The sequence below is a fragment of the Somniosus microcephalus genome, chromosome 4 (genome assembly GCF_052327205.1).
Source record: "Somniosus microcephalus isolate GS21.2 chromosome 4, FLI_Smic_1.0, whole genome shotgun sequence".
NCBI lineage: Eukaryota > Metazoa > Chordata > Chondrichthyes > Squaliformes > Somniosidae > Somniosus > Somniosus microcephalus.
Window position 1 is genome coordinate 278,297,409 of NC_140990.1, and position 288,358 is coordinate 278,585,766.

A 288,358-nucleotide genomic window follows, 5' to 3' on the forward strand; every position below is an offset into this window, starting at 1 on the left:
CTGTGCATCACCCCCTACTATAGCTCCACTCCGTATCCCATTCCCCCTGCCAAGTTAGTTTAACCTCCCCCCCGCAACATTAGCAAACCTTCGCACAAGGATGTTGGTCCCGTTCCGGTTCAGGTGCAACCCGTCCGACTTGTACAGGTCCCACCTTCCCCAGAAGCAGACCCAGTGATCCAGGAAACTAAAGCCCTCCCTCCTGCACCAACTCTTTAGCCATGCATTCATCTGCTCTATCATCCTATTCCTATACTCACTAGCACGTGGCACCGGGAGTAATCCAGAGATTACAACCTTGGAGGTCCTGCTTTTTAATCTGCTACCTAGCTCCCTAAATTCTTGTTGCAGGGCCTCATCCCTCTTTCTGCCTATGTCGTTGATACCAATGTGAACCACGACCTCTGACTGTTCGTCCTCCCCCTTCAGAAGTTCAGTGACATCCTTGACCCTGGCACCAGGGAGGCAGCATACCATCCTGGAGTCACGTCTGCTGCCGCAGAAATGCCTGTCTGCACCCCTCACTATTGAGTCTCCTACCACTATTGCCCTTCCACTCTTACTCCTCCCCCCTTGTACAGCTGAGCCACCCACAGTGCCGTGAACTTGGCTCTGGTTACACTCCCCAGAGGAACCGTCACTTTCACTGTTTTCCAACACAGAAAAACGGTTGTTGAGTGAGATGCACTCTGGGGCTTTCCTGACTACCTGCCTGCCCCCTTCTTCTGACTGGTGGTCACCCATTCCGTCTCTGACTGCACTTTCTTAAGCTGCGGGGTGACCACATCTAAAAACGTGCTATCCACGTAACTCTCAGCCTCGCGGATACACCGCAGTGCCTCCAGCTGATGCTCGAGCTCCGAAAACCGGATCTCAAGTTGGCCAAACCGTTGGCACTTACTGCACATGTGGTCACCCTGACTGCAAGAAGCATCTAGGAACTGACATCCTGTCTGCTCTCTCTGGTGGACGTAAAAGATCCCACGGCACTATTTCGAAGAAGAGCAGGGGAGTTATCCCCGGTGTCCTGGCCAATATTTATCCCTCGATCAACATAACAAAAACAGATTATCTGGTCATTATCATATTGCAGTTTCTGGGAGCTTGCTGTGCGCAAATTGGCTGCCGCGTTTCACTTCACAAAGTACTTCATTGGCTGTAAGGCGCTTTGGGACATCCGGTGGTCGTGAAAGGCGCTATATAAATGCAAGTTTTTCTTTCTTTTTTACAACTTTAACATTCCTTAAAAATAAACCTATTGATTTATGCCATGTCAATGGTCAAACTACTGTATGACCTGTACCGCACTAACACGAGTTGTTCCAACCAATAAATAGCATCAGGTTGTAGAAGGTACATTTATATAAGGAGAGACTGTAGGATTGTAATATCATAAAGAGATTTGAACCTCAACATTGTATTAGTTATGTTCAATTGATTAACTGCAATATTTTTGAAAGTGCAATTCTCTGTGCTAAAATGACTTTACAAATACAAAATGCTCCATAACTGGATTATAAAAATGGTTCAAAAATCCAAGGTAGTTCATGTCACCATTATGTAACCTCTTCCAGGGCAGTTTAATAGCACAGTGCTCCCCATGCAGTTCCTCATGTGTAAAAGAACCAAACAACGTAACTGTCATTAATACCAGAATGCTGACACAATCAGCAACTTTTCACAAAACTCACAGAAAATGTTATAATTCGGGCTGCAATGAATAAAAATCTACAAAATCTGTAGCTAGCATAAAATTACATAGTGTTGGTATTTTGCATCAATAGCCTAGTGTAGCCAATTAGGAAACAGCAGCCACGGCACAGTGGGTAGATTATGACTGTGGGTGGCTTTGGGCCGCTGGCTGCCTGGTAGTCTTCACAGGAGGCCCAGTCCATTTTGAGTGCTGGGCCTTGTTAGCATAGGGCCGGCAGGCTGCAGGTGAAAAATGAACACCCTGGGGCAGCCCACTGGCTCTGAGCCACTGCAATATTGGGCGGCCCAACCGGCCTCCAAACCAGAAGGGAAGTAGGTCCTGGAAGGGGTGAGGGGAGTGGAAGGGAACCTGGGTGTGGCAGCGGCCCAGGTCATTTTTGCCGAGCAGAGGAGCACTCCTGCTCCTCCCAGCCCCACAAAAATAAATTCATATGTAACTGCTGGATTCCTCTTTGGTTGGACCGCCAGCTGATACTAGGTGGAGTATACAATCCACAAGCTCCACCCAATACTGTTCTAAGATGACAATCGGGGTACAATATCGGACCCTTGCATATTAAAAGGGTCTACGGCCTGACTCAGGCAGAGGGTGCGTCTGTCCGCAGTTGCCGTCAACCGGATGGGAAGTAGTAACGGGGCGGTAAGCTTTAAGGTTTCCCCCACCATTTTAGGGCATTACTGCCCTGTTTTCTGCCAGCGGCGCCAGTGAAAATCTACCCCAGTATCTTTACAATCACATTTATGCTACCTATATGGTTCAAGCAACATTTTGGATTATATTTCTTTTGAAGTATACTAAAAATGCCTATTTCTGCTCAATTCTGGGGTATCATGCTAGCATTAATTACTTGATAGTTTTGTTATGCTAAAAAAACATTTATCACGGGATTAATGTAACCAACTTTGTCATAAAAAAGTTGTAATAATCCCAAGCTTTATAACTTTTCATATCATGCCAAAACATGTGTTTTTTTGTAAAAGTTACCTGCCCTGAAAAAGGTTGCAATTTGAATCCCCATCATCCCATAACTAAGCAATTAACCCAATGAAATGGTTTCTTCTCCAAGAACAATAGTCAATAGTCCAAAGCACACACTTCTAAGATGTTTTCTCTAAATCAGGCAGATGCCTAGTACCAAGTCTTGCGTTCGTGCAGAATGCAATAATTTCAGTCCTGCTTGCAGATTTTAGTCTGCCCGAGGAAGAAAGGCAGAGTTTCCAGTTGCTAGATTCAGTAATGCAATCCCAGTCAGGTTCTAATCGATGGCACAGTTAACACTGCAGTTATTCTCCCAATTCAGTCAACTATACCATTGTAAGATTTGTTATGCATTGTTGAAAGAATTTCCACAGTATGAGTGGTTATGGGTTGTCGGTACAGTGGGTTGGTTGCCTGAAAAGAAAAGCAAAGTGAGGTTTAGCACTGAGAGCTTAGTAAAGTTGAATTCTGTACACTTTTTTCACCAAAACCACTGCACAACTAAATAAAACAGCACGGGTGTGATTGCATTTAGTGTGGGTGACTTTCAACTGCCGGGCGTCTGATTATCACCCGACCAGTCATTCCAAGACCAAGGAAGTGTTTAATTTTATGGGCCAGGAGGAGCGCTCCTGATCCTCCTAGGTCCACAGAAAACACTCCGTCTGCTGCCGGCCCATTCAAACCCCCCGCCCCCATTTGGCGCCTACAGCTCGCTGGTGGCATTTAAATAAAGCCCAGCTGAAAATGGTAGTGGCCTCCCGATACCAGCTTTGGGTAGAAATCTAAGATCAGGCCCACTATCTCTCATAAAAATCAGCAAGTAGACAAATCAGTGGCAGCTGAAATGCAATACAGATCGTATGTCACAAGTATACAACATATGGGGTAGAAATAGCTAATGGTGATACAAAACAGAATCTGGGCAATATTAGATTTGGCATTTAACAACGTAAGCTCCTCACAGCCCTCTTCATCTAACCCTATCAGCATACACGTATATTCCTTTTTCCCGCATATGCTTATCTCGCTTCCCTTAAATGCTTCTATGCTATTTGCCTCAACACACCTTGTGGTAGCACGTTCCACATTCTTACCAATCTTTGGGTAAAAACGTTTCCTCTGAATTCCCTGTTCGATTTATTAGTAACTATCTTATATTTGGTCTCCCCCACAAATAGAAACATCTTCTCTACGTCTACCCTATCAAACTCCTTCATTATCTTAAAGACCTCTATCAGAGACCCCTCAGTCTTCTCTTTTCTAGAGGAAAGAGCCGCAGCCTGTTCAGTCTTTCCTGATAGTTATAACCTCTCAGTTCTGGTATCATCCTTGTGAATCTTTCTTGCACTTACTCCAATGCCTCTATATCCTTTCTAAAGTATGGAGACCAGAACTGTGCACAGTACTACAAGTATGGGTTAATGAAGGTTCTAAACAAGTTTAACATGAATTCCCTGCTTTTCAATTCTATCTCTCTAAAAATGAACCCCAGTACTTGGTTTGCTTTTTTTATGGCCTTATTAACCTGCATTGCTACTTTTAGTGATTTGTGTATCAGTACCCCAGATCCCTTTGCTCCTCTACCAACAACAACAACTTGTATTTATATAGCACCTTTAACATAGTAAAACGTCCCAAGGTGCTTCATAGGAGTATTATAAGACAAAAAATAATTTGACAATTACACTCTTATTATTCAAGTAGTATGTGGCCTCCTTATTCTTCCTACCAAAATGCACCACCTCACACTCATCTATATTGAAATTCATTTGCCAATTAAACACCCATTCTGCAAGTTTAATAACGTCTTCTTGTATTTTGTCATATTCTTCCTTTGTATTAACTATACTCCCCCCCCCACCACCCCCCCCCTCAATTTGATGTTGTCCACAAATTTTGAAACTGTATTTCTGATTCTGGAGTCCAAATTGTTAATATAATTTATGAACAACAGTGGTCCCAGCACCAAGTGGAACACCACTTCACACCTTAGAGTCATAGGCCTAGAAATTCAGTTGGGCGCGCCAGCCGTTAGCGCCTTAGGAGGAGTAGATCTCGAGCGCTAGGCGCTTAGCGCCCGGGCGCAGCGCGATCTGTGCCTCGCCCCAACTTCAGTACACATTTAGCGCCGGCGCAAAGTCTTAGCGCGCGCCCTGCTGCGCGCGCAGATCATGACGTCATTTACTAGTGCAACGCCCTTTGTGCGCCCCGAACCGGAACTTCACTCGCGCCGGGCCATTGTGTGCCGGGCGGCCCTAACGACTGTGAAGTGGAACGGTACACAGCCGAGGCGGGCCGCGGGGAGCGCTAATTAAAGGGCACTTACCCTGCACTATAAAGGCCAGCCATTTTGCAGCATTCACTCTTGTGCAACGGTTTTTTGGAGAGAGACCAAGGAGGAGAGCTTACTGGTTTGGACCAACACTAGGACAGGTATTTTTGGCTCAGGCCAGAGCTTAGCAATTATCTTTGCCTTCATTGAGAGCTCAGTGTTTGCCAGCATATAATGGGGGCTGCATTGGGTGCCAATGCTGACTTTCAGCCTTATGCCAGAAGGGCTTACAGACGCCGTGAGAGAGTGGCAGCCCTGGCTAGACGCAGAGGGGGCAACAGGCGTCGCCAACTGAGGCCTTACCCACCCAGGGTATACCGCCAGCAGTCCTCCTATCTGACCATGTCTGCCGCGATGTGTGTTAGGAGGCTGCGATTCAGAAGGGAGGTGGTTGCAGACATCTGCCAGCTGCTTCACAGAGATCTGCAGCCACAGCTGATGCGCAGGACGTCTCTGTCGGTGGCAGTGAAGGTGACGGTGGCTCTCAACTTCTATGCCACCGGCTCCTTCCAATCCGCTGCTGGGGACATCGCTAACATCTCCCAGTTCGCCGTGCATTGCTGCATCCGCCAGGTGACCGAAGCCCTTTTCAGAAGGAGACATCAATTCATCTCCTTCCCCATGACCCTGGACAAGCAGCAGCAGCGTGCAGTGGGATTTGCAAGAATAGCGGGCTTCCCCATGGTGCAGGGCGCCATTGACTGCATGCATGTGGCTTTGCGGGCACCTCTGGAGCATGCCGAGGATTACCGCAACCGGAAGGGCTACCATTCCCTCAATGTACAGCTGGTGTGTGACCACAGGCAGCGCATCCTAGCTGTCAATGCCCGCTTTCCAGGCAGCAGCCACGATGCCTTTATCCTGCGACAGACAACTGTGGCTGACATGTTCCAGGCACAGCCTCACCCAAGAGGATGGCTTATCGGAGACAAAGGCTATCCTTTGTGTACCTGGCTCATGACCCCGCTCCGCGCGCCCACGACCCCTGCTGAAGAGGCATACAACGAGAGCCATCAAGCGACTAGGAACATCATAGAACAATCGGCGTCCTCAAGCAACGGTTCCGCTGTCTCGATCGCTCCGGGGGAGCCCTCCAGTATTCGCAGGAGCGAGTCTCCCAATTCGTCGTCGTTTGCTGCATGCTGCACAACCTGGCTATCCGCAGGACTCAGGCACTGCCACCTCACGTTGGACCACCACCTCAGGAGGAGGAGCAGGAGGAGGAGGACGAGGAGTACCAGCCCAGGAGGGAGGCACAAAGTCCAAGGGCCGCCCGTCGGCGGCTTATTGAACGTCACTTCTAGGCCCCCTGTCAGGGAATGGCTTATGCCAATGAAAGAACATGATTGCAGCCGCTCCGCAAGCCCTCAGCCGGTTAAGGCAACAAACACTTCAAAGATCAAACATGGACAATGTCAATAAATAAAATGCTTTATTGTACAAACTCAGGGCCCTTCCCACATGAAAACCAAAAACAGACGAAACCCCCAAAAAACACTCAAACACATTACTCGCTCCCACAACCTGGAGAGGATTAACAAAACAGTGCAACTAAAATGGCCGTCATCCTCGGCCTTTGTAAAAAACAAACATCACATCCTCGGCCTTCAAAAAACAAACATCCAATTCTCGGCCTCAAAAAACAAACATCCAATTCTCGGCCTCAAAAAACAAACACAACTGGCCACACATTCGACTTTTTGGCCCGCTAGGGCGATGCCTTGGCCATCTTTGTGTGGCCCCTGCCCGCCCTGCTGCTCCTCCTCAAAGTAAGGCCATTGGCTGCTGCAAGGCTGGGGGCAGGCTCCAGAGGGGCACATGTCATGACGGCAGATGCCCTTGGGGGTCGGCCTAGTCGAGGTCTGGCCGTCGAGCGGGCGGCTGTTGAATGCTGCAGCTGTGGCTGGCCAGCATCAGTCGCTGCAGCAGCTCCTGGCAGCTCCACTGGGGGAGTGACAGTGGCGGCTGGAGGAATGGGGGCAAGCTGGTGGATGGCAGGCGCTCGCTGGTCGCCTGAGACACTGGCACTCGCCCGGGCCAGCACTGCAGCATGCGCACCAATCTGCCGAGGGACAGACCGCTGTGCTGCTGCAGTGCGCCGGGTGCCCTGGCGATGCCTGGCTGACACAGCGAGTGTGGCAGCAGTGAGTGCCCGTGTTGACCTGTTCAGTGACCTCATCAGAGCACCCAGTGACTGCACGGCACCACTGATCAGCTGCCCACTCGCTGCCTGAGCTGCCCCGAATGCCGCCCGACTCGCTGCCTGCTCTGCCCCGAATTCCGCCAAACTGATGGCCTGTGAGGCCCCGACGTCGGTGACACTCCGAGAGAGGGACTCGATGGCCTCAGGCAACCGTGCCACTACCCCCATGAGCTCCGTGTGCCGGCGCTCCGAGTCCGCGGACAAGTCCTCGAGGCGTTCCATCTCCTTGGCGAAGACCATCTCCGGACTGGAGGCCGGACTCTCCCTCTGGGGAGAAGGCCGCCGAGCTGGCCGACCCTTCCTGCGTTGCTGGACGCCGCTGGGCCCAGCAATTGGACTCCCCTCCGACCCTTCCCCCCTCTGGGGAGAAGGCCGCTGAGCTTCCACCCCCCTCCCGCGTTTCTGCAGGCCGCAGGTCCCATGAGCTCCCCTCCCCTCCGACACTTCCGCCATGCTCCCCTCCAGGGAAGACGTGTCCCCTACATTCGCATGGGTTGCCGCGGATGAGGGTTCCCCTGATGGGCCGCCTTCCTCTTGCTCCTCCTCCTGCTCCTCTTCTGAGGGGCTGTCACTGGCAAGTTCAGGGACCTCCTCCTCACCATCTGAAAGCAGGAAGGCACAAGAGTAGCTTTAGAGTGAGGAGAGGGCGTCAGCGAGGGATGCATGAGTGGTGGCATTCAGCGCATTGGTCGGACAATGGCAAAGGATGTAGATCTGATGCGCAAGTGGGACGAGAGAGGTCCAAACGTTGATGTCCTTACCATTGGTGCCCAGAACAAGGTCGGCATCTCCACATGCAACGGGGCCAATCACCCGGGCACCCATGATGCGCTCCACGCGATGTTGCAGCTCGGTGAGCGGCTGGATCTGGGGTCGGCCTCCCCCGGTCGCAGTCCGGCTCTTCCTATTATTGGCCAGCTTGGCCTGCAAGAGAAAGGACGGCCTCTAAGTACAGTGTGTAGCCCTGATCTTGTGTGCACTGCCTCCCATGGTGGAATAGCCTGGCCAGTGTGTAGCCCTGATCTTGTGTGCACTGCCTCCCATGGTGGAATAGCCTGGCCAGTGTGTCGCCCTGATCTTGTGTGCACTGCCTCCCATGGTGGAATAGCCTGGCCAGTGTGTCGCCCTGATCTTGTGTGCACTGCCTCCCATGGTGGAATAGCTTGGCCAGTGTGTTAAGTGCAGAATGTGCAATTGATGTTCATGCCTGTCCCATAGCTGCTGGATGAGGGCTGGCCATTAGGGCTTTCAGGTCCCTTTGCCCATAATGTGAGGTGCACATGCAAGGATGAGGAGGACACTGGAAAGGGTACGCACCCTGACAATCCGAGTGAGGTCATTAAACTTTTTGCGGCATTGGACACCGCTCCTGGGGACCTCGCTGTTGGCTGACACCTTGCTGGCGACATGCCTCCAGGCTCTCCGGTAGACGCGGACCGGCGCCTTCCTGCCATTGTCCGGGTACAAAAGATGGCGCCTCTTCTCCACACCACCAACCAGCACACTCAGATCACGCTCTGAGAAGCGCTGCGCTCGTTCACGGGCCTTCTGCATGGCTTCAGGCGCTATTTGGGTCCAGCAGCAGTGTTCAGGCCTAGCTGGAGGGCTCCACTATCCAGGGCGTGGCAGCAGACCAAGTCGACCCTTCCCCCTTAAGAGCTGGCCGGCGCCAGGGTGTCTGCTGTCAATCACGAGATGGCCGCACCTGCGCTGCGCCCGGCCTCGGCGCTCTCGCTCAGCACCTCCGGCTTAGCGCCTAAAGAGAGCCGTGCAGCGCCAGTTTTAGCGCTCGAGCAAACTCTTAGGGCGAAGCTAATGAATATCGGAGAAGTGGCCTTGATTTGGCGGCGGGCGCAAACTTTAGCGGCCGCCCGACTTTACCGCCCCAAAAGTGGCTACAATTAATTTCTAGGCCATAGAGTTATACAGCACGGATAGAGGCCCTTCGGCCCATCGTGTCCGCGCCGGCCATCAAGCCCTGTCTAATCTAATCCCATATTCCAGCATTTGGTCCGTAGCCTTGTATGTTATGGCATTTCAAGTGCTCATCCAAATGCTTCTTAAATGTTGCGAGGGTTCCTGCCTCCACAACCCTTTCAGGCAGTGAGTTCCAGACTCCAACCACCCTCTGGGTGAAAAAGTTCTTTCTCAAATCCCCTCTAAACCTCCCGCCCTTTACCTTGAATCTATGCCCCCTAGTTATTGACCCTTCTACTAAGGGAAAAAGCTCCTTAGTATCCATCCTATCTATGCCCCTCATAATTTTGTACACCTCAATCATGTCCCTCCTCTGCTCCAAGGAAAACAAACCCAATCTGCCCAGTCTCTCTTCATAGCTGAAGCGCTCCAGCCCTGGTAACATCCTGGTGAATCTCCTCTGCACCCCCTCCAAAGCGATCACATCCCTCCTGTAGTGTGGCGACCAGAACTGCACACAGTATTCCAGCTGTGGCCTAACCAGTGTTCTATACAGCTCCATCATAACCTCCTTGCTCTTATATTCTATGCCTCGGCTAATGAAGGCAAGTATCCCATATGCCTTTTTTACCACCTTATCCACCTGTTCCGCCGCCTTCAGGGATCTGTGTACTTGCACACCCAGATCCCTCTGACCCTCTGTCTTGCCTAGGGTCTTACCATTCATTGTGTATTCCCTTGCCGTGTTAGTCCCCCCAAAGTGCATCACCTCGCACTTTTCCGGGTTAAATTCTATTTGCCACTGTTCCGCCCATCTGACCAACCCATCAATATCATCCTGCAGACTGAGACTACCCTCCTCGCTATTTACCACCCTACCAATTTTTGTATCATCTGCGAACTTACTGATCATACCTTTTACATTCATATCCAAGTCATTAATGTAGACCACAAACAGCAAGGGACCCAGATCCCTGTGGTACCCCACTGGCCACAGGCTTCCAGTCACAGAAACAACCTTCGACCATCACCCTCTTGTTAAGTCTGTGAATTATTTAGTTAATTAAAACACAGACTAATGAGTAACAATAAAAACAGGTCTTTACTGGTTGGAGGTAGGGACTATACTGAATACAAGATTACTGCACAGTGCTTATATACCGGTGTGTTCACCCCCGGTATTACGTCTACAGCAGCCTGAGAAAGTAGTACATCTCTTAAGGTGGAACAGGCTTAAGCTCTCTTAAGGTGGAACAGGTTACATACACAACACTCCTCCCTTCTTAGCTTTATAGTCATCCCCCCATTTAACATAACGTAATAACATATATACATATATAACTTCATGTTTAACGTAACATATCACAGATTCAGTCTCTGCGGAAAACAGTTCACAGATTCAATCTCTGTGGTGTAGTCGGTTCACGTTACTCATTCAATAGTCCTTTCATGGATTTAACAGCTTGAACTTCCGAACTGATTTGGCTCCGTTCGGAGGGACCACGTGTGTGATCTGGTAGAGGTGATAATGGTTCAGATGGGTCATCTTCTGTTTTTACTTTTCCTTTTCTGCTTCTTGGAGACTCTCTGGGCTCCATTGTCAGCTGCCACAGCTGCCAGCTGCATGCGCAGTTCCTCCTTCTCTTCCTCCTGTTTCCGTCGTAGAGCCAGCTTCTCCCGATGTTCCGTAGACTTTTGGTGCTCCTCCATGATTTCTGCACTTTGGGAGTCGAAGTTACAAGCTGGGCAGGACAGGACATCGTAATATTCGGTGTCGTCCACCAGGTCATAGTAATATTCGGTGTCGTCCTGAGCTAGACCAGTGAGAGGGTCGTCTATTTCCTCCATACCCAGCTGGACGTTAGCCAGCTCTTGTTCCAAATCCAGACATCTTTCCTGAAGAGACTTCTTCATGTGTACCTCTGCATCCAGCTTTTTCTGGGCTTTCAGCAAGTCGTTTACTAGTGACCTCATTTGTGATTTTAATACTTCAACTTCCTTTGGAGATTGATTGCTCGGACTATGCAATCCCTCTACCGGAGCAGCTGTTTCAGCGGTCTGTTGTTCTACATTGACGTGAGTCAGCGTACTTTTGGCATCCAATGGCTGCTCTGTTGCAGTCGTTTCAGTCTGTGTCGTCACATCAGCCATCTCAATGACTTTTGAGAGCTCCGAACCCTTTTCCTTTGAAGATCGCAGCTCGTGTTCAAGTTTTTCCCATTTCAGAGTCTTGTCCCTCAGCATATGAAGGAGTTGGCTGACCGTTAACTCTTCTGACACCAGATTATGGCATGCACCTTCAGAACCTGAATCAGCTTTGATTCGTTCGGCCTCCTCGTGCAGATGGTTGGTGTGCTCCTGCTCCATTTTCTCCATCAGTTGCTTCTGTTGACTTTCCAGATTCTCCCACTCTGTAACAAAGAACTTTTTTATTTCATTCATCTCTTGCTCAAAACGGCGAATCATTTGTTCTAATTGCTGTTGTAGTTTGAAATGGAGTTGAGTTCGAGCCCAGTGTCCCTCAAAAATGTGCATATCAGTAGACTTGACAGACTCAGAATTCTCTGTTAAACTATGTTGTTGTTGCTCAGTGGAATTCTGTGCTGAAACTTTGTCTTTTGCACATGGGTTGGTCTTACCATCATCAGTTCTAGAGTCTGGGCTGATTATCTGCACCGAGTTCTCACTCTTTATGGCTTTTAGCGAATGCCAGTCCATATTTATGTTTCTAAACCACTCCCGGCCTAGTAGTGGTGGACCTCCCTCCGGTAGCACATATAAGTCCATTATTTGACTTCCTTCGCCCTTGTTGGCCACTGCAACCTTTATTGTCCCAATGGGGTACACTCTCTGCCCCGTGTAGGTTGTCAATATAATCTCCGTATCCTGTAGGGGAATATGTTGGAATAACCTTCTGTAATCTTTCTTATTCATGACTGACAATGCCGATCCAGTGTCCAATTCCATTTTTACTTGGACTCCTTCTATCTGAAGAGTAACCCAAATTGTCTGGAGGTCTGCACCCTTACCAACGTTGAGTACCCTTAAGCTAGCCAGTTCAATACTGCTTGCGTCTGAATCGGACTCCTGTTCGGCCACCTTGTGTACCTTTGCGTATTTCCCTTGCGGTGACTTCTTGTTGCTGGTCTTCTTCGCTGACCTGCATACTCTAGCTATATGTCCAAGCCTACCACAAGTTCTACATTCTTGGTTTTTAAACCAACACTGGTTCTGATCATGCGTTGTCTTTCCACAACGATAACATTTGCCAGAACTCACACCCAATTTGTGTGCACTGAGCTCCGGTGACCGTAGCTGCATTACTGCCGTGCCTCTCGCTGCGGCTTCGTGTGCTGCTGCCATAGTGACCGCCTTCTCAAGCGTCAGCTCATTCTCCTCGAGCAGTCGCTTTTGTGTATCTTGTTTAAATAAACCACACACAAATTTGTCTCGTAGTGCATCTGTCAGTCCCGTTCCAAACTGACAATATTTCGCTAATTTACGCAATTCCAGCAAATATTCAGCATTGCTTTCATGCTGTAGCTGCCTTCTGTCGTAAAATTTAAATCGTTCCGCTAGCATCAGCGGCGTGGGGTTTAGATGATCTTTCAGGACAGTAACAATCTCATCGAACGTCTTATCCGCCGGTTCATCTGGTGATAACAGGTGTTTCAATTGCCCGTATGTCTTCGCACCCATTAAATTTAATAATGTTAGAGCTTTATCTTGGTCACGAATTTTATTGGCCTTACAATAATTTTTTACTCTTTCAACATATATGGCCCAATCTTCGAGGTCACTATCAAAGGTGCTAATATTCCCGTGTTTAGGCATTGTAGATTTGCAATTTCTCAGATTTTCTTTTCTTTACTTGTTATCAAAGATGGCGGCTTCCCGCTCTTGCCGTCGTCCTCCGCCCACAAAATGGCGGTTTTCCCGCGCTTGGCGGTCTTCACCCGTCCCCCGACGCCGTCTCCCTTCAGCCCCCGAGTGCGGCCCTTATCTTCGCCGCGATCGCCCGAGTGCGGCCCTTATCAGCGGATTCGATCGATGGCCCGGCTGCGCCTCGCACTTGAAAGCGGCCCGGCCCTTATCAGTGCTTGCGATCGATGGCCCGGCTGCGCCCCTCACTTCAAAGCGGCCCGGCCCTTATCTGCCGATCGCTATCGCCCTGTACCTCTCTCTTCCCCAGTCCTGTCTTCTACTCCGGTTCACAAGCTGATGGAGGCTTCAGGGTCCTAATGCCTGTCGCTTCCAGTGGGGTGGTGTGGTTTGAAACCTCTCTTCAACCGCCGTGGAATAACTGCCGCAGGGTAAGAACCTGACTCGCCGCCAGTGTTAAGTCTGTGAATTATTTAGTTAATTAAAACACAGACTAATGAGTAACAATAAAAACAGGTCTTTACTGGTTGGAGGTAGGGACTATACTGAATACAAGATTACTGCACAGTGCTTATATACCGGTGTGTTCACCCCCGGTATTGCGTCTACAGCAGCCTGAGAAAGTAGTACATCTCTTAAGGTGGAACAGGCTTAAGCTCTCTTAAGGTGGAACAGGTTACATACACAACACCTCTGCCTTCTGCCACTAAGCCAGTTTTGTATCCAATGTGCCAAGGCACCCTGGATTTCATGGGCTCTTACCTTCTTAACCAGTCTCCTGTGTGGGACTTTATCGAAGGCCTTACTGAAATCCATGTATACCACATCCACTGCGTTACCCTCATCCACACACCTAGTCACCCCCTCAAAAAATTCAATCAAATTAGTCAGACATGATCTTCCCTTGACAAAGCCATGTTGACTATCCCTGATTAATCCTTGCCTCTCCAAGTGGAGACTAATTTTGTCCCTTGGAATTTTTTCCAATAATTTTCCTACCACTGATGTTAGGCTCACTGGCCTGTAGTTCCCCGGTTTTTCCCTACTCCCCTTCTTGAATAATGGTACTACATTAGCGGTTCTCCAGTCCTCTGGCACATCCCCTGTGGCCAGAGAGGTTCTGAATATATGTGTTAGAGCCCCCGCAATCTCTTCCTTTGCCTCACACAGCAGCCTGGGATACATTTCGTCCGGGCCTGGGGATTTATCCATTTTTAGGCCTGCTAAAACCACCAATACCTCCTCCCTCTCGATGTTAATATGTTCGAGCATATCACAGTCCCCCCGCCCTATTTCTATGTCTACATCGTCCTTCTCCATAGTGAAAACAGATGCAAAAAATTCATTTAGAACCCCTCCTACATCTTCCGGCTCCACACACAGATTGCCACTTTTGTCCCTAATGGGCCCTATTTTTTCCCTAGTTATCCTCTTACCCTTAATATACTTATAAAACATCTTAGGGTTTTCCTTTATTTTGCTCACCAGTGTTATTTCATGGCCCCTCCTTGATCTCCTAATTTCTTTTTTAAGTATCCCCCTGCACTTTTTGTACTCCTCTAGGGCTTCCTCCGTCTTTAGCCTTTTGTATCTGCCAAAAGCCCTCCTTTTTTTCCTAATCCATTCTCGTATATCCCCTGACATCCAAGGTTCCCTGTGGTTTTTGGAACCACCCTTGACCTTTACGGGAACATGTTGCCATTGTATGATCTCAATCTCCCTTCTGAAAGCCTCCCATTGCTCCGATGCGGATTTTCCTACAAGTAGCTGATCCCAGTCCATTTTGGCCTGATCCTGCCTTATCCTATTAAAATCGGCCTTCCCCCAATTTAGAACCTTTATTTCCGGCCCATCCCTGTCCTTTTCCATGACCACCTTAAATCTCACCATATTATGGTCACTGTCACCAAAGTGCTCACCTACTAGCACTTCTTCCGCTTGGCCGGCCACATTCCCTAGAATTAGGTCCAGTACCGTCCCCTCTCTTGTAGGACTTTCTACATACTGCCAGTCTGAGTAGCTGCCCTTACTCCCTACTCTCTGTTTTCTGTTTTGTGAGCCAAAAGAAACATGAAAGCCATGGAGGTGGTATAGAGAAGAACTACAAGGCAAATCTCCAGCATCAAAAGAGTGAAATGCAAGAAAAGAGCAGAGAAACTATCCGGCAATGAATGGAGCCAGCCGAGCGGGGATGTTATAGAACTACATAAGTTATTAAATGTCACAGATAGGGGTCGATTTTCCCGAAGCTGTTGGGAAGAAGGCGGGACTACAACTTTCGGGTTTTAGACCCGCCTACATCGACGTCCGGCCAATCCGCGCGATTTTCCCTTGATTGACCTTGTTGAGCCCGCTGGCAGGCCAATTAAGGGCCACCCGGCAACAGGTGACGTCACAGACTGCAATTTCATCTGTCAAGAGTTCTTGACAGATGAAATATCAGTGTTTCACAGCTGTTTGAAGCTGTCAAACACTGACAGTCTGAGTTCTAACATGAGTCCTTCTGCACAGACTCAGTTAGAACTCTCAGCAGCACTCAAAGCTGAAGGCTGTCACTTTTCACAGATCGCAGCCATTCAGCTTTAAGTGCCGGCTGAGTGATGAGCTCCCAACGCCGACAGGAAGAAAGGCTGTTAAGGTAAGTACAGGTAAGTAAAAGTTCTTTACACACTTTAGACACACCAAACATACTTACTTTTGCACTCATGCACCCATCACTCACCTGAACACCGACATCGCGACCCCTCCAACTCCATCAACCCGACGGCCCGCCTGCTCTAACCTGGCGTGGTTTGGAGCCGTCGGGAATCCCACACGACACCCCTCAAAATAGGGATTAGGCTAAAAACTGCCTGTTAACTACCTGTTAACAGGCAGTTAATTGGCACTAATCCCTTCCCGCCTGGGGTCGGCGGGTCCCAGTGCGGGGCGGGTACCCGCCGCCTCTGAAACTTGCGTGGAGCGGGGTTTTGGGCGGGATGGTGTCAGGACCCCCGAATTCGGGATTTCCCCCACCCCCCACACGCCTGAAACCCCGCCTGACAGCTCCAGGAAAATCGACCCCATAAGGTTAATCCAGAGCACAATTTCCAAGTACACCAGGACAGTGGAACAAATAAGTTTAATTAAAGGCCAAATGCCAATAAGATATTTTTCATGCAAAGAGTGATTAACACTTGAAAGTCTTCTGGATAGAGTACTGGAAAAGAAAATCTTAGACTCACTCAGGAGTCAGTTAGAGGTTATGTCGAGAAGAATGTAGGTGCTGTGTCTTGATAAATTAGCTAAGATGGGGCAAGTGGCCTTCTTCATCAGTATCGATCTTGTGCCCACCATCTGGTTTTACTAACACCTGTCTAAATCTGCAACTATCTTATATTTTCATCAGACTTTATAAATTTGGGGAAAATGTCCATTATCTAATTTTCAATGAAATAAATTCTCAGCTGAGGAAACTTAAAAAGAACCTGGGGAGGTGGAACAGGAAAAAGAATTCTAAGGTGAGGGATCACTGATCCATTATTTGTACTTTCATGTGATACATAAATGGGGCCATGATCACAGCATTATAATAAGCTTACTGGTACTCACAGAGGAATTTTATACCTTAACTTTAGGTAATAACTAAACATAGTAAACAATGTCCAGTTACACCCAAAGTATCATAACCATCTGCCTGGGGAAAACTCTACCCTGCATGCCAGTTAATAGGAAGCCCATTGTTTGGGAATATTGGTTTAAACAAAGTATTAGATACACATGGCTAAGTCCAGAATGTTTAAAATTAGAAAACAATATTCAGCATGTTTGTCCTCATAACACTAATTGCAGCAGAATATCAGACATTATTCTGCACAAGATTTTTAGTCTGGTAGTCAATAGTTTTACCAGAATTTCTTACAACGTCATCACCATGGGTTTCAATCACAATCGATTTTTAAACGTCTAGGTTCAGTCTAAGAATCCCTCCTTTACCATAAACCTTATTGTACTTACCTAAATTGATTTATTAACTAATAAATTAAGGCCCCGAAAATACTCGGGACATGATCCTGGCAGTTACGTAGGATCGTTCCCGCCAGTGCCCTTCGGCGCTGACCCCACTGGAATTTGCGTGGTCACTAGGAAGGCATCTAAATCGCATGAAGCAGACGGGAGCATTTGCACTTTGGCCACATTCCTGGTGCCCGCCTGTCCCGTGCAACTGGAAAATCTGCCGCCTGCCTGCCAGTGATGGGTGGGGATTTGTTCAGGCCCTCCTTAAGATTCTAGCCATGTCCCCTTCAGCCCCTGCTGAAGTGAGCTAATCCAGAAAATAAAAAAAAAGGGTATTTCCACTTTTTGGAGGTTTGTTTCTCTGGCCTGGACACCACTTTCACACATCTGAGGCTATTACGCTTCATCTTTACTTAGCGTACCTGCCCCCAGTATTACATTGGGTCACAACTGAAGCAGACAAGTGGAAACCCTGCTACAGGGCGTCCCTTCCCCCGGCTCCAGTCTTAGACACCATTTGCCTCATAAGGGGCAGGCAGAGGTACCACCTTTTACCAGGGGTGTCTGAAAAATCTCAGACAGCGGAGACCTGGCGGAACCAGGCTGTTTTCACTGGTCTACCACCAGAGTTATGGCAGGAGACTGGCAGAATCCGTTTTCTCGGGCTCTGAAGGTTCACACATATGGTGCAGCCCTGTGCCAGGGAGTTACGGGACACGAATCAACAGGTTCCCAATTTTGACCACACCATGCGGAAACAAGAAGTGATGGCTTGGTGTTTCTCCACAAGAAGGGAAATTTTGTGATCAAGTCACCTTGGGTGATCGCACACACTTTTTAAAGGTCAGTTCAAGCTTATTATTTATTTCACAAACTTTAAAAAAGACAGTCTGAGACCATTTGTACAATTCCAGACATGAATAATTCAACAATTCTTAATATTATTGAGGCTGATACGGTGGGCCCTGTACCACACCAATGCCTCTGTGCACAAATATGCTGATTTCACCAGTCCAAAGATGTGCGGTTAGGTTGATTGGCTATGATAAATTGACCCTTAGTGTTAGGGGGATTAAATACGTGGGGATAGGGTGGGACATGTGTTGGTGTAGGGGTTATGGGAATCGGGTGGGATATGTGTCGGTGCAGGCTCGATGGGCCGAAATGGCCTCTATCTGCACTGTGGGGTTTCTGTGATTTCTGTGAAAGCAAAGTCAGCCCACTTGCTTAATTCTCCAGTATTCTGGGCACATCTCTCAGGATGTACCAGGAGCAGCAATGCCACAATGTCGGTTGCTGAGTGCCCATTGTGTGCCGGGCACATACTTGGCGTGGGGAGGGGCACCAGGCACAGGGCAGGGGGAAAAGGGTTGGGAGGCACTAGCAAGGGAGGCACTGGTGCTAGGAAACCTGCAGTGTCAAGGGCAGCACTAGTTGTCATTATATACATTAAAAACACAATGAGGCCTGTTCTAAAAGGACAATGTGGATCTGGACTGATGCTTAAACTCTCCATAATGCGGTACACGTCTCATTTACTGTAAGGTTAAGAGCCAAGTGAACCTAGTGCAAAGCTTGACTGCAGGCTCGTAGTGCTCTTTGCGCTCATTGCTTGCGAGTGCTTCAGGTGCATTGTAGGGCTCAGGCCTCTGTGCTCGAAAGCGCTTTGAGTGCCCGCCTATGTATTATTGGCTCAATAATTTCTGTAGCAATTACCCATCTCACAGAAAACAAAGCTTAATAAAAATCTTACCATCTCATATCGGGCTCTGGACCGTTCATTTTGAAATCTGGCAAATTCTCGCCTATCATGAATAGTGACAATCAGTTTCCAAATGGCAAGCAAGGCAATGCCCACTGCCAAAATACTACCAACCACTGCTAACAGTACAGTTACTGGATCGGTTTCACTCGCACATTCTGTAAAATGAAAACAAGTCAGTAAATAAAAGGATTGATGAATTGATCTAGCTCATTCTGCAAATGCAGAATTCAAATTCCAGTGCCATGCAATTGCCACTCAATTTTATTTTCAGAACACCTCTCTGCAAAGCATTATTACTAACAAATATTTCAAAAACTACAACTTGCCCTTATTTAGCATCTTTGACATTGTTAAACCTCCCAAGGTGTTTCACAGAGTATTAAAGGAGCGGATGCCGATTCTTCGTGAGGGGGTTAAGAGAGGTGACCAAGGAATTGCATGAAGAAATGGGCTTCGAAGGTGGAAGTGGTTTTGATGATGGATAGGTATGGGGTTTGAAGCTCAACTCTGGGTCAAATATGACTGTGTACAGCCTCATTCAGCCTCAGCAGGTAGCCTGGGAGAAGGATGGAGTCAGTGGCAAGGAAGCAGAGCTTCTGGCATGGACTAAAAACAATGGCTTCAGTCTTTCCATTCAATTAGATAAAATACTGACTCATCCACAACTTAATATCAGACAGGTAGTCTGACAGCATAAAGGTTGTTACAGGGTGTAGTGAAGTAGTGAGAGTGGTCGAGCTGGGTATTGTCAGCACTAATATGGAAGGTGACCCGTATGCCTACAGATGATGTCAATGAGGGGCAGCATGTAGACGATGAAGGGGAAGAAGCCAAAGAGGTTAGATCTCCGGAGGTGATTTTGTAGGAGCAGGACAAGAAGCCATTGCTGAACATATGCCTGCTGAGTTGGGAAAAATATGAGTCAGAACCTTACAAGGGCAGTCCAATGGAGGAGAGGCAGTGGAGGAGGATGGTGTGAAATACCATGGAGATATCAAAGAAGACAAGGAAAGATAAAAGAAAAGATAGATTTGCATTTATATAGCGCCTTTCACGACCACCAGACATCCCAAAGCGCTTTACAGCCAAATAAGTATTTTTGGAGTGTAATCATTGTTGTAATGTAGGAAACGCGGCAGCCAATTTGCACACAGCAAGCTCCCACAAACAGCAATGTGATAATGACCAAATCATCTATTTTTTTTTTAGTGATGATGGTTGAGGAATAAATATTGGCCAGGAACACTGGGGCTAACTCCCCTGCTCTTCTTCGAAATAGTGCCATGGGATCTTTTACATCCACCTGAGAGAGCAGACAGGGCCTCGGTTTAACTTCTCATCCAAAAGACAACATCTCCGACAGTGCAGCACTCCAATGGAGTGTCAGCCTAGATTTTTGTGCTCAAGACCCTGGAGTGGGACTTGAACCCACAACTTTCTGACTCAGAGACAAGAGTGCTACCCACTGAGTCACAGCTGATGGTAGTGACAAATAATGTAGTAACAGAGGATGTCAATGGTGAATTTGTCAGGGCAATCGCCACACTTTGGAAACTGGACTGGAGGAATTCAAACAGAGTTCAATGGGAGGCAGGTATTGAAGAGGATGGACAATGATGGAGGGCGATAATTGCAATTATTAAAAGGTAGAGGAATAGTGCCAGAGCAAAGGGTGGAATATTGGCAAGCATAGGAACTAGGAAGGGTAACTAAGGGGTCAGGAGTTGGATAAGAAGGCGACTGAGTGGTCAGAAATCGGATGGGAAGGGGATTGAAGGAGTAATGAAGGAGTGGTCAAAGCTGAGGTGAACGAGGGGCTATAGAGAGGTCAGATACATGGAGGCGGGTGGGGGAAAGAGGAGAAGGAGGTGGAGATAGGTGGGTAGATTGCCTTAATCTTGGAGATTAAAAAGCTATTTGCACTTGGTGTTGCAGGTGAAGATAGTGAGGGCAGGGAAAGGGCTTTTGTGGAGGTGATTTATCATGGGGAAAATGAGTCATGGATTGTCCTTACCTTCAGGATGATCCTGCAGTAGGAGGAGAATCTGTACTATGAAGAGGGAGGTGCAGTAATGCTTGATTTATTTGAGCCAGATACGGTGGTGGATGATGAGGTCAGTCATGCACCAAGTGTGCTGAACTCTGAGGCTCTCTGACTTTAGGGAGTAAAGGCAGAGGCTGTACCCGGGGGAGCAGCAGGAATGGGAAAGAATGAATCATTTGGTAAGACAGTGAGTCATTTGGTAGGGATGAGGGTATCAAAGACAAAGCGAGGAGTTGTTGAGTAGGTAAACAGAGGCAGTGGTATCCTGATAGGTGGAAGATCAGGGGAGAGGAAATTAGGAACCTGAAAGTAAATTGGTGAAGGAGCTGGGGTGGGGGGATTTCTCCAGCATCTTGGAGCTCAACACAAACATTTGCTTTTGCGCTTTTACAAACACTTTTGTTATACACAGCAAGATCAGATCAACAACATTGAGGTGAGTGATCAATTAATATATTTTTTTGTGGGTTTGGTTGTGCCATGGGAGTTTTAACATCCACCCAAACAAGGGTGTGTCTTCAGTTTAATATCAAAGGACAGCACTTCATCAGCACTGCACTGGAGTGTCAATTTTGATTATGTGTTCAAGTCATGAAGTGGGGTTTAACCCACAACTTTCTGACTCAGACGTTAAGGGGGTGATTTTCACTCAGAAGTCGGGAAGGAGGCGGGACTACAACTTTGGGGGTTGTAGTTCCGCCTCTATGGAGATGCGGCCAATCCACGCGATTTTAACTTGATTGACCTTGTTGAGCCCGCCCAGCCTTACTGACAGTCTTACTTCTAACCTGAGTCCTGCTCCACAGACTCAGTTAGAAATCTCACTGGCACAGAAAGCTGCAGGCTGTCACTTTTGACAGTTCACAGCCGTTCTGCTTTCTGTGCCGGTTAGATGATAGACTCCCGAAACCTAGAGGAAGGAAGGCTAAAAAGATAAGTACAGGTAATTTAAACTTCTTTACACATTTCAGACACACCAAACACACTTACCTTTGCACTCATGCACCCATCACTCACCTGAACACCGACATCTCGACCCCTCCAAGTCCTTCAACCCGACGGCCTGACTCCTCTAACTTGGCGTGGTTTGGAGCCGTCGGGAATCCCACACTTCAAGCTTTAAAATAGGGATTAGGCTACAAACTGCCTGTTAACTACCTGTTAACAGGCAGTTATTTGTCATTAATCCCTTCCCGCCTCGGGTAGGCGGGTCCCAGTGTGGGATGGGTACCTGCCTCCTTTGAAACTTACATGGAGGCGGGTTTGGGGTGGGATGGTGTCGGGACCCCCGAATTCAGGAATTTAACCCCCTGCACACCTCCAATCCCGACTCCACAGGTCAGTTAAAATCGAGGCCTAAGAGTTAGACCATGAGCTAAGCAAATGGATGTGAATTGAGGCTATTTGTGTGTTAGTGCCTTATCATGGGTCAGTTTTTGCATCTGTGACAGTCAACAACCTGAGGATTAATAATTTTATAATTCATTTGCTTTTAAAATTTAAATGAAGTGCTAGTGGGGGAATCCCAAGAATCAGCTTGTGAGCTGCAATACAACAGAATAACAAAAAAGATATTGGCCGGAATTTTGACAAAGTCAACATGGATTTACAAAAGGTAAATCATGCTTGACTAATCTACTGGAATTTTTTGAGGATGTAACTGGTAAAATAGATAAGGGAGAACCAGTGGATGTGGTGTATTTGGACTTTCAGAAGGCTTTCGATAAGGTCCCGCATAAGAGATTAGCGTGCAAAATTAAGGCACATGGGATTGGGGGCAAGGTATTGACTTGGATAGAGAACTGGTTGGCGGACAGAAAGCAAAGAGTTGGAATAAACGGGTCGTTTTCCGAGTGGCAGGCAGTGACTAGTGGGGTACCGCAAGGATCAGTCCTAGGACCCCAGCTGTTCACAATATATAATTAATGATCTGGATGAGGGAATTGGATGTAATATCTCCAAATTTGCAGACGACACAAAGCTGGGTGGGAGGGTATGCTCTGAGGAGGATGTCATGAAACTCCAGTACGATTTGGACAGGTTAGGTGATTGGGCAGAAACATGGCAAATGCACTATAATGTGGATAAATGTGAGGTTATCCACTTTGGTGGCAAAAACAGGAAGGCAGATTATTATTTGAATGGCAATAGATTGGGAGAAGGGGAAGTGCAAAGAGACCTGGGTGTTCTTGTGCACCAGTCGCTGAAGGTAAGCATGCAGGTGCAGCAGGCGGTTAAGAAGGCAAATGGTATGTTGGCCTTCGTAGCAAGAGGGTTCGAGTACAGGAACAAAGATGTCTTGCTACAGTTGTACAGGGCCTTGGTGAGACCGCACCTTGAGTATTGTGTGCAGTTTTGGTCGCCTTATCTGAGGAAGGACGTTCTTGCCATGGAAGGAGTGCAACGAAGATTCACCAGGCTGATACCTGGGATGGCAGGAATGACGTATGAGGAGAGATTGTGTCGATTGGGCTTATACTCACTGGAGTTTAGAAGATTGAGAGGGGATCTCATCGAAACCTATAAAATTCTGTCAGGCCTGGACAGACTAGATGCTGGAAGGATGTTCCCGATGGTCGGGGAGTCCAGAACCAGGGGTCATAGTCTAAGGATAAGGGGTAGGACATTTATGACTGAAATGAGGAGGAATTTCTTCACCCAAAGAGTGGTGAACCTGTGGAATTCTCTGCCACAGAGGGCGGTGGAGGCCAGTTCATTAAATATATTCAAGAAAGAGTTGGATATATTTCTTAAGGCTAAAGGGATCAAGGGATATGGGGAGAAGGCAGGGACAGGGTACTGAATTTGAATGATCAGCCATGATCTCATTGAATGGCGGAGCAGGCTCGAAGGGCCAAATGGCCTATTCCTGCTCCTATCTTCTATGTTTCTACCTGGGTGGGACCAGTGCGGCCAGTGTCCGTGGCGGGTCGTGACCCCGCTGCTGGCTCCATCCCGCTGTAGAAAATGAACTTACCTTAATGGGGCTTATTAAGCCCACCCAGCGCGTTACCCGGCCCAAATGGACAGAGTGGGTCTGGTGAAATCATTCATGACGTGTTTTCAGCCGGGGTCTTTAAAGGGACCATGGCCACATTACATTTGAAGTTTAATCTAACATAGTGCTGTCAGTGCACTACAACATTGGAGTGCTGCAAACACCGACAATGACTGCACAGAGACAGAGGACTGCAGCCAGGTTCTTCCATGACTCCCTCCATATGGAGGGAGTCAGAGCATGCAGGGAGGTCCTCTTCCCTTCCGATGGGTGGAAGAGACCTCCCCAGGAGACCAAGACAGCCTGGTTGCAGATTGCAGAGGAGGTCAACAGCAGGGATGTGTTCAGGAGGACCTGGGTGCAGTGCCACAAATGTTTCAATGATCTCATTAGATCAGGAAACGTCAGAACAAAGCCACACTCAACTACATCCTGCTGTGCCTCTCATCACATAGCCATCACTCTGCCTTCCCTACCCTACTCCTGCACATCCTTACTCACACCAACATACCTTCCACCTCCACCCATCCCTCTCTCTCTATCTACATTATCACATCCCCATCTCACTAGCCATCCCTCACACTCACCCTCATCCTAGTGCAATCATACCAACTAACAACACACAAGGGCAGCCACTTGGGTGTTTTATCCAATGTTTATGTAAAGTTTCTGTTAATGTGGTGTCCAACATAAAAATCTTTATTTTCAACACTTTCCGGTCTTGGACAGATTTGTGTGCACCTTTGGAAGTGGCTTAGTGAGTTGCAGTGAACGGTGAGACATAATGGTACCCCCCGCAATGGTGATGACTGTGAAAGGGCTGGCTTGGCTATTGTAGGGATGCTTTTTGGTGTTGGTGTGGGCTGGTGCCAACCTGGCGCATCATGTGACAGCCATGTGAGTGTACAGTGTAAAGTTAACTAAATCTGGCCATGATGAGGCCATCCCTGGTCTCCTGGGCAGCAATGTGCTCAGGTGCTGGTGCCCACTGCCCTGTGCAGCATCAGGTGATTGCGGAGAAGGTTGGTGTTGTTGTTGGTACTGCTGATGTTGGGGCTCATCATGCTTCAATTCTGAGGACCGAGGTGAGAGAGTATAAACGGCACCCATGTTGATGGACTAGATGGCAGGTGAAGTACAGATGACAGAAGAATTCTGTCAATAGTGAGACAGGTTCTTCCAATGAGGTGACACTGGATGGAGACTTTGCTGGAAACACTTGCAGCCTGCAGAATCTGTGCTGGAAATGGACTGAGCAACAGCTTCTGCCCGAGGAAAGTGATTATCTGTCAGGTGGGAGCTTTTACTGTACATTTCATGCTGTCAAGTAATCAGCTGGAGCAATGGCCACGGAACTCCTGCCTCAGGTTGACAGACGTGGTTCCCGAGCTGTGTGAATCCCGTGGCCATGCAAGGAAATTTTAAAAGTAAGTGAAGAAAGGCTCTTAAGTGCCTGTAAACTATCTGGTAATGATTTCAAGTGGGTCGCCCGCTGCTGTCGGTCGGGTCGGCTCCGTGATAACAGACACGCCTGGGGGAAAAGCGTGTGGAGGGGCAGGATGACAACGGGTACCTGACACGTTGTCAAAAATAACAACTTTCCCACTCGACCTGCCACCAATCGCGCCCGCTACCACCCCACAAAATTCCGGCCATCGATCCAACACTACCTCTGGAAAAACTCAGTCGAATGAGTACAGAGGATAATATTGAAATATTGCCTTACAGTAGTGATGCACTATGTATTTACATCTAACTTTACTTTTTCAGTTTTTATTCTACACATATATATATACACTATATGTATTACATATGATAAACCTGTCTGCCACAATAAATGACTTATTTTCTTATTTAGCAGCAAGCTCAAAATAACAAAATAGCATGAGAGACGAGACAGAGGGAGAACTAGATTGAGCATATGCATGTGAGAAAGTGCATGTGGGCTTTGTATTGTGCAACAGAGAGTGAGAACATAAGTATGTGTGAATGAGTGAGAGGAAATGAGAGTGAGTCTGTATGAGAGAGAGAGAGAAAATGAACGAAAACGAGAAAGCACACTAACCTGGTTCCTTCAGAGCAGTGAGGACAGATTTTCCACTGACATGTTCCGAGTAAGTAAATCTCATGACACAGTCATTTTCGGTTTTGTACAGGCACAGAACTGCATCCTGATCATCAGTTTCTGAAAAAGGATAGGAACAATCTTCAGGCCTGTGGTAAGAGCCAGCTCCATTTCTACAACTTCAACAAAGTGGGACAGGCTAAAAGCACCATTGTTTTCTGTGAAATGTACAGCCAAAGGGCAGCAACCATCTAATTACATTTAATATGAAAAAAATGTTCTTTTTACTAGTTTCTACATATTGTTGGTGTTATTTCAGTTTTTGCGCAACTTTGCAGTTTTGTAAAGTTTGCATGAAACATACTTTCTATACTAATATCTGTAATTCATTAGGATTTCAAGACAAAATTTGTCTCCACTTGGAGAGGCAAGGATTAATCAGGGATAGTCAACATGGCTTTGTCAAGGGAAGATCATGTCTGACTAATTTGATTGAATTTTTTGAGGGGGTGACTAGGTGTGTGGATGAGGGTAACGCAGTGGATGTGGTATACATGGATTTCAGTAAGGCCTTCGATAAAGTCCCGCACAGGAGACTGGTCAAGAAGGTAAGAGCCCATGGAATCCAGGGTGCCTTGGCACATTGGATACAAAACTGGCTTAGTGGCAGAAGGCAGAGGGTGATGGTCGAAGGTTGTTTTTGTGACTGGAAGCCTGTGGCCAGTGGGGTACCACAGGGATCGGTGCTGGGTCCCTTGCTGTTTGTGGTCTACATTAATGACTTGGATATGAATGTAAAAGGTATGATCAGTAAGTTCGCGGATGATACAAAAATTGGTAGGGTGGTAAATAGCGAGGAGGGTAGCCTCAGTCTGCAGGACGATATAGATGGGTTGGTCAGATGGGCGGAACAGTGGCAAATGGAATTTAACCCGGAAAAGTGCGAGGTGATGCACTTTGGGGGGACTAACAAGGCAAGGGAATACACAATGAATGGAAAGACCCTAGGCAAGACGGAGGGTCAGAGGGATCTGGGTGTGCAAGTACACAGATCCCTGAAGGCGGCGGAACAGGTGGATAAGGTGGTAAAAAAGGCATATGGGATACTTGCCTTCATTAGCCGAGGCATTGAATATAAGAGCAAGGAGGTTATGATGGAGCTGTATAAAACACTGGTTAGGCCACAGCTGGAATACTGTGTGCAGTTCTGGTCGCCACACTACAGGAAGGATGTGATCGCGTTAGAGAGGGTGCAGAGGAGGTTCACCAGGATGTTACCAGGGCTGGAGCGCTTCAGCTATGAAGAGAGACTGGGCAGATTGGGTTTGTTTTCCTTGGAGCAGAGGAGGCTGAGGGGGGACATGATTGAGGTGTACAAAATTATGAGGGGCATAGATAGGATGGATGCTGAGGAGCTTTTTCCCTTAGTAGAGGGGTCAATAAGTAGGGGGCATAGATTCAAGGTAAAGGGCGGGAGGTTTAGAGGGGATTTGAGAAAGAACTTTTTCACCCAGAGGGTGGTTGGAGTCTGGAACTCACTGCCTGAAAGGGTTGTGGAGGCAGGAACCCTCACAACATTTAAGAAGCATTTGGATGAGCACTTGAAATGCCATAGCATACAAGGCTACGGACCAAATGCTGGAATATGGGATTAGATTAGACAGGGCTTGATGGCCGGCGCGGACACGATGGGCCGAAGGGCCTCTATCCGTGCTGTATAACTCTATGACACTTTTGAAATAGCATGAAGTAGCATGCTAAAACAAAATTTGCTATCATCAAAAATGCCACAATTCAGGAACTTTTTCCAGATACACCACTCTAAATTATAAATGCCTTAAACTTCAACTGAATTAAGTGGCTTCCTACAAATAAACTGACAACCTTTTGTTTAAAAATGCAAGACTGGTCCATTCAAGGGAAAGTTCCACCTTCTGAGTGCGAAGCATCATATTTTAATCGTCATCTACTAATTGCATGCCTTTTAAAAAGGTTCTTTGAATTGTATTAGTGCAGCCTAATTATTGATGGCTGAGCCTAAGTGCAAAGATCATTGGTTGGTTGTTAGAAATAGGACACTGGGGTTTTACCTTTTATTACAATCACTACAATAATTCAGGTCATTTTTGATATATATTCTTGTGATTTCTTTATGATAATAAACAGCTTGTCCTGTTCACTGAACCTAGTTGGACTATGCTAAACCTGTCAGTAATTCTGACTGACTTACTACCATACAGAAAATGTAATACTAGCCATAAATCTAGATCAAACAGTACTCATGCTGACACTGGCTTTCTGCCAGTAGGTGGAAATCAGCATTTAAAGAAAGACTAGCATTTATATAGCACCTTTCACGACCATCGGATGTCCCAAAGCGCTTTACAGCCAATGAAGTACTTTTTGAAGTGTAGTCACTGTTGTAATGTAGGAAATGTAGCAGCTAATTTGCACACAGCAAGCTCCCACAAGCTGCAATGTGATAATGACAAGATAATCTGTTTTTTTAGTGATGTTGATTGAGGGATAAATATTGGCCAGGACACCAAGGATAACTCCCCTGCTCTTCTTCGAAATAGTGCTGCGGGATCTTTTATATCTACCTGAGAGAGCAGACGGGGCCTCGGTTTAATGTCTCATTTGAAGGACGGCACCTCTGACAGTGCAGCATTCCCTCAGTACTGCACTGGGATCTCAGCCGAGATTTTTCTGCTCAAGTCTCTAGATTGGGATTTGAACCCATGACCTCCTGACTTAGAGGGGAGGGTGCAACCTACTGAGCTGACACAATAAAGCCAGTATTTGGTGGCTAGATCCAAATAATTACTTTTTATGCAAGAATAAAAGTATGATTCAGGTTCGGGAGTAGATTATATGGGATATATATGGCAAATCCAAGCAGGATAGAAAAATAGCATTTGCATTCATCATGCAGCCATTGTTCTTGCAGAATAAAAAGAGAATGAACCTGAGCCCAATGGGAAGCTGTGTATAAGGAGTTTATGGTTTTCTAGTCAGCCACTTAAAAGAAGTTTGTGAAATAGTAGAAGATGGCTAAAGGGTATCCTATCTGACTTGTATTAATTTGTCAATGCCTCTGAATATTATTTTACTACTGAACCATTCCAATTACTTGGGAGAGGAGGATTTTTGCAGTTATTCGATAGGACACCATGCCCTACTGCATTCAAGAGGTGAATGACGCACTGTGGTAGAAGAGTTGTCAGCCCAACCATTTTCTCGGGATGTAGACAAACAGTTCAGAGAGACAGCAACAACTTTATATCACTGATGGTTTCCCCAGGCTCTGGGATGTGCCTATATGATTGATTACACCATCTATTCTATTCACAGGTAGCCTGCAATGTACCAACACAGATCATGTGTTACTGCTGGTGGGAAAATCTCAGGTATTCAGCCAGAAACAGCATCAACAATGCAATTTTAAGGAGCAACTTTATAGTTACTATTAATAATTGGTTATAAGAATGATTGTTCCTATAATCCCATGGTTAAAACAGTTCTAGGAAGATTGACCTTGAGGAGTTTTAAATGCCCTACAAATGCTTTTTGAAAATTACTCTTTATTTAAGCTCAGATTTCAAAATCCCATCTTCTCCTTTTCTAACTGGGCGACAGTGCAACAAAACAATGAATCAAATGGAAAAGACAGAGATGCTATTACATGATTACTGGTTTGTTCATTTACCTATTTCAAGTAAAAAGTTGCATTGGATTTCTAACATTTTCTCCTACATATTACTGTGGAGCTACTAATGTTCTGATACATAACTATTACCATATTCAGTATAGTAATAGTTATGTATCAGAATACTATATATTTACTACTACCTTCAGTTGCTGCCTTCAATTAAAAATACTGCAGGAGCAGGAGGAAAGTACAGAGAACTGATAATGGAGTCAGGAGGTGAGACTTACCTCCTTGTTTATTAAGCTAGCCCTGTACATAATTTTGCTATGCAGATCACTTTTTTGACAATGCCTTTTTCTTGAAATATGGTACATAAATATTTTGAATTTTAACTTAAATTAATAAATCAGTTATGGGTTCCAGAATCTTTCATTACTCCTTATGCACACAAAATGTAATGGCACCTCTATCTTTGCCCTTTGATCGATTGCACTGTTACCTTATCCTTTCTCTAGAACTTACTTTGAAATGCAAAAGGATCCTGCACCGTGAGAATAAAATCAGTAACAAACAATTTATTGACATTCTTGGCATCTCTTTGTTCCCTGACGTCAAATAGTACTCCCACATCTCTGCTGCTAAAATTATCTCCAGGGAGTTTGGATTCCGCTTTTGTGTTTTTCCCCCTGAACAAATCTTAATTCTCTATAAAGCCCAAACCTGTTCAAGATGTGAATACTTCCCCCATATCTGGGGGAAGGTCTTCCAGCACATCTCTCATAAGAAATTGCTTGTCATCTGATAAGCAATTGCTCTTTCTTTTCTAGTCTCTCTAACCTCTGTCCCCCTTGCAACATTTCTTGTGTCAATACTATTCAGTGATCCTTTGAACTTTCCTCTTGTTTTTTCAGAGCTCCCAATATGCCATCTTAAATGCAGTTCCTGTTTCCTATATCAAGTGGAGGAGAGGTAGGAGGCAATTTTCAGCTGCTGGCCACCTGTTTCTTATCTGAAAAATGGGCATCCAGCAATTGAAAACTGGGGGAGGGGGTTGAATCTCGGCCGCCCCATTGGGGCCCAAGGCCTGCCCGATGCAATTTTCAGGCAGGCCTGTAAATGGATGAGCGGCCCACCCCCCAGAAACAGGCTGAAGGCTGCTTCAATATGCAGATCAGGAGCCTACGCCGGTTGTAGGGCCTTGATTGCAAATTTCCAGTACAAATGGGCAGAGCATGCGTTGTGCGTTCTCCGTACAGTTGTATCAGACATTGAGTGGTTTAACCAGCGGTCCTTAAAGCGACCGCTAGAGGCTGCTCAAAAAACAGTCCCGGAAGCTTTCAAATTCTTTTTGGCTGGCTCAGGAGGAGCAAGAATGTCTCCAAAAAATTCCAGCCTGCTCACTGGCGGCATGCTAATGAGGCCTGGGTCTCAACATGGTTCCAGCCTCACGCTGTCACAAATTTGCAGTCGAGCTGACCACTTCGCACCAATTTTGAACACTACTTGAATATAGCCCCTCAGGGCTCACAAAGGAGATTATTATTAGGAGCAGTGCAAAACAAAGGTTTACTGTGTGTGTGTCATATAAGTCTGTAATTGAAGTTGACACTTCAGGGTGAGCTCACAATCAATGGCTGCGACAGCGAGGATGGCACCGGGGAGACTGGTTAAGTATTGTTCCCTTGGCTACTAATACTGATGTTTTTGTAGCAATGTAGTCTAGTAGATTTTATTCAAATTAAGTCTCGTGATAACTTTCTCACATAATGCAATTTTACACTGCAGCACTGGTTTCAGAAGAGCGGCACGGTACTGGCTTGTAGGCACTGTTCTCCCATTTATATTTACAGCCAGTGCTGTTCCCCATCAGGCACCAAGCAGAAGTGGCAGCACGCAAAAAAGTGGGACCGGCTGTCATTACAATAGGGCAAATTGGTCAATTTACATTTCTATCTGCAGTGAATGGTGAAGAACCATGCATTTGTTGTTGGCTGCAGTTCTAAATGTAAAAGCTCCTATAGACATTCTCAGCAGGCTTGTACCCTGTAGTATTATACAGTTCTGCACACAACTTGTAAAGTGCATACATGGACAATAAAATGTTTGAATTTGTCATTTACTGTTGAGTTTTGACTCTGTTTAAATAAGGACTATAGATGAGACTGGGCTCAGTAACCTATCCAGAACAGTTGCCGCCACATTATAACCACTCACTATTGAAAAAAGGATTCAAAGTACTGAGAACAATTGACAGAAATGGACAGACGCCCCACCGTGCAAAATATGTTATTTTATCATTCTCAGTAATGTTTTTGATTTAAAGTAATTCAAATGTCGAGAATCACTCTATAATCAATGATTTTAGGTTTCATCATGTAAAAGTAATTACACTAATTATGGTTTTTTTTTAGAGTAAAAAAAGGATTCACTTACTGAGGATGTCCACTGTCAGGATCTCATCCTTGCAGAGTTTTTGACAAGTCTGATTGTCAGCCAGTCTTCCTGAGTTAAACAATCTACACTCTATACACTCCCTGCAACAAACACAGTGACATAGAATTATTCTTTCTGCTTTCACAACACGAAAAATAAAGCAGGTCATTCTGCAGTCAGGCACATCTTTGTGAAGCACTGCATTCTACCCAAACATTCAAAATGAAGACAAGAGTAACTTCTGTGGGTGTTAAACTTTGCGTCCAGACATCTCTTTAATGGAGCGAGAACACAGGTATCAGGCAGATTGAAGACTAAGGCATGGACATTTACAGGGGCGGGTTGCATAGGCGGGGTGGAGGTGGAGTTTTGGACTCCAGAGTGTGCGTCTTTTCTCCTTGACAGGTTCCCCGTCTGGAAGTCAACCTGATTTACAGGCTTGGCTTCCAGTCGGGCGGAGAGGACTCGGAAGCAGGCTGCAGGAGCAGTTGTTCCGATCCCCGACCCTGGGGGCGGGAGGGTCCAATCCCCGATCCCGGGGGTCTTTGTATGGGGGGTCGGGGAAGCTTGGGGGGCCGGGGGAAAGCACTCCTGCTCCTCCTGGCCCACAAGTAGTGCTGTAAGGCACGTCTCCCTGAAGCTGTCCTCGCCTCCCTTAAGCTGCCGGGTTTCCTGAGGCTTTCCTGAGGCAAAACAGGTTAAATTAAGAGGCTGCCAGCCTCATTAAAATATTTAAGTGAACAATCCACCCCTTGTCCCGCCTCCGTTAAACCTGGAAGTGGGCAGGTGAGGTCGATATTTAAAAACTTTTAACATCTGACCCGATCGCAACACACCTGTTTTTGGAAGTTAATTTTCAGCCCTAAGTATTGGTCTCTGTGTGCGCGGGCAAATTGATGTAGTAAGAGATACGTGCCTTTGTGAATATGTGGAATCCTGTATTTAGGTGTTGGATATGTTAATAATGTTTAAATTTATCCATGCACACTGACACAATGCTGAGAGATTGTTTCCCCTGGCTGGAGAGTCTAGAACTGGGGGGCATTGTCTCAGGATAAGGGACTGTTAAGACTGAGTTGAGGAGGAATTTCTTCATTCAGAGGGTTGTGAAACTTAGGAATTCTCTACCCCAAAGGGTTGTGGATGCTCAGTCGTTGAGTATATTCAAGGCCGAGATAGATAGATTTTTGGACTCCAGAGGAATCAAGGAGATTGGGCGGGAAAGTGGAGTTGAGGTCGAAGATCAGACATGATCTTATTGAATGGTGAAGCAGGCTCGAGGGGCCGTATGGCCTACTCCTGGCTCCTATTTCTTAAGTTCTTATGATACCAGTTTTGTAGAGGTCTGCGTTATCTGCACACATGAAAGATTCAGTCATCTCCCTCCTTTCTGGTACTTTGTCCTTGTTCTCTAGTAAGGAACCATTGGTTTCAGTGGTTGTGCTCCTGTCCTGTCATATACAGGACTCAGTATATTTGTTATCACTGTGCTAGAGACTGGGGTAAAAATTTTCCTGTGCACTAGTGCAAAATGATAACCAGTTTTACACTCCACCCGATTTTCTTTTCCATTGAAGTCAATTTGCCCTTTTTCTGTGGCAAAGCAGTCCATGGTTTAACAATTCGCTCCAAAGAAATATCTTTCAAACCCTCTTCTTTCTCTTAGTGACAATCTTTATCCCCATGTCCCTGACTCCCCAACCAGAGGAAGCAGTCTTTACCTATTCAGCCTATCAAAACCCTTTCATCATTTGAGAAACCTTTGTTATTAAATCTTTTCTTAGGCTTCTCTGCTCCAGGGAAAATAGTCCTATATCTTAAGTTTCTGCTCCTAACTCTAGTTTCCCATCCGTGGTATCACCATGATAAATCCACGCTCTCTACAGCATTCTGTAATGTGACACTCAAAACTGCATTACTGTAGCTATGGCTCTACTTGCTTACTCTGACACTTTCAGGGAATTAGTTATTCAAACCTAGGTCTCCCTATTCATCCACACCTTTCTATTGAGTGCACACCTGCATTCCTTGTTTTTCCCCCCCAAATTTAATACCCCTCACTTGAAGTTATTACGTGATTTGTCTAGTCCTCAATACCCAAGGTGGACTGTAATGATACCTGTATCAGCAAGATATTATTTCTACAACTGCTCAGAGCGCATGAAGCTTAAGACGTAATTTTAAAACTGAAGGCAAAATCTTCTGACAGCTGAGGCAAATCTAACATTTTAGCACATAAAGCTTTTTAAAAGTTATTCTCAGGATGCTGGAGTCATTGGCAAGGCTAGCATTTATTGCCCATCCCTAGTTGCCCTGAGAAAGTGGTGGTGGCGTAAATGGGCTTCTGCCAAAGTTATGATGGCCGATCGGGAGAACCCCTGAGGAAATTCACTCCCATGCAGCCGTATAGTACCTTTAAATAGCTATTATCATCATTAACATATAATGAGCAAAACCCAAAGAAAGACCACACTCCTTCACTGGGCATGACGTGTACTGGGAATCACTTGGTGTGGTGCAACAGACAAATCTGAAGCTTATGTTCATTTATTCGGAACTCTATACACGAAAAAGAAATCTGGGAAAGCACTGCCCTTCAACTCTTCAACCACAGCTATGAAATTAAGAAAACATCTAAAAGACCTTAATGTCAATCAATGTCATCCTTGAGACACCTTTCTCAAATCTATATTTAAGTTTATCCCAGCAAAAGCAGTGAAGGGACCGTGTACAACAGCAGGATCAGATTGCAAATGCATAAGATACAATCGTGCTGCTCTCTCTGCTAATTATGATTTATTCAGTGTCAACTCCAGTGTGAGGCTCCAGGCCTTGAGGACTGGATAGAACAGGTCTGGACAGCAGATCAAAGGAAGTTTTAGGGAGGTGAGCTCATCTATTGATTATTTTTCATGCAGATCTCATGATATTTTGTACATGTTGCTGAATTCTCAGGTTGCTCCATATTTGGAGGCTAAGCACAAAGGCAATTTCAGAAGGCTTGTGATGCGTGGATTGTCGTGCATTCCTCAGCAGTGTCTCAGCAAAGATCTGCAGATCTGGAGACCTGTGCCATAAGACATTACTTCACCCCTTTCTTACAGTAACAATATTAGTGAGCAACTCAAAATTTGCAACTTTCTCCTCGCCTACAAGTACCAACTTCTTCTGCAGTACACTTCCATGGGTACCAGCAACCCTCCAGTACTTTGCCCAAGTGAATATTCTTTATGTCTGACCTGGACTGTGAGTTTGGCAAGCTATGCAACTATAAGGAGCATCACAGCAAAGCATGATCCTGTTCTCTCGCAATTTTAGACAGACACAATTTGTAGCAGGGGTCAGCTGGTTGAATTCTCTCTTGCTAGCTTAAAGGTGTTGAAGTTACCCAACTGTTGCCCCAGCTGAGATCAGCAAGTTGAGCACAAACTGGGGATCAGAGTTGAGGACCTACTGGCCTCTATGGTCCAGTACCACTAGGTTATCAGGGGCCCTACAGCACAATTTGATTTTGCTACTTACAGTTTCTTCTAATTGAGTTGAACTAAAAATGTTTGCTTTTTCAAAAAGGAAATCGAAATTGTGAAGCAAAAAGCACAAGTAATATTTGCCTTATTTGGATTTGTCAGTATATAGTCGGGCCTTGCTACTTAATAAAAGTGTTCAAATCCAACATTCCTTTAATTACAGTAAACACAAAGAACTTGCACATTTGACTAAGCAGACTGAAGGGGTTTGAGCTGTACCTTTTTGTGCCACAGGCATCGGGGCAGGTTGGGCACTTCTCACAGGTATCCCCAAATGCTCCAGGTTCAGTACACGAACATCGGCCACATGCACAGTTTCCTCTACCGCTGCAAATCTGCCCATCATCTGAGAGACATGAGTCCCTTTCTGTCGAACAGTTGCAGTTGTCCCCAATCCAGCCTGCATGACACTTGCATTCACCACATTGACACTCTCCATGACCTGAGAACAGAGGAAGGCAGAGTGAAATATTCTATGGCAGTTAATAGTTATGCTGTTAGCAGGAATATGTGTTAAGGGGAATATTTGACACCCGTGACAGATCTCATAGCAACTAGAGTAATCACTGGGCAACAGGTATGCAGATGTTCAAAGCTGTTCTTGAAAGAAGTTGAGAGGGGACTTACTTAACTGAAGGAGATTAATGATGATCTCACATACAAATATGTTTATTCTTAAGACTTCTCTCAGACTTTCAGCCAAAATTTAACAATAATTGTTGCATTTATACCATGGGACTGCTACTGGTATCAGCCCCGATTTCACCAGCAACACAATATTATAAACGAGGCAGCACTAATGGCTCCCAACGCACCTCATGAGGTAGTTTGTGCCCATACTGCTAGAGACTCTGTGCTGCTGCTGGCAAGCATTAAAGACTACTGCCAGTGGCACTGGGCACTGCAGGCTACCATTTCTTCGGTCACTGACACTGTAATCTACCTTGGAATCTAAACAGTGTGGATTCCAGCATACCAGAAGCCAACACTTTTATTTGAAGCAATCTGCACAAAATTTGCATACACAATGAAAGATATTCAAATAGCTTTAAAGGTCTGCTGGTTCCTTTGATACATTTACACTCAGATGGCTCCAGCCATTCTATTCTGTTTTTTCATATTAATACATTAATTATCAATTTTTTTTGGAGGTGAGCCAATGAAAGCCAAACCCACATTCAAATAAAAATTGAAGAGACTCAGAAAAGTTCCGATTTGTGTGGTTTGGTGATTTTCAGAATGGGTTTTGAATTGACCCAAATGTGGACGTTGTCCAGTTTCAATCTGTTCAGACTTGAGAGGAGGTTTTCCACTGGAGGAACTGAACTGGAGTGGAAAATTGCACCCTTATTTTGGGAATTCCACTGGAGTGATGGCAGCGCCATACTAAATTTAATTTAAATTCCAAATGTAGACCTTGATCTAAAATATGCCCCCTAGCCCTGCATTCAACATCTGCCAAATTGTAGATACTGGAAGCACAGGTGTGTTCCTGCAGTAAGGAATGCTATGGTGGGTGGAGGGAAATTCAAAATTTAAATTCCCCAAAAGAGAGTGTAATTGATCGTGGGGTGATCAATTATACTCCCAAGTTCTGAGATTTTAAACATTTTGGCTAAAAATTGATTTGGTTTTCAGCTGCCCTGGAGGCACCCAGCCAGGCTCTGCCACTGCGGGTACTTGAGGCCGGCAACAGCCATTCCGCATCTCCTCCCCTAGAAACAAGCTTGTCGGCACAGGTGGGACTCCCACTGGAAGCCCGCCACAATTTTTAAAATAAGACTGACTTTGGAAAATCTGCCAGGGATTAGCCCATGCACGCAGATATGATGGATACTGCCAAAGGGGGCTCCAAATCTGCCCATTCCAGGTAAGAACATCCACAGCTATTTTGACAGCCAACGGCCTAGAAATTCGTTTAGGCCAGTTTTCAGGTGCCAAATGGGCCCAGGGAACGATCCCAGAGCCTGAGGATGAATGTCTAAGGATCGTTAGAAATTGGTTCTCGGGCTTCATGTAAATAATCACATTGGCGAGCTGCCAACGCCTGTCATGCCTCCACGGGCAGCTTGCCTGACTGAAGAGTCAAATTTTGGACCACCTGCCTCGCCGGCAGTGGCCTTCACGTAAGCTCCGGAGGAGGGGGTGTGGGGGGAGAGGGGAACAGGAGGGAGCCTCTTGCTCCTCCTGGCTCCACAGGAACGTACCTTTCGTTGGTGGTCCTGTTTAGGCTGAAGAATTGTGAGTGCGGTAGGCTCAACGCCTACCCCCGCTCAGCGCAGACCACTTTGGGTGAAGGGGCTCAAAACAGGTGTTATGTAAATGATGTGTCTATATAAGAGCCTTTTTTGGACAGCTGCCAGGGACGCCTAAAAAATGGTCTGACATAATTTTGGGTCGAACGTTTTTCAGGCGTCCTTGTGGTGCAGGATGTTGATTCTCGAAATTGGGCCTAACGAGGTCCAAATTCTACCCCAATATTTCATGCAAGCCCATAAATCGCATCACTGTAAAGGAACCCAAATATTAGATATGAAAAATAGCACTACAGACCTACATCTAGGCTGAGATTCAAAATGTTCCTAACATGCTGAAACCCAGTGTAGAGCTGCCACAGAGAAGATTTACTCAGAGACAATTGCATTAGTTTGCCGATTTGTTGGGAATGCAAAACCTTATTTTTTGCACTAAGTGACTCGTAAATGTTCAAAGGTTAGCGCAGAGTATACAGATATTCTTCAGTCCTAACTCATTCAATGAACACTGCTGCCACTGTGATCTTTGCTGCTGCTGGGCCCAGCAGCCGTGCACAGCAGCACTCAATGTCATCTGATACATTGCCCCAAGATTCAGGTCTCTGACAAGAGTGACACCAATTGGCAAATCTAGTAGTGAATGGAAAGGTCCAAATAATCTTGATTAATTTAAATTTTTTGTGTGAAATAAACCCATTGGGCCAGAAATTCGCGGCCAGAAGCGTGAGTACGGTCGGGGTACTCACGCATCTGGCCGTTGGAAATGCCGGCGTTCAGCAGGAACAGCGCATGCGGGGAACGCCGGCATTTCCAGACCCGAGGTCTATTCACAGCGCATGCGACTGCACAGGCAGCGCTTGTGCAGTGAACTTTGTGGATTTCAATGATGGATTCAGTGAGGGTAAGTCCTTAGAAGTTACACTTGAAAAAAGCAAGTGTAAAGTTGTTCATTGGCTGCGGAGGAAGATATATTTTATCGTGGAGCTTCTGAAATGCAATATTTTTGTTTGGGAAAGGGAGGGAAGTTATTTTAAGAAATTTTAAGTAAGTTTTAAAGTTAAAAAATTTTTTTTTTTTAAAAAGGGTTTTCAGAACGGTAGGTAGAAGGAGCGATTGTGGCTGTGTGAATGGAATGTGAGAATGAGTTATGTATGTATGTCCACATATATTCCTTTACGTATATGTATGTATGTTTTATATTCCTTTACTAATGTGTATGAATGTATGTTTTTAATTATGATTTTCCAATAAGTTACTTTCTCTGAAAGTCATAATTAAATAATACATTCATACACATAAGTAAAGGAATATATACATAACACGCAAAGGAATATATACAGACATACATACTTTCAGAAGCTCCACGATAATAAATATCTTCCTCCGCAGCCTCTGGAGCAACTGTACCCATGCTTTTTCATGTGTAAGTTGTAATGACTTGACCTCACTGAAAGCATTAATGAAAGCGGCGAATTATACTGCGCACGCGCTGCCTGTGCAGTCGCACGCGTTCTGCCTCTGAACCCCTTCGTTCAGAGGACAGGAAATGCCGGTTTTCCCCACATGCACTGTGCATGCTGAAAACCGGCATTTCATCCAGCCAGATGCGTAAGTACCCCGACCGTACTCACGCATTTGGAAGGGAATTACTGGGCCAACATTTTACATGTCAATAAAATGAAAAATTTAACAATTGCACGACTTGCCCCCTCGCATCTGCGACTGAGGGTCCAAGGAGGTGCATTGCGCAAGAGGTCATCATCGTACGTATCCTCACACTGTTCCCTTTGGGGAACTGTATGAAGTGGTGGAAGGATTTATGGCCGTGATTAACGCTCATTCCGTGACCGTAACCATCTTTGAACCAGCCATTAGGGTGGTTAGTCCTATGGCGGGAGGGTTTTACGGGCTCCCACAACCCATCTGAGGGGGGGGGGCCACCAACACCCACGGACGCAAGTATCCCGCTGGATGTCCACCCAGAATTTAAAGTTGGAGCTCCGACTCCACTTGCCGGGACTGTCTGGAGTGGGGTTCAAAACCCTACTCCTTCTGGCCCAGCGGCGGGGATGCTTACTGCTACGCAAAAGGCCCACTCCGCACAAAAGGTGACACCCATACGTTTCCTGCGCCTTTTCCCTCCCCGTGACTGGAGCCCTATGCTGCCATTTCACGTTGCTAATCGGATTGGGCCTTTGTCATAGCGGTAGGATCCCCGCTGCTGGGCCAGATTAGGGTAGGGTTTCGAACCCCGCTCCAGACAGTCCCGGCAAGTGGAGTCGGAGCACCGGCTCTAAATTCTGGGTTGACATCCAGTGGGATATTTGCGTCCGTGGGTGTGGGTGGCCCCCCCTCCTTGTATAGCTTGTGGGAGCCCGTAAAACCCTCCCGCCATAGGACTAACCGCCCTAATGGCTGGTTCAAAGATGGTTACGGTCACGGAATGAGCGTTAATCATGGCCATAAATCCTTCCACCACTTCATACAGTTCCCCAAAGGGAACAGTGTGAAGACACGTATGACGACGACATTGCTAAATAAATAAATGGAATTAAAAAAATTCTTTTAGGGCTTTTAAAAGTCTTTAAATTGCTTTAATTCTCTTTAAAACTACTTCAGATTACTCAAAATAATGTAAACATTTAAAAAAGTTTATAAAAGTTACCAAAATCTTCAAAAAACTTCCAAAAACCTATTTAAACTGCTGCTTTGCATGTAAAAATGCTTAGCAGCTTGACAGAAACATTGGGGGCGTGTCCAGTGAAACTGAGACCTCAAGGGGCGTGTCTCACTTGCACTGCACGCTCCTGGCTTCGCGCTGGCTGCACTCCTGGGCGGCGTGACGTCATACGCTGCCCGGGATTCTTCTTTCTGTTTCAGCAAGTGCAGGCGTCCCTGGAGCTGATCGGCAGGAGCGCGGGGTAAGTGCAAAAACGGGGCTGCAAGCCCCGTTCAGCAATTTCTGGCCCATTGTAAATAAATGACAGTTACACAAACCCTCCTCCAGATTGCTTCCAGAAGCGGATAAACGAACAATGTCAAAATGTAACAGATTTCCAGCTACTATCTGATACAAATAAAAAAACCTTATCCTAAATTAGGGGAGACAGGGATATCCTCCAATATATTCCTTCACATCTGTCTTGTTTTGCACACTTTGTACAAAAATAATAAATTGCAGGACAACAGAGTATTACAGTTTAAACTCTTTTAATGAAGCATCAGGTCTGTGCTTACTCATATCAGGACAGCACCGTGTGGACAAGATGGAGTCAGGACCCCCTGGGTCTTCTAAACAATAGCAGTCCTTACAGATGCCTGCAGGCCAATGACAACTCAGCATGTGATCACATGTGAATATAATAGGCATTCCTTACAGATGCCTGCGGGCCAATGATAAATCAATATGCAAATATTATAACATCCAATCCCAGATCCCCAAAATGCAGCAACTTCCTTTCTCAAAACCATAGTTATCCACTGCATCCCCTAAGTGAACACAATCATCAGTAGCTGCTGCTTTTCAAGTCAGTTAAAACACCCAAAAATTACAGTGAAATACAGAAAATGCCCTGTCCAGCCAAAATGTCAACACAGTAAATTTACTCCCTTATCTAAACTTTAATTTTCATGTGATAAATGGTGCTGTGCTGTTCACCAGAAAGATGGCAAAGATTTATTGTCTGAAGTAAAGCAGCAGCTTTTTGCTATTAGGAATTTACTGGTGACCTGAAATGCAGACCTCTATTTGCCTAAGAGGAAAGGCTGGAAGTACAGACTATTGGAAAAATGTGTCCCAATGTTACTGCCGTAGAAATGAAAAGAAATGAAAAAGTACAGAACCTAATTTCTGCTACTTGAAGTTGATAATTCATTTAAGGAACTGTATTCCTCCCTCTCAAAAACCCCAAAACAAAAATCTTTTCAACCAAGCTATTGCTTACCCTTCTAATCTCCTTTCCTGCTCAACGTTTGTCTTTCTTACACCTGCTGTGAAGTGCTTTAGAACATTCTTTACATTAAAGAAACCATTGCCTTCGGCTCCTGCCACAAGCTCTATGTCCTTACCATCAACTCCATCCACTCCCTGGGCACTGTGGCAGCTTAAACCTGTTTCACCCTGAGCTAAGTTTCCAATCCCTCGCCTTTACAAAGACCGCTTACTTCCACCTCCATATCATTGCCCCAACCTCAGTTCATCTGTCACTGAAACCCTCATTCATATCTTTGTCACCTCCAAACTCAAATGTTCTCCCTGCTAGTCGTCCTGCACCCTCCATAAACTTCAGCAGATCAAGGGGCTTTCCCAGGCTGAGAGCAGGCCAGCTGAAGGCCCCAACAGGAACAAGTGCAAAAAGTGCAAGAGGTCCTAGCATTTCTTCTGATCCTAAATACAAAGTAAATTTCACCTGTGTCTTCAGCCCTATCCAGCTCTCAGGCTCCCCCCTTCAGAGTGACAGGGTGCCACTCTGACTTTCTCCTGCCTCAGAGGGGAGGGTGCCCTTATTGCACCACTACAGGTGTGGGCACCCACTCCAAATATTCAAATGGCTCTGTTCAGAGAATTTAGGATATGGTTATCAGCCGATTACAGTGGCTGGTGGAAGGTACACCTCATCCCACCCCAAATGCACTGCAGAATTTCCAGGCTTCTATTTTTAGTGCATGTTTTTTGTTCATCTTTTTGGATGGGGAAGTGGTGTTTCAAAGTGGATCTTTTTCCTTTCATAAGCATTCTTTTTAGTTTGGTATATATGTTTCAAGACAATTAAAATCTAAGAGAATTCACAACATCAACATAAGGAGAAGTTATCAATGGAGGCAATAATTGACCAAATCAATTTGTCTTCGTGTTGTATTAAATAACATAAAATGAAATGTTATCATTTCTGACCTAAGATACTGTATGATATTAACCAACAGGATTTTCTCGAGCTTTGCTTGTACGTAGACGGAATGCAGTATTCATATTTGGCCCATTGTGACTCACTTGAAATGTGCAAACTCACAGCACTAGACGAGCGTGGGCAAAACGACTTCAGACAACAACTGTTTGACTTGGAATGAAAACTGGAAGCACAACTTAAAGTTTCAAGAACTTTGTGCCAATAAAAATGATCAAAAACAAACAAGCTCCAAGTCCATAACACCAAAAGCATTTGCTAACTATTTTTGGTTTACCCTGCTGATTACAAATATGAAATATTTGATGTTCTTACCTAAAAATTGCATCTGATAGGGTGATTTTCTAAATATGTTTATATAGTAGGAAAAGGCAGGGCAGAATGTTGATGTAAAATCATTATGAGAACTGCCATGGTGATTCAGTTGGTGAATGCTATGTCTGGTGTGGAACTGAGCCATGCAGATAAGGAAGCTCCGAGTTACAAGCCCTGCCTTGTGCTGAGTTATCTGATTGCAGCATGGGTGGTGGAAGGGGTGCTAGAATCACCACTGGATTAGGGAGCAGGGAAAAAACACTGGTTCCACATCCTGTTCACGATCCAGTGAGCATTGCTGGGAAATACACATCGATGGATATCGAATGAGGACAGGATCTGGCTCCCCACCATGATTGAATTCTATGCCAACAGTAAAACCCCAAAATTCATGGGTTCAAGGAGGGCATGAATGTTTTTTTTCCAGTCACGGGATGTGGGCGTCACTGGCAAGGCCAGCCTTTATTTCCCATCCCTAATTGCCCTCGAGGAGGTGAGCTGCCTTCTTGAGCCATGTGGTGAACATACTCTCACAGTGCTGTTAGGTAGGGAGTTCCAGGATTTTGACCCAGCAACGATGAAGGAACGGTGATATAGTTCCAAGTCAGGATGGTGTGTGCCTTGGTGGGGAACCTGGAGGTGGTGGTGTTTAATGTTCCCGTAAATTTTTGGGGGGGCGCTGGGCCCCTTTAAGGGGCTGCGCGGCCTATTTAAAATACTACGCATGCGCAATTTTTCCTATTTAAAAGCCGGTGAGCCTGGTGCATGGGAGCTGCAGAGTGCTGTGCTGCTGCAGAGCTTAAAGGGAACATTAGTGATGTTCCTATGCGCCTGCTGCCCTTGTCCTTCTGGGCGGTAGAGGTCGCAGGTTTGGGAGGTGCTGTCGAAGAAGCCTTGGCGAGTTGCTGTAGTGCATCTTGTAGATGGTACACACAGCAGATGGTGGTGGGGGGAGTGAATGTTTAAGGTGGTGGATGGGGTGCCAATCAAGCGGGCTGCTTTGTCCTGGATGGTGTCAAGCTTCTTGAGTGTTGTTGGAGCTGCACTTATCTAGGCAAGTGGAGAGTATTCCAACACACTCCTGACTTATATACATAGGATTACATAGGATATACGGCACAGAAACAGGCCATTCGCCCCAACCAGTTGATGCTCACCAGTTTATGCTCCACTCGCGCCTCCTCCCGTCTTTCCTCATCTAAATCTAGCAACATAACCCTCTATTCCCTTCTCCCTCATACGTTTGTCCAGCGTCCCCTTAAATACATCTATACTATTCACTTCAACCACTCCCTGTGGTAGCGAGTTCCACATTCTCACCACTCTCTCAGTAAAGAAGTTTCTTCTGAATTCCCTATTGGATTTCTTGGTGACTATCTTATATTGATGGCCTCCATTTATGCTCTTCCCCACAAGTGGAAATATTCACTCTATCAAAACCTTTCATAATTTTATAGACCTTTATTAGATCACCCCTCAGCCTTCCCTTTTTTCAAGAGAAAAGAGATCCAGCCTGTTCATCCTTTCCTGATATGTATACCCTCGCATTTCTGGTATCATCCTTGTAAATCTTCTCTGCACCCTCTCCAGTGCCCCTATATCCTTTTTATAATATGGCGACCAGAACTGCATGCAGTACTCTAAGTCTGGTCTAACCAAGGTTCGTTACAGGTTTAGCATAACTTCCCTACTTTTCAATTCAATCCCTCTAGAAATAAACCCCAGTGCTTGGTTTGCATTTTTAATGGCCTTGCTAACCTGTGGCGTAACTTTTAGTGATTTGTGTATTTGTACTCCGAGATCCCTTTGTTCCTCTACCCCACCAAGACTCGCACCCTCCAAGTGATAAGTGACCTCCCTATTCTTCCCACTGAAATGTAATACCTCACATTTGTCTGTGTTGAACTTCATTTGCCAATTATTTGCCCATTCTGCAAGTTTATTAATGCCCTCCTGTAACTTGTTGCAGTCCTCCTCAGTATTGACTATCTCCCCCAATTTGGTATCATCTGCAAATTTAGAAATTGTGTTTTTGATTCCAAAGTCTAAATCGTTAATGTAAATTGTGAACAGCAGTGGTCCCAGCACTGATCCTTGTGGAACACCACTACCCACCTTCTGCCACTGTGAATAGCTACCCTTTACTCCCACTCTCTGATTTCTGTCTTGAAGCCAGCTAGCTATCCATTCTGCTACTAGTCCCCGGACTCCGCATTCTCTGACCTTGTTCATCAGTCTATTATGGGGTACCTTATTGAAGGCCTTTTGAAAATCTAGATACATTATATCTACTGCATTACCATTGTCTACTCTCTCTGTTACCGCTTCAAAAAATTCAATAAGGTTGGTCAAGCAAGATGTCCCCTTTTGAAATTCATGCTGACTATTCAATACTATACTTTTTGTTTCTATTTGTTCTTCTATTCTCTCCTTTAGTACAGATTCCATTATTTTTCCTACCACTGATGTTAAGCTGACTGGTCTATAATTCCCTGGACATGTTCCATCCCCCTTCTTAAATATAGGTATTACGTTAGCTATCCGCCAGTCCTCTGGCACTACACCTTTTTGTAACAAATTATTAAATATGTGTAGTAATGCCTCTGCTATCTCTTCCCTAGATTCTTTTAAAATGCATGGCTGCAATCCATCCTGACCAGAGGTTTTATCCTCTTGAGTTTCATCAGTTTATTTAATATATCCCCTTTTTAAATTTTAAATGCACTTATCTCATCATCCAATATCATGTCCACCTGTTCTATCTCCCTGGTAAATACTGAAGCAAAATAATTATTTCACATTTCTGCCATCTCCCTATCATTACCTGTGGTATTGTCCTGTCCATCACTTAATGGCCCTATTTCCATCCCAACCTTCCTTTTTTATTGATGTGCCTGTAAAATTATTTACTATTTTGTTTTATGTTCCTTGATAATTTAATTTCATAATTCCTTTTTGCCTTCCTAATTGTTTTTTTTTTTAGTTCTCTCCTAATCCTTTCGTATTCTCTCTTATCATGCACTCCTCTGCTGTCTATGTACTTAATGTATGCCTATTGCCTTATGTCTTTATTCATCCATGGAGTCTCATTAGTGTTTAGTTTGTTCTTTCCTTTTAGCAGAATATATTTTTCCTGCACTCTGTTGAACACCGTTTTAAATGTTTCTCATTGTCGATCTACATTGTTGTTTGCCAATATTGTTGCCCATTTTATCTTCCCAAATTCTATTCTCAGCCCCTCAAAATCAGCTTTTCTCCAATCTATTAATTGTTTTTTGTCATTCTTATGTCCTTCTCTATTGTCATCTTAAAGCATATTATATTATGGTCACTATTGCCTATATGTTCCCCTACTTTTACTTCTCTTATCTGCTCTGGCTCATTCCCCATAACTAGACCCAATAGTGCCTTGTGCCTTGGGGGTGGTAGAAAAGCTTTGGGGAGGAAGGAGGTGAGACACTCACTGCAGAATACCCAGCTTCTGATATGCTCTTGTAGCCACAGTATTTATGTGGCTGGTCCAGTTAAGTTTCTGGTCAATGGTGACCCCCAGGATGTTGATGGTGGGGTAGTAATTGGTAAGATTGGATGTGTCCTTTTTGTGGACAGGACATACCTGGGCAATTTTCTACTTTGTCATGTAGATGCCAGTGTTGTAGCTGTATTGGAATAGCTTGGCTAGAGGCGCAGCTAGTTCTGGAGCACATGTCTTCAGCACGATAGCCGGGATGTTGTCAGGGCCTTTGTTGTATCCAGTGCACTCGACCGTTTCTTAATATTGCGTGGAGTGTTCCAACGCGGAAGGGCAGAACCTGGTTCTGCTCGGATTCTGCCCCATTTACAGGGCTCCTTTAAATTCTGGATATTCCACCCACCCCATCTTTATGTTAGGAGGTATGTCTGGGAAGTTCCCTGACCCCCCTGTGAAATTCCCTGACCCACCTGTGAAATTCTACCCTTATAAGGCCTCAGAGAACTCACACCAGCTTAAAGATGGCGTGAGTTCCGCTAATGGCCTTAAGTAGGCCCAAATTTTTATTAGGGAATGGCAACTGATCCCAGACAAGACCAATTACTTTCCCCAAGAGGCCCATTGCTCTACTGGGAGCAGACGATTAAGAAATTGGGTCCGAGCCAGACCTGCTTTCCACCATCATACATGCATGCCAAAATTAGAGCTCGTATTCTTTCCCATATAACAAGTGATACATTAAAACGTTCCTGTGGTTTTAGCAAACCTTTATTGTTCTCTTCTGAATTGAAGACCCAAAAATTACCATTTTTTATGTTCCTACAACCCTGTAGGATCGTGCTAATCAGAGAACATTTATTTAAGCACATTTTAAATTATTTAGCCCTTCAATGCAAATAGCAACTACTTCATGTATTTAGTTGAACAAAAAATATAAAATCCCTACAGACATTCAACCTCGACAAATTAAAATAAGTCAGCAGACCACAGTCCGCATCCAAACTATTCATCTTGATAGTGTCATGTGAACCCACAATTCCCGCTTCCTCAGCAGATGTCTGTGTAACCTTGTGAACTCCAGAGCGACTGTACACAACAGTTTAATAACTTGATGTTAGCTGCCAAATCACTAAATGGCAGCAATAGCTGTGTATAACTTTTCAAAGAACAAGCATTTCCAAATAACCAAACCAAAAGAAATTAATGGTTCGGATTTTGCGACTCCTACGAGTGCGTACGCGCCCTAACGCAAGTGCCGGTTTCAGGCATGCGAAGCGCATGCGCTGAAAACCGGCACTTGTAATCGGTCAAGAATTCTCTTGACAGATCATCCGCATGGCCAAGAAAAGTGCCTCTGCGGGTGGAGAGTTTGCACAACCTCCGCCCGCTGAATGACTGTCAAATTCTTACGCCTGCTTTTACCAGCTTAAGAATTAAAAAAAAATAGAAAAATGAAATTTGATAACTCATTTATAAATTAAAAACACTCTTCGAGATGGTAAGTTTATTTTTAGCCCCGTAAAAAACATTTAATTTCCCCCCCAAAAATTCTTTTTTATTAAAAATATTTAATTAATTGGCATTTTAATTCATTTTAAGTATGTAATTAAAAAAAATGTATTTAATGTGTTGGTGTATTTTTTTAGGTGGACCCCATTCATACTTTTGACAGTTCTGTATGTCCAAACTAACTTCACACAGGATCTGTGCAGCTAACAGCACCGTGGGACCTCTTACTCCATTGAAGGTGCTATATAAATTCAAGTTGTTGTTGTTTAATTGCATCAATCTAGATGAATTCAAACCTGGGACCCTAGGGTGAATAAAACAACATGCTAATCCACTATGCCACCAGTTCTCCTTTATTCTCAATTTTACTTAAACAAACTACTTAAATGGCCTTTATTTTTCATGTTTCCTCCTGCAAAAGGCCCATATAATTATTGCTTGAGAAATATATTTTCTGATGTTGGTGGGAAGTAGGCTGCCTACACTCATAGCAGGAAACATTGGTCTAACTCTGCACATTTTAATCAAATACAGCATCCACGAGCTACATTATAAAATGGCTGTACTGTCAGAAAATCCAAATTTGATGTTCAGTATCAGATATTAGTGGCATAAAAAGAATTTTTATGTCTATGACATCAGCAGATCATGCATTTGAAAATGTGTAATGGATATGGAAAACTAAAGAGCCAACTGTTAACCCCATTACTGTTGACACAGTCTCCTCCACCCAAAAAGAGTGGGCGGATGGATTTTCAAATTCACAGCTTCTGACTTCTGATGCTTATGCTCCACTGTGGTTTTGCTGAGACATAGCATGCTTTCATGGGATGAAACCGTCTGCTTTTCCCCTATGGCGGGATGCTGTATCCAATAGGATAGCTAAGGGACGAGGATTCATTGCACACAGATGGTAAGCAGATTGGATTGGCAAAGTGGAAACTTGGCACTGAGAGCGTCTTCCTCTGCTATTGGTATGAAAAAAGGAATTCACAACATAAATGACTGATTTGGCTCATCCTTTCTGTGTGACTTACAAGCAATTTTTCACATTTTCAGTACACAGTCACCAAATCTTTCTTTGGTTTCTTTGTTTAATTCACTTTCCATCTGTGCAATTGATAATGCGAGCTGGTTTTAGACGTTTACTTGTTCGAGCGTGTGTTTTTATTATTTAGTTTTCATATCATGGATTGCTAAAATGCTTAATAAGCAAGAAAACAATAGTTACAACAGAGTCACAACAGCAAAAAACTTGCATTAGTCCACTTAGCCTACTGGCACCTAAAACAACCTATTCTTTACAGTGCTGGTCTGTTAGTGCATTGTCTCTTTCAACTATGCCAAAAGTTGTCTCAACATTTGCTCAGCTTTTATACATACCAACTCCCACAATATTAATGAATAATAATGATAATCAGAAAAGCATGGCGCAAAATTGGCCCAGATTTTGCAGTAAAAAGAATTGGTGAGCCACCAGCGCTCACCGATATTAAAGAGTAAATCAGACAGCAACTGACAGGCAACCGCACATGCGCAGTTAAAGGCGGAAGTCAGGAAGCTGCTGTCCAAGTTGCCCTGCTCCTCCAGAAGCTTCACTATAACAACACCTCGCTGAAAGACTTGGCATTGAAATACATGCAATGGTGTGAAGTTGCAGTACTTACACGATAGATACCCACTAAACACAGCAGAAAATGTTAGGGCTTGTTCATTCAAGTGTGAGTGAATTTTTAACTGTGTGGTAAGTCTTAATTACTGCCAAACAACCTCTCTGGCCCTGAAAATTAACTTTTATAAGTGAGTTTCAATCCTTCAGATTTTAATTATGGTTGGAGATTTAAAAAAATTAAAAAATGTAAGTGATTTGTTTTACTTTTGCTTTCTGTCTTATATCGCTCTCTTATTCCCATCTTTCTCTCCTCTCGTAGGCCGGAATTTTCCCATTAAAAAAAACGGGTGGGTTTGGAGCATGGGGGCAATTCAACTGTTAAAAATGGGATTCCCGACCTGATCCCACCTCCAACCCGCTCACTTACGATTTTGCCGGAGGCAGGATGAGGGGGCGCAGGCGACCAACCTTCTCCCATTTAAATATTGTAATGAGGCTGGAAGCCTCTATTTTCCCCTCCATTTTGAACTTAACTGCCTGGGGACGGTTTTCACACAATTCGAGAAACCCAGCAGTTAAACTGAGATGTTGCATCTAAGAGGTAAGTGGTTTAGACCTAGCTCCTGGATCCAGGGTCCCGACCATACCCACCCCCGCCCCGCGATTGGAGACCCCCTCACAAGGCCTCAGATCGCATTACCAGGCCCCCCCCCCAACAAACAATGATGATGAGGCCGGTCTCGATCCTCTGGTACCCCCGCTGAACCACCGCCACCACCCCTGGCCACACCCACCCCTCCACGTTCCTGATCCCCAACCCCCCCCCACCCCCCCTGCATTCCACGCTTGCCTGCCGATCCCCGGCCACTCCCATCGCCTGCCGATCCCCCGCTGATCCTGCCTCCCGGGTTTCCTGCCCATCTCAGACCCCCGCCCCCCGAAGAAAATTCCGGCCTTTATTTCGCTTTCTGTACATGATTTGATATTGAATTAACTATTCCAAATTACACTTCCTGGTTTAGACTCTGTGGCGGTTATTTTGGCCAAAGGATGGAAAACAGGCACTAAATGGGTGCTGTGTTAATAAGAAATGCCTGTTTGAAAGTCCAGGTTTAGCACACAATTTTTGGGCTAATTGTTGATTATCATGATTTGAATGTGCCTGCAGGCACTAACCAGAAACTGACAGGTTTAGCACTCAAGTGCTGATTAGACATAATTTTCATGGAGCACTATATGTGGGCTCCTCACACCCACTCCCACTGAAGGCATGGAGTGCTCTGGCAGGCACAAAGCAGCACATTGCAGAATGGCTGAGGGACGGACGGATAAAGTGCACAGTTTCTCGGATGCGGCACTGGAGCTCCTGGTGGAGGAGGTGGGATGTCCTGTACCCGTCGGGGGGGGGGGGTAATGGACACCACCTTGCCCACCTGTCCGTCTCTCCTGCAGCAGTTGGTGCTGCTCTGCCTGGCCTCATGTTCTCCTCCCATTCCTTGTCCAGACCAAGGGGGACCCCTAGCAAGCTGCCCATGACCAAGCACTCCCTTTCTCCTGGTGACTCCTGGCAGGTGGAGTAGCACGGCACCTTTTTAGGTGAAGTCCTCAGAGAATTTCCAGAATAAGTGTTGTTCGAGTGTTGGTGAAGTCTTGACAAAGTGTCCCACACAAATGCCATGCAGCCTTTTTAATGAGCAGGCATTTTAAGTGGCAATCAGCTGTTCAGCTAACCTCCGGGCGGCCGTTCCTCGCGCTGGCTTCAACTCCTTTACCAAGATGCCGTCTTGTGCTAAACGCAGGCTAAAACCAGCGTTTCAGTTTAAGACCCCCATCTTGGCCATCTCTTTACCCCTTTAGCGCCTAAAGTATTTGGCAAAAATCGTCCCCATAGTGCCTAATTAAGGATTCTTCAATCTGATTAGTTAACACAGTTCTCAGATCCCCTGTAGAGGGTGCCGCGCAGAAATGGATTTCTAATCACCGCAAGTTCCAGTGTAAAAGCCCACAGAAAGTCTGTGGGCAAGTATAAGTGTAATGAAAGACTGGCACCGTTTGTATGCCGCCGACCGCAAAACCTGGGCCAATATATATTGCACATCCTTCTAGAGCTAATTGTTAACATTATTTAAATTAGAGTTTTCTATTTGCTCAGTTTATATATCAATATTTCAGAAAGTGTCTGGTCTCGGCTTTTTATTCAAATTGGAAGAATCTCAGCTACTGTTACTTAATGCACAGCAAACTGAAGTGGTGAACCATTCTTCTGTCAAGCAGCTTTTTCAAAGGCTGAAGTGAAACCTCAGGCTGTTGTTTATATGGCAGCCTGCATTAATGTCATGCAATGAAAATATTTTCCATTGTAATGAAAGCTGGCATTAGGTTGTGGCTGAGCAACGTGGAAATCTTACTCATGAATCTTATTTGTACAGTCTGCAAGAACATTTGCTTTCAAAAAAACTCTTTTTTGTAGATGCTCAAGATTTGCATTATAATTTTGCTTTAAAAGCAAAAATTCAGCAGCTCTAAAATCCTTCAGTGGCCTTAACTTAGTAGTCTTAGGAAATGTATTTCAAACTGTAACGCTACATTTGAACAGCTGCAATTGATTTCAGACTGGTAGCAGCAGTTTTGGTTCCAGGCAGCAAGTACCCTGTTTACAGCGCCTGGCTGGAATTCTGATTCTGCCCAGAACATGTTGCATGCATATGCAGAACTCTTCACCCAGCTGTTTAATTCTTAATGTTTAGAGAATGTGTATGCCAGTGTTGTGATTTTCTAAATATTTAAATTAATTTAAAATGTGTCCAGATGGTTCAGTTTTAAACTTGGTTTGACACCCCACAGAAGTTAAACTCCATGCGGTGTCACATTCAGGCAATGTGAGATTACCTACTGCAGGGAGTTTCACTTTAAACTGTTCCTGTAAGGACTCCATTCCCTAATCCCAGTTTCTCCATCTCCATTGCATCTGCTCTGACGATGCTGTGGCGTTGCCACATTGGGGAAACACTGTGTGTATGTAGATAAACCTGTATAATCCCCTTTTAACTGCTGTATTCCCCTCCCCCCGCAAGCCAGTTGCAAGCTGAGAGGAATAAGGCACGTTCAGACTTGCCTGCTGCTGATAGAAGGAAAACCAATCAGGTTCCAGCAGGTGACCAATCCGTGAGTCATCACGGGCTACACGAATTCAGTACTGTATTGTGAGAGTTGGAGTAAAGACCTATTTCTTGTAGCTCGCTGTGTTGCCTATTTCTTTACGCGGGAGACCGTAGTCCCCCACATTGGTGACCCCGAATGTCGGTGGCCGAAGCCCCCGACTCACGCAGCCCTACAGAGGCCAGCAACGACCCGATGGCAACCAGCAGCAGCCTGATGTCGGCCGGCGCCGCGTCCTTGAAGCTCCCCACCTTCTGGGAACACCAAGCACCAGCTTGGTTCGCGCACTCGGAGGCCCAATTCACCCTTCGCAGGGTTCAAGACGATGAAGAAAGGTACCTCCACGTAGTCTCAGCACTAGCAAGCTCTACCGCCGCCGAAGTTCTCGACCTGCTGGGGAACCCACCACAGACCGGCAAGTACTCAACCATTAAGGACCGCTTGTTGCAGGCTTACGGCCTGTCCAAGGAGGAGAGGGCCCGCAGGCTTCTCTCACTACCAGGCCTCGGCGATTCTACCCCGACCCAGTTGATGAGCCGGATGCTTGCGCTCCTGGGCTCTGAACCGTAGTGCTTTTTGTTTCGGGCCCTTTTCCTCAGCCTGCTTCCTCAGCAGGTACAGACTGCCCTCGCGGGGTCCCCGATCACGGACTGCGTACAACTGGCAGCCGCCGCGGACAAAGTTTTCACCGTCGCCCAACTTGGCTGTGCAGCCGCGAGGCTCCCCGACACCACCGAGCACGCGCCGCCATGCCAGGCCGCAGAACTATGCTACTACCACGCGCATTTCGGCCATAAGGCCCAACGCTGCAGAGCACCCTGCTCTTTCGATCAAACCAAGATGGCCGCCCAGCCCAACGCACCAGCCCCGCGCCGCCGCCTAGGCCCGCTCGACCGCACCCCCGCCGCCACGATGGCCATCGGCACCGCAGGTAAACTGCTGTACATAACCGACTCTCTTTCAGGGCGCAGATTCCTTTGCGACACCGGAGCCCAATGCAGCATAATTCCTGCCTCCCAGCTCGACATCCAGGCAGGCCGCAGCGGCCCACCCCTCGTGGCGGCAAATGGCGCAGCCATCGCTACTTTCGGAAAGCGATGGGCCGAGGTTTGTTTCAACGGCCAGCGATTTATGTGGGATTTCGTGACGGCCTCGGTGGCACATCCTTTCACAGAATCACAAAATCACAGAAACCTCACAGTACAGATAGAGGCCATTTCGGCCCATCGAGCCTGCACTGACACATATCCCACCCGATCCCCGTAACCCCTACACCAACACATATACTACCCTATCCCCGTAACCCCACGTATTTAATCCCCCTAACACAAAGGGTCAATTTTTTTTTTATCATAGCCAATCAACCTAACCCGCACATCTTTGGACTGTGGGAGGAAACCGGAGCACCCGGAGAAAACCCACGCAAACACGGGGAGAATGTGCAAACTCCACACAGACAGTCACCCGAGGCCGGATTCGAACCCGGGTCCCTGGCGCTGTGAGGCAACAGTGCTAACCACTATGCCCACCTTTGCTGGGCGCCGATTTTCTTTGCGCCCACGGACTCCTGGTCGACGTCCGCGACAGGCACCTGATCGACGCAGCAACTTTTGCTTCACTGGCCTGCCAGCAGAGCAACAGCCCGGCCCTCGTCGGGTCCTGCTCCGCCCCGGCGCATGACGACTACGCCCGCCTACTCGCAGATTTCCCGAGGCTCACACAACCGACCTTCTCAGCCGCGGCAGCCAAGCATGGGGTCGAGCACCACATCGCCACTATGGGACCACCAGTGTTCGCTCGAGCCAGACGCCTGGACCCAGCCAAGATGGCGGTGGCCAAGGAAGAATTCGCCACGATGGAAAAACTGGGCATCATCCGCCGCTCGAACAGCCCTTGGTCGTCCCCCCTCCATATTGTGCCCAAGCCGGGCGGTGGCTGGTGCCCCTGCAGCGACTACAGACGGCTCAACGACGCCACCATGCCCGATAGATACCCCATTCCGCACATCCAAGACTTCTCGGCACACCTAGCAGGAAAGTCCGTCTTTTCCAAGGTCGACCTGATTCGCGGCTACCATCAGGTCCCCGTCCACCACGCAGACGTCCAGAAGACGGCGGTCATCACCCCCTTCGGACTGTTCAAGTTCCTGCGCATGCCCTTCGGGCTTAAGAACGCCGCACATGCCTTCCAACGGCTCATGGACTCCGTCCTACGGGACCTGAGCTTCCTGTTCGTCTATCTGGACGATATCCTCATGGCCAGCACCAGCAAGGCCGAGCACATCGCGCATTTGCGCTCCCTTTTCCAGCGCCTCAGCCAACACGGGCTAATCGTCAACCCGGCCAAATGCCAGTTCGGAGCAGCCCAAATTGACTTTCTCGGCCACAGAATCTCACCAAGGGGAGCCATTCCCCTACCTTCCAAGGTGCAGGCAGTGGCGGACTTTCCCCAGCCCACCTCGGTCAAGGCGCTGCAGGAATTTTTGGGGATGATCAATTTCTATCACCGTTTCGTGCCCAAGGCCGCCGCACTCATGCACCCCCTCTACGAAGCCACCAGGGGCAAAACGGGCAAAGAGCAACTCACCTGGTCCAGCGAGATGGCGACAGCCTTCCACCAGACCAAAAGCGCCTTGGCCAACGCCACACTACTGGCCCACCCCATCCCGGGCGCCAAGACCGCCCTCACCATGGACGCCTCGGATTATGCCGTCGGCGCCGTCCAGCAACAGTGGGTCGAAGGCGCGTGGCAGCCACTGGCATATTTCAGCCGACAGCTGCGCAAGAACGAGCAGGCCTACAGCACGTTCGACAGAGAGCTTCTGGCCCTGTTCCTGGCAATCCGGCACTTCCGTTTCCTTCTGGAAGGCCGGCCGTTCACCGCATTCGTGGACCACAAGCCACTCACTTTCGCCATGGCCAAAGTAACCGAACCCTGGTCCGCGCGCCAACAGTGCCAACTCAACTTCATCTCAGAGTTCACCACGGACATCCGCCACGTTGCCGGCAAGGACAATTTGGTGGCCGACTGCCTCTCAAGACCCTCGCTCCACACAGTGCACCTGGGCGCCGACTACGCCAGCATGGCGAGAACCAGGCTGCCGACGCGGAGATCCAGGCCCTCAGGACGTCAACTACCAGCCTCACCCTGGCCGACATCCACTTCCACGCAGCCAGCACAACCCTCCTGTGCGACGTCTCAGTCCCCTCGCCTAGGCCGGTCGTTCCATCCGCCTGGCGCAAGCGAGTTTTTGACATCATCCACGGCCTTTCACATCCAGGGATGCGTGCGTCTCAGAAACTTATGTCCGCCAAGTTCGTCTGGCCTGGACTCCACAAGGATGTGAGAGACTGGACCAACACATGCGTGCCGTGTCAGCGCGCTAAGGTCCAGCAGCACACCAAGGCGCCATTGGAGTGTTTCCCGATGCCCGAGAGGCGTTTCGACCACGTCCATGTCGATCTGGTAGGCCCCTTGCCGCCGTCGCACGGTTTTACACACCTGCTCACGATCGTCGACCGCACCACCAGATGGCCCGAGGTGGTTCCCCTCGCCTCCACCACCACGACCGACGTCGCGCGAGCATTCGTCTCGACATGGGTGGCCCGGTTCGGCGTGCCGAACGACATATCCTCGGACAGAGGCCCCCAGTTCACCTCCCACTTGTGGAATGCCATCATCGCCGGCCTCGGCACCAAGTTTCACAGGACAACAGCCTACCACCCGCAGGCCAACGGGCTCTGCGAGCGCTTTCATCATTCTTTGAAAGCCTCCCTCCGCGCCAGCCTGGCCGACACCAGCTGGATCGACAAACTACCCTGGGTTCTCCTGGGATTGCGTACCGCGCCCAAAGAGGACCTCCGCGCCTCTGCGGCCGAGATGGTCTACGGCCAACCGCCCAGAGTACCAGGCGACTTCCTCCCCCTGACAACGGAGCCGTGGTCGGCCGCCAGACAGCTTTCCCTGCACCAGGACGCGGCCCAGCAATTCCGTCCAGTGCCCACTTCGCAACACGGCCCGCAGCTGTCCTACGTGCCTCGAGACTTACGACATGCGGAGTTCGTCTTCGTGCGCCGGGACGCGCACAGAGGCCCGCTACAGGCACCATACACCGGCCCCTTCCCAGTATTGGAGACGGGGGACAAAGCTTTTCTTATCGATGTCGGCGGGAAGCCGAACCTTATTTCAGTAGACCGCCTCAAACCGGCGCACCTGGACCTCAGCTTCCCGTTTCGGCCGGCTCTTCCCCCACGGCGGGGCAGACCTCCCGCGTTGGCGGCGGCCCCACAAGAGGACCAAGACACGCCAGAACCTTACTTCCCGGCCGCCGCCCCACCTTCGCCGGCAGCCCGTCCAGCCAGCCCACCGGCAGACCAGCCGCCAGACCAGCCGACAAACCAACCGGCCGACCTCCCAGACAGCCCTCCTCACACGCCAGATGGCTACTACAGCCGCTACGGCCGCTTGGTCAAGCCTCCGCAGAGACTGACTTTTACAGTTAACGAGGATTCTGGGGGGGCGTATGTGGCATTGCCACATTGGGGAAACACTGTATGTAGATAAACCTGTATAATCCCCTTTTAACTGCTGTATTCCCCTCCCCCCGCAAGACAGTTGCAAGCTGAGAGGAATAAGGCACGTTCAGACTTGCCTGCTGCTGATAGAAGGAAAACCAATCAGGTTCCAGCAGGTGACCAATCCGTGAGTCATCACAGGTTCGTGGGCTTCACGAATTCAGTACTGTATTGTGAGAGTTGGAGTAAAGACCTATTTCTTGTAGCTCGCTGTGTTGCCTATTTCTTTACGCGGGACACCGTAGTCCCCCACAATGCCACCTTCCACACTAGAGCTTCCTGGTTAGGAGATTGATTAGGGATAATGGGTATGTGTTCGAATTGGAAGAAAGTGACTAGTGGTGTCCCATAAGGATCTGTGCTGGGGCCTCAACTGTTCACTGTATTTATTAATGACTTAGATAACATAATAGAGAGCCATATATCCAAGTCTGCTGTTGACACAGATAGGTGGTATAGCAAGTAGTGTAGACAGGAGCATAAAATTACACAGATGGATGTCAACGCAGGTAAGTGTGAGGTCATCCATTTTGGACCAAAAAAGGATAGATCCGAACATTTTTTAAATGGTGAAAAGCTAGGAACAGTGGAGGATCAAAGAGACTAAGGGGTCCATTTGACTCAGAGACTAGGGTCCTGAATTTAAATAAAGGAGACTACGATGGTATGAGGTGCGAGTTGGGTAGGATTGATTGGGGAATGTCACTCAAAGGGTTGACGGTGGATAGGCAATGGCAAACATTCAAAGATCGCATGGATGAACTACCGAATTTGTTCATCCCAGTTTGGCATAAAAATAAAACAAAAAAGGTGACTCAACCGCGGCTAACCAGGGAAATTAGGGATAGCATAAGATCCAAGGAGAGGACACATAAATTGGCCAGAAAAAGCAGTAAACCTGAGGATTGGGAGCAGTTTAGGATAGGGAGCAATTTAGGATCCAACAAAGGAGGACAAAGGGATTAATTAAGAGGGGGAAAATAGAGTATGAGAGTAAGCTTGCAGGGAACATAAAAACTGACTGTAAAAGCTTTTATAGATATGTGAAGAGAAAAAGATTGGTGAAGTCAAGCGTAGGTCCCTTGCAGTCAGAATCAGGGGAATTTATAATGGGGAACAAAGAAATGGCAGACCAATTAAATACATACTTTGGTTCTGTCTTCACAAAGGAGGACACAAATAACCTCCCAAAGATGTCGGGGAACATAGGGTCTAATGAAAGGGAGGAACTGATAAAAATCAGTATTTGTAGGGAAATGGTGTTAGGGAAATTGATGGGATTGAGGGCCGATAAATCCCCAGGGCCTGATAATCTACATCCTAGGGTACTTAAGGAAGTGGCCCTAGAAATAGTAGATGCATTGCTGGTCATCTTCCAGAATTCGATAGACTCTGGAACAGTACCCATGGATTGGCAGGTAGCTAATGTTACCCCACTGTTCAAAAAGGGTGGTAGAGAGAAAACGGGGAATTACAGACCGGTAAGCCTGACATCGGTAGTGGGGAAAATGCTAGAGTCCATTATAAAGGATGTAATAGCAGAGCACTTGGAAAAAAGTGACCGGATCGGATAAAGTCAACATGGCTTTACAAAAGGTAAATCATGCTTGACTAATCTACTGGAATTTTTTGAGGATGTAACTGGTAAAATAGATAAGGGAGAACCAGTGGATGTGGTGTATTTGGACTTTCAGAAGGCTTTCGATAAGGTCCCGCATAAGAGAATAGCTTGTAAAATTAAGGCACATGGGATTGGGGGTAAGGTATTGACTTGGATAGAGAACTGGTTGGCAGACAGAAAGCAAAGAGTTGGAATAAACGGGTCTTTTTCCGAGTGGCAGGCAGTGACTAGTGGGGTACCACAGGGATCGGTCCTTGGACCCCAGCTATTCACAATATATATTAATGATCTGGACAAGGGAACTAGATGTAATATCTCCAAGTTTGCAGACGACACAAAGCTGGGTGGGCGTGTGTGCTGTGAGGAGGATGCCGAGAAACTCCAGTATGATTTGGACAGGTTGGATGATTGGGTAGAAGCATGGCAGATGCAATATAACGTGGATAAATGCGAGGTTATCCACTTTGGTGTCAAAAACAGGAAGGCAGATTATTATCTGAATGGCAATAGATTGGGAGAAGGGGAAGTGCAACGAGACCTGGGCGTCCTTGTGCACCAGTCGCTGAAAGTAAGCATGCAGGTGCAGCAGGCGGTTAAGAAGGCAAATGGTATGTTGGCCTTCGTAGCGAGAGGGTTTGAGTACAGGAACAAGGATGTCTTGCTGCAGTTGTACAGGGCCTTGGTGAGGCCACATCTTGAGTATTGTGTGCAGTTTTGGTCGCCTTATCTGAGGAAGGATGTTCCTGCCATGGAAGGAGTGCAGCGAAGATTCACCAGGCTGATACCTGGGATGGCAGGAATGACGTATGAGGAGAGATTGTGTTGACTGGGCTTGTACTCGCTGGAGTTTAGAAGAATGAGAGGGGATCTCATCGAAACTTATAAAATTCTAACAGGACTAGACTAGATGCTGAAAGGGTGTTCCCGATGGTCGGGGAGTCCAGAACCAGGGGTCACAGTCTAAGGATAAGGGGTAAGCCATTTAGGACAGAGATGAGGACGAATTTCTTCACCCAGAGAGTGGTGAACCTGTGGAATTCTCTGCCAAAGAAGGCAGTAGAGGCCAATTCATTAAATATATTCAAGAAGGAGTTAGATATATTTCTTAAGGCTAAAGGGATCAAGGGATATGGAGAGAAGGCAGGAACAGGGTACTGAATTTGGATGATCAGCCATGATCTCATTGAATGGTGGAGCAGGCTCGAGGGGCCAAATGGCCTACTCCTGCTCCTATCTTCTATGTTTCCATGTACACAGGTCACTAAAATGTAGTAGTCAGGTACAAAAAATAATCAAAAAGGCTAGTGGAATGTTAGCCTTTATATCTAGAGGGCTAGAATATAAAGTGGAGTAAGTTTTGCTACAGCTATACAAAGCCCTGGTTAGACCACATTTGGAGTACTGGGCACTGCACCTTAGAAAGGATATATTGGTCTTGGAGGAGTACAGCGCATATTTCCAGTATTTTCTGTTTTGGTTCCTCTCCGGAGTCAGGCTGGGTTCTGACTCTGGATTTATACTACAACTTTAGCTTCAATGCGAAGGATAAACTGATTTTGTATTGACACTAAAGTTACATGTAAATGTTCCCAAAAAGATGACATCTTACGAGTCTATACTTCAGAAAAACAGAAATATGTTTGCGAGTCTATAATCTGCCACTGATGCCATCTGTGATTAGCAGGGATATGCAACAGTGAGCCAAAAAGCTCCATACATCCAATCCGATAATAATTCAAGTAGGCAGTCTGAATTAACTCATTCCAGACTGAGCATTTACACATGTACAGGTATCTAGATTGGATCAAATATAGATTGGAGGTGATGTCATCAGTCAATCATATTGAAAGGGCAATTTCCTTTTAGTACATTATCCATTTTAGATCAGTTTATTTGATGCAGTTTGGTAGGAATATGAATCGGCATGCAGTGCTGGCAAAGAACACATTGCTTTGTATTGGTCTTTGAAAATGTAATAAGTCAGGCACGGTAGCATAAACCACAACCTTAGGGGATTTTTAAATCCTCTTGGGAATTCTACATTATGATTATAAGCATTACCTTTATTTGAAGTTCTTAATCAGTAACAAAAACGACAATTAAATTCTACCACAAAAATAATTAATTCATGTTTACAAGCACACAATTAAGTAGACCAGGAGATTTGTCTACAGTAGCTTGAATCAGAAGCAATGAGGACTATACTCGGCAAGATTAAGAAGTGACTTACTTACTGTTACTATGTCTTAAAGCTTTTGATATGATTTTTATTCCATTGTTATGTTTGAGCACAGAACTGTTGAACAATGGGTTTAAGATTTTGTTATGCATAGAGATAATCTTCCCCACAAGTCAATTTTGATTTTAATTATAAGTTAGTCAGAAACCCCACGCACACACGCATTGAGGGATTTCAGCCAAAGTTATGGCGGCGGAGTAGGACAAGCCCTGAGGAAATTCACCCCCATGATTAAAATAGATTAGAGGACAATCCAGACAAAACATGGAGACAGGATAATTTAACGGCTAATCCAATTGAGAGAAATTCAAAAATGGTTCCTCTGCCACAACCCTCACGATATATCACTCCTTGTATCACTTGCTATCTCATCTCATGTACCAGCTCGAATACTGTGACCCAAGGAGAATTAGACAGCATAAGTGAGGATGTGGCACCAGGTGATTCACAGACTACAAGGAAGCAGGAGAAAGGGGAGTGGGTGAGGATGGGCCACCTCCCCAGTGGAGGCAGACAAGAAGCCCGCCAGTGGCTTCAGAGTCCTGGGAACTTATGGTACTCACTCGAAAAAGAGGGATGTTTGAGGAACATCACACCTGCGTGCGGGCTCTGAGATCAGTCTCTGAGAATGTGCCACAACTAACAGCTTGGAGGTCGACAGGACTGGAGTCCACAAACCTCATTTGCAATAACATCAGGGAAGCTTTTTCTTCATTGCAAATGAGTGCCTGACAACTTCTTTGGAATCTGGAACAGACCCCCACCACTGAAAAAGCCCACGACCAGATGAAGCGTTTGCCTCTATAGAAGCACAGACTGTAGCTCTGGTGGCGGTAGAGGACAGATTAGACAGCAATATTCATACTGGATTTCAGGATGCAGGCAACTGGCTCGCAAGGCTTTCAGGATCTGTTAGTTGCCATTAGACCAGCCATCCCACTGATCAGTGGACACAATGCAGGGCCAGGAAAGGATGAAGTTATATCAAGCTCAGTTATTCATTCATATTATGTGGACTTCCATGGTCATGTAGAGGCAAAAAAATCTGATGTGATGTGATGTTCTAGGGTGGATACTGGATTTAAGGAGTTGTAATTTATGTGTCCTAGGCCCAACCATTTTGAGCTGCTACATTAATGACCTTCCTTCCATCATAAGGTCAGAAGTGGGGAAGCTCGCTGATTACTGCACAGTGTTCAGTTCCATTCGCACCTCCTCAGATAATGAAGGAGTTCGCCACCAGCACTGCACTTATCTCTGTGCAAACCTTCGAGCCCATCCTTGGCAGTTTGCAAGGATGGTTGCCTCATAGAGAGACCGTGGGGACCCAGACCTCATGCTGTGCGTCATGGGTGAGGTGGCAGCAGCTATTGCAGCACAGGCCGAAGCAACGCAACAGCTTAATGCTGTAATGGAGTCAGTGGTTGGTGGCATCCAATCTCAGATTGATGCCACGCAAGCTCTGACTGCTGCCATCATCACTGGGTCGCCCACTGTCCACCGGGGATCTAACGGTGCCGCAGCAGGCCAGTGATCTGTGCTCGAGCAGATTGCTCCGGATGCTGAGTTTCTGCCCCGGGGAGTGGCAGTGTGTTGGTCGACCATGAAGGTGCTGTCCGCTCTCAGGATGACAACATTCCTGCTCCCACCGCCACTCCGCCATTGCACTTGCCGCAGCCTGGAACCCAGCCATCCCAGACTGCTGCTGCACATGCTGAGGTGTTGAAGACTGCAGCCGGGCCTGCCAGGCCCAGGAGGTAGCCAAGGGCGTCCTGCAAGGCCATCTGCAGTCTCTGGCTCCCAGACTCAGCAGCCTTCCACCAGCCTTGCTTTAGCCACTGGGCCCCACATTACGGCAGAGCAGTAGGGTTGGGAGGGGGGAACTGCAAAGGGGAGGGAAATTCTTGAAGAAGGGTGAGTAAATAATACATTATTAGCAAATGGGGGGAGTGTGTGTAAATAATTTGATGTGTTTGCAAATATATTGTTGAGTTTGATAACAAATAAATCAGTTTGCTAAGAACCAGTTGTGTTTGTTGATAAACTGTTGTGTTTGTTTATTATTGGTTATAAGAAAATGTTGTGCACAATAATAAATTTTTAATTCAATGTAGCACATTTTGTGATGTTTCTCTTTTGACCATTGCCTGGTAATAGGGGCTGTGACCTGACTGTAATGATGTGGTTGTTCTGCGCAAAGGCCATGTACTATCTCATTTATTGGAAGCGCTGTGTAATGAGGCGATCACAAACGGCCCTTACAGAAGCAACATTGAGTGGCTCTCACCTCCGTTGCTGCTACTCCTCCTCCTCCTGTCCCTCTTCCTCCTCCTGAGGCGGACCTGCAATCCCTGGTGGCAATGGCTGGGCCCTCAGAATGGCCAGGTTGTGCAGCATGCAGCACACAACAATGAAAAGGGAGACTCGATCAGGGGAGTACTGCAGGGCTCCTCCAGAGTGATCAAGGCAGCGGAACCGTTGCTTTAGCACGCCGATAGTCTGTTCGATTAGGTTCCTGGTGGCGCTATGGCTGTCATTGTATGCGTGTTGAGCAGGAGTGTTGGAGTTGCGGAGGGGTGTTATCAGCCAGGTGGCGAGTGGATTACCCTTGTCTCTGATGGGCAAGCTGTGAGCTTCATGTGGTGGGTGGAACAGTGCTGGGACTCCGGTCTCACACAAGATGAATGCATCGTGGCTTCTGCCAGGATAGTGGGCATTGACGGCGAGGATGAGCTGTCTGTGGTTGCACACCAACTGAACGTTCAGAGAGTGGTAGCCTTTGCGGTTACGGAACACCTCTGCATTTTGATGAGGTGCCCGCAATGCCACGTGGGTGCAGTCAATGGTGCCCTGAACCATGGGGAAGCCCGCTATCCTTGCAAAGCCACAGAAGCATTCATGCTGTTTCTCCCTGGTCATGGGGAATGAGATGTACTCCGTTCTCCTACTGTACAGAGCATCTGATCACCTCCTGGATGCAGCAATGGACAGCAAACTGCGAAATGTTCGCAAAATCCCCTGTTGAAGCCTGGAAGGAGCCGCTGGCATAGAAATTGAGAGCGACCGTGACTTTCACTGCCACTGAGAGAGACGTTCTGGTCCTGAGCTGAGGCCGGAGGGCTGGAGGTCTAGAGGCTGGAGGTATGGCTGTGGGAGGTGGCAAAGCTCTGTAACCAACTCCTTGCTGAAGCTCTGCTCCTCTGACAGTTAAATGTAGGAGAACTGCTCCTGGAATACCCTGGGAGGGTAAGGTCTCCTGTTGAGAGCCCTGTTGGCCCTCCTCCCTCTGGCAACATTTTCCAATCTTTCTCTCTGCCTCCAACAGTGAAGCTGGAGGACGAGGTCCAGCGACAGAAAAGCCCCCATTAAGTGTTGGAAATGTTGCAGTATCAAATATAACACAAATGAAACGGATAAATTTTTCTCGGGAGCAAAACTCCTTCAAGTAGGAAAAGCTCAAATGGGTCAAAACACCTGTCTGCTTCCATCAAACTGACAAGGCAGCATTGTTTGCCGACTGATAACCCTGGTAGTTCACGCCTTTAAATAGTGCTCCTCCAGGTCTCAGCCGACTGCAAACCACCTCCTCTACCTGTCGTTTTTAATGGCAGGCACTGAGGCAGGGGGCGAGAATGAATTTCCGGTCCGGGGCGATGCGCTGCCGGATGACGTCACGATCTCTGGCCACAGGCGGGCGGGGCGATAGTGGTTAGTGCCACCAACGCAAACCGCCAGGTCAGTTTTGCCGGCGGTGCTAACATCGCTGCGCCCGGGCGGTAAGTCGTTAGCGCCCACCCGGAGGCACCCAATGTACCCAATTTCTAGTGCAGTGAAGCAAAATTCAGCAAAATGCCGGGGGCAGGCCGACAGACAGCAGTCTCCTAAAATCCGAACTAAAACGTCAGTGTGAAGCAGTTAAAGAAGAATATAATGAAACTACACAATTGCAATAAACAGATATCTAAACATTTTGGACCAGCTATAAAAAGCCTCTATTTTTGTAGCTACAGATGACTCGTCACATGGATTAGAGAGATCAGTGCAGTCATTGTCTCTGTGTAAAATATCTTGAACTTTGTAAAACTACTCTCCACCCATGCCGATGGTGGATCTGCTCATCTCTCAATGTATGTACATCTGTTGTCATTCAATGTAATGTTTTTAATAATGGGAAAGATAAGCATTACTGATTCAGGATGTCATAGTATAGAGAACTAAATATGGAAACAAAAGATCTCTGCTGTTATTGCTTATTCACCACACCCAGGTGAATGCAAAGCAGATGTGGAAGGTTAAGGCAGCTTTACTGTACCTACACATTGTATCAAAGTAAGGCCCGACAGCGATTGTCAACCCTTTCACCCATTCATGTAGTCTCCTAAATAGTTCAGACTTCCTGATTTAGATATTAAAATTGGAAGCTTCTGTTTCCTTATCACTAGATTGTACCTTAATAACTATTCAGCAAATTTCCCAACAAGAAAAGGCCCAACTAATTCCCCTGACCTTCAATGGCACCGCCACTGCCAAGTCCTCCACCAGCAACATCCTGGGAGGGTCACCAGTGACCAGCAGCTGAACTGGACCAGCCATAATATCATTGTGGATACAGGAATGGGTCAAAAGCTGGGTGCTCAGTGATGAGTGGCTCACCCCTGGCCCTTCAAAGCCTCTCGACCATTTACATGGCACAAGTCAAGATTGTGATGGAATACTCACCAAATGGAAGAGTGGAGCTGCAACACTCAATAAGCTCGACACGATTCAGAACAGAGAAGTTCGCTTAATCAGCACTCCTACCACTGAGCTCCATATTTGCCCCTCCACCACCGGTGCACAGAGGTTGCAGTACATCCGATTTCCAGGATGTACTTCAACTGCTCACCAAGTCAGGACTTCTGGCCCAGCAATCTTTACCAATATGAAGGACAAGAGCAGTAATGCCATGGGCGTATGAACATCTGCAAGTTCTCCTCCAAGTCACACACCACCCAGACTTGGACAATATTACCATTCCTTCATTGTTGCCGAGTCAGAATCCTGGAAATATTGATCTAATATCATTGGAACACCATCACCACAAGGACTACAGCAGTTCAATGAGAAGGCCCACCACCAATGTGCTTTTTCCTTTTTTGGGGGGTGCACGGCCCCTTTAATGGGCTGCGTGGCCCACTCAGATTTCCACGCATGCGCGGTTTTTCCATTCAAAAGCCGGTGACCGGCCTGCGCGGGACCTCCAGACCGCTGCACGGCTTAACGGGATCATTGCCCACCACTACCTTCGCAGGGCAACTAAGGATGGACAATAAATGCAACCATTGGCACTATTCCATCTGATTAACCTAGCAACTAATTTATATATATATATATATATATATATACACACACACATGGATATATGTGAGTATTCTGGCATTTTCCAAAATGGAGAGAGATTACAGAAGTTTACAGACTTATGGGCTATACAAGCCATACACAGGCAGACATTAAATGTGGATGTACAAAAAGTTTCCTGAGAATAAAGGAAGTGAGATTTGAGCAATCTCTAGTCCAAATAGGTGGATTTCTGCCCAGTAAAGAACGGATGCCACACCTATGGATGGATGTTCTCCACACTGGTGTCTCAGGAGGCTGACACCAGCATCCCAGAGGAAGGAAAGCAATCAGCTCCATTGCTCTGATTCGGAAGGAAGAGGTTCTCGTACTTCCTAGAATCATTGCTCAAGTTGCAAGCATATCAGCAATAAGGTGAACTAATTAGACTTTTAATAAATCCAGTAGACCTGCCATCTAAACTGCTAAAGCCAGCTATATAAGGAGTCTAACTGTAAACTAATCTCACCAATTTTATATCAATCTCAGGCATTGAGCTTAATACCAGCTTTTAGTCAGCAAAGCTGGATAAAGCTGAATTATTTGGATATATCTGAATTGCCTTTATATCCTCAATTATTAATTCCATCAGTTAATAATATCTGCTAAATAAATGATGTACTATAATGATTAATACTTAAATGCTGCTAGTAATGTTACTATAAGGTTAATAAAGAAATATAGGGGGGAAAATTTGGTATGAACCATTTTGGGGTGCTAACATCGCCTGGGCGCTAACGTTAGTGCTGGCGCCCGCAAAATTGAGTTTTAGCGCCCAAGAGGGAAGTGGAGCGCTAAATCAAGTGCTCCACTTCCTTCTTAGGGCGCTGAATCAGAGAGTGGGGTGGAGACTTCAGACTACTAGAACAGGAAAGGTACGTTTTTTCCCCCACTTACCTCGGCCACGTCACCTTTAATCATCGCCCCCGAAGCAGCCGGCCGCCCAACGCACGCCTCCTGCAGCTGTTGGTGTTTTTGACCGGCGCTGCTGCAAGGGGGCGGAAGTCAATTTTGGGTCCAGGGTGATGACATCACGATCTCTGGGCAAAAAAGACTGGGGCGCAACGCTGTAGCGCTGCTGCAAAACTCCAGCCGAATACGGCGGGAGTCAACGTCAGCGCCGCACCCGGTCGCAAAGCCATTTGCACCCCTGGGGGTGCTAACGGGAGGCACAAAGGCACCCAATTTCACTCCCCTAGTAACTTCCTAGCCATAGACTGGACAGCAAACTCCACATGGTTCCTTGATGTTATGGATTCATTTGGTGTTTTTCTGAGTACTGTAAAAGTTTACTAATCCCAGTGTTCTTACACACAAGACTTCTAGATGAAGTACAGGAACAGTACATGCACAACAGTACCCCACAGTAAGGGTTCAGTGCCTTGGGAGGGAAGCGAGAAAATCTGTGCTAAAGGGGGAAACAAATGAAATGATTGCTGCCTCTGGATAACGTGATCAATTTTAAATGTTACACAGTTCATTAAATTGAGCGCAGGACCACACGAGAACTTTTCCACATGGTGACTCAGCAACTTTGAGGTATTTTGGTTTCCTTCTGCATTCAACAGTTTCGACTGCAGTTTGTGCACGGGAAAGCTCATTTCTAAATCACTCGAGACCTGGGCCTAGAAATTCAGTATAGCCACTTTTGGGGCGGTAAAGTCGGGCGGGCGCTAAAGTTTGCGCCCGCCGGAAAGTGGAGGCCACTTCGCCAATATTCAGTAGCTTTGGCCAAGGAGTTTGCTCGAGCGCTAAAACTGGCGTTGCACCCCTATCTTTAGGCGCTAAGCCGGCGGTGCAGACTGATACCGCCGAGGCCGGGCGCAGCGCAGGTGCGGTCATGTTTTGATTGACAGCAGACACCCTGGCGCCGGCCAGCTCTTAAAGGGGGAAGGGTCGACTTGGTCTGCTGCCACGCCCTGGATACTGCAGCCCTCCAGCTAGGCCTGAACACTGCTGCTGGAGAGAAATAGCGCCAGCAACGATGCAGAGGGCCCGTGAGCGAGCGCAGCGCTTCTCTGCCCATGATTTGAAGGTGCTGCTTAGGGGTTTGGAGAAGAGAAGAGATATCTTGTGCCCGGACAGTGGCAAGAAGGCTCCCAAGAGGCTGTACAGGAGAGCCTGGAGGGAAATCGCCCAGAGGGTCACAGCCAACAGCGATGTCCCCAGGACTGGTGACCAATGCCGGAAAAAGTTTAACAACCTCACTCGGTTGGTCAGGGTGAGTACCCTTTCCATTGTCCTCCTCATCCTTGCATGTGCACCTCACATTATGGGCAAAGGGACCTCAAAGGCCTAATGGCCAGCCCTCCTCCAGCAGCTATGGCACTGGCATGAACATCAATAGCACTTTCTGCACTTTACACACTGGCCAAGCTATTCGACCATGGGAGGCAGTGCACACAACAACAGGGCACCACACTGGCCAAGCTATTCCACCATGGGAGGCAGTGCACACAACAACAGGGCACCACACTGGCCAAGCTATTCCACCATGGGAGGCAGTGCACACAACAACAGGGCACCACACTGTACTTAGAGGCCGTCCTTTCTCTTGCAGGCCAAGCTGGCCCAGAATCTGAAGAGCCGGACTGTCACCGGGGGAGGCCGTGCCCAGTTCCAGGAGCTCAGTGACCTGGAGGAGCACGTGGGTCGACTCATGGGTGCCCGGGTGATTGGCTCCGTTGCAATTGGAGATGCCGACCCTGTGCTGGGCCCCAATGGTAAGGACATGAGCGTTTGGACCTCTCTCGTTCCCCTTGCGCTTCAGATCTACATCCTTTGCCACTGTCCAACCAATGCGCATAATGCCACCACTCATGCCTCCCTCGCTGACGCCCTGTCCTCACTCTAAAGCTACTCTTGTGCCTTCCTGCTTTCAGCTGGTGAGGAGGAGGTCCCTGAGGCTGCGAGTGTCAGTCCCTCGGAAGAGGAGGATGACGAGGAGCAAGAGGAAGGCGGCACATCGGGGGAACCCTCATCCGCGCCAGGGGATGGCAATGGAGGGGACACGTCTTGCCTGGAGGAGAGCCAGGGGGAAGTGTTGCAGGGGGGTGTAGCTCCTGTGCCCTGTGGCGTCCAGCCACGCGGGAAGGGTCAGGCAGCACGGCTGCCTTCTCCCCAGAGGGGGGAAGTGTTGCAGGGGAGTGTAGCTCCTGTGCCCAGTGGCATCCTGCCACGCGGGAAGGGTCGGCCAGCTCGGCGGCCTTCTCCCCAGAGGGGGGAAGTGTTGCAGGGGAGTGCAGTTGCTGGGCCCAGTGGCGTCCAGCCACGCGGGAAGGGTCGGGCAGCTCGGCGGCCTTCTCCCCAGAGGGAGAGTCCGGCCTCCAGTCCGGAGACGGTCCTCGCCCAGGAGGTGCGCCTCCTTGATCAAATGTCCGCGGACTCGGATCGTCGGCACACCGAGTTCATGGGGGTTGTGGGACGGTTGCCTGAGGCCATTGAGTCCCTGGCTCATAGTGTGGCCGATTTCGGGGCCTCACAGGCCAGGGGTTTAGAAGAACTCGCGGCAGCACAGGCCAGGGGTCTCGAACAATTCGGGGCAGCACAGGCCAGGGGTCACGAAGAATTCAGGGCATCACAGGACGCGAGTCGGGCCGATTTCAGGGCAGCACAGGCAGCGAGTGGAGAGTTGACGAGTGGTGCCGTGCAGTCACTGGCTGGTCTGATGCGGGCACAGACCAGGGCAGTACGGGCACTCACTGCTGCCACACTCGCTGTGTCACGCACGCATCGCCAGGGCACCCGCCGCGCTGCTGCAGCACAGCGGTCTGGGCTTCACCAGATTGCTGCGCTTGCTGCAGTGCCAGCCCGGCCGACTGCCAGTGTCTCTGGCGACCAGCGAGCGCCTGGCATCAGCCAGCTTGCCCCCATTGCTGCAGCCGCCACTGCCACTCCCCCAGCAAAGCTGCGACGAGCTGCTGGAGAGACTGATGCTGCCCAGCCACAGCTGCAGCAGTCAGCAGCCGGCCCCTCCAGGGCCGGAGCTCGTCTAGGCCGACCCCCAAGGGCATCTGCCGTCATGCATTGTGCCCCTCAGGAGCCTTCCCCCAGCCTTGCAACACCCACAGGGCCCAGGTTGAGGCGGAGCAGCAGGTCGGCCAGGGGCCGGAAAAGCCTGGACAAGGACTCGCCCTCTCGGCACACAAAGTAGAGTGTGTTGCCAAATGTTTTTTTATATGGGGGTGTTTGTGTTCTATATGGGGGGGGTTTATTTTGGTAAGGCCGAAGATGAAGGCAAATGTTTTATTATATGGGGGTGTTTGTGTTCTGTATGGGGGGGGTTTATTTTGGTAAGGCCGAAGATGAAGGCAAATGTTTTATTATATGGGGGTGTTTGTGTTCTGTATGGGGGGGTTTGTCTTGGTAAGGCCGAGGATGAAGGCCATTTGGATGGACAAGTTTTGTTATTCCTCCCCAGGTTGTGGCAGTGAGATATGTTTTTGACTGTTTTTTGGGGGTCTTGTCTGTTTTTGGGTTTCATGTGGGAAGGGCCCTGAGTTTGTTAAATAAAGCTTTTTATTTATTCAGCTTGTCCATGTGTGATGTTTCAAGTGGTTGTTGCGTTAACTGGCTGAGGGCTTGCGGAGCGGCTGCATTCAGGTGCCTTCATTGCCACAAGCCATTCCCTGACAGGGGGCCTAGAAGTGTCGTTCAATAAGCCGCCGACGGACGGCCCTTGGACCTTGTGGCTCCCTCCTGGGCTGGTACTCCTCCTCCTCCTCCTCCTCATGGTCCTCCTGCTCGTCCTCCTGAGGTGGTGGTCCAACGTGAGGTGGCAGTGCCTGAGTCCTGCGGATAGCCAGGTTGTGCAGCATGCAGCAAACGACGACGAACTGGGAGACTCTATCCGGCGAATACTGTAGAGATCCGCCGGAACGATCCAGTCAGCGGAACCGTTGCTTGAGGACGCCAATCGTTTGCTCTATGATGTTCCTTGTGGCTTGATGGCTTTCGTTGTATGCCTCCTCAGCAGGGGTCCTGGGCGCGCGGAGCGGGGTCATGAGCCATGTACACAAAGGATAGCCTTTGTCCCCGATAAGCCATCCTCTTGGGGGAGGCTGTGCCTGGAACATGTCAGCCACAGTAGTCTGGCGCAGGATAAATGCATCGTGGCTGCTTCCTGGAAAGCGGGCATTGACAGCTAGGATGCGCTGCCTGTGGTCACACACCAGCTGTACATTGAGGGAATGGTAGCCCTTCCGGTTGCGGTAATCCTCGGCATTGTCGATAGGTGCCCGCATAGCCACATGCGTGCAGTCAATGGCGCCCTGCACCATGGGGAAGTCGGCGATCCTCGCAAATCCGACTGCACGCTGCTCCTGCCTCTCTAGGGTCATGGGGAAGGAGATGAATTGGTGTCTCCTTGCGAAAAGGGCATCGGTGACCTGCCGGATGCAGCGATGCACGGCGAACTGGGAGATGTTCGCTATGTCCCCAGCAGCGGCTTGGAAGGAGCCGCTTGCATAAAAGTTCAGAGCCACCGTGACCTTCACTTCCACCGACAGAGACGTCCTACACATCAGCTGTGGACGCAGATCTCTGTGAAGCAGCTGGCAGATCTCTGCAACCACCTCCCTTCTGAAGCGCAGCCTCTTAACACAATGCGCGGCAGTCATGGTGAGATAGGACACCTGCTGGCGGTATTCCCTGAGTGGGTAAGGCCTACGTTGCCGACGCCTGATGGCCCCTCTGCGTCTAGGCATGGCTGCCCCTCTCACACAGCGTCTGCGAGCCCTTCGCACATAATGCTGGAACTGAGGGTTGGAACCCCATGCAGCCCCCATAATATACTTGCAAACAGTGAAATCACAATGAGACAAATTTGCAAGCTCTGGCCAGAAGCCAAAAATACCTCTCCTATGTTGGCCCAATTCAGTAAGGTCTCTTCCTTGGTCTCTGTCCAGAAATCCGTAGCACTAAAGTCATTGCAGCAAAATGGCTGTCCTTTATAGTTCAGTCTAAGTGCCCTTTAATTAGCGCTCCCCGAGGCCCGCAGGGCCTCTGCTGCGTTCCACTTCACAGTTCTTAACAGCGCCACGCCCACATTGGGCGGGCGCCACTGAAGTTCCGGTTTGGGGCGCACAAACGGCGTTGCACGACGAAATGACGTCATAAGCTGCGCGCGCAGCTGAGCGCGCGCAAACACTTTGCGCCGGCGCTAAATGTCAACTGAAGTTGGGCGTAGGCGCAGATCGGTCTGCGCCCGGGCGCTAAGTGCCTAGCGCTCGAAATCTACCCCTCTTATGGCGCTAACGGCTGGCGAACGCAACTGAATTTCTAGGCCCTGATCTTTACAATGTTGAAGTACGCATTGTATAAAAGGTACACATTCGAGTAAAACAAAGTCAGCAGCAGCCTCTTTTCCACAGATCAGTGAAAATCAACATTTCAATACAGGATTTAGTTTGAAATTTAAGGATCCTCTGGGCTTTATTTTCACTATTTTTCCATTCTGGAAAACTTTCTTCTGGGCAGTTTGCAGATGGGACTATTTTTATTGTACGATGATGATATTTTGGTAAACCTCCCAATTTGTGCACATATGTTGCTGCCATATTAAAAATAATCTTTCACAATGATTTTATTCACTTCAGGAGACTTTCTTGTGTGACCTCCCCAATGTGGCTAACATTCAAAAGCACAGCAAACTGCACAAGAAAGAAGTATTAAAAACCCATAATACAAACACTTTAGTGTTAAAATAGGTAATTGGATAATCAACAAATGTTCTAAAGATTACCTATACTGCCTGAATACTTTTTATTGCGCAAGAAGGCAGTCAGCGACTGACTTCCATTTATTTTACCAAAAGGTTTGAAATGTTTATTTTTTTCCTTTACTGCAATAATTTTGTTTCCAGTTATTTTTGCAGCAAATGCACAATTTGCAGTGTGACTAATTGTTGTAGCTTAGAAGTATGATTATTTAAAAAATAAACATGTTTATTTTTCTAAACATCCACTAATTGCACTCAAAAAACAGTTTTCAAAAAACACTTTTCTAACTTGGGTTCTCTAAACTACAAAAGAAAGACTTTCGCGACCTCAGGACGTCCCAAAGCGTTTTATAGCCAATGAAGTACTTTTGAAGTGGAGTCACTGTTGTAATATACAACACTGAAATAGTTTCATAAGTGACTCATGGAAATGTTTCTAAATAGTATAGAACACACTGTAAACACAAAATAAAAATAAGTTAGTCTAGAACTGAATTTAAATTCTTTTGAGATTTTAGCTCATGTTTCAGACAAGAGACAGTCCATTCAGAAAATTAATGGTCTTCTGGACAATTTTGGTGCAATGTAATCTAAAGATACTGGCTGTGAGTCAGAGATGTTTAGTTCTCATTACCAGTCACTGAGTGCATTAAATATTATTCCATGTGCACAGGACACCTGCATTGTAAACCACTGAATCACACCTCAACATAGTCTTAAGTTCATATTTTTAAGACCACTGAACTCAAATATATATTTTTTAAATCATTAACATCGCTCTAGAAGTCAACGACACAAGCAAAAAGTTGTTTCAATGCCAAGATTTTTAATTGCTTCTGGTTTAGTTTCCTTGCCAAGTGCCAATATAGCACAAGGTCATAAATCTTCTGAATGATTACCTCCTCAAAGCACTCGCAAGAAAGACGAGAATAACATGCCCGTTCCAAAAAAAAGAGCACCAGGCATAATTCAAAATTCTGGTCTAAATTAGATAGAAGCCCTGGACAAACTGATGGTCTTTAAGCAAATAAATTCCCAGCATTAGATGATATTTATCCCAGAGTGTTGAGACAGATTAGCGGGGAGATTTGTACGCCACTGACATCATTATGAGGGATCAATGGACAATGGGGAGGTACCAATAGATGGAAACAGGCTAATGTGATACCCATTAGTCTTACTTCTATTCCATGTAAAGTAAAGGAATAAATTATCAGGAGTAAACTTGAGGATTATCTGTACAACAACCACTACCTAGTAAACAGCAGTCAACATGGCTTTAGACGGGAAAGATCCTGCCCGACCAACCACTTCGATTTCTTTGAGGAATTGACAACCGAAGTCAACTGTGGTAAAGCCTTTGATATTGTATGCTTAAGCTTTGTAAAAGGCATTTCACAAAGCTTCACATGAAAAATGACTAAGTTTAAAGCTCTGGAGATACAGGGCAAAGCTTGGGTATGGATAAGAAATTTGCAGAAAGGTAGAAAACAACAGGTAGCGGCTAGAGGGGTGAAGTCAGGTTGGTTGGGCTTGGTGGGGGTGGTGGTGGTGGTGGGGGGGGCGCTGAGGGGGGAAGTATTGACTGGGTTGTCCATGGGCTCTGTGTTGTGACCACTACGGTTTCTAATCTAGATCAATGACTTGGATTCTGAAACTCAATGCAAACTGGTTAAATTTTCAGATCGTATCAAACTAGAAGGCACAGTAGAATCGAAGAGGCAGTCCAGAAACGACAGAATTTGCTAAACAGAATGTATGTGAGTGAGCTGAACATGGCAGATGAAATTCAATGCAGACAAGTTTAATGTGTTGTACATAGGGAGGAAAATGGGCAACACATATACTTCATGAATGATGTTGAAATAACAAAGGTTAAAGTTGAAAGAGAGTCAGAAACTTAGTGAATGTCAGGCTCAACATGTCCAGCCAATGCAGAGCTGCAGTCAACAAAGCTAACAAGAATGTTTTCATGCAGAGTGGTCAACACTTGGAATGAACTTCCAGCAGAAGTAAGAAACAACTAGACGCAGCAATGGGGGTGGAGTTTGCTCTAGATAGATGAATTAAGATGTCCTAAAGTATCTTATGATCTTGAGAGCACACACATGGGGAAAAGGACTATGGAAGCTGAGAGTAAAGATCTTTTCCCAATAATTGTGTTCTCGTGTCTTTCCAGATAGACCCATAGTTTGCTATACAATAGGTCTGCCTGGTGGTATATGATCCAACTACACAAGACCCTTCTCTGGAATTAATATATATTGTAAGAGCAGGAGAAATGGAAGGGAGTACAGATGTTACATTAATCCTGAATTGTACATCTAGAGTGAAAATTATTGAAAAGTACGAGTGAGCTCCTGAATTTAGCTGATCCCTTTGTGCGCAGATGACCCACTTATGTATACCTCCTAGTATCTGGTTCAAGGATCCTCACTAAGGCCTGGAAGCAGCCTAGTTATTTGCCCTATCAGCTATGGGACATAACAAAAAAAGGAAGAAAAAATATTGCACTTATAAAATGTCTTTTAAGTTTCCCCAATTTGCTTACTGCCTAATCCTGGAGTGTCGATTCTTTCTATACTACTACATATATAAAAGGGAGGTGGGGTAGCATTACTGGTTAAAGAAGGGATTAATACAATTGTAATGAAGGATATTAGCTCTGATGATGTGGAATCTGTATGGGTAGAATTGAGAAATACTAAAGGGAAAAAAACATTAGTGGGAGTGATATATAGACCTCCCAACAGTAAGGCGGAGGTTGGGGATGGCATGAAAAGGGAAATTAAAGAAGCGTGCAATAAGGGCACAGCAGTCATCATGGGTGACTTTAATCTACATATAGATTGGGCCAACCAAATTAGTAACAATACTGTGGAGGAGGAATTCCTGGAGTGTTTACGGGATGGTTTCCTGGACCAATATGTCGAGGAACCAACCAGAGATCAGGCCATCTTAGACTGGGCATTATGTAACGAGAAAGGATTAATTAGCAATCTTGTTCTACGAGGCCCCTTGGGTCTGAGCGATCATAATATGATCGAATTCTTCATTAAGATGGAGAATGAAGTAGTTGACTCAGAGACTAGGGTCCTCAATTTAAATAAAGGAAACTACGATGGTCTGAGGAGCGAGTTGGGTAGGATTGATTGGGGAATGGCACTCAAAGGGTTGACGGTGGATAGGCAATGGCAAACATTCAAAGACCGAATGGATGAGCTACAGAATTTGTTCATCCCAGTTTGGCATAAAAATAAAACAAAAAAGGTGACTCAACCGTGGCTAACAAGGGATATTAGGGATAGCATAAGGTCCAAGGAGAGGACATATAAATTGGCCAGAAAAAGCAATAATCCTGAGGATTGGAAGCAGTTTAGGATTCAACAAAGGAGGACAAAGGGATTAATTAAGAAAGGGAAAATAGAATATGAGAGTAAGCTAGCAGGGAACATAAAAACTGACTGTAAAAGCTTTTATAGATATGTGAAGAGAAAAAGATTGGTGAAGTCAAGCGTAGGTCCCTTGCAGTCAGAATCAGGGGAATTTATAATGGGAAACAAAGAAATGGCAGGCCAACTAAATTCATACTTTGGTTCTGTCTTCACAAAGGAGGACACAAATAACATAGGGCCTGATGAAAGGGTGGAACTGAAAGAAATCAGTATTTGTAGGGAAATGGTGTTAGGAAAATTGATGGGACTGAAGGCCGATAAATCCCCAGGGCCTGATAATCTACATCCCAGGGTACTTAAGGAAGTGGCCCTAGAAATAGTAGATGCATTGCTGGTCATCTTCCAGAACTCGATAGACCCTGGAACAGTACCCATGGATTGGAGGGTAGCTAATGTTACCCACTATTCAAAAAAGGTGGTAGAGAAAAAGCGGGAAATTATAGACCGGTAAGCCTGACATCGGTAGTGGGGAAAATGCTAGAATCTATTATAAAAGATGTAATAGCAGAGCACTTGGAAAGCAGTGACAGGATCGGACAAAGTCAACATGGATTTACAAAAGGTAAATCATGCTTGACTAATCTACTGGAATTTTTTGAGGATGTAACTGGTAAAATAGATAAGGGAGAACCAGTGGATGTGGTGTATTTGGACTTTCAGAAGGCTTTCGATAAGGTCCCACATAAGAGATTAGCGTGCAAAATTTAGGCACATGGGATTGGGGGCAAGGTATTGACTTGGATAGAGAACTGGTTGACGGACAGAAGGCAGAGAGTTGGAATAAATGGGTCGTTTTCCGAGTGGCAGGCAGTGACTAGTGGGGTACCGCAAGGATCGGTCCTAGGACCCCAGCTGTTCACAATATATATTAATGATCTGGACGAGGGAATTGGATGTAATATCTCCAAATTTGCAGACGACACAAAGCTGGGTGGGAGGGTAAGCTGTGAGGAGGATGGCGAGAAACTCCAATACGATTTGGACAGATTGGGTGATTGGGCAGAAACATGGCAAATGCACTATAATGTGGATAAATGTGAGGTTATCCACTTTGGTGGCAAAAACAGGAAGGCAGATTATTATTTGAATGGCAATAGATTGGGAGAAGGGGAAGTGCAAAGAGACCTGGGTGTTCTTGTGCACCAGTCGCTGAAGGTAAGCATGCAGGTGCAGCAGGCGGTTAAGAAGGCAAATGGTATGTTGGCCTTCGTAGCAAGAGGGTTCGAGTACAGGAACAAGGATGTCTTGCTTCAGCTGTACAGGGCCTTGGTGAGACTGCACCTTGTGTATTGTGTGTAGTTTTGGTCGCCTTACCTGAGGAAGGACGTTCTTGCCATGGAAGGAGTACAGCGAAGATTCACCAGGCTGATACCTGGGATGGCAGGAATGACGTATGAGGAGAGATTGTGTCGATTGGGCTTATACTCACTGGAGTTTAGAAGATTGAGAGGGGATCTCATCGAAACCTATAAAATTCTGTCAAGCCTGGACAGACTAGATGCAGGAAGGATGTTTATGATGGCCGGGGAGTCCAGAACCAGGGGTCATAGTCTAAGGATAAGGGGTAAGCCGTTTAGGACTGAAATGAGGAGGAATTTCTTCACCCAGAGAGCGGTGAACCTGTGGAATTCTCTGCCACAGAGGGCGGTGGAGGCCAGTTCATTAAATATATTCAAAAAGGAGTTGGATATATTTCATAAGGCTAAAGGGATCAAGGGATATGGGGAGGAGGCAGGGACAGGGTACTGAATTTGGATGATCAGCCATGATCTCATTGAATGGCGGAGCAGGCTCGAAGGGCCGAATGGCCTACTCCTGCTCCTATCTTCTATGTTTCTATATGAATTCTCACACCAGATGTACAATTCAGGCTTGTTGTAATGTCTGCACTCACTCCTATGTAGACCAAGAAACTGTGTGTGACGAGCCAGTAAAGTCATTTTTGTATCATTCCATTAACAAACAGCTGTTGGGCAAAGTGACAGAAAGAATCAGATCTTTATGTGGAAAAAGTCAATGGGCTTGAATTTCCAAGCCCCGTGGAGGTGGGTTTGGAGGCGGGAGTGGTGGGAAAATTGCAGACTCGGGGGGGCAGGAACCCATCCCGCCCCCAACCAGCCTCCGTGCCAATGTCCCAAGAGGCGGGTATCCGACCTGTGCTGGGAGTCGCCTCCCCGAGGTGGGAAGGGGATTAGTGCCAATTAACTGCCTGTTAACAGGTAGTTAGCAGGCAGTTTTTTGCCTAATCCCTATTTTTAGTCCTGAAGTGTGGGCTTCCCGACAGCTCCGAACCACGCCAATGTTAGCGAGGCGGACCGTCGGTCTGAAGGGGTTGGAGGGGTCGAGATGTCCGTTGTGCAGGTGGGTGATGGGTGCACGTGTGCAGAGGTTAAGTGTGTGAGGTAAGTGTAAAGTGTTTTAATAAGTTTTACTTACCTTTACTTTCTCCTGCAGGCTTCCTTCCTTCAGTTCTTGGGAGTCCCTCAGTTCACCAGCACAGAAAGCAGAATGGCCGCTGAAATATCAAAAGCTGCAGCATTCTGCTTTCTGGTCTGGAGAGATCTCTAACTGAGTCTGAGTAGAAGGACTCAAGTTCGAAGACAGATTGTCAGTGTTTGACAGCTTCCCAGAGCTGTCAAACGTTGATTTTGCATCTGTCAAAAGCTCTTGACAGATGAAATGTCAATCACTGACGTCACCGGTAACCAGGTGTCCCTTAATTGGCCTGCTGAGCCCGCTGGGCAGGCTTAACAAGGTCAATCAAGGGAAAATAGCGTGGGTTGGCCACAAGTCGATGGAGGCGGGACTACAACCCAAAAAGTGGGAGTCCCGCCTCCATCACGTCCCCACTGACAAAATCCAGCCCAATATTTCAGGAATCTGCACAGCCACATTTACTGGTTGTGCTATTAACCCTCCGCCAGCTGAAAGGTAATGGATCTAGAGGAAATAACTACCTAACCCTTTCCTCTAACGCCTCTTCTGTGGTCAATGAAAATGACTATATTTAGCTATGCAGTGTACAAATTTGTAGGAATGCTGAGAACATGCCCTGGGGGTTATAGCACACAGACACTGACTAGACAGAAATCAACACTGGCCCCAAATCTCAGCAAGACTATAACCTATTTGAATACTGTTAAATGAACCTAATAGTACTGGGAAAGTAACTACTGCTTACAACAGCAATGTATTTGTCAGTTAGTAATGCAGGACTGCAGAAAAGCCACATTAAAATTAAAATAGAATAGCATGAGAGACCTTTTGGCCTATAAATGTTTGTGCATGTCAAGGCAAGGAACAGTAGTACTAGGGAACAAAAGATTCTTCTGGGCAACTGGATTGCAACCCTTGCTTATTTACCTTTGGAGCTGGAGTACAATACCAGCACAGACTTTGATGAATGTCTCTTGTCATGTAATGAGTTTGGACAGTATCAACGGTTTCAAATGGAGGTCAACACCTACAGCAGAAACTGGCCATAGCTTTGCACAAGTTGGCAATCTCACTAAAAAGGCTACAAGGATGCTAAGATGTGAAGGAGATAAATTCTTACTAATTGGTGTGTTCTTCTGTCATTGGTGTTAAGGCACGTTGTTTAGAAGAATATATGGAGTTTTACTCTGTATTTACAAATCCAAATGAATGCCATCTACCAACCAATTAAAAGACTTAAGGTGGACCACTTGTTAAAGCTCTTTAAGGCTAATTTTCCAACTTTGCAATCTCAGCAGGGGGCCTCACCCACCACGGTGCATATCAGAAATTCAGGTGCACGCTGGGCATAATTTTCCAACCGGCATTTTAAATGGTTGGAAACCTGCACAGTGAACACCCAAATTTCCGACATATGCTTGCAGTGGGCAGGGCTCCTTGCCAGGAGCGCAAAGTTGGAACATATCCCTTCTGTGTCTTCATCCAGTCGTAACACAAATAACACAGGAGGGCTTGATTCTGACACTGGATAACTGTTCTATTTACCTAGCACAATCATCTTTCACCAAAATGAGCGTAAAAATTTGGTTAATATACAATTTACGAATCAATCTTCCTTTTTACATCTTCTAGCAGCTGCATGCAATCTTATCTTAGGTACATTATGCAATGTGAAACTCCCACCACATGACTTAACCTGACCTAAGGGACACCAAAGTGGCAGGACTTCTCATAAAGCACACCTCCTTGTCAACAATTATGAAAGTTTATTTGGAGCAATTTTAGACACATTCCCAATTCAAACTCTCCCATTCATTGTCCTAACATCCCAGTGGTAACACAATTAGGAGTATAAAGTGATAGGAAATAAATTTAAAAATCACAAGAGCTTACTGCTACATTCTGATTTTGTACCTGTATTTAGTCATTAAGGGCTGGATTTTCTCAGCAGTGGCGAGAGAGCTGTTTGCCGGGTTTCGGTCCCGCTCCCGGCTGCAGCCGCTCTGTCAAGGGGATTTTCTCTTGATTAGCCTTGTTAAGCCCACCCTGCGGGCTTCCCAGCCAATTAACAGGAAGCGGGTCTGATGACGTCATTTGATGACACGTCATCAGCTGGTTTCCTTAAAGGGACCACGGCCACATTGAGTTTGGCAGTTGTTCTGTCAGTGTTTGATAGCATTGAGGTGCTGCAAACACTGACAAGCACTGCACAGAGGTGGACGCTTGCACCCAGGCTTTCCAATGATTCCCTCCATAAGCAGGCAGGGAGTTTCTCTTCTCTTCCAAGGGCCGAAGAGACCTCCCCAGGACACCAACGCAGCCTGGTTGCACATTGCGCAGGAGGACACAAACAGGGATGTTATCAGGAATCCCTGGCTGCAGTGGCGCCAACATTTCAATGATCTCAGTGGATCACGAAACGTTACTGCAAAGCCACACTCAAACTCGCCCTGCTGTGCCACTCAACACATCCCCATCACTCTGCCTTCCATACCCTTCTCCTGCACATCCTTACTCACACCAACTTACTTTGCACCTCCACCCATCCCACTCTATCTACTTTATCACTTTCCCACCTCACTAGCCACCTCTCACACTCATCTTACTGCAAGCAGACCAACTAACAACACACAAGGGTAGGCACTTGAGAGGTTTAGCCAATGTCCATGTGAAGTTTCTGGTGAAGTGTTGTCATACAGTGAAATCTATATTTTCAACACTACCCCTTATTGGACAGATCTGTGCGCACCTTGAGAAGTGTCTTACTGAGTTCCAGTGAATGTTGAGACATAACTTCCCCCCTCCCCCCACTATAGTGATGAGTGTGAATGGAATGGCTTGGACATTAAAAGGATGCTTTATGGTGCTGGTGTGAGATGGTGTCAACCTGGCGCATCATGTAGCAGCCAGGGTTAACAGCGTCAAGTGAAGTAAATCTGGCCATGGTGATGCCATCGCTGGTCTCCCGGGCAGCAATGTTGTCAGGGGCTGATGCCCTGTGCAGCATCAGGTGATGGCGGAGAAAGCTGGTGTTGTTGTTGGTGCTGCTGGTGTGCCTGGTGATGTTGGTGTTGGGGCCGAGCGTGAAAGGAATCAGAGGAGCAAGGTGAGATAGTTTCTAGGGCACCGATGTTGCTGCAATAGATGGCAGCTGCAGGTGAGATGACAGAAGCGATCTGTCACTGGTGAGAGAGGTTGTTCCAATGAGGTGGCACTGGAAATACAACTGGCTCTAAACACTTGCAAGCTAAAAAAATCTCTATGTCTTACAAATGCAGTAACCAACAGTTTCTGCGCTCTGAAACTGACCAGCTGCAACATAGCATCCTTTACACCACTTCTGCAGCTGTCAGCTTATCAGAAACATCAGAGCAGACTCAACTCATGCCAGGGTGAGCTGGCGTGTTCCCTGGAAGCAACGGGTAACCCGTGGGGGAGCATGTAAAATTGGAAGGAAGCCTCAAAATACCATTAAATTGGCTGTTAACAAGCCAATTAATGAGCTCAATTGTCTTCCCCGCTGCTTGGTGTCGGGTCAGTTCTCCGCCGACAGACCCAACACCTGGGAGACTCGCGTGGAGGTGGCTTGACAGTGGGTTTCCTACCCGTTGTCAATCTTTGCTATTTTGACAGCGGACCCACCTCCAAACCCGACCTCTGAGCGCTGGCAAAATCAAGCCCAAAGTATTAGAAAAAAAATGTGGGCAGTATTGCTTTGCAATCTTGACAATTTCTACAACTCTTATTTTGATCTACATGGTTTATACTCTGAAAGCTGCTCTAAGGACCATCTGTTTATAGTGACCATCTAAGGTTAGTCCTCAGCATGAATTCATAATTTAACTTATTGTGGAGGCTGTAAGATAAAGATGATTACTGGCACTTGGTTCCAATGAATTATTAAGTGTGTTCCTGAATGTTCAGAGCAGTGCGAACAAAGCTTTTCCTTTTTTGTAAAGGGCAATTTCTGAAAGAACATAGGAGAGCTGAGTGCAAGACTCTGTTTACAATGTTTGCATTCTCATGACTTTCTTGACAATACTTTTGGCCAGTTCCACACCAATTCTTTGGGCAAGTTCCAAAAAATAATCAACAACAGTACACCTCTTACTAAACCAATAACACATTTCCATTTTGTGTTCAGGCCATGCTTAGATATTGCAATGTGATTAATAAAAGTGACAACAATGAGAATTTCTTGATGCAACAGATTATGAATTTACTCTGGGTACTTCATCAAAACTCAACATACTATGTTAGCAGTCCTTGTACAGGATTAATGTTATAAGTTTTTATATTAAAATGGTAATCCAAATGACTGCCACCTACCAAGCAACTGAAAGAGATGTAGGTGCAGCTTTATTAAACTATTCTTCGCATCCACATGCACTTGAAGCACAATAATAACGTAATTTTGTACCTCACATCATGTTTTACTGTGCAGTTCGTAGGAGTCAACATTTACTGGATAGGAACTAGGGGCTAGATTTTCAGTATAGGCAGTTTTGGGGCGCTAACCTTAGCGCCCGCCCGAAGTTAGCGCCCGCCCCAAAGTAGCGCCCCGTTGCCGGAAATTCAGTGGCTTCGCCCTAAGAGGTTGGTGGAGCGCTAAAAGAGGCGTTCCACTACTATCTTTAGGCGCTAAGCCGGCGGTCCAGAGGGATAGCGCCCAGGCGGGGCGCAGCGCGGATGCGGTCATTTTTGGACTGACAGCAGACCCCGTGGCGCCGACCAGCTCTTAAAGGGGGAAGGGACGAATTGGTCTGCTGCCACGCCCTGCACACTGCAGCCTTGCAAAGAGGCCTCAACACTGCTGCTCAGCCCCAGGGAGTCATGGCAACGCCAGAGAAGGCCCGTCAGCGTGCCCTGCGCTTCTCAGAGGGTGATCTGGACATAATGGTCACAGCTCTGGAGGTGAGGCGCAAGATCTTGTTCCCAGAGAGTGGGAGGAATCCAACCCACCACGACTACACCAAAGCCTGGAAGCAGATCGCCCAGAGGGTGACGTTCACCGGCGATGCCCCCAGGACCCACAAACAATGTCGTAAAAAATACAACGACCTGACCAGGATTGTCAGGGTGAGTACCCTTTCCAGTCTCCTCCTCATTCTTGCATGTACACCTGACATGATGGGCAAAGGGAGCTGAAAGTCCTATTGGCCAGCCCTCAGCCAGCAGCATTGGGACAGTCATGAGCATCAATTGGCCATTCGGCACTCTACACTCTGGCCAAGCTATTCCACCATGGGAGGCAGTGCACACTACATCAGGGCTTCACTCTGTCCAAGCTATTCCACCATGGGAGGCAGTGCACACTACATCAGGGCTTCACTCTGGCCAAGCTATTCCACCATGGGAGGCAGTGCAGACTACATCAGGGCTTCACTCTGGCCAAGCTATTCCACCATGGGAGGCAGTGCAGACTACATCAGGGCTTCACTCTGGCCAAGCTATTCCACCATGGGAGGCAGTGCACACTACATCAGGGCTTCACTCTGGCCAAGCTATTCCACCATGGGAGGCAGTGCACACTACATCAGGGCTTCACTCTGGCCAAGCTATTCCACCATGGGAGGCAGTGCACACTACATCAGGGCTACACTGCGCATTTACAGCCCGTCCTTTCTCTTGCAGGCTAAAGTAGCCTTTAATCGCCAGGCCCGTGCCAGGGGTGGCCGCGCCAAGCTGCAGAAGCTCACTCGGCTGGAGGAGCGCGTGTGTGTGCTCATGGGAGCCCGTGTGATCGTCCCCACAGCGTGCGGAGTATCCGACCCTCCACTGCCCGGCAATGGTAAGGACCTCGCCTTTTGGCCCTCTCGCGTCGCACTGGCCCATCCGAGCTACCTCCTTTGCCACTGTCCCACCAATGCGCTGAATGCCACCAGTCCTAACTCCCTCGCTGACGCCGTCTCCTCACTCTGAAGCTACTCTTGTGCATTCCTGCTTTCAGCTGGTGACGACCAGGACCCTGAAGCTGCCAGTGACAGCACCTCCGAGCAGGAGGAGGAGGAGGAGCAAGCCGGTCCATCGGGGGAACAGTCACGTCCCGCAGGAGAGGAGGAAATGCTTGACACCTCCTCACTGGACGAGTGCCTGGAGGAACTGTCGCAGGGCAATGCAGCTTCTGGGACCAGTGGCGTCCAGCCACCCAGGAGCCGTGCGCGTGGCCCGCGGCCTTCCCCCCAAAGGGGGGAAGGATCAGAGGGGAGTGCTGCTGATCGGCACACTCGCCGCCACCAACGTGGCAAGGGTCCCCTAGTTCGGCCCCCTCCTCCCCAGCGGGAGAGTCGCGACTCCAGTCCGGACACCTTCACCTCGGAGGAGGTGCGGAAGCTAGATAAGATGGCCGATGATTCGGACCGGCGCCACACGGAGCTCATGAGCGTGGTGGGGCGCATGCCTGAGGCCATCGAGTCGCTGGCGACCAGTGTGCGCGAGTTCGGGGCAGCAACTGCCGCGAGTGGCCGCATGCTGACTGATGCCGTCAAGACCCTGGCGGATGTGATGCGGGCGCACACCAGGACAACAGGGGCACTCACTGCTGCCACACGCGCTATCTCAGGCAGGCATCGCCAGGGCAGCCGCCGCGCTGGACCATCCCAGCAAGCCGCCCCTCGGCTGATTGTTGCGGATCCTGCAGTGCGGGCCCGGCCGAGTGCCACCGCGCCACAGCACCAGCCAGCGCATCCCAGACGCCAGCTGGCCCACATTGCGCCATCCGTCGCTGCCATTCCCCCACTGGGGCGTCAAGGGCAAGCGGCTGCAGCTGATGGTGGCCAGGCTCAGGTGCGCCACTCAGCAGACGGCCCCTCGAGGCCCAAACGCCGTCCCCCAGCGGCATCTGGCGGAAGGGCATCTGAGCCTCAGGCGCCTTCCCCCAGCCTCGCAGCAGCCACTGGGCAGAGCTTGCGAAGGAGCAGCAGGCCGGGCAGGGGAGGCAAAAGGCTGGGCAAGGTCTCGCCCTCGCGGGCCACTCAGTAGAGGGTGTGGCCAGCTTTCCTTTTATATGGCGGTGGCCATCTTTATTTTGCCCATGGTTGTGTTGTTGGAGGGCTTATGTTTTGCGTTAGGCCGACGTTGAGGCCCGGTTTGAAGAAATGTGGAGTGACTCCTCCCCAGTTTGTGGGAGTGAGTCGTTTGTTGGGCTTTTTGTGGGGCCCGTTTATTGTTTTTGGGGATTCATGTGGGAAGGGCTTTTCATTTTTGTGTAATAAATAATTATCTTTATTCATGCAGTCTCCATGGTTGTTCTTCTTAGTGTTTGTTGGCTTCGCCGGCTGAGGGCTTGCGGAGTGGCTGCATTCATCTTCCCTCATGGCCCCTGGCCATTCCCTGACAGGGGGCTTAGAAGTACCGTGTAATAAGGTGGCGTCGTGCGGCCCTTGGCCCTGGTCGCTCCCTCCTGGGAACGTACTCCTGCTCCTCCTCCTCCTCCTCCTCATGCTCCTCCTGCTCCTCCTCCTGAGGTGCTGGTCCAACGTCAGGTGGCAGTGCCTGAGTCCTGCGGATAGCCAGGTTGTGTAGCATGCAGCAAACCACCACAAATTGGGAGACCCGGTCCGGCGAATACTGGAGAGCTCCTCCGGAGCGATCAAGGCAGCGGAACCGCTGCTTGAGGACCCCAATAGTTTGCTCGATGATGTTGCGGGTGGTTTGATGGCTCTCGTTGTAGGCCTCTTCAGCAGCGGTCCTGGGCGCGCGGAGCGGGGTCATGAGCCAGGTGCACAAAGGATAGCCTTTGTCCCCGAGTAGCCATCCTCTTGGGGGAGGCTGTGCCTGGAACATGTCATGCACAGTACTCTGCCACAGGATAAAGGCATCGTGGCTGCTGCCTGGGAAGCTGGCATTGACTGCCATGATGCGCTGCTTGTGGTCACACACCAGCTGCACATTCAGAGAATGGTAGCCCTTCCTGTTGCGATACTGCTCGCCATGCTCCAGAGGGGCCCGCAAAGCCACATGCGTACAGTCAATGGCGCCCTGCACCAAGGGGAATTCCCCGAGTCTGGAAAATCCCAATGCGCGCTGATGCTGGCTCTCCAGGGCCATGGGGAAGGAGATGAATTGGCTTCTCCTTCTGAACAGTGCTTCGGTCACCTGGCGGATGCAGCGATGCGCGCCGTACTGGGAGATGTTTGCTATGTCCCCAGCAGCGTATTGGAAGGAGCCGGTGGCATAGAAGTTCAATGCCACCGTCACCTTCACTTCCACCGACAGAGACGTTCTGCACCTGAGCTTTGGCCGCAGATCTCGGCGAAGCAGGTGGCAGATCTCTGCAATCACCTACTTTCGGAATCGGAGCCTTTTAACACATCGCGCGGCACTCATGTTTAGGTAGGAGCGCTGCTGGCGGTATAGCCTGACTGGGTAAGGCCTACGTGGCTGACGCCTGTAGCCCCCTCTGCCTCTAGCCAGGGCTGCCCCTCTCACAATGCGTCTGCGAGCCCTACGGACATGGAGCTGCAGCTCCGCGTTGGCACCCCATGCAACCCCCATCAAATCCTGGCAAACACTCAAATTTCCAAAAGGCCACTTGCAGCGCTCTGGCCTGAGTCCAAAAATACCTGAGCTCTTGCTGCTTGAAACCAGTTAGCTATCCTCCTTGTTGTGTCTCCAGAAATGCGTTGCACAAGAGTGTTTTCTGAAAAAAGGCTGGCCTTTATACTGGAGAGCACGTCCCCTTTAATTTGCGCCCCCCGGGGCCCGCGCTGGTTGTGTTGCGTTCCTTTTTCCAAACGCTCCGGCCGCCAGCCGCACAATGGGGCGGTCCGACTGAAGTTTGGAATCGGGGCGGCCAAAGGGCGTTGCACGAGGATGTGACGTCATTTTCTGCGCGCGCATCCGGGCGGGCGCTAAACTTTGCGCCGGCGCGAACGGGCAACTTAATTTGGGGCGGGGCGCAAACTGCGCTGCGCACGGGCACTACACGCATAGCGCCCGAAAATCACTTCTCTTAAGGCGCTAACTGCTGGCGCTAGCAACTGAAAATCTAGCCCTAGATTTTTTAGAAAACAATATACAACTCACTTATATACAACTCACTTAATTAGTTGTTTAAAGGCTTTTGTATGAGATTTTCTTGCATACTGCATCATAATTTAATTATCGGTTCACTCCACAGAAACCTCTTGTGTTCTGCTCTGCACAGTCCAACGCGCTGCCACTGTAATGTTCTGTTCACACCACAGTGCTCCCCTATACCATTCCATATTGGTTTGTAACTATAGCAACACTGAGCTGCAGCCATGGACAATGTCCCAAAGGAAAGGATAATAGGATGTTTGAAAGGGTTTCTGTGGGAATACTGGCATGCTTCTTAGTGTTTGTATACTTCAGAGTTGTATTCAAGGAATGAAAGTATGTAAACTTGAGGTCAACGATGCTAACTTGCTTGATCAAATTGGTTTCTAACAGCATGAAACAGAACACAGATTAAAAGGATTAGTAATAATGCTACAAGTTAATTCTTAACAAAAGGTCACTTGTTTATACAAAATAAAGTTTTTCTCAAAGCAAATAGATATTTTTGCATGCCCCATACGATATCACATAGTGCACCACATACTCCCAAGTCAGGCATGATTGATGAAAAAGGTAGACAACATTACTTACTTGCACAATCAGATGAAATGAAAGGTTCCATTCAATTAATTTGATGAGCTACATAGGGCTGTTTTGAGATATTGGGGGAGATTTTGGCAGGAGGGCAGGATGGGTACGTAGGCGGTCCGGAGCATGTGGCACACCCGGAAATTCAGAAGGAAGTGATGTCCGGCAGCTTTTAACAGTCAGGCCTGATTTTAATAGTTGAAAATCGATCTTACGCCCAAGGCTGGCGGGAATGACGTCATGGCTGGTGGAAGGGCTGGGGCAGGGGAGGCCCAAGGATTCCTTCCGGCTCTTCCTGGCACCCAAGGAATCCTCTCAAAGAATAAAAAAAACTACTTACCTTGTCTTCTTCTGGTCACTTAGCTGCATCCCGCCAGGTTTCTCTGACGCCGTGCATAAGAACATAAGAAATAGGAGCAGGAGTAGGCCAATCGGCCCCTCGAGCCTGCTCCGCCATTCAATAAGATCATGGCTGATCTGATCCTAACCGCCAATCCACTATCACAGAACCATCTCCTGAATCTAACAGAATTAGACACACGAAATAGGAGCAGGATCAGGCTACACGGCCCCTGGGCCCGCTCCGCTACCCACAGGGCCATGACCGATCCGAACCTAGACTCATGTCCAAATTCCTGCCCGCTCCCCGTAACCTTTAATTCCCTTTACTTCTAGGAAACTGTCTATTTCTGTTTTAAATTTATGTAATGATGTAGCTTCTACAGCTTTTTGGGGCAGCATATTCCATGGACCTACCACCCTCTGAGTGAAGTAGTTCCTCCTCATCTCAGTTTTGAAAGAGCAGCCCCTTATTCTAAGACTATGCCCCCTAGTTCTAGTTTCACCCATCATCGGGAACATCCTCCCCGCATCCACCCGATCCAACCCCTTCACAATCTTATATGTTTCAATAAGATCGCCTCTCATTCTTCTGAACTCCAATGAGTAGAGTCCCAATCTACTCAACCTCTCCTCATATGTCCATCCCCTCATCCCCGGGATTAACCAAGTGAACCTTCTTTGTACTGACTCGAGAGCAAGTATGTCCTTTCTTAAGTATGGACACCAAAACTGTACGCAGTATTCCAGGTGCGGTCTCACCAATACCTTGTACAACTGAAGCAATACCTCCCTATTTTTATATTCTATCCCCCTAGCAATGAAAGCCAACATTCCATTGGCCTTCTTAATCACTTGCTGCACCTGCATACTAACGTTTTGAGTTTCGTGCACCAGGACCCCCAGATCCCTTTGTACTTCAGTACTTTCCAGTTTCTTGCCATTAAGATAATAACTTGCTCTACGATTTTTCCTGCCAAAGTGCATAAGCTCACACTTTCCAGTATTGTATTCCATCTGCCAAATCTCTGCCCACTTACTTAGCCTGTCTATGTCCCCTTGCAGGTTTTTTATGTCCTCCTCACTCACTACTTTCCCTCCCATCTTAGTATCATCTGCAAACTTTGATATGTTACACTCGGTCCCCTCCTCCAAATCGTTAATATAGATTGTAAAGAGTTGGGGACCCAGCACTGACCCCTGCGGAACACCACTAGTTACTGATTGCCAGTCTGAGAATGAACCATTTATCCCAACTCTCTGCCTTCTGTTAGATAGCCAATCCTCTATCCATGCCAGAATATTACCCCCAATCCTGTGATTTTTTATCTTAAGCAATAATCTTTTGTGTGGCACCTTGTCAAATGCCTTTTGGAAGTCTAAATACACTACGTCCACTGGTTCCCCTTTATCCACCCTATATGTTACTTCCTCAAAGAACTCCAGCAAATTTGTCAAACATGACTTCCCCTTCATAAAACCATGCTGACTTTGTCCTATTAAATTATGATTATCCAAATGTCCTGTTACTGTCTCCTTAATAATGGACTCCAAAATTTTACCTACCACAGATGTTAGGCTAACCAGTCTATAGTTTCCAGCCTTCTGTCTACTGCCCTTTTTAAATAAGGGTGTTACATTAGCAGTTTTCCAGTCTGCCGGGACCTTTGCCGAGTCCAGGGAGTTTTGGAAAATTATTACCAATGTATCCACAATCCCTACCGCCACTTCCCTCAAGACCCTAGGATGTAAGCCATCAGGTCCAGGTGATTTATCCGCCTTGAGTCCCATTATTTTACCGAGTACCACTTCCTTAGTGATTTTGATCGTGTTTAGCTCCTCCCCCCCATAGCCCCCTGTTTGTCCAGTGTTGGGATATTCTTAGTGTCTTCTACTGTAAAGACTGATATAAAATATTCATTCAGTGTTTTTGCCATCTCCATATTTCCCACCATTAATTTCCCGGTCTCATCCTCTAAGGGACCAACATTTACTTTAGCCACCCTTTTTCTTTTTATATAACTATAAAAACTCTTACTATCTCTTTTTATATTTTTTGCTAATTTACTTTCATAATCTATCTTCCCTTTCTTAATCAATCGTTTTGTTATTTTTTGCTGTCTTTTAAAGTTTTCCCAATCCTCTATCCTCCCACTAGATTTGGCTACCTTATATGCCCTTGTTTTTAGTCGAATACTATCCTTAATTTCTTTACTTAGCCACGGATGGCTGTCTTTTCTTTTACACCCTTTTCTTCTCAGTGGAATATATTTTTTTAGAAGTTGTAAAATAACTCCTTAAATGTACACCACTGATCATGTATCGTCTTACCCTTTAATCTATTTTCCCAATCCACTCTACTCAATTCCGCTCTCATACCTTCATAGTCTCCTTTATTCAAGCTTAGCACGCTTGTTTGAGATCCAACCTTCTCACCCTCTAATTGAATATGGAATTCAACCATGTTATGGTCACTCATTCCAAGGGGATCCTTTACTAGGACATTTTTAATTAATCCTGTCTCGTTACACAGGACCAGATCTAAGGTTGCTTGCCCCCTGGTTGGTTCAGTTACATACTACTCAAGAAACCCATCCCTAATACACTCAATGAACTCATCCTCAAGGCAGCCCTGCCCAATTTGATTTGTCCAATTAATATGATAGTTAAAATCCCCCATAATTATAGATGTTCCTTTATTACAAGCCTCAACTATTTCCTGATTGATACTCCGTCCAACAGAGTTGCCACTGTTCGGAGGCCTATAGACTACGCCCACTAGTGTTTTTTCCCCCTTATTATTGATGCGCTATCAATTACTCATAAAAGACTGAGAGTTAAGAGAGTAGCTAAAGGCTTTTATTAACAAAAGAATGAAGGTCTGCCTCGAGTGGTCGACCGGTCCAGAAATACAAAGGGCTGGGGAGCAGTCACCTTTATACTAGGACTTGTGGGAGGAGTCAGCCGAGGCATGTCCAGGCATGTACACAGTGGAATACAAACAATGGTTTACCACATTCACCCCTTGTTTAAAATTGAGTCCGGCGGGGTGAAGTGTATTAAAAGTTAGTGTATTGGAGTCTCTCCGGAGGTCTTGTCTGCCGCTGTGATCGGCGTGGCGACGGCAGGGGTAGTGGAGCTTCCGGCGTCGAGTCCTGCGTGGGCTGTGGCACAGGCGTGTCGTCCTCGTAGATGTCGAGCGGGTCGCGGGGCCCAGGCCTGCCGTCTGCTGGGGCTCGATATCGGATCGTGGGGGGGGTGGTAGTGAGTAGTGGGTTACTGCGGCCCCCGAGGGTGCAAGGTCTCTTATGGAGACTGTGTCCTCCCGCCCGTCCGGGTATGCAATGTAAGCATACTGGGGGTTGGCGTGGAGGAGGTCGACCCTCTCGACCAGGGGGTCCGTTTTATGGGTCCTCACGTGCCTTCTCAGTAGGACCGGGCCTGGGGACGTCAGCCATGGCGGGAGCGATGTCCCCGATGTGGACTTCCTTGGGAAGACAAACATTTTCTCATGAGGGGTGGCGTTAGTGGCAGTGCAGAGCAGTGACCGAATAGAGTGGAGCGCATCGGGGAGCACATCCTGCCAGCGGGAGGTTGGAAGGCCCCTAGACTTTAAGGCTAGCAGGGCGGCCTTCCAAACTGTCGCATTTTCTCTTTCCACCTGTCCGTTCCCCCGGGGGTTGTAACTGGTGGTCCTGCTTGTGGCAATACCCCTAGTTAGCAGGTACTGACGGAGTTCATCGCTCATAAACGATGAGCCCCGGTCGCTATGGATATAGCTGGGGAAACCGAACAGGGTGAAGAGGTCGTTCAGACATTTAATGACCGTGGCACTGGTCATGTCCGGGCAGGGGATGGCGAACGGGAAACGGGAGTACTCATCAATAATATTGAGGAAGTACACATTGCGGTCGGAGGAGGGGAGAGGCCCTTTAAAATCAACACTCAGGCGCTCGAAGGGGCGAGTGGCTTTTATCAGGTGGGCCCTGTCTGGTCTATAAAAGTGCGGTTTGCACTCAGCGCAGACTTGGCAGTTCCTGGTCATGGTCCTGACCTCCTCAATAGATTAAGGCAGGTTGCGGGCCTTGATGAAGTGGAAGAACCTGGTGACCTCCGGGTGGCAGAGGTCATTGTGGAGGGCCCGCAGTCTATCGATCTGCGCGCTGGCGCAGGTGCCACGCGATAGCGCATCCGGGGGTTCATTGAGCTTCCTGGGCCGGTACAAGATCTCGTAATTGTAGGTGGAAAGTTCGATTCTCCACCTCAAGATCTTGTCATTTTTGATTTTGCCCCTCTGCTTGTTGTTAAACATGAAAGCAACTGAACGTTGGTCAGTGAGCAGGGTAAATCGTTTTCCGGCCAGGTAGTGCCTCCAATGACGCACAGCCTCCACAATCGCCTGGGCCTCCTTCTCAACAGCGGAGTGTCTGGTCTCCGGGCCTTGGAGGGTTCGTGAAAAGAAGGCCACGGGTCTCCCCGCCTGATTGAGGGTAGCGGCCAGGGCAAAGTCGGACGCGTCGCTTTCCACCTGGAAGGGGATGGATTCGTCCACTGCGTGCATGGTGGCTTTGGCAATGTCTTCCTTGATACGGTGGAAGGCTAAGCGGGCCTCTGCCGTCAAGGGAAAAGAGGTGGACTTGATCAGCGGATGGGCCTTGTCCGCATAGTAGGGGACCCACTGGGCGTAATTGGAGAAAAACCCTAGGCACCTCTTCAGGGCCGTGGGGCAGTGGGAGTTCCATAAGGGGACGCATCCGGTCGGGGTCGGGGCCGATGACTCGGTGTTCCACAACACAGCCAAGGATGGCGAGGCGGTTTGTGCGGAATATGCACTTCTCCTTGTTATATGTCAGGTTCAGGAGTTGGGCGGTGCAGAGGAATTTTTCGAGGTTTGCGTCATGGTCCTGCAAGTCACGGCCGCAGATGGTCACATTGTCCAGATATGGGAAAGTGGCCTGCAACGCATTTTGATCTACCATCCGGTCCATCTCCCTTTGGAAGACGGAGACCCCGTTGGTGACGCCAAAGGGAACCCTAAGGAAGTGGTAGAGGCGGCCGTTTGCCTCAAAGGCAGTATACTGGCGGTCCTCAGGGCGGATAGGGAGCTGGTGGTACGCTGATTTCAGGTCAATGGTCGAGAAGACGCAGTACTGCGCGATCTGGTTGACCATATCAGCTATGCGGGGGAGTGGGTAGGCGTCCAGCAGGGTGTAGCGATTTATTGTCTGGCTGTAGTCGATGACCAGGCGCTGCTTCTCGCCGGTCTTAACGACCACAACCTGGGCTCGCCAGGGGCTGGTGCTGCCCTCAATAATCCCTTCCTTCAGGAGCCGCTCCACTTCGGTTTTAATGAAAACCCTGTCCCCGGCACTGTATCGCCTGCTCTTTGTGGCGATGGGCTTACAGTCGGGGGTGAGGTTAGCAAACAGTGGGGGCGGGGGGGTGACTCTGAGTGTGGAGAGGTTGCACCTGGTGCGCGGCGGGCAATTTGGGAGCTGCTGGCTGCGGACTGTGAGTGGGGGTAGGGGTCCACCGTACGCCATCGTAACACTTTTAAGGTGGCACTGAAAATCTAACCCCAGCAGGACGGCAGCGCAGAGGTCGGGCAGGACCAGAAGTTTAAAATGATCGTACACGGTCCCGTCTACTACGAGTGTCACTACGCAGTAGCCGCCGATGTCCGCCGACTGGGACTCGGAGGCCATAGAAATCCGCTGGTGCGCAGGCAGGACTGGGAGAGAGCAACGCCGCACCGTGTCGGGGTGGATGAAGCTCTCCGTGCTCCCAGAGTCAAAAAGGCAGATTGTATCATGGCCATTTACCTTAATGTCCATTGTGGAACTGGCCAGCTGGTGTGGTCTCGCTTGGTCCAGTGTAACGGATGCCAGCGTAACGGATGCCAGCGTAGGGGTCGGTGTGTCGCTGCGGGTATCAGATGAGGCGGTGTTGGGGGCCTGCTGCATTCCGGCTGTCGTCCAAGATGGCGGCGTCCATGATCCCCATGTGGCTGGAGGCGTCCAAAATGGCTGCTGTACCGGTGGTTCGCACATGGCCGGGGAGGCCCAAGATGGCGGCCCGCATGGCCCACACGCGGCGCTGCTGGGGTTCGGGGTGGCTTTGGCCCTGCAGACATTAGCATAGTGTCCCTTCTTCCCGCAGCCCGAGCAGATCGCGTTTTTCGCCGGGCAGCGCGCTCTGGGGTGTTTTGCCTGGCCACAGAAGTAGCATTTCTGGCCTTGGGGCACTGCTGTCTGGCCTTGGGACACTGCTGCGGTAGTTGGGCCGTTGCTGGGGTGTGGCTGGGGTGGCACGGCGCTATGAGGCGGTCCTACCGTGTCCCAGGCTGTCATTCCCCGCGGCGTCCACGGTGCAGAGGAGTAGGCATCCATGCCCCGGTAGGCTGCATCCAATGATAGTGCGAGTTCAGAGGCCTTGTTGAGGTCGAGGTCACTCTGCTCCAACAGTCGCTGTCGGGTGTAATTGGATCTGTGGCCCGCTACAAAAGCGTCCCGGATAAGTTCCTCTGTGTACACGGCGGCCTTTACATCCTTACAACCACAGGCCCGGCCAAGCACAGACAGTGCCTGAAGGTATTCCACGGTCAATTCCCCAGGTTGTTGTTTACGACTCCCCAGAAGATGCCTGGCGTACACTTCGTTCACTGGGCGCGTGTACTGGTCCTTGAGGAGCTTGATAGCGTCCACGTACGAGGTCGCGTCTTGGATGACCGAGTACACTCGGTGGTTCACTTTGGAGGTCAGGACATCCAGTTTGTCCTCGTCCGATTTGATTGCTGCGGAGGCAGTCAGGAATTTTTCGAAACACTTAAGCCAGTGAGTAAACTTGGTGGATGAGTCCGCCTCCCGCTGATCTAAGTCCAGGCATGCTGGTGTGAGGATCTTCTCCATTATAAAAATTTTGTTAATAAAATTGATGCGCTATCAATTACTCATAAAAGACTGAGAGTTAAGAGAGTAACTAAAGGCTTTTATTAACAACAGAATGAAGGTCTGCCTCGAGTGGTCGACCGGTCCAGAAATACAAAGGGCTGGGGAGCAGTCACCTTTATACTAGGACTTGTGGGAGGAGTCAGCCGAGGCATGTCCAGGCATGTACACAGTGGAATACAAACAGTGGTTTACCACAATTATTCCTTACCTCCACCCAAACTGTTTCATTATCCTGATCTTTTGACCCAATATCATTTCTCTGTATTACAGTGATTCCTTCCTTTATTAACATAGCCACCCCACCTCCCCTTCCTTCCTGCCTGTCCTTCCTGATCGTTAAATAACCTGGTATGTTTAATTCCCAGGCATTGTCATCCTGCAGCCATGTTTCTGTAATGGCCACAAGATCATACCCATATGTAGTTATTTGTGCCATTAACTCCTCTATTTTGTTACGAATGCTACGTGCATTCAGATAGAGAACTTTCAAAGATGTTTTGTGACACTTAGTTCCTGCTTTTGCCCTTTTTATTATGTGGCAAGCCTCCCCAAGTTGCTAAAATCACGTCACGATTGCACTTTGGGAGTCCGATTTAAATATGTTAATGAAGATCCCCGCCTCTCCAAGAAAGGACATTCACACAGCATGCTACCATAAAAATGGCGGCAGGCGCGTACTCATTGGGTTAGGATCACTTTTTAAGAGTTTAACCCACACCGAACTCCACCCACCCATCGTTGGAGGGGGAGTGGGGGTGGAGCTTAATATCACGGCCAGTATGTTTCCAGTTGTACAATTGTTAGGATGTACTAAATAAAGGTTGAGTGCTTACCCACATGGAAGGAAAATCTGAGGACCAGTTACAAATAGGCTCAGAGCTGATCCGAAGTGAGAGTTTTTTAGTCGCACGGCAGCTGCACACCCAAAGAGCTGCCCAAGCCAAAAACATAAAAACGATTAAATGTAGCAGGCTGTGTCTGTCACATGGTTTGCAGAGGAAAGTTAAAGGGGAGGTGGCGGGTGGTCATTTTTGTTGCTGGCCGCCTACCAGCACCTGCCCCCGTCCCTTGTGAAAGCCCCCCGCAGAGTGCCAGCTGCTCTCCGTGAGACTGGCACTCCTTGAGTGCCGGGCTCGTTTGCTGGCACTCCCGATCCCTGGTGGCCCAGCTGGGTGCCGGGAAGCGCTGCGCCAGGCCCCTCCCCTTTAATAAGGGGAGGAAGGCCTGCAGTACCGCGGTGCAATGTGCTGCCGCGATATTGGCTCATAGCGCCCCAAGAGGGACGGGGGTGCTTCCAGTAGCGCCCTTCCTCCCTCTCGGGGCGCTACCTGGGAAAATCGGCTATCAGGTCCAGGGGACTTGTCAGCCTTTAGTCCCATTAGTTTGCCTAGAACTTTTTCTCTAGTGATAGTGATTGTTTTAATTTCCTCCCTCCCTAAAGCCCCTTGATTATCAATTATTATTGAGATGCTTTTAGTGTCTTCTACGGTGAAGACCGATACAAAATATATTTTCATATTCTCTGCCATTTCCCTGTTTCCCATTATTAATTCCCCAGTTTTATCCTCTAAGGGACCAACGTTTACTTTAGCTACTGTCTTCCTTATTATATACCTGCAGAAGCTCTGTCTGTTTTTATATTTTTTGCTAGTTTACTCATAATCTATCTTCTCCCTCTTTATTAATTTTTTAGTCATCCTTTGCTGCTTTCTAAAAAATTCCCAATCCTCTGGCCTACCACTAATCTTCGCAACATTGTATGCCTTTTCTTTCAATTTGATACCATCCTCAACTTCCTTAGTTAGCCACGGATGGTTCATCCTTCTCGTAGCGTCTTTCTTTCTCACTGGAATAAACCTTTGCCGAGAGCTATGAAATATCTCTTTAAATGTCTGCCACTGCTTATCTACCATCTTACCCTTTAATCTACTTTCCCAGTCCACTTTAGCCAACTCTGTTTTAGACCCAAGTTCCTCACACTTAAACTGAATTTGAAATTCTATCATGCTATGATCACTCTTCCCTAGAGGATCCTTTACTATCTCACCTCCTTTTCCTTTCTGTCAATCCCTCTGAAATGTCAAATACCCCTGAATATTCAGTTCCCAGCCTTGGTCACCTTGCAACCACATATCTGTAATGGCTATCAGATCATATCCATTTATTTCTATTTGTGCTGTCAACTTATCTATCTTGTTACGAATGCTGCGTGCATTCAGATAAAGAGCCTTTAATTTTGTCTTTTTACCAATTTTCCCTACTCTGACTCTATTTGCTGGTGCACTCTTATGCTTGTATGCTCTGTCTCTTCCTGTCACACTCTGGTTATCATTACCCCTATCGCTGTCCTGCAATATTGCCTTCTCCTTTCCCTTTGACTTTCTAAATTCCCTTTCACCTGAACACTCCCCCCAACTATTTAGTTTAAAGCCCTATCTGCAACCTTAGTTATTCAATTCGCCAGGACACTGGTCCCAGCATGGTTCAAGTGAAGCCCATCCCAACGGAACAGCTCCCTCTCTCCCCAGTACTGGTGCCAGTGCCACATGAATCAAAACCCATTTCTCCCACACCAATCTTTGAGCCATGCATTCAACTCTCTGATCTTATTGACCCTATGCCAATTTGCTCGTGGCTCAGGTAGTAATCCAGAGATTATTACCTTTGTGGTTCTGCTTTTTAATTTGGATCCTAGCTCCTCAAACTCCCTCAGCAGAACTTCTTTCTTAGTCCTACCTATGTCGTTGCTTCCTACATGGATCATGACAACTGGATCCTCCCCCTCCCGCTCCAAGTTCCTCTCCAGCCCCGAGGAGATGTCCTTAACCCTGGCACTGGGCAGGCAACACAACCTTCAGGACTCACGCTCTCGGCTGCAGAGAACAGTATCTATCCCCCTAACTATACTGTCCCCTACCACTACTAGAGTAATTTTTGCTCCCCCAACTTGAATGGTCCCAGAACCACGGTGCTGTGGTCAGTTTGCTCATCCTCCCTGCAGTTCCTGCTCTCATCCACAGAGGCTGCAAGAACCTCGTACCTGTTGGACAAGTGCAAGGGCTGAGGCTCCTCCAATGCTACCTTCTGGATCCCCATACCTGCCTCACTCGTAGTCACACCCTCGTGTCCCTGACCACGGACCAAATTTGAAGTATTTATCCTAAGGGGTGTGACTGTCTCCTGGATCAAAGTGTCCAGGTAACTCTCCTCCTCCCTGGTGCATCGCAGTGTCTGGAGCTCGGACTCCAGCTCATCAACTCTGAGCCGAAGTTCCTCGAGCTGCAGACACTTACTGCAGATGTGGTCGCCGTGGATCACACTGGTGTCCACCAGCTCCCACATGCGACAGCTGCAACACATCACCTGCCCTGCCATCTCTATTGCATTTTATTTAACAAATTAGGTTTTCAAGTTTGGAATATCACTTAATTATCTATGTATAGTTTTTAATCTAAAATCACGGCTCTTAATTTAAACCAATGCCCTAGTTTAGAGAAAAAGAGAAATACTCACCAACCAATCACTTACCTGCCTTCCTGTGATGTCACACATTGATTTCCCCCCCCCCCCCCCCCTTCACAGGTCCGTTTGCTCCGCAGGGAGGCAGCCTCTCTCGGCTCTTCATAAATCAGCCTCTCCTGCTCTCGGCTCTTCTTAAATCAGCTGCTCCCGCTCTCGGCTCTTCTTAAATCAGCTGCTCCTGCGCTCGGTTCTTTAAATCCTTTGTACCATTGTTCACATTCTAATGATTGAAAGGAACTGAGTATTTTGTCAGCTGTTTTCAATCATTAAACCTTACATTGGCGATGGGAGGCCAGTGAACAACCCGAGTACAATGCATGGAGTTCTACATTAACTTCATAGCAATTCGAACCAGAAGTTACAACGCAGCTCCAGCTTAGACTCTTTTGAATATAAAGGCAATACTGCATCCTGAGAGCAATACAAATGTGGCATTAAAATATTTTATTTCCACTCTTGTTTTATATTCTTTTTCTGCCTTTTTTTTAATCTCAATTTCTGTCTTTGTTCTTTTTTTCTCTTCAGATGTGACAGCTGTTACTGTTTTGTCTAGCTTTCCTTTCCTCTTCACTGACGGAAAGCAGAAGAACATTATGGAGGCAAGGCCATCCCACTATTCTTAGCGATGTTGAAAGTTCCTTATTAAAACTATAGGTCCTAAAATATTGAAGTGTCTGGTAAGTCCTGGTATTTGTAGATGGATTGCCAAACAGCAACATACATGATCATAACGCACCATGTCTAGCAAGATATAGGTTAAAATTTATGCGGCTCTTGACTGCATATATGTAATTTTACTAGGAGGCACATGTTTCAAGAATTGTTGCCACAGCTGGTTTCCGTTTTGTTTTTTAATAACATTATATAAAACATTCCTCACCATTTCACCCTGTCAAACCAGCAATCAGCTTGCACAATAATGAAACCTTAAGTGCCCATCAGCAAATTTATGGCTTCTTCCTCATACAGTAGAAATGTGTTTCTATTACGACATGCAAGCCGTGATCCTGACCAATGGTTCCACCACAGACCCAATTCATGTACGGACCGGGGTCAAGCAAGGCTGTGTCATCGCACCAACGCTCTTCTCGATCTTCCTTGCGGCAATGCTCCATCTCACCCTCAGTAAGCTCCCCGCTGGAGTGGAGCTAATTTACAGAACAAACGGGAAACTGTTCAACCTCTGTCGCCTCCAGTCCAGATCCAAGGCCGTCCCATCCTCTGCCATCGAATTACAGTATGCAGACGACGCTTGCGTCTGCGCACACTCGAAGGTCGAACTCCAAACCATCGTTAACACCTTCACCGAAGTGTACGAGAGCATGGGCCTTACACTAAACATCCGTAAGACAAAGGTCCTCTACCAACCTGCCCCCGCCACACAGTACTGCCCCCTGATTATCAAAATCCATGACAAGGTCTTGGACAACGTGGACCACTTTCCATACCTCGGGAGCCTACTGTCAACAAGGGCAGACATCGATGACAAAGTCCAACACCGCCTTCAGTGTGCCAGTGGAGCCTTCGTTCGACTGAGGAAGAGAGTGTTTGAAGACCAGGACCTCAAACCCGGCACCAAGCTCATAGTCTACAGAGCAGTAGTAATACCCGCCCTCCTGTATGCCTCAGAAACATGGGCCATGTACAGCAGGCACCTCAAAGCAAGAGAGGTACCACCAACACTGCCTCCGCAAAATCCTGCAAATCCATTGGCAGGATAGGCGCACCAACATCAGTGTTCTTGCTCAGGCCAACATCCCCAGCATCGAAGCTTTGACCACGCTCGATCAGCTCCGATGGACGGGTCACATCGTCCGCATGCCCGATACGAGACTCCCAAAACAAGCGCTCTACTCAGAGCTCCAACACAGCAAGAGAGCCCCAGGTGGGCAGAGGAAATGCTTCAAGGACACCCTCAAAGCCTCCTTGAAAAAGTGCAACATCCCCACCGACACCTGGGAATCCCTAGTCCAAGATCGTACAAAGTGGAGGAGAAGCATCCGGGAAGGCACCGAACGCCTCGAGTCTCTTCGCCCGGAGCAAGCAGAAGCCAAGCGCAAACAGCGGAAGGAGCGCACGTCAACCCAAGCACCCCACCCACCCGCCCCTTCAACCACCGTCTGCCCCACCTGTGACAGAGACTGTAGGTCCCGCATTGGACGCGTCAGTCATCTGAGAACTCATTTTTAATGTGGAAGCAAGTCATCCTCGGTTCCGAGGGAAAGCCTAAGAAGAAGAGAAGAGTTTCTATTACCAGAGGGTTCTAAGTTTAAACAGTTCTGACTGGAACTTAGCTCTAAATCACAGGTGTAACCTAAAGCATTTTTTTTTATTCATTCATGGGATGTGGGCGTCGCTGGCAAGGTCAGCATTTATTGCCCATCCATAATTGCCCTCGAGAAGATGGCGGCTCGCCGCTGCAGTCTGTGGTGAAGGTACTCCCACAGTGCTGTTAGGGAGGGAGTTCCAGGATTTTGAACCAGTGACGATGAAGGAACGGCAGCATATTTCCAAGTCAGTTTGGTATGTGACTTGGAGGACAACTTGCGTCTGCTGCTCTTGTCCTTCTGGATGGTAGAGGTCGCGGGTTTGGGAGGTGCTGTCGAAGAAGCCATGGCGAGTTGCTGCAGTGCATCTTGTAGATGGTATATACTGCAGCCATGGAATGCCGGTGGTGGAGGGAGTGAATTTTTAAGGTGGTGGATGGGGTGCCAATCAAGCGGGCTGCTTTGTCTTGGATGGTGTCGAGCTTCTTGAGTGTTGTTGGAGCTGCACTCATCCAGGCAAGTGGAGAGTATTCCATCACACTCCTTACTTGTGCCTTGTAGATGGTGGCAAGGCTTTGGGGAGTCAGGAGGTGAGGCACTCGCCATAGAATACCCAGCCTCTGACCTGCTCTTGTAGCCACAGTATTTATGTGGCAGGTCCAGTTAAGTTTCTGGTCAATGGTGACCCGCAGGATGTTGATGGTGGGGGATTCGGCGATGGTAAGGAGAGGTGGTTAGACACTCTCTTGTCGGAGATGGCCATGTCCTGGCACTTGTGTGGCGCGAATGTTACTTGCCACTTATCAGCCCAAGCCTGAATGTTGTCCAGGTCTTGCTGCATGCGGGCATGGAATGCTTCATTCGCCCAGAAATTCGGGTCGGGGGCTTCCCGCGGGTGTAAGCCCCTGACCTGCACTTACCTTGCGCGCCGGCCGTTGAGCAGTGGGCCCCCGTGGAATTCCGATCCGGGGCCTGGTCCAGCTGCCGGCGCGCAGTGCTTGCGTATCCCAGGGGCACAGTTAGTTCGATGCGTCCCCTGGGATCACGTGGGCCATGGGGAGCCAATCGGAGCAGGGAATGCTCCATTCATAAGATTGACAGACCTGTCAAAAGTTATAAATACTACGGCCCCAAAACAGCACTAAATCTTCAAATAAATTTTAAAAAACCATCACATTTTTTAAATAAACTATAAATTACATGAAATAACTACATCTAAATGCAGACTTTTCCTGAGAAGTAAAAAAAATTCCTTCTCAAAAAGTCTCTGGCCATGAAATTCGGCACTTTAGAGCCGGTAGTTAAGGTCAGTTTGGAAAAAAAAGGCGTCTACCTCACTTCCGGCATGGCCCGCGCTGTTTGCCATCTTGGAGAGAGCAGGACGTGCGTGCACCGGCAGTATGCAGAGTAGGCAGATCGTGACATTAGTCAGCGTGTGATGCACGACATGCCATTTTGGGCGTCGCCGCTCCAATCAACGCCCTCCCCATAACACGTACACGAGGGACACCCCCATCAATGCTATTTAAAGGATACATCCAACTTGAAAGAAAGACAGACTTGCATTTATATAGCGCCTTTCATGACCACCGGACGTCTCAAAGTGCTTTACAGCCAATTAAGTACTTTTGGAGTGTAGTCACTGTTGTAATATGGGATATGCGGCAGCCAATTTGCGCACAGCAAGCTCCCCCAAATAGCAATGTGATAATGACCAGATAATCTGTTTTTGTTATGTTGATTGTGGGATAAAATATTGGTCAGGACACCAGGGATAGCTTCCTTGCTCTTCTTCGAAATAGCGCCATGGGATCTTTTACGTCCACCTGAGAGATGGCACCTCCAACAGTGCAGCACTCCCTTGGAGTATCAGCCTAGATTTATGTGCTGAAGTCCCTGGAGTGGGACTTAGAACCCACAACCTTCTGACTCCGAGGCGAGTGTGCTACCAACTGAGCTACAGCTGACAGCACTTGCAACTAAGTTGATTATTTCTCTTTTACTCTTGCAGAGTTTGTATGACTACTGGGTTGCTGGAAGACATTTATAAAGTTGTTAAAAGTGTGCAGGGAGTGCTGTTGGACGTTGGGAAGGCGTTGGTACAACTGGAAGGCCTCCGAGTACACCACATGCTCCCAGTCATTGGGGCTGTACTTGCAGCATGACAGGGAGATGGAGCAGAGGCAACAAAGAAGACAAGCTGCTCGCAGAGGAAAGGAGGAGGAGCACTCTCAGCAGGAGGACTTACCCACCTAGGGTCTTCAGGGAGCACTTCTCCTACCTGCACCTAAGCCAGGAACAGTGTGTCCGGCGGCTCCGCTTCACCAAGGAGGTGATCACAGAACTCTGACGCCTCTTGGAACCAGAGCTGCAGCCTCAGAGCAGGGTGACGACAGCTCTGCCAGTGGCCCTCAAGGTCACCGTGGCCCTCAATGTTTTCACCAGCAGATTCTTCCAGGCGGGAACAGGTGACATAGCAAACATCTCGCAGTTTGCCATCCATCGCTGCATCTGGGAGGTCACAGAGGCTCTGTACTCTAGAAGGGACCTCATTGTCTTCTCTCTGAACAGAGAGAAGCAGGAGGAGCACACACGTGGCTTTGCCAGGAATATCGGGCTTCCCCATGGTGCAGAGCGCCATCGACTGCGCACACGTAGCTTTGCTGTCGCCGCATATCAATGCTGAGATGTACCGTAATGTGCAGTTGGTGTGCGGCCACGTCCAGCACATCATGATGGTGAATGCCCAGTCATGATGCCTTCATCCTGAGCCAGTCCACTGTAGCAACAATCTTCCAGCCACCATGTCGAACCTGAGGGTGGCTGCTAGGCGACAAGGGCTATCCGCTCTACACCTGGCTGACAATTCCCCTCCGCAACCCCACCACTCGTGGCCAGCACTTATATAATGACAGCCATGCTGCCACGAGGAATGTCATTGAGCAGATCATCAGGTGCTCAAGCAATAGTTCCACTGCCTTGACCCCTCGGGAGGAGCCTTCCAGTACTCGCTCGAGTGGGTGTTCCAATTCGTGGTGGTCTGCTGCATCCTCCAGATGAGGGTGCAGCCCTTGCCACCAGGGGTTCCGCGACCACCTCAGGAGAAAGAGGAAGAGGAGGAAGAGTAAGGGAGGAGGCAGCCTGCACATCCACGTTCCGGACAGGCTGTCCATGCGTGCATCATCAGGCTCCGGTTCCCTTGAATGAAAACCCAGATCCCCGTTGCTCAACACTTCCCCACCTTCCCTTCCCTCGGTCACGGAACATCACAGCGTCCTCTTGGACACAATGCTGAAGTGAAAGCCACCACAAAGCAAACATTCCAAACATTATAACGATTCATTCCAAAACTACATAACAAATTCAACTAATCACCCTTGTGCATTCCCTTAGTGTCTGTCTGTCGTGTGCCTTTGCCTATCCCAGTACTCCTACGAAGTGCTACCCCAATGGCTGCAGCATGGCTGGTGGAAGGCTGCTGACTTTCCATGGCCGAGACTGCAGATGGCCTTGCAGGACGACCTTGAGCAGCAAGGCCCAGCTGTAGACTGCACCAGCTCAACATGGGCAGCAGCAGTCTGCGCTGACTAGCTGACAGGCAACAGCAAGGGCACTGGCAGAGTGGCATTGGTGGAAGTATGAATGCTGTCATCCTGAGAGAGGACAGCAGGTTCGTGCTCCACAGAGCCATTGGCAATCCCCCGGGGCGGTGCCTCAGCATTCCTAATAATCTGTTGGAGGACAGCTTGTTGGACTGCCATGAGACCCTGCAAGCCCCTATTAACACTTGTAAACACAGCCATGATGGAAGCAGTCTGAGCTTGCGTAGCAGCAAGCTGAGCCTGCATGACAGAAGTCTGAGCTTCCACTGCAGCACTCAGATGTTGGGTCGCTTCCGCTTGTGATGCAATGGAAGCTGCAACATCGCCCATCACACCCAGAATCATGGCTGGGTCCACAAGTGCTCTAATGGAGTTGCCCATCACTTCCATCCTGGAAATCATGGGCTCCAAGCTCTGCACAAAGCCCTGTGGAAGGTTGGAGCTGGACTCCTCCATGCTCGACAGTGATAACAGGCTCTCTGGCTGGCCTGCCAATGCACCAAGCACTGTGTGCATGACCATCACCCTTCTTCTGAAGGCCACCCCATCGAAGTCCTCATCTGACTCCTCTGCAGAACTTGTGTGCGACCTCGCCCTCCGTGTAGCTGGCACCTGCGCTACCCTTTCCCCTTCATAGTTTCCTTGGGTTACTTTCCACCGCCTCAACTATTCACATACACTTTGTTTCTCTAATGTCTTTGATTTCTTTAATGCTTCTTTCCACTGTCGGATATAAAGATCATCTCCAGTCATCTATCTATCTCCCGTTTTTATGTTAAGCAGCTCACAGGACATCCCACCGATATTTCCGCTCATCTGTTCTCCGTTGTGTTTATTTTTCCGCTCCCTCTATTAAAATGCTTCTTCATCTTTCAGGTCTGATAAAGAGCTGTATGTCTGAAACATTTAACTTAGCGATTTTCTCCACAAATGCTGGCTGACCCGACCTGGTGAGTGCTTCCAGCACTTTCTGGTTTTGTTTCAGTTTCCAGCATTTGCAGGTTATTGTTATTATTTATAATATTTAGAAGCCTCAAACAAGATTAGAAGAAAATCTCTTCCTTACAGTAATAAGTTCTGGAATAAACTCTCAGCAAAAGCAGCTCAGACTGTGTTAATTGACTCCTTAAAAAAGGGAGACAAACAAGTATATAGTTAGGAATGAAACAGAATGCTACAAGGATAACCAGAGTGTTAATTGGTCAAATAATCAGTGCTACACAATGGTTCTGGTGCTGCTGGAACCATAGAAATGCCACCAGTGCAGTGCAACTGGTTGGAGTTCTGGAATGTAGGTTGTCATTTTAGATGGATATCTGAAGAGTTTCAGTAGATTCAGTTTGGGGTTGGGGAGAACATTCAGACATTTATTTTCATTTGCTTAACTGTACTTGGTCAACTCCCTCAAGGCACTGAGCATGTTGGGCAAGTCCATGATAGCACAAAGTATGCAAGGTCTATAGAAGAATTAAGCTTGATGCAGCGAATGGCTTCTTCTTCTTCTTCTTCAATACTTTATGTTCTTCTGAAGTTTTGGTCTTGTTGCACACTGTATGGGAGTATAAATTAGACTGAGAATGTAATCCAATTGAGCTGGGCTATGTTCAGCATGATATTAATGAAGAATTGCTGATAATTAAAAGGGATATGGTCTTCTTTTTCTAGGAATTATTTGCAAGTTGATTAATTGGCCAGGAACAGCTTTCTTTGGCAAGCTACTATTTTATATTTTTGAGAACAGATCACTTTGCAGTAGATTATTTGGTACAGCCTGATATTCCCCTTTAAAACAATTAGTTGAAGTACAGTATTAACATCATGACAGGGGGGGGGGGCTGTCAGACTTCTGCCAATGCCCTTCTGCATCTTGCATCTATGAGATGTGTGAGATCCTCCCCTCACCATGCTGTCTCCAACACGTCAGGTTGAGATTGGAGCATCGGTGTGTGGGGAAGCCATGGTCACAAACCCTTGTCCTAATAATCCTTGGTTTAATGTGCAAGACTGTTAACAACTGTTCTAGATTTCTCAAGTTCTAATTTCAAACAGTCGTATTGAGAAATAAGCAAAAGTCAACTTCCAAGCATATCTGAAAGAAAAGCACTGTATATATTGAAGGTTTAAAGTCTTTCCCTCCTCAAAGAATTAATTATCCTGATAACAAAAGGCACAGTTATAAAAAGAATCAGTAAGCATAGCTCTGAACTGAAGAATGAACAATACAGCTGCATTTACCAGTAGTTGTTTTCTAATAGTTTGAATGAATTAGGTTTCTGCTGGTGGCGATATAGGGGCCAGAACACGAAAGCACTTCTTTCATCCTCACAGACCCCGTGTAACCCTGCTTCCTGTTAAGATCAGTCCAATCTAGAGGTTAACTTGTAGATGCTTAGGATAGGCTTTGAGTGCCATATAAATCAAAAAGAAAAAAATACAGCTGCAGGCTTGATTTTGGTGAATAGTACCACCGATGAAGCAGCACATTTGATCTGACACATACAGATCCAACCTCAATGTCCAATAAAAAATGAGTTCAGGTCAAAGTGCACACAATCTCACTACATACCATCTTGTTAATCGGAAGGAATTGTCAGATTAAAATGTAGTAGTCTCCCGGGCTTTTGTAACTGCATTTGTTTCTGTAATTGCATTATTCAGCATTTTACAATATACAGAACTAAACAGCTATCTATATATAAGAAAACATATACTATCTGCAAATGAAACTTCAGTGCTAAATTGCATGAGTGATGGTTATCTTATTTTGGTTCCAAAGGTGAATCAGAGAACACAGCACAATACTTGCTTTCACTCACTTGCTGGTGGTTTACTAATTTAATTAAAACAGAGAAGAATACAGTCACTATGTTCAAAAATGGATTCTTAATAGCATTAAAATGCAACTTTTACTTAAGATATGAAGTGTTGGTCGATGAGTAATTATAAATAGATATGGTAAGTATGGGATCCCTCACTGGTTTGTATAAGTTAGACTCATCAAAAACACAGGCTCCTAAAGCAACTGCAGAGCACAAGACAGATCCATAATTCATCCCAGCCATCCTCTACAATGTACCAGACACATTTTGAAAGGATTTTCTCTACAGTTGAACACAGAAATTTATGAAACATAAATTAAAAAGCTTTTTTATTGTAGACAGAAAAAAGTGAAATCATGAAGCCATAAGAAACGTCAAGGACAAGAAACACCGTTCAGCCCATTGATGCTCAGTCCTCTAAATAAAGAAGAACTAGCATTTATATAGCACCATATCTCATCTCAGAAAAATCTGAAAGTGCTTCACGTATAATGAAATGAGGGCAGCCATTTTGCACACAGCAAGGTCTCACAAACAGTAATAAGAATAAGTTGATCTAGTACTCTATTTGCCACCCTAACTACACCGATACAGCATCCATCTATATTTTGAATGTTCCTAATGATTTTGTTCCTAATACACTAGCAGTTTATTTATCACTCTTTGAAAACAGATGTTCTTCCTAATATATATTTCAAATTTACTTTCCACTCACTTACATTTATATTCTCTAATCCAACTTTCACAGAATCATATTACAATAGTCTAAACCAAGTCTTCTGTTTGCTCCCTCTACCGGTTAATATTTGTCTTTTTTTCATGCAACTGTCTAATTCCCTTTTAAAAGGATTTATAGTTCTACATAAAACAATGGATTGTGGCAGAGAATTCCATATTCTAGCCACTCCCTGTGTAAAGACATTTTCTTCAGCATTCCCTTTTATTCTTCTTGTCATTATCTTAAATTTGTGTCCTCTTGTTACTGTCTCACCAACCAATGGAAATAATCTGTAACTATTAGTTTTATCATAACTCTTTACAATCCTGAAGATCTTTATCAGATCATGCTTTAACCTTCTCTGCTTTAGCAAAAAAGCTCCAACCTCTCAAGTCTCTCTTCATAAATGAAACCCCTCATCCCTAGTAACACCCTAGTGGAACTACAACTACACTCTTTCCATTGCCTTTATATCCTTCCTATAATGGAGTGTCCATTACTGCACACAATTGTGTAAATGCAGCCTCAACATTGACAGTTTAGGCATTGACAGTGCTGAGCCTGCTATCACTTCTAAGCCCCTTTCTAATTTTCTCTGTCAATTCAATTCCATTTATCATATACTAACGATGTACACATTTTGACTAGAGTGCAATACTTTACATTTAGCACTGCTAAATCTTATTCTTTTGTTTCTTTTATTCTTTTGTCCGATCGCAGCCCTGCCTCCGATCTAGTTTCTTTTCTTTCCAGTTTTGAAGAAGGGTCCAACCCGAAACGTCAACTCAAATTTCTCTCCACGGATGTTGCCTGACCTGCTGAGTTTTTCCAGCATTTTCTGTTGTTATTTCTTATTTGCCATTTATCTGTCCAAATGTGTAACTAACCTAAATCCTACAAATCTTTTGTTGTGTCCTCTATCACTACTGCTCTTCCTAGTTATATCAGAAAATTTTACATGCTTATATTTCATTTTGACATCCATGCGATTAATATAGATTAGAAACAACGGAGATCCAAGCACTGACCCCTATGACACTACATTGACATTCATTCACCTCTTAGGAGGAGTACTGTTCATTAGTTTTTTTAGTGAACTTCTTAACTTGTTCCATGCTCTATCCCGGATTCTCTGGATATTAGTTTAATTAGAAGTCTTTCATGGAGATGTGCGAAGTATGTAATAGGGAGCTCCACATCTAGTTTATATGCAACATCCCTAAAGAAGTCAAGATTTGGCAGACAGAATCTTCCACTTCTAAACCCATGTTGACTTTTTCTTATTACTGTACAGCTATTCCTCTAACCTAACTTTAGAATATAGCTCCTATTATTTTCCCTAGTTCTGATATTAGGCTAATGGTCCGTAGTTGCTCGAGTCAGATTTTCCACACTTTTTAAATGTAGGTACTATGCTTGCTTGCTTTCAGTACGACAGTACCTCAGCAGTGCCCAATGATTCCTTCATGTTGACTGCCACTGCCATGCAAATTTCAATCCTAATCTCCTTTAAGGGGCGCAAATGACTTTTCGCCCAGGCGCGGCACGATTAACGATCCCCGCTAAATTCAGCGGGAGTTTAGCAGTGGTGGTAACCAGTAGCACCCCACTCCGCAGGCGATGACGATGTCATCACTGTGCGTAGCGCCCAGTTTTCACCCCATCTGCAAAATTGGCCCGCGCCCCCTGAATCTACAGCGACCTATGACAGCAACTGATTTGGGGGATGGGAACGGAGTGACATGAGGCTCGCGGGGTGGTAACTAAAGGGGAGGTGATGGGCGGGGGAAAAAAAGATCGCCACTTCCAGCATGATCCCACACCAAACACATCTTCCCCACCCCTCCCCTTTCAGTATTCCGAAGGGACCGCTCCCTCTGCGACACCCTGGTCCACTTCTCTATCACCCCCAACACCCCTTCCCACGGCACCTTCCCATGCAAGCGCAGGAGATGCAACACCTGCTCTTTTGCCTCCTCCCTTCCCACTGTCCAGGGCCCCAAACACTCCTTCCAGGTGAAACAGCGATTTACTTGTACTTCTTGCAATTTAGTATACCGTATTCGCTGCTGACGATGTGGTCTCCTCTACATTAGGACACTAAACGCAGACTGGGTGATCGCTTTGCAGAACACCTCTGTTCAGTCCGTAAGCGTGGCCCCAAGCTTCCGGTCGCCTGTCACTTTAATCCTCCGCTCCACTCCCACTTTGATCTCTCCATCCTCGGCCTCTTGCACTATTCCAACAAAGCTCAACATAAGCTCGAGGAACAGCACCTCATCTTTCGATTAGGCACTTTACAGCCTTCTGGACTCAACATCGAGTTCAACAATTTCAGACTATAACCTCGGCCTCTATATATATTATTTTTCTTTTTTTTCCCTCACATGGCAGCTGTTGATGGTTCTGCCATTGCCATTTACACCTCATCTACAGTCATTTTTTTGTTTCTTAACTGGTCCCATTACCATCTCCTTTTGCCTTGCACCATCATTCCTTTTGTCTTTTAATCTCTCCTGCCTTCCATCCTATCACAGACCTCCTCTTTGTTCTCTCTTCCCCTCCCCCCTTTCCCTGCCCCACACTTGCTTAAAAATCTGTTACTTCTCCAACTTTTTCCAGTTCTGATGAAGGGTCATCGACCTGAAACGTTAACTCTGTTTCTCTCTCCCCGCGATGCTGTCTGACCTGCTGAGTGTTTCCAGCATTTTCTGTTGTTATTTGTAATATTAATTTAATATCGGACGTGTTTTTTCTTCTTTGGTTTCAGAATTACTTTTTGTCCCTTTTAGAATTCTAACTTCCTATCTGATTTTCTCTTAATTACTTGATAGCTAGATAATGTTTAGTATTATGTTTAATACTTGGACCATTTTTTGCACCTGCAATATCTCTTTTAACCGGTCTAAGCAAATTGTATGCCAGCAGGATGTAATAGTAGCAGACCACCCAACTCTTACCTCAAAAATGCAGTTCCCAGCACCTTTGACATCCAGTTTTCTCATTTAATTCGGTCACTAGATGAATTACTGTAAAGCTTGAATTTTGGGGGAAGAAAAACAAGGTTCTGCTAACCCCTGTTTGAAGTACATCTCCTACTGATCAGCTGCCAAGCTTTATTTATTACAACCTTGGGGAAGTATGAGGAATATAATTGCTTCATTACAAGATGAAGGATTATGTCAGATGGCAAGTAGCTACAAAGGAGAAGTAATACCCTGTAGTAGAAAATCAAAAAGGGGTCTTAAAATAATAAAAGCATTCGAATCTTGTTGGCCAGCAGGGCACAGGTAGCTCAAGTGGTTGAATGTTTGACTCCCATCTGGTAGGGCAGGAGCTTGAATCATGGCAATACTTCCACTGGGTGCATTTCATCAGCATTCATAATCCTGTCTGATGGAGTGCTATGTGGCAGGGAACTAATCCACCATAATCTGGGTTTTCAAAGCTTTGGGGATTTAAGTCTGAGGCTACAGAAGGCATGGAAGCTGCCAGCTGTAGAATTGACCCTGTATTGTTGAGGCAATGCTAAAAGTATATACCAGTGAAATTGGTTGGCACCATTATTTAACCCAAGAGTAATTAGTACTCTTGGCTGGCAGAAAAGAAAAATATATTAGAGAACACAGGTAAGCTGGCAACGTCCATCTTGTCAGCGTAAGTTGTGAAATGTCTCATGTTAAAATGCACTAGTCTCTTAATGAGACCTCTGTGGTTCTTGTGTTCTCATACACTGAATAGAAAATCCCACATTTAGATATATGAACAGAAACGCATGTCAATCCCACTATTGCATGGTTTTTCACTGCTTTTTTTTTTACACAGTTCCAAGATAGACACCTAGAAAATATGCAATTCAGGCAGTCTGAAAACTCAAAAGTGGCCACTCTAGGTATGACTCACAGGAAATTCATGCAGAAGTTAGAGTGCCTGCAATAGATCAGTGAGGGTGAACAGTCAGTCACTGGCAGAGGCGCACACAGCAGAAAAAGAAAAAAATTCTGAAGCTAAAACTCCATCAAACTTGTTACATTATTACTTTCAGTTCTTTCCCTTAACCTTTGAACCCCAAGTTCACACATAAAAGGTACATTTCTGACCTTGTACTCCTGGTGAGAAACTTCAGCAATATGTGCCACAAATGATTTTTGGACCATTTAATTTAAATGGACAGTAAATTGTGCACATCACACATCTAAATTTTCAATATGTACTTCTGGCAGGATAGGCTTCCCACCAGCAGTACAAACTATTCCTAAAGTGTAGGATGTGATGTTTTTTGTAATTTGGCTTGGAAAGTTTAACATTCATTCAATTTACTAAATATCATCTGATTAGTTTATCTATAATCTACCTATATCAACTTCAAATCAAAGAATCCCAGCATTTTTGTAAAGCATGGCTGAGCTTCTCTTACCTTGCCTGTCCTGTCAAGGTCAATAAATTGCTTTCTGGACTGGCTGAGAGTGAGGTACCAAATCGGTACTTACTGCCTTCCTTACCTCCCCCACCTCCCGGGCAGCTGTCCTAGAGGTGTCTCATGCCAAAATAGGCTCACCCTCCTCTGCTTCACTTCCTGCAACAGCTGATAACAAAAAGAGCACATACTACCCTGCTGCAGACCTGTCAGTTTTTTAACTTTGTTTCAACAAAAACAATGACAATACCTTACTACAATAGCAAAATACTGTGGATGCTCGAAATCTGAAACAACAACAGAAAATGCTGGAAACACTCAGTAGGTCAGGCAGCATCGTGGAAAGAGAAACAGAGTTAACGTTTCAGGTCGATGACCCTTCGTCAGAACATGACAGAATGACAACACCTTCTCCTTAAAGCTACAAGCCATTAAACTGTGTGGCAGCACACTATAAGAGTAATGAAGTCTTACTGCAATTATGTAGTGTAATGTATGTACCTTTAAGGGGAGAACTACTTTTTACAGCTCCTGTATACTGTAGTACCGGCAGTGACCACACCTGTATATAAACCCTGAGTAGTGATCTGTACAGCTAGTTCTAGAGTAACCCTCATTCAGTAAACACCTGTTGATCGTTCCCTGCAGTCTTTTGTCTGATTATTGAAGGACACAACATTAAGATACACGGATCTAACATAGGTGACGACGCAGATTCGAACCTACCTGCAACTCTGCATCACCTCCCAGGGATTCGCTCCTGGAGAAAAGTGGAAGGAGGTCGAGTCCAGAAGCACGGGCGTCGACCACGGGCAACCGCCCAGTCATCCAGCGGAGAGTTGAGCATCGCAGGGGAGGCTGTCGAGAGCCAGGCTTGGCTTTCCAGTCATGGTGGTCCAGCGAAACGGGCTGGCAACAGGTACTGCGCAGACCCTTCCCGGGCAGCGGCGGCTAGAGCCCGACCGAGCGGCACAGAAAAAGGCCGAGCAGCGTCGACGGGGGAGAGAGGGCAGAGTGCACAGGGCGCAGCCGGTGTTCAGGACCGAGCGGCATCAACGGGGAGAGAGACGAAAGAGAGCAGAGCGCAGCCGGTGTTCAAGGGCCGTGCAGCATCAACGGGGGAGAGAGGCGCGCAGGAAAACGCGAGGCGCTGCCATTGCCACGAGCACCGCAGAGAGCGGCATTGGCAGCAGCGCAGGAGCAGCGCACGAAACCCACAGGGTGTCGCCATTTGCCACGAGGACCGCCGAGAGCGGCGTTGGCAGCAGCGCGGGAGACGCCATTTTAAGCCGCAGCGGGGAAGAAAGGAAAGCGCGGGAGACGCCATTTTAAGCCGCAGTGGGGAAGAAAGGAAAGCGCGGGAGACGCCATTTTAAGCCAGTCTAACCACACCCAAAAATGCCGAAGAGTGGCAGTATCACAGCGTTCGGCAATGAAGTCAAAGATTGGACGACATATGTCGAACGCATAGAAGTATACTGCAAGGCGAATGAAGTGCCAGATGACAAGAAAGCGCTGGTATTGTTGAATTCAATGGGTGCAAAAACGTATGGCTTACTACAAAACCTAGTAACCCCAGAGAAGCCAGTAGAAAAGGATTTTGAAAACATAGTGTCAATCCTACAGGACCACTTAAACCCCACACCGCTGCTGATAGCAGAAAGATTTAAGTTTCACAAAAGGAACCAGCATAAAGATGAAAGTAATGCTGAGTATTTAACGGAACTGCGCAAGCTATCGAAACACTGCCAGTTTGGAACGGGACTAGCAGATACTTTAAGGGACAAGTTTGTGTGCGGGCTTCAAAGTGAAGGAACCCAGAAACGGCTTCTATCAGAAAAGGATCTTACGCTGGACAAGGCTTTCAGCATTGCAGTATCACACGAAGCAGCCGCACGGGGCGCTGCAGAGATACAATGGAGACCGCAAGAATATGGCACAAATGAAATGTCATACGGAACAGTGAAGCGCTATCGCTGCGGCAGAACAACACACGACCATAATGATTGCTGGTTCAAGGACAAAGTGTGCAGACAGTGTGGCAAAGTAGGACACATAGCAAGAGTCTGCAGGTCGGGAAAGAAAACCAGCAGCAAGAAATCTCCACAGGAGAAGTACAAGAAGGTACATAAGGTGACGGAGAGTAGTTCAGACGAACAGAAAAGTGATACGGACTCCGGAAGCAAGGAGCTGGGTTGTCTGAAACTACATAATGTGATCAAAACGGAGGATCACCAATCTATCTGGGTCACGCTCAAGATAGCAGGAGTCCAAGTGAAAATTGAATTGGACACAGGATCAGCCCTAACAGTCATAAACCGAAGGGACTACAAGCGGCTATTCTCACATATACCCTTGAGAGATACAAAGATTGTCTTGAAGACGTACATGTGGCAAAAAGTCTACCCCAAAGGAAAAATAAGGGTGAACGTTATATATAACGGCAAGGAAACACCAAAAATGGACCTATATGTATTGCCAGATGGAGGACCACCACTACTAGGACGTGAATGGATCCAGAAGATACAGCTAGATTTGCATTCCATACATGCACTGACTGTAGATGCCAAAAAGGATGACGACGTCACACCTGAACGACTGTCAAAAATGCTAACTGACGCACAAGAAGTGTTCCAGCAGGGACTCGGAACACTAAAAGCCATAACAGCGACGATCAAAATAGAGGAAAATGCAAGCCCAAAGTTTTTAAGGCCAGACCGGTAACTTATGCGATCCGCCCAGCCGTCGAAGCAGAGCTGGAAGGTTTGGAACGTTCAGGAGTACTGTCCAAAGTGGACTGGAGCGAGTGGGCTACACCCATCGTTCCTGTAATGAAGAGGTCATTGAGTAATACGCCTGGGGAACCAAAGAAGATTTGCATCCGTGGGGACTTTAAGGTGACAGTGAACCCAGTCCTTCACACTGTACAATATCCGCTTCCACAGATTGAAGATATTTTTGCCTCGCTATCTGGAGGGAAACGCTTCACTAAGATTGATCTGGCCCAGGCGTACCTGCAAATGGAGGTAGAAGAAGCCTTGAAACAGTACCTCACGATCAACACTCATAAAGGTCTCTACCAATACAACCGGCTGGTGTTCGGGGTAGCATCAGCTCCGGCTATTTGGCAAAGGGCAATGGAACAATTCCTGCACGGGATTCCAGGGACCCAGTGTTATTTGGACGACATCCTGGTCACGGGCGAAAATGACAGTGATCACCTCGCCAACCTGGAGCAGGTGCTCACTAGATTGAATATGGGCTCCGAGCTAATCGCCACAAATGCGAGTTTTTCCAGAAGCAGACCTCGTATTGTGGCCACATTATTGATAAAGAGGGGTTACATAAGTCCCCTGAAAAGATTGAGGCAGTAGTCAAGGCTCCAGCACCAGAAAATGTGTCACAACTGAGGTCGTTCCTCGGGCTGGTGAACTACTACCATAAGTTCTTGCCGAATTTGTCTACCGTACTACACCCACTGAACACCCTACTGCAAACGGGGGTACCATGGAGTGGAGTGACGAATGTAAACGAGCTTTCCAGAAGAGCAAAGCATTGATCACATCAAAAGAGGTGTTGGCTCATTTCAGCCCAGCACTACCAATTCGGTTGGCGTGTGATGCATCACCCTATGGCATTGGAGCGGTGCTGTCGCACAAATTCCCGGACGGCTCGGAGAGGCCAGTAGCCTTTGCGTCTCGGTCACTAACCTCAGCCAAGCGTAACTACGCCCAGATTGACAGGGAGGCCCTCAGCCTAGTGTGGGGAGTGAAAAAGTTCAATCACTATCTGCACGGGCAGAAGTTCACCTTGCTGACTGACCACCAACCACTTGTCTCCATCTTTAATCCAAAGAAGGGCGTTCCGGTGATGACTGCGCAACGGCTACAAAGATGGTCCCTTTTTCTAGGGGCGCACCAATATGAAATTGAGTATAAGGGCACGAAACAGCATGGAAACGCTGATGGGCTATCACGCCTGCCACTGCCTACTGCGGAGGAAGCACCAGCAGTGGATCCTGTCGAAATATTTCATTCGACTATAATTGAATGCTTGCCAGTAACTAACGCCGGTATAGAGAAGGAGACCCGAAATGACCTGGCGCTGTCTCGGGTATATGATTTGACGGTGAAGGGATGGCCAGCACATGGTGACCCACTGTTGCCAGCATTCTCATCTAGAAGAGAACAGCTGTCAGTATGCCAGGGGACCTTGATGTGTGGCTCCCGAGTGGTAATTCCACCCAAGTTAAGGGAGAGAGTGCTCAATGAGCTTCACAAAGGTCATCTGGGAGGGGTGAAAATGAAAAGCCTTGCTAGGGCTTATGTGTGGTGGCCGGGGATCGATCAGCAAATCGAGGACCTGACAAAAGAGCTGCTCAGGATGCCAGAAGGTCCAAAATGCACCACCACATGCCCCTCTACACCCATGGGAGTGGCCCTCATCTCCATGGCAACGGGTGCATATTGATTTTGCTGGTCCATTCATGGACTCAATGTTCTTAATAGCCGTGGATGCGCACTCGGAATGGCCTGAGGTGATCAAAATGTCCTCCACCACCACGGAGAAAACTATTGCAGTCCTACGGACCATATTTGCCAGGAACGGCTTGCCAGAGCAGATTTGCTCTGATAACGGACCACAGTTTGTGTCCGAAGAGTTTCGAAGATTTATGAAAAGGAATGGGGTAAGGCATTACACATCCGCCCCGTATCATCCAGCCACAAATGGATTGGCTGAGAGGTTCGTACAAACCTTTAAAAAAGCAGTAAAGGCCATGTGCGATGACGACATTCCACTGCAGCATAAGGTGGACAACTTCCTGTTAGCCTACAGAAATGCGACACATGCAGTTACCAACCAGGCCCCGGCCATGATGTTCTTTATCCGAAGGTCGAGATCTCGTCTGGGTTTGCTCAGACCAAATGTACGAAGAGATGTTGAGAGTAAGCAATTCCAGCACATCAATGAGAAGCCGACAAGGAGCTTCAATGTAGGGCAACCAGTCTTGGCCCGTGACTACCGAACAGAGAAATGGCAACCAGGAACGATATGCACACGGCAGGGGCCACTAATGTACACAGTGGATGTTGGGGAGAACATTGTGAGACGCCATGATGACCAGATCCTAGAGTCACAGGAACAAGTCAACCCCATGTCTCGGCCATACGTACCTGGTGAGGAACCCGACGTACAGGTCGCATCTACCTCAGAAACAATAGCATTGGAAGCTGATGAATCAACTGACGACAGGGGGCCAGAATCGCCTCCGCGCCAAGAGCAAGACACTCGGGAAAGGCGCTATCCAGAAAGGATCAGGAAGCCTCCCCAAAGACTGAATTTATAAATAGACTATTTTCAGCTAATGTTGCATGTTAAAAGTGTTCATTGTAATTAGTTTGATATTTAATTGTTAAATGAGTGTTATGGTACTGTTAATCTAAAAGGGGAGGAATTGTAATGTATGTACCTTTAAGGGGGGAACTACTTTTTACAGCTCCTGTGTACTGTAGTACCGGCAGTGACCACACCTGTATATAAACCCTGAGTAGTGATCTGTACAGCTAGTTCTAGAGTAACCCTCATTCAGTAAACACCTGTTGATCGTTCCCTGCAGTCTTTTGTCTGATTATTGAAGGACACAACATTAAGATACACGGATCTAACATGTAGGGCCTTGGTGAGACCACACCTGGAGTGTCTTGGGGCTAGAAACCTGTCTACTTACCGCCACTCCGTAGCACTATGAAATGGCGATAAAATGGCGGCCGCAGTTCTTTCGCCAGCTGGTGGCGGGTCCCACGGCGGCCGCCATATTCATCTCCCCCTTTGCGCTGCTGGTAACTGGTAGCGCCCTGAAAGAAAAAATGGCGGCATGGTGACGTCAATCAGCGTGCAACATCGACTTAACGTCACCGATGCGAACTTCGAACCTAGCGCTGAATTCAGGTTAACCTGGCGTGCAGTGGCGATGTCTGCACCTCTTAAAGTGACACATATATCGTTAGGTAAATTTAAATATAAGGTTTCAGACTGGGTTTCTTTGATTTTATTGAAGTGGTGGCTTGCTGCAATAGATGTTAAAAGTTTAAGTATGTAGGGAGTGCTGCTGGACGCTTGCAAGGGCTCGGATGATAAATGAAGGCCTTTGAGAAGACAGAACATACTGCAAATACTCAGGCCACGCAACATCCGTGGAGAGAAAAACAGAGTTCATATCTCAGGTTGAGATGCTGCCTGACCAGCTGAGTATTTCCAGCATTCGCTTGCAGAGGGAAGAGGAGGAAGCAGAAGACAACAACAATTTTTATTTATATAGCGCCTTTAACGTAGTAAAACATCCCAAGGTGCTGCACAGGAGTATTTTAAGGCAAAAAATTTGACACCGATCCACATAAGGATAAATTAGGGCAGATGACCAAAAGCTTGGTGAAAGAAGTAGGTTTTAAGGAGCGGCTTAAAGGAGGAAAGAGAGGTAGCGAGGCGGACAGGTTTGGCAGGGAATTCCAGAGCTTAGGGCCTAGGCAACAGAAGGCACGGTCACCAAAGGTTGAGCGATTATAATCAGGGATGCTCAAGAGGGCAGAATTAGAGGAGCGCAGATATCTCGGGGGTTGTGGGGCTGAAGGAGATTACAGAGATAGGAAGGGGCGAAGCCATGGAGGGATATGAAAACAAGGATGAGAATTTTGAAAACGACGCAATGCTTAACGAGGAGCCAATGTAGGTCAGCGAGCACAGGAGTGATGGGCGAACGGGACTTGGTGCGAGTTAGGACACGGGCAGCCGAGTTTTGGATGACCTCAAGTTTACGTGGGAGGCCAGCCAGGAGTGCGTTGGAATAGTCAAGTCTAGAGGTAACAAGACGAGGAAGCAGAAGGAAGGATGCAACCCAGACAGCCCCTTTGTGGCTGGGATATCCGGAATGGAATCATCCGCCTGTGGTCCCAGTGATCACAACCCCAATTCCCCTTTCAATATTAGTCCCACACCTTACTTTCCATCTGTTACTGACCATCACAATATCCTCTTGGCCACATAAGAACATAAGAAATAGGAGCAGGAGTAGGCCAATTGGCCCCTCGAGCCTGCTCCGCCATTCAATAAGATCATGGCTGATCTGATCCTAACCGCCAATCCACTATGACAGGACTATCTCCTGAATCCAACAGAATTAGACACACGAAACAGGAGCAGGATCAGGCTACACGGCCCCTGGGCCCGCTCCGCTACCCACAGGGCCATGACCGATCCGAACCTAGACTCATGTCCAAATTCCTGCCCGCTCCCCGTAACCCTTAATTCCCTTTTCTTCTAGGAAACTGTCTATTTCTGTTTTAAATTTATGTAATGATGTAGCTTCTACAGCTTTTTGGGGCAGCATATTCCATGGACCTACCACCCTCTGAGTGAAGTAGTTCCTCCTCATCTCAGTTTTGAAAGAGCAGCCCCTTATTCTAAGACTATGCCCCCTAGTTCTAGTTTCACCCATCATCTGGAACATCCTCCCTGCATCCACCCGATCCAACCCCTTCACAATCTTATGTTTCAATAAGATCGCCTCTCATTCTTCTGAACTCCAATGAGTAGAGTCCCAATCTACTCAACCTCTCCTCATATGTCCATCCCCTCATCCCCGGGATTAACCGAGTGAACCTTCTTTGTACTGACTCGAGAGCAAGTATGTCTTTTCTTAAGTATGGACACCAAAACTGTATGCAGTATTCCAATGCTGAAATAAAAGCCACCACAAAGCAAACTTTCCAATCTACCTATTTATGACTAGCCATCCAATGTGACATCAAGAAATCAACTTATCACCCGTATGTATTCTCTTAGTAACTGTCTTGTGTGTGCCTTTGCCTACCCTACTGATGTCACGTGGTTCTACCCCAGTGGCTGCAGCATGGCTGGTGGAAGGCTGCTGACTTTCAGTGGGGGACACTGCAAATGACCTTGCTGGTTGACCTAGAGAAGCTGGTGGTTGGGAGTGTCAAATTAACCTTCTTCAATTCTTGTTCTTCTTCACTGGCTGAGCAGGCTGCATTTCTTGGGTTTGTGAAATGAGGAAGGCACAAGGGTGGAATTGTGGTGATGGGAGGGTAGGAAAGCATGAGGTGCATGCCAGAAGGAGGATAACGTATGAGGATACCAGCATCTTGTATCCTTTCAGCCCCGCCGCTGGCAAAGGGCTCAGCCGTATCCCTGCTAAGAATGGCCAGCACCATCTCCTCCAAGGGGGCGATGTGAGGCTAGGAATGGGAGATGTACCTCATGATTGGTGCAGATTGTTGGTAGGTGAGTGATTGGGGGTTGTGCATTGAGCAGTGTGTGACACTAGTGGTGCAGTTGGTAGGAGACGGCTCTTGAAGATGCATTCATTGACCTTGACCAGTGAGTGTTCTGAGGTCATGAAGCTTCTTTTGGCACTGGAGCCAGATGGTGGGGGCGACACTGCTGACAGTGATGGTCTTGGTGATGTACTCCCACATCCTTCTTTCTCGAGGGCTTACTGGCCCTTGTGGGTAGAGGGCCTGTCTTGCAGTGTTGACCCCTGCACAAAGCTGAAGTGCTGCGTGCGAGACACTGGGTACCCCTTCCCTGGCTTGCTGAGCCAGTTTTCCTATTTTTTGAGGTTAGGAAGGGAATTCAGATTTACGAACTGAATATTCATATTTGGGACTTCTTTTTAATGTTAAATATTTTTGAAAAGGCAGAAAGGACTGCATTGTTTCACTTCATTTTAATTTGTATTGCTTCAGTGTGCATGGACCCTTTAATTCACAGACCTCTTCACTACCCACAATTCCTTGCGAGCTCCACAGCCTCGCTTCCAGAGCCTGTGGGAAGCTGCAACGCCGCACCTGGATAGGAACTTCGTCTTGGATGCCTCCAGCAATGCCACCAGGACGGCGTTACACGGAAGGTAAGCACGGTGCCAACAATCTCCATGCCCCCAGACCAATTTTACTCCGTTAGCGTTGCAGCCATTTTCAGCGGCCACTAATTTCAGTTGCCGGTGTCACCGGCAACTTTGCTGGCGAACACGAATTTGTCCCTCTTGGTCTCCTTACCTCAGGAAGGATATACTTGCCTTAGAGGGAGTGCAACAAAGGTTCACCTGACTGATTCCTGGAATGGGGGGACTATCCTATGAGGAGAGATTGAGGAGACTAGGCCGACATTACTTAGAATTTAGAAGAATAAGAGCTGGTCTTATTGAAACATATAAAATTCTTACAGGGCTTGACAGGGTAGATGCTGAGAGGATGTTTCCCCTGGCTGGGAAATCTAGAACTAGGGGGCACAGTCTCAGACTAAGGGGTCAGCCATTTAGGACTGAGATGAGGAGAAATTTCTTCAAAGGGTTGTGAATCTTTGGAATTCTCTACCCAAGAGGTCTGTGGATGCTCAGTCGGTGAGTATGTTCAAGACAGACATTGATGAATTGCACTTCACTTCACGTTAGACTTACAGTCGATCGGAAAATCTAGGCGGTTGACTTGGCAGTCACAATGTAGAAAGTTGTAAGACATTTTATTGTAAAGATTTAATGGTATAGATAAGGTAAACCATCAGCCTTACCTCTACAGCTACCTTACCACAGTGCCAACAAAACCTTTATCTATGCTGCCATCATCTTTAAACTCAATGGCCTAGAAATTCGGTGGAGGCCCAAACGGGGCGCCAAGCTCGCCTGGGCGCCGGAATTACCGCTGCGATCGGAGCAGTTGCGACCGCTGGAAATTCATTTTGAACGCCCCAAGAGGGACTCGGGGCACTGCTTGAGGCGCCCCGTGTCCCTCTTAGGGCGCTGAAACTGAATATCGCAGCGAAAAGTGCTGCAGCGCCACATGCTGCGGCACGGCGCGCTGTGGTACTGCAGGCCTTCCTCCGCTTAAGGGGGAGGGGACTGCACCAGCGCGATGAGCGATCGCGAGTGCCGGCAAAAGAGCCCGGCACCGAGGAGAAGTGCCGGGCTCTCGGGACACAGCCAGCACTGCCCGGGGGGGTTCAGGAGGCCAGGGACGAAGGTGCTGGCAGGCGGCCACCGGAAAAAATGACCGCCCCGCACCTCCACCTTAATTTGCGCCACTGCCGCCACAGGTAGGCCCCGTGAACCGGGCGCGATTTGCGAACGGCGCTACAGAGGCGGGCGCTATCAAATATCGCGATCAGGGCGGTAGCGGGGCGCTGCGCACACCGATGGTGGCGCAGCGGAACAGGCTAACGCCGCCATTAGCGCCCCGCTAAATATCGCGGGAGGCGTGGCCAGTGGCGCTAAAGCCACTGAGTGTCCTCTTTAGGTGCTAACTGGTGGCGCAGCCCACCGAATTTCTAGGCCAATTTCTCCAATGCTCTAATCACCAGCATCCTGAACTCCACTCTGCACAAACTCTAACTTGTCAAAATCTGTCACTCATTCATTTCTTGTCAAGCAGTAAGTCCTGCTCACCAGCTCACATTGGTATCCTGTTCCCAGATTTGTCTAATTTTAAATCCTTATCTTCACGTAAACATCCCTCTATAGTCTCACCCTACTTTACCTCTACAACCCAAGGTCCCCTCCATGCCCTCTGGTCCTCTGACTCCAGCCTCTCTCTGTTCCACCCTCATGACAGACCCACCATCTGACTCAGCCCTACTTGCTGGACTGTCTCCATATATCCCTCTATCTCTCTACCTTTAAGAGTCTCTGGAAATTCATCTCTTCAACCAAGCCTTCAGTCATCTCTGAACTCCCCCACAAAGGGTCAGTGCTTGTTCTTCTCTTCCTCTGAAGCATCATGGGATGTGTTTCTACATTAAAGGCGCAAAATAAATACAAGTTGTTGTTGTTGATTGCGCTATACATCTATGTTCACCCTCTTTTCTATTAATTCCTCTTCATTCAACAACAGTAGCAGAGATGTTAGCTCTGAATTTACTCCTGGGTCCCTCTTCCCATCCCTTACAAAGCAAATATTGTCAGGCCCAGGAACAGCCTGGACCTCAAAAGAATGTCCTCCTAATGACCCCGCAAACTCAGTGGGTGGGGGGGGGAGCGGGTGGCTGCGCTTAAGGCCGAGATCATGGCCTGCAGATTTTTGGGGCTTAAGAGAAATGCAGAATGGGCTTCCAATCAGTGCATATCATCATTCACATGCTACGTAAGTTACTACAGAAAATGAGAAAGAAGCCAACAATGGATACAGTTCTCTTACAAAAAAGTATCTCAAAGCTTAATCTTTTATCCTCATGTAGTTTGAACCTTAAGAGAAAGCAAAACTCTCATTCAGTAGGGCCTCGGTAATGGAACTCGTAGTAAAAACAAAAGGCACACAGCTATTGAATCAGAAATGCTGTCAGTGTATTAACTATATGCCCAATGGAAACTAAAAATGCCATGTTGGGATCAGTTGGACCGTTCACCTGTAGCTGAAATCTACTTTTTCACATTTAGCTTCTTACCAAAGGAACCTGGCTGATTTGCAGCAAACAAATGGATCTGGAGTGAAACTGGAACTGCCCTAAAATCAGAAACCAAGCTTACTGTGGTTTCATGGTGACCTTTCTTAGTTCTAAATACATACTGTCCATATAGTGGAATTTACACTCCTGTAAAATGCTGTCAGATTAATCCTTTGTCCCTGCCACTCAGAAAACTCCCACGGATATTGACAGTTTTTTCCCCCTGGAACAAAAAGCTTCTCCTTAAGGGCAAAGGGTTAAAACAATATACAAGTCAAGCCATGCTGTAATTAAGCAAGTAGAATGTGAACTTACCTGAACAGAGTATGCCTTTGTGCCTAGCACATGAGAAGTCATCGCATTCACAGAATGTCCCATAAATCCTTCCAAACTCACTCTCATAGCAGACACAATGGTTGCAGCTGCACTCCCCTCTGCCACTGCAGATCGGCTTTCCCTCTGCTTCACGGCAGAATGTCTGGAATACATTATTTGTTTCTCCATCCTGGCATTCACAATTGGCTCCCAGAAAGCCTGGATCACACTTACAGATCCCACACTCATAGGTTCCATTACCATTGCACTTGGAGCTGTTGGTTTGCCTCTCACTTGTACAGTCACAGTTACAAATATAACCAACCGTTATACTCAGTGAATCTCTGAAGCCAACTGGTTTAATGGTGAAGCTATTTCTGGTCTGGGCCTCTAGGCAGCTCCTGGCTTCTACAGTGACATCAAAAGACACCTGAATAGAAATAACATTACTAAAGACAGCAATACTATACAAAGGTCAAAGGCACAACAAACTCAACATCTTTGCATGTAATGAACTCCCTAACTTTTAAAGCAATATTCTTAGACAGTGCATCATGAGGAGTACAAGGCTTCGGTGAACGAGAAGGTTGTGTAGTCCTAAATTGTTTGTGGCACATTATTTGCGCACAGTCCAGAAAACTGCACACGTCTTTGCAATATACCTCAAACATATCTGTTTCTTTTTCCTTTTCCTAAACAGAAAAGGGGTGATTTTAACTTTATCCACCACCATTGTGTAATAAGTAAAATAAACAGATAGTTGAGATTTCCACCAGGCGGGTGGGCAGTCAAAATCGTCCTCTTACCCTCCTGCCAAATGTAATTTTTACACAGGCTTCTGGATGGGGAGCTAAGCCATCCGCTCAAAGTCGACGGGGTGTGTCTTTAAATATGTAGGTCGGGAGCTGATGACATCATTGGGCCCCGACTGCAATTTTAGCAGGGATGTCTCCAGAGATTTGTACTCAGTGGTGGATGAGGCCAACAGTTAACAAGCAGCAACTGTCATTAGCATTAAAACAGCTGGGCTTCCAACATTATTTCTTTTACATTTCAGTATACATTAGGCCAGCACTTCTGCCCTGAGCATGTGGCTTATATTGACAGTTCTGTCTGGTTCTTTATTCATATGGGTAGAACACATTTACTCAATCTCAATGAAGGGCAGGCAGCATTAGTTTTGCTAAATTTATAGGCTCAGGACTTTCACAGGTTTTTCCAATGTGTTCTTTAACATGGTCACTGCTGCCCTTACCCGAGTATAATTCATTTTAAACTTGGAAAACTGAATACTTGCATGACTTTAATCTAAGTCTTGTTCATTTGAATAGTAACAAATCACAATATTATACCACGGACACAGCCTTTAGCATCAGTACACTAAATCCATTCTGACATTAATGCAGAATTTGCAGCCAACCATGAAGGAATTTTGATTTGCAGTAATACAGCAAGCCGAGGCAGCCTGCTCCAGTTATTCAATGCCTTCATTATTTTATTGAACAGCTGTAGGAGGAACTAGCAAAGGTCAGAATTTCTGTTATTTACCACCTATTTTCTTGGAATGAACAGGCTTTGGAAATTTTACTTCTGAGACTGTAGGCAGGCTTTGCTCAATCCCTCTGTCCTTGCAAACTACCACTCCATTTCCAACATCACATTCCTCTCAAGTCCTTGAACATGTTGTTTACCCCGTCTCAAAATCCGTACCCAATCAGGTTTCTGTTCCTGCCACAGCACCAAAATAGCCAGAATCAAAGTCACAAACGAATCCTTTGTGACTGTGACCATGGGGCACGATCCCCTCCTCCACCTTCTCAACCTCTGCAGCCTTTGACACAGTCGATCACACCATCCTCCTCCAGTACCTCTTCTCCACTGTCCAGCTCAGTGGGACTGCTCTCACTTGGTGTAGCTCTTATCTATCCAATTGTAGCCAGGGCACCTCCAGCAATGTCTTCTCTTCCTACCCCTGCACTGTTATCTTATGCTGCCTCTTAGCTAACACCCGAAGACATGGGGGGGGGGGGGGGGGATTTTGACCTCCAAAAACGGGTGGGTTTGGGTCAGGTGGGGTGGGAAGGAAAAATGTAAAACATTTCAAATCAATACCCAGCCCACCTCAAACCCGCCCATTTCTGGTTTTCATGGAGGCGGGGCGGGTGGCCAACCAACCCGCTCCCAGGCGTAGAATCCCTCATTTATATATTTTAAATAAGGCTGCGTGCCTCAGATTTTTCCTCTGTTCCAGCTTTAACGTTGGCCGGCTGGGTTTCCCGGGCTTCGGGAAGCCCAGCAGCTAAAGGGAGGCAAGGACCGGGGCATGGAAAAGGCAAGTGCTTTTCCAGCACTGCTGGTGGGCCAGGCGGAGCAGGAGCGCTTCCCTGGCCCACCAAACAAACCTGTTAACCTACCCAGTGATCGGACCCACCCCCCACCCCCACAACAATCCGATGCCCTCCCAATGTCCTCTCCGGTCCCCCGCAATTTTCTCCCCACTTTCCCCAATGTCTCCAGCCCCCTGCTATCTTCTCTCCTCCTCCCCCGATCTCTCTGGCCCCTTCCATGATCTTCTCCCCATCTCTCCCAATCTCTCTGGCCCCTTCCATGATCTTCTCCCCTCCTCTCCCAATCTCTCGGGGTCCCCCGCGATTTTCTCCCCACCTTTCCCAATGTCTCTGGCCACCCCCCGCGATCTTCTCCACTCCTCCTCCGATTTCTCCGCCCCTTTCCGCAATCTTTTCTCCTCCCCTTACCTCTCTGGTCCCCCCAACCCCCACAACTGATCTCCACTCCGACCCCCGATCTCTTCCTATCTCCTCTACGGTTCCTGGCTGTGGCCTAGTGCCGCAGGCCTACCCGCCCGACAGCCTCTCAATCTGGCTGGCTGAGGCCGGGAAACAGATTTCAGAAATGGTAATCAGGTCCTGCCGTTAAATTCGGGAATTCGTTCTTCCCAACTGCAAAACAGCACCCCCCACCCAACTGCCCCCACCACATAAATATTGGGGCCATGAAGTCAGGCTCCACATGTACACTGGCGACACCCAGCTCTAAAACTCCACCAACTTTCCCGACACTTCCACTCTATCTTTTATGTCAGACTGCTTGTCTGACATCAAGTCCTGGATGAGCCGCAATTTCCTCAATTAAACATTGGGAAGATCAAAGCTATTGTCTTAAGTCCATGCCACAAACTCTGCACCCTCACCGTTAATTCCAAATCCCTTACCGACCATTATCTCAGTTGAACCAGACTGTTCACAACCTCATCTTATTTTTTGACCCCGAGCTGAGCTTCTAGCCCCATATCCTCTTCATCATAATGACCGCCTACCTCCACCTTAGTAACTTCAAGCAACTTCAGCTCATTCAAAACTCTGCTGCCATAGGTCATTGGTGAGTAAGTGCCGCTTGACAGCACCGTTGACAACTCCTTCCATCACTGTGCTGATGATTGGGAGTAAGCTGAATATGGCAGTAACTAGCGAGGCTGTTTTTTGTGGACAGGACATACAGCTTAGTTAAAGGCTGTAAGAATGTAAAGGGTTAATGCAAAAACTATAAACTTTTTGCAAAATTAAGCTATCTTGCTAAATGGGCAGTTTTTGCAAAAATAAGCTGTAATCCACGGCTACATCCTGTTATCGATTAAAGCCATTGCAAAGCATATGTCGTTGTGCAGTCTATTTCACATGCAAGGTTGAGAGGAACAGTAGGAGACATTAAGGTATCGTTGTTGAAGATCCTAGACAAGATTGGGGGAAGGTTTAGAGGGGATTTGAGGGGAAATTTCTTCACCCAGAGGGTTGTGGGGGTCTGGAACTCACTGCCTGAAAGGGTGGTAGAGGCAGGAACCCTAACCACATTTAAAAAGTACTTGGATGTGCACTTGGGATGCTCTAACCTGCAGGGCTACGGACCAAGAGCTGGGACGTGGGATTAGGCTGGATAGCTTTTTGTTGGCTGGCGCGGACACGATGGGCCGAAATGGCCTCTTTCCGTGCTGTAACTTTCTATGATTCTATGAAGATAAAGAAGTGCCAATATGTGCCTACAAGTGACTTGCTCGTTAAGCGAACCTGCCGTGGACAGACACGATTGGACTTCGTTAGTAAAATGATCGGAATTTTGAAGGATAAAAGAGGGATTGCCAACATTCAGTGCAGAGATAGAAGATCCACGAGGGATGTTGAGCTTGTGTAGGTGGACGTAATGCTGACTACCTACTTAGCTAAAGAAGTTAACGCATGCTACTCTGTCCAGAAACTGAACGGGTAATAACCGTTCAGAACTGTAAATTACTGTCATCATACATGGAAAGGTATTGATCTCTGCAGTGTGTTCTAATAAAAGATTTACTGTAACCAATTGGTATCAAGTCTGAATCCATAACAATCCTTACAAATGGTGACCCAGATGGGACTTGATAAATGGTGATCTTTTGTTGTATTACACAGTGGAGTCCTAGTTTAAGTTAGAGGGCAGACTACTGAACTGGGAGGGATAACTGGGAGAGATTTAATCACTTGCCAGTAATAAAAGGTGCGTCAAAATGCCCAAAAAGGGAAATGTGAAAGAAGTATTAGAGAAAAAGTTAAGTAAGTTAAATACTAAGGACACGCAAACGCTGGTGTCGGAGTGTCTGACTAGTGAGACATTGTCTTATGAAGAGGCGGTGAACTATATTCAGGGACAAGTAGACAATAAGAAAATTAAGTTAGACAAAGGAAGGAAACTACTCGTCAATGCAGCTCATTTTTGTGCACAGAAAAATGACAAAAAATTAAGGACCTAGAGAGACAAATTGAGCAGTTAAAACAGTCATTAGAAAATGAAAAGCAATGTAAAAATCAGTTAATCGCTATAGTAGAACAACATGTTGCAAATGCCACAGCCTGTGTGGCAGTGACGGATGCGGCTAAAACAAAAAAAGACAGTGGGAACAAACCAAATGAGAAAATGAAAAACTTAAAAGAAAATTAGGAGACGCTCGGGGAGCACTCCGTGAGGCGATTAAACCGCCTCACCGAGAGGCTGACCATTCTAAGTGTAAGTTAAAAATTGATGAATTACAGGGTAATTTAGGTAAACAAGCGGCTTTGGTCTCAGCGGTCTCCACAGGCATGACAGTCGATGACTGCAGTGATATAGACTGGGGAGAATAGTCCTGACTACCCCCTGATGATTTGCGACCACCTCTAATATCTCAGCACCGATTTTTGTCTAATTATGCTTCTGTGAAGCGCCTCGGGATGTTAAATGTGCTATATAAATGCAAGTGATTGTCGTCGTTGCTGCTGCTTCTCCCTAAATGATGGATTTCCATTAGATACAATCTTGTTTTTTACAACATATTGCAAAAGGAACAGGAACAATAACATTGGCTCTTTTATTCTTTGCTACGGTACTGCGAAGCAACAGTGTCCTGCTTGTGATGTGTATCAAGCATACAACTCTAGTCCAGATTACATTTCACAACTTCCAAAATAAACACGTGGGGGGAGGGGAACTGCCTGTGCTTGTTATTTATAAATGCTTTCTTTGTACACTCGTTTACAATTTCACTTAAGAGAGTGAACACGAACATACACGGAATGTATGAAAGAGGATTGGCAGTCTATATGTTGAATTTGTAAAGAAAGATGGAAGTACACTGCAGCATTTCTTAATTCACAAGATTTTAAGGGTCAATTGTAGTCTTGTCTGCAGACCTGATAAAGGAATAAATGAAGTTTTTTAATTACAAGTGGTTTTGTTTTATTTTAAATTAGAAAATAATGAATGCACTGCCGTGTGCTTATCATGGTTTACCACTGCAGTGATAGATTGTTTTGTATCAAAGCAGACATGGGCATGCACCTCTAGGCTCATTATAGGGTTTTGAGTCCCATTCACCAGTAATAACACATGTGAACTCACACAGACACATACTGCAGAACAATTTCTCCTCAGCACAGTTTTAAACTGCAATGCTCACAAAATCAGTAGCATAAGAGAATGGTAAACATGGGGGGGATCACAGAGGATTCATTTATCAGCTCCAATGAAGCAATTGAAGGACAGTGCCTTTCCAATGCCATTTTAGCTAATCGTAGCATTGAGATTAATCTTTTGCATATTTAATTTACAGCAAACTCCTTCATTCTGGAATAGAATGAGATTATTGCTATAAAATATCACATGAATATAGTTCATGTACTGAGATCCTCCAAATCGGGTTCTTCTCATGATTGTGTGACACCATCTGGATTAACACCTGCGCTGCAATTTGTAGCCTGTGGGAGCATGCGAGTGCTCCAGATGCACTTGGCAATGGTATTCAAATTTAGGGAGCTTGTCCTGATGTGGCAAACTTTGGTAGGACGGGGTGGGGGGGGCAGGCGGGGTCCCTGATGGGCTAATCCCACTCTATGCCTTGATGTTCCCTATAGATTTTCAGATCCCTGTTCTTTAATTTATATATTTTTGTAGAATCCTAGCAGATCTCCTGTGGTATTGCTCATGTGGTGTTAGGTGTGTAGTATGATTACGTTTAACTGTTAACCTAGTCCATGGCATTAAGACCAATGCCCTAAATTAGCAAATTCTGGTAATTGTAGTTACTTGTAAACTGCTGAGATAAAACAGAAAATGCTGGAAACACTCAGCAGGTCAGACAGCATTCGTGAAGAGAGAAATGGAGTTAAGGCCCCGATATTTATGGGGAGGCGGGTGCGGGGAAGGCTGAAAATGGCCGAAGAATCCAGCAAGGTTGGGGACATGGAGGTCCTGCCGAACTTAACAGCAGGACCTCATTATCATTTTTTGGATCCATTTCCCATCCCGGCAGCTGTTCAAATTGACAGCTGGCGACTTGGAGGAAAAACCAGTAGCAGGAGACCCTCGGGGACGGTCCCCAGCAATTGCCAGAGGTGGGTTTGGTGGAAGGTTGGCCATCAATGCGGGTGGGGGAGTCGGACATTGCAACGGGGAAGGGGGGAGTTTGGACACTGGGGCTGGGGGGAAGGTCGACGAACGGGAGGGGAGGAGACAGAGGCCACGATTGGCAAGGGATGCTGACGGCTTCTTTGAGGAGATGGGGGGAGCACTCCTGCTCCTCCTGACCCACAAGGGGTGCTGGAAAAGGCTTGTGGAGCTGGCAGCTCCCTTCCACTGCATGGGTTCCCGACCCCTGGGAAACCCGTGCAGCAGCGGTTAATTTTAAAGCGGGCTCCCAACTGCACTGTGGGAGACGTATTTTAAATCTGCTACTGAAGTGCCTCTGCACAGCAGGACACTCGGACGCCAAGAAACCCGGATTAGGGTCGCATTTCGCACATTTGACAGTTTAAGCCCACCTCTCCTGCCCAAAGCCTATTTTTCAGGTCGATGACCTTTCATCAGAACTGGAAGATGTTAGAGATAAACAGCTTTTAAGCAAGTGCACACTTGTTTCTCATCTTTTATCCATTTCCCTCCTGAAGGCCTTTTTTTGGGCTAGTGTGTGGTTCCATAGTTAACTGTCAAAATGGTTATTCTCTACATGTGAGCTGAAGCAATGTATGTCAGCAGGTCATTAGACTGTAGAAGGCAGCATAGCAGAGCCCAATTTTGTTCTCACCCACCATTCACACACATGCATTCCCAGCAGGGGTCACTGAATAGCAATCAAGAGCAGGAAACATTGCTGATTTTTCCCCACCTGGGTCACTGAAGCCAATTGTACGTCCCAACTACAATTGACCAGTTAACACAGCAAAAACTGGGGATCAAACCTGTGACCTTCCTGTTCCATTTTTAGATCTATGCTATTATTTTTAGACTTCCTTTAAATAGTAACTAGGATTTCTAAATTAGTATGGATCCATGCTTCTTCTTGCTTTAAGCAGTAGATAGGGCTGATCAGAAAAACTCAGTTCAGATCAAATAAATTCACATTTTTAGCAAGTGAATTAAAAAATATATATAGTGCATAACTTCCCATATGTTGTCTGACATAACACCCCTAGCACTTCTAAAGCTCCCATCTTCTGGAATCAACAGGAGGAAACTGCATGTGCTCACACAACAAAAAGTAAAAAAGGAAACAAGAGTTGCAAGTGGCACCTATTTTTTAGATTTATGAGGTGGTCTTCAAGGTGAATGAGTTTCACAAGCTTACTAAAGGTTATTTCTGGCACAGTTCAGTGCCCTGAGAAGTATTCCTGCAGTCTGCTAAAGCAAACCGAGGATTAGTCATATCATTAACCACGAGAACGATGATAAATATGAAAGTCACTTAAATTTTCAACTCCATTTGAATGCAATCTACTCTTAATTTTGTTACTGGATTTGAATTATCTGTTCATTTGAATTGAAATTGTGCAAAGAAACACCTCCTGTACTGTTTTATTAAAACCGTTTAATCTGATCTACTGGATAATTCAATTTTATCTTGAGCAAAAATAACTCTGAATTAACAGAAGTAGATGTACTGCATACATCGGGCTTGCAATGGTTCTGTAGACTACACTCACTCCACTTTACAACATGCAGCACCATCACACAGAGGTAGCTGAAGGAGCCATTCTTTTTGTGGAAAAAGTACTTTTTGGCAGGGGGTCAATGTTGACATCACTGGGTCGATTTTCCCGAAGCTGTCGGGAAGAAGGCGGGACTACAACTTTTGGGTTTTAGACCCGCCTACTTCGACGTCCGGCCAATCCGCGCGATTTTCCCTTGATTGACCTTGTTGAGCCCGCCCAGCGGGCTCAGGCGGCCAATTAAGGGCCACCCGGCAACAGGTGACGTCACAGACTGCAATTTCATCTGTCAAGAGTTCTTGACAGATGAAATATCAGTGTTTCACAGTTGTTTGAAGCTGTGAAACACTGACAGTCTGAGTTCTGACATGAGTCCTTCTGCATAGACTCAGTTAGAACTCACATCGGCACTCAAAGCTGAAGGCTGTCACTTTTCACAGATCGCAGCCGTTCAGCTTTAAGTTCCGGTTGAGTGATGGGCTCCCGACGGCTGCAGGAAGAAAGGCTGTTAAGGTAAGTACAGGTAAGTAAAAGTTCTTTACACACTTTAGACACACCAAACACACTTACCTTTACACTCATGCACCCATCACTCACCTGAGCACCGACATCGCGACCCCTCCAACTCGATGGCCCGCCTGCTCTAACCTGGCGTGGTTTGGAGCCGTCGGGAAACCTACACGAAACCCCTCAAAATAGGGATTAGGCTAAAAACTGCCTGTTAACTACCTGTTAACAGGCAGTTAATTGGCACTAATCCCTTCCCGCCTGGCTTCGGCGGGTCCCAGTGCGGGGCGGGTACCCGCCGCCCCTGAAAGTTGCGTGGAGCGGGGTTTTGGGCGGGATGGTGTCGGGACCCCCAAATTCGAGATTTCCCCCCCCCCCACACGCCTGAAACCCCGTCTGACGGCTCCACGAAAATCGACCCATGTTTACATCAGTCCTCTAATTAAAAAAATGTGTATTTAGATAGAGGCTGTGTAAATTCACTCTATTCTGTAAAGAATGACTTCATGACAAAACATCATAACACTCTTAACCATCACACTGTGAGTAAAACTCGGCCACTTACCGTGTCTCCAATTTTAAGGTCACCGCACTTTCTAACTCCAGGGTGTGAAACACCATCCTGACATGTGGCTGTCAAGGAAAGATTGATTTCTTCTGGCTGCTCCCATACTGTCAACTCAACCTTAGACCGAATACTCTAGATTAAGACAAATACATATTCTTCAATATGATCAGAATAAAAATAATTATATTTACATTCCATGTTATAAATATATGAACCTCCGTTTAATCAACTTGACTGTAACTGATTATCACATTATAAAAATTTGCCTACATAAACCAAACACCCAAAATTAAGGTTGTCAATTTTAGGGTTGCGGCCATTTGTGGAGCAGGCGTCCGTACCTATGCTGGCCGCAGGGAGGGCAAGTCTTGATGAAAATTGTGAAGCTAGCTCCACCACCCACCTCCAGTTGCAAAAGGCTTTCAGCACCTGGGAATTGGGTGCTGAGAAGTAAGCCCAGCAACTGACAGTACTGGAGGAAAAGTAAAGAAATTACGGAAATATGCAAAGGTAACAGCCTTTATATTAAAATAAATTCGTGCAGGAAGCAAAATGCAACTAAATATCTATGTGCTACCAAAATAAACACAGCTTTTCAATATAATTTCACACATGAAAGGTGGCTTTAACAATCCAACAAAAGCTGGCCTGACTACCAGTTTATGGCACATGGAACTTCGGGGGGCAGAGCTTGTCCAAACAACATGGATTTCAGCATTGGACCTCATTAACGGAACTCTTCCTTCACATTGCCCTTTGACCTATACTTCTCCCCCTGCAATGACTGGCGGTGCACATGACTGTAACTGGTGCCCATGTGTAGCCAAAATCCTGACACATGCTCACCCATGAGTCCTGCACCTCAAGCATAGCTTCACAATTTCAGAATTTTGCTACATAAACATTTTGGCTGTTGCTACTGCAACCTGATGGAACTGAATCCCAGTATCAGTCAGCATCCCAGTAGAGTAAGCGGAAAATTGGAGGACAAGGGGAGGAAACGTGCTGAGATGTCCATCCGATATACTGCAACAATACATGCATAAATGGGAGGAAATGGAGCAGAAGCGGAACTAGCATTCAGTTAGGAAATCAAGACACACATTCCATTTAACCACTGGCATTAGATCACCTCTGTAGCTAGTTTACTTCAGGTTCAATATAAAATGTCATTAAATTGTACCCAAAGGCCAGATTTAAAGGTGTTGGTTAAAAGATGAGAAAGGATTTAGAGACTAAAAGATATGAAATGTTTCACTTTATACAAAGATTCATTAGAATTCCAGTATATCATCTACAAAATAAATTCAATCTAGACATAATCACAGGTCAAAATATCTTATTAACTCAAGAGGTACAATTTCAAAATGTAGACTACATATCTGTTAAAGCACTAGTGTCATAAACAAGTTACATGTATTCTCAATACCATGAACCGCATGACTCCACAACTCATCAATAATCTGCACGTCCTAAACACAAAGTATAAAAATTATTTGAGGCATCTCTACCCCTCACCGCAACAATATCCCTAAATATATTTCTAAGTGGGCTTCACATAATGTTCCCCTGGTTAACCTGAAGCTTTCACAGAATTAAATTGCACAAGTAATCTGGATAAGCTCTTTTTGGCCAAGAATTCTTCATGTGCCTTTTGCTCAATATACAAACAAAATCAACTGAAGTCTTAAGCCCAGAAATTCCATTCCCTGGAGATGGAATTCTAGCAGATTTATGGAGGGAGAGTTGGAATTTGGGATGGAATCCAGGTCTGCTAGGTTTTCACCCCATTTAAACTGAACAGGAATTCCTGATCCGGAGGCGGCCAATTCTTCTGTCTGCCACCTCTCCCCCACACCCCAACAGCACTTTGAGTTATCCTGAAAATCCTGCCACATGCACCCCGGATAGGCACGACAAAACCTAAGTTTGCTGAGAGCAGCCCTGGGGAGGCGGGTATGGAGGCGGGACTGCCGGGAAAATGGCAGAAACTGGGAGCGGGTACCGAACCCGCCCCCAACTGTGCCATCTTCCCGGGCGGCGGGTCCCCGACTCGCGCTGGGACCCGTCTCTTCAAGGTGGGAAGGGGATTACAGCCAATTAACTGCCTGTTTGCATTAACAAGTGGGACACGTTTTTCACTCATGAAAGTTAATAATAATTTTAAACCCGTCCTGAGCTATAAGCAGGACAGAGCTGCTCCCCTCTCCTCCTTTGCTGTGGGATGAAAGTAATAAGGCTGGATTTCACACATCTTTCATAACTGCCTAGATACCTGACATTTAAATCAACTGACGGAAAAGTGCAGGGCTTTCTGATGCACGCTCGTACCATGCAAGGTACTTCACCTCATGTGATGACTCACAAGATCTACCTTAACGAACCATCCTCGTGCACTAGTCTTCTCAGCGGAGTGGAAAACCTAGCCCGATATTAATATCAACCACCAAACTGTCAGTGGTTAACCTATATCCTTTTCTCAGCAGAGGTTTACAATGAAATAAGTATTGTTGTTTCCTCAAAACAGACCAGTTCCTGTCTAGAGACTGCGGCTTATTAGTGGGTTAATGAGTTCACCTATAAAGTCTGTAAAAGTCATTTTGCCTGTGTGTAATAGAGGTACTTCTCAACATAAGGAAGGTTATGGGCAGGTCATACTTGCAATATATTATATCAACTCTCATAAAAATATACAACCCAGAGTGTGACATTGACTGACTTTCAGTGCAAGGAGAGCTTTTATGTAGCCTCTATTACTGATAAATGACCAGTCATTACACAAACCATCATTACCATAGAATATCTGGATCAGAGAAGCAGGATTTCTTCAGCTGATGTAAAAAATGCACTACTTACTTGATAAGTAGCACCTGAATAGAGCGGAGTCCATTAAATAACACTTTCCTAATGTAGCAATTTGAGCACAGGACTACTTAACCCTTCTTTTTTCACTTTCTAGTACTGTATAGATTTTTCTCTGCCCTGTGCCTGGAGAATCGGCACTCCCCTGATTCTCATAAACTGAATAATTTGATGGGGTCCAGGGGCAGGCTAAAGAATTGGTGGCAGATAGGATCTTCTGAGGAAACACTCACCCTGGACAATTTCTGGCATTTTGAGCAACAGCCTGGCTCTAATCTTAGCAGCCCGGAGGTTCCATTTCCCCCCCCAATGTACAGGGGCTGGAGGGGGCCTTGTAAGAACACTGCCTGGAGTATACCAGGCCATGTGAATGGCCCAGGAGAGGAAAAATCTGGGCTTCTTCATAGGCACAATGCAGCTGAGGTTGCACTGTTCCTGAAGGGCATCAACGCGCACCCAAAGAGGAAAGTCTCCTCTCCTATTTACTGTAAACATACATTCCTACCATCTGCATTTCACATGGACTGTCAGCATCACATTCATGTGTGTGTGCAGCACTGCAGTCAATTCATGAAACACTATGGGCTCGATTTTGTCAATGGGGAGCTTTTGGAGGCGGGACTCCCACTTTTTGGGTTGTAGTCCCGCCTCCATCGACTTGTGGCCAACCCACGCTATTTTCCCTTGATTGACCTTGTTAAGCCCGCCCAGTGAGCTCAGCAGGCCAATTAAGGGGCACCTGGTTACTGGTGACGTCAGTGATTGACATTTCATCTGTCAAGAGCTTTTGACAGATGAAAGATCAGCGTTTGACAACTCTGTGAAGCTGTCAAACACTGACAATCTGTCTTCTAACTTGAGTCCTTCTACTCAGACTCAGTTAGAGATCTCTCCAGGCCAGAAAGCAGAGGCTGCAACTTTTGACATTTCAGCGGTCATTCTGCTTTCTGTGCCGGTGAGCTGAGGGACTCCCGAGAACTGAAGGAAGGAAGCCTGCAGGAGAAAGTAAAGGTAAGTAAAACTTATTAAAACACTTTACACTTACCTCACATACTTACCTCTGCACACATGCACCCATCACTCACCTGCACAACGGACATCTCGAACCCTCCAACCCCTGCAGACCGACGGTCCGCCTCGCTAACTTGGCGTGGTTCGGAGCCGTCGGACAGCCCACACTTTGGGGTTAAAAATAGGGATTAAGCAAAAAACTGCCTGTTAACAGGCAGTTAATTGGCACTAATCCCCTTCCTGCCTCGGGGAGGCGGCTCCCAGCACAGGTCGGGTGCCCGCCTCCTGGGACATTGGCACGGAGGTGGGTTGGGGGCGTGATGGGTTCCTGCCCCCCGATTCTGCAATTTTCCCACCACTCCCGCCTCCTCGGGGCTTGGAAAATCGAGCCCTATGGCTGAATTGCAATTGTTCTGCTCCATTTAGATGATGCTTTTGATCCTTACTCAGGGTTCAAACTATGAAAATGGCTGCTGGAAGTGACATATGCCTATCTACCTGTACTAAATTATAATGTAGATTATATTGGCACCCAAGGTTGAATTTTAGTAGGGATTTCATCCAGGCATTGCCTCTACAACTGTAGTTACATCAATAAATATTGAACAAGAAAGTGAAAGTGCTCTTGATTAAAGTGCTCCAAGATGATTATGAACACGATCAAGAATTCCCTCCACAATGTGAAGTAAACTTGAATCTAGCACATTACAGCCCGGAGGAGCAGTGAGGGGAAATCTGGGAGAGAAAGAGTGTCGCTGTGAATGGGGGAGGCAGGGAGGGGAAAGACTGTGGGCTGGATTTTCATTGAGGAGTCGGGTAGGAGGCGGGACTACAACTTTCGGGGTTGTAGTCCCGTCTCCATCGAGTTCTAGCCAACACACGCGATTTTGACTTGATTGACCTTGTTGAGTCCGCTGGGCGGGCTCAGCAGGCCAATTAAGGGCCACCCGGCAACAGGTGATGTCACAGATTGATATTTCATCTGTCAAGAACTTTTGAAATATCAGCATTTCACAGCTGCTGGAAGCTGTCAAACACTGACAATCTGTACTCCAAGTTAATTCCTTCCTGTCAGGATGATTTAGAGATCTCCCCGGAACAGAAAGCTGAATGCTGGAACTCTTGACTGATCGCAGCCATTCTGCTTTCTGTGCCGGTGAGATGAGGGACTCCCGAGACCTGAGGGAAGGAAGGCTGTAAAGGTATGTAAATGTAAGTAAAACTTCTTTAAACACTTTAAACACACCAAACACACTTACCTCTGCACTCATGCACCCATCACTCACCTGAACACAGGACATCTCGACCCGATGGCCCGCCTCGCTAACTTGGCATGGTTTGGAGCCGTTGGGAATCCCACATTTCAACAATGAAAATAGGGATTAGGCTAAAAACTGCCTGTTAACTGGCAGTTAATTGGCACTAATCCCTTCCCGCCTCGGGGAGGCGGGTCCCAGTGCGGGTTGGGTACCGCCTCCTTTGAAACTGGCATGGAGGTGGGTTGGGGGCGGGATGGGTTCGTGCCCCCCGATTTCGGGATTTTAATCCCCCACACGCCTCCAATCCCGCCTCCACGGCCCAATGAAAATCCTGTCCTGTATGTATGTGCCACTGTAATAACTGTAGGAACAATTTAACAATCTGGTTTAGCAACAGAGAGTACCAACACATATCAATACTAGCCCACAATTTCTTACAAGACATGATGGAAAAGTTCTGCACATTTGCTACAATCTTCTGCTGTATAAGCAAAGCGTGTTGGATATACCAGCTGTTTAAAACACGCCTATGTCCCACTGCACTATCAGTGTAACTAGTTTATATTCAGGACTGTTTTTGAGTTCACAACTTTTTTGAAGTGGTTGGTCAGCTTTTGCTAATCTGTATCTGTAAAACTCTTCTTAAAGCACCAAGTCTTGGCAGGTGGAAAGTTGGGTTTCAAACTGGCTAAAAGCTGAAAGTGGAGCCTGGTGGGGGCATCAGAACTAAACCGCTTTATCTATTGTCCTTATCTTCCATCAGCAAGCATAGTATTATGTTACAAAAACACACTTTTAAATCTCAGTTCGCTCAAAAAAGATAAGGCAAACGGAGAATTTAAAAAAGTGGCTTTTCTTGCATACAGCTGAACCCTCTTACTTGTCACTGAATCAGGAGCTGGCTGACTGAACATCACTCACTGATGAAAAAGGGAATGCCACAAGTTCAAGTTCCAATCCCAAATTGTTGAATTCTTGGCACTGGTTCAAAGACACTAATCCAAAGATGATGCTTCAGACCCAACTTCTTTAGGTTAGAAGATAATAATAATGTATTGTAACTTTTACAGCTAGACTTTTCGCAAGCCAAGAAAGTGCAGGATAAAACACTCACATTGACCTCAGAACTGCTAAATAAAAGAATATCTGCTTGGAGAGTTGGTGATACCTCAGCTTTCCAAAGCAGACTATTTCAGACTTGTGGCAAAAAATGCACGTGACCAAGTAAAATTCTAACGGCAAAAATTATTCTGTTGACATTTCGGAGATATTTCAGTGTAACAATATGTATGGTTGAACCATCATTAGATTTCAATAATAAACTCAAATCAACTTACACTGTAAGCATTGACAATCAGCTGGATGATATTCTTTGAATCCTTGTCAAGAATTTCTACAGTTGTTCCAGGGATCAGAGCAGTAAAATTCTTCAGAAATAGAAACATACATAAACATTAATTAATCTACAAAGCGATTAAAAAAAAACCACAACAAGCTATGGATTGTAAGGACTATGAATCCAAATGCCTACAATACCTTGTAAAGTATGTAGTGGGACTGAGTCACAGCAAATATCAAATGAATGTTGTTCTCCGCCAGCTTTTCTCCAAGAAGTGCAAGTGATGGGTAATCCTGGAGCCAAAAGAAAAAGAAAAAGTAGAACTACATGCTCCATCTCTAGCCAATACACTACCCCACAGTCCCAAAGAGCATTAGGTATCGTTACTCACGAGCAGCTGATGCAACATTACAGGGCTAGGCACAAGCAGTTCTTTTACCCAAGAGAAGCTCAGTTTACAAAGTACTGGATAATCATAGGAAACTATTTACATCTGTATTTCCTCTGTTGAAGTATACATCACATTACACTTCTGCTCCTCCACTGTGAATAACACGGCCTCTTTCCATTGCCTGTGGGCTGACACACAGTTCTGTTCAGCTGTCCTGTGTCGATTTCTTACTCTCTTTCTCCTCTGCATATAGCTGTCCCTCCTCAGGTTTGCCATTCTGCTATTCTTGCATCTATTTACCTTTCCTTGCTCTGCATTTCAATTCCATTCCACAGAATTCTCCAATGTGAGAAGCAGAGCGCATAGATAATACTTTCTTCTTAGGCAGTCCCTCGGAACCGAGGATGACTTGCTTCCACACTAAAAATGAGTTCTCAGGTGACTGATGAGTCCAATGCGGGACCTACAGTCTCTGTCACAGGTGGGGCAGACGGTGGTTGAAGGGGCTGGTTGAAGGGGCGGGTGGGTGGGGTGCTTGGGTTGATGTGCACTCCTTCCGCTGTTTGCGCTTGGCTTCTACTTGCTCCCGGCGAAGAGACTCGAGGTGTTGTTGCCTTCCTGGATGCTTCTCCTCCACTTTGTGCGGTCTTGGGCCAGGGATTCCCAGGTGTCGGTGGGGATGTTGCATTTTTTTCAAGGGGGCTTTGAGGGTGTCCTTGAAGCGTTTCCTCTGCCCACCTGGGGCTCTCATGCTGTGCCGGAGCTCCGAGTAGAGCGTTTGTTTTGGGAGTCTCGTATTGGGCATGCTGACGATGTGGCCTGCCTATCGGAGCTGATCGAGCGTGGTCAGAGCTTTGATGCTGGGGATGTTGGCCTGAGCGAGAACACTGATGTTGGTGCACCTATCCTGCCAATGGATTTGCAGGATCTTGTGGAGGCAGCATTGGTGATACCTCTCCAGTGCTTTGAGGTGCCTGCTGTACATGGTCCATGTCTCTGAGGCATACAGGAGGGTGGGTATTACTACTGATCTGTAGGCCATGAGCTTAGTGCTGGGTTTGAGGTCCTGGTCTTCAAACACTCTCTTCCTCAGGCGACCGAAGGCTGCACTGGCACACTGAAGGCGGTGTTGGACTTCGTCATCGACATCTGCCTTTGTTAACAGTAGGCTCCCGAGGTATGGAAAGTGGTCCATGTTGTCCAAGGCCTTGTCGTGGATTTTGATAATCGGGGGGCAGTACTGTGTGGCGGGGCAGGTTGGTAGAGGACCTTTGTCTTACGGATGTTTAGTGTAAGACCCATGCTCTCGTACGCTTCAGTGAAGATATTGACGATGGTTTGGAGTTCAACCTTCGAGTGTGCGCAGACGCAAGCGTCATCTGCATACTATAATTCGATGACAGAGGATGGGATGACCTTGGATCTGGACTGGAGGCGACGGAGGTTGAACAGTTTCCCGTTTGATCTGTAGATTAGCTCCACTCCAGCGGGGTGCTTACTGAGGGTGAGATGGAGCACTGCAGCAAGGAAGATCGAGAAGAGCGTTGGTGTGATGACACAGCCTTGCTTGACCCCAGTCCGTACGCGAATTGCTTCTGTGGTGGATCCGTTGGTCAGGATCACGGCTTGCATATCGTCGTGAAACAGGCGGAGGATGGTGACAAATTTTTGAGGGCAGCCGAATTTGAGGAGGACACTCCATAATCCCTCACGGTTGACAGTGTTGAAGGCCTTTGTGAGGTCAAAGAACGCCATGTACAGCGATTGGTGCTGTTCCCTGCATTTCTCTTGCAGTTGATGCACGGTGAAAATCATGTGATTGTGTCCCTTAGTGGGCGGAATCCACATTGCGACTCTGGGAGGAACTCTTCAGCCACTGGGAAAAGGCAATTGAGTATGATTCTTGCGATGACTTTCCCTGTGAAACTCCTCTGTAATTACTGCAATCGGACTTGTCACCCTTCTTGAAAATGGTCACGATTACGGCGTCTGAGATCTCCTGGCATACTCTCCTCCTTCCAAATAAGAGAGATGAGTTCATGTATTCGTGCCAATAGTGCTTCTGCGCCATGCTTTAGTGCCTCGGTGGGGATTCCGTCTGCTCATGAGGCCTTGTTGTTCTGCTGAGGTGGTGGCGGGTAGCATGCTGCGGGATGGAGTTGAGGACACTCGCGTCGAAGACAGAGGCCTAGAAATTCAGGTGGGCGCGCCAGCCGTTAGCGCCTTAGGAGGAGTAGATCTCGAGCACTAGGCGCTTAGCGCCCGGGCGCAGCGCGATCTGCGCCTCGCCCCAACTTCAGTACACATTTAGCGCCGGCGCAAAGTCTTAGCGCGCGCCCTGCTGCGCGCGCAGATCATGACGTCATTTACTAGTGCAACGCCCTTTGTGCGCCCCAAACCGGAACTTCACTCGCGCCGGCCCATTGTGCGCCGGGCGGCCCTAACGACTGTGAAGTGGAACGGTACACAGCCGAGCCGCGGGGAGCACTAATTAAAGGGCACTTACCCTGCACTATAAAGGGCCGCCATTTTGCAGCATTCACTCTTGTGCAACGGTTTTTTGGACAGAGACCAAGGAGGAGAGCTTACTGGTTTGGACCAACACTAGGACAGGTATTTTTGGCTCAGGCCAGAGCTTAGCAATTATCTTTGCCTTCATTGAGAGCTCAGTGTTTGCCAGCATATAATGGGGACTGCATTGGGTGGCAACGCTGACTTTCAGCCTTATGCCAGAAGGGCTTACAGACGCCGTGAGAGAGTGGCAGCCCTGGCTAGACGCAGAGGGGGCAACAGGCGTCGCCAACTGAGGCCTTACCCACCCAGGGTATACCGCCAGCAGACCTCCTATCTGACCATGTCTGCCGCGATGTGTGTTAGGAGGCTGCGATTCAGAAGGGAGGTGGTTGCAGACATCTGCCGGCTGCTTCACAGAGATCTGCAGCCACAGCTGATGCGCAGGACGTCTCTGTCGGTGGCAGTGAAGGTGACGGTGGCTCTCAACTTCTATGCCACCGGCTCCTTCCAATCCGCTACTGGGGACATCGCTAACATCTCCCAGTTCGCCGTGCATTGCTGCATCCGCCAGGTGACCAAAGCCCTTTTCACAAGGAGACATCAATTCATCTCCTTCCCCATGACCCTGGACAAGCAGCAGCAGCGTGCAGTGGGATTTGCAAGAATAGCGGGCTTCCCCATGGTGCAGGGCGCCATTGACTGCACGCATGTGGCTTTGCGGGCACCTCTTGAGCATGCCGAGGATTACCGCAACCGGAAGGGCTACCATTCCCTCAATGTACAGCTGGTGTGTGACCACAGGCAGCGCATCCTAGCTGTCAATGCCCGCTTTCCAGGCAGCAGCCACGATGCCTTTATCCTGCGACAGACAACTGTGGCTGACATGTTCCAGGCACAGCCTCCCCCAAGAGGATGGCTTATCGGGGACAAAGGCTATCCTTTGTGTACCTGGCTCATGACCCCGCTCCGCGTGCCCACGACCCCTGCTGAAGAGGCATACAACGAGAGCCATCAAGCGACTAGGAACATCATAGAACAAACAATCGGCGTCCTCAAGCAACGGTTCCGCTGTCTCGATCGCTCCGGGGGAGCCCTCCAGTATTCGCAGGATCGAGTCTCCCAATTCGTCGTCGTTTGCTGCATGCTGCACAACCTGGCTATCCGCAGGACTCAGGCACTGCCACCTCACGTTGGACCACCACTCAGGAGGAGGAGCAGGAGGAGCATGAGGAGGAGGAGGACGAGGAGTACCAGCCCAGGAGGGAGGCACAAGGTCCAAGGGCCGCCCGTCGGCGGCTTATTGAACGTCACTTCTAGGCCCCCTGTCAGGGAATGGCTTGTGCCAATGAAAGAACATGATTGCAGCCGCTTCGCAAGCCCTCAGCCGGTTAAGGCAACAAACACTTCAAACATGGACAATGTTAATAAATAAAATGCTTTATTGTTCAAACTCAGGTCCCTTCCCACATGAAAACCAAAAACAGACGAAACCCCCAAAAAACACTCAAACACATTACTCGCTCCCACAACCTGGAGAGGATTAACAAAATAGTGCAACTAAAATGGCCGTCATTCTCGGCCTTCGTAAAAAACAAACATCACATCATCGGCCTTCAAAAAACAAACATCCAATTCTCGGACTCAAAAAACAAACACAACTGGCCACACATTCGACTATTTGGCCCGCTAGGGCGATGCCTTGGCCATCTTTGTGTGGCCCCTGCCCGCCCTGCTGCTCCTCCTCAAAGTAAGGCCATTGGCTGCTGCAAGGCTGGGGGCAGGCTCCTGAGGGGCACATGTCGTGACGGCAGATGCCCTTGGGGGTCGGCCTAGTCGAGGTCTGGCCGTCGAGCGGGCGGCTGTTGAATGCTGCAGCTGTGGCTGGCCAGCATCAGTCACTGCAGCAGCTCCTGGCAGCTCCACTGGGGGAGTGGCAGTGGCGGCTGGAGGAATGGGGGCAAGCTGGCGGATGGCAGGCGCTCGCTGGTCGCCTGAGACACTGGCACTCGCCCGGGCCAGCACTGCAGCATGCGCGCCAATCTGTCGAGGGACAGACCGCTGTGCTGCTGCAGCGCGCCGGGTGCCCTGGCGATGCCTGGCTGACACAGCGAGTGTGGCAACAGTGAGTGCCCGTGTTGACCTGTTCACTGACCGCATCAGAGCAGCCAGTGACTGGACGGCACCACTGATCACCTGGCCAGTCGCTGCCAGAGCTGCCCCGAATTCCGCCCAACTCGCTGCCTGATCTGCCCCGAATTCCGCCCGACTCGCTGCCAGAGCTGCCCCGAATTCCGCCCGACTGGTGGCCTCTGAGGGCCCGAACTCGGTCACACTCCGAGAGAGGGACTCGATGGCCTCAGGCAACCGTGCCACTGCCGCCATGAGCTCCGTGTGCCGGCGCTCCGAGTCCGCGGACAAGTCCTCGAGGCGTTCCATCTCCTCGGCGAAGACCACCTCCGGACTGGAGGCCGGACTCTCCCTCTGGAGAGAAGGCCGCCAAGCTGGCCGACCCTTCCTGCGTTGCTGGACGCCGCTGGGCCCAGCAATTGGACTCCCCTCCGACGCATCCCCCCTCTGGGGAGAAGGCCGCCGAGCTTCCACCCCCCTCCCGCGTTTCTGCAGGCCGCAGGTCCCATGAGCTCCCCTCCCCTTCGACACTTCCACCACGCTCCCCTCCAGGGAAGACGTGTCCCCTACATTGGCCTGGGTGGCTGCGGCTGAGGGTTCCCCTGATGGGCCGCCTTCCTCTTGCTCCTCCTCCTGCTCCTCTTCTGAGGGGCTGTCACTGGCAAGTTCAGGGACCTCCTCCTCACCATCTGAAAGCAGGAAGGCACAAGAGTAGCTTTAGAGTGAGGAGAGGGCATCAGCAAGGGATGCATGAGTGGTGGCATTCAGCGCATTGGTCGGACAGTGGCAAAGGATGTAGATCTGATGCGCAAGTGGGACGAGAGAGGTCCAAACGTGGATGTCCTTACCATTGGTGCCCAGAACAGGGTCGGCATCTCCACATGCAACAGGGCCAATCACCCGGGTACCCATGATGCGCTCCACGCGATGTTGAAGCTCGGTGAGCGGCTGGATCTGGGGTCGGCCTCCCCCGGTCGCAGTCCGGCTCTTCCGATTATTAGCCAGCTTGGCCTGCAAGAGAAAGGACGGCCTCTAAGTACAGTGTGTCGCCCTGATCTTGTGTGCACTGCCTCCCATGGTGGAATAGCCTGGCCAGTGTGTCCCCCTGATCTTGTGTGCACTGCCTCCCATGGTGGAATAGTTTGGCCAGTGTGTTAAGTGCAGAATGTGCAATTGATGTTCATGCCTGTCCCATCGTTGCTGGATGAGGGCTGGCCATTAGGGCTTTCAGGTCCCTTTGCCCATAATGTGAGGTGCACATGCAAGGATGAGGAGGTCACTGGAAAGGGTACTCACCCTGACAATGCGAGTGAGGTCATTAAACTTTTTGCGGCATTGGACACCGCTCCTGGAGACCTCGCTGTTGGCTGACAGCTTGCTGGCGACATGCCTCCAGGCTCTCCTGTAGACGCGGAACGGCGCCTTCTTGCCATTGTCCGGGTACAAAACATGGCGCCTCTTCTCCACAGCACCAACCAGCACACTCAGATCACGCTCTGAGAAGCGCTGCGCACGTTCACGGGCCTTCTGCATGACTTCAGGCGCTATTTGGGTCCAGCAGCAGTGTTCAGGCCTAGCTGGAGGGCTCCACTATCCAGGGCGTGGCAGCAGACACAGTCGACCCTTCCCCCTTAAGAGCTGGCCGGCGCCAGGGTGTCTGCTGTCAATCACGAGATGGCCGCACTTGCGCTGCGCCCGGCCTCGGCGCTATCGATCAGCACCTGCGGCTTAGCGCCCAAAGAGAGGCGTCCAGCACCAGTTTTAGCGCTCGAGCGAACTCTTAGGGTGAAGCTAATGAATATCGGAGAAGTGGCCTCGATTTGGCGGCGGGCGCAAACTTTAGCGGCCGCCCCACTTTACCGCCCCAAAAGTGGCTACAATGAATTTCTAGGCCAGAGTCTCGGTTAAGGAGATCTTCGAAGTGCTCCTTCCAGCGGGCACTGACTGCCTCTCTCTCCTTGATGAGTACCTCTCCATTTTTGGCCCGCAGTGTGGTAGGACCTTGGGTGCTTGGGCCATAGGTGGTCCTGACTGCGCTAAAGAATCCACGCTAGCTGCTGGATCTCCTGCGCTTTCTCCACCCACTATCTGTTCTTTAGGTCACGAGTTTTTTGTTGGACCTCGGCCTTCAGGCGTCTGTAGAGCTGCTTTCTTGCTCTCGAGTTCTGTTGCTGTTTCCAGATCAGGAATGCCTTGTGCTTGTGGCTTATTAGCTCCTGGATCTCCTGGTCATTCTCGTCGAACCAGTCTTGGTGTTTCCTGGTCGAGTGACCGAGCGTCTCTTCACAGGTGCTGATTATGGAGGCCTTGAGTGCAGACCAGGCGCTGTGGACACTCTGTGTCTCTGCAGCACTGGGAGTTGTCAGGCTGGTTGTGAGGCGCAGGCTGAATAGGGCTTTCTTAGCAGGGTCTTTGAGAGAATAATACACTGAGCTTCCCACTATACTGACCTAGCATGACCCGCAACTCCAGTGATACCAAGTCACCAACCATCCCACCTTGCGCAATACAGAGCGCCACAAAAATCTTTTTAAAGGACCACAGGAGGTAAAATTAAAAAAAATAACATGTAGCATTTGTGATGCAGACGATAGAACTCATCAGCATGTGGCACTCATGGCTTGTAGGCCTTCATGCCACTTGATCACTTACTTTTTGAAAGGCACAATTCTTCGTGCATTCTGTATGTACTAATGATATTATTTTTTTAAATGCCAATATGTTATAATTCCTAGATATAGTTTATCACGAACTAGAGACATTTTAATACAAAGGTACATAAGTATAAACAGAAGTAAACATTGGATAATCCTGAATCAGGGAATTATAAAATACATCGAGTGAGGTTTTGTAAATAGCTGCAACATATCGATCATAATTCATTCCTAATTGGAGTTAATGCTGTTGAACCAAAAATATCCCCATGGAAAGCTGATTTCTCTTGTTTATATCATTAGTTTGTCCTGTTTTTAAAGGAAACATATTGGATTGAATTTTAATAAACACCAACTCAAACACAGCCACACGCAATGTAAGTGCCAGGATATTCACTTGATACCTTACATACAATTTTACTGACCATTAACCCGACAGAATTATGTTAGTGTGCTGGACAGGAAATAATACAGGAAGGCTAAAGAGGCCACTTCCACACCAATCATAGATCAAGAGTAAATGATTACAAATTTAAAGTCGATGCAAAGTTTTATGTTCTTCTCCATTCTACAAAGAAAAAGAAAAATGCCAAAACAAAAATAGTCTGAATTTAATACTTTCCTACAGAATGGGGGAATACTTTAAATAAAAATGTTTTCCCCCTAAGCTTTCCTTCTCCTTTTAACTTAAACACCTTAAACATTCACTCCCTCTACCACCAGCGCACTGTGTACCATCTACAAGATTCACTGCAGCAACTCGCCAAGGCTTCTTCGACAGCACCTCCCAAACCCGCATCCTCTACCACCTAGAAGGACAAGGGCAGCAGGCATATGGGAACACTACCACCTTCAAGTTCCCCTCCAAGTCACACACCATCCTGACATGGAAATAAATGGCCATTCCTTCATTGTCGCTGGGTCAAAATCCTGGAACTTCCTACCTAACAGCATTGTGGAAGTACCACATGGACTGCAGCAGTTCAAGAAGGCGACTCACCACCACCTCCTCAAGGGCAGCTAGGGATGGGCAATAAATGCTGGCCTTGTCAGCGACGCCCACATCCCATGTATGAATTAATAAAAAGAAAAATTACACCACCAGTATTACAGCTAAACCATCACAGTCTAGGACAGCACAGCACAGGCTTTTATATTTCTCTTTGAACTTGCAGCATATATATCATAATGGAAATCACCTGATACATTATGTAAGTGGTTGACAGGACATAGGACAAGAAGCCCTGTGTCAATACTGAATAATCTATATAGTACTGTATCATGTTACAAAGAAGTGACAGGTTAGTCTCACCATTTGTGTTGAGAAACTGTACTCATTGTTTTCATCTAGATGACACTGTCCATCATTGGGCTGTACCAGACCACCGAGCTTGCCATCCAGTGCAATGTGTGGTACATCATCTGTGGTAAACACCAGTAAGTGGGAAGCCTCCTTCCGCCAGCCTATTTTTTCCTTAGGAAGCAAATAAGGTCACAATTACCAGTGTTATTTTTAAAGTCTGGCTTCCTGTAAACATGAGCAGTTTAGGATCACTGCTGTAATTAGAGATCCTCTCGAACCATCAGCAAAGTCCACATAGTTATCTGAATGGTCAGAGTGCATAACTGCCAGTCTCCACAAATCTCTGCATGGTCAATATAAAGGAGTTTGGTAAAAGATAGAACCATCTACTGTAATAATTCTTATGATTGCATACTACAATGAAAAAGCTACCCCAACAGCATTATTTATCAGATCCAGAAGTAACAGTTTTGGGAAAGTATTAAAAACAAAATAGAGTTTTTATGTCTTCCAACCCTTTTCACACTGAGCGGTAACACTGGCAAGAGTATCAGTCAAATGCACACATATCTCAGATTTCATTACTGCTTCAGTAAGTTAATTATTTCTATGCTTGTTACACATTTTGTGATTCCGTCTCAGCAAAAGGTCATAATTACCACCAGCAAACAGATTATTCAGGAGATTGCTCAGATAATTTTATTAAAATGCTAGTAATGTACAGGATCTAAGATGAACTTATATCTGCTCTGTTTCCTAAACCAATTGATATTGGGCCAGAAATTCGGGTCCCCATGCACAGGCCCAACGAAAGTGCCGGTTTCATGCATGCACTGCGCATGCGCGGGAAACCAGAACGTCCGTTCCCTTAAAGGAAGGGGTTCACAGGTCGAACGCGTGCGCCTGGAGAGGCAGCGCGTACGCCTGGAACTTCTGTTTTTTTTGCAGCTTTCTCCGGAAGGGTAAGTCTCCAGGAGCTACGCTTGTAAAAAGCAGTCGCAAGGCCTGCTTTTAACAAGGTAAGTGGTGAATTAAGTTAAATTAAAACATTTTTTCCACAGGTTTATTATTTTTAAATACTTTAAAGGTAAGTTTATTTTTAGCCCTGTTAGAAACTGTAATTCATTTTTTCAAAAATTTAAATTATTGTTTAAAATAGTTATTTTATGTAATTTATAGTTATTTTAAAAATGTGATGTTTTAAAAAAAAATTATTTGAAGTTTTAGTTATGTTTTGGGGCTGAATTGTATTCATAGATTTGACAGCTCTTCCTGTCAAATTTATGAATGGGCATTCCCTGCTACCATTGGCTCTCTATGGCCCATGTGATCCCAGGGGACGCTTCGAACTAACTGCGCCCCTGGGATACGCAAGCACTGCGTGCCAGCAGTTAGAGGAGGCCCAGGATCGGAATCCCACGCGGGCCCACAGCACAACGGCCGGCACGCTAGGTAAGTGCAGGTCAGAGGCTTGCACCCGCGGGAAGCCTCTGACCCGAATTTCTGGGCCATTGTATAATTTTATTGAACAGTTCTGCAATAACATGCTTTTTATTGTAAGTTCATAGGGCTAGATTTTCAGTTGCTTGCGCCAGCAGTTAGCGCCTTAAGAGAAGTGATTTTCGGGCGCTATGCGTGTAGCGCCCGGGCGCAGCGCAGTTTGCGCCCCGCCCCCAATTAAGTTGCCCGTTAGCGCCGGCGCAAAGTTTAGCAGCCGCCCGGATGCGCGTGCAGACAATGACGTCACATCCTCGTGCACCGCCCTTTGGCCGCCCCGAATCCAAACTTCAGTCGGACCGCCCCATTGTGCGGCTGGCGTCCAGAGCGTTTGTCAAATGGAACGCAACACACCCTGGGGAGCGCGAATTAAAGGGCACTCCTCCTGCACTATAAACGGCAGGCCGTCTGCATGTGTTGCGTGGACGGATCCAGTGTGTTGGTCTGAGCGGCGTAGTTCTGTTGCCGGCCACCACCTCCACCACCACCACTCCTCCTCCTCCTCCTCCCCCTCCTCCTCCCCCTCCCCCTCCCCCTCCTCCTTTCCCCCCCCAGACTCTGCGTTTGAAAAAAACACATGCACCCTTCCCCTTTAAGAGCTCACTGGCACCAGAGTGTCTGCCGTGCGCTGCGCCCGAGCTCGGGTGTTGCGCTCTGCACCGCCGGCTTAGCACCTAAAGATAGTAGTGGAACGCCTCTTTTAGCACTCCACCAACCTCTTAGGGCGAAGCCACTGAATTTCCGGCAACGGGGCGCTACTTTGGGGCGGGCGCTAACTTCGGGCGGGCGCTAAGGTTAGCGCCCCAAAACTGTCTATACTGAAAATCTAGCCCATAGTCTTAAATTTGTTGACATAGGATTGTATGTCATCTACTAACCACAGAACTGGGCAGATATTCCACATGTTCCAATCATGAGCATTTTCTGGTACAGCACAAGTACTTAATGAAATTGGAGTATGGAAAAATTTCACTCTTTAGGATCTTTTAAAAACATAGAATGGTTTCTCTACATGGGTATAAACAGACACGCATACAAGATCCACCAAAGGAAAGGACACTGAACACAAGTGATTTTCATATATTAAACTTTCAGTGACCCAAGTCAAAGAAAGAAATGCATTTATATAGCGCCTTTCACGACCACCGGACGTCCCAAAGTGCTTTACAGCCAATGAAGTACATTTGAAGTTTAGTCACTGTTGTAATGTAGGAAACACGACAGCTAATTTGCACACAGCAAGCTCCCACAAACAGTAATGTGATAATGACCAGATCATCAGTTTTAGTGATGTTAATTGAGGGATAAATATTGGCCAGGATACCGGGGATAACTCCCCTGCTCTTCTTCGAAATAGTGCAATAGGATCTTCTACGTCCACCTGAGAGCGCAGATGGGGCCTCGGTTTAATGTCTCATCCGAAAGACAGCACCTCCAACAGTGCAGCACGCCCTCAGTACTGCACTGAAGTATCAGCCTAGATTTTTGTGCTCAAGTCTCTGGAGTGGGACTTGAACCCACAACCTTCTGACTCAGAGGCAAGGGTGCTACCCACTGAGTCACAGCTGACACTTAAGGGAAATAACAAAACCTTAGTGTCCTTTGCACCACAACAAACCGCCTTCTTTAAACCCTCTGGCTTCACCACTTCACTTCTAATATTAAGGGCAAAAAGCTCATAGATTTCTTCATCTCTAAAGTTGAAACTGTAAGAAAAATAAATCATTTTCTCCATGATGGATTACTGGATTCTTCATTGCATCATAGTGTACACAAAGGGTAAAGGTCCTTTATTGCTAGCTGTTTCTGCAAGCTGTAGGGAGTATACACTACAGTCGGGCTAATATTGGCACCCGAAGATAAGGCAGTGATATGTATGGTTCAGGAAGTCCAGGATATAGGTTTGATTGTTGACCTTCTAATTGCCTCCAGAGACCCCAAGGATCGATCTTTAGTCCCTCTTCTTTTCTTAATTTTCATGCTGCCCTTGGTGGCATCAGCCACAGGCATAGGTTTGTGGTAAACCACTTTTATCGTTCACTATCGTTACACTATAGTTATCACTGTTATATCGTTACTCTATGGTTATCACTGTTCACACTGTTGTATCACTATACGAGGTCGCCTCTTGTCACGCTGCTATACCTGGGCTGACCACTGCTGACTCCGCCCATGACTCCACCTACCTGCCCAGGTATAAAGGCAGTCGACTGGCTGGCATTCCCCCTTGTTGTATCCGATCACCCACGAGGGTGGGCTCTGTTATTTAGCCAATAAAAACCTATAGTTACTTTCTTAACTCGTCGCTTTTCATTGGATGAATTGATAGGTATATCAATTTTATTGGCTAAATTTTAAAATGTCGACACCTGAGCAGTCAAACGACCAGCCAAGCGACCAGCCAGACGCCCAGCTACAACAGCCACAGCAGCCGGCCTGGCTGCGAGCCCTCAGACCACCGTACCTGGATCTAAACCCACAGGCAGCAAACTCAGCCCTCGACTTCGAACACTGGCTGAGCTGCTTCGAAGCCTACCTGGGAGAATCCGGCGTGCCTCAGAAATCCATGCTAAGAGTTCTGAACGCCCAAGTGAGCCCTAAAGTATTCGCACTCATCCGGGACCTTAAAACATACGAGGACGCCATCAACCGGCTGAAAAGACAGTACCAAACCCCGGTAAATTCCATGTATGCCAGACACCTCCTGAGATCCCGCCCGCAACAGCCAGGAGAGCCTGTGGAGGAATTTTTACGGGTGCTACAAGCACTCGGCAGAGACTGTAACTTTAAAGCGGTAACGGCGGCAGAAAATACTGAAGACAATGTCCGCGATGCCTTCGTGAAAGGCCTGCGGTCCGACTACTCACGGCAAAGACTACTGGAAGCAAGGGACCTCGACCTGGACAAAGCTGCAGCCCTCGCTCTCTCTCTAGAGGTGGCCCATCGGGACCTCGAGGCATACTCAAGGTACTGTAACTCGCGACCCTGGGACTTGGGACCGACCCCGACCGCGATACCCCCGCAGCAACCCCCCTGGGACCTACCTCAGCGTCGGCGTCCCGGACCCGATCGAGACCGCCACCCCCGGTACCGGCTCCGACATCGGACCCCCGCGATCGGGCTGCCGGCTGCTTCTTCTGCGGCCAGGCGAAACACCCGAGGTCGCGCTGCCCAGCCAGGGACTCTACCTGCTCTAACTGCATGAAGAAAGGCCACTTCGCTAAGGCCTGCAGAGGTAGATCATCAGAGGCCAGCAGTGCCTCATGCGAGCTGTGAGGGCGGCCATCTTCCTTCAAGGCAACAGAGGCCAGCATCCCCACATGTGAGTCATGGGGGTGGCCATCTTTGATACAGGCAACCGACACCAGCAGTGCCTCATGTGAGTTATGGGGGCAGCCATCTTCTCCGCCATTTTGTCCAACCTCGTGGGAGACGCCATTTTACCCACCACGCCCGACCGCCACCGTGCCTCTAGACCCGACTACCGCCTCAACCGCAGACTACAACAACTCGCTCAGCTATACACTAGCCTCCGTCACACTGGACCAGGCCCGCCCGCATCACCTGTCCAAGTCGATGATGGACATCAAAGTAAACGGCCACGCCACGACCTGCCTGTTCGACAGCGGAAGCACGGAGAGCTTCATCCACCCAGACACGGTGAGCCACTACTCCCTCCCTGTCCTGCCAACGCGCAACCGGATCTCGATGGCATCGAGGTCACACGCCACAGACATCAGCGGCTACTGTGTTGTGACCCTGTCGGTTAAGGGTACGGAGTATAAAAATTTTAAACTCCTCGTCCTGCCCCAGCTATGCGCTGCCGTCCTACTAGGCCTAGACTTCCAATCCCACCTCCAAAGCGTCATGCTAGCATACGGCGGACCCCTCCCCCCACTCACAGTCGACAACCAGCAGATTTTAAACCGCCCACCGCGTAACACCTGCGGCCTATCCACCCTCAAGGTCCCGCCACCTTCCCTGTTCGCTAACCTCACCCCCGACTGCAAACCCGTCGCTACCAAGAGCAGGCGGTACAGCGCCGGGGACAGAGCTTTCATTAGCTCTGAGGTGCAGCGTCTCCTGAAGGAGGGCATCATCGAGGGGAGCACCAGCCCCTGGCATGCCCAGGTCGTGGTCGTTAAGACCGGCAATAAAAACCGCCTGGTCATCGACTACAGCCAGACCATAAACAGGTACACCCAGCTGGACGCATACCCCCTTCCCCGCATATCTGATATGGTCAATCAGATTGCGCAGTACCGGGTATTCTCCACCATCGACCTTAAGTCGGCCTATCACCAACTCCCTATCCGCCCTGAGGACCGCCAGTATACAGCCTTCGAGGCGAACGGCCGCCTCTACCACTTCCTTAGGGTTCCCTTCGGCGTCACCAACGGGGTTTCGGTCTTCCAAAGGGAGATGGACCGGATGGTTGACCAGAACGGGCTGCACGCCACGTTCCCCTATCTAGATAACGTCACCATCTGCGGCCGCGACCGGCAGGACCACGATGTTAATCTGGAGAGATTCCTCCGTACAGCCCAACGGCTGAACCTCACCTACAATAAGGATAAATGTGCGTTTAACACCTCGCGCCTTGCCATCCTCGGCTGTGTAGTAGAGAACGGAGTAATCGGCCCCGACCCCGAAAGAATGCGCCCCCTCATGGAGCTACCCCTCCCCCACTGTCCAAAGGCACTGAAGAGAACCCTGGGGCTCTTCGCCTACTATGCCCAATGGGTGCCCAATTATGCGGACAAAGCCAGACCCCTCATGAAGTCCACATCCTTCCCCCTTACGGAGGAAGCGTGCGCAGCCTTCTCCCTCATTAAGGGAGACATTGCCAAGGCCACTATGCACGCAGTGGATGAGTCCATCCCCTTCCAAGTCGAGAGCGATGCATCCGACTTCGCCCTAGCCGCCACCCTTAACCAGGAGGGGAGACCGGTGGCCTTCTTCTCAAGGACCCTACAGGGCCCTGAGATCCGACACTCGTCGGTCGAGAAGGAGGCCCAGGCGATTGTGGAGGCGGTACGACGCTGGAGGCACTACCTGGCAGGCAAACGATTTACCCTCCTTACCGACCAACGTTTGGTCGCTTTTATGTTTAATAACAAGCTGAGGGGCAAAATCAAGAATGACAAGATCTTGAGGTGGAGAATCGAGCTCTCCACCTACGATTATGATATCTTGTACCGGCCAGGTAAGCTGAACGAACCCCCCGATGCTCTGTCACGAATTACATGCGCCAGCGCGCAAAGTGATAGACTTCAGACCCTCCACAACGACCTCTGCCACCCCGGGGTCACCAGACTTTACCACTTCATTAAGGCCCGCAACCTGCCCTACTCCATCGAGGAGGTCAGGACCATGACCAGGAACTGCCAGACCTGTGCCGAGTGCAAACCGCACTTCTTTAGGCCGGACAGAGCAAGCCTGATCAAGGCCACCCGCCCCTTCGAGCGCCTGAGCATCGACTTTAAGGGGCCACTCCCGTCCTCTGACCGTAATGTGTACTTCCTCAACATTGTTGATGAGTACTCCCGTTTCCCCTTTGCCTTCCCCTGCCCAGACATGACCAGTACCACGGTCATCAAATGCCTGAACGACCTCTTCGCCTTGTTCGGGTTCCCAAACTATATACATAGTGACCGGGGCTCCTCCTTCATGAGCGAGGAACTCCGTCAGTTCCTACTAGCGAGAGGTATTGCTGCAAGCAGGACCGCCAGCTACAACCCCCGAGGGAACGGCCAGGTAGAAAGAGAGAACGCGACGGTATGGAAGGCCGTCCTCTTAGCCTTAAAGTCTAAGGGCCTCCCAACCTCCCGCTGGCAGGAAGTCCTCCCGGCAGCGCTGCATTCCACCCGGTCACTACTTTGCACTGCCATCAACGCCACCCCCCATGAACGAATGTTTGCTTTCCCCAGGAAGTCGACTACGGGAACCACGCTACCAACCTGGCTGACCTCTCCGGGGCCCGTCTTGCTGCGAAAGCACGTGAGGGCCCATAAAACGGACCCCCTGGTCGAGAGGGTGGACCTCCTGCACGCCAGCCCCCAGTACGCCTATGTGGCATACCCAGACGGGCGGGAGAACACAGTCTCCTTACGAGACCTCGCACCCTCGGGCACTCCGGAGACACCACCTTTACCCCCCCCCACCACCCCCCCAATTCCAGACCGGGTAGACGGCGTGCCGGAGCCCCACGAGCCTTCGCCGACCACGCAGACACCAGCATTAACACCGGATAATGCAACACCGCCGCTGCGACGATCAGAAAGGCTTACGAGGCCTCCGGACAGACTGACATACCAGAACTGGTAGTACACTTCACCCCGCCGGACTCAAATCTAAACAAGGGGTGAATGTGGTAAACCACTTTTATCGTTCACTATCGTTACACTATAGTTATCACTGTTATATCGTTACTCTATGGTTATCACTGTTCACACTGTTGTATCACTATACGAGGTCGCCTCTTGTCACGCTGCTATACCTGGGCTGACCACTGCTGACTCCGCCCATGACTCCACCTACCTGCCCAGGTATAAAGGTAGTCGACTGGCTGGCATTCCTCCTTGTTGTATCCGATCACCCACGAGGGTGGGCTCTGTTATTTAGCCAATAAAAACCTATAGTTACTTTCTTAACTCGTCGCTTTTCATTGGATGAATTGATAGGTATATCAAGGTTCAACTTCCATATGTATATGGAGGACAGCCAGCTCTACCTCTCCACTACTTCCCTCAGCTCCATAATCACCTGTGTGCTGGCAGACTACATATCCAACATTGAGTCGTGGATGAGTTTCATTTTCCTTCAACTGAATATCGGGAAGCTTAAAGTCATTGTTTACAACCTCCACCGCAAACTCCACCCACTTGCCACTGACAACTATCCCTTGCTGGCCACTTGCTCAGGCTGAACCAAATCTTGGTATTGTGCTTGACTCAGAACAGAACTTGAACCCTCATATCCTATCCATTACTTGCACCTGTACAACTTGCCTGTCTCTGCCCCTCCCTCACCCTCACTGCCACGGAAACATTTCTCACCTCTAGACTCAACTTTTCCAATGTCCTGAGAGAATGCAACTATCAGGAAACATTCAGCAGGCTGGGGCTCTTTTCTCTGGAAAAGAGAAGACTAAGAGGAGACCTGAAAGGTGTATTTAAAATTATAACTTTACTCTGCATCTGGCAGACACTTGAAACTACTCTGGGAGTGCTTCATACTGAAAAGCATTCAATTTCCTAGCAGTGAACTCTCCGACCTTGATGAACACAAAATCTTTTTTCTAACTGTTTTAAACAAGGAACAAAAACTATACAGCTGATTATCTGTATGTTTTTGGTTTTACCTGAGTGCTGATGATATTATGGGAATTCATTGGAAGGGACTACCATATCTGATCATGGGATGGAGTGTAATTGACACCGCAACATAATATGCCCCAGCTTCAATTCTGCAGGTTGAGATGCAGCTCCATCACACAATCAGTAGCTCTGAGCCATGTCCAATGAATGAACTTGTTAATTCAGCCATGATCTCATTAAATGGCGGAGCAGGCTCGAGGGGCCAAATGGCCTACTCTGCTCCTATTACTTATGTTCTTAAACAACAAAAGGACAAAAGGTACCCAAAAAGATACTAACTCTAATAATTCTTTTAAACAGTTTGACTTCTAGAAAGAAATTAACAACAATGAACAGGAATATATTAGGTTATAAGATCAGATAAAGCTGGGGATATCTGTGTGAGGCCAATGTGAGATGTATCACCTCTTGCTTGCTGTGTTAAAATAAGACTGTCTGCAGAGCACATTTCCTCACCTTGCAAACTGCTGCTTGCAGGATTGCATCAAAACCACCCTCCGGTGCATCACGATTCCGAGATACCATCTGCTTCTGAACTTCTGCATTGAACTTGTCAGACTTGTCGGTCAATGACAGTAGGTGTCGGAATCCAAAGGACGGGACACATTGTGGAAACAGCTTATATCTACATGAGCAAAACATGACAGTAGCAAGGGTAAGATATGCATTTCATCACTGTAGTACTCTTTCCTGTAGCTGTACACGTCATACAGAATGGGAGTTTATGTTGCGCATATCAAAATAGATTTTTGGCTGTTTTGAAATGGGCCACTCAACCCATAGATACTTATACGGTCATGTCTTTGTTAGACTCCTGCTGTTGGTTCAAAAGACACATTTATGTTGGGTCTCTATCTATTCTTATAGCTATGGCTGATCAGCTGATGATACCGGTTAAGTTTACCACGACTAAAACATATTTTAGAAAAAAACTATTGAAATGACAATTCTTCTTTATTATTCCCTTCATTCTTTTCTATTTGACCTTTGGTCTTCATCAAACAAAATTTCTCTTGAAGTAACTGCTTATAAACATAGGTTTCTACTCTGTGAAAAGGGCTAGGACTAGAAGTCTGTTATTCAATGCAGTCCTCAATAATCTTGATGCGTGTCCTACCCTTCCTGAGAACTGCAGCAAAGACCTGCTTTCAATTATTGTAATTGATGAAAAGAAATATTTTGGCAAAGCTACACATTCTCATGTGGATTCAACACATACTTGATTTATTTGGTTTTAAAAGTAATCAAAACTAATGTGGAGAAAACAGAATCCCAAGTTAAATGACGTACAGGAAACATTTTCAATTTAAATAAATAATGAGTCTCTCTATTAAAACCATAGGCCCGTAATTTGCGGTCAGCGGCAAAGCAAAGGCGTTCGCCGCTGGCCCCGAAGTAAGCTTCCCACAAAGTTATCACAAACTCTGTGGCAAGACGTTTGGCTTTTCCAACATTCAGCTGAGGTCAATGTAATTTAATGGGGAATCCCGAAGGCGAGCTGCTGTGATGTCAACAAGCTGGCCAAGCAGCCAATCACAATGCAGAATTCTCACAGACTGGGAACCAGGAAGTGAATAAACTCTTTTTATTCCAACTTTTTCAAAATGTTAGAGAGAGCAAAACAAAGATTGGGGCTCTTACATGGGGGAAAAGTAAACCTGAAATAAAGAAGAACAAATTTTTTAAAATTAAAAATCTACTTTTAATTTTTATTAAAATGGATAAATTTGACGCTGCATAAAATTAAAAGTTTGTTTTTCAGGACCATAATGCTCGATCTGCTGTTAAAACCCCAGTTATACCTAATCCAAAAGGGTCTATCTTTTAATGGGGTACTTAACAGCAATATTACGACAGAAAAGCCAAAGTTTTCGCCAGTTTCACTGACTTCCCTGGTTACACTGATTGCCGGCTATGGGGGCGGGCGGGGGGGGGCACCGCGCAGCCAGTGTCGGAGCAGTGAATGACAGACCACAACTTCAGGATTTCCACGTTAGGATGCACATGCGCTACATCCTGAAGTTGCGGTCAGTTTCAAAGGGGTACTAACAGTTTCTTTTAAAAACGAACACTTATGTTTAGTAACCCAAGACTGTCCAAAATGAAGGCTATTGGTAACTGAAGTAACCATCAAGAATCCAAAATATTAATGTTAATATTAAAAATACTTAAGTTCATGTAAAAATTTTACTATCCTTTTATTAATGAATTCAATACAAATGGGCCAATTTATGACACCATCAAGTTCATTTGCTGAGATGGGAGCAATAATTTAGGACTTCCAACTAAATAACAGCAAGCATTTGGCAAACCAGCAATATAAGAACATATAAGAAATAGGAGCAGAAGTAGGCCATTTGGCCCCTCGAGCCTGCTCCGCCATTCAATAAGATCATGGCTGATCTTCTACCTCAACTCCACTTTTCTGCACTATCCCCATATCCCTTGATTCCCTTAATATCCAAAAATCTATCGATCTCTGTCTTGAATATACTCAACGACTGAGCCTCCACAGCCCTCTGGGGTACAGAATTCCAAAGATTCACCACCCTCTGAGTGAAGAAATTTCTCTTCATCTCAGTCCTAAATAGCCGACCCCTTATTCTGACTCCTGGTTCTAGACTCCCCAGCCAGGGGAAACATCCTCCCTGCATCTACCCTGTCAAGCCCTGTAAGAATTTTGTATGTTTCAATGAGATCGCCTCTCATTCTTCTAAACTCCAGAGAATATATGCCTAGTCTACTCAGTCTCTCCTCATTGGACAATCCTCCCATCCCAGGAACCAGTCTGGTGAACCTTCGTTGCACTTCCTCTATGGCAAGTATATCCTTCCTTAGGTAAGGAGACCAAAACTGTACACAATACTCCAGGTGTGGTCTTACCAGGACCCTATACAATTACAGCAAGACATCTTTACTCTTATACTCAAATCCTCTTGTAATAAAGGCCAACATACCATTTGCTTTCTTAATTGCTTGCTGTACCTGCATGTTATCTTTCAGTGATTCGTATACAAAGACACCCAGGTCCCTCTGAACACCAACATTTCCCAATCTCTGCTTTTCTATTTTTCCTACCAAAATGGATAACTTCACATTTCTTCACATTATATTCCATTTGCCATGTTCTTGCCCACTCACTTAGCCTGTCTATATCCCCTTGAAGCCTCTTTGCATTCTCCTCACAACTTACATTCCCACCTAGCTTTGTATCATCAGCAAACATGGATATATTACATTTGGTCCCCTCATCCAAAGCATTGCTATAGATTGTGAATAGCTGAGGCCCAAGCACTGATCCTTGCGGTACCCCACTAGTTACAGCCTGCCAACCTGAAAATGACCCGTTTATTCCTACTCTCTATCTATTCTCTGTCAGTTAACCAATCCTCAATCCATGCTAGTATATTCCCATGAGCCCTAATTTTGTTCAATAACTTTTTGTATGGCACCTTATCGAATGCCTTCTGAAAATCCAAATACACCACATCCACTGGTTCCCCCTTATCTATTCTGTTAGTTACAACCTCAAAAAACTCTAACAGATTCGTCAAACATGCTTTCCCTTTCATAAATCCATGTTGACTCTGCCCAATCCTATTATTATTTTCTAAGTGCCCTGGTATCACGTCTTTAATAATAGATTCTAGCATTTTCCCTACTACTGATGTCAGGCTAACTGGTCTGTAGTTCCCCGTTTTCTCTCTCCCTCCTTTCTTAAATAGTGGGGTTACATTTGCTACCTTCCAATCCACGGGAACCATTCTAGAATCAATGGAATTTTGGAAGATGACAACCAATGCATCCACTATCTCTATAGTCACCTCTTTCAAAACCCTAGGATGTAGGCCATCAGATCCAGGGAATTTAACTGCATTCAGTCCCATTAATTTCTTCACTACTATTTTTTATTAATACTAATTCTCAGTTCCTCATTCTCGCTAGACCCTTGGCTCTCCACTATTTCCGGGAGGTTTTTTGCGTCTTCATACCTCATACCTGTTGGATAAGGACAAATGCTAAGGCTCTCCAGCACTTCACCTGGGGTCCCCTTACCTGTCTGAGTTGCAGTCACACCCTCCTGTCCCTGACCACTAACCAGACCTGTACCACTACCTAACCTAACGGGTGTGACTGCCTCCTGGATCAAAGTGTCCAGGTAACTCTCCCCATCCCTGTTGCCCCACAATATCTGCACCTCAGACTCCAGCTCAACAACTCTGAGCTGAAGTTCCTCAAGATGCAGGCACTTACTGCAAACGTGGTTGTCCGGGATCACAATGCTCTCCACAAACTCCCACATGCTGCAGTTGAGGCACATCACCTGCACTGCCATCCCTATATGACCTTGTTCTATTTAATTAAATTTGTATTTAAGTAACTTAATTTACAGTTTAGTTTCTTGACTACTTAATTGATCTAGATTAAGTTATGGATAATGAAATTAAATATCTACCTGTAACACAAAGCACTACAAGTAGTGTAGACAAAAAGCAACAACTCCTTCCCCCCTTCTCTGAATTCCCATTCTTTCCAAATTCCCAAATGAAACACTCTTCTGTTTAAGTGCACGCCATTTAATTCCGCTCTATGCAGACCGCATTTATTGTTATATATTTCTTGTTATTTTGGAAGAATCACTTTAAGAATATTGTGTTCGTTTCGATTTTAGTTGCTCCAATTTAAAAAAAAATAATTGAGTTTGAATCATTAAGTCTATGGGGGAGAAATTCGGTGGAGCCGCAAACGGGGCGCCAAGCTCGCCTGGGCGCCAGATTTTGCGCAGCGATCGGAGCAGCAGCGATCGCTGGAAATTCAGCTTGAGCGCCCCAAGAGGGACACGGGGCGAGGTTCGAGGTGCTCCGCGTCCCTCTTAGGGCGCTGAAACTGAATATCGCAGCGCAACGTGCCGCAGCGCCACACGCTGCGGCACGGCGCGCTGCGGTACTGCAGGCCTTCCTCCCATTCTTATGGGGGAGGGGCCTGCACCAGCGCGATGAGCGATCGCGAGCGCCGGCAAAAGAGCCCGGCACCGAGGAGCAGTGTCGGGCTCTCGGAAAACAGCCGGCAATGCCGCGGGGGGAGAACAGGAGGCCGGGGACGGAGGTGCTGGCAGGCGGCCGCCGATAAAAACGGCCGCCCCGCACCTCCACCTTAATTTGCGTCACTGCCGCCACAGGTAGGCCCCGTGAACTGGGCGCGATTAGCGAGCGGCGCTACAGAGGCGGTTGCTGCCAAATATCGCGATCGGGGCGGTAGCGGGGCGCTGCGCACACCGATGACATCATCGGTGGCGGCGCAGCGCAACAGGCTAACGCCGCCATTAGCGCCCCAGCTAAATATCGCGGGAGGCGTGGCCAGTGGCACTAAAGCCACTGAGTGCCCTCTTTAGGCGCTAACTGGTGGCGCAGCCCACCGAATTTCTCCCCCTATGACTTCACATTACTCTGAAAAGTGGCAGATTTAAACTGAAAGTAACATCTGAGTTAACCTTTTTACTGACCTTATGGGAATTATTGGGTAAAGTAGGATTGTGCTACACAACATTTCAAATAATGTAGCTGCAATCCATTGGTACATATGAATATTCAAACATATATCTGACTTGTATAATTCACATATTAAAGCAATATTACTTTGTAAGATAGATATCTGGAAGCAAGTCTCAATCATTATTCAAGACAGTCATTCAGTTTGACAACAGGTGCGTTTACAGCTAAACGTAAACCTAAACTGGAGTTTCTTGGTTTATCTTATCAATTTCAGTCACATTATTACCACTTAGAATACAGCAACATAACATACATGATTTGACTGCATCCTTTGTATTGGTGATACAGTACCTACCGAGGACTGCACTTTAACCACAGTATCACTTTCAGTGCACATTAGGACTGGTCAGCACAGAATGGAGAATTCATGAATTGTTCAATGATTGAGGAATGCACATCACCAAATTGATTTCACTTTTTATAAAATGTATCTTCATTTTGGATATTTCTGATTGGTCTCTAGAACTTAAGCTGATCATTTTTGCTGTAGTTTTAGTGAAATATATGGTGCCACTTCCATATAGATCTCTAAATATATTAGTTACGTAACTATCCGCTTCCATTCAGTCACAGCTTCAAACCTTCAAAGAACTGCTGCATTTGGAAGATTCAGAATGTATTCAATTTCATTAACCTCTAAACAGAAAGGCAGTTCTTATTTGGCTAAGCAACAGGTTATGGCACCTACTTTGATCTGAATTAACTCAATAGAACCAAGCACAGCATAGAATTTCACAAGAAGGGATATGAGAACAAGATTTATTTCTGAGCTATACATAATTTTCTTCACAATAAAACAATGCCATAAACATGAAAGCACACACATTCTTTCTTCATTCTTACTTTAATAGAATTCCTACATACTCAGTGAGCCCATGGACAGTACATGTTAAAACCCGTATAGGTCTGGGAATTTGACTGTGGACCTTCCAATCCAGTATCTCTTCTGTGGCTTTCTTTAATCCATTAGCCACATTAAAGATGAACCAAAAAGGATTTCTGTTGTATACAATGTTATGCACTGATAGATCCAACTTTCATGCAGTGAAAGTATTATGAGTTTGAATGGTGCTATTGGGGTAAATAGTTTCTTTTTAAATTTTAAAAAACTGAGCCTCAACCGTTTCAGTCATTTAAAATGTTAGAATGAGGAAAAATAGTTCCTTTTAACCAAATCAACTGGACCTTGAGCAAAATCTGCATTGTATTATTAGGGGATCCCATTTGAAGCTTTAGAGACTAAAACGGAATTATGTCATGCTAATACATTGTAAAATGGGATCATGCCCAAAATAAAACAGCCAGAAAATCAGCTATCTATTGATTAATATATTGGGGGAGAAATTCGGTATCGCCCTGTTTGGGGCGCAATTATCGGCCAGGTGCAAAGTTTAGCGCCTGCCGCTAATTATCGCCTCCGACTGCAAACTTGGCTTCTATCACCCCTGGAGGTGATTGGAGCGCTAAATCAGGCGCTACACACCTCTCTTCAGGCGCTTACGCCAAGGAGCAAGGCGCTACCTCAGAGCACTGGCAGAGCTCATGTGATGTCAGTCAGCAATGGAACACAGACACACTGGCGCCGGCCAGTTCTTAAAGGGGAGGGTCGATCTTGCTCTCCATCCACACCCTGCTCATTGCAACCTTGAAACTCGGCCTGGAGATACCTGTACATCAAATCTGCTGGAAAGAACAATGGAGAGGCCCAGGGAAAGAGCTCAGAGTGCAGCCCCTACAGTCTCTTCTAAATCGATGCAAGGAAGGTCAAATCAAAATAAACCTGCAAAGTGCTGCTCAGTACCCAAAACTCCTTCACACAGTGTTGAATCTCTCCAGAAGTCTCTCTCTCTCAGAATGCGTGGTGCAAAAATGTCGCCGACAAAAAAAGGCAGGAAGCGGTCGCCTTTAAATAGTGTTCCCCCAGTCCCTTCCCGACTGCAAAACGCTCCCCTCAACCTGTCGTTGCTAGCGGCAGGCAGTAAGGCAGGGGGGCGCCACTCAATATCCGGTCCAGGGCGTTGCATGCACGATCTGCGGGTGCAGGAGATCATGGCGGTAGTGTTTAGCGTCGCCGCAAAATGTCTAGTCAACTTTGCGAGCGGCGCAAACATCACTGCGCCCGGGCGCTTGTTGCTTAGGGCGCTAACGGGAGGCACAAAGCAATCGAATTTTTCCCCCCATTAAGTCTTATGTCTGTATGCACTTCTTGCCAACTTTCCATTTTAAATTCCTATGTCCACAATTAGAAAGAGTCTATGTAAACCTGCCTTGCTATAATTAGACCCTCCGCCCAGTGGAGGCGCTAGAGCACCAACACTAGTCAGCGGGTGTAATCATAGCGGGACTAGTTTATATAGGCCCTATTATAAACATGCACATGGGAATTTATAGTAAAAATGACAGAATGTATGAATGTACGACTTTAAAATGGGGATTGAATTACAGCTGCATGCTCTGGTTCAATTATTTCCTATCCTCTTAACTCCAGTTAACCTAAAGACTACACTTGCTCTTGATTCCCTATGTGCAACATCACAGGATACTAACTATTGTAGTAACATAGAGTCTTGCATATAGCACGCATTTCCTTTTCACATTTCACCTTACTTCTTCTGTTACGGTTTTTAGTCACCCCATTTCTGTCACAACTATGCAGGGGGGTGGTTTAAACCCCCCACGACGGGAGGGAGAGGGTCGGGGGTGTGAGGAGTTAAATCGGTAAAATTGCGAAACATGATCCCAACCCACCACGAATGCGCCTGCTTCCGCTTTCACCGTGGCGGGTTTGGAAAGGTCCGAATAACCCGCTCTGGAGAGGCGGATCTGTGATTATTATATGTAATTGAGGCTCCGTTCCTGATATTTTAGCAGCCATTTAAATTTAACGCTGGCAGGCCGGATTTCCCAGGGCTCGGGAAACCCTGCAGCTAAAGAGAGGTGGGAGCAAATAAGTGCTTTTTAGAGCACTGCTTGTGGGCTAGGAGAAGCAGGAGAGCTTCTCCCGGCCCTTCAAGCAAATCTTCTGCCATGATTGGCCACAGCACCCCGCACCAACCTGCGATGTTTCCCGGTTCCCCCCCTCTCTCAATCTGACCACCCCCACCCCCCAGACATGCAATGTTTCCCGGTCCCCCCTCCCTCATGATTGCTGGTCCGACCCGACCCCAACCACCCCCCACAACCCACCTACTATGTTACCCAGTAGTGAAGTCAAGCGTAGGTCCCTTACAGTCAGAATCAGGGGAATTTATAATGGGAAACAAGGAAATGGACGACCAACTAAATACATACTTTGGTTCTGTCTTCACAAAGGAGGGCACAAATAACCTCCCAGAGATGCTGGGGAACATAGGGTCTGATGAAAGGGAGGAACTGAAAGAAATCAGTATTTGTAGGGAAATGGTGTTAGGAAAATTGATGGGACTGAAGGCCGATAAATCCCCAGGGCCTGATGGTCTACATCCCAGGGTACTTAAGGAAGTGGCCCTAGAGATAGTAGATGCATTGCTGGTCATCTTCCAGAACTCGATAGACTCTGGAATGGTACCCATGGATTGGAGGGTAGCTAATGTTACCCCACTATTCAAAAAAGGTGGTACAGAAAAAGCGGGGAATTATAGACCGGTAAGCCTGACATCGGTAGTGGGGAAAATGCTAGAGTCTATTATAAAAGATGTAGTAGCAGAGCACTTGGAAAGCAGTGACAGGATCGGACAAAGTCAACATGGATTTACAAAAGGTAAATCATGCTTGACTAATCTACTGGAATTTTTTGAGGATGTAACTGGTAAAATAGATAAGGGAGAAGCAGTGGATGTGGTGTATTTGGACTTTCAGAAGGCTTTCAATAAGGTCCCACATAAGAGATTAGCATGCAAAATTAAGGGACATGGGATTGGGGGCAAGGTATTAACTTGGATAGAGAACTGGTTGGCGGACAGAAAGCAAAGAGTTGGAATAAACGGGTCGTTTTCCAAGTGGCAGGCAGTGACTAGTGGGGTACCGCAAGGATCGGTCCTAGGACCCCAGCTGTTCACAATATATATTAATGATCTGGACGAGGGAATTGGATGTAATATCTCCAAATTTGCAGACGACACAAAGCTGGGTGGGAGGGTAAGCTGTGAGGAGGATGTCGTGAAACTCCAGTACGATTTGGACAGGTTGGGTGATTGGGCAGAAACATGGCAAATGCACTATAATGTGGATAAATGTGAGGTTATCCACTTTGGTGGCAAAAACAGGAAGGCAGATTATTATTTGAATGGCAATAGATTGAGAGAAGGGGAAGTGCAAAGAGACCTGGGTGTTCTTGTGCACCAGTCGCTGAAGGTAAGCATGCAGGTGCAGCAGGCGGTTAAGAAGGCGAATGGTATGTTGGCCTTCGTAGCAAGAGGGTTCGAGTACAGGAACAAGGATGTCTTGCTACAGTTGTACAGGGCCTTGGTGAGACCGCACCTTGAGTATTGTGTGCAGTTTTGGTCACCTTACCTGAGGAAGGACGTTCTTGCCATGGAGGGAGTGCAGCGAAGATTCACCAGGTTGATACCTGGGATGGCAGGAATGACGTATGAGGAGAGATTGTGTCGATTGGGCTTATACTCACTGGAGTTTAGAAGATTGAGAAGGGATCTCATCGAAACCTATAAAATTCTGGCAGGTCTGGACAGACTAGATGCAGGAAGGATGTTTCTGATGGCCGGGGAGTCCAGAACCAGGGGTCATAGTCTAAGGATAAGGGGTAAGCCATTTAGGACTGAAATGAGGAGGAATTTCTTCACCCAGAGAGTGGTGAACCTGTGGAATTCTCTGCCACAGAGGACGGTGGAGGCCAGTTCATTAAATATATTCAAGAAAGAGTTGGATATATTTCTTGAGGCTAAAGGGATCAAGGGATATGGGGAGAAGGCAGGGACAGGGTACTGAAATTGGATGATCAGCCATGATCTCATTGAATGGCGGAGCAGGCTCGAAGGGCCGAATGGCCGACTCCTGCTCCTATCTTCTATGAATCTATGAATCCCCTCTCTCCCGATTGCTGGTCCGACCTGACATTCCCACAGCCCCCCCACCAACCTGCGATGTTTCCTGGATGTTCCCCAATGGTCCCCGGCTATGGCCTTCTACCGCTGTCTCCCCGCCCAGTAGCCGGCCGCGGGAAATGGAGTAAAAAAATTATAATGAGGTCCTGCCGTTAAATTCCTGGCATTTCCGGGTTTCCTCCCTGAAAACACGTCCCACAAATATCGGGGCCTATGTCTCAAATGTAGCTGTCATGCCCCATTCTTACACTATAAATTACTTATTTCAATGTCTTATGCTGCTTTTTAAAAATATATACTTTGCCTATTCTTCCCACATGACTAAGCAACTCCTTGGTACTTCTACGATGGTCTCTCAACTGGACAAATGGGAACATTAACTGTAAGCCACCACACACATACATTTTAAACAAAGTGAGAATGGATTTAACAGAACGAGGGTACTACTATCAGATAAGGACACTTCTAACCAATTTGGTTTTACAAAGTGGCTCACATCTTTTAACGATTTATCTAGTGAATCAGAAAGGTAGAAAGCAATAGGATGTATTCAAGTCACTATTAACAGTGACGGCCCAGATGTAATACACTGCTGTACAGCACCATTTCAATCAGCACAGCAGAGTGCAGCAGTATTAGCTAATTATTAACTGGGCTCAAAAGAAAGTTTCAACAACATAATAATACTCTAAAAATTATTCTCATTGGCCTGAGAATGTGCCTATTTTGCACACTTTCCCTCAAGGTGTACCTGAAGAGTGGCCTTAAAGGGGAAGGGGAAGTTAAACACAGCACCATCTTAGTAGTTAAATATCACAACCGTGCTCCAGAAGCTATTTGTGAGCAATGTCACAGGAGATCAAGTAGAAAAGAAAGGAAGAACTTGCTCTTATACAGCACCTTATCGCATCTCTCGGGATATCGCAAAGCATTTCACACACATGGGAGGAAAAATTTGGTTGCTTTGCGCCTTCCGTTAGCGCCCTAAGAGGGTGCAAAGCAACTAGCGCCTGGGCGTGGCGCCGCCAACGCCTCCCGCGAAATTCATAGAAACATAGAAGATAGGAGCAGGAGTAGGCCATTCGGCCCCTCGAGCCTGCTCCGCCATTCAATGCGATCATGGCTGATCATCCAAATTCAGTACCCAGTCCCTGCTTTCTCCCCATATCCCTTGATCCCTTTAGCCTTAAGAAATATATCTAACTCCTTCTTGAATATCTTTAATGAATTGGCCTCTACTGCCTTCTGTGTTAGAGAATTCCACAGGTTTACCACTCTCTGGGTGAAGAAATTCCTCCTCATTTCTGTCCTAAATGACTTACCCCTTATCCTTAGACTGTGACCCCTGGTTCTGGACTCCCCGACCATCGGGAACATCCTTCCTGCATCTAGTCTGTCCAGTCCTGTCAGAATTTTATGTTTCAATGAGATCCCCTCTCATTCTTCTAAACTCCAGCGAGTATAAGCCTAATCGACCCAATCTCTCCTCATACGTCATTCCTGCCATCCCAGGTATCAGCCTGGTGAATCTTCGCTGAACTCCTTCCATGGCAAGATCATCCTTCCTCAGATAAGGCGGCCAAAGCTGCACACAATACTCAAGATGTGGTCTCACCAAGGCCCTGTACAACTGGAGCAAGGCATCCTTGTTCCTGTACTCAAACCCTCTCGCTACGAAGGTCAACATACCATTTGCCTTCTTAACCGCCTGCTGCACCTGCATGCTTACCTTCAGCGACTGGTGCACAAGGACACCCAGGTCTCGTTGCACTTCCCCTTCTCCCAATCTATTGCCATTCAGATAATAATCTGCCTTCCTGTTTTTGACACCAAAGTGGATAACCTCACATTTATCCACGTTATATTGCATCTGCCATGCATCTGCCCAATCACCCAACCTGTCCAAATCATCCTGGAGTTTCTCGGCATTCTCCTCACAGCACACACGCCCACCCAGCTTTGTGTTGTCTGCAAATTTGGAGATATTACATCTAGTTCCCTTGTCTAGATCATTAATATGTATTGTGAATAGCTGGGGTCCAAGGACCGATCCCTGCGGTACCCCACTAGTCACTGCCTGCCACTCGGAAAAAGACCAGTTTATTCCAAATCTTTGCTTTCTGTCTGCCAACCAGTTCTCTATCCAAGTCAATACCTTGCCCCCAATCCCATGTGCCTTAACTTTACACGCTAATCTCTTATGCGGGACCTTATCGAAACCCTTCTGAAAGTCCAAATACATCACATCCACTGGTTCTCCCTTATCTAGTTTACCAGTTACATCCTCAAAAAATTCCAGATTAGTCAAGCACGATTTACCTTTTGTAAATCCATGTTGACTTTGTCCGATCCTGTCACTGTTTTCCAAGTGCTCTGCTATTACATCTTTTATAATGGACTCTGGCATTTTCCCCACTACCGATGTCAGGCTTACCGGTCTGTAATTCCCCATTTTCTCTCTCCCACCTTTTTTGAATAGTGGGGTAACATTACCTACCTTCCAATCCATGGGTACTGTTCCAGATTCCATCGAATGTTGGAAGATGATCAGCAATGCATCTATTATTTCTAGGGCCACTTCCTTGAGTACCCTAGGATGCAGATTATCAGGCCCTGGGGATTTATCAGCCTTCAATCCCATCAATTTCCCTAACACCATTTCCCTACAAATACTGATTTCTTTCAGTTCCTCCCTTTCATCAGACCCTATGTTCCCCGACATCTCTGGGAGGTTATTTGTGTCCTCCTTTGTGAAGACAGAATCAAAATATGTATTTAATTGGTCTGCCATTTCTTTGTTCCCCATTATAAATTCCCCTGATTCTGACTGCAAGGGACCTACGCTTGACTTCACCAATCTTTTCTCTTCACACAAAAGCTTTTACAGTCAGTTTTTATGTTCCCTGCAAGCTTACTCTCATATTTTATTTTCCCCTTCTTAATTAATCCCTTTGTCCTCATTTGTTGAATCCTAAACTGCTCCCAATCCTCAGGTTTACTGCTTTTTCTGGCCAATTTATATGTCCTCTCCTTGGATCTTATGCTATCCCTAATTTCCCTTGTTAGCCATGGTTGAGTCATCTTTTTTGTTTTATTTTTATGCCAAACTGGGATGAACAAATTCTGTAGTTCATCCGTGCGGTCTTTGAATGTTTGCCATTGCCTATCCACCGTCAACCCTTTGAGTGACATTCCCCAATCAATCCTACCCAACACGCGCCTCAGACCATCGTAGTTTCCTTTATTTAAATTCAGGACCCTCGTCTCTGAGTCAACTACTTCATTCTCCATCTGAATGAAGAATTCTATCATATTATGATCGCTCCGACCCAAGGGGCCTCGTACAACACGATTGCTCATTAATCCTTTCTCGTTAAGTAATACCCAGTCTAAGATGGCCTGATCTCTGGTTGGTTCCTCGACATATTGGTCCAGGAAACCATCCCGTAAACACTCCAGGAATTCCTCCTCCACAGTATTGTTACTAATTTGGTTAGCCCAATCTATATGTAGATTAAAGTCACCCACGATGACTGCTGTGCCCTTATTGCACGCTTCTCTACTTTCCCTTTTAATGCCATCCCCAACCTCCGCATTACTGTTTGGAGGTCTATATACCACTCCCACTAACATTTTCTGCTCCTTGATATTTCTCAGTTCTACCCATACAGATTCCCATCAGAGCTAATATCCTTCCTTACAATTGTGTTAATCCCTTCTTTAACCAGCAATGCTACCCCACCTCCCTTTCCATTTTGCTTATCTTTCCTGAATATTGAATACCCCTGGATGTTGAGTTCCCAGCCTTGGTCACCCTGGAGCCATGTTTCCGTAATCCCAATCAAATCATATTCGTTTACCTCTATTTGCGCAGCTAATTCATCCACCTTATTACGAATGCTCCTCGCATTAAGACACAAAGCCTTCAGGCTTGTTTTTTTAACGCTCTTAGACCTATTAGAATTATTATTTACTGTGGCCATGTTTGATTTAAACCGTTGATTTCTCTGACTGCCACTTTTGTTTTCTCGAGGTCAGCGGGAGGTTAGCGGTGGCGGTAACCGTTAGCACCCCGCAGCGCTTCGCCGCCGCCGGCAATGACGTCACCGCCGTGCGCAGCGCCCTGCTCGCGATCTTCGGTAGCGCCCCTGACTTACCGCCGGACGCTATGTCCAACGGGGTCAGGGGGGCCTACCTGCGGCCGGGGCGGCGCTAATTAAAGGCGAGGTGTCAGGCGGCCATTTTTGTTGCTGCTGCCTGACAACACCTGCCCCCGTTGCCATCCCCAGCCTCCTCTTCAGCCACCCCGCGGAGTGCTGGCTGCGCTCCGTGAGCCCGGCACTTCTTGAGTGCTGGGCTCTTTTGCCGGCACTCCGATCCCTGGTGGCCCAGCTGGGCCCTGGGTCACGCTGTGCAAGGCCCCTCCCGTTTATGAAGGGGAGGAAGGCCCGCAGTACCACATCGCGACGTGCCGCAGCGCCACGTAGCGCTGCGATATTCCCTCACAGCGTCCTAAGAGGGAGGTGGGATGCTTCCAGTAGCGCCCCGCTTCCCTCTTGGGGCACTACCGATGAATTTCGGGGGCGCTAATTTTTTCAGTGTTAGCACCCCAAAGGGGGCGCGACTCAATTTTTCCCCCAATGAATTTTTAGGTATTTCCAAATTTCTTCAGAACATTTTAAAAAAGAACTCAATATTATTTGTGGAAAGAGTTTCTACTTACCACAAGCTTTGATCAACTCTTGGCTGACAAATTTGATTACCAGGCTGGCTACCCAACGGATTAGTCTGGTAAACCACAAGCAACTAAAGAGGGAAACATTTAGGAAACTCAGCCCCAAAGAGGTCTGTGTGGAAGAGTTTCATCGGCTACTTTTAAAGGGCTGTTCCACAACTAAGGATCATACATTTTTCAGTTCATTACACAAATATATGTTTCTTGTCATGATGAGTACTGTACAATTAAAAAGAGGGTACACAAAAAAAGAATGAAGGCTACCTGGAGTCATCAGTGAGTTTGTAATAAGCAAAGCTAATGTAAGAGAAGACAACTTGAAGGAATGATCACCTATCCTATTTACTAGAATAAGAATTTTAATCATGTGAAACTAATTCTCAAATTGCATCTCCAAATGCATATCTTGTCCATGAAGAGATGTGTAAGCCCGTGTGAAATATCACTGAAGGACTCGCACTTTCTCCTACTGTCCTGAAGTAATCTGTTTTTGAATGACGCATCTCAGAAACTGGAGGTCTCAATATCGTGTAATTAAAAAGTAATCAATGTTCCCACTTCTTACACTATGCAATACCTCTGCTGGAACCTGTGGAAACAACTAAAGTCAAAACCTTCAGGGAAGGAGAAGGGCAGAAAAGAGGAGAACACTGGCAAAAAAAAGGGTCTGTAGTGTTCACTGGTCTTCTTCATGGCTCATGGTCGAGACTATTCATCCATAAACTGTTTGAGCACTTCACAAAACAGCACTGCACTTTCATTATCCCCAACAGTGTTGTAATGTAATAGGTCAGATTATTTTTGTGGTAGCATTTCCATAGTGTTCTGTCTTTGTTACTGAGATTACTTTGGGTTAAGGACATCCAATAACAACATTTTTAGTAAAATGGAAAATGTAGGTTTCAAAGGGCACAGCTATTAAACTCTGTAGCCTTAAAACATCACACAGTTATACACAGCTGCACTTTAGCAACAGAATAATAAATTGTTGTTACATGGTATAATGCTCCTATCATTATAAAACAGTGTATTCTATGATCTAGAGTGAGCAGCTGTTTGGGAGATCTGCTGATAGTATAAATATAATCCCCGCAAAGTCAGAAAGGGTGAAATTCATCCTGCATGGGAGTGCAAAATTGGCGCTAACAAATCGACAGCCCGTTTTACATTCCGCATCAAGTCAAAGAAAAAGAAAATCAGGAGGAGTGCACACCAGGCTAGTGTTTCGCTACTGTCATTTTGTGTTACTGCTCTTGATGAATTTTACCCCCAGAAACTGTTTAAACAATAAACTAAAGTGAATTGTAACTCAATGAAAACTTTTTTTTTGCTTTTTATTTTTCCTTAAGAAAAGTATTAATGATTATACAGTATTATGGAAATTACAGATATTAATGACCAAACGGTTTCTTGAACATGATGATTCCTAAATTGCTGAGACTTTTTAAATGTCATGTCAAGGAAAGCAATTTTCAAGGACAATTAATACAGGATAAAAGTTTAATAGGTATTCAGGAATTCTGCATGATCTAGCTTTAGAGGGCAAGGAGAAACCTTGCAGAATCTTTCCAGAGACAAAATGGTTGGGTAAAGTCCCTAACAGCGTGGTATTATGTTTTTGGATCTTTTTACTCTCTATGGGGAAACATTCGGTCGTGCCCCCTTTGGGATGCTAACTTCACCGTGGCCGAAAAAGTTAGCGCTCCTGCGCCGTAAATTGAGTGATTGTGCCCCAAGCAGGAGACGGGGTGCTACTGGAAGCGCTCCCCTTCCTTCCTGGGGCGCTACCATTCAATATCGCGGCGCTACGTGCAACAGCGCCACGCACGTCAGCACATAGCACCACTGTATTACAGGCCTCCCTCCCCTGATTAAAGGGGAGGGGCCTTGCGCAGTGTGCACCGGGGCCCTGCTGGACCAACGGGGAGCAGGGTGCCGGGAAAACAGCCCGGCACTCAAGAGGAGTGCCGGGCTGACCGATCACGGCCAGCACCCCGCATGAAGAAGCGGGAGGGGGGCAGGTGCTGGCAGGCGATCCAAAAAAATGGCCACCCGGCACCTGCCCTTTATTTGCGCCGCCACGGCCGCAAAAACACCATCGTGACCCTGTCGGACATATCGTCCGGCAGTAGATCAGGGGATGCGACCGAAATCTGCGGCCCGGGCGCTGCGCATGGCGATGATGTCATCGCCGTAGGCACCGGCTACCACTGCCGCTAACCTCCCGCTGAATTTCACGAGAGGCGTCAGTGGTGCCATGCCCAGGCACTAGGTGCTTTGCGCCCTGTTAGCGCCCCCGGGAGGCGCAAAGCAACCCAATTTATCCCCCTGTATATTTTAGGCTTCCATGTTTCAGACTACTTTTATAGGGGAGCCCTCACCCTCTACATTCTTAATAGTGTTTACATTTACCTTGAGATGGTAGCTAGGTAATTATGACAGCACACCCAGAATAACAAACAGTAAACTTTTTTTAAAGATAATTTTAGCCACTGGTTCTATCCCACGTCGACACTGGATCCTCCTCACATCATTGAGAAGCGGCAGAATGACACAACACCAGACCCTGTTTTAGGCTTTAACTGCCAACCTAATTTATTGAACAGTAAATGAACAAGTGAATAAGTGGCAGTAATATAACAGATACTTACTGTAGATGTTAGACTATGCTAACTCCTCATATAAAGAAAATAATAAATGGTTCACATTTTCTAGACTAAACCATATATTAAAATTAACGTTTTTATATGTTTCTCTCGATAATAACAGTGAGTACGCTCCAGAAGTGATCATTTGATCATGAAGGGCTTTAGGCATGTGAAAGGTGCTACATCAATGCAAGTTCTTTCTTTCTTAAGTTACTCTTACCAACCATGGAAGTATCTGGGTAGATCCTTTAACACTTTAAAGGAATCACTCAAAAGATTGTTGAAAGCCTATTCCTGTGCAAAAGCCCTGGATCAGCACAAAGATTTAGAGAGGAGCAAGCTGACAGAATAATAACTGAAATTAGGCAGAATTTAGATAATCATTCCACTCACAAAGTTGCCAATCAGATACATACATGAACAGATCACACAACACGTTTCCGTTTGAATTGTAGCTTGGTTTTTTCCTCAAGCAAACTGCTAAATCCTCACAACACCATGTCAAGTTAGGACATGATTTCTGAGAGTGTAGCTGGTTTTTAATCCCTTATGTGCAGTGATTGAATGAAAGGAGCCAATAACAAGCTAAAACTAGACACAAATGCTTGATTTTTGTTACATGCACAATCTGAGCATAGGACAGGTTTGTTGGGCCAAATGGCCTTGTCTTATTATGCTCTTTTTTAAACTTTTATTTGTTTTCCAGTGACTACATTTTGCTCTACAGTCTCAAATTTACAGGAATAATCCAGTATTTCAGAGTATTTTTTAAATGGTGATATCCTAATGCAAACCACTAAAAACAAATGCGTTGGACAGTTAATTTGAAAAATGTCAGCTACAAAGTGGCTTAGTGCTCTTCCAGGATATTGGGCATATAAAATAAATACTTTAAGGAAAATATCTGCTTTAACAAAAGTCCTTGGTGTACATGACAGAAACAAGTAAGTGTGGAACTGTTACTATCATTGACTGAATTGGAGTGCCACCAGACTTCCCATTATTTCAATGGGATACTTAGAACATCACTGCAAAAAAAGTTAAATATCACTCACCCAACACATGGGTTGTTCTGATATTTAGGTCCTGTATACGAAAATGGTGATGTTGGCTTGTCAACAAATGTTCCAAAGCCCAGGCGAAAGTTGCTGGTGAGCTTTGCCATCTCTCGTGACAGTGTTGTACCCAGCACACGGATGTTGTCCAAGTCATCTTTCATGGAGAGCGAAAGGTCCATAAGATAGTATAAATCCACAGGATAATCATCCACCTGCCGTACCTGCATATGAAATGTGGTCTTGTGGTCTATACAAAAATACACCAATAGACAATTTATTAATGCCATAGTAGCAGATTTTTTTTTTTAGCATGTCACCAGACATCCCAGATTTTTCTGCAACGTTTGAATCATTTGTCAGCAAAGATCAAACTTTATACAGATGCCTTAGTTTAAACTGTCACTACACAAGGTTAATGGGCACTCAGTATTAAAAGGTCACCCTGGAAAAGCTCTTGGACTGGAACTAGCTGCCTTTCACTTGAAAATATACAAAAAATGTATTCCTACAGACAAAAAATTGTTGAGAGCTTTGATAATAAACGGAACAGTTTAAAATAAATTTTAAAGGGGTAATTAACTGGAGTAGGTCTGTACACATCTTTGGAGATCTGACTGCAGACACTGAACAGAGAAATCTGCTCTTACAAAACTACAGATTCAGAGAAGCAGAAGCTGCTTTAATCTTGCATTCAATGTAAATTTGTTACATTAAGGGCTGGATTTTCCTCCAGAAGTCGGGAAGGAGGCGGGACTACAACTTTCGGGTTTTAGTCCCGCCTCCATCGAGATGCGGCCAATCCATGCGATTTTCCCTTGATTGACCTTGTTGAGCCCACCCAGCGGGCTCAGCAGACCAATTAAGGGCCACCCGGCAACAGGTGACGTCACAGACTGAAATTTCATCTGTCAAGACGTGTTGGCAGATGAAATATCAGTGTTTCACAGCAGTTTGAAGCTGTCAAACACTGACAGTCTTACTTCTAACCTGAGTCCTTCTATGCAGACTCAGTTAGAAATCTCGCCGGCACTGAAAGCTGAAGGCTGTCACTTTTGACAGCTCGCGGCCATTCCACTTTCAGTGCCGCCTGAATGATGGACTCCCGCAGCCTAGAGGAAGGAAGGCTTAAAAGGTAAGTACAGATAATTTAAACTTCTTTACACACTTTAGACACACCAAACACACTTACCTTTGCACTCATGCACCCATCACTCACCTGAACACCGACATCTCGACCCCTCCAAGTCCTTCAACCTGACGGCCCGCCTGCTCTAACCTGGCGTGGTTTGGAGCCGTCGGGAATCCCACACGACACCCTTCAAAGTAGAGACTAGGCTAAAAACTGCCTGTTAACTACCTGTTAACAGGCAGTTAATTGGCACTAATCCCTTCCCACCTCGGGCCGACGGGTCCCAGTGCGGGGCGGGTACCCGCCTCCTTTGAAACTTACGTGGAGGCGGGTTTTGGGCGGGATGGTGTCGGAACCCCCGAATTCGGGATATTAGCCCCCCGCACGCCTAAAAGCCCGCCTCACGGCACACTGAAAATCTAGGCCTAAGTCTCTTAGGACTGTGGTTTCAACTTGTACAATTTTTTTTTTAAACATATATTAGTAAACATGCTTTGATTCCACACATTTCTCTGATTTTTTAAAACTTCCAGCAGTAACTACCGGAAGTTTTACATATATTTGACATGTAGTTTTTACATAGTTAAAACAATAGCTCCTGTATTACCAGCACTGGAGGTCCAAGACCTTTAACGCACATGATGGGCTCAGCTCAGTCCAGCGCACAAGTCTTAAAAATATTTAAAGTAGGGAGCCTCCCCATAATACTACTCAAAGGTCTGAATGGCACTCTAGTTGCACAGCACACTTTAAAAAGATAAACATTTTTAGCTTGGTGACCTTACCCCATTCCTCCCCCAGGAAAGACCTATGGTCCATGGGCAGCCAACAGCCTTTTAATTTGTCTATTTTATCATAGGGCTTAGGTCTCACTCAACATTCACAAAAATGTATTTTCTAATATCAGTAACTGGAAGAGGGCTGGAATAGAAGAGGGCTGATTGATTTTCACATTCCCATAAAAAGATATATTGAACTCAATTATACTTCCCCATTGCCATCCCAGTTGACATTTGTTACTTTAGCCAGGCCAGTGAATCAGATCTGGGACTTTACTGGTCTATGTGGCCAAGTACTACCAAATGGTCCATTTACCCATTGACACACAAAGCCAGAAATGATAGAGAAAGACAAATCATCAAAAACCTTTTGGTTGATAATATGCAATATCTACATTGTGCAGATCAAGCATCCAAATACAGGTATTCAGGCATCAGAACCAAGTCGTTACCTGGTCTTAGATTGAGAGCAATCTTTTGAGGCGTTAGTTGAATGACATCAGATTGTGATGATCCTGATCCCTTATTGCTCAATGGGGAGTTTCTTTCTATCAGTATACTGCTTTGAGGACTCTCTATAAACTGATCATTGCATCCTCTTTTAATCAAGCTTTCCCTAAAGTCACATCTTGAAGAGATGCTTCCCTTGTTGCCAAATTCCTTAAAGATAAAAAGTGAAAATAAAATAAAAACATTACATTAATCAGAATACACATACTGAGGCAGATACAAAAAGCTCTGTAAAGAAAATATGAGTTACAGGAAACAATTTAATCATTCTTCTTGTTTAACCATCTCAGGACTATTATAGCTTTTCTAATATTAGATTTTCTTTTTGCATGAAATCCCCTTCACATTGCACTTTTCAAAATGCTTTCAGCTCTTTAAAAGCCACTTTAGCCATTCTAGTAGAAATCCTTACTTCAACATTTTTGGAAGCACAGAATTACAGTAGTGATAAAAGAAAACCAATTGCTTTTTCACAGATGCGCTTATGAACCTCATATGCAATTGTTCAAGGCAGTCTTTCAGCCTGCTGAACTTTACTGCATGCGTGAAGCAGGGTGAGATAACAACAACTTACATAAGAACATAAGAAATAAGAGCTGGAGTAGGCCATTTGGCCCTTCAAGCCTGCTCTGCCATTCACAAGATCATGGCTGATCTTCTACATCAACTCCACCTTCCCGCACTAGCCCCATATCCCTTAAGTCCCTTAGTTCCCAAAAATTTATCTACCTCTGTCTTGATAATACTCAACGACTGAGCATCCACAGCTCTCTGGGGTAGAGAATTCCAAAGATTCACAACCCTTTGAGTGAAGAAATTACTCTTCATCTCAGTCCTAAATGGCCTACCCCTTATTCTGAGACTGTGACCCCATGTTCTAGATTCTCCAGCCAGCGGAAACATTTTCCCAGCATTAACCCTGTCAAGCCCCTTAAGAATTTTATATGTTTCAATGAGATCACCTCTCATTCTTCTAAACTCTAGGGAATATAGGCCTAGTCTACTCAATCTCTCCTCGTGGGGCAATCCCCTCATCCCAGGAACCAGTCTAGTAAACCTTTGCTGCACTCCCTCTAAGGAACGTATGTCTTTCCTTAGGTAAGGAGACCAGACCTGTACACAGTACTCCAGGTGGGGCCTCACCAATGCCCTGTATAATTGTAGTATGACTTCTTTACTCTTATACTCTAATCCCTTTGTAACAAAAGCTAACATACCATTTACTTTCTTAATTGCTTGCTGTACCTGCATGTTAACTTTCTGTGATTCATGTATAAGGACACCATGACCTCTGAATGCAAACATTTCCTAGTCTCTCACCATTTAAAAAATATTGGCCTAGAAATTCAGTGGGCTTTGCGCCCAGTTAAGGCCCAAAGAGGGCCTCTGCGCCAGTAGAGGAGGTTGCGCTGATATTGAGCTCGGCGGTAATGGCGGCGGCAGCCGGTAGCGCTGCGCCGGCACCGATGACGTCATCGGTGTGCGCAGTGCCCCGTTTCCGCCCCGATGCCAGCCCGACACCCATATTCAGTTGCCGCCGCCTCCTCCGTGGCGGCCGCTACTAACATCCGGAGACCAGGGCCTTACTGCAGCCTTAGTGGGGCACATAAAGGTGGAGGTGTGGCCGGCCGCTTTTTCCGCGGCCGCCTGCCCGCACCTCCTTCCCCAGCCTCCTCCACCACCCCCCCCGCGGCATTGCCGGCTGCTTTCCGCGAGCCCGGCACTTCTCCGTGGTGCCGGGCTCATTTGCCGGCACAATCCAGCGGCGATCTCCCCGTTGCAGGCACCTCCACGTTAAGAGAAGGAGGAGGCCTGCAGTACCGCAGCCTGCCGCACCGCATCGGGTGGCGCAGCGGCACCTAGAGCGCTGAAATTCAGTTTCAGCGCCCCAAGCGGGGGCGGGCACACCCTGGAATAGCGCCCGGTTCCGACTTGGGGCGCAAAAACTGAATATCTGATGGTCGCAACTGGCTCCGCGCCCAGCGCTAACTTTTGGGCGCTAGCCAGCTGGCGGGGCCATAGTGAATTTCTGGGCCATTCTTTTTTGTTTTTCTTACCAAAGTGGATAACTTCACACTTCCCTACATTGTATTCCATTTGCCATGTTCTTGCCCATTCAGTCAACCTGTCTATAACTCTCTGCACCCTCTTTGCGTCCTCCTCATATTACTTTTCCACCTAACTTTGTATCATCAGCAAACTTGGATACGTTACATTCAGTCCCTTCATCTATAGATCGTAAACAGCTGATGTCCTAGCACTGATCCTTGCGGTACCCCACTAATTACAGCCTGCCAACCTGAAAAAGTCCCGTTTATTCCTACTCTCTGTTTTCTGTCCATTAACCAATCCGCAATCCAGGCTAATATATTACTCCCAATCCCATGAGTCCTAATTTTGTGTAATAACCTCTTGTGTGGCACCTTATCGAATGCTTTTTGAAAATCCAAATATACTGCAACCAATGGTTCCCCTTTATCCATCCTACTACAGGTAGAACGTCCCGAATCCGGCAACCTCGGGACCGAGGCCGAGCCAGTTTTCGGGGTTTTCCGGACGTTGGAACGTGTTTCTGATGTCAGAAGTCCGGAAACGCCCAAGCCCAGGTTGCGATATTTCCAGACTTCGGACATCAGAAACATGTGCCGAGTCCGGAAATGCCTGGGCCCAGGTTGCGCTTTTGGTAAGCCTCCCTCAGGGTGTCCGGATTCCGGAACATTTTACGGATTCTGGACCCCTGCCACCAATCGTCCCGGAGTCCGGATTCCGGAACTCCGGATTTGGGACGCTCAACATGTAGTTACATCTTTAAAAAACTGCAAACTTGGCTACATTACATTCGATCCCTTCATCCAAGTCATTAATGTAGATTGTAAATAGTTGGGGTCCCAGCACCGATCCCTGTGGCACCCCACTAGTTACCGTATGCCAACCAGAAAATTACCCATTTATCCCGACTCTCTGCTTTCTGTTAGTTAGCCAATTCTCTATCCATGCTAATATATTACCCCCAACTCCGTAAGCTCTTATCTTATGCAGTAACCTTTTATGTGGCATCTTATCGAATGCCTTCTGGAAATCCAAAAACACCACATCCACTGGCTTACCCTTTTGACGACAAAATCTACTGAGATTTTGACAGGTCGTTCACCTGTTTCCGACTGTGCCTAGACCTTGTCCATGAAGCTGAGGTGGGAGGTCAGTGGCTGTTGAATCAGCTGATGAATTGACAGCTTCAAATGTCAAGTCAAAGCTCCCAGCTGATGGAGAAATATTCCCTTAACCTTCTCTAAACTGCATTTCCACTACAGGTTCAGAATGCTGCAAGTCTTTACACAGGTCTCCATCCATTCTGACCTCATTACCTCTCCCACCATTGACAGATCGTTTCTGTCATCTCTACTTCACCTGCCATCTATTCCATCAGCATCGATGCCCTTTATACTCTCTCACCTTGGTCCTCAGAATCAGACCACGATAAGCCTCACTGCCAGCATCACCGGGTACACCAGCAGCACCAACAACCACACCAACCTTTTCTGCAATCACCTGATGCTGCACAGGACAAAGGGCATTAGCACCTGACCACATTGCTGCCCGGGATGCTAGCGATGGCCTCACCATGGCCACATTTACTTCATTGACATTGCACAACCTGGCTGCCACAGGATGTACCAGGTTGGCACCACCCCACACCAACACCATAAGGCATCCTGACAATGCCCAATCCATTCCTTTCACACTCGCCATTGCGGGGGTGGGGGGTTACCATTATGTCTCACCATTCACTGCAACTCACTAAGCCACTTCCAAAGGTGCACACAAATCTGTCCAAGAACGCAAATTGTTGAAAATAAAGATTTCAATGTTTGACAGCACATTAACAGAAACTTCACATGAACATTGGCTAAAACACACAAGTGCCTACCCTCGTGTGTTGTTAGTTGGTATGATTGAACTAGGATGAGGGTGAGTGTGAGGGGTGGCTAGTGAGATGGGGATGTGATAATGTAGATAGAGAGGGATGGGTGAAGATGCAAGGTAAGTTGGTGGGAGTAAGGATGTGCAGGAGTAGGGTAGGGATGGCAGAGTGATGGGGATGTGATGAGTGGCACAGCAGGATGAGGTTGAGTGTGGCATGGCAGTAACGTTTCGTGATCTACTGAGGTCATTGAAAGGTTTGCGCCACTGCAGCCTGGTCCTCCTGACGACATCCCTGCTTGTGTCCTGTGCAATGTGCAACCAGGCTGCGTTGGTCTCCTGGGGAGGTCTCTTCTGCCCATTGGAAGAGAAGAGAACCTCTCTGCGTGCTGTCATTCCCTCCATAAGCATACGGAGTCATGGGTGAGCCTGGGTGCAGCCGTGCACCTCTGTGCAGTGCTTGTCAGTGTTTGCAACACCTCAATGCTGTCCTCGCTAATCTGCATTGGCTCCTGGTTAAGCGGTGACTCGATTTCAAAATTCTCATCCTTGTTTTCAAATCCCTCCATGGCCTCGCCCCTTCCTATCTCTGTAATCTCCTTCAGCCCCACAACCCCCCACCACCCCCCCTGTGAGATATCTGCACTCCTCTAATTCTGCCCTCTTGAGCCTCCCTGATTATAATCACTCAACCTTTGGTGGCCGTGCCTTCTGTTGCCTAGGCCCTAAGCTCTGGAACTCCCTGCCTAAACCTGTCCGCCTTGCTACCTCTCTTTCCTCCTTTAAGACGCTCCTTAAAACCTACCTCTTTGACCAAGCTTTTGGTCACCTGCCCTAATTTATCCTTATGTGGATCCTTGTCAAATTTTTTGTATTAAAATACTCCTGTGCAGTGCCTTGGGACGTTTTACTACGTTAAAAGCGCCATATAAATACACATTGTTGTTGTTGTTGTAGAACACTGACAGCACAAATGTCAAAGTAAATTTGCGCATGGTCCCTTTAAGGAAACCAGCTGATGACGCGTCATCAAATGACGTCATCGGACCCGCTTCCTTCAACTGGCTGGGAAACTCGCTGGGTGGGCTTAACAAGCCCAATCAGGAGAAAGTCATGTTGGAGGCCGGGATGGAGACAGCAGCGGGGTCGGGTCCCGCCACCGACTTCACCTGCCATGGTAAGGAAAATCGCAGCCAAAGTATTTGTTTAATGTCTCTGCTATTTCCTTATTGCCCATTATAATTTCTCCTGTCTCTGCCTCTAACGGGCCCACGTTTACTTTCACTAATCTCTTCCTAGCTACATACCTATAGAAACGTTTACAATCTGTTTTTATGTTTCTTGCTAATTTACTCTCATATTCTTTTTTCTCTTTCCTTATCAATTTCTTGGTCCTCCTTTGCTGAATTCTAAAATCCTCCCAATCCTCAAGCTCACTACTCTTTTTGGCAACATTATAAGCCTCTTCCTTTGATCTAATACTATCTTTAACTTCGCTTGTTAGCCACAGTTGGACTACTTTTCCTGTGGGGATTTTGTGCCTTAAAAGGAATGTATGTTTGTTTTAAATTATGTATCAATTCTTTAAATGCTAGCCATTGCTTGTCTATCATCATATCTTTTAATGTAGTTTCCCAATCTACCTTAGCCAACTCGCCCCTCATACCTACGTAGTTTGCTTTGTTTAGATTTAAGACCCTAGTTTCGAAGTTAACTTAATCACTTTCAAACTCAATATAAAATTCTATCATATTATGGTCACTCTTCCCTAAAGGCCCCTTTACTACAAGGTTATTAATTAACCCTTTCTCATTGCACAATACTACATCTAAAATAGCCTGTTCCCTAGTTGGTTCCTCAACATACTGGTCTAGAAAACTATCTTGTATACATTCCATGAACTCGTCCCCCACACTATTACTGCAAATTTGATTTGCTCAGTCTATATGTAGATTAAAGTTCCCCTTGTTACATTTATATAGTGCATTAACGTAGAAAATTGTCCCAAGGCGCTTAACAACAGCAATATCAATAAAAATATTTTTGACACCGAGCCACATAGGAGATATCAGGGCAGATGGCCAAAAGCTTGTTCAAAGAGGTAGGTTTTAAGGAGCATCTTAAAGGAAGAGAGAGGTAGAGAGGCAGAGAGGTTTAGGGAGGGAATTCCAGAGCTTAGGGCCAAGGTCGCTGAAAGCAGAGCCACCATTGGTGGAGCAATCAAAATCGGGGATGCGCAAGAGGTGAGAACTGGAGGAGCGCAGAGATCTCAAAGGCTTGTAAGGCTGGAGGAGGTTACAGAGACAGGGAGGGGCGAGGCCATGGAGGGATTTGAAAACAAGAATGAGGATTTTAAAATTGAGGTATTGTCGGACTAGGAGCCAGTATAGGTCAGCAAGCACAGGGGTGATGTGTGAACGAGGCTTGGCGTGAGTTAAGATATGGGCAGCAGAGTTTTGAATGAGCACAAGTTTATATAGGGTGGAAGTTGGAAGACTAGCCACGAGAGCACTGGAATAGTCATGTCTAGAGGTAACAAAGGCATGGATGAGTGTTTCAGTAGCAGATGAGCTGAGGCAGTCAGAGTCGGGCGATGTTACCAAGGTGCAAGTAGTCAATCTTGGCGATGGAGCAAGAAAGAAGGGCTACAGTTGATGGAAGTATGGTGTGCAGGGGCGATATAAAAACTGAGTTGTAGCTGTACAAGAATGTCTCAAGCACAGAGAGCTATAGCAACTGGCACAGCAGATCAGAGTAACATGACAAATACATGATTAATAAAACAACCATTGTTTTTGCAGTCTGCTCTGTGGGAGTGGATTCTCTGCAGATCAGCTACTGCAATCAACTGCAGCACTATGGCACAAGCTTAAGGAAATTTGAAAGGACCGATAACACAGTAGTACCTAGCTGCCTATGCTAATCTCTCCCTCACATAAAATACTATCAATTGTGTTAAATGGCATCTGTGAAATTAGTTTTTGCCCACACCCTTCACTGTTTCCCAAAATATTCTGGGCTTGATTCCACCCTACCTCAATTGTCGGCAAGAACACAGTAAATAATCTCACACTCCAGACCCATAATACCTATTTAAAAAGTGATGTCAATATAACACAGAGGGTGGCAGCTACTACTTATTACCATAACATCAAAATGATCACTTTTTGTTATCTTTATCACCCCTTTAACTTATTTTTGTGGAATACGATATATATATTGCATTTTACAAAAAGTTTTGACCACAGAAATGTTGTGGTTCGTGTTTCAATGTGGCAGACACGAGCACTTTAAATGTCAGGTCCACAGCTAGAATGTCTGCATAACTGTAAACATGAAAACCATTATAGTGTTTTTTTTAAATTATTCATTGTAATGTTACCTATTTATGTTGGGAACTGGATTGCATAAGTAGACACTTCTTCTTTACCTCTGGGCCAGCGTTCAAACCCAGCTCAGACAGATGGAATAAAAGTTTCTCTCGACAACAACTATTATAGATCCCTAGAGAAATTAACCCATATACTTTCCACCACCAAATGGCCTTTTCACACCTATGCAAATTGCTTACCTCCACTTCTACTTCACCCCAACTACACTTCCATCAACTCCAGGATGGACTTCTTCAACACTCTACTTGTAAGCCTCTCCACCCTATACAAATTCCAACTTGTTCAAAACTCTCCCCACCCTATCTACTCCTCTTAGCATCCCCCACTCTTTCGCTATCCCCCAATGCATTGAATTCAAAATTTCCATCCTCATTACTAATTAATCCATGATCTCATCCCACCCAATCTCTGCAACCTCCTTTATTCCTAAAAATTACTAATTAATCCATGATCTCATCCCACCCAATCTCTGCAACCTCCTTTATTCCTATATATTAGCAAGCCCTCTGCTCTTCCGACTCTGGCCTCCTTTGTATCCCCTATCCTTCCCATGGGAACGGGGTGGATGCCCATTTTACATCCCGCCCGAGTTTACTCTCCATTGACTTCAAATGGGTCGTAAAATGGGCGTCTGACCCGATCCCGCCCCATTCCTGCCAAGATTAGGATAAAATCAGGGCGTTAATGTTCACCCATTTTCTCCTCTCTGAAGCAGCTTGGGATGTTTTATGATGTTAAAGGCAATATAAAAATACAAGTTGTGGGTACAGTCCTAATGCAGCTTCAAAAGGTTATGGCTGTGGTTTTCTGCTTCCGTGTTCACCAACCTTCAATTTTCCACTCAATCACTTTAATGGGCAGAAAATTGTGGTCTGTTGAGCAGAGAAGGGGAAAACCCTGGTCCATCAGAACACAGCAGAAAAGCCACGCTGAAGTCAACGTAATTAGCAACAGCACCATCTTCAAGGACAAAAACAACCCAGCAATACACAGGAAAGTGCATTTGAGTTTTAAGTACATTGTTGGAATAACATCAATATCTCTGTTTAAAGGTTAGCTACCCTTTCACTTATGTCACAACATCTTAATCATACAACTCTCATGGAACAATAAAAATAAATATTCAATCAGTGTCTGTTAAGCCTGTAGATGTAGGCATACATAAATAAACACACAGACGATATACAAGAACAAATAGCTGGCAGTGAGGTTCAGGCTATGTTTCAAATTTGAAGCTCTCCTTTTAGTCATAAACCACAAAAATATTGCTTCTGTGGTTTGCAGAATCCTCAAATTTTCTTGATTGAATTACCGTCTTTATAACTCACTACCAGCTATCGATAATCCTAGATTTACTATCAAAAGTTTTAAATACTAGCCTGCTTCATTTGTAGCCCTCAGCTAAAGAACCCTTGCTATGAGCTTGGCTTCTGTCAAAGGTTTAAAAGGTCAGGCCTATTCCAGCCATTAAGCATAAACTGGGGGAAAAAATTCCTTGTATTGACCTCATCTCTCATTTTGGGAAGAAAAAACCACAGACAGACAAAAATATTTTTATTCCTCCGAAGTGGTGACTCAGATTTCTTTTCAATTCAATGCTTCTTTATAAGTATCTCATCGGTAAGAATAGTGTGTGATACTAAAAAGATCAAAATAATTAATTGAACATCATTGTTTCCTCTAAAGTAAAATCTGGAGATCAAGGTCCCTGTAGCTTTGATTAAAGCTCTCTGTTAATGGGCCAGTAATTCCTGTCCCAACGCGTGAGTATGGACGGGGTACTCACGCGTGGGCCCGGAGGAATTGCCGGTTTTCAGCATGCACAGCGCATGCGGGGAAAACCGGCATTTCCTCTCCTCTGACCCAAGGGGTTAAGAGGCGGAATGCATACGACGTATCAGGCAGCGCGTGCGCGCTGAATTTCCTTTTTTTGTAAAGAGTTGCCCGTGCGTAAAGGCCTCCGGTTTTTACGCTTGAAAATACCAGACGTAAGTACTTAGTTTTACAGGTAAGTGGTCTATTAATACAATTTAGAGAATTTTTTCCACAGGTTTATTTTTTTTTAAGAATTTACTGTAAGGTAAATGTATTTTTAGACCCTATTTGTTAAAAAAAAAAATTTTTTTTAATTTGATTAATTGTTTAAAATAGTTTTTTTACAGTTATTCATAGTTCATTTATTTAGTGGGATGCTTTTTTAACTTTTATTTGTAGTTTAAGTGCTGTTTTGGGCGCCCTGAGTTTTCATGAGTTTGACAGTTCTTACTATCAAACTCATGAATGAACTTTTGCAACCTCCCATTGGTTGCCCAGTGCCCACATGATCCCAGCCGGCTCATCAAAATAACTACGCTTTAATTCTGTTTAAAACTACTTTGCATTCTTCAAAATAATTTAAAAGTATTTAAAACTTTATAAAAGTTATCTAAAGATTAATAAAAATACAAAAAATGTCTTTAAAATGCTGCTCTGCATGTAGAATTGCTTTGCAGCTTGTGTTAAAAATTGGGGGCGTGGCCTATGTTAAGGAGACCTCAAGGGGCGTGTCTAACTTAGACTCCGCGCTCGAGGCTTCGCGCTGGCTGCACTCCTGGGCAGCGTGACGTCAGATGCTGCCCGGGAGTAATCAACTGAAAACAGGAATTGCAAGCGTCCCGGGAGCCGAACGGCAGGCGCGCCGAGTAAGTGCTCATCAGGGGCTTGCACGCGCGGCAAGCCCCCGAGCCTAATTTCTGGGCCATTAAGTGGTTACTCGAGCCTCTCCAAAAATCAGACCCAGAAATTCATTTGGAGAAAAATCTGTGTATTGTCCACAACAATCTGACGGTAAAGGAGCATCTTGCAAATAGTAACCATAATATGATTGCATTTGATATTAAGTTTGAGAGGGAGTAGGCAGAATCACAAACAAAAGGTTTTAAATTGAAATAAGGCAAACTTTGAAGGGGTGAGAAATAAACTGACCACAGTAAATTGGGCTGAGCTGTTAATGGGTAAACCTACAGAGAAACAGTGGGAAGTATTTAAAGAAGTACATACCCCTAAAAAGCAAATGCTCCATTTGTGTAGTTAAGCAACCATGATCAACAAATGAGGTAAGAGAGAGTATTATGGTAAATGAAAAGGCTTACACAAATGCAAGGAAAAGTGGAAATCCAGCAGAATCGGAGAGCTATAAAAAGTACTAAGGGATACAAAGAAAGTAATGAGAGATGCAAAAAGGAATATGAAAAAAACTTGCAAGGGATAGCAAAGCTGAAGTAGGTAGAAGTAGGTGGTCTTGGTGACGGAGCGGCTATGTGGTTGGAAGCTCATCTCGGGGTCAAATACGATACTGAGGTTGTGAACAGTCTGGTTCAGCCTCAGACAGTTGCCAGGGAGAGGGATGGAGTTGGTGGCTAGGGAATGGAGTTTGTGGCGAGGACCGAAAACAACCAGCATTTTACATAAGTACACTCTGTAGCTTCACACTAACAAATTCAGGAAGAACTGCCCTGCCCTGTCATCCACAAGGAAGTTTGGACACAAGAGTGGAGTTCCGTGGTCAGTTTCACAGCCAGCCCATGAGTTGCGAACTGGTTGTTTCTTCATAGGTTTGTCAATGATAATACTGCACTATTAATATCACACGTGAAAAGCATGGAAATATTATTTCCACATCCTCACTTTGTGATATTATTGAAGACATACATATTTGAAATTACATTTTAAGCAGATGCTGCAAATGGATGTGTCATGGCTAGTGAGGATATATGTGGCTGCAAACTATATAATAGACAAAAAACAACAGAAAATGCTGGAAAAACTCAGCAAGTCAGGCAACATCCGTGGAGAGAAATTTGAGTTGACGTTTCGGGTTTGACCCTTCTTCAAAACTGGAGAGAAAAGGAACTAGATCGAAGGCAGGGCTGCGATCGGACAAAAGAATAAAAGAACCAAAAGAAGTAAAAGAGATTAGAAGCTAGACGAGATGGTAATAGGCTGTGATTAGGTGTAAAGTGTACTGGCAGGGTAAAAGATAGCCAGTACCCTGCCAGTACACTTTACACCTAATCACAGCCTATTACCATCTCGTCTAGCTTCTAATCTCTTTTACTTCTTTTGGTTCTTTTATTCTTTTGTCCAATCGCAGCCCTGCCTTCGATCTAGTTCCTTTTCTCTCCAGTTTTGAAGAAGGGTCAAACCCGAAACGTCAACTCAAATTTCTCTCCACGGATGTTGCCTGACTTGCTGAGTTTTTCCAGCATTTTCTGTTGTTATTTCGGATTTCCAACATCTGCAGTATTTTGCTATTATATAATAGACAAGTGTGGGTCAAGATCAAATGTCATCTTTAAATGAAATAGGAATATTTGGACTAGGGCATTGAGATTTAATGCAGTTCCCATTTGAAAGTCATACATTCTGTCCTTATTATACTTTCCATTATAAATTCACTTGTCCGTATTTATAACAAAAACTGCCTATGGAAACTCATCTGTTGCAATTACACCCTCCTGCCAGTGGTGATACTGCAGTGCCTCCACTGGGGGAAAGTTTGGCTACAGCATGGCAAGTTTGCATTGGCAGTTCCCATTATAATGGGAAAAGTTGACAGGAAGTGCCTACAGATTGTTTTATATTATAATTATATTCCCCTTGCCAGGCTGAGCATTACACATTTCTGTTACCGTCATTACTTACTATTGGTCCTCTCTGATTACTGATCTGTACATATCCTCTGTATGTCTATTTTTGTTGTGTTCCCCTTTTCCTAATTGCTGGGGCCATTGTTGTAAATCCGAATCAACAGCGAAGCAGTCAAAGGGATCACTAGGATAAGCTTAAGAGTTAATCTTAACATTCCATTCAGTAGCGAAAATGGAGGATACAAAATACAACCTCGCGTAAATTGATAGTTTGAGGTTTTTTTTAAACTCTAAAGTTTGCTGAGTAGCCTACCTCTTTATCACACCAGCCACAGTCAGGGTGAATAAGCAAACACTCTTTGCAGGAGGTAGCACGTCCACTTGTACAAATATTGAGACCTTTGACACAAATAGAGAAAGTTGTCACTTTTCTACGCGTTAACCATCGATTTAAAAGGCATAAATAAATCGTCTGCTTTCCACACCCTCAGCGCGTTATGTTCGTGGGGAGGCTCAGCAAAGTCAATGGTTATATCAAGGTTTATTCCACAAATATGAAGCATCACCAACAATACACAACGCAGGGTCCTGGCATCGCCAGTATTTACTATCAACCACATACTTCAAACTTCGTTCAGAGTAACTTACCGCTAACATTTTGCATGAATAGATAAAAAACTGGATGAAGTAAAAGCAAATAATTTAAAATCCTCTTCTTGAACATGGCTTTCTGCATTTCTGTTGACCGTAAGTATTCAAAACATGTCCTTTTTTCCCCACCCCCCACCGATCCGATCAGCGCCGCAGCCGCCGATCAAAAACACTCGGAAGTTTGGCTGCAACAATCACAGTCGGGTTTTGGGCTCAAACATTTCGAGACGTTGCGTCTCCCGAACCTTTCTGCACCGCTGCGCTCTTGAAAACTCATCCTGCCACCGGCTCTCAGCACCAGCGGCCACAGAGGAACCACCAAGTTGGCATCGGTTCCTGCCTCTCTCGCCTCACTTCACCACTCAAGCAGGGATTGAACTATCAGCCGGCTTCCAACCGAACTGCGGCGCAGCCTCGCCTTCCACTGCTTGCCACCCTGCGCTGCGCCCTAAGCTGATCTGCGGGAAGCAGAGCTCCACTTTGTCCGCCTTCAGTCGCCAGCCCCGGGCTCGACCCGCACGCACCAGCCGCCGCCACCGGGGGCTTCAGCGCTCGACCCCCTGTCCAATCGCGGCCCAGCCTGCCGAGCTCCGGCCCAATCAGCGCGGCTCTCCGACTTCACTCTCCGTGCTCCGCAGCTCAACTCCTTTGAAGTCGCTACATTCGAGCAGTCATTCCCAAGCTTTGTGGCTCCAATTGCCTCCGGAGTGCTCGACAAATTAGTTTAACACATAAAATATCGGCCTTATGCCAATGGATCTTCTACGTCGGCCTGAGACTTCATAAAAAGCAATAGATGTCATCAGTGGTTGGTGATCACACCGGTTGATTTTTAAAAATTTGTTACAAACCTAATAATAATTTACCATATGCTACTTTAAGTGACCGTTCTATGTAACATAATGGTAGGGCTGCACGTGTAGCTTAAAAGTTGTAAATACACGTTTTCCATTCTTTTAATGGAAAACTCTTCAGAAGAGCACACAGAAAACAAGCAAAATATTTCCTTCATGAAGGCAGCACTGTCAATGTCAGACAGGTACATGTAGACAAAGCAAAATACTGCGGATGCTGGAAATCTGAAATAAAAACAGAAAATGCTGGAAATACTCAGCAGGGCAGGCAGAATCTGTGGAGATACCTGCTGGGTATTTGCAGCATTTTCTGTTTTTATTTCAGGTACATGTAGACTTTGACTTCATTTTTCAGATTGGCAGCATTTCTAGCTTTTGTTTAAACATTTACTGATCCTATTTGGCATTTTTTGCTGGGTACGAGCCTGGAATAATAATTCAGAAAATGTGAGTTTAAATACCAGCATGGCAGTTTGAGAATTTTAATTAAGCTAAAAATAAATCTGGATCAGTATCAGTCAAAAGTGACGATGAAGCTATCGGATTGTCTTAAAAACTCAACTGGTTCACTAGTGTCTGTTAGCGAAAGAAACCTACTGTCCTTACCTAGCCTGCCCAGCGAGCCACTTAGGAGATAAAGGGAAAGAAAAATGGGAAAATAATTAGAAAACAGAAGGTGTAATTTAACAGGTCTGTTTTGTCATTTCTATTTTATTTTCCTTCTTGCATTAAATATGGTATCTTTGGTTAAACTGACAAATATTCTGAATCACATCAGTGCCTGGTGTCCAAAAGCTCACCTTTAGGAGCACAAAAAGTGAATTTACAAATACATTTCAAAATTTGTTCATAACCTATTTTTAAGTATAAATTAATGAGATATAAACAAAATACACATACGAATATTGAAACATTTTAATTCTATTTTTGAGCTCTAAGGTCTCTGTGAATAATTGCTTTATTTACTGTAATCTGCTGTATACCACATATAATAGTGTAGCTTCTAAGGACATTATTTTATGAACATTGATGAAATATTACATTCTTTATGAACATAAAAGGGAATCCAAAAGTTTTCTATAGGCATATAAATAGTTAATGGGTAGTAAGAGGAGGGGTGGGGCCAATTAGGGACCAAAAAGGAGACCTACGCATGGAGGCAGAGGGTATGGCTGAGGTACTAAATGAGTACTTTACATCTGTCTTTACCAAGGAAGAAGATGCTGCCAAAGTCATAGTGAAAGAGGAGGTAGTTGAGACACTGGATGGGATAAAAATTGATAAAGAGGAGGACTTGAAAGGCTGGCTGTACTTAAAGCAGATAAGTCACCAGGACCAGATGGGATGCATCCTAGGATGCTGAGGGAAGTAAAGGTGGAAATCACAGAGGTACTGGCCATAATCTTCCAATCCTCCTTAGATACGGGGGTGGTGCCAGAGGACTGGAGAATTGCAAATGTTATACCCTTGTTCAAAAAAGGGTGGAAGGATAAACCCAGCAAATACAGGCCAGTCAGTTTAACCTCGGTACTGGGGAAGCTTTTAGAAACAGTAATCAGGGACAAAATTAACAGTCACTTGGAAAAGTGTAGATTAACTAAGGAAAGCCAGCACAGATTTGTCAAAGGCAAATTGTGTTTAACTAACTTTATCGAGTATTTTGATGAGGTAACAGAGAGGGTTGATGAGGGCAATGTGGTTGATGTGGTGTATATGGACTTCCAAAAGGCGTTTGATAAAGTGCCACATGATAGGCTTGCCAGCAAAGTTGAAGCCCATGGAATAAAAGGGACAGCGGCAGCATGGATACAAAATTGGCTAAGTGACAGGAAACGGGAGTAGTGGTGAACGGTTGTTTTTCAGACTGGAGGAAGGTATACAGTGGTGTTCCCCAGGGGTCGGTATTAGGACCAATGTTTTTCTTGATCTATATTAATGACTTGGACTTGGGTGTACAGGGCACAATTTCAACATTTGCAGATGACACAAAACTTGGAAGTATAGTGAACAGTGAGAAGGATAGTGATAGACTTCAAGAGGACATAGACAGGCTGGTGGAATGGGCGGACATGTGGCAGATGAAATTTAACGCAGAGAAGTGTGAAGTGATACATTTTGGTAGGCGGAACGAGGAGAGGCAATATAAACTAAAGGGTACAATTCTAAAGGGGGTGCATGAACAGAGAGACCTGGGGGCATATGTGCACAAATTGTTGAAGGTGGCAGGGCAGGTTAAGAAAGCAGTTAAAAAAGCATACGGGATCCTGGGCTTCACAAATAGCAACATAGAGCACAAAAGCAAGGAAGTTATAATGATCTTTATAAAACACTGGTTCGGCCTCAACTGGAGGATTGTATCCAATTCTGGGCACCACTCTTTAGGAAGGATGTGAAGGCCTTAGAGAGGGTGCAGAAAAGATTTACAAGAATGATTCCAGGGATGAGGGACTTAAGTTACGTGGATAGACTGGAGAAGCTGGGGTTGCTCTCCTTAGAGCAGAGAAGGTTGAGAGGAGATTTGATAGAGGTGTTCAAAATCATGAGGGGTCTAGACAAAGTAGATAGAGAGAAACTGTTCCCATTGGCGGAAGGGTTGAGAACCAGAGGATTTAAGGTGATTGGCAGAAGAACAAAGGCAACATGAGGAAAAACTTTTTTATGCAGCAAGTGGTTAGGATCTGGAATGCACTGCCTGAAAGGGTGGTGGAGGCAGACTCAATCACGGCTTCCAAAAGGAAATTGGATAAGTACCTGAAAGAAAAAAATTTGCGGGGCTATGGGGAAAGGGCGGGGGAGTGGGACGAGCTGAAGTGCTCTTGCAGAGAGGCCTCCTTCTGTACTGTAACTATTCTATGATTCTATGTTACAATATTGCTGTGACATCCATAGCATTGAGACTGCCCTGAGTAAGTTCACAAATTACTGCAGGTTAACTGCTTCAGAGTTTCACTATTTCAAAACCAAAGCTAACACATTTATAACTTCTTATATTTTTACTGAAATATAATATACGGCTTGTAAATAATTGCTTGGGAATCATGATTACCATATATATTCTCCTTGTGAAGATGAAATCAGAATACATATGAACATACTGCAAAAATATTACTGCAGTTCCTAAATGTTAAGTATATCGTGAAAGATCTTGTTTTGAATTTGTTATATTTGATATCCTGAGTCACCATCTTTTGTGAAACATAAAAGCATGTTATGATTCTTTTATAGGTGTTCTCTGTATATGTGTGTGCTGCATTGATGCTTCTACATATCAACCATAAAAAGTTGTAGGTTTAAAATCTGGGTGTGAATCATAAGAATATCTACTGTGCTCTGTATTATTGTCCACCTGTAACAATAATACATTACTCTGTATGAAGGATAACTGGAGCTTAGCTTCCCTCTCCTGTCCACCGCTACATCTCCCAAAAAGAGGAAGCTTAGAATTAATTCAACATCACTGCCATTCGAGAGGAGGTGATATAAAAGGATGGAGCGTTTTTTTCCCCTCTTAGTTTCTCTTTCAGGAGAGGAGGAGCATTGAAAACATTTAAGTTGTTTACAGAGGTAGCATATCATTTGCATTTATTATATGCAGCGAGATTACAATAACATAAGTGTTTTATTCTTCTTTTGTGCATCTGTGTCAAGTATTTTGCTAAAAAGCAAGCAACCAAACATTAAAAAAAATAATAGCAAAATACTGCGGATGCTGGAAATCTGAAATAACAACAGAAACGTTAGCTCTGTTTCTCTCTCCACAGATGCTGCTTGGCCTGCTGAGTGTTTCCAGTATTTTCTGTTGTTATTTAAAAAAATAAACCTTGCAAGACAAATCTATTTTCAAAAACAGTTTATAGAAACATAGAAACATGGAAGATAGGAGCAGGAGTAGGCCATTCGGCCCTTCGAGCCTGCTCCGCCATTCAATGAGATCATGGCTGATCATCCAAATTCAGTACCCTGTCCCTGCCTTCTCCCTGTATCCCTTGATCCCTTTAGCCTTAAGAAATATATCCAACTCTTTCTTGAATATATTTAATGAACTGGCCTCCACCGCCCTCTGTGGCAGAGAATTCCACAGGTTCACCACTCTCTGGGTGAAGAAATCCCTCCTCATTTCAGTCCTAAATGGCTTACCCCTTATCCTTAGACTATGACCCCTGGTTCTGGACTCCCCGGCCATCAGAAACATCCTTCCTGCATCTAGTCTGTCCAGGCCTGACAGAATTTTATAGGTTTCGATGAGATCCCCTCTCAATCTTCTAAACTCCAGTGAGTATAAGCCCAATCGACACAATCTCTCCTCATACGTCATTCCTGCCATCCCAGGTATCAGCCTGGTGAATTTTCGCTGCACTCTTTCCATGGCAAGAACGTCCTTCCTCAGGTAAGGCGACCAAAACTGCACACAATACTCAAGGTGCGGTCTCACCAAGGCCCTGTACAACTGTAGCAAGACATCCTTGTTCCTGTACTCGAACCCTCTTGCTACGAAGGCCAACATACCATTTGCCTTCTTAACCGCCTGCTGCACCTGCATGCTTACCTTCAGCGACTGGTGCACAAGAACACCCAGGTCTCTTTGCACTTCCCCTTCTCCCATTCTATTGCCATTCAAATAATAATCTGCCTTCCTGTTTTTGACACCAAAGTGGATAACCTCACATTTATCCACATTATAGTGCATTTGCCATGTTTCTGCCCAATCACCCAACCTGTCCAAATCGTACTGGAGTTTCACGACATCCTCCTCACAGCTTACCCTCCCACCCAGCTTTGTGTCGTCTGCAAATTTGGAGATATTACATCCAATTCCCTCGTCCAGATCATTAATATATATTGTGAACAGCTGGGGTCCTAGGACCGATCCCTGCAGTACCCCACTAGTCACTGCCTGCCACTCGGAAAATGACCCGTTTATTCCAACTCTTTGCTTTCTGTCCGCCAACCAGTTCTCTATCCAAGTCAATACCTTGCCCCCAATCCCATGTGCCTTAATTTTGCATGCTAATCTCTTATGTGGGACCTTATTGAAAGCCTTCTGAAAGTCCAAATACACCACATCTACTGGTTCTCCCTTATCTATTTTACCAGTTACATCCTCAAAAAATTCCAGTAGATTAGTCAAGCATGATTTACCTTTTGTAAATCCATGTTGACTTTGTCCGATCCTGTCACTGCTTTCCAAGTGCTCTGCTATTACATCTTTTATAATAGACTAGCATTTTCCCCACTACCGATGTCAGGCTTATAATTCCCCGCTTTTTCTCTACCACCTTTTTTGAATAGTGGGGTAACATTAGCTACCCTCCAATCCATGGGTACTGTTCCAGAGTCTATCGAGTTCTGGAAGATGACCAGCAATGCATCTACTATTTCCAGGGCCACTTCCTTAAGTACCCTGGGATGTAAATTATCAGGCCCTGGGGATTTATCGGCCTTCAGTCCCATCAATTTTCCGAACACCATTTCCCTACAAATACTGATTTCTTTCAGTTCCACCCTTTCATCAGACCCTATGTTCCCCAGCATCTTTGGGAGGTTATTTGTGTCCTCTTTGTGAAGGCAGAACCAAAGTATGAATTTAGTTGGTCTGCCATTTCTTTGTTTCCCATTATAAATTCCCCTGATTCTGACTGCAAGGGACCTACACTTGACTTCACCAATCTTTTTCTCTTCACATATCTATAAAAGCTTTTACAGTCAGTTTTTATGTTCCCTGCAAGCTTACCCTCATATTCTATTTTCCCTTTCTTAATTAATCCCTTTGTCCTCCTTTGTTGAATCCTAAACTGCTCCCAATCCTCAGGATTATTGCTTTTTCTGGCCAATTTATATGTCCTCTCCTTGGATCTTATGCTATCCCTAATTTCCCTTGTTAGCCACGGTTGAGTCACCTTTTTTGTTTTATTTTTATGCCAAACTGGGATGAACAAATTCTGTAGCTCATCCATTCGGTCTTTGAATGTTTGCCATTGCCTATCCACCGTCAACCCTTTGAGTGCCATTCCCCAATCAATCCTACCCAACTCGCTCCTCAGACCATCGTAGTTTCCTTTATTTAAATTGAGGACCCTAGTCTCTGAGTCAACTACTTCATTCTCCATCTTAATGAAGAATTCAATCATATTATGATCGCTCCGACCCAAGGGGCTTCATACAACAAGATTGCTAATTAACCCTTTCTCGTTACATAATACCCAGTTTAAGATGGCCTGATCTCTGGCTGGTTCCTCGACATATTGGTCCAGGAAACCATCCCGTAAACACTCCAGGAATTCCTCCTCCACAGTATATGCCAGGCACATCACAACTGATCATGCATATCAGTGTAATTTTGTTTATAAAATAGTTGTTACAGTTAAAAGCAGCAGAGAATAGATAGTGGGAGCTTTGTGAGACAGATTTTTCTTGACTTATGTAAGAAGTGAGCCCAGCTACAAAATTGTCCACATGGCAACATATGGTTACGTTTCACGATACAATGCAGCAGTTGCACATCTGCATCATCAGTGCGGAGGTAATTGGTCCTAGGCAGTAGGTTTTGCCTGCTTTGCAGGGATTGAACGGGCTAGGCATTTGCGAAACAGGTTACACTGTTTCCACCAGTGGCTCTTGTTGTTTACACAGTGTAGGCTCATTAGAAGCTCCAAATTTATGCTGTTGAGGGTGGGACTTTCCTGCCTTTTGTATTGCATGATTTTCAAGATAGAAAGACAACTAAATGGCAGATGCATTTTGAACCTTTCTGGATTTTTTACCAAAACTTGTCTTAAAGGTGTGTTGACTTAATCGTCTGAAGGTAGGCAGATTTTCTGCAGCAACAAGTTTACTTCTGCAAACCTTCCCAAGCCTAGTGAAATCTTTTTTTACGAGATGAACTGAATCTGACCTTCAATATCTTAAGGTACCATAAGAAGGTAAATTAACAAATCAAAGACCAATTTCATTGCATTGACCACTTTCTAAAGTATCACCCAAGTATACAGACATGTTTTAAACAGTTATAATTATCTGCCTGTGGGAAGTCTAGTAAAGGGGCATGGTATGTGATGACAGTCACAAGAACTACCTACACAATACCTTCAGTCACAAGCCAGACTGGTTAATAGTTTTTATCCAAGGCTCAACTGTATTTGGCCCAAAGGAGAAGAACCTTTTTTTATTTGTCAAAACCACCTAATTCTATATGTAGTGAACTACCATTTTGTTTAACATAGGAACAGGAGTAGGCCATTTAGCCCCTAGAGCCTGTCCCGCCATTCAATGAGATCACGGCTGATCAGTGACCTAACTCCATATACCCACCAATGCCTCATATCCTTAATACCTTTTGTTAACAAAAATCTATCAATCTCAAATTTAAAATTAACAATTGAGCTAGCATCAACTGGCATTTACGGAAGAGAGTTCCAAACTTCTACCACCCTTTGTGTGTAGAAGTGTTTCCTAATTTCACTCCTGAACGGTCTGGCTCTAATTTTTAGACTATGCCCCCTAGTCCTAGACTCACCAACCTATGGAAATAGTTTCTCTCTATCTACCCTATCTGTTCCCCTTAATATCTTGAAAACTTCGATCAAATCACCCCTTAACCTTCTAAATTCCAGGGAATACAACCCTAGTTTGTGTAATCTCTCCTCGTAATTTAGCCCTTGGAGTCCAGGTATCATTCTGGTAAACCCAGGCTGCACTCCCTCCAAGGCCAATATATCCTCCCTAAGGTGTGGTGTCCAGAACTGCTCACAGTACTCCAGGTGTGGTCTAACCAGGGCCTTGTATAGCTGAAGCAAGACTTCTAACTCCTTGTATTCTAGTCCTCTAGATATAAAGGCTAGCTTTCCATTAGTCTTTTTGAATATTTTCTGTACCTCTTCATGACATTTTAATGAGCTATGTACCTGGACCACCCCCCCCCCAAGTCTCTTTGGACCTCCACTGCTTTTAGCTTTTCACCATTTAGAAATTACCCTGTCCAAAGTGGATGACCTCACATTTGCCTACATTGAAATCCATTTGCCACAGTTTTGACTATTCATTTAATCTATCAATATCGCTTTGTAATGTTATGCTTCCATCTACACTGCTTACCATTGCCACCTATCTTTGTGTCATCGGCAAATTTGGATATGTGGCTTTCTATCCCATCATCTAAGTCGTTAATAATTATGGTGAATAGTTGAGGCCCCAACACAGATCCTTGCGGGACACCATTAGTCACATCCTGCCCATTATCCCTACTCTCTGTCACCTGCCGCTAAGCCAATTTCTTAACCAGATCAATAATTTGCCTTCAATTCCATGGCCTTTAACTTTAGTTAACAGTCTCTTATGAAGGACTTTATCAAATGCCTCCTGGAAGTCTATGTAAATAATATCCATAGACATTCCTCTGTCCACTACTTTAGCCACCTCTTCAAAAAATTTATCAGTTTCATCAGGCATGACCTACCCTTTACAAATCCATGCTGGCTTTCTCTGATCAGCTGAAAATTTTCAAGGTGTTCAGTCACCCTATCCTTAATTATAGACTAGTAATTTCCCAACAACAGATGTTAGGCTAACTGGTCTATAATTCCCTGGTTTCCCTCTCTCACCATTCTTAAATAGCGGAGTGACGTGCAATTTTCCAACCTAAAGGACCGGTTCCTGAATGAAAGAGAACTTTGGAAGATTATAGTTAGGACACCTGCAATGTTCTCACCGACTTCCTTTAAAACCCTGGGATGGAAACCACTGGCCCTGGGGATTTGTCACTCTTTAGTGCCATTATTTTCTTCAATACTGTTATTTTTCTTACGTTAATTTTGGGGAGTCCCTGTCCCTGATTCAATATTAGTTTCCTTGGGATTTCTGGCATGCTGGCCTCTTCCTAACATCACATTAGAGAAGGAATTACAGCCCTTTCATTACAGCTATCTTACAGTTTCTTTTTCCTGTAATTATAAACAACTTAATGAAAAGCGGCAAGGTTGAGAAGCCTTGACATAGTAGTACACCTGCCATCCCAAATATAACAAAAACTTTGAGTATGCAGCAAGCAAGTTACTGTTGGTGGAAACATTAATAAGTCTATGTTTTCTGATAAGTGAGCTACATTACAAAGTTCCTTTGAAAGATGCAAGGTATGTCATAAATCAGTAACGTGTGAAAAGGGCTAGATTTCTGAAATGAGAAACATATGCACACAAAGTCAAGGCGCAGCTGTTTGAGGTGAAAGTGCTTGTTGTAGCTATGTCAAACCATTTAACTAAATACAGCAAAATGCTGTACATACATATTTTGGCAAATTTCCCTGACTGTGGAAAAAGACTTCTGCATCTGTGCAGTGGACCTCCTCACAAGGGGCACTGCACTGATCTGCTCAGTGACCTTGTCCTAAACGTGCCTTGCTTCAGTCTTGTGAGGCCTCATTAGGTACCATGAGATCAGCGATTTTTGACGTGCTTGTGGACTGTGCGTGGTCTGGTGCCATTGCGATGGGACTGCAAAATTTAGCCTATAGTTTCTTTAACCTTTCAGGAGCCCCAAATCTAGATTCAAGTCTGAGAAAAATGCACTTAGAAGGGCATAAAGGTGTATTTCTGTGTCAGTGCAACCTTCATTTTCAGTATTTAATTACATTTCAGCATTCTGTGAAGAAATGAATGCAATGCAATAAGAATATTATCAAAATGAAAAAATTATATTAATAATGACTTCTCAACAACCAGAGCTAGGTGTCTGCATGAGCACTATTACAAACTATTACATATTCTCTTGAGTTTGGCATCACTGGTCACTTCTGTAATCATACCTTACGTTTCCTCCAATCAGGAGTTTACCTTTATTGCTCAATTATTAAATTGGTCTCTGCTGGGGCTAATCTCACTAAGATCCTTCCTGTCCCTCTCACCCCATCCTCCACTGCTCCCTTGGACTCTGCCAACAGATTAACAAAGACAACCCCTCTACATTTCCCACCAGAATGTCTATTCACTCGGAAACATGGCCCTTGTCATCCACAACCTTATTGAGGACGATTGCATTCACTTCATGGCTTTGATTGAAACTTGGCTTACAGGTGGCAATAGTTGGCCTGTGCCAAAGTCTCCATGCCTTGCTATACTTTCCACCACCTGCCCTGCCCAAACTGCTGTGGTAGCAGTGTGGCCCTTAACTCCAAATCACATTTTGGGCTCTCCTCCTTCTTCAAGCACCTCAGCTTGTTCCACCCCTCTTGCTCCTATTTTAATATCCTCATTCTCTACCACCCCCAAAGCTCCATCCTGCCCATATTAACCACCACCCCTTCAACCTAGCGTCTCTACTCCCATGGTGTTGATCACTGACAAGGCTATCTCCCACCAGTTCCTTATATCCCTCACCACCCACAGAACTTACCACCTCCCATTCCCACTTCCTTCTGCATCTCACTCAAAAAATCCCCCCACCTCCCTCCCAAGTTACTTACAATTGCACTCTCACCTGCCTTTGGCCATCGATTCCCTATGAAACTTCTGTAACTGTTGATCTACTTAACCATTCCCTCACCTCCACCTTTAATGCCCTTGTCTGCAGTAAAACCCCTACTCTCTCCCACCCTGGTCATTTCCTCTGACTCAAGTCTAAGGAGCACAGAAGTGAGCGTATCTGGCGCGTAACTTGATTAGCCATCCATCTCCAGATCTGGCCGGATCACTTCAAGTGGTATCGGGCCACATTTTCCTCTGCCAAAACTGCCCCTATTCCAAGTCTACATCTCACCTTGTGTGAAAGGAATAGTAATGAACATATAAGTAGTTTGAAGAGCCTTACGGAGTCGGAGAGAAAACATGCAACAGTTATGCAAGTCAAAGGAAGCCTTTAATTTAAGCTACCACCAAGTAATAGCTAGGGGATGTAAGATGAGAGGCCTGGGGACAGTGTATTGCAGTTCTGATGTGGCATCATGTTGTGCTTGTAACATGCACTCTTCCTTTCAGTGGGAATTCTTTATTCAAGCCTACCTTAGTATTCTTCCCCGTCCTTAAAAATTTGGGGGCATATGCTCCAAAGACCAATGGATATAAGAGACTACATTCATGTTCACCACCTTCTTCTTTGCTTGCTGCACAATTACTCTGTTAGGAAATTTCACTTTAGCCCCTAAAATAGGTACCTTCCCATAGAGCCAGCTCCTCCTGCAGTTACTGGCTATGGTAGCATAGCAGTTATGTTACTGGTCTAGTAATCCAGAGGCCTGGACTAATGATCCGGAGCCGTGAGTTTAATTACCCAATCACGGTAACTAGGGAAATTAAATTCAGTTAATTAAATAAACCTAGAATAAAAATCTAGCTTCGGTAATGGTGACCATGAAACTACCGAATTGTCATAAAAACCCATCTGGTTCACTAATGTCCTTTAGGGAAGGAAATCTGCCATCCTTACCTGGTTTGGCCAAAATGTGACTCCAGCCCCACAGCAATGTGGTTGACTTGTAACTGCCCTCTGAAATGGCCTAGCAAGCCACTCAGTTGTGCCAAACCGCTACGAAAAACAATAATAATAAGAATAAAACAGGATGGACCACCCAGCATCGACCTAGGCACCGGCTTCGGAAATGGCAAAGGCACACCCAGCCCAGTCAACCCTGCAAAGTCCTCCTCACTAACATCTGGGGACTTGTGCCAAAATTAGGAGAGCTATCCCACAGACTAGTCAAGCAACAGCCTGACATAGTCATACTCACAGAATCGTACCTTTCAGATAGCATCCCAGACTCCTCCATCACCAACCCTGGTTACATCTTGTCCTACCAGCAGGACAGATGCGCCAGAGGTGGCGGCACTGTGGTATACAGTCAGGAGGGAATGGTCCCGCCCTCAGCTGATGAATCAGTACTCCTCCATGTTGAACACCACTTGGAAAAAGCACTGAGGGTAGCAAGAGCACAGAATGTACTCTGGGTGGGGGACTTCAATGACCATCACCAAGAGTGGCTCAGTAGCACCACTACTGACTGAGCTGGCTGAGTCTTGAAGGACATAGCTCCCAGACTGGGCCTGCGGCAGGTGGTGAGAGAACCAACATGAGGGAAAAACCTACTTGACCTCGTTCTCACCAATCTACCTGTCGCAGATGCATCTGCCATGACAGTATTGGTAGGAGTGACTACCACACAGTCCTGTGGAGATGAAGTCCCGTCTTCACACTGAAGGCACCCTCCATTGTGTTGTGTGGCACTACCACCATGCTAAATGGGATAGATTCAGAACAGATCCAGCATCCATGAGGTGCTGTGGGCTATCAGCAGCAGCAGAATTGTAATCCACTATAATCTGTAACCTCATGAGCCAGCATATCCCTCACTCTACCATTCCCATCAAGCCAGGGTCCAACCCTGGTTCACTGAGGAGTGTAAAAGAGCATGCCAGGAGCAGCACCAGGCGTACCTAAAAATGAGGTGCCAACCTGGGGAAGCTGTAACACAGGACTACGTGTATACTGAACACCGTAGCAGCATGCTGTAGACAGAGTTAAGCGATTCCACAACCAACCGATTAGATCAAAGCTCTGCAGCCCTGCTACATCCAGTTGTGAATGGTGGTGGACAATTAAACAACTAATGGGAGGAGGAGGCTCCATGAATATCCCCATCCTCAATGTTGGCGGAGTCCAGCACGTGAGTGCAAAAGACAAGGCTGAAGCGTTTGCAACCATCTTTAGCCAGAATTGCCAAGTGGATGATCCATCTCGGCCTCCTCCTGAGGTCCCCGCCATCACAGAAGCCTGTTTTCACCCAATTCGATTCACTCCACATGATATCAAGAAACGGCTGAGCACTCTGGATACAACAAAGGCTATGGGCCCCGACAACATCCCGGCTGTCGTGCTGAAGACTTGTGTTCCAGAACTAGGGCTCCTTGATGCCACACTCAGTCAAGTGCTGCCTTGATGTTAAGGGCTGTCACCAACATTCTCGCTAAGCTGTGCAGCTTTGCCTCTAGCCAAGCTGTTCCAGTTCAGCTACAACAATAGTATCTACCCGACAAAGTGGAAAATTGCCCAGGTATGTCCTGTCCACAAAAAGCAGGACAAATCCAATCTGGCCAATTACCGCCCCATCAGTCTTCTCTCAATCATCAGCAAAGTGATGTAAGGTGTCGTCAACAGCGCTATCAAGCGGCACTTACTTACCAATAACCTATTCGTTGCTCAGTTTGGGTTCTGCCAGGACCACTCGGCTCCAGACCTCTTTACAGCCTTGGTCCAAACACAGACAAAGGACCTGAATTCCAGAGGTGAGGTGAGAGTGGCTGCCAATGTTCCCCTTAATTATTTTTCGTGCGTGGTCCCTTTAACTGGCTGCGCGGCCCATTCAAATTTTCGTGCATATGTGGTTTCTTCTATTGAAAAGCCGGTGAGCAGCTTGTGCAGGACCTCCAGACTGCTGCACGGCTGCACAGCTTAGCGAGAATGTTGGTGACAGCCCTTGACATCGAGGCAGCATTTGACTGAGTGTGGCATCAAGGAGCCCTAGTAAAATTGAAGTCAATGGGAATCAGGGGGAAAACTCTCCATTAGCTGGAGTCATACCTAGCACAAAGAAAGATAGTTGTTGGTTGTGTTTGCGAGAGGCCAAACATCTCAGCTCCAGGAGATCGCTGCAGGAGTTCCTCAGGGCAGTATCCTAGGCTCAACCATCTTCAGCTGCTTCACCAATGACCTTCCCTCAATTATAAGGTCAGAAGTTGGAATGTTCGCTAATGACTGCACAGTGTTCAGCACCATTCACAACTCCTCAGATAATGAAACAGTCTGTGCCCACATACAGCAAGACCTGCACAACATTCAGGCTTGGGCTGATAAGTGGCAAGTAACATTCGCACCACACAGGTGCCAGGCAATGACTATCTCCAACAAGAGAGAGTCTAACCACCTCCCCTTGACATTCAATGCATTACCATCATTGAATCCCCCACCATCAATATACTGGGGGTCACCATTGACCAGAAACTTAACTGGACCAGCCATGTAAATACTGTGGCTACAAGAGCAGGTCAGAGGTTGGGTAGTCTGTGGTGATTGACTCACCTCCTGAATCCCCAAAGCCTTTGCACCATCTACAAGGCACAAGTCAGGAGTGTGATGGAATACTCTCCACTTGCCTGGATGAGTACAACTCCAACATTCAAGAAGCTCGACACCATCCAAGACAAAGCAGCCCGCTTGATTGGCACCCCATCCACCACTTTAAACATTCACTCCCTCCACCACCAGCATACCGTGGCTGCAGTGTATACCATCTACAAAATGCACTGCAGCAACTCGCCAAGGCTTCTTAAGCAGCACCTCCCAAACCCGCGACCTCTACCACCTAGAAGGATAAGGGCAGCAGGCGCATGGGAACACCACCTCACTTGAAGCACAGCAGCCCTTTAAGAGGTTTTGCCCTTCCGCTTTTACTCTCTTTCAGGTGAAGTAGTGCTCCTGCCCCTGTAACAAATGCGGAGGAAGCACGTTTCAATTAATTAAATAGACTAATCTTGTCCAGCGGGATTGGGAGACTTCACAAAGAGTGTAGTTGTGCGCAGTAGTTCGACGAACACTACTTATTTTTAGGACTCTATTCCATTCTCCCAGTTTAGGACACTATTCCATTCTCCCAGTTTCTCCATCTCTGTTGCCTCTGTTCCAACTATGCCACCTTCCATACCAGTGCTTCCGATAGGTCTTCCTTTTTCCTCAACCAAGGATTCCCCTCCACCATGGTTGACAGGGCCCTCGACTGTGTCCATTCCATTTCCTGCGCTTCTGCTCTCACCCCTTCCCCTCCTTCCCAGATCCACGATAGGGTTCCCCTTGCCCTCACCCTTCACCCCACCAGCTTCCACATTCAACGGATCATCCTCCACCATTTCCATCACCTCCAACGTGATCCCGCCACCAAACACATCTTCCCCTCCCCTTTCAGCATTCCGATGGGACCGTTCCCCCTGCAACACCCTGGTCTACTCCCCTATCACCTCCAACAACCCCTCCCCTTCCTACGGCACCTTCCCATGCAAGTGCAGGAGGTGCAACACCTGCCCTTTTACCTCCTCCCTTCCCATAGCACAGGGCCTCAAACAGTCCTTCCAGGTGAAATAACAATTTACTTGTACTTCTTTCAATTTAGTATACTGTATTCGCTGCTCACCATGCAGTCTCCTCTACACTGCGGAGACCAAACACAGATTGGGTGACCGCTTTGTGGAACATCTCCGTTCAGTCCACAAGTGTGACCCGAGCTGGCGGTTGCCAGTCATTTTAATCTCAAGGAATGTACTGATCAGCTGGCTGATGTCTTCACCGCCATCTTCAATCTGCCATTGGCCCAGGCAGTAGTCCCTACATGCTTCAAGACCGCTACCATTATTCCTGTGCCAAAACAAATGGCTGTGACGTGCCTGAATGACTATAGACCTGTCGCATTCACACCCATCATAATGAAGTGTTTCGAGAGACTGGTCCTGGCTCACATCAAAGCCAGTGTTCCCGCCTCTCTTGACCAACACCAGTTTGCCTATCGTGCAAACAGATCAACGGAGGATGCAATCACAACTGCTCTACACTCGGCACTGAATCACTTAGATGGTAAAGAGACCTACATCAGAATGCTGTTCATAGACTACAGCTCAGCATTCAACACTATCGTCCCCAACAAGCTGGCCACCAAACTCCAAACTCTTGGCCTGAACACTTCCCTCTGCAACTGGACCCTGGACTTCCTAACAAACAGACCCCAGTCTGTCAAATTAGGTAACCACACCTCCCCCCCCGACCCTGAACACGGGGGCCCCACAAGGATGTGTGCTGAGCCCCCTCCTCTACTCCCTCTTCACCCACGACTGTGTGGCTGTTCAAGGTTCCAACACCATCATCAAGTTTGCGGATGATACCACGGTAGTAGGCCAGATCACCAACAACGATGAGTCAACCTACAGGGAGGAGGTCCAGCATCTCGTGAAGTGGTGCGCCGATAACAACCTGGCCCTTAACATCAAGAAAACCAAAGAAATCATTGTGGACTTCAGGAAGTCAAAAGGCGGAAGTCACACCCCCACCCACATCAATGGGGCTGTGGTGGAAAGGGTGGATAGCTTTGAGTTCCTCGGAGTCCACATCACGGAAGACCTTTCCTGGTCCCTCAATACCTCCTCTCTGGTGAAGAAGGCCCAGCAGCGCCTATATTTCCTAAGGAGTCTGAAGGGATGTAACCTGTCACCCCTGATCCTCTCTAACTTTTACCGCTGCACAATAGAGAGCATCCTGACGAACTGTATCACAGTATGGTATGGCAGCTGTAGCTACTATGACCGGAAAGCCCTGCAGCGGGTAGTCAAAACTGCCCAACGCATTACCGGCACCCGGCTACCGACCATAGAGCACATATACCAGAAACGCTGTTTACGGAGGTCACGGTCCATCATCAAAGACCCTACCCACCCCAGCCACAGTCTGTTCACCCTCCTGCCATCTGGGAGACGCTACAGATGCATTCGCACCCGTACAACCAGATTTAGGAACAGCTTCTTTCCCAGGGCTGTCATCCTACTGAACTCCACAAATAAACTCTAAAGCCTGCACATCTGCCAATGCACTTTATTATGGTTATGTTTATGTTAATGTATTACAAGCCAAATGTATGTTGAATGTTTAAATGTCTCAATCTAAATGTACACTCTCGGGAGCCGCAAGCCTACATTTCATTGTACTGCACTCGTGCACTAACAATGACAATAAAAGTTGATTTGATTTGATTTGATTTCTCTGGACCACTCCCACTCTGATCTCTCTGTCCTCGGCCTCCTACACTGTTCCAATGAAGCTCAACTTAAACTCGAGGAACAGAACCTCATCTTTCTATTTGGCACTTTACAGCCTTCCGGACTCAACATTGAGTTCAACAATTTCAGACCATAACCTCTGCCCCCATTTTTTCAGATGGCAGCTGTTGCTGATGATTCTGATATTCCCATTTACACCTCCTCTAGACCCATCTTTTGTTTCTTTACTTGCACCATCATCCCTTTTGTCATTTAATCTCTCCTTCCACCCTATCACACACCTTCCCTTTTGTTCTTTCCTCCCTACCCTCCTTTCCCTTCCTCTGTACTTGTTTAAAACCTGTTGCATCTCTAACTTTTTCCAGTTCTGACGAAAGGTCATCGACCTGAAACATTAACTCTGTTTCTCTCTCCACAGATGCTCCCTGACCGGCTGAGTAATCCCAGCATTTTCTGTTTTTATTCAGATTTCTAGCATCCGCAGTATTTTGCTTTTCTCTTTTTTTTACCCTGTTCAAACAATTAATCCTGTTGTATATTTGAATGCCTTGTTATATTCTTTCTGTTGTATGTATCAATTTGTACAAGACAGATTATTTAATGTGATGCAAATCTTCACAAGGTGTATTTTTATGTAATAAAAGTGGGCCTAGAAATTGGATCGCACCTGAATCGGGTCACGATCCTGATGTAACACATGCTGCAGGTTTCTAATGAGGCCGGTGGTATAATCAGACAAAATTGATTCGCTAGTCTGATTTATTTACTACCGGCGAACTGCAGTCACCAGTCATTGCCCCAGACACAGCTTGCCGATCCCAGGGAAAATAAAGACTCTGGCCGAGACGGTAAGCAGAATCCGGGAGGGAGTAGGGGGACAGGCAATCAGGAGGGGTGCGAGTGGCGGCAGGCAGTGACCCGTGAATTTGATATGGAGCTAAGAGGATCACCCACTGACTCCACAATACAGCTAGTAGAAAAATTAAAACTTACCTTTCAGGAGGCAGCCTTCAGCAGTCCCTCTAAGGACAGCATGCTGTGGTCATTCGCCAATGAATTTTGGGAAGAAGGCTGAAGGGGTTAAAATGAACCCTCTCAGAATTCAGATAGCCGAGGTAACCACTAATTAAGTGGTGCCAGCAGAATTAAAATCAGAACAAAGGAGTGGGGTCATGTGAAGATGAACAAGAGTTAAAAGGAACCAGGTGGCGATAAGAAGTCTCATACTAACAACTTTCTTATGTGAAAAAACAAAGATAAGACAGTGCAGACTGGAAAAAGTGCTACTCTCGCTAGTCTTGCACAAAGGACAGTGTGTAGAGAAGCTTTGCAAAACAAAGATAAGACGCAGCTGTGGGACAAGACAGAATGTGTGTTCTGAGTAAGCGATAAGGAATGTGCTGCTTTAGCTAAAAATTGTAGACACAGCAGAATATAGGGGTCATGGGAATTTGACCTGTGACCAAAGGCATAGTAAGATGTAACTAACCTTTACTAATACTGAAAAGAATAAGCCATATGTGAGCAGGTGATTATTGTAATACAATGTGATTGGATGAAAATAGAATAAAAAGCTGTATCAACCAAGAGAGAACGAGAAGGGTGTCACTAGACCGTGGGGTCTATGACCTTCTCCCAGAACGTTCTGTTAATAAACTGTGTACTTTTACTTTAAGACAGACTCGAGTGAATTTATTTTTCACCAACGAAGGCCATTAAGCCCCTTATTTGCATATGTAAATTGCCTTAATGTCTGTTTCAGGCAGGAGCCCTACTGTCTATACAGAAGCCTTTACCAATATGGTAGGCAATGCACTTTGGGCACAGCATAAGCATGCGCACACCGTCCACTATAATGGATGCTTAGGTACCTATTTTACACCTGTAAAATGGGCAAGGTACCAACGAATTTATGGGCCAAGATGTCATGTATGTCCACCATACTTCTGGTGGTTTTGAATTTTAAAAAAATGAACAGACAGTACATCAAAGACACAATAAATAAGTGTAGCAAAAGGTATCATCCCTCCTAAAGAAGACAGAAAATTAAGAGCGTTTTTATGGAAGAAATACAAGTAGCTTTAAAGTAATGAAAAAAAAATATTTGCTGATTGGTTGGGTTGACTGTGTTTCTTAACAGGTAAAATATTTGGCCCGCATTTTGCGGTCAGCGGCAAAGCAAAGACGCTCAGTGCCGGTCCCGAAGAAAGCTGCCCACAGCGATCTCTGTGGCGAGAAGTTTGCCTTTTTGGACGTGTAATTGATTGCAGCACTCTGTAATGGGGTTTACCAGCAAAGAGCTGCAGGGACGTCAACAAGCTGTCGGAGCAGCCAATCACATTGAAGAATTCTCACAGACAGCAACCCAGGAAGTGAAAAGCTGCTTTTATCCCCACTTTTTAAAAATGCTACAGAGAATGAAACAAAGATTGTCACATGGGGATGAGGTAGAAGCTGAAATATCATGAACAAACTTTAAAAGAAAAATGTTTTTTAAGGCTTTAAAAAATTGTGGCCATGAAATTTGGTGGTGCAGCGCCAGCCGTTAAGACCAGTTCTGCTGAAAAAATGGCGGCCACCTCGCTTACTCCTGCTTTTGGCGCAGAACATGGCAGACACCATTTTGGAGAGGTCTTTAGTACTGCCTTTGCCTGTGTTTGTCTCTCACATATAAATATTCAGATTGTGACGTAAATCGGCGTGCAATGCCTGAATTGATGCACGATTGTGATTTTGGACATCGCTGCTCTGCATAATGCCCTCTCCAAACCACACATGGAAGAATGTGCATGCAGCAGTACTACAGAAACGCTGCCAGTGCTGCTTAAAGGAACACACACATCTTTCAGGTAAATTTCGATTTCAGCTTTTGAATTTTTTGGCTTGGTGCACTACATTTAAAAAGTTGTTAAAGTGTGCAGGGAGAGCTGCTGGACACTTGCAAGGCTTTGTATGTTAAAGGAAGGCCTCTGAGAACACCACTTGCTAACAGTCCTGGGGGCTCTAGTTGCAGCCCCCCTTAGGCTGCAATTTCACATGGAGATGAAGCAGAGGCAGTAAAGGGGATAAGCTGCTCACAGAGGGAAGAGGAAGCAGGAGAGGATGAAGCAGGAGAGGATGAAGCAGAAGTGGAGGAAGCAGAAGAGGAGGAAGCGGAAGGAAGGAGGCAACCCAGACAGCCCCTTTCTGGCCGGGATATCTGGGATGGAACCATCCACCTGTGGTAACAGTGACCACAACTCCAATTCCCCTTTCAACATTTGTACCACACCTTACCTTCCCTCTGTTACTGACCATCACAGCAATCTCTTGGTCACAATGCTGAAATAAAAGCCACCACAGAGCAAACTTTCTAATCCAACTTTATCCATATATGCATCCTATGTTGCATCAAAAAATCAACTAATCACCCTTGTGCATTCCCTTAGTGTCTTGACTCTGCCTTTGCCTATCCTAGTGATGTGCTACCCCAGTGGCTGCAACATGGCTGGTGGAAGGCTGCTGACATTCAGTGGGGCACACTGCATTTGGCATTGCAGGACGACTTCAAGGAGCTGGTGGCTGGGAGTGTCAAATCGAGTGACGGTGTTTCTTCTTCTTCTTCATGTTCTTCTTCTTATTCACCCTCCTCTCCCTCTTCTTGGTTAGCCACTAGCTGGGCAGGTTGGATTTCTTGGGTATCTGAAATGAGGGAGGCACAAGGGTAGAGTTGTGGTGAGGGTGGGGTGGGAAAGCAAGAGGTGCATGCTTACACCATGTGCAGCTTGCACATCATAAGAAATTGTGGGATGAGGGTGAAGTGGGATGTGAGGAGGAGGATAACGTTTGAGGAAACCAGCAACTTGCATTCTTTCAGCCCACCGCTGAACAAGGGCTCAGCCATGCCCCTGCCAAGAATGGCCAGCAGTGTCTCCTCCAAGGGGGTGAGGTGAAGCTAGGAATGTGAGGTGTGTCCCATGTTTGGTAGAGATTGCTGGTAGGTGAGTGATGGAGGGGTCGTACAGTGAGCAGTGTGTGAGGCTAGTGGTGCAATTGGTAGGAGACGGCTTTTGAAGATGCATTCACTGACCTTGGCCACTGGTCTGAAGTCATGAAATTTCTTTGGGCACTGGAACCAGGTCCTGGGGTGATACTGGTGATGATCTATGGGTAGAGGACCTCTCTTACAGTGTTGACCCCCTGCACAAAGCTCGAGTGCTGCATCCGAGACCCTGGGTGCCCTTTCTCTGGCCTGTTGAGCCATTTGTGTTGGTGCTGAAGCACTTTTACCATTTTTACGTGCAGAAGGCAGTTCAGCTTTAAGAGCTACAGACTGCCTAGTTTGGAATGATTTTTAATATTTTTTGCAGAAGGCAGTTCAGGGCTGGAGACTGCCTAGATTTGAATGATTTTTGATTGTTTTTTCAGAAGGCAGTTCACCTTTAAGGGCTAGAGACTGCCTTGAAAATGAACGCCCTAGCTTTAACGAAATGCAGCGTCACTCCAGCGACGTGACCTTGGGTCTCCTGCTGAGTGCACAGCATGCCAGCAGCGCGATAGTCACTGGGCTGTGTGCTAAAATCATTTAAATTAGCAGGCCGCACCAAATTGACATGCTGCCTGTGTTTACAAAACGGGTGCAAGCAAATCTCGCCCCGTGGTACCCAAGCCCGTTTTCAGGCCTCATCAAATTTCCCGGCCTGTATTTTTTATCATAATGGAGGAATTTGACACTCTACAAATATAAAAATTAGTTTTTCAGGACCATAACGTTTGTTTAGCAGGCAATACACTGTTAAAACCCCAGTTACACCTATTCCAACAAAGCTTAATATTTAATGGGGTATTTAACAGCGATATTAGTGCGGAAAAGCCCAAGTTTTCATCAGTTTCACCGATTTCACTGATTGATGGCTATAGCAGGGGGAGTCTACAACACAGCCTATGTTGGAGCAGTGAATGACTGACCGCAACTTCAGGATTTCCGCGTTCAGAGGGGCAATGACGGCGAACGCTGACAGTTCGCCATCATTACCCACCACAATTATTGTAAATCAGGATTTTCTGAGTGCTTATTGGTCAAATTAGCATCAGTTACCTCATCCTGAAAAATGTTACTGCTTTCAAAAGAAACCATTGCACATTCAATTATTCAGTGCTAAACCAAATTTCATGAATGTACATTCAGCAGTTCCTAAAGCTGTATGCAATTTTTATATTTTCTTTTATTTTACCTTTGTTTGGTCGCAGGTGCACTTCATTGCACTGGACAGTGGAAGCGCCTGACTGGTGTCTTCTACATAGCTGCTATCTGTGTGGCTTTAAGATCAGCTGACAAATGATGCCCTACACATAGATGGGTTTGATTTTCTGCTCCCAAGATAGAATCCTTGAGTGCTGTCCAAGGTTTTATATATTTATGTTCAAATGTCAGTCGAGACTGGAATCCAGACTCTCAGTTCTCTGGTTGGGAATTTGTAAATTCTTTTTTTTTAAGATGTATGCTACCAATTCAGAGATAGTAATATTAAATCTGGTTATATGCAGTTTATTTATATACCTCAGCATTTAATCAGCAGAAGAGCCAATTATTGCCTCGCACATTCTGGACAAATGGAAGTTATCATTGAAAGTAGACAATAGGCTAAATGTTCTGAAATGGTAGTTTCAAGGTTCCCCACTGTCAGCTGTATTCAGAAAATTAACCCCAATATATACTGACATTGGACAGCTTTCATTAACTTAGTACAGAAAATTTAAAGTATTAATTGAAACTATTCTTATATAAACTCAGTAGTGTTGTTATGTAGCATAAGTAAAACAATCATACCTTGTTAAATATCTAAAGCACTGTTAGCCACTTTGGTTTAAAAATAAAGATTATGAGCTTCTCCAAGGACGCAATGTGTAAGAAAACATGTGATGTGGTTCTGAGTCATAGAAACCAGGAAGTTCACAGTCTCGACGGCTGGCCTGTGCTGAATTAGCTGATCTAATCTGAGTACTGGTGGGGTCACGGTAACACTTCACTTTTCTGGAGCTAGCAGATGAAAGAAAAAATTATCCAAGGCTTACTTTCCTTGTTACCCAATGACCCCTTCTGGTATGCGTGCATGGATGGACATTGAGCAAGGACAACGCTGATCCCTATGAAACCTTCACAGTTAAATAACCTGCCAACACTAATTGTCTCAGCTTATACATGAAGCACAGAGCCTGTGAAACTGTACTGCAGAAAAAAATAGCTAACCTCAGGAGACAATGAGTGAGGGAAGAAATTTGACAAGCGAAAGAAAAATGAAAAATAAGTAACAAATATGTGGATTGATCTGGATAGACTGAAAATGTTTTTCAAAAATGATAATTTTGATCCTTTTAGCTCATCAAATATGTTTTATAGTACAATTCTATTCTCTGGATCATTTAGAAAATATTTGTCAAATAAAACATCCTCACAACTTGCATAAATCCCATTATAAATGACACTTGCCCCACATTGTGTGCTCCCAGCTCAGTTGGGTATCTGGTGGTACCAGAGGGGCAGGAAGCCAGTATTCTAGCCCTGGAATTCTCATACGCCCTCTCACAGTCAGCATAGAGACTGCCATCAGAGGCTGAGCAACAGGTCAGTTACCCTTCCTCTCGGACAGAGAGTGGTGCATGCTGTTAAGAAGAACTGAAGAAAGATACAAAATCATTTTATCTGTAAATGTATCTAAAAAATTAAGTTAGACAATTTAATGTGCCTGACTTAACTGTTAAAAATAGTTTCTTAAACCCTCCAATTACAAACTTGATTTCAGCCAATCCAGCATCTCACACATCAGCTGAGATATTTATATTTAACCTTAACAATCCTAACCAGGTCCACAATATTTAAAACTAAAAGGATACCATTGCATATAAATACTAGAGGCTGAATGAATATAAAGCAGAGGCTACTCCAGCAAACTGTGTGCTTTCAAACTGCAATTACATCCAATAACACAAAGCAATGCTTCATGCAGCTGAATAAATATTAATGTTGAGTTCCACCTTTATGAAAGCTTGGCATAAAGGGGAGTTTTGCAATGATGTGCGCTGGTCATACATGTGTGCAACCGATGTGGGGGAGGCTTCAGAAATTTCCAGGAGCAGGCTTTGTGTCTACTCCGAACCGGCTAGTTTCCGCTAGGTTTTTGTCAATGTTTGTCAATGGAACTGTGTCGTCGCCAGTCAAGACTCTCGATGGCACCACAGTGCAAGCTCATTGGCTCATAAAATTATGTAAACGAGAATGGGGATACTCTACCCCTTGTGTGGTTTGCCCTAGAGAAGCAATGTCATCGCTCTGGGCAAGTTTAAAGCAGACACATTTTGAACCTTCCAAGACTTTCATGGAGAGTTTTCTTAAAGGTGTGTTGAGTGGTGTAGGGGGTAACTATTGTTTTGGTTGCTTTTGTTGTATTTAGAAGAAAGAAAGAACTTACATTAATATTGTGGCAGAACCACTGAATGAATCTGGCTGACTGTATATAATTCCCTTTAACAATGTTCTAACACCAGCCTAAACCTGTACCATTGTGTTAGGCATTACTGTGTTTTGTATATAGAGTTTGCATGTATGGGGCGTGGCCCCTTTAAGAGCGCGGGAAAGCGCGGGCAAACGTGATGACGTCACGTCGCAAGCCACGGGGCTGCCCAGGCAGTCCTCGTGGAGTCTCTGATCAGTAAAGAACTGTTTACTTGTTCCCTGGTGTCGATCTCAGTTATTTATAGGAATTCGTCAATTCCTACATTGGTGACCCCGTTTTTTGTGAACGTTTTCACAAAAGAAGAGCACAGCATGGAAACAAACGCTGTTTCACTAAAGCTGCCACAGTTCTGGGAGCAGCAAGCGACCTCGTGGTTTATTCAGGTCGAGGCCCAGTTCGCCCTGTGGAACATCGATGCGGATCAGACTAAATACCTGTATGTGGTCTCCGCACTCGACAGTTCTACCGCCTCTCGGATCGTCAGCCTCCTCAAAAACCCCCCAACGGAGTGCAAGTATGAAACCCTCAAAGCGCGGTTACTGCAGGTTTACGGGCTCACAAAATCGGAGCGCGCCCGTCGATTACTCGCGATGCCCGGCCTCGGGGATGCCAAGCCTTCAGAGTTGATGAGCCAAATGCTCACACTCCTGGGCTCAGAACCGGAATGCTTCCTGTTCCGAGAAATTTTCCTCAGCCAACTGCCTGAACAGGTGCAAGCTGCCCTGGCCAGATCTGAAATTGAAGACTGCGCAACACTCGCTGCGGAGGCTGACAAAATTTTCGCTGTAACTCGGCAGTACTGCGCCGCCACGCCGCCCCAGCTCGTCAGCCTGCTGGGCTGTGTTTCTACCACGCGCAGATTGGCACGAAGGCGAAGCGTTGCCGCCCTCCCTGCAGTTTTCCCCCCCCAAAAAACAACCAACAACTGCGACCACCGAGGAATGGGTCTAACGGGCAGCCCGCAGCCGCGATGGCGATCGGCAACACGGGAAAATTGCTCTTCATCACTGACACTCTCTCCGGTCGCCGTTTTCTGTGCGACACCGGAGCGCAGTGCAGCATTTTACCCGCGTCCGTCCTCGATGTGCAGACGGGGAATCACGGCCCCACCCTTGAAGCGGCCAATGGCGGAGCAATTCGGACCTTTGGCAGACGGCGAGTTGAGGTGTGCTTCGGGGGGCAACGCTTTCACTGGGAGTTTGTTACGGCCAAAGTTTCCCAGCCCCTCCTTGGCGCGGATTTCTTGTGCGCCAACAGCCTCCTGGTCGACGTCAGGAACCGGTGGCTGATCAACGCAGCAACTTTTAATTCTCTCCCGTGTTACCGCAGTAACACTACATCACGCACCGTCTCCTGTGCGTTCCCGACTCCTGATGAGTTCGCCCGCCTGCTTGGCGAATTCCCCGACCTGACAAGACCCATGTTCTCCTCCTCGGCCACGAAACATGGTGTGGAACACCACATCACCACCAACGGCCCCCTGGTCCACGCGTGGGCCCGGCGCCTGGAACCTGGCAAGCTGGCGGTCGCAAAGGCGGAGTTCGCAACCATGGAACGGTTAGGGACTATTTGCCAGTCGAATAGTCCCTGGTCTTCACCCCTCCACATCGTCCCGAAGCCTGGTGGCGGATGGCGGCCATGTGGCGACTATCGACGCCTTAATGACGCCACCACTCCTGATCGGTACCCGATCCCCCACATTCAGGATTTCTCTGCCCATTTGGCAGGGAACACCGTGTTTTCAAAAGTCGACCTCGTCCGGGGCTACCACCAGGTCCCTGTGCATCCACAAGATGTCCAGAAGACCGCAGTCACCACCCCATTCGGCCTCTTCGAGTTTCTACGAATGCCGTTTGGGTTAAAGAACGCCGCCCAGGCTTTCCAACGCCTGATGGACTCCGTGCTGCGGGACCTCAAATTCCTCTTCGTCTACCTGGACGATATTCTAATTGCCAGTCCTACTAAGGAAGAACATACCTGTCACCTACGCACACTTTTCCGACGTCTCAGCCAACACGGCCTGATTATCAACCCGGCCAAGTGTCAGTTTGGCCTGCACCAAATCGATTTCCTGGGGCATTGCATCACCTCAGAGGGAGCGGTTCCTTTACCTTCAAAAGTGGAGGCGGTGACATCTTTTCCACGCCCGCAGAACATAAAGGCCCTGCAAGAATTCCTAGGCATGGTAAACTTTTACCACCACTTCGTGCCTAAGGCGGCACTGCTCATGCAGCCCCTGTACGAGGCCCTCAAGGGCAAGACTGGCAAGAACCTGGTAGACTGGATGGATGACATGGCCCGAGCGTTCGCCGACACCAAACGCACCTTAGCCAACGCGACTATGCTGGCGCACCCGCTGCCAGGAGCCACCATCACCCTCACCACTGACGCGTCGGACTATGCAGTCGGTGCCATGCAACAGCAGTGGGTGAACGGGAGGTCGCAGCCGTTGGCATTCTTCAGCCGTCAACTACGGCAGAACGAGAGAGCATACAGCACGTTCGACCGGGAGTTGCTCGCCCTTGTTCTGGCCATCCGCCATTTTCGGTTCCTGCTAGAAGGACGTCCTTTCACCGCCTTTGTGGACCATAAGCCGTTAACCTTTGCAATGGCCAAGGCCGCTGAACCGTGGTCAGCCCGACAGCAGTGTCAACTGGCCTACATATCCGAATTCACCACGGATATACAGCATGTGTCCGGTAAGGACAACCTGGTGGCAGACTGCCTCTCCCGGGCGATCGTCAATACGGTTCATTTGGGCATCGACTACACCCTCATGGCAGCGGACCAAGCCTCAGGCCCGGAAGTCCAAGCTTACAGAATGGCCATCACTGGCCTCCAGTTGGCCGATGTCATGTTCCATGCGGCAGGTACCACGCTGTTGTGTGACGTCTCCGTACAGGATCCTCACCCTGTCGTGCTGGTCGTCTGGCGCCGCAAAGTGTTCGATGCCATACATGGGTTGTCACACCCAGGAATGAAGGCATCTCAGAAATTGATGTCAGCGAAGTTTGTATGGCATGGCATGCATAAGGATGTCCGCGACTGGGCCAACACCTGCGTGGTCTACCAAAGGGCCAAGGTACAGCGCCACCTCAAAGCTCCGTTGGCCACCTTCACAGTTCCGGAGCGATGTTTTGACTATGTCAACGTCGACCTGGTAGGACCACTTCCATCCTCCCATGGTTTTTCACACATCCTGACCATGGTGGACTGCACCACTAGATGGCCGGAGGCAGTCCCCCTGTCATCCACTACTTCGGCGGATGTGCCCAGGGAGTTCATTTCCTCCTGGATCGCCCATTTCGGATTACCTGCAGATATTTCATCAGACAGGGGACCGCACTTTTCCTCCGAACTCTGGAATGCAGTGGCACAAGGACTCGGTATCAAATTACACCACACCACAGCCTACCACCCACAGGCGAATGGCCTCTGCAAACGCTTCCACCGCTCAATGAAAGCCGCCCTGAGGGCCAGCCTCCAGGATGCTGGATGGGCAGACAAGCTACTGTGGGTCCTGTTGGGCCTTCGCACGGCCCCCAAAGAAGACCTTCACTCTTCATCAGCGGAGCTGGTGTATGGTCAACCACTGCGGGTCCCAGGGGACTTCCTACCAACATTGACAGAGCCATGGTCTGCGTCTGCTCAGCTTGCTAGTCACCAAGAGGCGGCCAGATGTTTTGCACCGGTACCCACTTCGCACCACGGGCTGCAGAGGTCACACGTTCCCACGGAGCTTCACAAGGCTGAATATGTTTTTATTCGCCATGACGCACATAGGGATCCGCTCAAGGCCCCATATACCGGTCCCTTCCGCATGTTGGAGGCAGGGGACAAAACCTTCACGGTAGATGTTGGTGGTAAACCGGACCACATTTCGGTTGACCGATTAAAGCCAGCACATTTGGACCTCGACCGCCCCGTCGAGACCGCACAGCCGCCAAGACGGGGTCGGCCACCCATCGTCGTCACCGCAGACCAAGTGCACCCGCCTGCCAGACCGCCAGCCGCCCAGCAGCCTCCGCCTTGAGAGTACAGGAGTCGTTCTGACAGGCTCGTCAGACCCCCTCACTGTTTGACTTTGTCCGTTAAAGCGAATTCTGGGGGGGGCGCATGTGGCAGAACCACTGAATGACTCTGGCTGACTGTATATAATTCCCTTTAATGATGTTCTAACACCAGCCTAAACCTGTACCATTGTGTTAGGCATTACTGTGTTTTGTATATAGAGTTTGCATGTACGGGGCGTGGCCCCTTTAAGAGCGCGGGACAGCGCGGGCAAACGTGATGACATCACGTCGCAAGCCACAGGGCTGCTCAGGCAGTCCTCGTGGAGTCTCTGATCAGTAAAGACCTGTTTACTTGTTCCCTGGTGTTGATCTCAGTTATTTATAGGAATTCGTTAATTCCTACAATATACTGCTTTTCAGAAATTCAAGATGTCCCAAAGCGCTTCATAGCCAATGAACTACTTTGAATTGTAGAAATTGCACAGGTTACTAATAATAATACTGGTAACACTCAGAATCTCCTCATAACCAACAGTAATACAGTAAGTCACTGAGTCTATATGTAACTGGTAGTAATAGGTGTAATGCCCTGATATCCTACCTGTAATTAGTAGTAATCCTATAACCCACTGATATTCACCAAGATTTAATGTCAAAGATAAGCAGAGACAGACGAGTGGCTGCAGAAAGCAGCTGCACTTTATCATGTATAGTCTGGGAGGGTGAGATTTCAGTGAGAAGGGACATAGTGTAAGATGGCCAAAATCCTGCAGGATGCGTCCTCCGGTCTCGCCACTCGTCACGCCCCTTACAGGACCCCATCCCACAATCTCTATGATGCTCGCCCTCTTCCTGCCCTTGCCTGCTCTATTTTATTGCCTGTGAGCTTGTCCTGCAAGAAAGAAGAGAAAGTGCTAGTGGTAGCCTAGTGAGATGATAGGAAGGCAAATGGCATGTTGGCTTTTATTGCAAGGGGGTTGGATTACAAGAGTAAGGAAGTCTTACTACAATTGTACAGGGCCTTGGTGAGACCACACCTGGCGTACTGTGCACAGTTTTGGTCTCCTTATCTGAGGAAGGACATATTTGCCTTAGAGGTGGCACAACAAAGGTTCACTAGATTGATCCCTGGGATGAGATGGTTGTCCAATGAGGAGAGATTGAGTAGGTTGGGCCTATACTCTCTGGTGTTTAGAAGAATGAGAGGTGATCTCATTGAAACAAATAATATTCTGAGGGGGATTGACAGGGTAGATGCTGAGAGGTTGTTTCCCCTGACTGGAGAGTCTAGAACTAGGGGGCATAATTTCAGGAATTTCTTCACTCAGAGGGTTGTGAATCTTTGGAATTCTCTGCCCCAAAGGGCTGTGGATGCTGAGTTATTGATTATGTTCAAGGCTGAGATAGATAGATTTTTGGACTTTAGGGGAATCAAGGGATATGGGGATTGGGCAGGAAATTGGAGTTGAGGTCGAAGATCAGCCATGATCTTATTGAATGGTGGGGCAGGCTCGAGGGGCCGTATGGCCTACTCCTGCTCCTAATTCTATGTTCTTATGTAAGCAGCTTGTCCGGAGACCTTTCTGCCAACTGGAAGAAAGAGGACGTCCCTCATCCTGCCAACCTCTTTCACCAATACCTTCAAAGCAGCGTCCAAGAATCGGGGACTCTTTCAGCTTCATTTTTGCCTGACATTGTGAGAAATCCACTGACAGTTGCCTGCAGCCAAATCATACTTCCACTTAAAGAGGTGTAGGCTGCCTTTAAATAGTATACGGGAAGCCCAATATTCGCTCCCCATTTTGCGAGCTGCCAATCAATAGCGCTAGTAGTGCTAGCAGCCTGCCTATTTAATGATAATGAGGGCCCCTGACCAAATTTGCTTCCTAGTTGCGCCTATGTGATTGAGTGCTTGCTGCCTGTGCATCGTTGATACTAGGTTCAAAAACGAGGCCAGATGAATTTCTAGTCCATTGAGTACAGCAAGTCTGTGCCCTCCGGCATTCAGTCCTAGCATCCATGTCTGGATCAAGGCTGTAGCAAGGTCTGAAGCTGAGTGGTGCAATTAGAACTGGAAATGAGCATCAGTGAGCAGGTCATTGATGATATTGTGGAACTGGAGTCACATGTTGGCCAGAGCAGGAATAGGAACATAGGAACAGGAGTAAGCCATTCAGCCCCTCGAGCCTGTTCCGCCATTCAATAAGATCATGGCTGATCTGCGACCTAACTCCATATACCTGGTGTGGTGTATGTAACCTGTTCCACCTTAAGAGAACTACCTTAAGAGATGTACTACTTTCTCTTGGCTGCTGTATACTGTAATACCGGTGGTGACCACACCAGTATATAAGTGTTGTGCAAGGATTTGCTGGGCAGTTCAGCCCTGACCTTCGAATAGTAAAGACCTGTTAAAAGTTATTCTTGTTGTCTGTGTCCAGTGATTGATCCTAAACCTAACTGGGACATACAGACTCAACAGTGGCGACGAGTCCGACCTTACCCTGCGGCAAATTTACATCCAAGGCAGCTTCGTCCTCAAAACGGGCGTCGAGAAGAGGCATCCGCCCTCATCATCCTGCTGAGCACCATCGCACGGGAGGCATCGAGAACCCGGGTTAAAAAGAAAAAGAATTCTGACCACGAAGCCCTCCATCAGCGACAGGCAGTGATCATCCCTTCTACCACGGTGGTGGGTAAGCCGATCAGCGACACGAGCAGAAAGTCGGCCGCATTGACTGTGGAGTAGGGGAGGGAAAACGGAGGAATAAGGGCGGAGAGCTTGACCACGGCCGGTAGAAAGGGCCGGGCTGCAATCGAGGCCGAGAGGCACAGCGACTGGGGCAGCTTAAGGCTCAAGAGCCGCGGAGAACTCAAACGCAGCCGGTGTACAGGACCGGGCTGCGAGCGGGGCTGCGAGGCAAAGCAGCGTCGGGGAGTTGAGAAGCTTAAGGCACGAGAGCCGCGGAGAATTCAAACGCAGCCGGTGTAAAGGACCGGGCTGCAAGCGGGGCTGCAAGGCAAAGCAGCGTCGGGGAGTGAGAACCGCTGGGGAGGCGAGAACGGCAGCAGCAAGGCAATCGCCATTGCAGCCAGCGGGGGAAGAAGGCAAACGCGGGAAGCCGCCATTTTAGTAGGCGGGGGAAGAAGACAAGCGCGGGAAGCCGCCATTTTAAAAAACTTTAAAAATTTTAAAAACTTGCAAGGATGCCTAAACATGGGAGCATTAATACCTTTGATAGTGATGTCGAAGATTGGACCACGTATGTAGAACGCCTGGAAGTTTATTGTAAAGCAAATAAGGTACCAGATGATGAGAAAGCATTAACCTTATTAAGCTCAATGGGGGCAAAGACATACGGGCTATTGAAGCACCTTCTATCACCAAATAAACCGGCGGATCAGACCTTCGCGAATATTGTTACTGTCCTGAAAAATCATTTAAACCCCACGCCGCTGATGATAGTGGAACGATTTAAATTTTACAGAAGAACGCAGTTGAAAGATGAAAGCAACGCTGAATTTTTAATTGAACTACGTAAGCTATCGAAGTACTGTCAGTTTGGAACAGGGCTAGCAGATGCGCTGAGAGAAAAATTTGTGTGTGGATTGTTAAAAGAAGGAACACAAAAGCGACTGCTTGAAGAGAATGATCTTACGCTTGATAAAGCTGTCACTATTGCAGCATCGCAAGAAGCTGCAGCAAGAGGCACTGTGGAAATGCAGCTACGGTCACCGGAACTCTGTACCAATCAAATGGTCTTGAGTACAGTAAAATGTTATCGTTGTGGAAAGACAACACACGATCAGAACCAGTGCTGGTTCAAAAATCAGGAATGCAGAAAATGTGGCAGGCTTGGTCACATAGCTAAAGTATGCCGGTCAGGAAAGAAGACCAGCAACAAAAAGTCACCGCAGGAAAAGTACAAAAAGGTACACAAGGTGACAGAGAACAGTTCGAACGAACAGAAGTCAGATTCAGACGCCAGCAGTAATGAACTGGGTAGTCTAAGAGTACACAATGTTGGTAAGGAAGCAGACCTCCAAACAATTTGGGTCACACTTCAGATAGCAGGAGTCCAAGTGAAGATGGAATTGGACACTGGATCGGCATTGACGGTCATGAATAAGAAAGATTACAAAAGGTTATTCCCACATATTCCCCTACGGGATACGGAGATTGTATTGAAAACATACACGGGGCAAAGAGTATACCCCATCGGGAAGATAGAGGTAAAGGTGGTCCACAAGGGCAAAGAAAGCCGAGGAATGGACTTATATGTGCTACCTGAGGGAGATCCACCACTACTGGGACGGGAGTGGATTAGGAAAATAAATATGGACTGGCATTCCTTAAAAGCACTAACGGTAGATTCCGGTAAAAAAGATGTCAAACCTAAACGATTGTCCAGGATATTGGACGATGCTAAAGAGGTGTTCCAACAAGGACTGGGAACACTGAGAGGAATTACGGCAAACATCAAGATTGAAGAACATGCAAACCCGAAATTTTTCAAAGCCAGACCGGTACCTTATGCAATACGACCTGCTGTGGAAGCTGAGCTGGAAGGGCTAGAACGTTCAGGAGTACTGTCTAAGGTAGACTGGAGTGAGTGGGCCACGCCCATTGTCCCAGTCATGAAGCGTTCATCGAGCAACAAGCCGGGGGAACCGGGGAAGGTTCGCATCTGTGGTGATTTCAAGATCACTGTTAATCCGGTGCTTCACACGGTGCAGTATCCGCTTCCACGGATTGAGGATATCTTCGCTTCATTGTCTGGCGGGAAACACTTCACCAAGATAGACCTGGCGCAGGCGTACTTACAGATGGAAGTTGAGGAAGAGTCACGCCAGTATCTCACGATCAACACGCATAGACTGGTTTTTGGAGTGGCATCGGCTCCAGCAATTTGGCAGAGGGTCATGGAGCAGGTATTACAGGGAATTCCAGGTACACAATGTTACCTGGACGATATTCTGATTACAGGAGATGATGACGAGGAACACCTTGCAAACTTGGAACTGGTGCTCACCAGATTGAAAGAATATGGTCTGCGAGTTAATCGCCAGAAATGTGAATTCTTTCAGAAGAGGATCTCGTACTGTGGTCATGTCATTGACCAGGAGGGGCTTCATAAGTCTCCTGACAAGATCGAAGCTGTTGTGAAGGCTCCCGCTCCGGATAATGTATCCCAATTGAGGTCGTTTCTAGGGTTGATTAACTATTACCATAAGTTTCTGCCAAATTTATCCACGGTGCTGCACCCGCTGAACGCTCTTTTGCAGAAGGGAGTACCATGGAAGTGGAGCGAGGACTGTAAGAGGGCCTTTCGCGAAAGCAAGGCATTGATCACCTCAGAGGAAGTGTTGGCTCACTTCAACCCAACGCTGCCTATTCGTTTGGCTTGTGATGCTTCTCCATATGGTATTGGGGCAGTACTCTCACACAAGTTGCCAAATGGCCAGGAGAGGCCAGTTGCGTTCGCATCCAGATCATTGACCTCCGCTGAGCGCAATTATGCTCAGATAGATAGGGAGGCTCTCAGCCTTGTGTGGGGAGTAAAGAAGTTTAATCATTACCTGCAGGGCCAAAAGTTTACGCTTCTGACAGACCACCAGCTGTTGGTATCCATTTTTAACCCTAAGAAGGGTGTTTCTGTGATGACAGCACAGAGACTCCAGAGATGGTCCCTTTTCCTAGGGGCACACCAATATCAGATAGAATTCAAAGGTACAAAGCAGCATGGTAATGCTGATGGGCTGTCGCGCCTGCCACTACCTACAGAGGAGGAGGCACCGACGTTTGACCCTGTGGAGTTATTTCACTCGACCATCATCGAATGTTTACCAGTCACCAATGCAAGTATTGAAAGAGAAACCAGGAATGACCCGACACTGTCCAGGGTCTACGAAGTGACAGTGAAGGGATGGCCAACACATGGTGATCCACTGTTACCGGCATTCTCAGCAAGACGAGAACAGCTGTCCGTCTGTCAAGGAACATTGATGTATGGAACAAGGGTGATTATTCCTCCTAAGTTAAGAGAGAGAGTTCTAAAGGAACTGCATGAAGGTCATCTGGGGGGAGTCAAGATGAAAAGCCTTGCTAGGGCTTATGTGTGGTGGCCGGGTATCGACCAGCAGATAGAGGAGCTGACGAAAAGCTGCTCAGGGTGCCAAAAAGTGCAAAATGCACCTCCGATTGCACCGCTGCATCCATGGGAATGGCCTTCAACCCCATGGCAACGTGTACATATTGACTTTGCTGGTCCTTTCATGGACTCCATGTTTTTAATTGCGGTGGACGCACATTCTAAATGGCCAGAAGTGATTAAGATGACTACCACTACCTCGGAAAAGACGATCGCGGTGTTAAGAACGATATTTGCGAGAAATGGATTGCCAGAACAAATATGTTCAGACAACGGACCGCAGTTCGTGTCAGAAGAATTCCAGGGATTCATGAAGAAGAATGGGGTGAAACATTATACCTCTGCCCCATATCATCTGGCTACAAACGGGTTGGCCGAGAGATTTGTACAAACGTTTAAAAAAGCAATAAAGGCCATGAGCGAAGATCAGATTCCACTGCAACACAAGGTGGACAAATTCCTACTGGCATATCGAAACGCCACTCATGCAGTGACAAACCAAAGTCCTGCCATGATGTTCTACAACAGGAGGTTGCGGTCCAGGTTGGACTTGTTAAAACCAAATGTGCGGAGGGAAGTTGAAAACAAACAGTTCCAGCATATAAATAACAAGACCACTCGGAGTTTCGAAATAGGACAACCAGTGTTAGCCCGGGACTATAAAAACGAGAAATGGCAATCTGGAACAATTCGGGCCAGACAAGGACCCCTGATGTACACGGTAGATATTGGTGAAAATGTAATACGGCGTCATGCTGACCAACTGGTAGAATCGAGAACAAGGATCGAACCCATGGTTACGGCAGAGACAACCGTGAAAGAAGTTAGTGAACCTGAAGCATCTACCTCAGAAGTGAATGTACCTGATGATGATGTCCAATCCATAAGAGACCAACTAGATGAGTCACCCCAGCAACGAGAATCAGAGACCCCTGAAAGGCGTTATCCAACTCGAATCAGGAGGCCTCCTCAGAGACTGAATCTTTGAACTGTTTTGCATGAAGTTGTATATATATATGTTATTATGTTATGTTAAATGGGGATATAACTGTTAAGCTAAAAAGGGAGGATTATGGTGTATGTAACCTGTTCCACCTTAAGAGAACTACCTTAAGAGATGTACTACTTTCTCTTGGCTGCTGTATACTGTAATAGTGTAATACCGGTGGTGACCACACCGGTATATAAGTGTTGTGCAAGGATTTGCTGGGCAGTTCAACCCTGACCTTCGTATAGTAAAGACCTGTTAAAAGTTATTCTTGTTGTCTGTGTCCAGTGATTGATCCTAAACCTAACTGGGACATACAGACTCAACACCTGGCTTTGGCCCATATCAACAGCAACAACAACAACAACAACATGTATTTATATAGCGTCCCAAGGCACTTCACAGGAGTATTATAAGACAAAAACTTTGACACCGAGCCACATAAGGAGAAATTAGGGCAAATGACCAAAAGCTTGGTCAAAGAGGTAGGTTTTAAGGAGTGCCTTAAAGGTGGAGAGAGAGGTAGCGAGCCAGAGAGGTTTAGGCAGGGAATTCCAGAACTTAGGGCCTAGGCAACAGAAGACACGGCCACTAATGGTTGAGCGATTTTTTTTTATTCGCCCATGGGTTGTGGGCATCACTGGCAAGGACAGCATTTATTGCCCACCCCTAGTTGCCCTTGAGAAGCTGGTGGTGAGTCGCCTTCTTGAACTGCTGCAGTTCGTGTGGTGAAGGTACTCCCACAGTACTGCTAGGGAGGGAGTTCCATGATTTTGACCCAGCGACGATGAAGGAACGGCGATATATTTCCAAGTCAGGATGGTGTGTGACTTGAAGGGGAACTTGGAGGTGGTGGTGTTCCCATGCGCCTGCTGCCCTTATCCTGCAGCCACGGTGCGCCGGTGGTGGAGGGAGTGAATGTTTAAGGTGGTGGATGGGGTGCCAATCAAGCGGGCTGCTTTGTCTTGGATGGTGTCGAGCTTCTTGTGTGCTGGCGGAACCGCACTCATCCAGGCAAGTGGAGAGTATTCCATCACACTCCTGACTTGTGCCTTGTAGATGGAAGATAGGCTTTGGGGAATCAGGAGGTGAGACACTCGCTGCAGAATAGCCAGCTTCTGACCTGCTCTGTTGTCACAGTATTTATGTGGCTGGTCCAGTTAAGTTTCTGGTCAATTGTGACCCCTAGGATGTTGATGGTGGGGGATTCAGTGATGGTAATGCCATTGAATGTCAAGGGGCGGTGGTTAGACGCTCGCTTGTCGGAGATGGTCATTGCCTGGCATTTGTGTGACGCGAATGTTATTTGCCACTTATTAGCCCAAGCCTGAATGTTGTCCAGGTCTTGCTGCTTGCGGGCATGGACTGCTTCATTATCTGAGGAGTTGCGAAAGGCACTGAACACTGTGCAGTCATGAGCAAACATCCCCACTTCTGAGCTTATGTTGGAGGGAAGGGCATTGGTGAAGCAGCTGAAGATGGTTGGGCCTAGGACACTGCCCTGAGGGACCCCTGCAGCGATGTCCTGGGGCTGTGATGATTGACCTCCAACCACCACAACCATTTTCCTTTGTGCTAGGTATGACTCCAGCCTGTGGATAGTTTCTCCCCCCGCCGATTCCCATTGACTTCAGTTTTACTAAGGCTGCTTGATGCCAGACTCGGTCAAATGCTGCCTTGATGTCAAGGGCAGTCACTCTCACCTCACCTCTGGAATTCAGCCCCTTTGTCCATGTTTGGACCAAGGCTGTAATGAGGTCTGGAGCCGAATGATCCTGTCGGAACTCAAACTGGGCATCAGTGAGCAGGTTATTGGTGAGTAAGTGCTGCTTGATAGCACTGTCAATGACACCTTCCATCACTTTGCTGATGATTGAAATAGACTGATGGGCCGGTAATTGGCTGGATTGGATTTATCCTGATTTTTGTGGACAGGACATACTTGGGCAGTTTTCGGATAGATGCCAGTGTTATAACTGCACTGGATTATAATCAGGGATGCTCAGGAGGGAAGAATTAGAGGAGCGCAGATATCTTGGGGGGTTGTGGGGCTGGGGGAGGTTACAGAGATATGGAGAGGCGAGGCCATGGAGGGATTTGAAAACAAGGATGAGAATTTTGAAATCGAGGTGTTGCTTAACCGGGAGCCATTGTAGGTCAGCGAGCATAGGGTTGATTGGTGAACGGGACTTGGTGCGAGTTAGGGCACGGGCAGCCGAGTTTTGGATGACCTCAAGTTTATGTAGGGTAGAATGTGGGAGGCCAGCCAGGAGTGCATTGGAATAGTCAAGTCAATATCCCTTAATACCTTTGGTTAACAAAAAGCTATCAATCTCAGATTTAAAATTAACAATTGACCCAGCATCAATTGCTGTTTGCGGAAGTGAGTTCCAAACTTCTACCACCCTTGGTGTGTAGAAGTGTTTCCTAATTTCACTCCTGAGCAGTCTGGCTCTAATTTTTAGACAATGCCCCCTAGTCCTTGATTCCCCAACCAGCGGAAATAGTTTCTCTATCTACCCTATCTGCTCCCTTTAATATCTTGAAAACTTCAATAAAATCACCCCTTAACCTTCTAAATTCCAGGGAATGCATCCCTAATTTGTGCAATCTCTCCTCATAATTTAACCTTTGGTAAACCTACGCTGCACTCCCTCCAAGGCCAATATATCCTTCCTAAGGTGTGGTGCCCAGAACAGCTCACAACTTGCCATGGTGGGATTATGAACTCACAACCTCTGAATTGCTAGTCCAATATCACATCCACTACACAGCCAATGCTAACTTTCCAGTGGGGAGAGTGCCTGGAGTGTTGAACAGGACAAACCTCCTTTGGCCCACTTCTTGAAGTTATACCTCACAGCTTCATCCATGAAGCACAGGGTTCTTAACATAGAAGATAGGAGCAGGAGGAGGCCATTCGGCCCCTCGAGCCTGCTCCGCCATTCAATGCGATCATGGCTGACCTTGGCTGGCACTGCTGCGTTAATTCACAATATTTCTGGGCTTTGGAGAATTTGTGGCAGACAAAAATTAACCTCCTGTTTAAATGGCTGCTGCAGCCACTTTAAAAGCGGCATCAAGCACTGGAAATTGTGCCTCCATTCAATAAACTCTCAGCGGGAGCTTGGAGATGGCCACGAATATTAAAGTGGGTCAATTCAACAAGATCCAGCAGGCTCAGGTGGACCCAAGCATTCTGCTTTCAATACATCTGGAATCGAAAAATACACCCGAACCATTTCTGAGATTTACTTTGATTTTATTGTCTGGGCATCAAAATGATAAAATAGCTCCATCTGCTGGGAACATAGAATAGTCTAAATTCGTAGATGTTGATTTTCACGGGGAGCGTACATCGAGTGGGTGGTGGGTGAGGCATGTGCTCTGCCCGATGAGGTCTGGGGAGGCCTGATCAATTTTCAGAATCGCACCTGATTTACATTGAATAGGTGAACTGATCACACTCCTTATAGGCAGCTCGCCCAATTGGAAGGGCACAAAATCTGTCAGGGCAGCCAGTCTTGATGGGTCTCCAACAACTGCTTGCATTTATATAGCACCTTTAACATAGAAAACATCCCAAGGCGCTTCAAACAAAATTTGGCACCGAGCCATGTAACGAGATATTAGGACAGGTGACCAAAAGCTTGGGATGAAAGCATCGCGAGTGAAACAGAACAGTAATTATGAGCAGCAGGGACATTTTTGCGGCACCCACAGCAGCAAGGAGATGAATTATTTGAAACCTATAAGGCTCAAAATACATAAGCGACTAAGTAAAATTGAGTGCCAGACCTGCTTTGATTTTCCCTGACTTCAACTAAGAATTAATTTAATTACCACTGCAAGTGGCCGCTTCCTGACTTGTACCGTGCATGGTTTGTGGGCAAGTTGAGGAACTGGTAGTAGCAACACGGGTAAGAATGGAATCGGGGGTCCTGTTGTCATTTGATCCCAAATTGTAGACATTAATGAGGCCCCCGCCTGTTTCTAGCAGGAACTCTGGCCACCAAAATCAAGGCCCGTCTGAAAATTGGAATAGGAGGCCCTCCAGTGGTAATTGCGAATGTCCTCAACTCCATCCCGCAGCATGCTATCCGCCACCATCTCAGCACAACCCCAGCCCGGCATGGGGTTGAAAAGGCCATCCGACAACTGAAGAACAACAAGGCCTCAGGAGCAGATGGAATCCCTGCCGAGGCACTAAAGCGTGGCGGAGAAGTACTACTGGCGTGAATTCATGAACTCATTTCTCTTATCTGGGAGGAGAGCATGCCAGGGGATCTCAGAGACACCGTAATTGTGACCATCTTCAAGAAAGGTGACAAGTCCGACTGCAGTAATTACAGAGGAGTTTCCCTACTGTCTGCCACAGGGAAAGTCATTGCAAGAATCCTCCTCAATCGCCTTCTCCCAGTGGTTGAAGAGCTTCTCCCAGAGTTGCAATGCGGATTCCACCCACTAAGGGGCACAATGGACATGATCTTCACCACGCGCCAATTACAAGAGAAATGCAGGGAACACCACCAACCACTGTACATGGCCGCCTTTGTCCTCACAAAGGCCTTTGATACTGTCAACCGTGAGGGATTATGGAGTGTCCTCCTCAAATTCGGCTGCCCTCAAAAGTTTGTCACCATCCTCCGCCTGCTTCATGACAATATGCAAGCCGTCATCCTGACCAATGGTTCCACCACAGACCTAATTCATGTACGGACCGGGGTCAAGCAGGGCTGTGTCATCGCACCAACGCTCTTCTCGATCTTCCTTGCGGCAATGCTCCATCTCACCCTCAGTAAGCTCCCCGCTGGAGAGGAGCTAATTTACAGTACAAACGGGAAACTGTTCAACCTCCGTCGCCTCCAGTCCAGATCCAAGATCATCCCTTCCTCTGTCGTTGAATTACAGTATGCAGAAGATGCTTGCGTCTGTGCACACTTGGAAGTCGAACTCCGAACCATCGTTAACACCTTCACCGAAGTGTACGAGAGCATGGGCCTTACACTAAACATCCGTAAGACAAAGGTCCTCTACCAACCTACCCCCTGCCACACAGTATTGCCCCCCAATTATCAAACTCCATGACAAGGCCTTGGACAACGTGGACCACTTTCCATACCTTGGGAGCCTACTGTCAACAAGGGCAGACGTCGATGACGAAGACCAACATCGCCTTCAGTGTGCCAGTGCAGCCTTCGGTCGCCTGAGGAAGAGAGTGTTTGAAGACCAGGACCTCATAACCGGCACCAAGCTCATGGTCTACAGAGCAGAAGTAATAGCCACCCTCCTGTATGCCTCAGAGACATGGACCATGTACAGCAGGCACCTCAAAGCACTGGGGAGGTACCACCAATGCTGCCACTGCAAGATCCTGCAAATCCATTGGCAGGATAGGCGCACCAACGTCAGTGTTCTCGCTTAGGCCAACATCCCCAGCATTGAAGCTTTGACCACGCTCGATCAGCTCCGATGGTGGGGTCACATTGTCCGCATGCCCGATATGAGACTCCCAAAACAAGCGCTCTACTCGGAGCTCCGACATGGTAAGAGAGCCCCAGGTGGACAGAGGAAACGCTTCAAGGACACCCTCAAAGCCTCCTTGAAAAAGTGCAACATCCCTACCAACACCTGGGAATCCCTGGCCCAAGACCGCACAAAGTGAAGGAGAAGCATCCGGGAAGGGCCGAATACCTCGAGTCTCTTCGCCGGGAGCAAGCGGAAGCCAAACGCAAACAGCGGAAGGAGCGCACGTCAACCCAAGCACCCCACCCACCCGCCCCTTCAATCACCGTCTGCCCCACCTGTGACAGAGACTGTTGGTCCCGCATTGGACTCATCAGTCACCTGAGAACTCATTTTTAACATGGAAGCAAGTCATCTTCGGTTCCGAGGGACTGCCTAAGAGGTAGCTAAGTTATTTATACAATATTGGTCCCACTACAAGCCCGTTTCTAGGCATAAATATGGTGGTTGCAAGACAAAAATCAGACCCTACTTTGTGTCTGTCTTTACGGAAGAAGACGCAAAAAACTTCCCGGAAGTAGTGGAGAACCAAGACTCTAGCGAGAATGAGGAACTGAAAGAAATTAGTATTAGTAAAAAAAAAGTACTGGAGAAATTAATGGGACTGAAAGCCAATAAATCTCCTAGACCTGATGGCCTACAGCCTAGGGTTTTGAAAGAGGTGGCTATAGTGGATGCATTGGTTGTCATTTTCCAAAATTCCATTGATTCTAGAATGGTTCCTGCAGATTGGAATGTAGCAAATGTAACCACACTATTTAAGAAAGGAGGGAGAGAGAAAACGGGGTCCTACAGACCAGTTTGCCTGACATCAGTAGTAGGGAAAATGCTAGAATTTATTTTTAAGGACGTGGTAACAGGACACTTAGAAAATAATAATAGGATTTATGAAAGGAAAATGGTGTTTGACAAATCTGTAAGAGTTTTTTGAGGTTGTAACTAGCAGAATAGATAAGGGGGAACCAGTGGATGTGGTGTATTTGGATTTTCAGAAGGCATTCGATAAGGTGCCACTCAAGAGGTTATTATACAAAATTAGGGCTCATGGGAATGGGGGTAATATACTAGGATGGATTGAGGATTGGATAACGGACAGAAAACAGAGAGTAGGAATAAACAGGTCATTTTCAGGTTGGCAGGCTGTAACTAGTGGGGTACCGCAAGGTTCAGTACTTGGGCCTCAGCTATTCACAATCTACATCAATGATTTGGATGAGGGGACCAAATGTAATATATCCAAGTTTGCTGATGATACAAAGCTGGGTGGGAATGTAAGTTGTGAGGAGGATGCAAGGAGGCTTCAAGGGGATATAGACAGGCTAAGTGAATGGGCAAGAACGTGGCAAATGGAATATAACATGGAGAAATGTGAAGTTATCCACTTTGGTAGGAAAAATAGAAAAGCAGAGTATTTTTTAAGTAGTGAGAGATTTGGAAATATTGGTGTTTAGAGGGATCTGGGTGTCCTTGTATACGAATCACTGAAAGTTAACATGCAGGTATAACAAGCAATTAGGAAAGCAAACCTTTATTACAAGAGGATTTGAGTATAAGATTAAAGATGTCTTACTGCAATTATATAGGGCCCTGGTGAGATCACACCTGGAGTATTGTGTACAGTTTTGGTCTCCTTACCTAAGGAAGGATATACTTGCCATAGAGGGAATGCAACAAAGGTTCACCAGACTGGTTCCTGGGATGGGGGGATTGTCCTATGAGGAGGGATTGAGTTGACTAGGTCTATATTCTCCAGAGTTTAGAAGAATGAGAGGGGATCTCATTAAAACATACAAAATTCTTACAGGGCTTGACAGGGTAGATGCAGGGAGGATGTTTTCCCTGGCTGGGGAGTCTAGAACCAGGGGGTCACAGTCTCAGAATAAGTGGTTGGCCATTTAGAACTGAGATGAGAAGAAATTTCTTCACTCAGAGGGTGGTGAACCTTTGGAATTCTCTACCCCAGAGGGCTGTGGAGGCTCAGTCGTTGAGTATATTCAAGACAGAGAGCGATAGATTTTGGAATATTAAGGAAATCAAGGGATGTGGGGATAGTGCAGCAAAGTGGAGATGAGGTAGAAGATCAGCCATGATCTTATTGAATGGCGGAGCAGGCTCGAGGGGCCAAATGGCCTACTCCTGCTCCTATTTCTTATGTTCTTATGTTCTCCTCTCAAATACCCAAGAACGCCAGCCTGGCCAGCCTGTCTCCAAAGTGATGGAGGAGGTCAGTGAAGGAGGAGAAGAAGATACACCATCACTGCATCTGACACTCGCAGGCACCAGCTCAGAAAATGGCATTGCGCGACTTTAGAGGGTAGTATAGAGACGGGATCTGCACGTGGTGAGTCACTGGGCATGAGTGGGCCGCAGCCAAGTCAGGGGGAAAGCGTAGCTCGAGTGCTGAATCACAGAGGGCGAGTTCCCATGCGAGTCATACTGCACAGGACTCAGATGAGGACTTTGATGGGCCAGCCTTCAGAAGAAGGGTGACGGGCATGCACACAGAAATGCTTGGTGCAATGGCAATCCTGTCAGAAAGCCTCTTGTCAGTGGTAATGAGCTTGGAGGAGTACGGCTCCAACATTGCACAGGTTTTGTGCTGAACTTGGAGCCCATGGTTTCCAGGATGGAAATGGTGGGCGACTCCATGAGAGACCTTGTGAACACAACCATGATGCTGCGTGTGATGGGCGATGTCGCAGCTTCTATTGCAGCACAGGCAGAAGTGACCCAACATCTCAGTACTGCAATAAAAGCTCAGACTGTTGCCATCATGGCTGGGTTTACGAGTGTGGAAAGGGGCTTGCAGGGTCTCACAACACTTCAGCAATCTGTCCCCCAATAGATAGCTATGAATGCTGAGAGGCCACTCGGGGGAGTGGCAGTGGCTCTGTGGAGCAAGAACTTGCTGTCCTCTCTCAGGATGACAACATTCTTGCTCCCACCACAGCCATTCCGCCAGTGCCCTTGCTGCTGCCTGTCATCCAGCCAGCCCAGACTGCTGCCGCCCACGCTGAAGTGGTGCAGTCTACAGCCAGGCGTTCTAAGCTCAGAGCTGCTCGAGGTCGTAAAGCAAGGCCATCTGCAGTCACCCCCACTGAAAGTCAACAGCTCAAATCCTGGAGTAGGTCCTGAACTCATGTGAGAACTGACTATCCTATCAACGGACACTATCAGGGATGTATTAAAATTCCTGTTGCTTACTATTATGAATAATATTTAATGATTTACTTTGTTTTGCTAAGTGTTTTACAGTAGTATGAGTTATTTCCTTTAGATTATCTCCTGCCTAGTGGAAGAACAGATCACGCATTAAAACTACTATTTTGAGCTAATTTATTTTGAGAGATTTTGACCTGCTTGTAGATTAATTTTCCAACTCATTCTTAAAATCCCATGTGGTCTCCATCTATCATATTCCAATCTTAGTCAAAGATGATCCTGGGATGAAAGGGCATCTAACTTAAGGAGTAGAGGAAGGAAAGAAATACATATTTTATAATTATATAAGGAAGTGGGAGTAACCCAAATAAACTGCTGTCTTTGTTCACAATGTGCATTAATAGACCACATTAGGTACATCAGATCTAAATGCAGAAAGACTCGGCATCATTTAAAAAATAATGTTACTAGACTGGAGTGACTGCTTCTTCTAACACTGAACAAACAACCTGTAATTACTGGAACCTGTAATTTCTTCCTTTTTGATGCAATATCCCACTTCATCATGAGCACGTGATAACTTGAAAGTCCTCAGCAATACAGGATTTATTCGGTATCAAACAGATATTTGCACTGAAATCTGTGGTTGTTAATGTTCATTTTCTAAATATGCGATTGCAAATAAATCAAAAGATCCACTTCTATAAAATCCACAAGATTCTGTCTATGTGAACTGAACTGCCAGTGATTTAGAAAAATGCAAGCAGAAGAAAAGATGACTAATCTAAACCCATGGAATATACAAGTAACAAAAAGCACTTGCCTGATCTGGAAAACATCTCCAAAGTCCTTCTGGTCTGTTCTGCAAAACAAAGTTTAGCACTGGTAAAGAATCAGTACAACGAATCTTTTCCAATATGAATCCTGTGGAAAAGTGCAAATAAAAACATCAATAAGTAGAAAAAAAACTCTGATTAAATTTACGTGCCAACCAATTTGCTAGAAAGTCTAAAAGAATTGTAATGGGATTAATAATATACTTGTAATTAACAGTTGCCTGGTTGGGTTGTTTGGATCATGAAGGTAAAATTGGCCAGAGGGATGAAAAGAAAGAGGGACTTGCATTTATATCATAGAATCATAGAAATTTACAGCACAGAAGGAGGCCATTCGGCCCATCTTGTCTGTGCCGGCCAACAAAGAGCTATCCACCCTAATCCCACTTTCCAACACTTGGTCTGTAGCCTTGTAGCTTATGGCACTTCAAGTGCATATCCAAGTGCTTTTTAAATTTGATGAGGGTCTCTGCCTCTACCATCCTTTCAGGCAGTGAGTTCCAGACCCCACCACCATCTGGGTGAAAAAAATTCTCCTCTAATCCCCCCTGAACCTCCGACCAATTACTTTAAATCTATGCCCCCTGGTTATTGACCCTTCTGCTAATGGAAATAGGTCCTTCCTCGCCACTCTATCTAGGCCCCTCATAATTGTATACACCTCAATTAGGTCTCCCCTCAGCCTCCTCTGTTTTTTTTTATTCGCTTATGGGATCTGGGCTTCGCTGGCAAGACCAGCATTTATTGCCTATCCCTAGTTGCCCTTGAGAAGGTGGTGGTGCGCCGCCGCCTTGAACTGCTACAGTCCGTGTGGTGATTGTACTCCCACAGTGCTGTTAGGTAGGGAGTTCCAGAATTTTGACCCAGCGACGATGAAGGATCGGCGATATACTTCTAAGTCAGGATGGTGTGTGACTTGGAGGGGAACTTGGAGGTGGTGGTGTTCCCATGCTCCTTCTGCCCTTGTCCTTCTAGGTGGAAGAGGTCGTGGGTTTGGGAGGTGCTGCCGAAGAAGCCTTGGCGAGTTGCTGCAGTGCATCTTGTAGATGGTACACACTGCAGCCACGGTACACCGGTGGTGGAGGGAGTGAATGTTTAAGGTGGTGGATGGGATGCCAATTAAGCGGGCTGCTTTGTCCTGGATGGTGTCGAGCTTCTTGAGTGTTGTTGGAGCTGCACTCATCCAGGCAAGTGGAGAGCATTCCATCACACTCCTTACTTGTGCCTTGTAGATGGTTGAAAGGCTTTGGGGAGTCAGGAGGTGAGACACTCGCTGCAGAATACCTAGCCTCTGACCTGCTCTTGTTGCCACAGTATTTATGTGGCTGGTCCAGTTAAGTTTCTGGTCAATGGTGACCCCCAGGATGTTGATAGTGGGGGATTTGGTGATGATAATGCCATTGATTGTCAAGGGGAGGTGGTTAGACTCTCGTTTGTTGGAGATAGTCATTGCCTGGCACTTCTGTGGCGCGAATGTTACCTGCCACTTATCAGCCCAAGCCTGAACGTCGTCCAGGTCTTGCTGCATGCGGGCATGGATTGCTTCATTATCTGAGTTGTGAATGGCGCTGAACACTGTGCAGTCATCAGTGAACATCCCCATTTCTGACCTTATGTTGGAGGGAAGGTCATTGATGAAGCAGCTGAAGATGGTTGGGCCTAGGACACTGCCCTGAAGAACTCCTGCAGCGATGTCCTGGGGCTGTGATGGTTGACCTTCAACGACCACAACCATCTTCCTTTGTGCTAGGTATGACTCCAGCCAGTGGAGTGTTTTCCCCCTGATTCCCATTGACTTCAGTTTTACTAGGGCTCCTTGATGCCACACTCGGTCAAATGCTGCCTTGATGTCAAGGGTAGTCACTCTCACCTCACTTCTGGAATTCAGATCCTTTGTCCATGTTTGGACCAAGGCTGTAATGAGGAGGTCGGGAGCCGAGTGGTCTTGGCGGAACCCAAACTGGGCATCAGTGAGCAGGTTATTGGTGAGTAAGTGCCGCTTGATAGCACTGTCGATGACACCTTCCGTCACTTTGCTGATGATTGAGAGTGGACTGATGTGGCGGTAATTGGCCGGGTTGGAATTGCCCTGCTTTTTGTGGACAGGACATACCTGGGCAGCTTTCCACATTGTCGGATAGATGCCAGTGTTGTAGCACTGTTCCAAAGAAAACAACCCCAGCCTATCCAATCTTTCCTCATAGCTAAAATTCCCCATCCTAGGCAACATCCTTGTAAATCTCGTCTGCACCCCCTCTAGTGCAATCACATCCTTCCTGTAATGTGGTGACCAGAACGACATGCAGTATTCTAGCTGCGGCCTAGCTAGTGTTTCATACAGTTCAAGCATAACCTCCCTGCTCTTATATTCTATGCCTCGGCTAATAAAGGTAAGTATCCCGTATGCCTGCTTAACCACCTTATCTACCTGTCCTGCTACCTTCAGGGATCTGTGGACATGCACTCCAAGGTCCCTCTGATCTTCTGCACTTCTCAGTGTCCTACCATTTATAGTGTATTCCCTTGCCTTGTTAGTCCTCCCCAAATGCATTACCTCACACTTCTCCAGATTGAATTCCATTTGCCACTGTTCTGCCCACCTGACCAGTCCATCGATATCTTCCTGCAGTCTGCAGCTTTCTTCTTCATTATCAACCACACAGACAATTTTTGTATCATCTGCAAACTTCTTAATCATACTTCCTACATTCAAGTCCAAATCAATGAAAAATACCGCAAAAAGCAAAGGACCCAGTACTGAGCCTTGAGGAACCCCACTGGAAACAGGCTTCTAGTCACAAAAACACCCTTCGATCATTACCCTTTGTTTACTGCCTCTGAGCCAAGTTTGGATCCAACAAATTTTGATATAGCGCCTTTCACAACCACCGGACATCTCAAAGTGTTTTACAGCCAATGAAGTACTTTTGAAGTGTAGTCACTGTTGGAAATACGGTAGCCAATTTGCGCACAGCAAGCGCCCACAAACAGCAATGTGATAATGACCAGATAATCTGTTTTTGTGATGTTGATTGAGGGATTATATCAGCCAGGACTCTGGGGATAACTCCCTTGCTCGTCTTCAAAATAGTGCCATGGGATGTTTTGCATCCTCCTGAGAGAGCAGACAGGCCTTGGTTTAACGTCTAATCCAAAAGACAATGGCCCAGAAATTCGGGTCCCCGCGGGTGAGTACGCGCTGTGTACTCACACATTGGCCCAACGAAAGTGCCGGTTTCGTGCATGCACTGCGCATGCGCGGGAAACCGGAACTTCCGTTCCCTTGAAAGAAGGGGTTGACAGGTGGAACGCGTGCGCCGGAGAGGCAGTATGTGTGCATCGAACTTACGTTTTTTTTGCAGGTTTCTCCGGGAGGGTAAGTCTCCAGCAGTTACACTTTTAAAAAGCAGGCGCAAAGCCTGCTTTTAACAAGGTAAGTGGTGAATTCATTAAAATTAAAACATTTTTTTCATTTATTTTTAAATACTTTAAAGAAAGGTAAGTTTATTTTTAGCCCCATTAGAAAATGTAATTAATTTTTTCAAAAATTTAAATTATTGTTTAAAATAGTTATTTCATGTAATTTATAGTTATTTTAAAAATGTGATTTAAAAAAAAATGTATTTGAAGTTATAGCTATGTTTTGGGGCTTATAGTATTTATAGGTTTGACAGCTCTTCCTGTCAAACTTATGAATGAAGCATTCAAAACAAATCAAATCAACTTTTATTGTCATTGTTAGTGCACAAGTGCAGTACAACGAAATGTAGGCTTGCGGCTCCCGAGAGTGTACATTTAGATTAAGACATTTAAACATTCAACATACATTTGGCTTGTAGTACATTAACATAAACATAACCATAATAAAATGCATTGGCAGGTGTGCAGGCTTTAGAGTTTATTTGTGGAGTTCAGTAGGATGACAGCCCTGGGAAAGAAGCTGTTCCTAAATCTGGTCGTACGGGTGCGAATGCATCTGTAGCGTCTCCCAGATGGCAGGAGGGCAAACAGACTGTGGCTGGGGTGGGTAGGGTCTTTGATGATGGACCGTGACCTGCTACCATTGGCTCTCCATGGCCCACGTGATCCCAGGGGACGCTTCGAACTAACTGAGCCCCTGGGATATGCAAGCACTGCGTGCCGGCAGTTGGAGGAGGCCCAGGATCGGAATCCCACACGGGCCCACAGCTCAACGGCCGACGCGCTAGGTAAGTGCAGGTCGGGGGCTTGCACCCGCGGGAAGACCCAACCCGAATTTCTGGGCCAATGTTGAGGATTCCCAGGGCCACTCCTTCCCGACTGTATACCACAGTGCCACCACCCCTGGTGGGTCCCAGGGATGGTGATGGAGGAGTCTGGGACATTGGCTGAAAGGTATGATTCTGTGAGCATGACTGTGTCAGGCTGTGCTTGGCTAGTCTGTGCGACAGCTCTCCCAATTTTGGCACAAGTCCCCAGATGTTGGTGAGGAGGACTTTGCAGGGTGATCCATTGCTGGGTGGTTCGTCCAGTTTCATTCTTATTATTGTGTTTCATTACAACTGAATGGATTGCTAGGCCATTTCAGAGGGCAGTTAAGAGTCAGCCACATTGCTATGGTCTGGACATTAACAAACCAGATGGGTTTTTATGACAATCTGATAGTTTCATGGTCACTAGCTTTTTATTCCAGATTTATTTAATTAGCTGGAGGGGATAATTAAAGTGACAGGTGACCGGAAGCTCGGGGTCATGCTTGCGGACTGAACGGAGGTGTTCCGCAAAGCAGTCACCCAATCTACGTTTGGTCTCCCCAATGTAGAGGAGACCGCATCGTGAGCAGCGAACGCAGTATACTAAATTATAAGAAGTACAAGTAAATCGCTGCTTCTGGCTTTGGCTTGCAGGGATAACTGGAGGAAAGTGGGAAGAATCCCAGCCTTTAGTTACAGTTCTATATACATTATATATCTAGTGACTTTGTTCATAGATTTTTTAACTGAATAGAGTCAGCTATATCAATGGCAGAGAAATAGTAGGTGAGTATGAAACAATCTGTAAATCCATTTATATGGCACAGTACTTTTTCAGAGTAACTTACATCAAAAGTGACTGAGGGCTGAATTTTAATTGGGAAGGCAGTTTGGGAGCGTGGGGGGACGGGGGGGAGGAGGGCTCCGAAGTGGTCAGGGGGGGTCACATGGGGACTGGGGACCGGCCTGAAGAGTGAGGGGGGGTCACATGGGGACCGGGGACCGGCCTGAGGAGTGAGGGGGGGTGGTCACATGGGGACTGGGGACTGGCCTGAAGAGTGAGGGGGGGTCACATGGGGACCGGGGACCGGCCTGAGGACTGAGGGGGGGGTGGTCACATGGGGACTGGGGATTGGTCTGAGGAGTGAGGGGGGGTCGCATGGGGACCGGGGACCGGTCTGAGGAGTGAGGGGGTGTCGCATGGGGACTGGGGACCGGCCTGAGGAGTAAGGGGGGGTCACATGGGGACCGGGGACCAGCCTGAGGAGTAAGGGGGGGTCACATGGGGACCGGGGACCGGCCTGAGGAGTGAGGGTGGTTCACAAGGGGACTGGGGACCAGTCTGAGGAGTAAGGGGGGGGTCACAAGGGGACTGGGGACCGGTCTGAGGAGTAAGGGGGGGTCACATGGGGACCGGCCTGAGGAGTAAGGGGGGGTCACATGGGGAGCAGGGACCGGCCTGAGGAGTGAGGGGGGGTCACATGGGGACCGGGGACCGGCCTGAGGAGTACGGGGGGGTCACATGGGGACCGGCCTGAGGGGTAAGGGGGGGTCGCAAGAGGATCGAGGGCCAGGGAGCAGCCGGAGGAGCGGGGGGCAGGGTGGGAGGCAGAGATCGTATGCCTTGAGGGGCACGGGGGCAGCTCTGAAGAGATCGGGGGCCGGGACTAGCAATGGGGGTGGGGGCGGTGTGCTAAAGAGATTGGGGGCCAGGACCAGCATGGGAAGGGCTGGAGGAGAGGCAGGGGGTGCTGTGGGGGGGAGGCCTCGAGGTCGGGATCGGAGGCTTGGGGGAGATTAGAGGCTTGTTGGGGGATTAGAGGCCTTGTGGGGGGGGCATCATGATGGAAATTGGAGGCCTGGCAGGGGATCGGAGGCCTGGGAGGGGGATTGGAAGCCTCAGGGGAGATCGAAGGGCTGGGGATGAGGGAGGACTTGTGGGGGGTTCGGAGCCCTTGTGGGGCGGGCTCCGATCACAGGGAGTGGGTTAGGTAGGGCACTTACCTCCTGGATCCAGCAGTCCTCGCCTTGCATTAGCTGGCCAGTTTCACAAGGCCTGCAAAACCTGACCATCTAAAGTTAAATTCAAAATTGAGGTTAAAACAGAGGCTTCCAGCCTCATTATAATATTTAAATAGACGGCCCGTCTCCTAGCAGTGGATTGGCTGCCCGCCCCCTGTCCCGCCACCATTAAAACTGGAAGTGGGTGGATTGGAGCTGGGTTCAGGTCAGGATTCAGATTTTTAACACATTAACTACCCACACACCCCCAACCCACCCATTTTTTTTAGGTTAAAATTCCCCCAAAAGTATTTGTTTAATTTCTCTGCCATTTCCTTATGGGATGAGGTGGAAATGGGATGTGAGAAGAAGGATTAGGTATGAGCATACCGACATCATTAGCAATGCTGTCAACTTCCCTGCTCGCCACGGACTCAGTGACGGCCCCTCCAATAATCTCCAGCACTGCTTCCTCCAGCTCTGTCAGGCTCTGCAGATGGGCTTCCCCTCCCCTGTCTGCTGCTGCTCCCTGTGGCTCTCACAGAATCACAGAATCCCCACAGTGCAGATAGAGGCCATTTCGGCCCATCGAGCCTGCACCGACACATATCCCACCCTATCCCCGTAATCCCACGTATTTAATCCCCTAACACTAAGGGTCAATTTATCATAGCCAAATCAACCTAACCCGCACATCTTTGGACTGTGGGAGGAAACACGGAGCACCCGGAGGAAACCCACGCAGACACAGGGAGAATGTGCAAACTCCACACAGACAGTTGCCCGAGGCCAAATTTGAACCCGGGTCCCTGGCGCTGTGAGGCAACAGTGCTAACCACTATGCCACTGTGCCCCCCTGAGCGACTTTTGCCTGCAAGAGAAAGGAAAGTGAGTGCGGTGCAATGTGTATGGGTGATGTGCCTGCCATGGTTGAATAGCTGGCTGTGTGTGCAAGGTGTGAGATGTAGGTGTGAGTTTTGCAACAGTGGTAAGTGTGTGAGGGTGAAGTGAAGCTCTGATTGTGAGGTATGAGTGGTGATTGCTAGAGATTGTTGGTAGGTGAGTGATGGGGGTGTGATGCATTGAGCAGTGTGTGAGGCTTGTTGTGCAGTTGGTGGGATATGGCATTTGATGATGCATTCACTCAGCTTGACCACTCATGTGAGATCATTAAGCTTTTTGCGGTACTGGATCCTGGTCCTGGGAGCAACAGTTGTGGCACTGACAGCTTCAGCGATCTCCTCCCACAACCTTTTGCTGTTCTGCCTTGAAGGCCTCCTGCCCCCCTGCGGGTAGAGGACCTGACGGTGTCTTTGAACCCCCCCGAGGACCAAGGCCTCCAGTATCGCATCTGAAAATCTCTTTGCCCTTTCTCTTGACTGTTGGGCCATGGCTCTCTCCACAATGACAATGAGGTGCTGCTACAACAAAGCACCTCCCCTTTAAGTAGTGCAGAGACCCGAGGCCAAACTTTATTGGCCAGTAGACTGCACCTGATCAGCATTGTCATGATTATAATGAGCTGGCAGCACCACTTTGAACGGGCATGAGCACATAGCGCTTCATACTGCCCACACCCGTTTTCAGACCTTATCCAATTTTTCGGCCGAAGTGTTGTATTTCTGTTTGCCTAATGTTCACTGTTCTAGCCTTGTGGATATGATTTGTTTCAAAAATCTATGTCTGGTCCTGGAGTAGTTACTTTAGGCTGCTAGCTGGCCAATCACCACAAGAGGGCACTGCAGAATTTCTATCTTGACTAGCTAAGTTTATATCCATGTTCCCTAGTCCTAACGTATATGGAATCCAATTTATGTATTCCTGTGAAGATCTTAAATACCTCAATAAACTGCCCTTTTTCCATTGTAAACCTCCCCTAGTACCTGTTGTTTTTTCTCATATCACGAGAGCCCATTCCCATTTATCGACCTATTGTCCTTCTTTGTACTTCCTTCAAGGCTGAGATGCCTCTCTGTGGCACAGTGCTCAGAACTGTCGACAATACTTAAGATAGGTGTAGTCCAGCATTCTGTGCAAATGATTTCCTGGGACTTCTGCCTTGACTTCTATCCTTTGAGCTATACACCCCAAGGTTCTGTTTGTCTGTTTCACCACTGCTGCACTTAGTGCTGATGATTTAAGGAGATTACCACTAAAGAGAATAGGTGAGGGTAGCTGCCCTGAACCTCAAGGTGGCATTGGACTGTGTGTGGCACCAAAGAGCCCTAAAAATACTGAGGTTAATGGGGCTCAGATGAAAAATCCTCCAGGTATACCAGACATAAGAGAAATGATTGTGGTTGTTGGAGGTCAGTCATCACAGCCCCAGAACATTGCTGCAGGAGCTCCTTAAAGAAGTGTCTACAGCCCATCTATCTTAGCTACTTCATCAATGACCTTCCCTCCATCAAAAAGTCAGGAGTGGGGCTGTTCACTGACCATTCCACAGTGTTCACCTCCATTCACAACACCTCCAATAATGAAGCAGCCTGTTCCAGCCTACAGAAGGTCCTTGTCAACATCTAGGCATGGACTGACAAGTAGCAGGTAACAGTTCCACCACATAGGTGCACATAGGTGCCAGGTAATGTCAGTTTTACTTGCCAATCTTTGATTCCAATCCACCTGGGCCATATCCCTTTTACAACTCACAGAAATTAGCTCTTCTCCAGTTGAATATTTTCACATTTGATTTTTCCTTGTCCATTTCCATAACTGCTGTAAACCTAATGACATTGTGATCACTGTTTCCCAAATGCTCTCCCACTGAAACATGCTCCACTTGTCCCACTTCATTCCCCAGAACTCGATCCAGCACTCTTTCCTTCATTGTTGGGCTGGAGACCTACTGATCAAGAAAGTTCTCTTGTACGCATTTCAGGAATCCCCCTCTTTGCCTTTTACACTGTTATTTTCTCAGTCTATATTAGGATAATTGAAGTCCCCCATTATCACTACTCTAAAGTTCTTGCATCTATCTGCAATTTGCCTGCAAATGTGCTCCTCTATTTTTTTCCCATTATTTGGTGGTCTGTCGTATACACCCAGCAACGTAATAGCACTTCTATTGTTCCTTAATTCTAACCAGATAGATTCTGTTTTTGAATCCGCAAGTACATCATCCCTTTCTAGTGCTGTAACAGTACTTTTGATCAATACTGTCACCGCTCCCCCTCCTTTTTTTCCTTCGATATCTTTCCTGAATACATTGTAACCAGGAATATTAAGTGCCCAATTCTCCCCTTGTTTGAGCCAGGTTTCCGTTATTTTCACTATCATAATCCCATGTGTCTACTTGTGCCTACAGCTCACCAACTTTATTTACCACACAGCATTTACATTTAAACACATGCATTCTAAACCCATTTTATTCTGCCTTTCATTTCCCCTCCTATTTCTGAACTACTCTTTATTCTAATGCTGTTTGTCTCTCCCAGTTCTCTGTACACCTTCTTTCTCCTCTCTAATGCTTCTCCTGGTGCCCATCCCCCTGTCAAATTAGTTTAAACCCTCCCCCACAGCACTAGTTAACCTCCCTGTGAGGTCAATGGTCCCAGCCCTGTTGAGGTGCAACCCGTCCATCTTGTGAGGTCCCTCCTGCCCCAGAATTGGTCCCAATGCTCTAGGAATCTGAAGCCCTCCGTCCTGCACGATTTCCCCAGCCACGTGTTAACCTGTCTTATATTACTGCTCCTATACTCACTAATACGTGGCACTGGGAGTAATCGAGAGATGACTAACTTTGAGGTCCTGCTCTTTAACTTCCTCCCTAGCTCCTGAAACTCTGTCTGTAGGACCACAACTCTTTTCCTACCTACGTCATTGGTTCCAACATGGACCACGACTTCCGGCTGTTCCCCTTCCACCCACAAAATGTTCTGCACCTGTTCAGTGATGTCCTTTACCCTGACACCAGGGAGGCAACATATCATGCAAGACTCATGTTGCCAGTTGCAGAAACGCCTGTCCAGTCTATCCCCCTGAATATCAAATCCCCTATGACCACTGCATTTTTATATTTAGCTATGCCCTGCTATGCAGACATTTGCCTCACCCTGCCGTAGATGTGCTCTAGACTGCACTTCTCCAAGGTGTTGCCACCCTGAACTGAAAAATGGTTTGAGAGTGTCACACTCCCAGAGTATTCCTGCACTGCTTTTCTCTTCCAACCCTGTTACTCCTATTTATTATTTAATTTTTTGCATATACCAGATTTTTATTTAATGCAATTCAGATCCCATTAATGTTGGTATCCTCTACTTAATTTAAATTTTTATCCCCTTAGATCTAACTAATTACTCTGATTATTTACTTTTTTACTGTTGCCCCCTGGTTTAAATTACTTAGCATCTCTTTTCCCCTCTGCACTGAATTCCCACTCTCACCAAATTCCCATCACCACTCTGCTTAGCAAGTCATACGAACATACGTACATACGAACATAACTCCTTTATTCAAAAAGGGAAGGAGACAGAAAGCAGGAAACTACAGGGACCTATGGGACCCATTTCTGACCTTATGTTGGAGGGAAGGCCATTGACAAAGCAGCTGAAGATGGTTGGGCCTAGGACACTGCCCTGAGGAACTCCTGCAGCACTGTCCTGGGCTGTGGTGATTGACCTTCAACCACCACAACCATCTTCCTTTGTGCGAGGTATGACTCCAGCCAGTGGAGCGTTTTCCCCCCAATTCCCATTGACTTCAGTTTTACGAGGGCTCCTTGATGTCACACTCGGTCAAATGCTGCCTTGACATCAAGGGCAGTCACTCTCACCTCACCTCTGCAATTCAGCTCTTTTGTTCATGTTTGGACCAAGGCTGTAATGAGGTCAGAAGCTGAGTGGTCTTATCGGACATTAGTGAGCAGGTTATTGGTGAGTAAGTGCCTTTTGATTTCACTGTCTGTAGTGTCCGCGTATCAATAATACACGGACTGCAGGAGAACAATCATCACAGGTATTTACTGAACAGAATGTAAGCTTAAACTGAAAGTACAGAAGCCTGCTATGGCTTTATATACAGGTGTGGTCACTGCCGGTACTGCAGTATAAAATCAGTTCTCTCTTAAAGGTACATACACAACAATTCCTCCCCTTTTAGATAAACAGTACATAACATTCATTTAACAACTAAATAATAACTAATTACAATTACAATTTTCTCTGTACTATATAATTGAAATAATCATTTATAAGTTCAGTGTTTGAGGAGGCTTCCTGATCCTGACTGGATAGCGCCTTTCTCGAGTATCCTGTTCTTGCGACGGAGTCGATTCTGGCTCATTGTCATTGGTTGGTTCGTCAGCTTCCAATACCACTGATTCTGAGGTAGACGCAATCTGTACTTTGGGTTCATTACCAGGTGCACATGCTCGTGGTATGGGTTTGGCTTGTTCCTGTGACTCTAGAATCTGGTCAGCATGGCGTCTCATGATGCTCTCTCCAACGTCCACTGTGTACATTAGTGGTCCCTGCTGTGTGCATATCGTTCCTGGCTGCCATTTTTCTGTTCGGTAGTCGCGGGCCAAGACTGGTTGCCCTATCTTGAAGCTCCTGGTTGGCTTCTCATTGATGTGCTGGAATTGCTTATCCTCAACATCTCGTCTTATGTTTGGTTTGAGCAAATCCAGGTGACATCTTAGCCTTCGGTTGAAGAACATTATGGCTGGAGCTTGGTTGGTGACTGCATGTGTCGCATTCCGGTAAGCAAACAAGAAATTATCCACCTTGTGTTGTAGTGGTATGTCATCGTTATACATCGCCTTTATTGCCTTCTTAAAGGTCTGAACAAACCTCTCAGCCAATCCATTTGTGGCTGGATGATATGGGGCAGATGTGTAATGTTTCACCCCATTATTCCTCAGAAGCCTCCGGAAATCCTCGGACACAAACTGTGGTCCATTGTCGGAGCAAATCTGTTCTGGCAAGCCATTCCTGGCGAAGATGGTCCGTAGGACTGCAATAGTTTTCTCCGTGGTGGTGGAGGACATTTTGATGACCTCTGGCCATTTCGAATGGGCATCCACGGCGATTAAAAACATTGAGTCCATAAATGGACCAGCAAAATCAATGTGTACCCGTTGCCATGGAGATGAGGGCCACTCCCATGGGTGTAGCGGGGCCTGTGGTGGAGCGTTTTGGACCTTCTGGCATCCTGTGCATCTCTTGGTCATATCCTCGATTTCTTTATCGATTCCCGGCCACCACACAAACGCCCTGGCTAGGCTTTTCATTTTTACCCCTCCCAGATGACCCTCATGAAGCTCATTGAGCACTCTATCTCTCAACTTGGGTGGAATTACCACTCGGGATCCACACATCAAGGTCCCCCGGCACACTGACAGCTGTTCTCTCCTTGGCGAGAATGCTGGCAACAGTGAGTCGCCATGTGCTGGCCATCCCTTCACCGTCAAATCATAGGCCCGAGAGAGTGTCGGGTCATTTCGGGTTTCCTTCTTTATACTTGAGTTTGTAACAGGTAGACATTTGACTATGGTCAAATGGAATATCTCAACAGGGTCCACTGCAGGTGCTTCCTCCACCATAGGCAACGGTAGGCGCGACAGCCCATCAGCGTTTCCATGCTGTTTCGTACCCTTGTACTCTATGTCGTACTGATGCGCCCCTAGAAAAAGTGACCATCTTTGCAGCCGTTGCGCCGTCATCACCGGAACGCCCTTCTTTGGGTTAAAAATGGAGACCAGGGGCTGATGATCAGTCAGTAGGGTGAATTTCTGCCTGTGCAGATAGTGATTGAACTTCTTCACCCCCCACACCAGGCTGAGGGCCTCCCTGTCAACCTGGGCATAGTTACGCTCGGCTGAGGTTAACGAGCACGACGCAAAGGCTATTGGCCTCTCTGAACCGTCAAGGAATTTGTGTGACAGCACCGCTCCAATGCCGTAGGGAGACGCATCACATGCCAACCGAATCGGTAGTGTTGGATTGTAGTGGGCCAATACTTCTTTTGAAGTGATTAGGCATTTACATTTCTGAAAGGCACGCTTACACTCATCACTCCATTTCCATGTTACTCCAGTTTGCAGCAGGGCGTTCAGTGGGTGCAGAATTGTAGATAAATTCGGCAAGAACTTATGGTAGTAGTTCACCAACCCAAGAAACGACCTCAGTTGCGACACATTTTCCGGTGCTGTAGCCTTGACTACTGCCTCAATCTTGTCTGGGGACTTATGCAACCCTTCCTCATCAATCATGTGGCCACAATACGAGATTTGTCTCCTGAAGAACTCGCATTTGGGGCGGTTGGCTCATAGCCCATATTCTTGTAATCTAGTGAGCACCTGCTCCAGGTTGGCAAGGTGTTCACTGTCATTTTCGCCCGTAACCAGGATGTCGTCCAAATAACACTGGGTCCCTGGGATCTCTTGCAGGACTTGTTCCATCGCCCTCTGCCAAATAGCCGGGGCTGATGCTACCCCGAATACCAGTCGGTTGTACTGGTAAAAACCTTTGTGAGTGTTTATCGTGAGGTATTTCCTAGATGCTTCTTCCACGTCCATTTGTAGATATGCTTGGGCCAGATCAATCTTCGTAAAGCGTTTCCCTCCAGATAGTGAGGCGAAAATATCTTCTATCCGTGGAAGTGGATATTGTACTGTGTGCAGGACTGGGTTCACAGTTACCTTGAAGTCCCCACAGATGCGAACCTTCTTCGGCTCCCCAGGCGTGCTGCTCAATGATTTCTTCATTACAGGAACGATGGGTGTGGCCCACTCGCTCCAGTCCACCTTGGACAGCACACCCGAACGCTCCAGACTCTCCAGCTCTGCTTCAACGGCTGGGCGGATCGCATACGGTAGTGGTCTGGCCTTAAAAAATTTTGGGTTTGCGTTATCTTCGATTTTTATCGTTGCCGTTACTCCTTTTAGAGTCCCAAGTCCTTGTTGGAACACCTCTTTCGCGTCAGTTAGAATTTTTGACAGTCGTCCAGGTGTGACGTCATCATCCTTTTTGTCAGTCACAGTTAGCGCCTGAATGGAATGCCAATTCAATTGTATTTTTCGGATCCATTCACGTCCCAATAATGGTGGTCCTCCATCTTGTAGTATATATAGATACAGTTTCTGTGTTTCCTTGCCGTTGTATTCAACTGGCACCCTTATTTTTCCTCTGGGGTAGACTTTTTGCCCCTTGTATGTCTTCAATACAATGGACATGTCCTTCAAGGTTATGTGTGAGAATAGCCGCTCATAGTCTCGTCAATTCATGACAGTTAGGGCTGATCCTGTGTCCAATTCCATCTTTCCTTGGGACCCTGCTATCATGAGGGTGACCCAAATGGTTCGGTGATCCTCCTTTGCGATCACGTTGTGTAACTTTAGACAACTTAGTCTCTTGCTCCCGGAGTCATTATCACTCTCCTGTCTGTCATTTTTTTTTACTTTCTTGTACTTTTCCTTAGTAGTTCTTTTAGTGTTGGTTTTCTTTCCCGACCTGCAGACTCTTGCTATGTGTCCCATTTTCCCACATTGCCTGCATACTTTGTCCTTAAACCAGCAGTCCTTCTGATCATGGGTTGTTCTGTCGCAGCGATAGCACTTTTCTGCTCCATATGCCATTTCGTTGGCGCTGTATTCTTGTGGTTTCTGTTGTATTTCCGCAGCTCCCCGTGCTGCTGCTTCGTAGGATACTGCCACGCTGAAAGCCTGTTCAAGCGTCAGGTCCTTTTCCGAAAGTAGTCGTTTCTGGGTTCCTTCACTCTGGAGCCCGCAGACAAACTTATCCCTTAAGGTGTCTGCCAGTCCTGCTCCGAACTGGCAGTGCTTCGATAACTTGCGTAGTTCCGTAACATAGTCAGCATTGCTCTCATCCTTGTGCTGGTTTCTTTTATGGAACTTGAATCTTTCTGCTATCAGCAGCGGTGTAGGGTTTAGGTGTTCCTGTAAGATATTAACAATCTCTTCAAAACTTTTCTCCATTGGTTTAGCTGGGGTAATTAAATTCCGCAATAGGCCGTACATTCTCGCGCCCATCAAATTTAATAATACCGACGCCTTCTTTCCATCGGCCACCTCATTTGCCTTGCAGTACACTTCAATTCTTTCCACATACGTGGTCCAGCCTTCTACCTCGTTGTCGAAAGCAGTGATAATGCCACTCTTCAGCATCTTGGGTGGTTTAAAATGGCGCCTCCCGTGCTTTTTCTTCTTCCCCAATGGATTAAAATGGCGCCTCCCACGCTTTTCCTTCTTCCCCAATGGAATAAAATGGCGCCTCCCGCGCTTTTCCTTCTTCCCCTTGCTGCCACGCTGCTCCTAGCGTTCTACAGGGTAATGGTGGCGACCCGCGGCTTCGGCGCGTCTCACTTTTCCTTCCCCTCATTTTATTTTCTCTACGCCCGGTTCTTGAGCACCAACCGCGCCCTGTGCGCTCCACCCTCTCTCTCTCTCTTTTCCTCCCGACGATGCTGCCCTTTGCAGAGCCGCTCGATCGAGCTCGAGCCCGCCGCAGTCTGGAAGGGTCAGCGAACTACCTGCTACCAGCACGGTTTGCTGGAACACCTTGACTGGGGAGCCAAGCCCAGCTCTCCACAGCCTCCCCTGCAATTCTCCGAACTCCGATGGATCCCTGGGCGGTTGCCCGCGGTCGACGCCCGTTGCTCTGACTTCGACCTCCAAGAAGCTTCTTTTCAGGGAAAGATCCACGTGAGGTGATGCAGTACTGCAGGTGAGTTCGAACCTGCTCGTCGCCAGTGTAGTGTCCGCGTATCAATAATACACGGACTGCAGGAGAACAATAATAACAGGTATTTACTGAACAGAGGGTAAGCTTAAACTGAAAGTACAGAAGCCTGCTATGGCTTTATATACAGGTGTGGTCACTGCCGGTACTGCAGTATAAAATCAGTTCTCTCTTAAAGGTACATACACAACACTGTCGATGACACCTTCCATCACTTTGCTGATGATTGAGAGTAGACTGATGGGGTGGTAATTGACCGGATTGAATTTGTCCTGCTTTTTGTGGACAGGACATACCTGGGCAGTTTTCCACATTGTCGGATAGATGCCAATGTTGCAGCTGTACTGGAACAGCTTGGCTAGAGGCGCGGCTAGTTCTGGAGCACAAGTCTTCAGCACGATAGCTGGGCTGTTGTCGGGGACCATAGCCTTTGCTGTATCCAGTGTGCTCAGCCGTTTCTTGATATCACGTGGAGTGAATCGAATTGGCTGAAGGCTGGCTTCTTCTGTGATGGTGGGGACCTCAGGAGGAGGCCGATATGAATCATCTACTCAGCACATCTGGCTGAAGATGGTTGCAAATGCTTCAGCCTTGTCTTTTGCACTTACGTGCTGGGCTCCACCATCATTGAGGATGGGAATATTCATGGAGCCTCCTCCTCCCGTTAGTTGTTTAATGGTCCACCACCATTCACGACTGGATGTGGCAGGACTGCAGACGTTTGATCTGATCCGTTGATTGTGGGATCGCTTAACCCTGTCTATAGTATGCTGCTTCTGCTTTTTAGCATGCATGTAGTCCTATGTTGCAGCTCATTTTTAGGTACGCCTGGTGCTGCTCCTGGCATGGACTTCTACACTCCTTGTTGAACCAAGGTTGGTCCCCTGGCTTGATAGTAACAGTAGAGTGAGGGATATGCTGGGCCATGAGGTTACAGATTGTGGTGGAATACAATTCTGCTGCTGCTGATGGCCCACAGTGCCTCATTGATGCCCAGTTTTGAGCTGCTAGGTCTGTTCTAGATCTATCCCATTTAGCACGATGGTAGTGCCACACAACATGACGGAGGGTGTCCTCAGTGTGAAGGTGGGACTTCATCTCCACAATGACTGTATGGTGGTCACTGCTACCAATACTGTCATGGACAGATGCATCTGCGACAGGTAGATTGGTGAGGAGTTCAAGTAGGTTTTTCCCTTGTGTTGGTTCTCTCACCACCTGTCGCAGGCCCAGACTGGCAGCTATGTCCTTAGCCAGCTCAGTCAGTAGTGGTGCTGCCGAGCCACTCTTGGTGATGGACATTGGAAGTCCCCCACCCAGGGTACATTCTGTGCCCTTGCTACTCCTTCCAAGTGATGTTCAACATGGAGGAGTACTAATTCATCAGCTGAGGGAGGGTGGTAGGTGGTAATCAGCAGGATGTTTCCTTGCCCATGCTTGACCTGAAGCCATGAGATGTCATGGGGCTGGAATCAATGTTGAGGACTCCCAGGGTCACTCCTTCCTGACTGTATACCACTGTGTCGCCACCACTGGTGGGTCTGGACATACCCAGGGATGGTGATGGAGGAGTTTGGGACGTTGGCTGAAAGGTATGATTCTGTGAGTATGACTATGTCAGGCTGTTGTTTGACTAGTCTGTGGGACAGCTCTCCCAATTTTGGCACAAGTCCCCAGATGCATGGTTGACTGGGCTGCGTGTGCCATTGCTGTGTCCATAGCTGGTGCCAGGTTGTCCATCCGGTTTCCTTCTTATTGGCATGCTAGGCCATTTCAGAGAGTAGTTAAGAGTCAGGGTCTGGAGGACAACAGTTTTCCTTCCATAAAGGACATTAGTGAACCAGATTGTTTTTTAACTACAATCTGATAGTTTCATTACTGATACAGGAAACTTTCTGGTATCCGGCACGGACGGGACTGACCTGGTGCCGGTCCATCAACAATGCCGGATAACCGAACGCTATAGTAAAACATACGGAGCTCAGAGCTCCGTATAAAGCAACAAACCCTGTAGCGTCAAAACAATCGGCACAAGTTGCAAGCGTCTCTGTAGCTTAGCAACAGCTTCAGCTACACCCTTGCACAGCCACAAATGGAGTAAAAAAAGTTATCTGAACCGACTCCTGAATTTTGCCAGTGGATAGAGCGTTCTGGTTATTTAGTGGCCGGTTAATCGAAAGTTTCCTGTACTAGCTTTTCATGTTAATTTTAAGTTTCAATTATATTTAACTGAATTTGAATTCCCCAGCAGCCACGGCAGGATTTGAACTCACATCTCTGGATCAATAGTCTAGGATTTATCTGAATTACTAGCCCAGTGACATTACCACTACGCTACCATTCCCAATGTGCTGCTATGAGTTTTGTTGATGTGTTGAACAGAGGTGGAGGAATATTTAGAGCAGCCTTGCACACATCCCAGTAGCAGGTTGTTGGAGGAGAGATAAAGGTGTTTGGGAGAGGTGGAAATTGCTGCATATCACGGATATTTGTATGGGTCATGGAGACAAGACAGGTTGTGCCAGGCTTCCCTGATACCTCCCTGGAAGTGCTGGCCCAGGGAGTCAGCGCACGCAGGGAGGTCCTGTCCCTGTGGATGGCCGCAAAAGACCAGCTAAAGACACCAAGAGAGTATGGCTGGAGATTGCAGAGGAGGTCAGCAGCAGGGATGTCGTGAGGCAGTCCTGGAATCAGTGCCGCAAAAAAATTACTGATCTCACGAGGTCAGGAAATGTGAGTACAATGCCACATTCAACTACATTCCTGATGTGTGTGTCACCCCCAACCCCATCACTCTGCCTTCCCAATCCTTCTCCTTCTCGTCACTTCTCGCACCAACCTACCTTGCAGGTCCACCCACCCCTCTCTGTCTATACACTGACTCACATCCCCATCTGACTAACCACCACTGACACTCACCCTCATCCTAATGCTATCATAGGAAGTCACACCACAGAAGGAGGCCATTTGGCAATGTCACACCACTCCCTCATAGTCACCCTCTACAGATGTAGCCCATCCATTCCGTGAGCAAGAGCAGATGGTGGAGACAGGGACAACAGTGGAGAGTCCTCACTGGAGGGTGCAGGACGCTCCCAGTTCTGCTGAGCTGCATGCAGATGCTGAACCTCGGGGCCATTAAGAAAGAGGGTGATCCTGGAGGAGCAGCAACAAATGCACGTGGCTCTGGCAGCTTTTGCAGCCGCGATGTGCATGACTGTACAGAGAATGGAGCAAGATGCTCTCCAGCTCCTTGCTTGCAGGGAAGTGTGGGTGGCCCATAAGAGGGATGATGATGAGAGGGGACATGGAAGTAGGGGCTCAGCTCAAAGCATTCCCACTTCTTCCCCGTTGCCTCCCCCTCAGTCAGAGCCATATATGCTGCCTCGAATTCCAATGGCAGAGTCTGCCCCTGCACAGTTGCAGGAGGGGCAGTCTTTGACTGGGCCATCACAGGCTCCAAAACCCCGAGGACGTCTGCCAAAAGTGTCAGAGCAGCCGGAGCAGGGAAGTGAGCAGCCTGCCTCTACCTCTGCTGAAGCCACAGGGGTTGCACCTCATAGAAGCACTCGGAAAAGAAAAAAGACACAATCCTAGTTGCACAAGGGTATGCACATGGGTGTTGACAAAATGTTAATCTTAAGTTTCAGTTATATTTATGAAACACATGAATTTATTTCTTTGCACAACTTTCCCATCTTGTACATTTTTGCCTTCTACCTGGGAAGTGAATTTGTCACTTGGAGTGAAAGGTGAGATATTATTAACCTCGAGCAATGGAAGTTTGGGTGAGAGGAATGGCTTGGTCATTGTAGGACTGCTTTGTGGTGTTTGGAGGGGGGGTGGCGAGGGGAGGGGGGAGCCATATGGGTGCACTAGAGCAAATTAATAAATCGGACCATTATGAGGCCATCCTGGGCCTCCCAGGCAGCAATGTGCGCCACTGCTGGTGCCATCTCCACCTCAGGTTCCTCCTCCTTCTCCTCATGTTCGACTTGTTCCTCCTCCTCCTCCTCCGAAGAGGCTGTGCGCTCTGTGCCTTGTTCCTTCTGCAGCTCCAATCCTCAACGCTGCGCTACGTTGTGCAGCGTGAAGCATACGACGATGATTCTGGAGACCCTGGCTGGTGTGTACTGAAGGGCTCTTCCAGATCTGTCAAGGCATCTGAAGCGCATCTTCAGCATGCCGACTGCTTACTCTAGGAGACATCTGGTGGGCATGTGGCTTTCATTATAGCACTCCTCGGCCTCATTGCTTGGCTATCTCAAGGGTGTCATCAACCACATCTTCAGTGGATAGCCCTTGTCTCCAAGCAGCCAGCTGGTAAGTCTGTTTGGAGGTGTGAAGAGCTGAGGGAGGGTGGACTGGTGCAGCATGAAAGAGTTATGACAACTGCCAGGGAATCTGGTGCACACATGCATGATGATCTTTTTATGGTTGCAGATGAGCTTCACATTGAGGCAGTGGAAGCCCTTGCGGTTCACAAACACTCCTGGGTGATGTGGGGCTGCCCTGATGGCCAAATGTGTGCAGTCAATGACACTCTGCAAATGTGTGCAGTCAATGACACTCTGCACCTGTGGGAAGCCAGCTAGAGCCGCAAAGCCGAGTGCCCGCTCAGCAACACTGGCTTCATCAATGGCAAAGTTTACATAATTGGCTGACTTGTGAAACATGGCATCGATCACCTGGGTGATGCATCTGTGGGTGATCGACTGCGAGATGCTACAAATGTCTGCCACAGATCCCTGGAAGGAGCCTGAGGCGAAGAAGTTGAGGGCGGTGGTGACTTTGACAGCCAGTGGTAAGGAGTGTCCACCTGCTCCTCTGGGCAGCAGATTTTGTTCCAGCGAGCTACAAATGCCTGCGACAACCTGGCGCGATAGCCTGAGCCTCCTGAAGCACTGCAGTTCAGTCATTTCCAGGAAGCTCATTGCTCTGCCTGTATACCCTGTGTTGGAGGTATCATCTCCGGTGTGGTGCAACCCTGTGCTGACCCCCTCTCTCCTGTGGAGGATCAGGTTATTAAGGATAAGGCTGCTGTTGTTGCTGCTGTTGATGGTGTGGCTGGTGTTGTTGTTGCTGGTGCTCAGCTTGTTCTGATTCTGAGGTACAAGGTGAGACAGCAGAAGTGGCACCCATGCAGATGGCAGGTAAAGTGGAGATCAGAGGCACAATCCTCCAATGCAGTGATAATGACTAGCAATATGGTGAGAGAGGCTTCTGAGGTTGCAGAAATGACCTGCAAATTCCTGACAGCTAAATCTCTGCACAAAATGGAGTCAGCAAGCGCCTTTCCCTTAGGCAAGGAAGCAGGTGTAAGGTGAGAGTATTTATGTGCTGTTTCCAGTTGTCACTTAATGAACTCGCACAATGGCCACTGAGCTTCCACCTCCCCTTCACAGGCAAGGTTCCCGAGGTGCGTGAATCCCGTCCACAACAAGTTAAAGCCCAAACCCGAGGTTAAAAAGGCAGTTAAGGGCCTGTAAACGAACAGTTAAGAACCTCAATGAGGTCACCTGCCTTTCCCGAGTGGGTCTGTGGTGCGCCTCGAAACGCACCTGAGTTAAATGCGGAAGTCGGCGGGTTGACGGTGGGTTCCCGATGCGCTGTCAATTTCCGCACTTTTAACTGCCGACCCGCCCCCAAACCCGCATGCTCTCCTATGGGAAAATTCCGGCTGCAGAATCTAAACCAGGAAATGTAAGTTAGAATATTTAATTCCATGTAAAATCATGTACAGTAAGTGAAATAAAGAGAAGGCAAGAAAGATGGGAGTAAGAGAGAGAGTTAAAAGAGACAGAAAGAAAAAGCAAAAAAAAGTTTTTATTTTAATTTGTAAATTTTTTTAAAACTCCAACAATAATTAAATTCTGATGGAATGAGATGCCACACTTGTAAAAGTAAATTTTCAGTGCTAGTGAGGTTGTTTGGCAGTAATTAAGACATACCACAGCATCACGTACACTTGAATGGACAAGGCCTAACTTTTTCTGGTGTGTTTAGTGGGTATCTAGTGGGTAAGTACCCCAACTTCACACCGTTGCATGTATGTGAATGCTGAGTGGACGGGCACGGCTTCTGGCATGATATTTTTAAATTAGCGCAAAAGATTGCGGAAAGTCGATTTGCACTGAATGTAATTTGCGCTTGATATTTTGCCACCTTTTGCACTGCTTTGGTCGATTTTGGGTGAATTGTGCTGAATAAACTAGTGCAACCCAATGGAAACTCCTGCCCTCTATGATATTACCTAATATGATCTTGGCCAGGAAATTCCTCAGAAATGCTCCCGCAGTGCTGGCATTACTTTCTCAGAACCACTCCAAGGAATTTCCCAGCTCTTATTATCTATTGACTGTATCTTGCATCAATCTTTTTTAGCCCATCCATAATAACATTGTGTTTTAACCTATGAAATGCTATGGAGTGCATACTATGTACTTTCCAATGTACACCTAGGGGGAGAAATTCGGCATGTTAGCGCCCCCAGTTAGTGCCTGGCGGGGGCGCTAACAGGGTGCTTAGGCAGTAGTGCCGCGGTGGAGACACACGGCAATTTCTCCGGCCCCGTAGCACCGGATATAACAGTTAGCGCCTCAACACCTCTTGCCATGCAGATCGTGACATCAGCGAGAGACACCAGATCTGCAAACTTCAGTAGCACCCCCCGACTTACCGCCTCGTGCTGACAGTGTCAGGGAGAGGAGGCATGAACCAACTGGCTGGTGGGGCGCTATTTAAAGTGATGCGCCCCAGCTCTCAAGGAACATCCGTTCGCAAGATCAGTTATGAGTCGCAGAGAGCGCAGGACGTATCTGCAGCCAAATAAAGGCTGCTTAGTCCCCGGAGTGTTGCGGGCCATCAAAGAATTTTGCATTTCATCCCACAGCATATTGCAATTCTGCACTCCCCGAGTCATTGGGGGCTGGTGTGCAGACTCCACTGACCCTCCCCTTTAATGGCTGGAAGGCGCCTTCGCCAATGCTCACTCCTGATTACACAACACCTCATATTCCTCATCGCTTGGAGCCTAACACCACTCGCCTAACGCCACTCGCCTACGCCATTAGCGCCTGATTTCGTGCTCCCCTGCATTCTTTGAGCGCTGAGACTGAATTTAGTGGGCAGCGAGATTGATTAGCGCCTGGCGCTAAACTTCCAACTTCTTAAAAAAGTTAGTGCCCAACCGGGGCGATAGTGAATTTCTAGCCTTTGGACAGTTAGCAAATGTTAATTATATGCAAGAAAATTTGACTCAGATTAGATTAATTGATAAAGGAAAGTTGAGAGACACTGTACAAACACATGTCACAGATTGCATAGCAACTAGTCAGGAGTCAATTCACAAGCCAAGATGTGCAGAAATATTTTACTTTTATTTATTATTTCACTTGCTTTTGCAGTCTACCTCATTTTCAAACACTCTTCGTAAGAGCAAATTGATCTTAAAAAATTTAATTCATGTACCAACTTTCCTTCATTAATTTCAGATTATAAACTGATCATTTATAAACACATTGGGGGAGGAATTCAGTTGGTTGCGCCACCCGTTAGCACCTTAAGAGGGCGATAAGTGGGGCGCGAAATTGAGCGGACATTTAGCGGCGGCGCTAAACCGCAACGCCCGCTCAGCTGCGCACGCAGATCCTGACGTCATTTCAGAGTGCAACGCCCTTGGGGCGCCCCGGACCGGAAATTCAGTGGCGCCCCCCTCCTTTCTGCCTGTCGCTCCCAACGACTGGTTGACTGGAACGGTTCCCAGTTGCTGTGGGGCTGGGGGGGCGCTATTTAAAGGGGGCTCTTCCTGGCTTCTTTGTGGTAGCCATTTTTGGACCACTCCTTCTGTGAGAGAGAGAGAGATTTGCAGAGAGACAATGGGAGAGAGCTTTCTGCATTGAGTCAGCGCTCGCTGAGGTACTTTTGGCTCCTGACCAGAACTTTATAGTTGCTTTGCTTTCTCACCGGCATAACTTTGAGTGGCCACATACTATGGGGGCTGCAATGGATGAGAACGTCTGGCTTCTCCATTACATTGAGAGGGCACAGAGACGCAGAGAGAGAGTGGCAATCATGGCCAGACGGAGGAGGGCCAACAGGCGTCGGCACAGGAGACCTTACGCACCCAGGGTTTTCCGCCAACAGTTCTCATACCTCAATATGTCTGAGGAGCAGTGTTTACGGAGGCTGCGATTCAGCAAGGAGGTGGTCACTGAGCTCTGCCACCTGCTTCAGCCAGATCTGCAGCCTCAACTGAGGAGCAGGACGTCTCTGTCGGTGGCAGTGAAGGTAACAGTGGCTCTCAACTTCTATGCCACCGGCTCCTTTCAATCCGCTACTGGGAACATTGCCAATATCTCCCAGTTCACGGTGCATTGCTGCATCCGTCAAGTCACGAATGCCCTCTTTAAAAGGAGACGTCAGTACATCTCCTTCCCCATGACCCCGGACAAGCAGCAAGAGCACGCAATGAGCTTTGCAAGAATAGCGGGCATCCCCATGGTCCAGGGCGCCATTGACTGCAGGTGCCGCAAGAGAATGCCGAGGATTACCGCAACTGGAAGGGGTTCCATTCGTTGAATGTCCAGTTGGTCTGTGACCACAGACAGCTGATAGTTGCTGTCAATGTCCGCTTTCCAGGCAGCAGCCACGACGCCTTCATCCTGCGCCAGACTTCTGTGGCAGACCTTTTCGAGGCCCCGGCTCACCCAGGAGGCTGGCTTCTCGGGGACAAGGGCTATCCTCTGTGCACCTGGCTGATGACCCCGTTCCGTGCGCTCAGCACCCCTTCTGAAGAACGATACAATGAGAGCCATCAAGCTACCAGGAACATCGTTGAGCACACAATCGGCGTGCTCAAGCAACGGTTCCGCTGTCTGGAGGAGCCCTTCAGTACTCACCTGAGTGAGTCTCCCATTTCGTTGTTGTGTGCTGCATGCTGCATAACCTGGCAATCCTCAGGACTCAGCCACTGCCACCAGACATTGGAGCACCAGCAGAGGAGGAGGAGGAGGAGGAGGAGGAGGAGCAGCACCAAAGTGGGAGGGAGGCACAAAGTGCAAGGGCCGTTCGTCAGCGCCTTATAGCAAGTTGCTTCTAGGCCCCCTCTGAGGGAATGGCTTCTGCCATTCAAAGAACATGAATGGAACCGTGCCGCAACCCCTAAGCCGGTCAAGGCAACAAATAGTACAAAGAGCAAACATGCACTTTCTGAATAAAGACACTTCTTTATTTAACAAACTATGTGCCCTTCCTGCATGACAAAGTAACAGAGAAACCACCAAAAAAACAGTCAGTCACATAACTGGCTCTCACAACCTGGAGACAATGACCAAAACAGTAACAAAAATATGACCACGATCCTCGGCCTTCAATTAAACAATTAATAACATTTTGCCACACCTCCTACTTTTTGCCCTTCGAGGGTGATCTGCTTCGCTTGTGAGATTGTCCCCTTCCCACCCTGCAGCTCCTCTGCAATGGGACCCCAGTGGCTGCAGCAAGGCTGGGGGAAGGCTGCTGAGTGTCAGAAACTGAGACTGCAGATGCCCTTGAGGGACGGCCTGGACCAGCTCTGGGCCTGGAGGGCCCGGCTGCTGACTGCTCCAACTCTGCATGGGTGGCAGCAGTCTGTCCTACAGGTGGTGGCAGCTGCAGTGGAGAAGTGACAGTGCTGGCAGCAGGAATGCTGTCATCGTGAGAGAGGACAGCAACTCCCTGTTCGGCTGACACACTGGCACTCCCACGGGGCAGCACTGCAGCATGCGGAGCAATCTGCTGAAGCACAGATTGCTGGCCTGCTGCGGCGCGATGAGGGCCCCGGCTAATCCTGCCCAATCCAGCGAGGGTGGCAGCAGTCAGTGCTCGTGTGGCCTTAATCTGCGTCTGCATGAGACCAGCCACTGACTGCATTGCAGCACTAAGCAATTGCGTGGCAGCCATCTGTGCTGCACCGAAGTCCTGGAGACTCCTTGCCTGTGCTGCGCTGAAGCCCTGGACACTCCTTGCCAGTGACTCAATGGATTCGGGCATCTTTGCCACTGCAGCCATGAGCTCAGTGTGCCTGTGCTCCGCCTGGGTGCTCATTTCAGCGAGGAGCCGCACCTCTTCTGCGCTCACTGTAGCAGGACTCGAGGCCAGACTCTCCCTCCGGGGAGAAGGCCGCCGAGCTTCCCTACCCCCCTCACGTTGCTGCAGCCCGCTGGGTCCTGGAGCTTCACCCTCATCAGATCATTCCCTCCCGCTCCCCTCCAAGGAAGACGAGTCCCCATTATGGCCATGGGCTGCCTCGGCTGAGGGTGGCACTGATGGTCCGGCTTCCTCATCCTCGTCGCCTTCAGAATCACTCACCGTGGCAGCTTGAGGGCCCGCCTCCTCACCTGGCGAATCAGCATCTGAAAGCAGGGAGGTACAAGAGAGGCTTTAGCGTGAGGACAGGGTGGCAGCAAGGCAGGCATGAGTGCTGCAATGTACTGATTTGGCTCGAAGGTGGCAAAGGATGCTGGTGTGAGGAACAAGTGGAAGGAGAGAGGTCAAAAAGTTGATGACCTTACCATTGCTGTCCATGATGGGGTCGGCATCTCCAGTGGCGACGGGGCCAATCATCCGGCCTGCCATAATCCGCAGGACTCGCTGCTCCAGATCGGTCAGGGCTTGAAGGTGAGGCCGGCCTCCCCTGGTCCATTGCTGCTGCCTCCTGTTATGTGCCAGCTTGCCCTGCAAGAGAAAGGACGGGCTCTGAGTACAGTGTGCAGCCCTGATCTTGGCTGCAATGCCTCCCATGGTGGAATAGCCCTTACAGTGTGTAAAGTGCTGATCTTGGCTGCAATGCCTCCCATGGTGGAATAGCCCTTACAGTGTGCAGCCCTGATCTTGGCTGCAATACCTCCCATGGTCGAATAACCCTTACAGTGTGCAGCCCTGATCTTGGCTGCAAAGCCTCTCATGGTCGAATAGCCCTTACAGTGTGCAGCCCTGATCTTAGCTGCAATGCCTCCCATGGTCGAATAGCTCTTACAGTGTGTAAAGTGCTGAAAGTGCGTGTGAGTTTCCTGAAAGGGCCACAGGTGCTGGATGAGGGCTGGGCATTGGGGTTTTCAGGACCCTTTGGCCATAAAGTGAGGTCGACATGCAGGGATGAAGAGGATTCTGAAAAGGGCACTCACCCTGACGACCCGAGTGAGGTCGTTGAACTTCTTCCTGCATTGCACAGGGGTCCTAGGCAACATGCTGCTGGAGGTCACTCTGTGAGCCACCTTCCTCCAAGCTTTTCGATATTTGCTGGGCAGCGGCCTCCTGCCACTGTCCGGGTGCAGGAGAGATCGCCTGTGCTCCACCACGCCAACCAGAACCTCCAAGGCCCCCTCGCTGAACCGCTGCACTCGCTCCCTGGCCCTCTCCATGGTCCTTGGCTTAAGGATGTGGCAACAGGTCTGTCTAGGCCGAGATTCAGGGCTCCGAAGCGCAGGGTGTGGCTGCAATTCCAAATTGACCCTCCCCTTTAAGAGCTGACCGGCGCCAGCATGTCTGTGTCCAATCGCTAACTGGCCGCACCTGCGCTGCGCCCGCCCTTGGAGGTAGCGCCTCGCTCCTCCGGCTTAGCGCCTTAAGACAGTCGTGCAGCGCCTGTTTCAGTGCTCCAAGCACCTCCTGGGGCGAAGCAGGCCAATTTACCAGTAGGTGGCGATAATTTGCGCTGGGCGCAAAATTTCGCGCCCGGCCGATACTTAAACCCCAAACGGTGCGATACCGAATTTCTCCCCCATTCTGCTTTCATGCACAGCATATGATTGTGGTGGCACAATAAGGTGTACTCTCAAAGATTTTTCCCACTGAATGTATCCTTCTGTATTGCCCTGAGAATATTATTGATTAGCAACAGGGGGAAAAAGTTATTAGGAATAAGTTGAATTTGCACTTTTACAGAGAATTACATAGGCGTTACAGCACAGAAATAAGCCATTCGGCCCAACTGGTCCCTGCTGGTGTTTATGCGCCACACGACCATAAAAGATATTGCTGAGGAATAGAATTTTTCCCACACCAAGGACTCTATAGTGTAGTTCTGATGTAGATCTAGCTATTATACCAAAGTTTCACAAATCAAATTACACAAATTACCTGGAAATAATCAGAACTAAAATTGAATACAGAAAGGTTAATGAAAATGATTATTCCAAATAATTTGAACATCAAGGTTTAAAAGTACTGAGATTACAGAAATTTCCATAGTTTTGAAACCCATTGTTGTCGTCACTCATCTTATTCCATTCCTGACAACCTTCTTTTGAGCTGCTCTGTCTGGAGTGGTCAGGCTAAAGGAAATAAGTAAAGAATTAAAGTAAAAAGATGTTGATGAAATCAAAAGCTGTATTTTTCTTTAAAAATGGCAATTACTCATTTTACATGAAGGGATTACCACCACCTAATTAATTGCTCTGAAATACTTGTTTACTAATTCTATTCTTGTTAACAGGTAAATTTTAAAATGATGACTTACAAGTATTGTTACATAAGCTTTAGATTTGTGTTAGCAATGTGGTAAAACATCTATTATTCTCCTTGAGCGCCCAGAACTTGACTGTTTAAAGTAATAAATTATTATAGGCAAAAGTACAAGAGAAAAGTACTGAGCAAGAAACTAAAGAAAATATTTTTCCAGAATTTATGAATATTTGTCAGTTTAAAGTTTTGAAAATGACTCGTATGGAATTTATTATATGGGAGCATCTTCTCAAGTAGTGGGAGAGTATCACAGAAGCATTTTTATCCTCCATGGGCTTGGGCATATCAGCAATTTGGAAATACTGTAGACCAAGAAGCTCTGCTTAATCAGTGAGATAACATTTCTTGTTTGAATGTTATTGAGCATGGATTCAAGGTGCCAATTTTGAATAAAATAAGCAATCAAAAGAAACCCGAGAATTGCTCTTGCTCATACATTTTCTTGATTTCGTTATGGTAACATATTGCTGTAATCTTGGACTATCATTTAATTTTTTTTAAAGAATTTTTTTTGTGCTAATCAAAATGAGAGATGTTGGCCAGAATCTTTACCTTGGAGTCAGGTTGCGTGCGTGTGGGCCGCGTAACGGGTCGGGAAACCGAAGATTTGAACAGCGCATTCTGCACTACACGTTTAACTCAATGGCCCCAATTAAAACAGTCATGCGCGTTTCCCGGCCCAATTAAATGGAGCGGGTCTGATGACATCACCAATGACTCGCTTTCAGCACGGATATTTAAAGCAGCCTTGCACACATCTCATTTGAAGGTTGATGTAGGAGTGCAGAAGGTGGCTTCCAGAGGTCTCAATAACGCAATAAAACTGACAAAACTGTGGGTCATGGAGACAAGACAGAGGGCAGCGCCAAGTTTCACTGACGCCTCCCTGGAAGTTCTGGTGCTGGCAGTAAGAGTACGCAGGGAGGTCATCTTCCCTGGCTATCTAAGAAAACTACCATCCAAAGAGATAAAAAGGGAATGGCTGGAGATCGCAGAGGAGGTCAGTAGCAGGGATGTTGTGAGGAGGATGTGAATCAGCACCGAAAAAGATTTAATGATCTGATGAGGTCAGGAAAGATGAGTGAAATGCCACACTCACCTACATCCTGATGTGCCTGTCACCCCCAACCCCATCACTCTGCTTTCCCAAGCCTACTCCTGCACATCATTCCTCACACCAACCTACCTTGCAGGTCCACCCACCCCTCTCTGTCTATGCACCTACTCACATCCCCATCTGACTAACCACCCCTGACACACACCCTCATCCTAATGCAATCATAGGAAGTCACACCACAGAAGGAGGCCATTTGGCAATGTCACGCCACTCCCTCATAGTCACCCTCTACAGATGTAGCACATCCATTCCTTACACTCATTCTATCACTCTCACTAAAAGTTCTCTTCTTTCCCTCCTTGCAGGGGAAGAGAGATCACAACAATAGGGAGAGGCAGAGAGCCAGAGGTGGCCCTCCAGTCTTCAGTCATTTGACTCCAGCAGAGGAGGAGGCCCTCGAGATCTCTGGAGTTGCAGAGCTGCTGGTGGTGGGAGATGGAGAGAGAGGGCCCTCCCAGCAACCTGATGATAGAATTAAATCTCATACAGCCACATGGCATACAACAATCACTCATATGGTGACTGATGTCAGCATCCGGTGAAATGCCATCATGTGCATAATGGTAACGTTACCCATTCTTATCATAAGACTTCTAATTCATCTCGTTACTCTCCCACAGGTCCATCAAGTGCCCCCCCCTCACCCCCGCCACTGTCCAGCTGCAGGAGATCGATGACGCCTCAGAGAAAGCTCCATTCTCTGAGGCTACACTTGTAGTGTATGTGCCTTTAAGTCAGAACTACTTTTCACAGCTCCTGTATACTGTAGTACCGGCAGTGCGCATGCCCCTGTACCCCAGTCTAGAGATTACCCTCCTCCAGTAAAGAACTGTTATTTGTTAATGAACAGCATCCGTGTGATTATTTATCCACTGAACCACGGATCTAACAGTGGCGACGAGTGTCGATTCGAATCTACCTGCAACATAAAAAAAAAGAAAAATAGTCGAGTCCAGGAACACGGGCGTCGACCGCGAGCAACCGCCCAGCAATTAGGCAGAGATCCAACTTCGCTGGGGAGGCTGTGGAGAGCCGGGCTTTGTTCCCCAGCCACAACGAGCAGTAAGAGACCGACGACAGGTCCAGAGCAGACCCTTCCCGAGCAGCGGCGGCTGGAGCCGACTGACGGCAGAGAGAGAGAGCCGAGCAGCGTCGACGGGGTAAGAAAGAGGGTGAAGAGAGCAGGGCGCAGCCGGGGGTTGATCACCGAGCGGCGTCGAGGAAAAATACTGCAAACCGGAGAGAGAGAGGGTAAGAAACAGCCGGGTTCTAGACTGAGCGGCGTCGACAAATATCAAGAGAAGAACGCGCAGAGCACAGCCAGGGATCACGGGCTGATCAGGGTCCGTGGGGCGAAGCAAGGGGAGACGCCATTGAGCCGCGGAGAAGCAGGGAGAGCGCGGGAGACGCCATTGAGCCGCGGAGAAGCAGGGAGAGCGCGGGAGGCGCCATTGAGCCACGGAGAAGAAGGAAGAGCGCGGGAGACGCCATTTTGCGAAGCCGCAGTGGAGAAGACGGGCGAGCGTGGGAACGAAGGAAAGCGTGGGAGACGCCATTTTGTGCCAGCGGAGAAGAAGGGGAAGCGCGGGAGGCGCCATTGGTGATAGTTAACGCACAACCAAGGATGCCGAAGAGTGGCAGTATCTCTACGTTCGACAATGAAGTCAAAGATTGGGCGACATATGTGGAACGTATTGAGGTGTACTGCAGGGTGAATGAAGTGCCAGATGCTAATAAAGCACTGGTTCTGTTAAATTCCATGGGTGCAAAAACTTATGGGTTACTGCGAAATCTAATAACCCCAGAGAAGCCGGTAAACAAGAATTTTGAAAGCATAGTAGAAATCCTACAGGACCACTTAAACCCCACACCGCTGCTGATAGCAGAACGATTTAAGTTCCATAAAAGGAACCAACACAAAGACGAAAGCAATGCTGAGTACCTAACGGAACTGCGCAAGCTATCGAAATACTGCCAGTTTGGAGCGGGACTAGCAGACACGTTAAGGGACAAGTTTGTGTGTGGGCTACAAAGTGAAGGAACCCAGAAACGGCTTCTATCAGAAAAGGATCTTACGCTGGACAAGGCTTTCAGTATGGCAGTATCACACGAAGCAGCCGCAAGGGGCGCTGCAGAGATACAACGGAGACCGCAAGAATATGGCACCAACGAAATGACCTATGGAACAGGGAAGTGCTATCGCTGTGGCAGAACAACACATGACCAGAAAGATTGTTGGTTCAAGGACCAAGTGTGCAGACAGTGTGGGAAAGCAGGACACATAGCAAGAGTCTGCAGGTCTGGGAAGAAAACCAACAGTAAGAAATCTCCACAGGAGAAGTACAAAAAGGTACACCAGGTGATGGACAGTGGTTCAGACGAACAAAAAAGTGACACAGACTCCGGAAGCAAGGAGCTGGGTTGTCTGAAACTACATAATGTAACCAAAATGGAGGATCACCAGACTATCTGGGTTACACTCAAGATAGACGGAGTCCAAGTGGAAATGGAATTGAACACAGGGTCAGCTCTAACAGTCATAAATCAAAGAGACTACAAGCGGCTATTTTCACACATACCCTTGAAAGCTACAGAGATTGTCTTGAAGACGTATACGGGGGCAAAAAGTCTACCCCAAAGGGAAAATAAGGGTGAAAGTGACATATAAAGGTCAGGAAATACCTAAAATGGATATATATGTATTGCCAAATGGAGGACCACCACTGCTAGGACGTGAATGGATCCGAAAGATACAATTAGATTGGCATTCCATAGAGGCACTGAAGGTTGAGGCCAAAAAGGATGACGACGTCACACCTGGACGACTGTCAAAAATGCTAACTGACGCAAAAGAAGTGTTCCAGGAGGGATTAGGAACACTAAAAGGAATAACAGCAACAATTAAAATAGAGGAAAATGCAAGCCCAAAGTTTCTGAAGGCCAGACCAGTGCCTTATGCGATCAGGCCAGCGGTTGAAGCAGAGCTGGAAGGGTTGGAACATTCAGGTGTACTGTCCAAAGTGGATTGGAGCGAGTGGGCTACACCCATCATTCCTGTAATGAAGAGGTCGTTGAGTAATACGCCTGGGGAACCAAAGAAGGTCCGCATCTGTGGGGATTTTAAGGTGACAGTGAACCCAGTCCTTCACACGGTGCAATATCCGCTTCCACGAATTGAGGATATTTTCGCCTCGCTATCTGGTGGTAAACACTTCACCAAAATTGATCTATCCCAGGCGTACTTGCAAATGGAGGTAGAAGAAACTTTGAAACATTACCTTATGATCAACACCCATAAAGGTCTCTACCAATACAACCGGCTGGTGTTTGGAGTAGCCTCGGCTCCGGCTATCTGGCAAAGGGCGATGGATCAGGTCCTGCAAGGGATTCCAGGGACCCAGTGTTATTTGGACGGCATCTTGGTCACGGGCGAAAATGACGGTGATCATCTCGCTAACTTGGAGAAGGTGCTCGCCAGATTAAAGGAATATGGGCTACGAGCTAATCGCCACAAGTGCGAGTTTTTCCAGAAACAGATCTCGTATTGCGGCCACGTCATCGATGAAGAGGGGTTACATAAGTCCCCTGACAAGATTGAGGCAGTAGTCAAGGCTCCGGCACCGGAAAATGTGTCACAACTGAGGTCGTTCCTCGGGCTGGTAAACTATTACCACAAGTTCTTACCAAATTTGTCTACGGTATTACACCCGCTGAACACCCTACTGCAAACAGGGGTACCATGGAAGTGGGATGACGAACGTAGACGAGCTTTCCAGAAGTGTAAAGAATTGATCACATCAAAAGAGGTGTTGGCCCATTTCAACCCAGCACTACCAATTCGTTTGGCATGTGATGCATCACCCTATGGCATTGGAGCGGTGCTGTCGCACAAATTCCCAGACGGGTTGGAGAGGCCAGTAGCCTTTGCGTCTTGGTCACTAACCTCAGCCGAGCGCAACTACGCCCAGATTGACAGGGAGGCCCTCAGCCTAGTATGGGGAGTAAAAAAATTCAACCACTATCTGCATGGGCAGAAGTTCACCTTGCTGATTGACCACCAACCACTTGTCTCCATCTTTAATCCTAAGAAGGGCGTGCCAGTAATGACTGCACAGCGGTTACAAAGATGGTCCCTGTTTCCAGGGGCGAATCAATATGAAATAGAATGTAAAGGCATGAAACAGCATGGGAATGCTGATGGGCTATCGCGCCTGCCACTGCCTACGGTGGAGGACGCACCAGCAGTGGACCCTATCGAGATATTTTATTCGTCGATAATTGAACGATTGCCAGTAACAAACGCGGATATAGAGAAGGAGACCCGCAATGATCCGACGCTGTCACGGGTATATGAATTGACGGTGAGGGGATGGCCAACACATGGCGACTCACTGTTGCCAGCATTCTCATCCAAAAGAGAACAGCTGTCAGTATGCCAGGGGACAGTGATATGTGGAGCCAGAGTGGTGATTCCACCCAAGTTAAGGGAGAGAGTGCTAAATGAGCTACATGAAGGTCATCTGGGGGGAGTGAAAATGAAAAGTCTTGCTAGGGCTTATGTGTGGTGGCCGGGAATCGATCAACAAATCGAAGACCTAATGAAGAGCTGCTTAGGATGCCAGAAGGTCCAAAATGCACCACCACATGCCCCTCTACACCCATGGGAGTGGCCCTCCTCTCCATGGCAACGGGTGCACATTGATTTCGCTGGTCCATTCATGGACTCAATGTTCTTAATAGCAGTGGATGCTCATTCAAAGTGGCCTGAGGTGATAAAGATGTCTTCAACCACTACAGAGAAAACGATTGCAGTCCTATGGACCATATTTGCCAGAAACGGTTTGCCAGAGCAGATCTGCTCTGATAATGGACCACAGTTTGTGTCCGACGAGTTCAAAAAATTCATGAAAAGGAATGGGGTAAGGCATTACACATCCGCCCCGTATCATCCAGCCACCAATGGATTGGCTGAGAGGTTCGTACAAACCTTTAAGAAGGCGATGAAGGCCATGTGCGACGAGGAAATTCGACTACAGCATAAGCTGGACAATTTCTTATTAGCCTACCGAAACGTGACACATGCAGTTACCAACCAGACCCCGGCCATGATGTTCTTTAACCGAAGGTTGAGATCTCGTCTGGACTTGCTCAGACCAAATGTGCGAAGAAATGTTGAGGACAAACAATTCCAGCACATCAACGAGAAGTCGACAAGGAGCTTCAATGTAGGGCAACCAGTCTTGGCCCGGGACTATCGAACAGAGAAGTGGCAACCAGGAATGATATGTACAAGGCAGGGGCCATTAATGTACACCGTGGATGTCGGGCAGAACATTGTGAGACGTCACGTCGATCAGATCTTAGCATCACAGGAATGCGCCAACCCCATGTCTCGAGTACCTGGGGATGAACCCGACATACCGGTAGCATTTACTTCAGACCCAGTAGCAGTGGAACCCAATGAACTACCCGATGAAAAGGGGTCAGAATCGCCTCTGCACCAAGAACAAGAACCTCTGGAAAGGCGCTATCCCGAAAGGGTCAGGAAGCCGCCCCAAAGACTGAATCTATAAATGGACTTTTGTTATTGAATGTACATGTAAAAATGTAATTGTTATTTGAATATTAAGGGAGTATTATTAATCTAAAAAGGGAGGAATTGTAGTGTATGTGCCTTTAAGTCAGAACTACTTTTTACAGCTCCTGTATACTGTAGTACCGGCAGTGACCACACCGGTATATAAGCTGTGTGCATGCCTCTGTACCCCAGTCTAGAGATTACCCTCCTCCAGTAAAGACCTGTTATTTGTTAATGAACAGCATCCGTGTGATTATTTATCCACTGAACCACGGATCTAACAACACAGTCAGCAGAACCATGCACAGCCAGCACCAGCACACCTCGGTGGGTCCTGTTCGAGAGAGAGTAGTGTTATCATCTGGTGTCTCTCACATCACAAGTGAGCAAGAGCAGATGGTGGAGACAGGGACAGCAGTGAAGACTCCTCACCAGAATGTGCAGGATGCTCCAAGCTCTGCTGAGCTGCATGCAGATGCTGAACCTTGGGGGCCATCGAGAAAGAGGGTAATCTTGGAGGGACAGCAACAAAGGTAGGAGGCTCTGGCAGCTTTTGCAGCCACGATGTGTGCAAACGTGCAGAGAATGGAGGAGTCCATCTCCAACATGAGCACCACCATCTCACAGGCGATGGCAATGATGTGCTGTTCCATGGGAAGGATGGCCACTTGCATGAAGCAGCAAATGCGCCAGTCCAACGAGAATATGCTTGCTGCGGGCAACAGATGGCAGACGCTCATAGACCTCATCTCGAGGAGGGATATAAATATAGATTTGGACCTTCATCGCCCCACTGATGCGCAGCAAGGTGCTCTCCAGCTCCTTGCTAGCAGGGAAGTGTGGGTGGCCCATGAGAGGGATGACGTTGAGAGGGGACATGGAAATGGGGGCTCTTCTCAAAGCACTCTCACTTCTCCCCCATTGCCTCCCCCTCAGTCAGAGCCGCATATGCTGCCTCAAATCCTGATGGCCGAGTCTGCCCCTGCACAGTTGCAGGAGGAGCAGTTTTTGGCGGGGCCCTCACAGGCTCCAAAACCCAAGGGACATCTGCCAAAAGTTTCAAAGCTGTCGCAGCAGGGAAGTGAACAGCCTGCCTCTACCTCTGCTGAAGCCACAGGGGTTGCATCTCATAGAAGCACACAAAAAAGAAGAAAGACACAATCCTAGATGCACAAGGGTATGCACATGGATGTTTGACAAAATGTTAATGATAAGTTTCAGTTCTATTTATGACACACATTTCTTTGTGCCACTTTCCCGTCTTGTCCATTTTTTGCCTGCTACCTGGGAAGTGATTTTATCACTTGGAGTGAATGGTGAGACATTAGTTAACCTTGAGCTATGGGGCTTTGGGTGAGAGGAATGGCTTGGTCTGAAGGGATAATTACAAGTCCTAGCCCTTTTCAGGCTACCCCAGATCAGGTGTATTCCCCAGACGTTCACCTTTAACTAAAGTTAAAGATAGCCAAATTCTATAAGACGCTTAATTGGGTCTAAAGGTTCAGACTATCTCTCCCTAAAGGAAAAGAATGACGTGAAGATGTTACCATCCTCCGGATAGCACTTTTAATAAGTTTAGCTAGACTGTAACCTTCCAGATATTATGAGGGTCCAGAATACCCCCCAGAATTCTGCAACTCCTTATAAAAGAGTGTACAGAAATTGAGTTCGCAAGGTTGATACAGAAATACTCTGTGAGACAGTTCTAAACATATAGGGGGAAAAATTGGGTGAGTAGCGCCACCTCTTAGCGCCTAAAGAGGCAGTCAGTGGCTGTAGCACCACTGGCTGCGCCTCCCGCGATATTCAGCAGGGGCGCTAATTGTGGCGTTAGCCATTTGCGCTGCGCCGCCACCGATGATGTCATCGGTGTGCACAGCGCCCCATTTGTGCCCTGTTCACGACATTTGGTGCGCCGTTCGCTACCCGCGCCCGGTTCACGGGGCCTTACTGTGCCGACAGCGGCGCAAGTTAAGGTGGAGGTGCGGGGCGGCCGCCTTTTTTGGTGGCCGCCTGCCAGCACCTCCATCCCCGGCCTCCTAACGCCCCCCCCCGCGGCATTGCCGGCTGTTTCCCGAGAGCCCGGCACTTCTCCTTGGTGTCGGGCTCGTTTGCCAGCACTCGTGAGCGGGGAGGAAGGCCTGCAGTACCACAGCGTGCCATGCCGCAGCGTGTGGCACTGCGGCACATTGCGCTGCGATATTCAGTTTCAGCGCCCTAAGAGGGACGCGGAGCGCCTCGAGCCGCGCCCCGTCTCCCTCTAGGGGCACTTCAACTGAATTTGCAGCGATCGCTAATGCGGCAATCGCGGCGCAAATTCCAGCGCACAAGCGAACTTTGCGCCACTTGGGCGCCTCTGGACAATTTCTAGGCCATATAGATTTATTTAAGAGCTGACATTCAGTTAACAGTTGTTGAGTCAGTTGCAACATTAACAGTTCAAAAACAATTAGCTTACACAATCTTATTCTCAGAGATCCTTATTCTCAAATCTTAACTTGGTTACATTTCTACACTTCTTATAGAAACATAGAAACATAGAAGATAGGAGCAGGAGTAGGCCATTCATCCCCTCGAGCCTGTTCTGCCATTCAATGAGATCATGGCTGATCATCCAAATTCAATACCCTGTTACTGCCTTCTCTCCATATCCCTTGATCCTTTTAGCCTTAAGAAATATATCTAACTCCTTCTTGAATATATTTAATGAATTGGCCTCTACTGATTCTTTGGCAGAGAATTCCACAGGTTCACCACTCTCTGGGTGAAGAAATTCCTCCTCATCTCTGTCCTAATTATTATTCTAATCCAGAATATCCACCAAAATCAAATACCTTGATTACCCGAGACTCAAAGTTGTAGGCTTACAGAGTGGTTCTGAAGCCGAGAATTGCTTGCCTCTTCCCAGCGACTTCTGTTTTCCCATTTGAAAATCTTGGCCTAGAAATTCAGTTGCGTTTGCGCCCACTTATTGGCTATAAAGTGGTTTGCGCCTAAAGTTTTTTACCGCCCGAAATTCAGATGGACCCTAACATCGGCGTTAGCCGGTAGCGCTGCGCCGGCACCGATGACATCATCGGTGTGCACAGCGCCCCGGTTGCAATGCTATTCCGGCCCGATGGCCAAATTCAGTTGCGGCCGCCTCGCCCATGGCAGCCGCAAACAACGTTTGTGAAACGGGGTCTTGCAGCTCCGAAAGGCCGGCGCATAAAGGTGGAGCGGCGGCCGGCCGCTTTCCCGGCAGCCACCTGGCCGCACCTCCCTCCCCGGACTCCTGCACCACCCCCCCGCGGCACTGATGTCTGTGTCCCGCGAGCCCGGCACTTCTCCGTGGTGCCGGGCTCATTTGCCGGGGGAATCCACCGGTGATCTGACGGCTGCAGGCAGCTCCTCCTTAAGAGAAGGAGGAGGCCTGCAGTACCCCAGCCTGCCGCACCGCATCGGGTGCCGCAGCGGGAGCTGAACGCCTGAAAGTGACATTTAACGCCCCTAGCGAGGCGGCCAAACCCTGCAATAGCGCCCGCCGCCGTCTTGGCCCGTCGCAACTGAATTTTAGGCGGGCGCTACGGGAATCCTGGCGAGCGCTAAATTTCGGGCGCAAAAGACCTGGCGGGGCCATACCAAATTTCTAGGCCCTTATCTTTTATCCTCTTTTTTAGTGGTTTATTCTTTAAAGTTTTCTGCTGATGTAAGCGAATTATCTTATTCATTCTTTGTGTTGACTTCTTTCTGATCTTACTGTCAATTCAACTGCTGCATGCATAATTATGTCTCTACCTTTAGGTGTTTCAAAAACCATCATAAAATGGCTACAACAGATTTATCTCTTTGATGTCATTCTTATCAAAGATTTTCCAGTCAATTCTTAAACCACTTTAACTAGTTATTTGCAGACGTTGTGACTCCGTGGTGTTCCAAGTTCAATACAAACACAATGGGCTGGATTTTCATTGGGCCGTGGAGTCGGGATTGGAGGCGTATGGGGGTTTAAAATCCTGAAATCGGGGGTCCCGACCCCATCTCGCCCCCAACCCGCCTCCATGCCAGTTTCAAAGGAGGCGGGTACCCGCCCCGCACTGGGACCCGCCTCCCTGAGGCGGGAAGGGGATTAGTGCCAATTAACTGCCTGTTAACAGGAAGTTAACAGGCAGTTTTTAGCCTAATCCCTATTTTCATTGTTGAAATGTGGGATTCCCGACATCTCCAAACCATGCCAAGTTAGCGAGGTGGGCCATCGGGATGAAGGGCTTGGAGGGGTCGAGATGTCCGGTGTTCAGGTGAGTGATGGGTGCATGAGTGCAGAGGTAAGTGTGTTTGGTCTGTGTAAAGTGTTTAAAGAAGTTCTACTAACCTTTACTTACCTTTACAGCCTTCCTTCCTTCAGGTCTCGGGAGTCCCTCATCTCACCGGCACAGAAAGCAGAATGGCCGCGATCTGTCAAAATCTGCAGCCTCTGCTTTCTGTTCTGAGGAGATCTCTAAATCATCCTGAGAGGAAGGAATTGACCTGGAGTACAGATTGTCAGTGTTTGACAGCTTCAAACAGCTGTGAAACGCTGATATTTCATCTGTCAAAAGGTCTTGACAGATGAAATTTCAATCTGTGACGTCATCTGTTGTCGGGTGGCCCTTAATTGCCCTGCTGAGCCCGCTGGGTGGATTCAACAAGGTCAATCAAGTATAAATCACGTGGGTTGGCTAGCCCTTGATGGAGGCGGGACTACAACCCCGAAAGTCGTAGTCCCGCCTCCTACCCGCCTCCTCAATGAAAATCCAGCCCACTGTAATTGCTTGGTGTATCTATTGAAGTCATATCTTCAAAGTGTTCTGTTGGTATCATATTTACTAAATGTAAATCAAAACCACTTTAATGAGCGTGTTTGCCTGTTGTCTAGCTATCTCAATTGGTTGCATATTTAATCGTGTTTCCTGTCTTCTTTGATGTTACTTTTACAAAGGCACATGTTTTTTAATATTCTGTTCCTTTTCGAAGCGTCAGTTTCTAACACTTTACTTGGGTCATTCCATTGTGTTGGTTCCAAACCACAGACCTTTCGGAAGCAAGCCTTTGATTTTTCAATAGGGCCATTATTTTAGCATTAACAATCAATTCACATTTCAAAGCTTGTTGTGTTTAGAACTTGTGTTATGAAACCATCCCATCTCAGAAGCTTGTTTTCTGTTTGCAGCCTGTGTCTCCGAGGCTTTAGATTTTTAAACCCAGTATATCATGTATTAATAAATATCAGAAATCTGTACACATTATGTTCATATATCTCTTGAAATATGGCTTATTCCGTCACAGGTCATTGTAGGTCTGCTTTGTGTTGTTGGGGTTGGGGAGGAATTTAGTACAGCATGTGGCAGCCATATGGGTGCACTGGAGCAAGTTAAGTAAATTGGGCCATTATGAGGCCATCCCTGGCCTCCTGGGCAGGAATGTGCACCACTGCTGGTGCCATCTCCATCTCAAGTTCCTCCTCCTCCTCATGTTCTACCTGTTCCTCCTCTTCCTCCTCCTCTGAAGAGGCTGTGCGCTCTGCGCCTTGCTCCTCCTGCAGCTTCAATCCTCGCTACTACGCTATGTTGTGCAGCACGCAACAGACAACGATGATTCTGGAGACCCTGGTTGGGCTCCTCCAGATCTATCAAGGCAGCTGAAGCGCATCTTCAACATACAGATTGCTTGCTCTATGACACATCTGGTGGACATGTGGCTTTCATTATAACACTCCTCGTCCTCAGTACTTTGCATCCTCAAGGATGTCATCAGCCACGTCTTCAGTGGATAGCCCTTGTCTCCAAGCAGCCAGCTAGTAAGTCTGTCTGGAGGTGCGAAGAGCTGAAGGAAGGTGGACTGGCACAGCATGAAAGAGTCATGACAGCTGCCAGGGAATCTAGCACACACATGCATGATGATCTTTTTATGGCTGCAGATGAGCTGCACATTGAGGGAGTGGAAGCCCTTGTGGTTCACAAACACTCCTGGGTGATGATAGGGTGCCTTGATGGCCTCATATGTGCAGTTGATGACACTCTGCAAGGTCCATCAAGTGCCCCCCCACCCTCGCCCCCGCCACTGTCCAGCCGCAGGAGGACGAAGACACCTCAGAGGAAGCTCTATTCTCTGAGGCTACACTGTCAGCAGAACCATGTGCAGCCAGCACCAGCACACCTCGGTGGGTCCTGTTCGAGATAGAGTAGTGTTATCACCTGGTGACTCTCACACCACAAGTGAGCAACAGCAGATGGTGTTAACAGGAACAGCAGTGAAGACTCCTCGCCAGAGGGCGCAGGATGCTCCAAGCTCTGCTGAGCTGCATGCAGATGCTGAACCATCGAGAAAGAGGGTGATCTTGGAGGGACAGCAACAAAGGCCATTCCTCTCACCCAAACCCCCATAGCTCAATGTTAACTAATGTCTCACCATTCATTCCAAGTGATAAAGTCACTTCCCAGGTAGCAGGCAAAAATGGACAAGATGGGAAAGTGGGAAGCCAGCCAGAGCCGCAAAGCTTACATAATTGGTTGACGTGCGAAAATGGCATCGATAACCTGGGTGATGCATCTGTGGGCAGCCGACTGCGAGATCCTGCAAATGTTTGCTGCAGATCCCTGTAAAGAGCCTGAGGTGAAGAAGTTGAGGGCGGTGGTGACGTTGACAGCTACTGGTAAGGCCTGCCCACCAGGTCCTCTGGGCAGCAGGTCTTGTTCCAGCAAACTACAAATGTCTGCGATGAACTGGCATGATAGCCTGAGCCTCCTGAAGCACTGCTGCTCAGTCATGTCCAGGAAGTTCATCGTCTGCCTGTATACCCTGAGTTGGAGGTATCGCCTCCAGTGAGGTGCAACCCTGTGCTAATCCCCACTCTCCTGTGGAGCATCAGGTCATTGAGGAGAAGGCTGTTGGTGTGGTTGCTGCTGGTGCTGGTGTTGCTGCGGCTGCTGGTGTTGCTGTTGCTGGGGCTCATATAGGTCTAATTCTGAGTCTAAGGTGAGACAGCATAAGTGGCAACCATGCTGATGTAATAGATAGAACATAGAAACATAGAAAAATAGGAGCAGGAGTAGGCCATTCGGCCCTTCGAGCCTGTTCCACCATTCAATATGATCATGGCTGATCCACTATCTCAATACCATAATTCTGCTCTCTGCCCATACCCCTTGACGCCTTTTGTATCTAGAAATCTATCAGACTGTTAATTAGCCTGCGAATCCTTCCACTACATCACACTATTCTCTTCAAGGGACAAGTACAAATATATGGAAACAACAAATCAATTTCTTTTTCTATGTTTATTTAGAGAATTTAAGTGAAGGGAAAATTTAATTTTTTGAAGTAAGTTTAATTTATTAAAGTATAAATTAAATTGTTGGGGAGTTTAAACCGGAAGTAGAATCCAGGTTTAAAAAGGGGCAGGCCGATTGCGGCAGCGCGAGTGCGGTCGGCGTTGAGTGCAAGCGAGAGTTTTGGTAAGTGAGAGAGTTTGGGCAAGTGGGAGGTGAGGGGGTGTTTTTGCCCTGTTTTGTTTCCCACTCTCAGGCTTAGCCAGCACTGCGGAAGCAGAGCAGTGAGACGACTCAACCTAACAGGCCCCACAGACAGCATTCAAAAGGGAGGTAGGTGATCAGCTGGTTGGTAGGTCCTCTTCCTTCTCTTTTACACCTTTATAAGTTGGTAAGTACTATTAAATAGCGGTGTGATATCATCTATATCGGGGCAGAGGGTCTTCATAACTAATAATAAGAAATTTAATTAATTATATAGAATGGGTGAGCTGGTGATGTGTTACTGCTGCGAAATGTGGGAGCCGGTGGACCCCATTGAGGCTCACGGTGATTACATTTGCAACAAGTGTTTGCTGCTAGAGGAACGCCGGCTCCGTGTTGATGTGCTTGAGGCCGAGCTTCAGACACTGCGACACATCAGGGAGGGGGAGAAGTACCTGGACTCTATGTTTCAGGAGGTTGTCACACCTATGAAATTAATTAATTCAGATGCACTCCGTGGTCAGGGACAGGACAGTGTGGCTATGAGTGAGGAAGGTACGGGGATCCAGGAGGTAGTGTTGGAGGAGCTGCAGCCCTTGCTCTCGTCAAACAGGTTCGAGGTTCTTACTCCCTGTGGGGGTGGGAGCAGGGACTGCAGGGAGGATGAGCAACCTGGCCACAGCACCGTGGAACAGGGGGCCATTCAAGGGGGAGTAAATAGAAATGTTGTAGTGGTAGGGGATAGTATCATTAGGGGGATAGATAAGGTTCTCTGCAGTCGAGAGCGGGAGTCCCGAAGGCTGTGTTACCTGCCCGGTGCCAGGGTTAAGGACATCTCTTCTGGGCTGGAGAGAAACTTGGAGTGGAGGGGGAGGATCCAGTTGTCATGGTCCATGTTGGTACCAACGACGTAGATAGGACAAGGAAGAAGGTTCTGTTAAAGGAGTATGAGCAGCTAGGGGTCAAATTAAAAAACAGAACCCCAAGGGTAATAATCTCTGGATTATTACCTGAGCCACGAGCGAATTTGGCTAGGATAAATAAAATTAGAGAGTTAAATGCGTGGCTCAAAGACTGGTGTGGGAGAAATGGGTTTTGCTTCTTGGGACACTGGCACCAGTACTAGGACAGGAGAGAGCTGTTCCGTTGGGACGGACTTCACTTGGCCAGTGCTGGGACTAGAATCCTGGCGAATCATATAACTAGGGCTGTAGAGAGGGCTTTAAACTAATTAGTGGGGGGGAGGTTTCTAGAGAGCAAATAATAAAAATGACAACGGAGAAGGTCATAGACTTAGGTAGCAGTGGGGGAATTAAAAACCAGAGAGTGTCAGGAAGGGACAGAATGTATGGAGTAAAAGGTAAAGTAGTAAAAGGGGAAAAAGCAGGAACTAAGTGTCACAAAACATATTTGAAAGTTCTTTATCTGAATGCACGTAGCATTCATAACAAAATGGATGAGTTGACGGCACAAATAACTACATATGGGTATGATCTTGTGGCCATTACAGAAACATGGCTGCAGGGTGACCATGACTGGGAATTGAACATACGAGGGTATTTAACAATCAGGAAGGACAGGCAGGAAGGAAGGGGAGGTGGGGTGGCTATGTTAATAAAGGAAGGGATCACTGCAATACAGAAAAATGATATTGGGTCAAAGGATCAGGATAATGAAACAGTTTGGGTGGAGATAAGGAATAATAAGGGGAAAAAAACACTAGTGGGTGTAGTCTATAGGCCTCCTAACAGTTGCAACTCTGTTGGACAGAGTATTAATCAGGAAATAGTTGGGGCTTGTAATAAGGGAACAGCTATAATTATGGGGGATTTTAACTTTCATATTAACTGGACAACTCAAATAGGGCAGGGCAGCCTTGAGGAAGAGTTCATTGAGTGTATTAGGGATGGGTTTCTTGAGCAGTATGTAACTGAACTGACCAGGGGGCAAGCAACCTTGGATTTGGTTTTGTGTAATGAGACAGGATTAATTCAAAATGTCCTAGTAAAGGATCCCCTTGGAATGAGTGACCATAACATGGTTGAATTCCATATTCAATTAGAGGGTGAGAAGGTTGGATCTCAAACAAACGTACTGAGCTTGAATAAAGGAGACTATGAAGGTATGAGAGCGGAATTAATTAGAGTGGACTGGGAAAATAGATTAAAGGGTAAGATGGTACATGATCAGTGGTGTACATTCAAGGAGTTATTTTACAACTTTCAAAAAATACATATTCCACTGAGGAAAAAAGGGTGTAAAAGAAAAGACAGCCATCTGTGGCTAAGTAAAGTAATAAAGGATAGTATCCAACTAAAAACAAGGGCATATAAGGTAGTCAAATCTAGTGGGAGGATAGAAGATTGGGAAGTCTTTAAAAGACAGCAAAAAATAACTAAAAGATTGATTAAGAAAGGGAAGATAGATTATGAAAGTAAATTAGCAAAAAATATAAAAACAGATAGCAAGAGTTTCTATAGTTATATAAAAAGAAAAAGGGTGGCTAAAGTAAATGTTGGTCCCTTAGAGGATGAGACCGGGAAATTAATGGTGGGAAACATAGAGATGGCAAAAATGCTGAACAAATATTTTGTATCAATCTTTACAGTAGAGGACACTAAGAATATCCCAACACTGGACAAACAGGGGGCTCTAGGGGGGGAGGAGCTAAATACGATTAAAATCACTAAGGAAGTGGTACTCGGTAAAATAATGGGACTCAAGGCAGATAAATCCCCTGGACCTGATGGCTTACATCCTAGGGTCTTGAGGGAAGTGACGGTAGGGATTGTGGATGCATTGGTAATAATTTTCCAAAACTCCCTGGACTCAGCAAAGGTCCCAGCAGACTGGAAAACTGCTAATGTAACACCCTTATTTAAAAAGGGTAGTAGACAGAAGGCTGGAAACTATAGACCAGTTAGCCTAACATCTGTGCTTGGTAAAATTTTAGAGTCAATTATTAAGGAGACAGTAACAGGACATTTGGATAAACATAATTTAATAGGAGAAAGTCAGCATGGTTTTACGAAGGGGAAGTCATGTTTGTCAAATTTGCTTGAGTTCTTTGAGGACGTAACATGCAGGGTGGATAAAGGGGAACCAGTGGACGTAGTGTATTTAGACTTCAAAAAGGCATTTGACAAGGTGCCACACAAAAGATTATTGCTCAAGATAAAAAATCACGGGATTGGGGGTAATATTCTGGCATGGGCGGAGGATTGGCTATCTAACAGAAAGCAGAGAGTTGGGATAAATGGTTCATTCTCAGACTGGCAATCAGTAACTAGTGGTGTTCCGCAGGGGTCAGTGCTGGGACCCCAACTCTTTACAATCTATATTAACAATTTGGAGGAAGGGACCGAGTGTAACATATCAAAGTTTGCAGATGATACAAAGATGGGACGGAAAGTAGTGAGTGAGGAGGACATAAAAAACCTGCAAAGGGACATAGACAGGCTAAGTAAGTGGGCAGAGATTTGGCAGATGGAATATAATACTGGAAAGTGTGAGGTTATGCACTTTGGCAGGAAAAATCATAGAGCAAGTTATTATCTTAATGGCAAGAAACTGGAAAGTACTGCAGTACAAAGGGATCTGGGGGTCCTGGTGCACGAAACACAAAAAGTTAGTATGCAGGTGCAGCAGGTGATCAAGAAGGCCAATGGAATGTTGGCTTTTATTGCTAGGGGGATGGAATATAAAAACAGGGAGGTATTGCTTCAGTTGTACAAGGTATTGGTGAGACCACACCTGGAATACTGCATACAGTTTTGGTGTCCATACTTCAGAAAAGACATACTTGCTCTCGAGGCAGTACAAAGAAGGTTCACTCAGTTAATCCCGGGGATGAGGGGGTTGACATATGAGGAGAGGTTGAGTAGATTGGGACTCTACTCATTGGAGTTCAGAAGAATGAGAGGTGATCTTTGTGATAAAAATAATAACTTCCGGGAAGTTATGTCATCACTTCCTGTGAACTGTGAACTGTGAACTATGAACTATGAACTGTGTACATACCTCACTTCCTGTCATGTGTCACTTCCTGTTGGACTGGTATAAATACTGGTCTGTTCAGTATTGTAAGAGGCTTCTACCAGAGGCATGGTAAAGACCTCTCTTGTATATAGTGTGTTTATAAGTTACTTAAAGCTTACTTTAAAGTTACTTGATGGTAAGCCTCCTTTTTCTTACATCAATTTAAGTAACTTAATATTTACACTCACGAATACTAGACCTTCGGACAAACTCAGAATTAAGGATCCAGGGAACCACCCATCATGGAGAAAATCCTTAGACCTATTCGTCTGGACTTGGACCCGAATGCACCAGCAGCTGGCAGGGTATGGAAGCATTGGTACCGTACTTTTGAGAATTTTCTGGATGAATGTGAAGCGGATGCTCCTGCTAGATTGAAGATACTTATCAATTATGTGACCCCAAAAGTGTTCGAATATGTTGATGAATGGGATAATTACGATGAGGTGATTCGGGCACTTAAGAAACTGTATGCCAAGACCCCAAATGAGGTCTATGCTAGACATCTACTGGCCACAGCCCGACAAGGGCCAGGGGAATCAATTGACGAATTCCTGCAAGAACTTCGCAGGCTCAGCGTAGATTGTAACTTTCAGGCAGCCTCAGCTGAGCTGTACCGCCAAGAAATGATTCGTGATGCTTTCATCTGCGGGATTGCCTCTCCATTTATACGCCAGCGTCTACTAGAAAGTAAAACACTTGAGCTACAAAAAGCTTTTGACCTAGCTTGTTCACTGGATTTGGCAAAGAGAAATGCAGACCTCTATCAGCTGCCCAGATCTCGATCTGCTGCTGTAGCTGCAACCAGACAATTCAAGCGGTCTCAGGTGAACCCTATCATGGGGGAATCTAATTCTGATAATTCTGATGAAGAAGAGGAGGACGACCCCACTTTAGCAGCCTCTTGGCAATCTAGGAAGGAATGCTTCTTTTGTGGAGATGCTTTTCACCCTAGGAAAACCTGCCCTGCTCGCAATGCAATCTGCAGTTATTGCGGGAAAAAAGGACATTTTGCTAAAGTTTGCCTATCAAGGGCCTCTACGAGGGCCAATCCAGCTAAGGCCTACCGAACTGCCCCAATTAGGGCCTATCAAGATGCTCCAGCTAGGACCTATCAAGCTTCCTCTCGAGCTCTCTCCCGAAGAAGCACACCGAGAGTTTTAGCCACTCTCTGTGCAACGACACCAATTACAGCTGCTTGCCCACAGAACCTGTCTCATGCTGCCACAAAAATTTCAATTAAAGGGCATACCTTAGATGCCTTAATTGACTCAGGAAGTACTGATAGTTTCATTAAGGAACAGATTGTTGCGAAATTGAAACTACATGTCTTCCCATCGGACCAGGCAATTGCGATGGCCCAGTCATCACTTAATACCAGAATCACCGGCTTTTGTGTTGTTGATATGACACTTCATGGTCGTATGTATCCCTCCACCCGACTTTCGGTGCTCAAGGACTTATGTAGTGATCTCCTCTTAGGACTGGACTTCCAAAAACAGCATAAGAAACTCACCATTGAGTTTGGTGGATCCAAACCCGGACTTACTATTTCTAATATACCGTCTAAATTACCATTTTGTGCATTATCAGCAGCTTCACTTGATGAACCCTCATTATTTGCCAGTATTCCGCCTCAATGCCAACCGATAATAACGAAATCGCGGCGCTTTAATCAGGAAGACCAATCTTTTATTGCGGCTGAAATCTCTCGACTTCTAGCAGAGGATATCATTGAACCATGTTCGTCGCCCTGGCGGGCTCAAGTCGTCATTGTCAAGAACCCTCTAAAACCTCACAAACAGCGACTATGCATCGATTATTCGCAAACCATCAATCAATATACCGACTTGGACGCCTACCCATTGCCACGCATTGATGATATGGTTAATAAACTGGCCGAATACAAAGTGTTCTCAACTTACGATTTAAAAAGTGCCTATCATCAGTTACCCTTGAAGGTCTCAGATAAGCAGTACACAGCCTTTGAGGCTAATGGACGGCTGTACCAATTTCGTCGCCTCCCATTCGGGGTTACTAATGGAGTGGCTGTCTTTCAACGGGCAATGGATGGCCTGGTTAAGCAGGAAAACCTAAGGGACACTTTTCCCTATCTTGATAACATTACCATTGCAGGTCACGATCAACAGGAACACGACTCCAACCTCCAAAAATTTCGGGATGCCCTCCATCGCCGTAATTTGACCCTGAATGAATCCAAATCTGTTGAGTCGCAACCGACCATCAACATCCTTGGCTACTGCGTAGGCAATGGTATCATTAAGCCAGACCCAGAAAGACTTCGCCCGCTCCAAGAGCTCCCGTCACCTAAGAATCCGGCTTCTTTACGTCGGGCTCTCGGTCTGTTTGCATACTACGCTAAATGGATTCCTCATTTTTCGGACAAAATCCAACCCTTGCTGCATGCTAGATCATTTCCACTGGGAACAGCGGCTGTTGCAGCCTTTAACCTTCTCAAAAAACAGTTGGAGAAAGCGGCTCTTCACTCCATTGATGAGAATCTCCCTTTCGTGGTTGAATGTGATGCCTCGGAGGTGGCGATCTCGGCTACTCTGAATCAGGAAGGTCGTCCTGTAGCATTTATGTCCAGGACCTTACAAGGTGCCGAGCTACATTATCCTCCGGTTGAGAAAGAAGCCACAGCCATCATAGAGGCAGTACGGAAGTGGAACCATTTTCTAGCTCGCCAGCACTTTACATTGATCAGCGACCAACGATCAGTCGCCTTCATGCTCG

At 47.0% G+C, this 288,358-nt stretch overlaps 1 protein-coding gene and 1 long non-coding RNA gene across 4 annotated transcripts; both read right to left on the bottom strand.

Annotated features, from left to right (window-relative positions):
• Positions 1-1,550: 1,550 nt before the first annotated feature.
• itgb5 (integrin, beta 5) lies at positions 1,551-193,799 on the bottom strand. 3 transcript variants are annotated; one of them, XM_085986494.1, is made up of 17 exons: positions 193,121-193,795; positions 192,786-192,871; positions 180,474-180,681; positions 178,111-178,360; positions 159,535-159,703; positions 150,212-150,373; positions 141,411-141,506; positions 141,212-141,301; positions 134,740-134,874; positions 125,164-125,593; positions 124,082-124,197; positions 119,126-119,252; positions 35,729-35,951; positions 31,983-32,083; positions 25,898-26,017; positions 18,779-18,945; positions 1,551-3,106 (listed from the first exon to the last, which is right to left on the bottom strand). In XM_085986494.1, the coding sequence occupies exons 1-17, from the start codon at positions 193,206-193,208 to the stop codon at positions 3,011-3,013; spliced, it is 2,664 nt and encodes an 887-aa protein (XP_085842620.1). In that variant the 5' UTR covers positions 193,209-193,795; the 3' UTR covers positions 1,551-3,010. The 3 variants fall into 3 exon arrangements, with proteins under 3 accessions (XP_085842620.1, XP_085842622.1, XP_085842623.1); XM_085986496.1 differs by lacking the exons at positions 119,126-119,252; positions 124,082-124,197 and having other exon boundaries at positions 193,121-193,790; XM_085986497.1 differs by lacking the exons at positions 1,551-3,106; positions 18,779-18,945; positions 25,898-26,017; positions 119,126-119,252 and having other exon boundaries at positions 31,990-32,083; positions 193,121-193,799.
• A 20,317-nt stretch (positions 193,800-214,116) lies between these two features.
• LOC147120491 (uncharacterized) lies at positions 214,117-216,895 on the bottom strand. The gene is made up of 2 exons (XR_015078200.1): positions 216,580-216,895; positions 214,117-214,451 (listed from the first exon to the last, which is right to left on the bottom strand). It is a non-coding gene; the product is annotated as an uncharacterized LOC147120491 (long non-coding RNA).
• Positions 216,896-288,358: the final 71,463 nt, after the last annotated feature.

Excerpts from the sequence above, each read along its gene's own strand:
- itgb5 (XM_085986494.1), bottom strand. The coding sequence starts at position 193,208 with ATGCAGAAAGCCATGTTCAAGAAGAGGATTTTAAATTATTTGCTTTTA. Across the intron at positions 150,374-159,534 it reads TGCAAGCAGCAGTTTGCAAG|GAAAAAATAGGCTGGCGGAA; the intron begins GTGAGGAAATGT and ends TTGCTTCCTAAG. Across the intron at positions 3,107-18,778 it reads CCAGAGCCCGATATGAGATG|GCAACCAACCCACTGTACCG; the intron begins GTAAGATTTTTA and ends TTTTCTTTTCAG.